Here is a 243,793-nt window from a genome sequence, read left to right on the forward strand (position 1 = left end):
TGTCCCCTGGAGGGGCACCTTTCATTTTCCTTCAAGAACTTTTCCTTTTTCCCGTCGCAGTCACAGCTTGGCTAACTGTTGGGCAAAGGAGGCTTAGCTCTCAGCCTATGTCGGCTTTGGACGCGCCTTCTTCGCTAAGCTTTTGATTTGAAGGGAAAGACACGGGACTCTTCCCTTCCCTTGAACACTCAGAGGCCACGGTAGGGTTATTCACTGGCCTGAAGTCAATATTGTGTCTCAGGGAACAGGGAGGCCCGAGGAGAGGGAGAAAGACGGATGGGGGGTGGGGGGAACCACTGGCCAAAGCAATGTTGCCGAAAACCTTCAATTTGTTAAAAAAAAAAAAAAGGGGCGCCTGGGTGGCGCAGTCGGTTAAGCGTCCGACTTCAGCCAGGTCACGATCTCGCGGTCTGTGAGTTCGAGCCCCGCGTCAGGCTCTGGGCTGATGGCTCAGAGCCTGGAGCCTGTTTCAGATTCTGTGTCTCCCTCTCTCTCTGCCCCTCCCCCGTTCATGCTCTGTCTCTCTCTGTCCCAAAAATAAATAAAAAACGTTGAAAAAAAAATTAAAAAAAAAAAAAAAAGGTAGTGTCTGCAAAGCGCCCTGAAGCGAAGCGTGAAAACAGGAGGTGTTGCCTGTCTGTACTTTCTTGGCTTCCTGGCAGTTCCTGGGGTTGGGTGATTAGCATTCTCCTCATCGCTGCCCTCCCCCCACATCCAGCTCCCAGAGCTTCAAGCTGAGACCCCCGTCCGCAGGGAAACTCAGCGTGTCGCCCGAAGCATTTAACAAGTCAAAAGGCCACACGTCGAGCTGAAGCTCGGAGAGAACTGAATAGCCCCTCAGGTGACTGGGCTGCACCCAACCATTGCTCCGGTGGGGCCCTCCCACCCTGTAAAAAAAAATATGTCAAATTTAATTCCCCCAAGATGCAGGTGTGGAAGCAAACCAGGGCGCCTCTCAGCACCTGTGCCATGGCCTGCGCGCACGGGGGACACCGATGCTGAAATGGCCCCGATGCTGCCCACTCCTGCCGAAGTGTGAACTCAGTGGACAGAGAAGGGTGAAAACAGAAGCACAGAAAAGCCTCCCACCTGTGTGCTCGCAACGTTAGGCAAACGGCAGGCTTGTCCTTTGGAAACGAGAATTAAAGGGTAGTTGGAAACTACCCATGACTTTGTATGTATTTAGTAACGAACGACATCATCCGGGGCACAGAGATGTTAGGTGGGGACTCCGGCTCTGGGACGCGCCTCTCCGGCCGCAGGGTCTGGGGCTCTGAGGAGCCACCAAATTACGGCTGGTGGGGTAGGGGGTTAATTGCAGTGTCATGGGGAGCCCGGAGGAGACTCCACCCCCAATTTGAGCCGCCTGGAATTTACGCTTCCCCGCAGGAGGTCGGGAGCCCCCAGGGACCCCTGGCGACCCTGAACTTCCCCTTTTGAGAGTTTCCCCGCGTTTCTCCTCCCGCTGGCGAAGACACGCCCAACCGGGCCGCCTAAGTACACCCAAGGCCAAGCACTGGGCTCAACACACCTTTTTTGGGGGAAAACAAAGATGAAAGCAAGTTTCAGGTAAAACCTAACAAATGTCAATCTCCTTGAGGGACCCATCCGAGGTGTTGAGGGTTTCCTGATTAAAGCAGTCCCTTTCCACCGCTCCTCCAATCTGGAATCACCAACTGGACAGAATCATTGATTTGTTTTTTGTTTTTTTTTTTAAGAGTAAATCTGTTGTTTTTAAATGGCAACTAATTATGGAGACCTAAGGGCTAGTTAACCAGCTTTATAAGACCCCACCTTTTCTCTCTTTGTCCCAGGGCTTCACTGCCCTACCTCAGCCCCTGGGAGGTTTCCATGGTAATGGGCTTGGGTCTCCGCCTCCGAACCCACCTGAGGGCCCTCCCTGGCGCCCTGCGTGGTCGTTGAGGAAGGAGAGCCCCCAGCAAGGCTGATCCCCGGCTTAGGTCAAAGCATTCCTCAGGACCGAGCTCGGCGATGAGCCCCCAGTCTCCCCGGACATCCTGGTTCCTGCTTCTCCTAAGAACTTCTGGGCAAAGTGTAATTCTCATCTGGGATACCCTTCTTTCTAGATTCCCATTTTTGCTTCAGGAAATCCATGTTTTCCTTTAGGTGTTCTAGCAACGGCTGTGAGTTAAAGCCATGCTGACATCGTCCCCCCTAGCGTGTTAGGAGCTATGGACCGCAGAAGCATGGAGCGCCTCTCTTGCAGGTATGAACCCATCTTGAATGTGAACTTTTGACCACTAGAGCTTACCAGCTTCAGAGATAATGGTCTGCGCCTCTCTGTCATTTGACTTCATCCTGCGCGAACCTTAAAAGGGCTGCCAGCGGTGATGCTGTTTTTCCCGAGAGACCTGGAACTTCACACTTAAGAGTTCCATCCAGCGTTGCCTGTTGGCTTTGAACTTTTTCAATGGGGGTAATGGCGCCATCTATGAAATGACTAGGGCTTTCCTCTCTTGTGTAAGAAAAGCTCGGTGTCACAACCAAATGAAAAATCTGCTTCTAAAAAGTTGAAAGGCACAGACAGATTCGATACTTGCAAAACCCTGAAGAACGATGGGGGTGGGGAAGGGATTGTCCGAACCTTAAAGTCTTCTAAGTGACTGGTTTAAATGAAATAGTTTGTGAGATGTGATTCATCAATTGCACAGAATGTTATGGCGTCATTTGTGAAATCGAAGCCAAGAGATTTTCGCCTACTTAAAATTATGTGTATATGAGGACAGAGCCTATGAAGTCATAATACATATTGGAAAGAACTGGCTTTTAGGCGGCTTTTATTCTCATTATTCTTTCTGCTGTTTGATGAATTAGCCATTTAAAAAGAAAGGAAAGAAAAACAAAGGTGGAGTTCTACATTTTCTCCCTAGTGGTCTGTGGTCTTGTCCTCGTGTTGAGAAAGCCCAGGTGTTAACTCGAAGAGCTTGATTTGCTTTGTTTTGCTAACGGATGTTTGATTTCCTCCTCCCAGTGTGATTTTGATCGTGGCCATTTCCAAAGCGTTTGAACCGGAATTCGCCGCCGCAGCCGGTGAGGGACTTTTATTTTGATCGGTAGCAATTCTCACGTGGCCTGAAATACTGACCCCACCAAGCTAATTTTGTCCTTCAGGGTTGGGCCACCCCCGTGAACTTGCACGTCCCCCTCAGGGAGACCCCGCCTGGAGAGATAACGGCCTTCGGTCCCTGGAGGAGACTGCAATTCGCCATCGATCTTTGCAGTTGGTGCCGTCCCTAGGAATCCAGGACAGTAAGACCTACCTGCCTTAGATCTGCAGCGCGCTCTCCCCGTCCTGGTCCCCCGGGCTTCCTGTCTTTCTGATGCTCTTTCTCCTGAGTGGCCACCTGATGCTGGAGCCAGGTGGATGGTTGGACTGAACTTGGCTCTGGAGGCCAGACCAACAGGGTGCATTTCACCTCCCTGGGACGCGGGTTCCCCCCCTGCTTCTCTGGGAACCACCCCTGGCCTGAGCATGAAAAAAAGCAGAGGCGCGATAGCAAAGCAACATCAAAAAAGCAGAGTCCTGGGGCGCCCGGGTGGCTTAGTCGGTTAAGCCTCTGACTTCAGCTCAGGTCATGATCTCGCGGTTTGTGGGTTCGAGCCCCGCGTCGGGCTCTGTGCTGACAGCTCAGCGCCTGGAGCCTGCTTCCGGCTCTGTGTCTCCCTCTCTCTCTGCCCCTCCCCCACTTGTGCTCTGTCTCTCTGAAAAATAAGTTTAAAAAAAAGAAAACAGCAGAGCCCTATTTTGTAAGCTTCACAATATTTAGACCTCTCCAAGCACTGGGAAGACCAAGCCTTCAGCACTGTATTAACCTTTGCTTTTCCAGGACCTCAGCTTTTCAGTTCCCCCACCCTCCCAGCTGCCTCTTCTTCCATTTCAGGTAAGGAGCTGAACAGAACCTGCTGTCTGAACGGGGGAACCTGCATGCTGGGGTCCTTCTGTGCCTGCCCCCCCTCCTTCTATGGCCGGAACTGTGAGCACGATTCACGCAAAGAGTAAGCAAGCCATTAAGGCAGGGGCTGGGGGTGGGGGCGTGGATGGAGGGGGAAAGAGGTGAGGGTGAAAACCCATAGGCGTCACCTTATCTGTTCCTTTTCAGGAACTGTGACTCTGTACCCCATGGCGCCTGGCTGCCCAGGCGATGTTCCATGTGTAAGTGCTGGCACGGCCGGCTTCACTGCTTTCCTCAGACATTTCTACCCGGGTGTGGTAAGCGGATAGCCCCCTCTTTCACGCTTTCAAGTTAGGTGCCTGTGGCCACTGGGTTAACGGGGTCTCTCCTCTTAGCTCATGGCTTGCCAGACCCAGGCAGCCAGATTGTGCTTGTGAAAGCACCAAGGACCCCAGGTGGGGTGGGCACGTGCGCGTCCTTTCTATTTATTTTATATTCACTGCCTCAGAAATGTCGCCTTCGAGGTGGAGACAGTTATTTCAAGCCTGTTTGACATTTTATCGTATGTGGACTTCTGCGAAAAGTAAACAAGCAAACGCTTGGCCTCTTAAACACCAAGAGATGCTCTCCATTTGGGCAGGGAGATCCAGGCAAGCCCCAAGCAGACAATTCAGTGCCCACCCAACTCCACCTCACGCCCTTGAATTCCACCAGATGCTTGACCTCCCTCTCGCTCCTTGAGAAGCTCATGGATCCTCCAAGGCCCCCGCGTGGATCCCCGGGTGAATGGTCTCAACCTTGTCACCTTGCTGATTTGTATTGATTTGAGGAAAACAATAACAAGAAGGGCAGGGACCCGGGGGAGAACAAGAGTCGAGAGGGTTCTCTCCTCACCCTGACCTGAGCCAGATTTCTAGGTGCACCCAAGTTCAGAGGCCTCCCGTATTCTGACCGTGTAGATGTTAGAAACTGCAAATGGTCAAGTCCAGAAATGAAATGAAGGCAAATGCTTCACTTGAGTACAAGATGGGACCCCTGACCCAGGCGGGGATTGTGGCTTTTCCATTTACATCCTGGCTGTCAGGCCCAGGATAGGTGTTTGGTAAGCATGGATAGGTGGAGACCATATTTTCTTCCTGGAACTCGGGACCCAAAACGTGCTGTCTCCTTAGCATCCGCGCCTAACCAAGTTCGGCTGCATCCCTGCCATTGTCACCGGCTGGGGTACTTTTCCAGGTGTGAGGGCATGTGTCCAGGGAAAACCAAGTTAACGGGAGACCCATGTCAACCTGTGTTGAAAGATGGTTTTTCAGGGGAGTCTGAATTCCACGTAATCGGTACTGTTTGGTCCCACGAGCACCCTGTACTCACCGAATGTGGGGTCCCAACTGATTTTTGGCGGGTGTAGATGTGCCATGTGCCATGTGGAGGGATTTCCTTTAATGACCAAGTGTCCTTACCTTTCAGATGGCCACGTGATGGATGAGCACTTCCTGGTTTCCAGGACTCCAGAATTAGCACCGTCTTCGGGCATCACTTTCTCTCTAGCTGGCATCTGCCTTGCTATACAAAGTTACCGTTAACAGACACCGGCATATGGGGTATTTCCATGCAAACCCCATAACCTGTAAAGGTCGTCACCCTAATGTCCTAACTGGAAGATGATCATTTGTTAGTTGCCTTGAAACAGCGGATGGATTTTCATCACGGTCCGTAACACTTTCTTAAAGTCCCAACTACTTTCCTCTGCCTTCTCCTCTCCAAAAAACTTTTGTAACAAAAAAAAAAAAAGAAAGAAAGAAAAGTCAGCCATATCTACACTCTGACCAAGTTCTGTTTCTTGATACATGTTTCTTTACCAAGGGCTTCCTGTTTCCTTTAAACAATTGAATTCTATCTTCAGATTACTAAAAGCTACTCCTAATGTGGAACTGGGGCTAAACTGAGGAGTAGAGTTGACCAAAATCAACCAAGATCTCACCTTTAGGGGCTCCTGGGTGGTTCAGTCAGTTAAGCGTCTGACTTTGGCTCAGGTCATGATCTCACAATTCATGGGCTCAAGCCCCGCATCGGGCTCTGTCCTGACATCTCAGAGCCTGGAGCCTGCTTCCGATTCTGTGTCTCCTTCTCTCTCTGCCCCTCCCCTGCTTGCGCTCTGTCTCTCTCTCTCTCAAAAGTAGATAAACATTAGAAGAAGAAGAAGAAGAAATTATGTTTTCTCCATACCTTGCAAGTATTTTAACTGTTGTAAAAAGAAAATGTCCACAATACATGTATTTCATTGTAAACCAGGTGGTAAAACTTTGTGTTGTAAAATCCATTTTAAAATAGATTGTGTGTGTGAGTATGCCCAGTAAAAATGGGAAATCTATGGACCAGAAGGTGACGTGTGCTTATTTCTAGGCAGTGCTGACAGGTTCTTTGTGGTGGTGGGTTTTTTCCCCTCTCACCTTTGTGTTTTCCACAGCAAGGGTGTGTGCCGTCTGTTTTCGTGGGGGGGGCCAAGACTAACTACATCACACTCAAGGGCTCAGACCCAGTGTTGTCTCTGGCTTTGGTGTGTGTGCTGTGCTGTGAAGGACAACATTTGCTTCCATTATTCAGGTACCACTTGGTCCCCAACTCCTTCTCCACCTTAGTGCCCTTGCAGATACAAAATCCCAAAGGGGTGGGATTTTTTTTTTTTTTTTGCAGTGTCCAATGGCTAGAAGATGATGTGGGGTCAGCAGGAAGCAGTGAGGGGCACCCCAGAGACCTCAGCATGGGGGTGGGCTGCCCGGTGTGGAAGGGTATTCTAGCCCCCCACTGGCTACGGGACCCAGTGTCCCAGTCTGTGCACCTGGGCTAGTCCCTACACCAGTGTTAGAATTAAGTAAGCTAAAACAGAGCACTAGTACAGAAATTCTCAACAAACGTCACAATTCTTCGCTTTGTGCCTGTTTGTTTACTAGAGCGTTTTTGCCCAGAAATGGAAATTAAAAAAAAAAAAGGCAACTTCAGAATATTGAAAAAGCCTTCCCATTTGCATGCAAATAACCTGTAACCACAGGCCTGGTGAGGCTGGGACAGTTTTTTCCAAACTTGGGTATCACATGCCACCTCGATTTGAGCCACATCATCTGTTTATAATTTTTTTATGATTTTTGATAATTTTTTTATACATATATTTTTTAAATATACATAATATAAAAGTTAGCACCTCAACCATTATTAACTACAAAGTTCAGTGGTACTTTTCAGTACTTTCACATTGCTAGGCAACCGTTCCCACTGATGGGGTTTGGGGTGATGGTGGGGTCTGGAGCCGATGGCCGAAAAGAATTTTTGAAGACGTCTTTGGTGCAAAAAGGTGGTTTTATTAAAGCACGGGGACAGGACCCGTGGGCAGGAAGAGCTGCATTGGGGTTGTGAGGGAGAAATGATCATATACCCAAAGTTGGGAGGGGGGTTAGGGGTAGAGTCAGTCTCTAAGGTATTTGGGAAGCAAGGTTTCCAGAACCTTGAGGCTAGGTGTTGTTAGGAATATGCCATTTATTACCATTTAGTAAAACCTCAGTCATGAGACCCTTCAGATGTATATCAGGAACCATATGTTTGGGGTATGATTGCCAGCATATGTCTTGGGGGAGTTGAGATAAAGGAAGTTTCCAAAGAAATTTTTATATGTTAAAGTAGACTTACAAGATCTTGGCGGCGGGGGGGGGGGGGGGGGGGGGGGCGGTCAGGATAACGTGAAGCCAAGATTCCCTTTTGCCCCTAGCAAAGTGTCACCATCGAGGCAGCTGAGCTCCTAGAGGGAGGTCACTTTCATTGGGAGGGAATTTCATTTTTCATTTGCCTTAGTTTCCCACATCACCATGGCAAGCCCTTAAACCCCTTTCCTTTGTTCTTGGGTAGCCAGGAGTGTCCGAGGAAAATCACACACATTCCCCCTGGAGGGAATTGTGAGGTCCTAAATGATTTACACAAGTCTTGAAATTCAAAAGCAGTAATAATGAATCATAACGTTCACCTGTACGCCATCTAAGATCATGAACCAGATGTACATTTTTGGGGAATGGTGCCCCAGGGAATACAAATGACTAGATTCTACCTTCAAAAAGCTTATAGGGTTTTCAAAGCAAAGTGCCCATGTGATGAGGGCAGTTCCAGACCAGGCGCCCAGACTCTGGGGGAATCAGTGTCATTCATGGTCCTGAGGAGGGAATCCAGGCTTTTGTGGCCATCAGCCCCTTGTGCTGTTGATTCCACTTCCTCCAGGATTCGGATTGGTCCTGGGAGAACTTTAAGAAAAGGATTAGTGGACCAGACTGCTATCTCCAAGCTCGGGTGCACAGCCGGCTAAGGCAGCCCTCTGCTTCCTCCTCCATGTGCTTGCCCTGGGCCAGCACAGCTGCTGCTTTATGTGGCTCACCTGGTGGAGGGGCTTGGCCCTCGTCCCTGAAGTCTGTGTCCCTGACCTTCATGCCCTTCTCACCTGTGGCTGCAGTATTTGCCCACTGACCATCTGGTTGGGCAAAGAAGACCAAGATATGCCCCCGTGAGTCACCTGGGCTTTGGATCCCCCACAGCAACCAATTGTTAGGTGTTCTGTCCTGGGGAGGAAGCATCTCCTTGTTCTAGGTGGTTCCCTTTGAAAACAATTCCCAACAAGACACAGCTATGAGCCGGCACTCCTTTCTCATTCATCCCCCAGGGAATCCTGCCTCCCCACTCCCCACCGCCTTCTCCAGAAGCACCCACTCAACACTGAGTGGGTCTAGCTGCTTCAGTAACTGTAAATAATTGACGCTTCCCTACTTAATTTTTAAAAGTATTTATTTATTTTTTGAGAGAGAGAGAGACAGACAGAGTGTGAGCAGAGGAAGAGCAGAGACAAAGACACAGAATCTGAAGCAGGCTCCAGCCTCTATGCTGTCAGCACGGAGCCGGACGCGGGGCTCGAACCCACGAACCATGAGATCATGACTTGAGCCGAAGTCGGACACTTAACTGACGGAGCCACCCAGGTACCCCAACTCTCCCCTATTTATAACTCCAGTGGTCCATAATTATTTATCTTTCTGACTCATTATTTTATGGAACCAGGTACATATCATTTCACCTCAGGACTTCGCTGGCGATGTTCAGCAAACAATCATTCAACAATAGATGGTTAATTTCCTTACCCCTTTTCACAGCTTAGACATTCATCGGGGAGCATGAGCTACTCCCAATTATTAGCCAGTATCCTCCTCTAGGGATCCCTCTCTCCCCGCAACAAAGTCCTAAAACAACCAAAAACAAAACAAGTAAAAAGGGGGATGGGAAATTCAGGGAGTCTGACCACTCCACACTTTTCCTGTAAGAAGAACCCCCCCATCCTGAATGCCCCCACGGCAAGGGTGCCTGTTCTCCTTCCTCTCCTCACTAGGCTATAAAAGGGACAGCACGGGGGCGCCTGGGTGGCGCAGTCGGTTAAACGTCCGACTTCAGCCAGGTCACGATCTCGCGGTCCGTGAGTTCGAGCCCCGCGTCAGGCTCTGGGCTGATGACTCGGAGCCTGGAGCCTGTTTCCGATTCTGTGTCTCCCTCTCTCTCTGCCCCTCCCCCGTTCATGCTCTGTCTCTCTCTGTCCCAAAAATAAATTAAAAACGTTGAAAAAAAAAAAAAAAAAAAAAGGGACAGCACGAACACAGCCTCTCGGGGCCAGAGGGGGGTGGGGGGGAGGGGGGGCCTCCGGCTGTCTTCAAACAATTAGAACACAAGTACATGAGACCTCACTGTGTGGGCTTGGAGGTGCTTTTTTGTTTGTTTGTTTGTTTATTTTGAGAGACAGAGAGTGTAAGTCGGGGAGGGGCAGAGACAGAATGGGACAGAGGATCCAAAGCAGGCTCTGGTCTCAAACTCAGAAACTGGGAGATCATGACCTGAGCCGGGGTCAGACGCTTAAAGGACTGAGCCACCCAGGTGTTGCTTTTTTTTTTTTTTTTTTTTTTTTTAAGGCTTCGCTTAAAAAAATTTCCAAAACTAACAGAATCCTTTGGCCCTACGTTGTTGTCTGCACCTGCACTGGAAGAGTATTCAGCTGTACCGATTTTGTAAACTGGACACATGATTCCTTTGATTTAAAAAAAAAAAAACAAAAAAAGCATGAAAGAACACTAACCCTGTTTATCAAAGAAGCCAACAGGAGAGAAAGGGAAGGCCCTGGGGAGGGCAATGCTAGAGCCAAGGACCCTGCAGAGCAGTTCAAGGACAAGGCTAGGCATGGCCACCAACTCTTTGCTAAGGAAAGGGCCACGGGCAAGGCCAAGGGCAGCCCTGATGAGCATCCAAGACCAGGTGGAGGAAGGAGAAACCCTGAGAAGACTGCAAGGTGGAGGAAGCTTCCAGAAGGGTGCCAGCCATACTAAGCGTGACAGAGAAGTCAGGAGGGAACGGATTTGAACCCCGATTTCATCAGGAGAGGCAGCCCATGGTGCACAATAGGAAAGGGTCCCGGACACCCCCCCCACCCCCGCCGCCCCCCGGCCATCCCAGGACTGACAGCCTCGTGGGCTGGCCAACGAGCCCAGCAAGAATAAATTCTACATTCTAAAAGCTGGCATGGATTTTGATAAGCCTTCAGAAGTGGTCATGAACTTTAAAAATGTAACGCCAACCCCCCCCCCTCCACCCCAGTCTCTCCCCTTCCCAGCAGAGGGGCTGGCCCTGTGTAATCCCAGCATCTTGCATCTGGGAGGTGAGACAGGATCTGGAGCTCCTCAACCCCCTCCCAATTTTCCTCTCTCTCCCACCCCCACCCCCACCCCCACCCCCACAGGACCGACCACATATGAGCTGAACCCCTGCCACCACAGGCCTCTCAGACATTCCAGAACACTCCATCACACTGATTTGTTTTCACATCTACTGCCCACCCCCCCACTGGTCCCTGAGCACCCTCAGCACCTGTGTGCCAACCGCTGGGGAACTAGAGCTGCTGCGGACCGAGTAAGGAAGGACAGAGAAGAAAAGGGAGGGACGGAGGGAGGAAAAGAAGAGGGAACGGGAGGCAGGCAGGGAGGCCTTCCTCATTCTCTTCTTTTTCATTAGCAGGTATTCTGTATAAGACCATTAGCACTTCCTGACACCACCTCCTCCATCCCGCCGTGGAGGGAAGATGATAAGAAGGCAAGAACAAGGCAGAGTGCCATTTGGCCAAGGGCGTCCTCAGCATGGCCCGGCACTTCTTCCAGTTCCGGTCGCCTCCCGGAGTCTCTGAGCTTCCTAGCAGACTTGGCCAGCTTCATCGACCAGGTCAACCCCCATCTGAAAAAAGAAAAAACTACATGGAGAAGTGGACGCAGAAGAGGGAGCTCACATTCTTCTCTTAAGTGATACAGCACCTCTAAGCGATGCGGTTTTTCTTCTGCTGAGTGCATGATGTAAATGAACTGTGCACGGATCGCCCTCTGCTCCTCACAGGAACCCTCTCCATAGTGGAGACCAACATTAGCAATTGAAAGTGAGAAATTACCTAATCCCAACATTCAGGTTTCTTGTTTAATTGGAGAGAAAGAAAGAAAGAAAGAAAGAAAGAAAGAAAGAAAGAAAAGAAAGAAGGAAAGAAAGAAAGAAGAGAAAGAAGGAAGAAAGAAAGAGAAAGAAAGAAAGAAAGAAAGAAAGAAAGAAAGAAAGAAAGAAAATAAAGAAGGAAGGAAAGAAAGAAACAAAGAAAAGAAAGAAAGAAAGAAAGAAAGAAAGAAAGAAAAGAAAGAAGGAAAGAAAGAAAGAAGAGAAAGAAAAAGAAAGAAGGAAAGAAAGAAAGAAAGAAAATAAAGAAGGAAGGAAAGAAAGAAACAAAGAAACAAAGAAAAAAGAAAGAAAGAAAGAAAGAAAGGAAAGAAAGAAAGAAGGAAAGAAAGAAAGAAAGGAAAGAAAGAAAGTAAAAAGAAAAGAAAGAAGGAAAGAAAAAGAAAGAAGGAAAGAAAGAAAAAAAGAAAATAAAGAAGGAAGGAAAGAAAGAAACAAAGAAACAAAGAAAAAAGAAAGAAAGAAAGAAAGGAAAGAAAGAAAAAAGAAAAGAAAGAAGGAAGGAAAGAAAAAGAAAGGAAAGAAAAGAAAGAAAAGAAGGAAGGAAGGAAAAGAAACAAAGAAGGAAAGAAAAAAAGGAGGGAGGAAGGAAGGAAGGGAGGGAGGAAAGGACTACAAACTAGATAAATCGGCATGTATTCAGTGTCAATCAGAAAATTTGACAATCATTAATACAGGATTTTTATCTTCAAAAAAGTCAAATTGACTTCTTGGATTTACCAGTCTAGCCCGTCAAAATAAAACTGGTGCCATGAAAAGAAAACCCAAATCTCATTTGGTTTCGTGAAATGCAAGACTGGCTTCTCCCTAGTACTTGGAGGTGTTTGGGTAAAAGGTATTTCCCTCTCCGAATAGGGCCCAGGGACCACAAGTTGTACAAAGACATCCACCCCACAGGACACAAGATGGCCTCAGTTAGGTCCCTTCCACGAGAACCTTCCCTTCTCTCCCCACTCAAAGTTGCTGACAGTGAACGCCACCTAGCCCATCTCAGTCTGCCCAGGTGCAATCTCCCCAAGGGCTTTGATCGCCCAAAGTCTAGGACATCTCTCTCTCTGGGCAGGGGAAGGAGGAGGGAGGTCCACAAAGCGGAATAATGACCAATAGATCTGCAACTCCGTGAGCTCCTAAAAGCCCCATCAGGAAGCATCCCACAGATGAGAAGAGCAGCTCTGCTGTGCCCTCCTTCCTGCCTGACCCCCGCCCTTCCCTCCAGCCCAGGAAATGTGGGGAAGCTCATCCTCTTCTGGGCCAAAGTCACCCTGAGCAGCTCTTGGGAGCTAGTTCTGAATCGAGCTGTGCGTTACATGGCTTCTTAGGAGGGAAACTACAGCTGCCTCGTGTGCCCTCTGCAGAGCCCAGAACCACACCTACTGGGCAGATTTGGACCTGATTTGACCCTCCTCCCACCGATGGCCTTGTTCCCGGTTGCCAGCCTCCTTCCTAGAAACTGCCTGGTGGGCGGAGTTGATTGATGTTCTTTGAAATGGATGTGGCTCTTCCCCTGGCTTCTGCCCCTCACTGGGGCGGGTACTCTCACCGGGAAGTGAGTTGTCCTAACCACCCACTTATAAATGGCCCAAAGTAGGGGGCGCCTGGGTGGCTCAGTCGGTTAAGCGTCCGACTTCGGCTCAGGTCATGATCTCACAGTTTGTGAGTTCGGGCCCCGCATCGGGGCTCCGTGCTGACGGCTCAGAGCCTGCAGCCTGCTTCAGATTCTGAGTCTCCCTCTCTCTCTTGTACTCCTCTGCTTGTATTCTCTCTCTCTGAAAAATAAATAAAACATTAAAAAAAGAAGAAGAAGAAATGGCCAAAAGAAGTCTCAGAACCATAAACAGGTCAATATATACACACATACATGCACTCATTCGTACGTGCCCCCGGAAGCCATGCACCAGCTCAGGCAATTTTTTACGGAAGGAGCGAGCCCTCTCCTGGCCCTCGGGGAGAGAACCCTCCTTCTTGGGTTGGGCCTCTGCTGGGAGAAGGAGTAGAAAGAAAGAAGGGTCTTTAAAGAGACAGAGGGGAGCAGAGAACCGCAGACACACCTCCAGCTGCCAAGAGCTGGCCCGCCCGACGTTGGTCCTTTGCCCAGCGCAGTGGGTTTGGACTCTGCCGGCCTAAAAACAATCTCAGCCCCACCAAGTTCTAGCAAGCCTCCGAATGGCCTGCGCTCCTGGCCCGAAGGTGGAATGAGGGCGTGAGCGAGCTGTTCAGCTCAGTCTCCCAGCCGTGCGGGTATAGAAGTGATGCCCAGTAACTGTTTTGAACGGGAGCCCAGGGAAGGTCCAAGCACCGCGTTTCCCAGTAATCCCAGCCTCTTCCCCATAAGCCTCTTCCAACCACTTTCCCACAGCCTTTCTCCTACGTCTGGGCTAAACGCCTCCCTCCCCACCCCAGGCAAATCACCAGGCGGCATTGAACCCGTGCCCTGGTTCCAAAGCAATGGCTTTAGAAAATAGGCAGATATGGAGAACCTGGGTGGCTCAGTCGGTTAAGCGTCCGACTGCAGCTCAGGTCATGATCTCAGGGTTCACGAGTTCGAGCCCCGCGTCGGGCTCCGGGCTGACAGCTCAGAGCCTGGCGCCCGCTTCGGATTCTGTGTCTCCCTCTCTCTGACGTTCCCCTACTCCTGCTCTGTCTCCCTCTCTCTCAAGAATAAACAAACATTAAAAAAATAATAATAATGAATTTTTTTTAATTATAAAAGCAGGCCCTCTTAGAAGTTTGTGGTGAGAACGTAAGATCCTGAGCCAGGACAAGCAGGCAGGACCTGCCCTTGTTGCCGTGCACCTGTTATGAGGAGAGCATCAATCTGTACGCACAGACGTGGAAAGAACTTGAAGCTGAAGCGTGCACGTGTCACATTTCATTCGTATCTAAAAAACCACGTGTCTTATGCCTACATTTATTCGTACGTATGCCTAGAATGGTGACAAGGATACACATCAGGGGTTTTGTCAGATCCCCTTGGGAAGGGTCATTCCTTACCCACATGCAGCATAAAGGTCAAGAGCTTGGCCTTTAGAGCCCCGATGCCCACCGTGTGGCCTAGGGCAAATCGCTTACCCTCTTTGTGTGCCTGAGAGCTGACGTGAGGCCTGATAGAGAGCAAGAACAGTACTTGGCCTAGAAAGCACGCTCTGCAGGTATCATTGTCACTGGGCCCTTTGCAGCTTTAAGGAAGCTATGGCCTCTATTCGGAAAGAAGTGAACGTAGGAATGTCCATACCAGGGCTTTCCAGACCCCATGAAGCCTGTTCTTAACCCAAGGTTAAGGACACTGAAACCACCGTGTATTCAAGCTGGAGATGACCTTGAAAGCCCCCCATTTTGCCAGAGAACGAAAGGAGTTTCCAAGGCAGTGAGACCAGCCAGACCTTAACTCTGGACTCTCCCACCTGCCCGGTCCCCACCCCCAGATGCCCCCAGCACAGACGTGGATCATCAGGAGAGGGTCAAGCCCCGGGGTGCACCGCCAGTAGGCTACTGGCCCGGGGAGGAGCTTCGAGAACACAGGGTCCTGTCCAAACAGCGGTGGCCCTTCAGTCCTACCGCTGGCATCCCCCGCTGCCCGTGTCACCCATAGAACAACAGCTGTCCTCCAGACACAGGGTGTCAGGGCCCCACGTCCTGCAGCCGTGTTCTCACTCGCTCACCTGTGTTCCCGGAGGAGGAGTGGGAAGGAGTCCCCTCACGCTGTCACTTCAGCCCAAACCCTCTTCCACAAGGCCAGCCTTGGGACTGGCCAGAGAGCCGTTCGCTCTGTGGCCCCCGCTGCCCTTCCCGGGCTGTATCCTTGAAACAGTGAGGACGTGCTTGGCCAGGCGTGACTGGGCTCAGCCGCCTCATTCTTAGCGTCTGTAAAGACCCCAGAAAGTCCTTGCTCAAAATAATCTTCCCCCTGGCGCTGCTGGAGAATCTTCTCTGTTCTCACTTGTCTTCAGAGAATGCCCGGGAAGGCTGGTGACAATGTGAGGGTAATCCAGGGAAGCTTGCTCTCTGGCACCGTCCCCGTCAAGCAGGAACAGCTTATCCGAAGGTAATGGGACACAGATCACATTCATAAGGAGTGGGAAAGGTCAGGCCAGAGAGTCACAAGCCCAGGCCCGGACAATTTCGCAACTCTTTATCTTTTGCAAAGCATGGTCTTATATCGTTTTAAGTTTATCTAAAAAGAGGGTGGGGGAGGGAGAGAGAGACTCCTAAGCAGACTCTGCACAGTGCAGAGCCCCATGCTGGGCTCGAACCCACGAACCGTGAGATCATGACCTGAGCTTAAATCGAGAGTCGGACGCTTAACTGACTGAGCCACCCAAACGTCCCAGCAAAGCACGATTTTAAATGAAGTCCTTGAAGATAAGCCCCTAGGGGGACAGACTTCAAATTCCCTACAGAGTAGTGCATCCCAAAGTGGTCCAGCACGCCTGGCCACATGAAGGCCCTCAGAGGGAGGCTTCTGTCAGTTTACAGAGGACATCCCTTAGAGAAGTCTCAATTCCTGGCTCCGGGTCGATGGCGTGTGCGGTGGGCAGGGGTCCTGGCAACCAGAGGCTGTGGGCCAACACCTCTGTCTGTCACGTGCTGTCCTGCCTCCGCCCAGGCTGTGCTGACCTCAGGGACCTGCCCATCCGCACACCTACCTCCTCCTTCACTCCTCAGGGACTTCCCATGCTTGCCTTATGTCTCTTATCATTTTTATTGTACTTCTTATCACCTTCCCTTGGTAACTCACTGAAGTACACAATGGAGTTGAAAGCGCTTTGTAAACTAAAAAGGGTCCCACAAAATCAGAAATAACTGTTTAGCTTTGTAAGGTCACAGTCAGGACTCAGACTCGTGACACCTCCATCAGCTCAAGAGGAGCCTGAAAGTAAGGGGTCAGGAGACAGAACTGTTGAGAGAAGATGGAGGAGACGAAGGGTACTCCACGGCTTCCCATGTCACCACCATGGGTCCCGGTGAGGGGCCAGAGAGAGCAGAGCAGGAGATGACACAACCCTGTGTATACTCTTCACACAGCTTCCAGACTTCCCTAGATTCAGCCAGGCCATGCAGAGACCTCTTTGCTTATGGTGACCATGTTTTGCAAATGGAAGGAAGGAAGGAAGAAGAGGGGGGGAGGGAGAGAAGGAAGGAAGGAGGAAGGAAGGGAGGAAAGAAGGAAGAAAGGAAGGAAGGAAGGAAGGAGGAAGGAAGGAGGAAGGAAGGAAGGAAGGAAGGAAGGAAGGAAGGAAGGAAGGAGGAAGGAGGAAGGAAGGAAGGAAGAAGGGAGGAAGGAAGGAAGGAGGAAGGAAGGAAGGTGGAAAGAAAGAAGGAGGAAAGAAGGAAGGAAGGGAGGAAGGAAAGTCTTTAAGTAGCAGCATCCTTTAGGGGTAACAGGTTGGAATATTTGCCATCAGGCCTGTCTTCAAACTATCACATGGGAAGGTCATCATACCTCTGTTGTGCACTTTTTAGCCATCTCTGCTTGGTGGTGTGGTCTTTGGGCTATACGCTCATGAGGGTTTCTTGGTTTCCTGTTCAGTCCTTGGCCACGTCACAACTGAGATAAAGCACTGTTCTGCGTTGCACAGCTAATGCAGTTGAGCTGTAGGAATCATATGGAATAAACTGGCCTCCAGAACCCACAGTCTTAGATGCCAAGCCCTCACTTTCTATTGATCAAGCCCCAAGAGCACCATGCTATTTGGTCATTTACTGGGTCATCTGTTTTTTGTTTTGTTTTGTTTTCCAACATTTATTTTTGAGAGACAGAGACAGAGCATGAACAAGGGAGGGACAGAGAGAGAGGGAGACACAGAATTCGAAGCAGGCCCCAGGCTCTAAGCTGTCAGCACAGAGCCCGTCGCGGGGCTCGAACCCACGAACCGTGAGATCATGACCTGAGCCAAAGTCGGACACCTAACCGACTGAGCCACCCAGGCGCCCTGGTCATCTGTTTTTTAACTGACCACATTGGCCGTATGTATTTTGTATTTAAGTATCAAAGGTTTACCTTTGAATCCCCTATCTCCTCCCTGTTAAAATGATAACCAGGCATGTTGACATGTCTTGGTCCCATGTGGCTCGAATTACACAATGTTAATCAAGTTTTATGTGGATATCTACAATTTATATCTTATGTGCCCATTATATGGGCCAATCTCGAGCAGATACAGACACACCAGCTTCAAGAGCGTTTGCCCTGCTCTGAGGTCAGAACCACCCAGGTTTGAGCGTCAGCGGTGGGACCGGGGCCTCACCACCCAGTCCCTTAGCCTTGCTTTTCATGTCCATAAAACAGGATGGCAGCCGAGTGTGAGGGTGTCAGTGGAAGACCAGAACCGAAGGTAAAATGCTCCACAGTGTAGCATGCAGAAGTGTCAGTTTCACGTTCCCCTTCCCCTCTAGCCGAAAATCAGGTTTCTCTGCCCACATTGAAGCCTTCTCTCTTTTTACCAATTTGACACGCCTTCTGGCCACGAAGTGTTATCACACTTCTCATAAGTAATGTGCTATGTATAAAGCACTGGGAGCGAGCTCGTGGAGGGAAGGGGGCTCACTCTAGAGAGCCATGAAACAAAACCAAATAGCAAGTGAGGCGTTGTACAAAAAAACCAGGCCTATCGTCAAAAAACGTCAGTGTTGCAAAAGACCAAAACCAGAACCAAACACACAAAAAAGTTGAGGAAATGTTCTAGATGAACCGAGATTCAAGAGACAAGACAAGTGAATGCAGCGTGCGCGATCGGAGACGAGATCCCGTGGGGAGGAAATTGTTATAAATCGCATGGAAAAAATTTGAAAAACATTTGTATCTTAGATAATAATTGTCAAATTTCCTAAATTTCGACCACTAGATGATGGTGACATAAGCATCCTTATTCTTAGGGAAGACTCACCGAAATACGAAGTGTTCAGAAATAGAAGGGCATTATGTTTGCAATGTCCTTTCTTTTTTTTTTTATTTGTTTTTCATGTGTATATATTTGTGTGTGTGAGAGAGAGATACAGAGCACGAGTGGGGGAGGGATAGAGAGAGAGGGAGACACAGAATCTGAAGCAGGTTCCAGGCTCTGAGCTGTCAGCACAGAGCCCGACGCGGGGCTCGAACCCGCAGACCACGAGATCATGACCTGAGCTGAAGTCAGATGCTTAACTGACTGAGCCATCCAGGTGCCCCTGTTTGCTGTGTACTTTCAAACAGTTCAGAAAGGAGATGATAATAAGTAGAGAGGTGATTATGGGGAATCCTCTGTGCTGTTCTTACAATGTTTCTATTAAGCATGAGATTATTTCAAAACAAAAAAAGTTTTAGAAAGAAAGTAAAACATAACAAGTGAAAAAGAAGATAGTGAGTAAAATACATGCCCGGGGTGGGGGGAATATAAAATGGCACAGCCACTCTGGAAAACCATTTGGCTGTTTCCTGCCAACTTAAACTTAATATGACCCAGCGATCAAACTCTTGGGTGTTTGGGTGTTTAGCCCAGAGAAATGAAAGCTTCTGTTTGCACAAAAAAGCCCGGACACAGGTGCTCAGCGAAGCTTTATTTGTAATAGCCAAAAACTGGAAACAACCAAACATCCTTCAGTAGGTAGCAGCAGTCCGCTACCCAGGAGGGAGCCCCCACCCAACCACGCGAGCGCCCTGATCTCGGACTTCAGCCCCCTGAACGGTGAGACTTAAATTTCTGTTGTGTATAAGCGCCAACCCCACCCCCCACCCCCGGCCCCCGTTCACGGTACTTTGTTTGAGCAGCCCCCAAGTGACTGGAGACAATTACCCACACAAAACCAAGGTTTGGCCACAAGGAAGAAGTGGACAGGGGCTCTCGGGTCAGTAATCAACAGCTGTGCCGTGATGGCAAGAAGGCCTCCTCTCACCATGCAAAGCACCTTCTCCTTCTCAACAGCCAAGCTAACAGTTTGAGGACTGAGGCACAGTGCAAACCGCACACGGGTTCGGCCAGGGCGGCCGGTCTTTGACAATCACACGGGACATCTGCACGTTTGGGTCAGGACAGGCCAGGCTGTGATGCCACAACGAGGCAGTACCAAAATCTCTGAAACAAACAAGAACAGCCGGTTAATCTCTTGTTCCAAAACCCCACCACAGGTACAGGCAACTTTGCAGGGCCACCCAAGGTCAAACACAACACCCCTGGCTTATGCAATCTTCTGGCATCTCCCTCTCAGCCTGAGGCTTCAGGCTTCGCAGCCTGGGAGGAGCAAGCTTGGAGAATCTCAGCCCAGCCCGCAAGTGCTCTGGCCTGGAAGCGGCCAAGTGAGACCTCCTTGTCCGAGCCTTTGGCTCGTGCTGGCTCCGTGGCTCTGCCCAGCTGCAGGCAAGTCCAGAAAAGGGAGGGGAGCCAGAAATACCAATTCGTTCTGGAAAAGTCAACCACGTGCCCTGCCTAGGAAGCCACAAGGGGGCTCCACTCCAGCTGAGTGCAGGCGGCAGAGGAGGAACGGGGAGCCAAGAGGCTGGCCCCTTCTTTCCTTGTAACCCTCACTTCCAGTAGGTTCCCTGTAAGTTAGTAGGAGCCCAAGGTGGGTGGGGGGCGGGGAGGGGACTAACTCTAATTAACCAGAAGAATTTGAAATTAAGCCTCAAAGAAACAAATGCAAAACTTTGCAAACACACACACACACACACACACACACACACACACACAGATAGATAGAAGCATGGTAAATTGGGAAAATAGTGGTGCCCTGTTGTCTCCAGGCTCCTTTTATGTTGTGAGCCTTGTTAAATACAACTTCAAATGTTTCTTAGCCTATAATATGAATAATACCGGTATTAGAGCAGAAAGGACCTGGCCGTAAGTATCTCTTTCTCCCACATGACCATAAACCCTAAAACATGAGAAAATACGTCAATGACAGGTCCAACTGAGTGACCTTGGCTCCAGACGAACACATGGCCAGAATCAGTGCCCCCCTCCCCGCCAAAGATAAGCTTCATCCTATCTCTGAAGTCTTCTTAAACTTCCCAGAGAAAGTCTGTATATGGCCTGGGTCCTGGGCACACCCTCATTCTAAATAAGATGCTGGGTTTCACTAGAATGAAGAATCTGATTGAATAGGAGGAGGTCTGTCCATTAAACAAATTACGAATGACAGAATGAAAATTTGGAAATTCAAAAAAAAAAAAAAATTTGGAAATTCAGAAGGCTGTCCATTCAAAATTCGGTTGGGTCGGGAAAATCACAAATGTCCGTCCTTCGACATAAACAAATTATGGATGCTTTGAAATTCCATGCTGGGGGAATGAATAGGTTTTCAGATTGTTGTGAGCCCGGGGAGGGGGCACAACACTCAGACGTTTAACTTAGTAAGTTTTTTCTTAAAGGACGTGTGAATGACTTCAATAAAGTTTGAGGAACCCCATGTAACCAGAAAGGCTTTGCCAGCACTCAGCAGTGGAAAAAAAAAAAATCCTTCAAGATAATCTTTCACCTATGAAATATTCAGTTCCTGGGAATGCAAGCTCGTGCAGCCACTCTGGAAAACAGTATGGAGGTTCCTCAAAAAACTAAAAATAGAACTACCCTATGACCCAGCAATGGCACGACTAGACATTTATCCACAGGATACAGGTGTGCTGTTTCGAAGGGACACATGCACCCCTATGTTTACAGCAGCACCATCGACAATAGCCAAAGTATGGAAAGAGCCCAAATGTCCATCGATGGATGAATGGATAAAGAAGATGTGGTATATATATACAATGGAGTATTACTCGGCAATCAAAAGGAATGAAATCTTGCCATTTGCAACTACGTGGATGGAACTGGAGGGTTTATGCTGAGTGAAATTAGTCAGAGAAAGACAAAAATCATATGACTTCACTCATAGGAGGACTTTAAGAGTCAAAACAGATGAACATAAGGGAAGGGAAACAAAAATAATATAAAAACACGGAGGGAGACGAAACAGACGAGACTCATAAATATGGAGAACAAACTGAGGGTTACAGGAGGGGTTGTGGGAGGGGGGATGGGCTAAATGGGTCAGGGGCACTAAGGAATCTACTCCTGAAATCATTGTTGTACTAGATGCTAACTAATTTGGATGTAAATTTAAAAAAATAAAAAACAACACAAGTTAAAAAATATTCAGTTCCACTGTGGATTTTTTTAAAGAGGAAAGGAGTATTTTTATTTTTATTATTATTTCTTAAATGTTTATTTTTGAGAGAGAGACAGACAGACAGAGCATGAGCTGGGGAAGGGAGACACAGAATCTGAAGCAGGCTCCACACTCTGAGCTGTCAGCACAGAGCCTGACATGGGGCTCGAACTCCCCAACCATGAGATTATGACCAGAGCCAAGTCGGATGATTAACCAACCAAGCCACCCAGCTGCCCAGGGGTACTTTTTATAAGTGCAGTAGAAATGATTTTTTCCCCTTCCCTTCCCCCACGGTCTTCTGTTAAGTTCCCCAATTTCCACATATGAGTGAAAACATATGATATCTGTCTTTCTCTGACTGGCTTATTTCACTCAGCATAATGCCATCCACAGAGAGGGAGGCAAACCATAAGAGACTCTTAAATACAGAGAACAAACCGAGGGGGTGCGGGAGGGCAGGGTAGAGGGGGAAATGGGTGATGGGCATCGAGGAGGGCGCTTGTTGAGATGAGCACTGGGTGTTGTATGGAAGCAATGAATCATGGGAATCTCCCCCCCAAAACCAAGAGCACATCATATACACTGCATGTTAGCCAACTTGACCATCAAGCATATATAAAAAATAGCATATCACACTTACCGGCAGGAACGCCGGTAAGAGAGAGAGAGAGAGAGAGTGAGTGGAGGAGGAACAGAGAGAGAGAGAGAGAGAAAGAGGGAGAGAGAGAATCCCAGGCAGGCTCTGTGCTGCCAGCGCAGAACCCAACGCGGGGCTCAAACTCACGAAACGGTGAGATCATGACCTGAGCGGAAACCAAGAGTCGGACACTTAACCAGTTGAGCAGGCGGCCTGGAAAATGGGTACTTTTATCTTGAAGTGTGCTTTGGGGATTTCAGTGTTCTCATTGTGAAGAAGGGGTGCTTTGAAGAGTGGCTTCCAGGCCTACCTCCCTCCCTCCCCAGGATAAGCCCCACCTGCTGCTCCATCGGGCATCCACGTGGGTACGGAGAGCCTTCCTGAAACAGCTCCATAGAGTCAACGTCGGTGACGCCACCCGGCTTCTCTTTCTTTCTTTCTTTTTCTTTCTTTCTTTCTTTCTTTCTTTCTTTCTTTCTTTCTTTCTTTCGTGGGGGGAGGAGCGGGGCTTCACTTTCTGAAGATTCACAGCAAAGGATTGACCTTTGACACTGTGACTCTGGTAAGTAAGTCACATGCACCTATGCATGCTTAATAGTGACCTAGTCGGGTTGAATGATGAGCTGACACTGTTCTCAGGTGGGGACGATTCCAGATGTTTCACCCAAGGACACAACTCAAAATGGCGTGAAGGTCCCTTTCAGCTGGGCAGCCCTTCCCGGTTTGGTGCTCTTTTCTGGAAGATACTCGCCGGTGGCCAGTTCCTGCTCTCCCAGGTTGTGGGGGGGGGGGGAGGGCGGCGGGAGTGGGGAACCAAGCAGACCTTAAAAGGCTGTCACCAAGTGCCACGTGTGGATTAGCAGCTCCAAAGGACAACACGCCTCTCTAAGTCGTCCTGTAAAGTGACCTCGAAGTGTGACTTGTCACGCCGTCCCGGGCTCTCTCACCCTCCGAGGGGTGGAGGGCGGTTTTGCCTGCTGATGCACAGCAGGTTTGAGCTCGTGGATAATCCAGAACATGTTCTGGACAATAACTCCGCTTCCAGCCAAGTCATGGTCCCTGCAGGGCCTGCCAGAACAGAAGCTTGCTCGCCCTGGGGTGGGTAGGGGGAGCAGGCGATCGGGGCTATTTTTCGCCAGGAAGGAGGCCACCGTGTCCCTGGAATGAGACCTCGGTGATTCTGCTACTGATTGGGTGCACATAACCTTGAAAGGTTGAGGCCTTGCTGTAACTCCTCCGCTCGGCTATAAAGGGTAGGGACCCTGAGGCTTCGGGACCGGGCTGTGACCTCTGTAACCCTCAGAGCTGCAATATTTGCGCTCCTTTCCACCGGATCAAGACAGGCGCAGATTCATCTCAAAGGTAAACGATGTTGAGCTTGATTGTGCCGGAGGCTGGATGTTCATCTTGCACCTCTCTGGGGCAAGCGAAACGGATATACCCCTTGTGAAAACCTCTTTTTCAGCCCCTGCGATGTATCTTTCCCTCCCATCCTCCTACCTTACCTCTGCTGGGGAATGACTTAGACATCCTAATGGGGCTTTTCCATATCTAAGATATAGATTTAAATGATGCATTCAAAATGAGCTCAACCCGGGGCTCCTGGGTGGCTCAGTCGGTTAAGCATCCGACTTTGGCTCAGGTCATGATCTCACACTCCGTGAGTTCGGGCCCCGCTTCGGGCTCTGTGCTGACAGCTCGGAGCCTGGAGCCTGCTCCGGATTCTGTGTCTCCCCCTCTCTCTGCCCCTCCCCTGCTCATGCTCTGTCTCTCTCTGTCTCAAAAATAAATAAAAACATTAAAAAAAAAATGAGCTAAACTCTATGAGAAAGCCAGAAATCAGTACCAGTGTTGTGTTCACTTAACATGGCTCTGACAAGATGCAATACTAGAAAGAAAACAGTGCCTGTTGAGGAAGAGATGTGGAAACCTCCAGAACCAATATCCTCGAGGAATATTTAAACAGAGATGCTCAGCCACAGTGGGATTCTCAGAAGGCTGATGCTTAAGAGCACGGACTAAATCTGGGGCTTTGTAATTCTGAGGCAGAGCTTCCGAAACTTGAACATGCACGTGAATCATCTGGGGATTAGGTTAAAATGCAGTTTTTGATTCAAACCTTGGCCTTGATGAATTCTGCATTTGCGGCAACTTCTAGGTGATGCCCGTGCTGCCGACTCATGGGACAATTGAGTTATCAGCGTTCGGTGGTGTTTCAGGGACAGTAATAATCTTAAACAATCAATGGCTGAATCTTACCAAATCAGCAAAAAGTCGGGATACGTTAAAAAAAATTTTTTTTACTGTTTATTTTTGAGAGAGAGAGAGAGAGAGAGAGAGAGAGAGCATGAGCAGGGGAGGGGCAGAGAGAGAGGGAGACCCAGAATCCGAAGCAGGCTCCAGGTTCCGAGCTGTCATCGCAGAGCCCGATGCGGGACTTGAACTCGTGGAACCGTGAGATCATGACCTGAGCCGATATGGAAGAGTCCGCCGACTGAGCCACCGGGTGGGGGGGGGGGGGGGGAGGGGGGCTGGATGTTTGCCAGTTTTTACCCGTTCGCTCACTGAAGGACTGTTAAGTTGTTTCCACTTTGTGGCAGTTATGAAGGGAACTGTCACAGGCGTATAGGCTGTTGCTAGAACATAAGCTTGCATTTCTCTAGGCTCAATACCCGGCAGTGGTGTTGCGGTCTTCGTTTCGCTTTGTAAGAAATAATTCTTGTAAGAATGATTCTTGTACCACGTGGCAGGCCCTCAGCAGCGGCGTCTGAGCCTTCCAATCGCTTCACACCCATCCTGTCTCGCACTCCATGTTGTCAATGAATCTTATTTGGGCCAGTTTTGGGGGGCGGGGGGCAGTGGTATCTCTGCCTGGTTTGAACTGGCCATTTCCCCAGTGGCTAATGATGTTCAACGTCTTCCACTGGACTTACTTGATATGTTTGCATCCTCTTTGATGAAGCGTCTGTTAAAGTGCACTGCCCATCTGTTAATGGGTCGTTTGCTTTCATCGTGTTGAATTTTGAGAGTTCTTTATATATTCTGGATACAAACCCTTTGTCGTCTCTGTGATTTGTGCATATATATATATATTTTTTTCAATTTGTACCTTGTGCTTCATTCCCTTAACTGTCTTTTGCTGGACAAAGTTTTTAAATTTTGATGAACCCCAGTGTGGCGATTTTTCCTTTCTGGATTAGGCTCCTTTTGGTGTCACACTTAAAAACTCTGCCTAACCCCCGGGGCTCCTGGGTGGCTCAGTCAGTTAAGCCTCTGACTTTGGCTCGGGTCATGATCTCTTGGTATACGGGTTCCAGCCCCGTATCGGGCTCTGTGCTGACATCTCAGAGCCTGGAGCCTGTTTAGGATTCTGTGTCTCCCTCTCTCTCTGCCCCTCCCCCTTCACGCTCTGTCTCTCTCTCCTTGAAAAATAAATAAACATCAAAAAAAATTTTTTTTAAACTCTGCCTAACCCCAAGCCCCAAAAGCTTCTCTTATGTTTTCTGCTAAGAGTTTTAGAGTTTTATATTTTATATCAGACCTATGATCCATTAAAAAAAATTTTTTTAATGTTTATTTATTTTTGAGACACACACACACACACACACACAGAATTCAAGCAGGGGAGAGGCGGGGGCAGGGGTGGGGGGGGACACAGAATCCAAAGAAGGCTCTGAGCCATCAACATTTCGTTCATCAGCACTTTGCAGTTGTTAGCAAACGTACTTTGTACGTGTTTTGTTAGATGTGCCCCTAAGTATTTCATTTTGGGCAGTTACTGTGAATGGTGTTGTGTTTTGAGTTCCCGTGTCCAGCTGTCGGTTGCTGACGTGTATTAATTTTTGTGCCGCCATCTCCTGTCTTGCACCCTTGCTAGGAATTAGTTCTAGGAATTTGTTTTTCCCATGGTTTGTTTCATGTGCACCAGAAAAGAATCTGTGTTCTGCCACCCTTGGGTGGAGAGATCTAGCTGGCTGGATCTAGCTGGCTGGACCACCAGACCTAGCTGGCTGGTGATGCTGTTCGATTTTTCCAGATCTGTGCATGAATTTCTCTCCGCTCGTTCCCTGTTTCGGTCAGATTCCTGCGCGGGCAGCCCAGAGGTCAGCTTAGGTGTCTGTAAGTAACTTTGAAGTAACTTGTGAGTCCACCGACTTCCATGGTATCCCCGGTAATTTCCAGTTCCCTGGACTCCCATTTTCAGTCCTTTGGCCCGAAACCTAGGCTTTAGCTACCTGGTCTGCTGAGTGCGTCTGGTGCTGCACTTCTATCTGGGGTCAAGTGCAGAGGGAGCCAAGAGAAGAGCTGCAGGGGTGCCTCCACCAAGAGGACCACAGCCCCTCCCGGCGGACCAAGTTGTGCTGCCCTCTGGGTTTTGTCTTGATATTGCCAGTGGTCCATTCCACCGCCACACCTCCCACGCCTCGGAACCTCCTGGAGACCAAGAGCCTAGAGAAGGGAAGAGCACGTAATTTCCCTCCTTCCCTGAGCATTACGAGTGTCCTTTCTCCCTAAAATCAGGGGATGGGGAGCTCTCTCTGGCTGTGTTCCTGCCTGGATCCCACAGGAAAAACTTGGTGCCATTCAACGGTAATAGGAATTCTGGTTTTCTCCGACCCACCTGCTACCGTTTCCTCTCCAGCGTCTTCCATCAGCTGCCCTGTGTTTTCGTCTACTGTCTCTGGAGCTGCATTCTCTGGATAGACGGGGGTAGAGCGCCTCCTCCATTTATCTGGGGCCGGAACCCTCCGTTCCACTTCAAGCCATGACCTCCACGAAGCTTGTTGAAACGTGGTGGAAAATTGTCACAAAATGGCCGCTCTTATCAGGCGTCGGCAGCGTAAGAAGTAGCTTGGTGGCACGTATGGTCCGCCATATGCAATGAGCTGCTCTCGCCAGGAGTCCTGAGAATGACCAGCATAAGCCAAAATTCTTAATAAAAAAAAAAAAAAAAGAAGACTCACATTCCTCAATTTAGGTTTAATCCTCCCAGGAACCTGAGGCCTGGGATAGTAAACGGTTTGCACGGTGTCAGGGCTCACAGGGGACAAGCGCGCCTTTGTTTTGGGTGACTCTCTAACACCAGCTGGCCTTCCGTGCAGCACAGAAGCCTCACCGACGTAGAAGTTCCGTACAATCCGTGGAACCGAGTTGCTGTGAAGGGGTTACGTGCCGTCATTCTCCTCGAGCACGAATTGATTTTGTGACGTAAAGTTTGCCATTGGCCCTGAAGTTACGGCTTTTCCGAGCTGGTGACGATCGGCTGGAAATAATGTGACCAATTCTCTCAGTGGGGGTGCACCGGTGATGGTATTCTTGGTGGAGGAGATGGAGAGAACAGAGCCATTTCTTTCTTTTTTTTTTTTTTAAGGTTATTCATGTCTGAGAGAGGGTAAGCGGGGGAGGGGCAGAGAGAGAGAGGGAGAGAGAGAATCCCAAGCAGGCTCCGTACTGTCAACGCCGAGCCCGACACGGGGCTCGATCCCACAAACCGAGAGATCATGACCTGAGCCGAAAGCAAGAGTCAGAGGCTTAACCCACTGAGCCCCTCGGGCATCCTGAGCCGTTTCTATATCAAGGACAATGCCCTCTGTTTCCAAAGGGTTTTCCAGCTACTCATAGTTTCCTTGCCTCATTTCCTCAAGGTACAGGAGCTGTCTCCATTTTGGAAGCCGGGAAACAAAAACACACACACGCTCACAGGAACACGTGTTTCCCATGGAGCAAGGGGCTAACCCCCCAACACTGACGTGCTGCCAGAGTCTCCCGAGAGGTTAGAACCAGGGAACTTGGATGCATCTCGAGTCCAAAGGCAGAAGACATTTCTTCTCGGCTTCTACCGAGGCATCACCTATGTGAATAAAATACACCCGGTTCAAGTGTACGATTTGATAAGTTTTGGCAAACCCTCTCTAGAAATAAGATACAGAACATTTCCAGAACCCTAGAAAGTCCCTCATGCCCCTTTGCAGTAATTCCCCTCCCCTGCCCCCCCAGGCCACGCCCCTCTGTCTCAGTCACTCTGCTTCAGGGGGCTCTCACCACCCGCCTCCGCAGGGCCTCCTCCCTGCACCCTGGTTGCTCCCACCCACTCATCCTGCAGGCCCCTGAACCCCTCAGACCGGGTCAGGTGACTCTTCCCGTGCCCCACCCCACCCCCATTTCAGCCCCTGTCACAGCTCACCCCCTGTTACACCTGAAGTCCCCTGAGGGGACCCTGAATCATCCTAGTATCACCAGTCCCTGGGGTTGGGGGGTTAGGAGTCCCAGATGTCTTTAACTCCCTCTCTCCTCTCGTACTTGTGTATTTTCCTAAAAGTTGTCATTAATTTTGCTTCCTTGATGTTACACAACTGGTTAACGGCAGCCGCCACCGTGCTGGTCATACCGGGGACGATGGCTGAAAGTTAGGAAGAGGGTGAGGTAGCTCGTCCAACAGCAAGATGCATTTTTTCTTAGAGAGCCTGCTCCTTTGCACCATAGTGGCATCGGCGTTTTCCAGCAAAACAGCTGGTTAGGTTGTAAAATAACACAGTGGAGACGAAAGTGGAGACAGACGCCAGCGTTCACCCCAGAAGGGACTCGGTTCTCCCTCGGGAACACACGATCAGATCTTCCATCTTACACACGTGGGCATCCCCCGATGAGTGGGCGTGGTGAGGCTCATCTCCGGTGTATCAGAGGTGAAAGGACATAAGAACGACACCAGTCACAAACTTTTACCAAATGCTCCTCTGAGCGTGACCCTAGATGGGACGTTGTCTAATCTAAAAACCTGAGAAGCTTCTGCCTTGTCATCTAAGTGTCCCTAAATAGGAGCCCAACAGACCAGGAACAAAGCCAAATGAATCCTAGCCACGTACGTAGTCCAGAGGCCAAACATTCGATATTATGTACATATAAGGAAAAGTGACACTTAACTTAGGGTTTTCGATTATGCTCTATTCGCCGTGGCTAATGACGTCCCTGTGCCCGGCAACAGCCTGAGAAAATCAGAGGGCCACCTAGAAGGATGCTGGACACACGTCTGTGTGCGGCATTTTCAGGAGCGTGATCTGATTGAACCTTCACAAAAATCCCATTTCACAGATGACAACACGGAGGTGCAGGACGCATAAAGGAAACCCCGAAGCTCTGAGGGGACCGCTGCAGGGTGCCCGTCCTCCTCTCTCTTACCCTCCCGCCTGCTGGGTTGGGAGTCCGTGCCCCGGGAGTGAGCAGGGAACACCGTGCGTTAAGCGGGCAGAGCAGGTACACCCGCACACCTGCTACAGGTGAGAGGAGATTTCACGAATATCCGACGCCGGGAGCTGCGGGGACAGGATGACAGAAGAGCAGCAGACCAAGACAGCCCTTTGCAGCCCAGGCACAGGGTGTGGCTCGGGGAAGGGAGAGGCCGGGGTGGGGGGCACCCTGAGTCCCTCTGTAACAAAAGAAGAGAGCTAGAGCGCGCAGGGCGCACTGAGGAGGGCTGGGGAGCAGAGGTGGGCGTTTGCAGACGGTTTGGGAGGCCAGCCCTGGAGCACAGCGCCGGAATACATCTGAAAGCGGGCTGTAGGGTATTACGTTTATGGCTGCAAACAGGCCCAGTGGGGCCCAGACCCTCTTTTTCCTGCGGCCAGCAGGGTCCAGGAAGAAGTGTTTTGATAAAAAATTCAAAAAAATTTTCAAAAGGGGGCGCCTGGGTGGCTCAGTGGGTTAAGCGTCCGACTCTGGGTTTCCGCCCAGGTCATGATCTCGTGGGTTGTGAGTTCGAGCCCTGCATCGGGCTCAGCGCTGACAGTGGGGAGCCTGGTGGGAATTCTCCCTCTCGCTCTCTTTCTGCCCCTCTTCCACTGGCTTTCTCTGTCTCTCTCAAAGTAGGTAAATAAACTTTTAAAAAACACGTTTTGAGGGGCGACTGGGTGGCTCAGTCGGTTAAGCGTCCGACTTTGGCTCGGGTCACGATCTCACAGTGCGTGGGTTTGAGTCCCGTGTCGGGCTCTGTGCTGACAGCTCAGAACCTGGAGCCTGTTTCAGATTCTGTGCCTCCCTCTCTCTCTCTCTCTGCCCCTCCCCTGCTCACGCTCCGTCTGTCTCTCTCAAAAAAAAATAAACACTGAAGAAAAAAAAAAAGAGAGAAAGAAATGGAAGCCTGAGGCTGGACGCAGACTGTTCACACAGTAGGGACACTTCATAACTGCTCGCCAGGCCGCACTCGCTGTGTTTGGGTCTGGAGGCTGCCCAAACGCAGAGAGGCAGAGAGAGAGGGAAACCCAGAATGGAAGCAGCCTCCAGGCTCTGAGCTGTCGGCACAGAGCCCGACGCGGGGCTCAAACTCATGAACCTTGAGATCAGGACCTGAGCGGAAGTCAGACACTTCACCGCTAATCGACTGAACCACCAGGCGCCCCAAGAGCCTTCCCATTTTCTTAAACATTAAAAAAAACAAAACAAAAAAACCTTCAGAGTAAAAATGAACCCTCTAAATTCTGTGGGAAAAAACTTTAATGAGCATTTACTCCCCCAAACTGACTCTCCCCTGCACGCCAGAAACTTCACATGAACTCACAATTCTCAGGATCAGCGGGTTCTTTCCTTTGCCCTCCCTGAGAAACATGTTCTGCAGCCACACTCGCTGGCCAGGTCCACCAGGGCCAGTGGGCAGGCAAGGTGACGTGACAGTGTCCCTCTTACTGTCCCTGCAGACTTCCCCTCGATGCCCAAAGCACTGCAGAGGAATCACTAAAGATAACTGGGTGGGGGGTGGGGGATTTGGTCAATTCAACAAGTATTTGTTGAGCACGGCTGTGCGCTCAAGACATTGAGATAAAACAGGAAAGAGCCGTTTCTGAAAAATTCTGCTCTGAGGCAGGGGGGCTCACTGCAGTCAGTGAGCCCTCTGCTATATTTCCAGGAAAGTACGAGATCACTGAGCACTTCCGGGGGTAAGAGAGTCACATTCCTCCTCCGTGGCCAACAGCTAGGGGCAGTGGATGGAGCCTGGGCCCTGAGTAGGACACCTGCCCCACTCACCACCTGAATGACTTTGATGAAGTCAGATGGCTACCTCTGAACCTCAGTTTTCTTACCTGCAAGATGGGAAAATAGTGCCTATTTTGCAAGATGGCTATGACTGTTACACTCCTTAGGCCTCTATGCCCAGCCCTCGTCACCGCGGCTTCCTTGGACCCAGCGCCGGACAGAGATGTGACCACGGCACGAGAGGACAGGATTCAAGATGGCAGTTCTCACCTTGGCTGCACCCTGGAATCACAGGGCGGGAGCTTGACAAATCCCTGATGCCCAGGCCACACCACGGGCCGCTGAAATCGGACGCCCTGGGGATAGAGCCCTGGCGTCAGGTCTTTGCAAAGCTCCCCAAGAGATTCCAACGGGCAGCCAAGGTCAATAGCCGCTGATCCAGAAGGAAAGAGAAGTGGAATTCTTTCTTTTCTATAGAGAGTTGGAGGAGTTATTATTGCTCTCTGTTAATTATAGTATCATGCCCTGTGCAATCTAAGGTTGACGAACTATAAACGTTGTCTTTATTCAGAAATTTATACAGTGCTAAATAGTTTCACATCCACGATTACATTGTGATCTTCAGAGAAATATTATTTTATTTTTCAATGTTTTTTAATGTTTATTTTTGAGAGAGAGAGAGAGAGCACGCGAGCGGGAGAGGGGGAGAGAGAGAGAGAGACAATGAATTAGAGGCAGGCTCCATCCTGTCAGCGCAAAGCCCGATGTGGGGCTCGAACCCACAAACTGCAAGATCACGACCTGAGCCGAAGTCGGATGCTCAACCGACTGAGCCGCTCAGGCGCCCACTGATCTTCAGAGAAATTTTAAAGGTGAAGAGACTGAGGCCCAGAGAAATTTATTGACAAGCAGAAGGTGTGAACACAGGTCCACGGTCGATGTCTGGGTTCAGACCCTCTCTCCTTCCACCCTGCCCCACCACCCCAGTCCATCTCTGCGAGAGAGCTGTGGTCCAGACCAGCAGGCTGAGCTCCGGACCCTAGGTCCAGATACCCGTCTCTCTCTTTCCCTGGGTGGTAGCACCCAGGCATCTCAGATTCTGCCCGGCATGGCTCAAGGCCCCTCCCCGTGAGCACCCCTCCTCTGCTGCTTCCCATCTTTGCACAGGCGTCAGAGTCTCCACCGACAGCCCCTCACCCGCATTTGGCAGGTGGAGTTGGCCACCCCCCCAAGATGCCTTGTGAACCCGTCCACTTTCCATTAACCTGGCCTCCACCGCACGGTCATTGCGTCTCTCCGGGCGTTTCCAGTAGCCCGCTGCTCCTCACCCTGCACCCCTCTCCCCTCCGGTCCCTGCTTCTGACCTGTCCCCCGGACCCAGTGAGGTCTGGGAGTGGGTCAGAGTTTCTTTGTGTAAAACAACGATCGTTCTTGAGTGTCTGACCTGGAGCGTTCCACACCCAAGTGCGTGCACACCCGCCCCCCCCCACACACACACCTCAAAGCTGCCGGCTCCACGTGTATCAGACGCTGGGACCGTCACGTGTGACAAAGCCCTTTAGTAAAGGGCTTGAAGACACGCAGAAGTATGCAGCCTGTTTCTGTTAGTTACAGCCATGGGGCCACAGGCAAGTTCTGTAACTGGTCACACGTCTCCCCCATAAAATGAGGAGGGTAACGCCCACTCACGGGGGTGCTGCGGGCATCGATAACGAACTAGACCGTGCATCCAAGCCTGGCACGCGTCACCTGCTGATGCAGAGTTGAGAAGGGCCCCTCTTCCGGAAGGAGGACGGAAGGGCAGAGGTCTCTGCCAGGCCTCGCTCCGCGGGGGGACTTCCGCATTCACACCACTGTATCCCAACGACAAGCCGTGTGGCCAACCCCACCCCCCACCCCCCACCCCCGTGAGGTTCTGCCACTGGCCAGGACCCCCTCAGATAAGTGGCAGGGGCCGGATTCAAATAGTCTGTACCCCCCAGAGTCTGAGGGAGCGTGTTCCACGGGGGTTCGACTGATACTTTCTTTTTCAAGGGGATGAACAATCAGTACGTCCGCCGGGAAGTCTTCTGCGGAAACACCTGCCACGAGCTCAAGCGTTTCTGGGAACAGGAGATCGGCAAACAGACCTACTACCGACAGTCGGAGGAATATCGCCTGGGAAAAAGCGCCCTGAGAAAGTACGTGGCTCGTTTCTCGTTTGTCTATTTTTTTTTTTTTTTTTTTTTACTGTTCATTCGATTTTAAGAATAGACATTTATTTATTTACTTTTGAGAGAGAAAAGAGCATGAGCACGGCAGGGGCAGAGAAAGGGGAAGACAGAGAAGGCTCTGAAGCGGGCTCTGCGCCATCAGCCCAGATCCCGACGTGGGGCTCGAACTCACGGACTGTGAGATCATGACCCGAGCCAAAGGCAGACTCTTAACCGTCTGAGCCACCCAGACGCCACTAAAAACAAAATAGACTTTATTCTTTAGGGCAGTTTTAGGTTCACAGCAAAACTGAGCGGAAGATAGAATTCCCATATCCCCGGCCTCCCAGGCACAACCTCCCCGCTGTCAGCATCCCCGCCATGAACACACATGGGCGAAGCATTACTGCCCTTGTTTGTCTATTTTTTTTAAAGCAAAATTTATTTCCCCAGAAGAATGCCAGATGGGCATCTTAGAGAACATCATTATTTTAATTTTCCCGGCATATGTTCCTGCCATCACCTATACTGACAGGCAGCAATTTTTTATGTTTGCTTTTCTTTTTTTTTTTTTTTAATATTTATTTATTTTTGAGAGAGAGAGAGAGAGAGAGCAAGAGTTGGGGAGGGGCAGAGAGAGGGAGACAGAGGATCCAAAGCAGGTTCTGCGCTGACAGCAGAGAGCCTGATGTGGGGCTCAAACCCACGAACCATGAGATCATGACCTGAGCCAAAGTCGGACGCCCAATCTACTGAGCCATCCAGGCGCCCTTGGGCAGTAATTTTTAAAATTCTTCTACATTAACAAATGTACCCTTTGATCCGTATCTTAGAAATGGAAAAATCTCCCCTCTGTCACCATTTCTAGTGCATGGGGGTCACCCTAAATTTGGGGAGCAGGTCAGCAGATGAGCCCGTAAAGAGCAATCAAGCAAAGGAGACCATGACCGATTCCCAGGGCTCGTCTGGGTGAAGACACGGGACACCCTGCGAGGTTCTCTGAGAGGGGCTGATGGGCGGTCACCCCTCTGCCGGGCATCCCTGCGGCAGCCAAACCAGTCCACCCAGGGCAGAGCGGCGACTCCCTTGAGCAGACCGGGGCCGCCATGGCTGTGGGGACCACGGCGGCTCACCACCCGCACACGCCATCTCCACTTCGGAGCCAGTGAGGGGACAGGCCCATGTGGGTCCTCCGTCCCCATGGAACAGCTCAGCCGCCGTCTGTTTGCAGAGGGCCCATGTGGGTCCTCCGTCCCCATGGAACAGCTCAGCCGCCGTCTGTTTGCAGAGGGCACAGCTTGTGTATGGCCGGGGGGATCGGCCCGACGGCGGGGCCGCTGACTCCACGCTGCCAGTGTGTGCTTGCTGGGCCAACGACACGCACCAGTCCGCGCGACTTAGACTCGCTGTTGCCTTCCAAGCGCCCTCCTGAGTCCCAAGGGGAACCCAGCCTCTTGCACGTATGGAGAGCTGCTGGGCCACATTCCTGGCCACGGGCAAGGGGAAGCAGGCTGTCCTCGCTGTTGGAGCACCGTGTTAGGGCGTCTCCTCCGGGGATTGTCTGAGAAGCCGAGGTGGGCGGTCAGTCATTTCTGTGGTCCCTGCCACCTTCCTTCCCCAGGCCAGGCCACTCAGCACGCCGTGCACGCGTGTGCCCCCTGCTCCCGCCCCAGGGAGTGTGCAGAAGGCGTCAGGTGCGATGGAACTGCCTAAGGAAGATGCAGAAAGTGAGGTGCACGCCGAGGGATGAGCAAACCGGCTCCAGTCTGTTAAAGCATGACAGGGGCGCCTGGGTGGCTCAGTCAGTTAAGCGGCCGACTTCGGCTCAGGTCATGATCTCGCGGTCCGTGGGTTCGAGCCCCGCGTAGGGCTCTGTGCTGACAGCTCGGCGCCTGGAGCCTGCTTCGGATTCTGTGTCTCCCCCTCTCTCGGCCCCTCTCCCTGCTCACACTATTTCTCAAAAGAGGAATAAATGTCAAAAAATTAAAACATGACAATGTATATGCACAGTGTCCGTCTATGCAACTTAACGGAAGACCGCAGGGGGACGCTTTCTGGCTGGTGGGACGGCGAGACTCGAATTTGTTCATCCTTCTCCTCCTCTTCCCATTTGAACCCGGTGGCCTCCTCCAGAGGGTCTCTGCTCTTACCCGCTAATCCGTCTTGTCCCGGCACAAAATGGAGGAGATGGCCCAGTTCATTAGGCTGTTCCGAGGCTGGAACAGGATAATGTCAGTTCCTTCTCCCCCGCCCAACCCCCAACCCACCCCCACCCCCGGCCCCCGCACGTGGCCACTTACTCCAGGATTAAATACAGCAGAGACCAGACGCCAGAGGAACGGCCCCAGCCCCTGTGGTCTCTGGGTGAGCCCGCAGATCTCCCCATGCCTTCATTTTCTCCTTATGACTTTTCCCACGGACACTAGGAGGAGAGGGCTGTTGGAGAGTCCCCGCCTTTCACCAGCGGGGAGCGGTCGGTTGGTAGTGTTGTTCAGAGTTCCACAGCCCTACTGATGTCTTGCCTCTGGTTCTGAAATGTGGGTATTGAAATCCAGCTGTCGTTGCAGATCTGTCTCTATCTCCTAACAGCTCTGTCGCATTTCGTCTCGTGTGTTTTGAAGCTCTGTTTTCATACAAATGTTTAAGATCGTTACGTCCCCTTGATAAATTGACCCCCTTGTTGCCAAACGACCCTCTTTCTCTTTGGTAATGTTCTTGGCTGTGAAATCTACCTCGTCTGATATTACACTCCAGCTTTCTTTGATTAGGGTTAAGATAGAATATTTTCCCATCCTTTTGATTTTAACCTATTGCCACCTTCATATTAAAGGTGACTTTCCTAAGCGCCTGGGTGGCTCAGTCAGTTCTTGATTTTGGCTCAGGTCATGAGCCCAGGGTTGTGGGATCGACCCCCAAGTAAGGCTCTGCACGGAACATGGAGCCTGCTTGGGATTCTCTCTCTCCCCCTCTCTCTGCCCCTCTCCCACTTGCTCTCACACACTCTCTCTCTCTCTCTCTCTCAAAATAAAATAAAATAATAAAATAAAACAAAAAGCGATTTTCCCGTAGGCGGCCTCTATTTCAATATCATTTTTTATTCAACTCAACATCTTTTCATTTTAATCAGCGGTTTACATCTTTAACGTTAATGCGCATGATTGGGTTTAAATCTGCCAGCTTGCGATTTGTCTCCTGTTCGCTCATCTGTGCTGTTTTTCCTTTATCTCTTTTCTGCCTTCTTTTGGGTTAACTAAATGGTATTTTATGATTTCATTTTATCTCCTCTGTCGGCTTTTTAACGCCATCTGTTTGTGTTCTTTTCAGGGTCGCTTTAGGGCCTCCATCACCGTGTGCCTTTGAGGGCCACCTGGTCTCCCGTAGGGAGGGTGTGGGAGCCTTACAGTGGCCCGGCCCCCCGCTCCCCCTCCAACGGTGCAAAGTAAAGTTTCTCTTCCACACACGTCATAAACCCCACGTGACGTCATTGACAGATTTGCTTTCAGACACTATCTTCTTTTTTTTTTTTCAATTTTTTTCTTTAAAGTTTATTTTTGAGAGAGAGACAGAGACAGAGCGCGAGCAGGGGAGGGCCAGAGAGAGAGCGAGACACAGAATCCGAAGCAGCTCTAGGCTCTGAGCTGTCAGCACAGAGCCCGATGTGGGGCTCGAACTCACGAACCGTGAGATCTTGACCTGAGCCAAAGTCGGACGCTCAACCGACTGAGCCACCCAGGCGCCCTAAGGAGATTTAAGTAGTGAGACAAAATTAGTAATATGCACCCACGCGATCGCCCTTCACTGAATTGCACAGATCCCGACTTCCGTTTCGGGCCATTCTCCCTCTGCTTGACGGGTTTCCTTTAACATGTCATGTGGGGACAGGCTGCTGGTGCGAGTTCCTCCCGCTCTTGCATGGCTGAAGACACCTTTACTTCACTTCTGTGTTTGAAAGACAGCTCTGCCGAGTGAACAATTCTAGACTGACAGGTTCCCCCCTCCACAACTCTAAAGACGTTGCAGCCCCAAAGGGAAAGTTTGAAGGGTTAAGATTAGAAGAGACTGAACAGAAGTGAGAGTTAGAGATATACCCACAAAATATAAAATATGCATATATTTAAATTTGCAAGTGCTCTGCATACCTTTTAAAACCTGAATGCACACACAGACACCTTCGGGGGGCAACACAAGGGGGGGAAGGAAGCATCCCTGAGCCAACAGCCGTGGAAATGGCTGCTCCGTTTGCGTGTTTGGTGTCTATTTTCAGGCTCAGAGAAGGATGGAGGCAGAGACTGGAAGCAAAGCTGAGACTTCAGAACAGCCCAGATGAGACCAAAAAGCGGGCAAACGTTGGCCGGGAGCATCTCGCTTCGCTGACCCAAGAGGATTCAAGGCACTGAGGTCACTGCGCCAGGAGAAGTCCATGCAAATGCCCGAGTCCCTGAGCTATGCCACACAGATGTCGCACTGCCCCCGACCCGTGACGGATCTACCCGCGCGTCCTCCCGGGTGCCAACTGGGAATTATCAGCCAAGTCGGTCCCCTCCACGGGGGGGCCGGCATATTATCCCAAGTGTCCCTAAAGATGAGGTTATTTAATACCAGAGTTCCATGCAGCATGCTTCATTTCCATATCGTTACCTTCCGATTTTGACGTCTACGTATTTTAAATTCTAAGCCCACGCGGGGTGCTGATCTTCCTGGTCACACTTTATAAACATCGCCCAGCAGTGCTGTTCCACGTCTCTCCCAGAAACAGTTTCATGTGATCCTTTCCCTTGTTTTCTTTTTATGAGACACGTACCCGTCTGCAAGAATAGCAATATTGTGAATAATCGTAAAGATAAGGTTTGCCCAGAGATTGATCTGAGGCTATTTCTCCTGCATGTGAATTTAATTGGCCTCCTGAACCGTTTGATCAGATCAGGATAACTGTAATAAAACTTGGTTGCCCGGCCACCACGGATGTGCACGCCCTGTGTTTCATTGCTTTATTTTATTTATTATCATCTTTTGATATTTCGTTGTTAAGTGATCTCTACACCCAACGTGGGCCACAAACTCACAACCCCAAGATCAAGAGTCACACACTCTTCTAACTGAGCCAGCCGGATGCCCCTCATGGCTTTGTTTTACGTCCCACACACTGGCACTGGTTACCTCTCTGGCTGAGGTATATCTGGCCACCCAACAAAGTGTTTACATTCTGGACTTTGAAATGGCACAGTCACTCCCCGGCAGAATCTCAGGTCCCCGGTATAGCGTTGCTGCTTCCAGAAGTGCAGACTGAAACTGGGCCTTGGCAACAGTTTCCAGCCAGCGCAAGGGCTCCGAGAGACCATGTTGTAAAGTATCTGAAAGCTGGAGGCACAGTGTTACCGTGCCACACCGAGGGCAAGGTAGGGACAATTCTGAACAGAGCAGATATGGTGTTTCTGTCCTCTAAGGGCCCTCATGTGCCAGAGAGTGCTTCCATCCACATCCCCAGGGAGCCCAGAAGGCTCATCCTGGCAATGGGAGCCACCTGAAGTTAAGAAGTGCTGGGAGAGGGGTGCCTCGGTTAAGCTTCCGACTTCAACTCAGGTCATGATCTCATGTTCCGTGAGCTCGAGCCCTGTGTCGGGCTCTGGGCTGACGGCTCGGAGCCTGGAGCCTGCTTCGGGTTCTGTGTCTCCCTCTCTCTCTGACCCTCCCCCGTTCATGCTCTGTCTCTCTCTGTCTCAAAAATAAATAAACTTTAAAAAAAAATTTTTTTTTTTTTAAAAAGAAGTGCTGGGGGAACATTTGCCCAGGTCCCTTACCCACATGATCCAGAAAACAGGGCTCAGAGCCCTTCCTCCCTCTACGGTGTCTCATTCAACATGGGATTCAATTCAACGAATAAACTACGAATTCCAGGTGGGTTCATGTGAGAACACGGTGATGAAAGAGGAATTTTCACTGGGTAGGAGGAAAACAGGAATTACACAGAGGGAAAAAGAGAAGTCAGGGCTCGCAGGCGAGAGGCTCTGGGAGCAAAGCCCTGTTTTCATGAACTGCGGTGGGGCTAAATGCAGGGGAGTGAGGCAGGAAATACAGGTGAAGGTTCTTTCCATGACTCCTCTCCCACGTGTCAGGCACTGTGCTGGACAACCAGAACACCGCAGAGAAACCCAGAAGCGCTGGCCCGGAGGCTACAGGCTGAGCAAGATGGCAGAAAAGTCAAGGCCATGGAGTGCAGGGGACTTTCGCACTGAGAGCCACAGCAGGCAAAGGTGCCCACTCTCTAGGCGACCCGTTCTTCTGGTGTAGGGAGGACCTCTTTTATTTCTTTTTTTTAAAGTTTATATATTTATTTTGAAAGAGAGAGAGAGCAAGCGGGGGAGAGGCAGAATCTCAAGCAGGCTCCACACTGTCAGTGCAGAGCCCGACGCGGGGCTTGAACTCACCAACTGCGAGATTGAGCCCTGAGCCAAAATCGAGAGTTGGCCACTTAACGGACTAAGCCACGCAGGTGCCCCAAGGGGAGGCTTCTTAAGAACAGGCTAGTTAAGGGGCGTCTGGGTGGCTCAGTCCGTTAAGCGTCCGACTTCGACTCAGGTCATGATCTCGCGGTTCGTGAGTTCGAGCCCCGCGTCAGGCTCTGGGCTGACAGCTCGGAGCCTGGAGCCCGTTTCGAATTCCGTGTCTCCCTCCGCCCCTCTCCTGCTCAAACTCTATGTCTCTCTCAAAAAAATAAACATTAAAAAAATGTAAAAAAAAAAAAAAACTAGTTAAGTAAACACGACCCGGGTGAAGGTGAGGTTCGGGCTGGTGGGTCCTGACAGCAGAGCTAGGCTAGGAGCGAGGAGAAAGGGTAGCGGGAGCTGAGTGTGCGGAAGTCAGCACCCGGCCTTGCTGGCTGGGAAACCTGGAGCTTTTCCCGAGGGTGTCGGCAGGCGAGTGCCACAACACCTCGGTTTTGGAGGGTGTCCCCGCACCGGAAGGTGGGGAGACAGGGAGGGGAAGCCACCAGGAACTTCTGCAGATACTTCTGCAGATACCTTCTGAGAAGCGAGAAGGTCTACACCAAGGCCTCCGTGCCCTGGCTGTGGGAGGCTGGGAAAGAAAGGGGGAGAGAAACAGGAATGCCATCTTGTCACGGTGCCGGAGGCGAGCCCATCATCTCAGGGCCAGCGTTGTTTCTTGCCTTGCAGACTGCCACCTTGTCACTGTGTCCTCACATGGGCAGGGGATGAAGGGGAACGTTCTCTGGGGCCTTTTTAATGAGGACAGCAATCCCATCACCGGGGCCTCACCCTCCTGACCTCACCCAAATCTCATCACCTCCCTAAGGCCCCATCTCCCAATACCAGCACATGAGGGGTTAGGGCTTCAACACATGAATTTGGGGGTGGGGGTGGGGAGAGGAGAGGCCGCAAATCCATGGCAGAACGGGATGCTTTAAATCAGAGCATCAAGTCCTGGACACATCCCATTTATAAAACTGACCGGGATCAACACAGCAAAAGCTTTGAGAGCTCAGCTTTGGTGTGGAATCCTGCCCGGGTTTCAGACCGGCCTGTGGGTAACACACAAGCAGCCGCCCACAAGAGCATAGCAAAGGCTTTGAAAAGTAATTGACATTTAAAACATAGCCCACAAAAGGGGGCCAGGGCATGCGTTCCTAATATAAACAGACGGACTGCCTGCTAAAATAGATACGTAAAAAGGAGGGAGACTCATAACCTTGTCCTCCAAATGCCCAGGATACCATCCAAAATCACTCATAACAAGAGCCAAGGAAATCTCATACTCAAATGAGAAAGGATAATCCGCAAATACCAGTACGGAGACAACACAGATGTTGGAATGATCTGACGAGGATTTTGAAGCAGTTATATAAATGCTCCAACAAGCAATTACAAGCTCTCTTTAAGCAAATGGGAAAAGTAAAAACATCTCAGCAAAGACATGAAAAAGACAAAGAAGAACCAACTGGAAATTTTAGAAGTCAAAGATACAATAACTAAAGTCAGCAAACGACAAAAATAACACTGGCTGAGCGTAAAAGCAGAGTGGAAAATACAGAGGAAAGGATCAGCGAGCGTGCAGATAGCTAATAAAGTTATCTAATTTGAACAAGAAGAAAATCATTTTCTTTTTTTTTTCTTTTTAAGTGATCTCTATGCCCAACATGGGGCTCGAACTCACCACTCTGACATCAAGAGTTGCATGCCCTACCAACTGACTGAGCCAGCGAGGTGCCCCAATAATTTTCATTCTTTTTTTAAATTTATTTAATGTTTATTTATTTTTGAGACAAGGAGAGAGAGTGAATGGGGGAGGGGCAGAGAGAGAGAGAGAGGGATAGAGGATCCAAAGCAGGCTCATGGTGACAGCAGAAAGCCCAATGCAGTGCTCGAACTCACGAACCGTGAGATCATGACCTGAGCCAAAGTCAGACACTAACCGACTGAGCCACTCAGGTGCCCCCCCTCCAATAATTGTCTTTTTAAAAAAAGGAACGTAGTCTTAGGACCTGTGGGACAATAACAAAAGATCTAAACTTTGTGTCACTGGAGTTCCAAAAGGAGAGGATGTCTGCCTTCACCACTTCTATTCAACATAGTGCCACATCTAGCCAGAGCAATTAGGCAAGAAAAAGAAATAAAAGACTTAATCTCTGTTCACAGATGACATGACCTCATATATAGATAACCTTAAAGATTCCACAAACACTTAAAGATTCCACAAACACACAAAAGAAACTGTTAGAACTACTAATAAAGGAAATCAGAAAAGTTGCAGGATACAAAATCAACATGCAGGGGCGCCTGGCTGGCTCAGTCAGTTAAGCATTCGACTCTTGATTTTGGCTCAGGTCATGATCTCACGGTTCTGCCAGCAGAGAGCCTGCTTGGGATTCTCTCTCTCTCTTTCTCTCTCTCTCTCTCTCAAAATAAATAAATAAACATTAACAAAATCAACAAGCAAAAATCAGTTACGTTTCTAGTACACCAACAATGAGCTGTCTGAAAAAGATTATGAAAACAATTCCATTTGCAATGGCATCAAAAAGAATAAAATAATTAAAAACTAGCTTAACCACAGAGGCAAAAGACTGAAAACTACAAAATACTGCTGGAAGAAAGTAAAGAAGACACAAATTAATGGAGAGACATTCTGTGTTCATGGGCTGGAAGACTTGGTATTGTTAAGATGTTAGTACCACCCAAACCAAACTACAGATTCCGTGCAATCCTATAAAAAATCCCAATGGTATTTTTTTATAGAAATAGAAAAATCCATCCTAAAATTCATATGGCATCTCAAAGAATTTCAAATAACCAAAACAATCTTGAAAAAGAAGAATAAAGTTGGAAGACGCCTACTTCCTGACTTCAAAACTTTTTACAAAGCAAAAATAATCAAAAAAGTGTGATGCTGGCATAAAGACAGACATATAGGCCAAAGGAATAGGATAGAGAGCCCAGAAATAAGCTCCCACAGATGTAGTCAAATGATTTTTGACAAGAGCGCCAAGACCATTCAATGGGGAAAAGGACAGTTTTTTCAACAAATGATGCCGGGAGACCTGGATCTCCTCGCACAAAAGAATGAAGTTGGACCCTTACCTCACACCACATACAAAAATTAACTTGAGGTGCCTGGGTGGCTCAGTTGGCTAAGCGTCCAACTCTTGGTTTCAGCTCAGGTCACGATCTCACGGTTTGAAAGTTTGCGCCCCACATCGGGCTCTGCACTGACAGTGCAGAGCCTGCTTGGGATTCTCTCTCCCCCCACCTCTGTCCTGTGCTCTCTCTCTCTCTCTCTCTCTCTCTCAAAATAAATAAACTTAAAAAAAATTAATTCAAAATGGATCAAAGACCTAAACGTAAGGGCTGAACCTATAAAACTCTTAGAGGAAACATAGCAGGGAAGCTTTATGACATTGGATTTGGCAATGATTTCTTAGATATTACTGTAAAAGCACAGACAACAGAACACAACAAATTTGCCCTACAACAAATTTTAAAACTTTTTTTACATCCAAGGACACAATTAACAGAGTGAAAGGCAACCCATGAAAATGGGAGAAAACATTTGCAAATCATACATGTGATAAAGGGTTAGTATCCAGAATATACAAACAACTCCTATAATTCAACAACAAAAAATAAACAACCCAGTTCAAAACTGGGCAATGGATGAGAATAGGCATATTCAAGTGGAAATTCAATAGCAGTCTCCAAAGAAGATACACAAATGGTCAATAAGTACATGTAAAAATGCTCAACGTCACTAATCATTAGGGAAGTGCAAAATAAAACCACAAATGAGATACCACTTCACACTCATAGGATGGCCACTATACCCCAAAAAGAAAAAAGAAAACAAAACAAAACAGGAAATAAAATGTGTCCGTGCCGATGTGGCAATTGAAACACTTGTGCACTGTCAGAGGGGATGTAAAAGGGGGTATGATGTTGCTATGGAAAACAGTATGGTGGTTCTTCAAAAGAATTAAATATAGAATTGTTATAGGATCCAGCAATCCCACCTCTGCCTATATGCCCAAAAGAATCGAAAACAGGATCTCGAAGAGATCTTTGTATACCCACATTCCTAGCAGCGTTATTCCCAAGAGCCGAAAGGTGGAGTCAACTCAAATGTCCATCAACGAATGAATGAATTAAGCAAAACGTGGAGCATCCATACAATGGAATATTGTCCAGCCTTAAAAAGGAAGGAGTATCAGACACCTGCTACAGCATGAATAAACCTATAGGACGTTATGCTGAGTAAAATAAGCGAATCACAAAGGGACAAGTACTGGATGATTTCTATCAGGCCTGCATGCAATGGAGAAGGAGCAGTTTCTGAAATAAAAAGTGGGAAGTGTACTGAGTATAAAATAATGACAATCCCCACAGATCCAAGGGGACTGCGACCAAATGGCAAGCACCCACAGGACCTCAACAGACCTCCCTACTGGGGCCCGGTCTCACTCCCACCCTCATTGTCCTGAGCAGACTCTGCCCAGGACTAAACTCATGGGCTGCGTGGCCCCCACAGCAGCCATGTTTGAACCACCCAGCTCGGACCTGACTTGGGTTCAGAACAGAGCATAGGACAGACTCAGCAGACATTTCCCCAGACGGTGGAATGCGACCAAGAAAGAATCTATTCTCTTCCGGGCACCTGACCCTGTTGGTTCATGGAAATCTAACAGCTCTAGGGACCACCGCTGTGAGTGGAAAAGTGGAAATCAGAGAAGTCTAATTGCTAGGAAACAGGAGGGAAGGAGATGCCTGGAGAAAAGGCACAGGGAGGGGAAACAGTACCTTCCAGGCTTCTGGGCAGCTTTCCCCTCCGGTGCTTTTCAGGAGTCCGGCTGCTTTCTGGCCTCGGGTTCCATGAGGTACTGCTGAGTTCATGGGATGAATTCCTTTCTTGTAAGCTACCTGAAGTTGATTTCTCTTACAAAATCACAAATAATATAGATTAATGGGGATTTCAGGGTGTTGATCAGGAAGGAAGGCTGTTCTTTGTTGTTGTTGTTTTTTAATGTTTATTTACTTTTGAGAGAGAGAGAGAGAGAGCAAGTGGGGAGGAATGGGGAGGCGGGGGACACAGAATCCAAAACAGGCTCCAGGCTTTGAGCTGTCAGAACAGAGCCTGACGACGCAGGGCTTGAACTCACAAGTGGTGAGATCATGACCTGAGCTGAAGTTGACACTCAACCAACTGAGCCACCCAGGCGCCCCTGCAATGGTCAAGGCTTTAAGTTCTTTAGAAGCAGGGCCTCCCACAACCCCTGTGACATCAGCCAGAACACGAGGCCCCAGGCTTGGGACAATGGTCTAGAACACCAAGTTACAGCTTAAGGGGAAAACATCGGTCTGAGACATCTGGTACGAGGGGATATTCCTGGGAGGAGACCACCCAGAGTCTGCTCTTCCTGAGGACTAAATTCTGTAGACATACTCCTCCTAGTTCCATCTCAAGGGAACCAAATAAGCTGGGCTCTCCAGAGCAATCCCAACTTCAAATGTGCTACCGATATCCGACCCTGTGTCAACATTTTTGGTGAAGAAATATGGTCACCATAAATCTATCCCAAGAGGCTTCCAAAGGTTTTTCAAAGACATCTCTCTCGGGGCGCCTGGGTGGCTCAGTCGGTTAAGCATCCAATTTCAGTTCAGGTCACAATCTCGAGGTTTGTGAGTTTGAGCCCTGTGTTGGGCTCTGGGCTGACAGCTCAGAGCCTGGAGCCTGTTTCAGATTCTGTGTCTCCCTCTCTCTGCCCCTCCCCCTCTCTCAAAAATAAATATTAAAAAAAATTTTTTTTAAAAAGACATCTCTCTCAAGTACATAGTACTGCTTACCCCCCAGAGAAAGGACCTGGTGATCAGGAGATTCTGGATGGCAGGTATTTCACAAGGACCAGGGAGCTAGTGCTGCTGTTAGTTTAGTTTTGAAGCCAGAAAGCACCTTCTGTATTGGGCTAACTTTTTATATAATATAAGTACACAGGAAAAGAATGTACCCTGCATATTGCTAGCTGGGTGACCTTAGTCATCTAAGGTCTGAGCGTCAGTTTCCTTATCTTCAGATACAGTTCCTCGTGAGTCAAGTACAGTACCTGACACATGCTACGTTAAGCTAGGCAATGACAGTGAGAGGGTAAACAACTGAACAGATCACGAAGCTTCCATGGATGATAATGTTCAGAGTTACCAAAGGCCTTCCAGTGAGCGCACTTGAAGGTTGCCCCTACATTAGGCTTTTAAAATCAAAGCATTTTTTTCTTCTAAGAAGGTTTTTCCAGAAAGCTTCTCCACCCCCCGCCCCCAACTTCCACCAACCCCCAATCTCGTTCTCTCTGTAACAGATGCCCCACCTGCCCAGATACTCACACCAAAACCCAATCACCCCCACTCCCTCCCTTCTCTTAGCCCTCCCCTCTCTCGACTACTCACAAATCCGCAGAAGTACCTTCCAAATGTCAATTCTCCCTCCTAAAGTTTACAAGGTTTAGAATCGAGCCACTACTCCCTTGAACAAGGGTGACAGTAATTTTAAAGCCGTTGAAATGTATCATTTTTATGCCGCTTAATTTATCGGAGAAGCTCAGAGTCCCCTGTCCTCACGTTCTCCGGGCAGTTGCCGCCTCATTTCCGTGAGCCCCTCAGGAGAGATGCAAAGGACTGGCCTGATGGGTCATAGACAGTCACTCAACAAACTTTGTGGAAATAGTGTTTTCAAAATGGAGTGTTTGCTGTTTGTGGGTTCGAGCCCCATGTCAGGCTCTGTGCTGACAGCTTGGAGCCTGGAGCCTGCTTCGGATTCTGTGTCTCCCTCTCTCTCTGCCCCTCTCCCACTCATGCTCTCTCTCTCTCTCTCAAAAATAAACATTACAAAAATGAAATGAAATGAAGTGAAATGAAATGAAATAAAATAAAATAAAATAAAATAAAATAAAATAAAATAAAATGGAGAGGAATATGGAGGAAGAATCCTATTCCCAAGTCACTGCTCAGTCTAGAACATTACCTCCTCAGGACACTGTTTAGAAACTATAAAAATGGATATCTCAGAGCCTGTCTGTTTGGATGTCTGTCTGGTCTTCTAAATGGGGGATGGAGACTTGGCACAAGTCTTGGCCGCTTCCATGCTGGTCTCCAGTGCAACGTGTGTGACCCATCAGAGAGAACGATGAACTCATGGCCAAGGGTATGATGAGTGTGGAAATAGGAGTTTTGGATTTGGAGACCCCATTCCCATGGGGAGGGTTTTATTTGAGGTGTGCTGACAAGTGAACCTGTTTGTAAAAGTCCTGTTTCTGAGTATCAAAAAGAGATGTCTAGAGGCGCCTGGGTGGCTCAGTCAGTTAAGCGTTCGACTTCGGCTCGGGTCATGATCTGACAGTTCATGAGTTCGAGCTCCGCGTCAGGCTCTGTGCTGACAGCTCAGAGCCTGGAGCCTGCTTCAGTTTCTGTGTCTTCCTCTCTCTCTGCCTCTTCCCTGCTCGTGTTCTGTCTGTCTGTCTCTCTCTCTCTCTCTCAAAAATAAATAAACATTAAAAAATATTTTAAAAAAAGGAGATATCTATCTTTTGAAATACCCAAGAATTGCTGACCTTGGGGGCTGTCTCCTCTTCTCAGGCTGAATCTGTACTGAAGAGATTTTTATTGATTGGTATGTTTTGCTTACAAACGTTTTAGATGCTTTTTTTGTAAGGCGCATAAATCCAAGCAGCATGAAATTGCTCTCATAGGACTGATACATAAAGTAAAATGTTCACGTCCACTTGCACGGATGTAACCTGTCATTTTTAAGGCTCTGCTGGAATTCTCTTCCAGAAAAAAAAAAACACATTTTTTTTTATGTTTATTTATTTACTTTAGAGAGAGAGAGAGCAACCATGAGCAAGGAAGGGGCAGAGAGAAAGAGAAAAAAGAATCCCAAGCAGGGCCCACACTGTGAATGCAGAGCCTAACTCGGGGCTTGAACCCATGAACTGTGAGGTCATGACCTGAGCTGAAATCAAGAGTCGGACGCTTAACTGACTGAGCCACCCAGGCGCCCCTAAAAAAACATGCTTCTTTGGAACCTGGTTTAGTTCCTGGAAAATAACTGATGTATAACACAGGATTCCTTTGTTCAAGGTCAAAAAAGAGCCTTAGAAGATGTCTCACCCCTTGAAGCCCATCGGCTTCGTTCTGTCCCATTGGCGTGGTGTCTTCTCCGAGGTCTGAACAGTCCTAATTGTCGCTCTTTGGGAAACTTGACTCCCTGGAGGTGAGCAGACACGGTCTCCTCTCTCTGATGTAGGAAAGGGCCACCAGGTTAAAGCACCTGCTGGGCTGGAGGCCAGCTCTGGGAGAACTTGAGAAATGCAGTGGGAGAAGACCTTGAAGGGAGGGTCCAGCTACATGGTCTGGCTATGGGGAAGGGCAGATAAAGTTAGCGTGGGGCCGGGAGGGGCCGGGACCCACCTCAGCGGGGCTCAGAGCCTGAAAAGGGAAGGCAGAAACTTGGGCTGCCTTGGCATCCGGTACAGCCCTAGGGTCTGGAACAACACTCACAATATGTTATGAGACACAAAACTTATCCGGTGGATGAATGAATGGAGCGTTTGCCTATAGCACAAGCACCCTGCTTTCGGAGAAACTCCTAAATATAATACCCCATTCAAAGCGGGGCTGATGTCACTCGAGGCTTACTTCCTCCTGCTCTGAGCAGACTGCTAGCTCAGTTTGTCTGAGGTAGTCAGCATCAAACGGGCTAACGTTGGTTGCTAAGCCTCAGAGGCTTCCCCCTTTTACAAGACCACTTCCTGACCAGGAAGCTTTCAGTGTTTCATAATTGTCCAAATGTTTCCACTTGGAAACGCCTCTAAAGTAAAGGGCGTTACAAGGGTGTGATGTTTCTGGAAACTTCCCACAACCTTCCCACCTCCAGGTGTTCAGCAGCTCCTCTGCCTGTAGTTAACAAATAAACGTGACGGGACATTTATACCTTGAGAGGCTTCAGTGATGGGTCGTCCGTGCCCCATCTTCATGACAGCGACCTCATTCAGATCCTACCATCCCCAGAGTCTGTACAGAACTCGAGACAAGAAGAAGGAAAGATAGTGAAGAAGGCAGAGGAGAGAACGAAACTGAGGAAGGTAAAACCCACAGAGGAGAAAGCTGGCTTCGTTTTCTGGAAAGACTCTCCCACAGGGGTTAGAAGAATCCATTCTTGACCCGATTCATCTGACTGACAGAGGCTAGCCAGATTCATTTAGTTTGATTAGTACAACATGCAACTCTGCCAGCTGTGAACAGGACTTCAAGCCTCAGGATGAAGCCATGTCGTCCAGGGTCCTGGACGCAACCAGCGGAACGAATCCCATCAACCGTCAGGGATTTCTACCTAAGAAAGCAGGCGGCTCTCTCCTGAAGTTTCTGTATTGACTGTTCTTGGCCCGAGGCTATTAATCCGGGCTTGGCAGAATCCCGTAGCAACTGCAGACGCCGTCTTAGCCTGCGAGGAAGAAGGCCAGGGAGATTCCACCATCCAGACCAACCCGGCCAGTGAGCTGAGGCTGCCCTGATCACTAGTTGATCAGCTTGTCCCTGATCAACTAAAATCAGGGACAAATGTCATATCGTCCCATCAGGACTCAAACCCAGATCAAGACCACCATCTCCCAAAGAAAGCGGCTTTCCTGGTTTATCAAGACCCCATGGGGACGGCTCTGGCCCCCACAGATCTATGCTTCTCTGTCCCCCTGGCTGCGGTCCTTGTGGTCTCTGTGAAGGACCAAGACTTTCCCTTGGTCAAGGCCAACGACCAACTCTCAGCTACATCCTGCTCACCTCCCTTTTCCTGTGTTTCCCCTGTTCCTTATTCTTCACTGCCCTCCCAACAAAAGCACCTGCACACTTCATCTGCCCTGGATGCAGTAAGGGCTCTGTCACTGTCTTCTACGGTGTCCAGGGATATCTAGGCTCTGTGGCCCCGGGGAGCACCGCTGGGGCTCTCCTGGCCAGGAGTCTGCCTGACCCCGTCAATGAAGCCAAGTTCAAGCATGCCGGTGCCCCGCAATGTCTGGGTCACCTCCCTCCTCGTCCATCACAGCACCAAGGGGAAGGTCAACGGGGCCATGGAGATCCTTTCTGTCTTGGCCTCCAGCGCAGAGCTACTAGGCTGCCTCTTTGCCCCCGAGGGCTTCCTTATTATTTTCTTCCCAGCTCTGGTAAGAACACCCTGCAAGAGGTCCCAGGGAGGATGATCACCTGTTACACGAACAGAGAATTTCGCATAGAAGTGGTAACCAGGGTGTGTGTTTTCTATTGCTGCTATAGCAAGTTTAGTGGCTAAAAACAACACACATTCATCATCTTTCAGTTCCGAAGGTTAGAAATCTGACACAGAGGTCATTGGGCTGTGCTCCTTTCTGGAAGCTCTATAGGGCTGAACCCATTTCTTTGCCTCTTGTAGCCTCTACAGGTTTTCGGTCCCGCCCCCTATCTCTCAGGCCACTCCCCCTCGTCACATCTCCCTCTAATTTTCTTCTGTTTCCCACTGCCGCTTTTAAGGACCCTTGTGATGAAGATGGGGCCCACCCAGATAACCCAGGATAGTCTTCCCATCGCAAGTCCTTAACGTAATCACGTCTACAGAGTCCCTTGTGCCATGTAAGGCGACTTATTCAAGGCCCTGGGGATTAGGTCATGGATATCTTTAGGGGACAATTATTCTGCCCACCACACCCAGCAACTGAAGCACTGAAAAGGCAAAACAAGAGTTCTCCAACAATTACAGAAAGCCGCCCCTCTCCCTAGGGCTGGAGGAGGAAAGGAAAGAGGCTAAAAATATTCAAACTTGGAAGCCTGGGAGAGGGGCAGGAACCCAGAACTCTGACAAAGGGGTGCATCTCAGCTGGTGGCGGAGTTCGTAAGGGGGCTCGGCAAACTGGTTCTGTAAGTGCTGGGAAACCCCCAGCTGCACACACCGCCCCCTCCCCGGGCAAAGGCAACGGTACCAACCTAGATGCTAAACACCCAGTTCTGCTTCCTGCGTTGCTCTATACAATTGCCTCCCTTTTATCCTCATTGATGATCGACTTCCATGTACGTAGGGATATGAAGCTTCCCTTCTTAATAAATTCCAGTGTTTAAAAAGAAGCATATAGGGAGGCTCCTGGGGGCTCCGTCGGTTGACCGTCCGACCCTTGATTTCGGCTCAGATCATGATCCCAGGGTGATAGGATCGAGCCCTGCATCAGGCTCCAAGCCCAGCTTGGAGCCTGCTTAAGATTCTCTCTCTCTCTCTCTCTCTCTCTCTCTCTCTCTCTTTCTCTCTGCTTCTGCCCCTCTCCCTTGCTCACATTCTCTAAAATAAAAAAATTTTTTTAAAAGTCAGATGCTACTCATGCAATGAGAAAAAACTTTTTTTTTAAATGAAGCATATAAAAGTGTTTTTAATTAAATGATGAATAGTGGATAATGGCGAAAGGACTGTTCCGTTCATCTGTTGTCACATTAAAAAGACACCCCCAAACCGTGGCTTGAAACACCAGCGCTGTTTGGTTCGCTCATGAATCTGGGGCCCACTGGCTAGGCCAGGCAGCTGTTGTTTGTAGGGGGGTCTCCTAAGGTTCCAGTCAGAGGGCGGCCAAGGCTGCAGTCACCCCAGAAGTGTTCTCATTCACGTGCTCAGGGTCTGGGCTGGGAGACCCAAACAACCAGATCCCCAATGAGCTGGCTCCACTGGGCGTCCACCTCTCTCTCTGTCTGCTGTCCCCACATGGTCTCCCCACATGGCGGCTCAGGGTGGCAGTCTTCTCTCTCTGTGGTGAAATGCTCCCAGCACGGATGTCCAGGGGAACCGGCAGAGGCCACGTGAGCTTCTGGATCCCAGCCTCACAAGGCTGGTGGCCTCTGTCCCACTGCATCGTCAAAGGCCAAGGTTTAAGGGCAGGGGTTTTTGCCTCCGCATCTCGATGGGAAGAGGGAGAAAGAATTGGTGGGTGTTTGACAACCATCATGGGGACAGAGGACAACATCGTAGGAGGGTGAAAATCGGGAAATGTGGGAAAAGGCCCCCACGGGTTTTGCAAGGCTTTCTCACCTTGGGTTTGCCTGACTTCTCGTTGATTCGGTTCCCAGTTCTCCACATTCTGGGAAAGCCGGGCCCTTCCCCACTTCCCGGCCTCTGTCCCTGCCTTTCCTTCTGCCAGGCGTGCCAACCCCCCGCCTGGCAAATTCATCCCTCGAGTTCCAGTTCCACGGTGCCATCTGCCAGGAGGCAGCCCTCCCTTCCTGCCCTGACCACGAAGACTGTGAGTGCCTCCTGGGCTCCTTCTCCTGCAGCGAGCAGGACCCCACGCAGGACGGGACACCAAGAGCCGCCCAATCACCGATGCCCCCCTTCCTCGGAGGCAACGGCAAGGTTCAGTGTGCAAGCACAGGGTTGGTCTCAGCTCAGAGGCTGGCACCCGCGTTTATCCCTGAGGATGCCTGGGGCCTGGGACTGACCCTTGGCCACACCCGAATGAAATGCATGAACTCGTGATTAAGAGGGTCTTACACTGGTGTCAGAGACAGACCAGAGGCTGCCGGAAAACAGCCTGTCTGCACCATTTACAGAGCGGGCACCAACTGATGGGATTTTTTGGGTTTTGAGAGAGAGAGCATGTGCGAGTGGGGGAGAGGGGCAGAGGGAGGGAGACAGAATCTTAAGCAGGCTCCACACCCAGTGCGGACCCGACGCAGGGCTCAGGTCCTATGACCCTGGGGTCACGACCCGAGCTCGTATCAAGAGTCAGATGCTCAAGCGACTGAGCCACCCAGGCGCCCCCACCAATTGACAGTTTGCACCCGGCTCCTCTTATGTTCTTTTGGTTCCTGAAACTGAGCCTGGTGCGGCCGTATGACCAGCAGGGTGTAGAAGGTCCCTTTGGATGAAGCAGTGGCCCCGAGAGCTGGGTCTCAGGGAGGTCCCACGTGCATTGCTGGTCCCCTGCTCTCTCTTCTCCCACCACTCGTCTCCCGAGGACTGCAGATGTGGGGGGTGGCAGGGGAGCGCTTGCCTCCGAAGGCAGGCCTGGAAGTGACAGTTGGAGGACTGGGTAAGACGAGCAGGACTGCTAGCCCTTCCCCACACACAGACCCAGGCCCCTCCCCGCCCTGGGCACAGCCGCCCCAGCTCGGGACACACAGAGGAAGAGCCTCGATGCTGCCCTGGGCAGACCAGCCTCTGCAGGTCCTTTCCAGCCAGCAGAGCAAGGGAAGGGGTCACTGTCCCCAGGGAAAATCCAGGGCAGGACTCATCTGTCCCCAGCCACCAGCAGCCTTCACCCAAGGGTGCTCCAAGCACTCTGGCTAACTCTGTGTCCCCCCCACCCCTGCACTGCCCAGCAAGCGTCACAGGACTGCTTGGCCCGGGGGTGAGGGGGGCAGCTGAATACTCCCTTAGACCCCCCTTCCCCTCCACAGCCTCTCCCTGTTCTCTGCCCCCGGGTTCTGATTTGCTGATGAGCCAGGGCTGAGAGATCTCCTGTTTGGCAAACCTCAGACGCGAATTTCGGATAGATACGAGGCTTCAAACCCTCCTTACCACCCCCTGCCCCTGGCGCCGGGGGAGAGAGCCCAGACACCGGCCGCTCCCCAACACAGGGGACCAGCGGGTCTTACTTACTTCCACCGGTTTGGAGTCCCGGCCACGCTCAGTGAATGTTTCTGTTTAAAACCGCAACAGGACGCTGCAGGGGCCGGGCCGTAGCCCCCAGCCTCGGGTGGGTCATGAATACTGTACTTAGTGACTCCAGCCCCATTCTGCAAACTGAGCCCTTCTCTCTAGCGGCACCAGCACCACATCTGGAAGGGGTCGCTGCCCGGGCACCTTCACGGCGCCAGACCCCCAGCCTCACCTCTTGCCCACTCTTCCCTTCCTTCCCCGGATGGCGGAACAGTGGTCTTGCACAGTGAGGGTTCTTAGAGACAGCAAACAAGACCCAGTTTGGGGAGGGACTGGGCCACAGTCACAGGGACACCAAGGCCTTGGCAGCTTGGCCCCCACCCCTGGTTCCGGCCACAGCAAGAGTCAAAGCCAGAGCTCACGTCCACACAACCCTGGGCGAGGCCAACCAGTAAAGTCCTGACCTGGACCAGGACCCTGGACTGACCTGAACCTGACATTTCCTCTCACTCTAACCTTAACTTGAACTCCAACCTTGACCCTTATTCTAATCTGACACTGACCTTGCTTCTGACCTTAATCCTAACCCCAACACTGACCTTGACTCTAACCCTGAACTTACCCCTTCCCCAGTGGCCACAGGAGGGCAGTCCCTGCCCCTCACTGGTCCCACGGTGGGCGGCCATCCCTCTGGGAGAGACGACAGCTGAGGCCACGAGGCTCACTTAGGTCCCCGCTCAGGGAAGGCTGGCCTCCCTTCAGCATTGCTAAGGCTTCTCCAGCAGCCCCGCGCCCCTCTGGCTGCCCCCCCACACTCTCCCTCCAGCCTTGTCCAAGGCTGCAGTGGGCAAGGGGTTTGTCTGGGCCGTGCCCTGGCTCCCAGCACCCTTGGGGGCGATCAGAATAGAGGCCTAGTCAGAACTGGCATCCCTCTAGATGCCTGGCAGCTCCCATTCTCAGTAGCTGTGGACTCGGCTTCTCCCGCTTCCTCTACTCCCTGCCATTGGTCCCTTTCTGGGAGGACAGCTGGCCCTTCTCACCTGGGGCCTTGTTGGCCACGTCCCAGATTGTAGCCTGTGCAGGGAACGGGGCTGGCATCCAAGAGGCCCCTGGTGAGGCTCGCTGACTGAGGGAGGGAGGTGGGGGGCTTCGTGGGGCCCCTCTGTGCCCTGACCGATCACCAGCCACAACTGGTCAACAGGTGTAACCTGGCCGCCTCGTGACATTTCCTGCTGTGGGAGCGCAACACCCGCGACAGATTAGCGCCCGGAGACAACCTGCTGGACTGGCCACATTGCTGCCCGGTGTGGTGCCCCGGGGACAGGAACCTGAGCTGGGACAGAGAGGGCGTTGTCTTTTCCCCCCTTTCTGAGGGTTTGGCAACAACTTCCCGGCTGCTCCTGGCCTGAGCGTGGCCAGCCCTCCGTTCCACGTGGGTCCCTGCCTGTGCTGGTCACACCCGAGGGGCTTCTGTTTTCACAGATGAATGCGGACCCGGCCCGGGGCTGGGGTCCTTCACAGTCCAACCTTTCCCAAGTCCACCTGTTTCCACCCTCACGCTCATCGCCATCGCCGCTGGCCCAGGGAGAGGCGGAGGGCGTTGCTGCGCCTGGAGATCGCGGGCAGAGGAGCAGGCACCCGCCGTCAGGCACCAGTAACACGACTGGGCCAGGGGGCGGGCCCTGGAGCGGGGCCGGGGGGCTCATTCCTTGGGACATGAGGGCCTCACGTGAGCTGGCCCTGTGAGGACGGAGCAGCCTGGGACCCAGGGGACCGGAGGAGGGCGCGTGTGGGGCACAGAACGACGAGGGGCGGGAGCTGGAGAGCAGGCGGGGTGGAAGGGAAATGCAGGTGCAGGAAGCAGGAGTTGAGGGGCTCCACGGGAGGCCGCATGTAGGCCCAGGGCTGCCGTGGAAGGGAGGGGGTGGTCAGGCTGTGACTCCGACACGTCTGCTCACTGAGAGGTCATTTAATCTCTCGGGTGTCTCTCAGCCCCAAACCCAGGCCCCCGGGGACAGGGCTGGTGCGGCCCCGTGCAGCCTGTCAGAAAGCCGCCTGCAGGTGTCAAGGAACGGGCCCCTTGGGCTCGCAGCTCTCCGGCGCAGGAGATCATGAGGTCCTGGTGGCCAACCTGACCTCCCGAGACGTAGGACCCTGCAGCCGAAGGGGCTCCCGCAGCAGCTGGGAGAAGTCCTCGCTGGGGTCCCCGCAGGTGACCCGTCTCCATCAGCCTCCCGAGGCGCCCATGGGGCAGGCGGGCTGCCCGGTTCCAAGCGTCTCTTCTGTGAATGCAGCACTGACCTCGGCTGGCAATGTCCTCACGGTCTCGGGTTTTGGCTGCCACAGCGCGGCCGCCCTCGGCCTCTCCCGTCCCTGTCCAGAGGCTCCAGCTCCGCTGGTACCGGGCAAGGCCCGGCCACAGGGCGGGTGGAGGGGTCCTGGTGAATCGGAGCTACAGTGAGAGTTCCCGGATCCTGACGGAGGCCGGGTGGTGTGGGGGGCTGGGGGGAGCTTGGGGGGGGCAGCCTCTGGGGTGAGGCTGCAGGCGTCCTGCCACTCAGGGCCGCCTTGAGGCAAGCGTGTTCTACTCGCCAAGGGACAAGAAGGAGCTGGGCACCGTTGAGAGAATTAAAGTAGCAACGGCCCCTTCCTGGGTAAGCTCGAAGGCCCAGGGCATCCGGATATCCTCACTCTTCCTGCCCTCCATCATCTCAGGGTCTGTGGGTGCCCCCAGCCACCACCAGCCCCCCACCCTGAGACTCCTGGGGGGGCTTCTGCCTGGGGCTCAGGAGCGGCTGGACTTTCCGAGAGCCTCCCTCACGGGCCTCGGGGTCAGTGCTCATTTACGGAGAGCACACCTGGAGCCAAGGACGGTGACCTGAGTTGCTCACGATCCAGGGCACGGTGGCAGGGCGGCTGTGGCGGCCGGGCCCAGCTCTCCCTCCAGGGCTGCATCCCTGCATAAATCCACCCTCTCCCCGTGCTTCGCCCCTGGACTTCTTCAGATCAGTCACCCCGCCTATTGTCACACGTCTCCTGTGACCGGGCAGGGGGAGCCCCCGCAGGTCACCAGGCGGAAGCCCCTCGATGTGGGGAGAAGAAACTGAGGCCAGGCAGGGGTGAGGCTGCCCCAAGACCGAGCTCCCGTGTCTCTCGGTCCCACACGGAAACTATTGTGGGAACAAAGTCCTCCCCTCCCCAAGGCCCCTGAGACCCCCTGGCCTCCCCCTGCCCCTGCAGGGTCTTGAGCCTGGACAGAACACAGATGGCCCCATGCCACTGCTGTCCCCCTGCACACGGGCCCGTGGGCTGCAGGCATGTGGCTCTTAGGACCTTGCCCGAGGCCACCCAGCAGGTCAGGGTGGACTGGGGTTTGTCCAGCCCCGCAGCCCAGAGAGACCAGCTCAGTCCCGGGGCAGAGTCGGGAATGAGGCAGGTCCCTAGGAGGCCACCCGTGGACAAAAGGCCTCGTGAAAAGCGGCCTCACTAGCAACGTGGAGCCTCTGACCAGGAAACAGGGAACACCACCGGCGATGATGTGAGAATCTCAGCCCGGCAGTCTAAAAAGTCAAACTTCCAGAAGGACTCCGGGATCCAGCAAGACGGGCGGAAGGTCCGTCACAGACCATCTAGTCTGCTGGTAAACAGACGGCGATGCCGAGGCCCCGCGAGGTCCGTGTGGGAGCCAGGCTCGGGCAGCAAAAAGGCCGGTGAGCCGCTGCAGGTCAGGGAGGTCATCCGACACCGACCTAGGGGCAGGGCGAGGGGGAGGGGGAGCCCCCGGCTCCGGGCCCACGCGTGTCACTCGCCCTCGGCCCACTGCAGGCAGCAGCAGCGTCTCCCTGGAAGAAACTAACTGCCCCTCGCCTCCAGGAACCACCTCCAGGGGCCCCTCCTGTCCTCCGCTCTGTGGGCGACGAGGGCCAGGCCGGACCATGGCGGCCCCTCTCAGCTCTGCGGTCGGCCCGGGAGCGGCCGGGCTACCAGGGCCGTCTGGAGTCCCCGCGGCCGGGAAAGCGGTGCAGCCTCATATCTTCCTTCTGGATGTGCTCGTAACAGGACTGGCGGGAAAGAGGCGAGGGTGAGTGGGGAGCTGGCCTGCGGGCCCCCAGCCCCACACAAACACGGCCCAACACCAGGGAGCACAGCCGCCTCCCGGGCCGGGAGCACCACGTCTCCAGCTCAGCCCCCAGCCACAGTCTGCAAGGAAGTGGGGCCTCCCTGTCCCGGTCCGCTCAGAGATGCAGCCTGGAACATGCCCAGGGTCCCGGGGCCCCAGGGCTGGGGTGAACTGCGGGGCCTCCCCCCCCCTCCCCAAACAAGGGCAGGCCCGGAGGCTCGGTGAGGCCCGCCCCGCAGAAGCACACACGAGCAGTGAATTTGGGTTCATCCCCACCATGCGCCCGGGTCTGTCCCACCGACCAGGGTATTTTGGCCCCAGTCCACCACCTCTGTCCCTCACCTCCAGGGCCGTGAGTAAGAAGTCATACAGGCCTCCCGTGTGGATGGGGTCCATCATGTCACGGATCAGGTGGATCTCGGCTCCCAGGTGCTGGATTCTGGAGGACATCCACCCCCGCAGTGAGAGGGAGAAGGGGCCCATCAGGGGCAGGCACCGTGCGGCTGGGGAAGGAGCCCCGGCCTGGGTGGCTGGACACCTGGGAGGTGGTCCCCGCTCTGCTCCCCACCCGGGACCCGAGGCGGGCCTCTCTGGGCCTCCGCCTCCCGCTTTGTACCAAGAAAAGCTGTGCTCAGAAACCTTGATGTTGAAGGCTTCAGCCTGTGTCCTGGCTGGGGGCCGGGCAGGGTGGGAAGGGATCATCCTGCAGCCCCCCCACCCCAGCTCCCAGCCTGGCCGGGCCTGGCCGGGCCTCACCGGGCACGTGACACCACGTAGATGAGCAGCGGCAGCAGGTCGTCCATGGGCAGCTTGTGCTCCTGGCCCAGCACCCGCGACACGGTGGCCTCAATTTCCCCGTATGTCCTCTCCAGCACCTCCAGCTTCTCGCGGGGGTCCACCGTGGTGCTGCGGCAGGGTAGCGGGCTCCAGATCGAGGCCCCCGGGTTCAGTCCCCACCAGGGGCCCCAACACTCCCGCCTCTGGTCCCCCACCCTCCCCAGGGCACAGACTCACATGATCTTCTGCAGACACTCAGTGGCTGACAGGAAGCACTTGTCCCTGACCAGGGAGAGTCTCTGCATGGTGAGGGGGGGGGGGGGGGCAGGGAGCGCAGGTTGGATGAGGCCACGGTCCGCCCCCCAGCTCCGTCCCTCTGGCCCTCCCGGGGCTGGAGCTCTTGCCGCCCACCTTTCCCCATCACTGGCTCCAGCACAGCCCCGCCCAGAAGCTCGAGTGACCCAGGGTAAGTCACAGCTCCACCATGAGCCTCAGTCTACTCAACTGTGAAGTGGGATAAATGGTCTCCAGGAGGTTGGGGGGACCAAAATGGATAGAGAAGATAATGATTCCAATAGCCGATAGTCACTGGGTCCCTATGGGTACCTATTTCGGTGGCCCCCGGACCCAAGGGCTTGTTGAAACACAAAGAGGCCTGAGCAAACCATGGGGGACCCAGCTCAGGGTTCAGGCCTCCCTCCTACCTGGGGCAGCTAATGGACCCACCTTCTCACCTGATTGGTTGTCAGCGTGAGGTCCTTGAGGGGCCACAGGTGCCTGAAATTAAACAAGTATGACACGGAGCCTCTGCCAGGAGGAGGGGGCAGGGTCTGAGGTCAGAGGGCAACCCCCCCATATACCATGTCCCGTAGCAGGACTGAGCGCAGGAAAGGGGTCCGCAATGGCACCCTGGAGCACCCGCATGGAGCCCAAGGCAAGGGAGGCTGGGACAGATCCCTGGAGAAGACGGCCCCCCCAAAACTTGGATAGGGGTGAGGGGCAGCGCTGTGGGCCAAGGGACCCTATGAGCGAAGTCCCAGGGGTTGGGCCAGACAGAGAATGACAGCAGAAGAGACTGTTCTGGAGGCTCGGTGAGCCAGTGCAGGCTGGTGAACAGGGAGGGATGTGGGTGCCATTCAGTGCAGCACCAGGCAAGGACTTGGGGAAACAATGGAGCAGGGAGGCCAGCAGGGAGGAAGCAGCACAGAGGCAGCAGCAAGAGTTGGGGAGGAAGGAAGCTTGGGAAGCAGTTGGCAACCAGGTGTCTGGGCTGGTGACCAGTCAGATGCAGGAGACATTCACGATGAAAGGGGAAACAGGGTTTTGGAGGGGGTGGGTGGGAAACACCATCGCGGTGTGACAAGGGAGACCAGGTGTGGAAGGAGAGGTCCCATGCCCCCCATTGGGCAGGCGGTCACTCATAGTATCGACGGATGAGAAGGGGCACTGAGGGTAGAAGGGACCTGCTCCCAGAACAGTCCTCAGTTTCCCCTTGAGGATCTCCCTTCCCCCCACTCTCAGTCCAACTGCTGGCAGCAGGACACCTGCCCCAGCCCCAGTGGCAGATATTGAGGCAGGCTGGCCACTGTGGGCCACAGCCAGCATTTAGGGGCAGGCTCCAGACGCCGGCCAAGCCAGTGAGGGACAGCTCCCGGCTGGAGCTGGGAAGGGGACACCAGCTCCCTGGGGCACAGTGCAGGGACTGAGCTGGTAGAGTATAAACCTTGAATGGCTGGTACCCTGTGTTTCACCATAAATGGGAGCCAGAGATACATCCAAAGAGACGGTGTTTCCCTTCACCATGAGGTTAAATAGCTAGATCCAGCCACACCTGAAACCCGCCACACCAGCATAATCCTAGAACTTCATGGGCACCCAAGCCAATTAGCACCACCCCCTTTTTTGCTAAAGACAATTTGAACTGCGTTTCGTATCCTGTGTACATGGGGGCCCTGGCAAACATGGCAAGGAGGGAAGGCTTACTTCTGCACGTCCAGGAACTCAAGCAGCTTGGTGTCGGGGAAGAGGCTCAGGTGGGCAATGCCCTGGCTGTAGAGACCGTCCTCCGTCTCATGGAGAAGCAGGTAGAGTGTGAAGAGCTCCGAGTAGAAGCTGGGCAGTATAAGGGGCAGCACCAATCCATGCACCTGCACGTCCCTGAGTGAAAGTGGCCAGGACAGGTTGGGGCCAGCAGGGTGGGAGCCTAGGGGGTAGGGACCACTACTTGGGCTGCCCCTCAAAAAGCCCACAGAGCCCCTTGTCCCCCAACAAAGTGTCCCCGCCCCCTCCATTCTCTAGAAAGCCCTTCCTAAGTCTGTTCTTGGTCATTCCCTCATTCGGTTGAAATCTGGGGCCTCCCGATTCTCTCATTTGACTCACAACCAAAATGGCAAGTGGGGTGGGATTTGATCCCCATTTGACTGAAAGCAAAACCCGGGCCCTGGACAGACAAGGGACTTGTGGCAAAGCACTCAGCCGTCATTCCAGGCTAGTCCAGTTCTGCCGCCTGGTTTTCTAGGCTTCCTAGGACTCCAGAGGGGAAGTTCTACCCAACGTCTAGCTCCGTTTCCCACGCATCCTGCAGTGGGATCTCTTGGCCTGAAACCTAAAGGCAGGAACAGCAAAGTGTGGTCTTGGGGGACTAGGGAGACAGGCTTAATGATGCAACTCCCGTTCTGCACGACCTCGGGCTCAGCCCCTGCTAGGCCTGTCTCCCCATCTGTGTGCAGGGAGGAGGGTGCCCGGGGCAGCTGCTCACCCCCTGCACACCCGAGAGATGAGCCTGGGATGGCACGTCCCGAACAAAGATGCATTTGATGCATTGTGGCGGGGCCTCCTCCCAGGTCGCTCAAGGAGCAGAGGTTGTGGGTCATTCTGATCTTCGTGGTCAATGAACAATGCGTGGTCGATAGCATGAGCCCCGAGATTTCCCCAGAAGTCCCCCCTCCCCCTATCCTCCGAAGGAGGCTCCAGAGGCTTCCCTGGACCTAGCCCCAAGGGAGCAATCACCTTGTCTCTGTATCTTCGTCTTCCTCTGGAGCCTGGCCCTTGCGCTGTAAGGCCACCTGCAGCAGACCCCTGCAAACCAACAAGAGGGAGAGCTGGGCTGCCACCTCCCACGGAACCCGAGTCCCCAAAGGACAGGGCAGCGGGCTCTGCATCCGCCCCCGCCGCCAGAGCCGTGGAGCGTGAGGCCCAGAGCCCCGGCTCCCAAGCCTCTGCGGTTAGGAAGCTGGGAGTACAGGGCGTCAGCCTGACAGCGCTGGAACCCCACAAGAGAAGGAACTACAGCATCTAGGGCCCCCATCTGTGACGTTAGATGGGGTCTGAGTCCAGAGTCAGGCTCAGCCTGCAGGGGGCTGGAGCTCCCCTGGGGTCAGGGGTCAGCTCAGGGCCCGTCGAGGCTCCGACTCTGGCTCCAGGAAGTCCGTGCTATAATCTCCCTGCCTTCTAACCCCTTCGCTCGGCCTCCGGTTCTTTCTCAATCCAGAGGCACCGTTCCTGCCCAGGGGGCTAGGCAGAGCACCTGACATCCGGGAAGAGCAGAGCTCTACCTCTACAAGGCTGTGGCTGTCCCCAACAGGCCACCGAGCTCACCTGTAGGCGGCCCAGAGCTCCCGGGCATGCTGCTTCACCTCCTCCTGGGCCAGCGCCTGCAGGTGCTTATTGGCCCCGATGCCGGCATACGTGGCCTGGAAGGTCAGCATCAGCCTCCGGAGCAGCTTTCCCAGGGGGTGCAGCGAGTTGCTCAGAGCCTGGCAGGTGCAAAGGCAACAAAGAGGTGACCGGGGCCGGGGGCTGGAGCCCCGACAAGACTCCCAAGACTGCTCCCGTTTCACAGATGAGAACACTGAGGCCCTCTGAGCAGAAAGGGTCCCCGGGCTGGCCCCTCAGGCCAGCACCAGGGGCAGTGAGGAGGCCCCCCTCCCCGCAGGCCCCCCTGCCCGAGGGCCCTCACCTTCCTGAGGCACTGCCGCAGGGCTCTGGGTTCCCGGTGCCGCAGCAGCTCATCCAGGACGTCTTCCATTCTGCCCGCGCGGTCCTCGGGCTGGGTCCTGGGGCACCGCGCACACACATCTCTCACCCACACCTGGGTCCTGGCCTGCCCCCTCCAGGAAGCCTTCCTCCCCAGCCCACACGGGAGTCCCACAGACCCCCAACCCAGGCCCTCCGGATGCCCCGCTGGGCGCACGCGTGCCTGCACTCACGCATACGCCCGCGCCTCACCTCTCGCAGCACAGGTACTCCTGGGACTTGCGAAGCTCCCTCGAGTTCTGCACGTGGAAGCCCAGCAGGGCCTCCTGCAAGTCCCCAGGGCAGCCGGCGCTAACGAAGTCCCGGAAGGGGCCGTAGACGCCCTGCCAGCGGCTCTCCGCGGGGAAGGCGCCCACACCTAGCTGCCTGTGATGGAGGTGGCGGAGGGTGGGAGGCAGGGATTGGAGCTGCGGTGGGCAGGACCCCGTCCGGGCCCTCGGAGAGAAGGGGATGTCCCACCTGGCCTAGAGTCGGAGCCCAGGAACAGGGGGGCGGACCGGGAGGGCTGACCTCCAAGGCTCCAGGAAAAGAAAGGAGAGGCAGAGAGAGGGACAGAAAGAATCTGCTCCCCGGTGGAGAAGAGAGAAAGGGACACACAGGGCCCTGGAAAGGAGACAGAAAGATCTGAAGAGCTGGAGGCCAAGTCCAGACAGCAAGGTCTGGCCCTAAGAGCTAACGGGCCCAGAGTCCAGGATCCCCCTGCCTTGAGACCCCGCTCTCCCTCCCACCCCACCTGCTTCCTTCCTGAGCTTGGTCTTATCTCGGCCAACGGGCCCGGGGGGTCTGGCTGCATGTGCCCAGCGGAGCTCTGCACTCCCACATCACGCTCACAGATTTTCCTACACCTGCACCCCACCCAGGCTTGGTCAGGCCTCTGGGGTTTGCTGTCTACTCCCAGGTCCTGCTGTCAGGGAGAAGAAGCAAGCAAAGAGGAAGGGTCTAGTAATCAACTCTTCTCCCCCTCCCTCCCCCCCCGCCCCCACATCTGAAATGCTGTCTGTGATCCGTACCTTGACAGACACAGCGAGAGTTGCCACTTGAATGAACTACAGTTCTCCGAGGAAGAACTCTGTCTCCATGGGAAGAAGTCTATCCTCTTCTCAAATACCCCATGAGAGTGACATGAAGTCCACTTAGCAAGTTTCCTTCTTCACCTTGGCCACCAGGGAACTCAGAGCCAGGTTCATGCTCAGCCATAACCACTGTGACGCCTATCTGTATGTTTCTTTCCTTGAAGTCCAACTCGCACTTTTATTTTCCATTTTATTCTTGTCTATGTGTGTTATGTTACAAACTGTCTCGTACCCTTCCCAGAAAAAAAGCAGGGCGGAAGCAAAGCCTGTGCCTAATACTTTTCTCCGGTTTTGTGGTGTACGAAGTTAGGCCATAGCCCTTGATTCCAAGGGTCTCTGACTTGAGAGGGCTGTGTGACCTGGGCCCTCAGAACTGAATAAAGAACGAAGAGAACGTACAGAAAAGGCCCTCTGACGAGACCTGAGCCCTTGGGGTGGAAACAGACACACACAGACACACCCCAGTCAGGCTCCAGAATGCACGGGCCGGGCGGCCAGCCTCTTACCTCTTCCGGGTGCCACTCGGTTCTGGCGGGAGGGCAGCCGTGTCCAGCACGCCCTGGGTATGCAGCCCTCCTCCTGGCCCGCTGCCAAAAGAGCCCTCCAGGGTGAAGCCATTGGGGAAGGTGACCTTGCCCTGCAACCAGGGAAGGAGACAAGGACGCCTGTCTGTCCGTCCAGCTGCCTTCCCATCCAATCATGACAGGCCTCCTGCTTGTCCATCCTGGGTCACAGAGGCTAGCACCTGGTGGGTGGCCTTCCCACCATCCGCTCACTCTGCCCCACCCTGAAGGGCTCCTAATCCCCTCACCTTAGAAGCCCCTGACCTAGAGCCGTGCCAACGGCCCAAAGGGTCACCTCAGGTGGGAGACTGGCAGGGAGAGAGAAAGGGACTCTCAGGTCACAGCAGGAGAGCCACTACTGTGGGACTTGGTGGCAGGGGATGGGGGGAGGAGGTAAGTCCAGAAGTAGGAAGAGGCCTAGGCAAGGCCTGAGGGCCTGCTGGCCTTGGGAGGGACAGTCCCTGCCTCATGAGTGTCCCATTCATAGCACTCGGGGCCCACCCATTAGATGCCTTAGTGCCCTCCAGTCACCAGGAGACTGAAACAGCCCCACATTCCCAAAGGCCCAAGCAGGGACCCAACTGCCTTCTGCTGGGTCAGCCCAGGCAGGAACATTCTGAAGGACACTAACTCCAAGGCACCAGTGCTGGTGGAGGGGGTGGATTCCCAACGAGGGGCCTGTAGGGAGACACGGCCAGGCCGCCAGCACCCTGTGCACCAAGGCAAACCCACCTGTCCCCTCTTGACTCTGACCAGGGTTCAAAGTCCACTTCCATGGCAGTGCCCACCTTCTGGACGCAGTGGACATGGGAGGGGCACCTCCCTACCTTCACCCACCGCCCACACCCTCAGCCCTGGGTCCAAGTGGGGAGATTACAGGCTCCAGCCAAGGCTTGGCCATGAGGGGATAGGTCTCAGTGGCCCTCACCTTCCCCACAAGGGTCAGGTCCCTGGTGAAGGTGCCCTCATACAAGGAGTCGTCTTCAGAGAGGAGGATCCCTGGGCCCTAGGGAAGGAAGCCGGAGAGAGTCAAAGCAGTCAGTTAGGAAGGACCAGGAGATGGGGCCTAGGGAGGGGCCAGCAGGAGGAGAGGAGGCAGGCATCAACCCGGGTCCTGAGCCCTGTCACACCTCCCAGGACCGTGCCTAGGTGGGATGCCAGCCCTTGGCCTGCTAAGCCCTGAGCAGCCGTTCCTTGGACCTCATCCCTGGGTTATCCTGAATGACTCCCTGGGACCTGGCTCCTCCTTTCCAGTGGCCTCTCTCAGGAGGCCTCCTGGGTGACCTCCCTTCCCCACCCACAGCTCAAGAAGTCCTGGGCTTCTCCTCACCCATCCCCACTTCCCTATCACTGACCCAGGGGGCACAGTGGAACCAACCAGGCTTCCTTGTGGCATTGGCCGCCAGGAAGCTCAGAGCCAAACAGGATCCAATTTGTGTCCTATCTGAATCTATTTTGTGTCCATTCTTATCTTATTGTCCCCCTTCGATCCTTCCCACATAAACAAAGGCACAAGCCATAATAACAGTAACAGTCACCAGGCCAGACATGGGGCAGAGCACCTGGCAGGGTGTGAGTGAGGCAGGAGGCGAGGGCTGGTGTTCCCCGGGCTCAGGAGACCTGGTGACACTAGGCAGGTTCTCTGACTTCTCTGAGCCTCACATCTGTCAGTCATACACTGGGGACGATGACATGATCCGCGGGACCACGGGGAGGATCCCACGAGATCGTGCTGGGAGGCTGAACCCAGAGCTGGGTGTCCAGTTAAGAGTCTATCAATGTCAGTTGCACTGACTGCTGGCATCATCCTCACCATGCACCTCATTCTTGCTGATTCCACTGTGCTTACAGTAAGTAGTTAACCTGAGGTGCTGACGGGGAAACCGAGACGGGAGGGGCAGGGACTCGGCCAAGGCCAGGGTAGGTGGCTGGTAGAACTGGAATCCTGCTAAGGTTCTGTCTCCCTCTAGCACCTAGGAACCCAGCTTCCGCCCCATCCAGCACCGCCCAGCCTCTGCTTAGCATCCGGACCCTCAGAGCCGGGGGTTCAGCCCCAGTGCAGGGAAAGGGTGGCTCAGGATACACGCGGGTCACCCCACTCACCACCATCTTGTCCGCCTGGAAGGTGCCCTGGTAGCAGACACCCGCCTGGGTGACCATGACCCCTGGGCCATGGCGCTGGTCAGCCTGCCACATGCCAATATAGCGCTCACCCCTGGGGGAGGAGCCAGAGTTGGATCAGAGTCGTTCCTGGGCACTTTTAAGCCGGCAGGGCTGGGGTCAGGGGGTGAGGGTGGTGAGCGGATAAGGAGCAGTGATATCACCTGAATCTACTCAACTCAGACATGGGGCAAGTGAGGTCAGGACCTCCAAGAGAAACAGAAAATGGGGGAGGGAGGGAGCCTGCCTGCGGGGCGGCGGGGGGCGGGGGCGGTATCCTGGCAGGCTTCCTGGGGCGAGGTGGCACGAAGGATGATGGAATGCAGAGCCATGGAGGTAGGAGCCTCCAACAGGTACGACAGGTACAAGGGGACATTCAGTGGTCTAGAAGGCTGGTCTAGGGGGGCATGCAGGCAGCACGGCAGGGGTGAGGTCAGAGAGACAGGCAAGCCTCAAATACAAGGCCAAGGACCCCGGACTTCCTCTCACAGCCCAGAGAGCCTGGACGGGCTGTGATCCCTACACGGGACTAGACTGGGGGGTCAGAAAGTCCTCCTGGACAGCACGAGGAGGGGCCAGTCTGGGAGCCTCCTTAATCAAAGAGATCAGGGCTCCCTCATCCTGAGCCTCAGCGACAACCAAGGCCACGGAAAGGAAGTGAGTGACTTCAGAGAGACTCTGAGGGGGCAAACGGACGGGACGCACTGACCACAGGACCCACGCCCTGCTCAGTCTGGTGTGTGGGGGTCTCCTGAGCCCCCTGACCCTGCGGGGGGCGGCCGTGGAACGCTCACCTGTCACCATCCTCCTCAATGCCGTAGCCGCTCTTCTGGCCCCTCTCCCAGTGGCCCGTGTACTTGCAGGGCTGCGGGGCCTGTGGGGGGCTCTCAAGGACCCCGAATCCGTGCCGCAGGCCCGCCTGGAAGTAGCCTTTGTACACCTCGTCAGTACTGTACCTGCAGAGGGTCACCAACAGCTGGCCTGCCTCCCGGAGCTCGGCCCAGGGGACGTGCCCGCCCCAAGAGCCCCCCTTGCCATGGCGCCGAGGGTCACTTACTCACAGATGCCGTAGCCACACATGCTGCCTTCCCACCAGTGGCACTTGTAACAGTCAAACTTGTCCTCGGAGGCCTGAGGCACCAGGCGGATGCCGAAGCTGTCAGTGTGGGTGCGTGGGGCGGGGGGGGGGAGGCGGTCAGCACCAGGCTACCACCTTGACCAGGACACCCCGTGACACCCCTCCCTGCCACCAGAAGCGTCCCCACCTCCAAGGGGCCTTCTCAGACAATGAGGAGAATCGCCCAGGTGTTCAGCCGTCTTTTCTTCCCAAGGGCCACTCTGAGGACACCTCCCCCTGTCCCGGCCCCCCGTGCATCCTGGGAGCACCTTCCAGTCCTGACCACTCCTTCCATGACCCACCCTTCCTCGGGGCTTTGGTTTCCCAAAGTGTAATAAGGGGAGCTGGACCAAATGGCCTTAAGTTCCTGCTTGAGGTTCGGGGATTTAGGATGGGGCCAGGCTGGTGACGGTGGCGGGGGTGAAAACCACTCCCCCGCCGGCCACATTCTCCCGCATCAGCCCCAGCCTTACCCGTGCTCCAGGCCCTGGCAAAAATTCCCCACGTGATTCCGGCCATCTGGCCACTTCAGGGTGCCCCTGGAAGACAGTGGAAGGGCACACACATCAGGCCCACCCGACCCGTCCTTCAACACGCACACAGCCCCCAGCTGACCTCCACCACAGACACTCTCAGAGCCCTAGCTCCCCCCAGACTGGATTCTCTGCCCCCACCCAGCCCTTCTCTCTGAGCTCCATGACCCGCAGGGGGCTCTCGGTCCTTCCCGACTCCTGGCACAACTAGCCCAGCAGCCTCAGGCACACTCACCACCCCCCACAGGGAAAGCTCTGGAAACATCCAGGTTCCCTTTTTCCCTTGACCAAAAGGAAGCTCAGAGCTAAACTTCAAGCTTAAGTCAAACGCTAGCCAGTGGCTTCTAGCATCCTCCTCCCCTCTTCTGACACGGCATTGTTTTTTCTGTTTTTTTTTTTTTGTTCATTTGCTTCCTCAAGTCCTTTCTGGAAGCAGGCAAGGTATCAGAAACTAACGTGCTTATGAGCATAACCTTGGCAAGTCCCTTCTGCTTTCGGGGCCCTGGCTTTTCCAGCCGGAGCATAGGGTGGGGCCACAGGGTCTTGAAAAGCCCACCTCCCTGTGACTGAAGCCAGACTCACCCTATAACCTGCCCTGAGGCCTTGGGCAGGTCACGCCAGCCTCTGGGCCTCCAGAACGGGTGATGACACTCGCCCAGGGGGGTCTTGTAAGGGCTGGGGGAGGCTGGGTATCCGCAAACCATTTCCCCCACCAGACGGTGCTACGTGAATATGAGCACTATTCTCCCCCCGCTTCCCGAGAACAGTCACTGCAGCCCTGCAGGCCAGCCGCCTGAAGACTGTCCCACGCCTTCTGGTGTCATCACCCTCACCAAGACTCTACATGGCACAGACCTACTATGGGCCAGGTCCTGTCCAATAGAGCTTAAGAGAGACCGGGGGACAAACAGGCTTGACCAACTAATTCGGAGTAACAGCCTTTGGTTCGTGCCCTCGGGTGATTAGGTCCATGTGGGTCCCATCTGTCCTCAGACTCCCACAACGACCCCTGCCTCGCTCGGCCCAGAGCTCCGGTCACTCACTTGCCATGGGGCCTGCCCCGGCACCACTCGCCCTCGTAGGTGGCCTGGCAGAGCCGACCCTCGGCGCGGAAGGTGTATGCCAGGCAGCGGCAGGTGGGGGGCTCGGGGGGCTCCAGGCCCGCCCCCAGTATGGGGAAGTCCTTCTTCCCACGCAGGGCCTGGCACACAGCCTGAGTCACCTTCCACTGCCAGACCATCTGGTGGGGACAGGGGAAACACAGGATAGGTCACTGCTGTGGAGGCAGCCCCTCTAGGAAGCTCCAGATAGTACCCCCACCACGCCCCTCCCCCTCTGTTCTGTCCTCTGGGGGAAAAGCCAACTAACGGCTCCATGCTGCTCCCTAGGCCCTGCATCAGACCTCGTGTGCAGTTTCGGTGCCTGCCAGGGGAGCCAGACAGAGCCACGGAGCAGGCACCCGCAAAGGCCCCAATCCTGGCTTCACGGGGCCAAGTACCCTGTTCTCCACGGCGCTCTGAGGCCCGACCCGGGCTGACCACCGACTCGCTGCGGCCATGGTCCCAGAGCCTCCGGGGGGTACACCTGTGCCCTCCCCCTGCCCTCCTGCTGCCTTCCCTCACTCCTCCGGCCCCACCCCGCCCCGATTCACAACTCACCCACACTCACCCGGCCCTGGGGGTCCTTGGAGCAAAAGGAGAGCTCTTCCTCAGGTGTGAGGAGATCAAACGTGCACCTAGACAGATGGAGGTGACGAGTAGGCCCCAGCTCCATTCGGAGGGTGTTCTGGGAGGCCCAAGCCCTGGGGTGCGGGCGGTGTCGGGTGGGTGGAGGGAGAGAAGGCCTGGGGTGTGATTGGAGGGGGCCGCTCACCCGTCCTGCCCAGGATCCACCCACACCAGCTTCAGATCAAAGGTGTGGACGCTGTGGCCCTGGAAGGAGATGGGGCACTGGTGTCACCCAGGGCCCAGACCAGACGCTCCCCTCCTGCTCTGGGCCAGTGGTGCTCCAGGCACCAACCTGCTGCCATGCGGCCGGGCGTGCCCAGGCTACTCAGTCCAGCTCTCCCAGCCTGCTCCCCATCTCCCTTCCCATCCAAGGGCCTGGCTGGGAACCCTGGAGCAGCCCCTCCCCCGCCTCCGGCTCCATCCGTGACCCTGTGCTGCTCCTTCTATCTGGAAGGCCATCCCTGCTCAGAGAGTTGACCAACGCCCCTTCCTCTGCAAGATTGCATGCAGCGACCTCCCGCCTGACCTAGGTCACTGCCTCACCGCCGCAGGGGGAGGAGGCACCAGGCCCAGGCCCGAAGGGCAGGAGGAGTGTGCCAGACACAGGCAGGGACAAGAGTGGGCCTGGTACAGGACATGCAAAGGTCCAGAGGTAGGAAAGGGCACAGAGCATTGAAGTATCTCATCGGTGTACCTGGGGCACGGAGTGGAGAGGAGCTCAAAGTGAACCAGATTTCAGGAGATACAGGTTTAGACAGGGCAAGTAGCAGCCCCCCCTCCCCCCAGGCCTCAGCGTCCCAGTCTGCAGGGGAGCCCCAGCCTGGCATTCTGAGGGGACAGAGAAGACAGCGTTATGGCTATCACAAGGGCTATATGACTTCAAGGGTGGGGGATACTACAGGCCAGGAAACAATCCCAAACCCCAGCCCTGGCTCCCCCCTGACTTCTGCAACGTCCAGAGCCCAGGCCCTGGTTCTACACAGTACTTTTTTCTAGAAGCCTCATGTGTGCCTGGATCCACCCAGCCCTCCTCAGTCACCAAGGGCCACCTCTGACCGCCCATCTGGGGCTCCCCTCCTAAGTAAGGAAGAGAAAGAACTAAGAGTTGTCTGGCACCTGCTGAAGACCAACTCGCTCACAAGTGTCCCGTTTTCCAGATGAGGAAACCGAGGTACAGATGGTTAGCAGTGATGGCAGCCGGGACTGGGACGCACTTCGCGCGGCCTTGCCCGATAGCTCACCCTGCTCCAGGGATGGCGGGGCCTGCCGCCCCCCACCCCCAGCAATGACTGCCTCTCGGCCCCCATCACCTCCCCAAGTTCTCGCTCCCCACTCCTTTCTCAGCCAGGCCCCCGACCCCCGCTGCGGCCCCAGGACCTCTGGTCAGCCCCACCCCAACCTGCAGCAAGACCAGGGCATCATCGAAGAGCAGCACGCGCTCCGCCCGTAGCGGGGTGACCGTCACCGGTATGTGCTGGCTGTCTTGCAGGAGTCTGCGAGCAGGGGTGCAGAGCACATCCTGGGGAGGAGGGCGGGGAGGCACAGGGCTCAGGCGCCCCTGTCTCCCACTCTAACCATCTCCCAGAGGCCCCCAGCTCTGTGACGACAGTGGGGCTCCAGGGTCTGGAGGGGGTGGGGGCAGCAAACTTGTCTCAGAGCTTCGCTTTGAGGCCCGTCCCACCTCGAGCCACTGCCCCCGCCGAGCCCCCCACAACACTCACCGGGGCTCTGCGGTCCCTGCCTCTCGCTGGCGATTCTTGTCCCCTTTCTCTGTTCCCCTAATTCTCTACACTGGGTCCCAGGCCTGCCACACCCTCTCAGGGCACAGGGGGCTCCCCCACCGACCCCGGTAGGGGCAGTGCGTACCACAGTGGGTGGTGACATGAGGACGTGATCGCCGGGTGGCGTCTCAGGACAGAGTCAGTTCTGACTGCTTTTCCCCAGAGCCGGCTCACGGCCTGGCCCAGGAGGCACTCAGCAAGTGCCTGAGGACGGCTAGACAGAGGGACCTCACAGCCACCTGGCCCCTGCCTGATAAGAGTCCCCTTTCTTGACCCGCCCTGAGGCCTCAAACTCACTCTCAGCCGGCTGCTCAGGGTGTGCCAGAGGGCCTGCGTGGCGGTGGCCTGGTCCAGCGCCTGCCTCATGAAGGACTCTAGGTTCCCAAAGAGGGTGGCCGCGTGCACCACCAGCTCCCGAGTGGGGTGACGCTGCAGGGACACAGAGCAGCTGGTGAGTGGGGGACGGGGGTGGGGGTGGGGGAGGCCTGTCAGAACCTTCCGCCACCCTGTGATGGTTGCCCCGGCCCTGGCCTGGCCCCAGCTGGTCAGAAGGTCTGGATCTAAGCCAAAGTTTGTCCTTTTCTCCCTGCCAGCCCTTCCTTGAGGGAGAGGCCAGCATGAAGGTGCTTCCAGAGGACCACTGGGTGACACCCCCCCCCCCCCAAAGCTGGACCTGGGCCAGGTGTCCTCACACCCAGTACATGATTCTCCATCTGCTTCCCGGGTCTCTGCTGGCTCCACTACAGCAGGGCCATGTACCTCAGACATGCCAGGGCAAGGCCATGTCCCTGCGAACCCCCCAGAACAGGGCCACGTCCCCAAAAGCATGGCTGTGTCTTTCTCAAGCCAGGGTTCCTGAGTCAGATGGGTCCCCTGAGCCAGGACCCTTCCTCTCCTCCCCCGGCGTCCCTACAAGTGACAGGCCTATCGAGCAGCACCTGGTCGCCCGACCTCCCTGCTACCTACCTCCCCAACGGTGTCCCCGAGGCTCAGCAGGAGGAGCACGTACTGCTGCACGTGATGGGCGAGCGGCTGGCGGAGCGCCTGGACCAGCGTTGTGCCCACGGAGGCCTCTGAGCTCACGCCCGACAGGAGCTGCCGCAGCGCCTTCCGCTGGCCCCGCCAGTACTCGCTGAGTGGAGGAAGGGCCACACCCCACCTTCATCCCCCTCCTACGTTCTGTCCCTGCCACCATCCCCCGCCCAAACCCAGCTAATGCCCCCAGATCTCAGGAGCAGTCCCTGACCCCAAACCGCTCTCATATCACAGGACCACGGTCGCCCGATTGGAGATTCAACGGCAATATCTGGGGGTGAAGGGATCATCGAGGACAACCACCCACCCTGAACAGGACGGCCCCTCCTTCCCCTTCCCAGGGTCGGCCTTGGCTGGTGGATATCTGGATTTGGCTCACAGCCTCCATAGACTCCCCCCCCCCCCACCTTCCGGTGTGGATCAGCGTGGAATTGTTAGAACCAGGAGTGTTCAGGATGAGTCATGGGCTGTGACACGGGCCGCTGTGGCCATGGGACTTCCCCAGCCTTCCCTCCCGGACACCCCCACCGACTCAGAGCCCCCACCCCCGCATCCCCGCAGCACCCTGTGCTCACCTCCTCTTCTTTGCTGCCTTCTGAAAGGCCTGCACCACCACGCAGCTAGTGTAGGCTTCGATGTACCTACAGACAGCACAGGAGACACCCTGCAGGCCCAGCCCACGACCTCAGATCCAAACCCCTGCCCTTCCGGGGTCCTCGGACCCCACTCACCGAGTGCGCGCAGCCCTGGCCCAACCAGATAATTCTAACTCAGTCTTTCCTCCCTGGGAGGCCCCAAGGCTCAGGTCTGGGGTGTCTGTGATTGTGCCAGGCTAAGGCCCCAGGCCCTGAGGCTGACCCACCCCAGACCGAACCCAAACCTAAACCTGACCCGGGGAGCCCTCGGCCCAGGACGATCCCCCGCCTTCCTCGCCGCCGTACTCTACGTGGACCCGTAGAACGCGGTCGGCGCCGCACAACAACAGCAGGGATTCCAGCCCGACGGAGTCCTGGTGGCACAGCCTCCTCCTCAGCGAGTGCAGGCTCTCCTCCGTCACCTCCCAGAGCTGCTGGGAGCTCTTGTGTAGCTGCTGCAAGAGCCGCAGGCACTCTCTGCCCTGGGGGTTCGAGGGCTCTGGAGGAGGGGGGGCGGGGCAACCACGCTGTGAGGGGGCGGGGCCTCTCCGCCTCGAGGGGAGGGGCCCCCACAGCCCAGGAGCCTCGGCCAGGGTTCTGCATCCTCCTAGGGGTCTTTGGCTCTGGATGCGAAGCTGACGTTTGCCCCCCACTAAGCAGGGACGGCACGTACACTAACTCCCCCGAGTCTCTGGACTTCCTGGGGTCCGGGATGCGGGGTCTGTAAGGTCCTATGGTCCCCTCCCTCTCACAGATGAGTGGACAGAGCCCCTCAGTGGAAGGCACCTGACCAAGGTCACTTCACAAGTGAGACCCAAACTGGAAGTAAAAACTCAGCATCCTGCTTTCCAGCCGTGCCCTGGGTGAGAGCAGGCTGAGAATCCAGGCAGAGCATCAGGTCTGTGCCCTGGAAGAGGTGGGACTTTGACTCTATGTACAGCTGAGTCTGGGCTAGGGATCCGTGGCCTGGCCCCTTGGGGTCCCTTTGAGAAGGGAGCAGCCGGCGACCAGAGGCAGAGCCCCAGTCCCGAGTGTCTCCACTCCCGTCTGAGGCTGAGCAGGCTGTGCGTGCCTCGGACAGTCTAACGAGCTAGGTCCCGGGGCCCCAGGATGGTTCCTGCGTCCCCCGCCCTCCCACTGCAGAGCTGAGACTCACCAGCCGTGAGCAGGGGCTGGAGGACGAGGCTGTTGATGCGGGCGAGGGTGGAGGAGAAGACCTCCTCCAGCCGCAGCAGGGCCTCCTCCTCAGGGCTGCACATGGCCAGAATGCTGGACTCGGGGCCTGCGAATGGGGCACAGACCAGAGAGAGGGCGCCAGCGAGAGCACAGTCAGTGCCACGCTCTCAGCCCACGTGCCCGGGACTGCCCACAACAGAACGGAGCGGTGAGCCCGGGGCCGCCTCAGAGGGGAATGCCTGGACCAGCCACTGACCCCTGCCCTGCTCTGCACCTGGGCCCAGCAGAGGGGACCTGATGGAGAGGCAGCCAGGGCTCAGAACTGCCTAGGGAAACACCTCTTTTTAGCCAAAAAGGCAGGTGCTCCTCAAGCCCAGTTCTGGCCTGCTCATTCCCCTGCTCAAACATCCACCATGGCTCCCGAGGTTCAGAGTAATATCTAGTGGTGCTCTGACCTAGCTCCCCCTCCACAGAGTCTCTGGAAACAAGGACACACTGTCAGAGGAGCCCAGATTTTTTCTCAAGGCCATGGCTCAGGCCAGGCAGATGGGCACAGTGAGAGCAAAGGATCACGGGCATGAGGGCCCAGGCTCCACGCGTGGCCCACCAAGAGTGGCCAACGTGGCCAGTGGAGGAGTTATGGAGGATCTCAGGGCAAGGGAGCGTGGTAGGACCCAACATCAGACTTGGGGAGATGGATGTGGTGACAGCTGGAGAGGAGACGGGGCCCAGCAGTGGGAGAGTGAGGTCAGCAGAGGTGAGAGCCAGACCCTCCGTGCCCCTCAACCTGGCTGACCCTGCTGTGCCCAGAGGAAAGAGGTAGGGGTTGTGGGGGCGGGCAGGTGGGCTTGAGTCTTTGGACTCCCCACCATGGAGTGACGGACCCACCAAGCAGGCAGGGATCCCCTGAGAATGTGGCTCTCTGACGAGAGGGAGGGTCAGCAAGGGGCCTGGGCTCCAACCCACCCCCACAGCCAGGCCGCAGCCTCCAAACAGACACAGCGCTCTTCCACCAGAGCCGGGTGCCCTCACCGAGCAAACTTCATCTGCCCGAAGGACCAGACCACACATCTCAGGGTCTCTTAGCCTGACACCCTCAGACTGCCTGTCCCTGGCTCTGACACTCAGAGGCTCTGCCATTAGCTGACCTAGGTGGGATGGGAGATATCATCGGGGTCGCCGGAATGGGCAGGTGACACAGGTGGAGCCCCAGCGCCCTTTCCAGGCCCCTGACAAAACCTACAACTCCCAGGGAACAGGCTCTGGGGCAGCAGGGCGGGTGCCTCAGAACTCTGGCCAAGGGCCCAGGCCCCGGCATTCCTGCCCCACCTTTCCTGCTGCTGCTGCTTCAGGAGGGCGAGGCCTTGGGAGGGACCGGCAGGAAGGGGAAGCGGCCAGCTGCCCAGCTGTGGCCTGCTCTGTGGGCCCCTGTGGCAGCCCCAGTACCTCCCCCCACCCCACCTGGGGCAGAGGGGCAGGTGGCTCCAGGTCAATTCAGGCAGACCCGCAGAGCTCAGCTGAGGGGCCAGGGGTACAGCAAGTGGGGCCCGGCACCCCCCCCCCGACCCTCCCCCATAGCTCCAGAAACTGACAGAAGGGAAAGGCCCTTTGGGGGGTGGGAGTGACCTTTCCATCCTCAGTTGGCAGCCAGTCAGTAGGGGGTGTGAACTGAGAGGTGAGGACACTGGCTAAATAAAGGTGGAGGAAGAAGGTGCAGCCAGGACAGGAGGTGTGGACTAGGAACCAGATCAGGGCGAGTGGAGACCTGCAGTCAGTAGCTCGAGGCCGAGAGGCCCTGAACACCAGGCATCCCCCACACTCACACTGACCTGGGGTCCACCCCAGCCACGTTGCACCCCAGATAGAGCTCTCTGCCCCTCTCCACCTCAGGCGTCCCCCACCCTTCGCTGGGGGGCTGGCAGCTACCCTTACCCTGGACCCATGGCCCTCACCTCAGCTGCTCCCACAGGACCCCCTGCCAACCCCCTACCCACTGCTCAGTCCTGGCCATGCTTGTCCAGAGCCCTGCTCCCCTCTGGGCTTCAGTCACCTCCTCTGTGAAATAGGGGTGCGTTTAGATCAGAGCTTTCAAACTATGTGAGTCCTCCTTAGAAATGATAAACTGGTGTGGGGAGTTGCTCTGGGTGCAGAGACCTGGTCCTCAGCCTCCTTCACCGCTCAAAGCAGCCTAGGGACCCTCCGGATGAGTCTTACAGACCCAGACTGGCATTTACTCCAGGACCCTTCCAGATCTGTGGCCCCAAAGGGACGTCTCCCTCTAAGGAACTGAGGTACACTGCTCAGAGAAAAGGCCAGAAGTTAAGCGTGGCTGGCGAGGCAGTGGTGGGGAAGGCTGCGGCTGAGGTTGGGGATCTGGTCTGGTGGTGCCCAGGGTCCCCACTCCCCAGCTAGAGAGCTTGGGCCTTCATCCTGGAGGCAACCAAGAGAGTGAGAGCAGGGAGCAGACCACGCAGGAGTGTGTGTGTTTGGGGGTAGGGGGAGGTGCTGAGCCATAACGTGAGAGGGACCCAGCAGGAGTAACCCCTGCTCAAACCCGTCACACCCCTAACCCACCGGGCTCTGGTCACGAGTATGGCCTCCATACCCTCTCCCTCCACCCAGTTCTAAGGTTCCTTGGTGTTAGGCTGCACATGAAGCACCTATGGAGAAACTGAGGCCGAGGAAGGCAAGAGAGGGCTGAGACACTATCTGTAGAGCATGTCTGTAGAGCATGTGCACGGCTCAGACCCAGGCCTCTGGCTGCCGGTCCTGCCAGGTCACCTGAGTGAGGTGGTTCAGAAAGGCTGGGCGACTTGCCTCAGGGCACACAGCAAGTTCCCAGCAGGACCCAGCCTCCTACCTCCTCAGGCAGCCTTGGTGCTCACTGTGGGGCAGGGTGAGCACAGAACTGGCTAGTCTTGGCGTGCCCAGGTGAGTCAGCTGCCCGTCCCGTGTCGATCTAACCAGCCACCAGACCTGCTGTCTCCCCTGCATTCCTGGCCTCTCTCCACGCCTGGTCGCTCTCAGGCAGGGTCACCGAGGCCTCCCTTGCCCTCTCCAAGACCTGGACCCCCGGGGCCCCTCAGGCCCCTGGGCCACACCCTGTCATGGCACCCACTCTGGTATTTCCTGGTGTGGACAAGCAAGGAAGTTTTGCTTGCTCTGGACGTTTTTTTCCTGGGCTGCCCCAGAGTCCCCTAAAACAGCCCAGTGGTAGACACAGGACAGAGGAACTGCCCCAGGGTGGGGGTGCTCAACTGTCACAGCTGACCCCTCAGTCTCCACTTTGGCTTCTCCCCCCAGCACTCCTTCTTGGGCTCTCCATGCCTCTAAGCTTCTTGTCCTATACGCCCCCACCCCCAACCCTTCTCAGTCTCTGACAGTTTCCCTGCCCCTCCCTGCCTGGCACACGCACAGTCACTGGAGTTTCCCAAACATGGGATCCTGTCCCAGCCACCAGGCATTGCCCATGCCGGTCTCACTGCAGGCGTCACCTCCTCCTGGCAGTCTCTCAGGCTGGATGGGGTCCGGGGGCGGCGGATGGGATCCCCTGCGCGGTGCACGAACCCCGGGCGCTATCCCTGCGCTGCCCCTAAATCCGAGCCGGGTAACCGCGGGGCTGGGAGAACGAGGCTGAAAGGCCGAAGGGCCCTGGCACGGGGCGGGGAATGGGGACGGTGCCTTGGGACAAACTCAGACGGCCCCCATGTGAGCGCCGCCTGGGACCGAGGAGCCGTGGAGGGACGGCGACGCGGCGGCCCGAGGGGGCGCTAGGCGAAAGTCCCACCTGGAGTGAGGGGCAAGCGGGAGCACAGGAGCCCGCCCACAGACGCGCGACCTCCGCCCCGCCCTTACCTGCGCGGTGCCGGTGCCCGGAGCGGGGAGCGTCGCCGCGGCCGCTGGCTCCCCGCCGCCCGCACGCCGCCCCCTCCCCGCTGCCCCGGAGCCCGCCACGCCCACTGCCCCGCCCCTCGCCACGCCCCCACCGCCGGCCCCGCCCACCCGGGTTGTTGCTCGAGGAAGCTGGGGCGTGAGCCGACCGACCCGCCTAGCGATCTACGCGACCCCCGCACCCCCGCCCGAGGTCTAGTCCTGAGGCCTTCCCTGGAGACCTCCGGGTCCGAAGGCTTCTGGGACCCAGTGGGAGAGGGAGGTAGGGGCCTGACCCCTCCGCCGCCTTAAACACACACACACTCACTCACTCAGGCCCAGGCTCGCCTAGCTTCCCAGGAAGGGCTCCCAGGACCGCCCGGCAGTGTCCGGGAAGCGGCCTCGCTTCTTCGTCCTGGCGGGGCCTTCCCGGGCATCCGCCCCTATTCTGACCGCTCTGGGCCTGGGTGCAACCCCATGACCTCCTCCACCCGCACCGAATCCCAGAGGCCAGCACAAGCGCAGCGCTGGGTGGGCTCGAGAAACGTACCGAAAGTGGGGTAAACCGAGGCTGCCCCGCACCCCCTTGGGCCAGATGTGTATGGCCAGCGACCATTTCTTTCTGTGTGACCTTGGGGAAGTCCCCCTGCCCCCACTCCTGGTTCTCATCATGGCCCAGTAGAGCATGCAGCCTGCGCTGGTCTGCTCCAGGGCCTGTGACCTTGGAAAGAGTGGCGGAAGCCTAGTCCCAGGAGGGGGGGGTGGGGGGCGGGGAGGACAATGGTTCAGCCTGTAACAAAGGATCCCGCTGTCTGCTGCCTGGTCCCCCTCCAGCCACCATGCCTATGCCCCCCCCCCCCCATCACTTCCCGCGGTACACGGGTTCCAGAGGATGACTGGAGTCATTTCCCCTTTCAGGGTTGACAACACTGAGGCCAACAGGCCCCATACGGACAGTGGAAGGGCAGAAAGGGTACCCCACCAACCCCATACTCAAATCTGAGGGGGTGGAAGTCATGCCCCACCCACCCTGCCAGGCTGAAGAAAGATCCCCAGTGGAGGGGGCACATGGCAGTTCAAGGGGATCCTTCTCAGATGAGCAGGGTCTTGGTGGGTCTGTGGGTCCTCTGGCACGTGGGTGTGGTCAAGCAAGGGGTTTCTGGGGCTTGGGGGGAAGGGCCAAGGGCTGGAGAGTAGATATGGCCACATAGAGAGAGTGAGGTTGTCCAGGAGGGTGTGGCAAGCAAGGCAGGCAGGACAGAGCCCTGAGCAGGAGGAAGCAGATTCAGTGAGTGGTGTCTCAGCAGCAGCCCGTCCCCTCTTCGGGCCTCAGTGTCCTCATCTGTACCTACAGCTGAGGGAGGGCAGCGCTGGCTGGGCTCAAGCAGGAAGGGAAGGGCCCCCTCAGCTTCCTCCCCACAGCCCAGCCTTCCTGTTCGGCCACATCTAGGGGAATCAGAAAGCTGGGGGACATCTTCCCTTACCCCCCCCCCCCACCGACCCCCAGAGTGGGTGACCTCACCAGCATTGCCAAGCCCGGTTTTACTATCTGCCAAGTGGGGCAAGACCCGCCAGGCCTCGCTCCCTCTCTCTCTCGGCCAGGGCCAAGTAATCCCTAAGCCCCTAGTAGTGCCCAAAGGACAGCCTCCACTGGGTCCACCCGCCCACACAGCCAAGGGCCCTTGCCCAATCCCACCGCAGATGTGCACACACACACCCACCCCACTCTCGCATGCCCCGCACACGTATGTGATTCCACGGTCACAGGAATGTGCGGCGTGTACATTTACTTGTGCCACACAGACCCATCTACTATGAACACACTGGCAGGACTTCCAAGTTGCACAGCCCAGGAGGCAGCCCTGTACGTGGGCACGGGCAGACGCCGTGCACATCCACGTGGACACGGACTTACATACTGCTCCATGGAACACACACTAAGACTCACAGACACACAGAGAGGCGAGTGCAGAGTGTGCATGCACTCCTGTGCACACGAGAGCCTGGGACACGAGCGCATGCTTCTGTACACACAGGTCTCACCAGGCCCGGCCCAGCCCCAGAGCTATTCTGGGCCAGGCCTGGGGCCAACAAGGTCAGAGATTGCCAGCTCCCAGCAGGCCCCAGCCACCGTGTCTCAGGCCTAGACAGCCCAGCCCCCACTCTCAGCCCAGGCCAAGTCCAAGATGTCCTGGATCCCGGCCTGGCTCCGTGGCTGGGAAGATACCTACTCCCGACCCTCTGCTTTCCCAGAGCTGAGCCTTGAGCCCTGGCATTTCTGGCTCCAGGAGAGAAGTGTCCACAGGTTCCCCTGGCCACTGTCGACTGCACTGCCCATGGCTTCCAACCCAGCGGTCCTAGAGACTGGACCGGGCCCCTACAGGAAACCCACAGGAGCTAAAAATAGCACCCGAGGGACAAACAGGGTTCCGCAAGCCAAGCATTCATGCCACCATGCATGGAGGGGACACTGTCTTCCAGGGGAACGAGGCTGGGGAATCTGGGCACCTAGAGCTCTGCCACCCCAGACCTGATGGGCCTTACTGGTAGTAGGGTGCAGGAGAAATCAGGGACCTCATAAGAAATAGAAAAAGCGGGGCACCTGGGTGGCTCCGTCTGTTGAGCATCCGACTTCCACTCAGGTCACGATCTCACAGTTGGTGAGTTCGAGCCCCGCATTGGGCTCTGTGCTGACAGCTCAGAGCCTGGAGCCTGCTTCGGATGCTGTGTCTCCCTCTCTCTCTGCCCTTCCCCTGCTCACGCTCTTCTCTCTTTCTCTCAAAAATAAATAAACATGAAAAAATTAAAAAAAAAAAAAAGAAATAGAGAAAGTACTGGACAGGGGACAGAGGCCTGGGTTAGGGGCCACAGACTGAGTTTGAGGCCCCAGTTCCTGTGTGACCTTATGCAGGGCACAACCCCTCTCTGGCCCTCAATTCCTCATAAGTCCACAGAGGAGAGGAAGAAAAGCCTTCGAAGATGGAAAAGGCTTTAGCTTCAAGGATGTTTCGCTCACCGTGGTATTTCACCTTTTGGAGAACTGGAAAAAACACCAATGTTTGACAACAGGGAATTGAGACAACACCCACAACAATCACAACGACTAGCATTTCCTGAAGGCTTGTGATGCGCAGGTGCTGTGATACCATAGTTATACCCATTTTACAGATGAGGGATTGAAGCTCAGAGAGGTTCAATCTGAGGTCTGAAAGCTGTCGATATGATCATGCCCCAGGAGTCTTAGTTTTAAGCTTCAGTACCTTTAGAAGTTATAAAGTTTAAAGCTACAAATCTATAGGAAACCTAATTTGAAAGTTTCATGTCTTAAAATTTCTTCGTGCTATTGGGGATAATAACTTCAGTTTTGTTCGGTCAACTTTCGCCGCCTTCAGAGAGCGAAAAAGGAAATTTAAATCATTTTTGCTAGCAGGGAAAGCTAGCAACTCAGCACTCCATAATCCTTAGTTCAATATAATCCTCCTAACAGCCCTTTGATGAAAGTCTTGCCCTCTCCATTCCGTAGACGAGAAGTTCAAAGCAGAGAGGGGTAACAGCTTGCCCACGGCCACTGTCAGGCCCACTAACCTCAGCCCAGTCCAGCCAAGGCCTCTCTGACTCTGTGTCCCAAGGGTGACCTCCCTGGCTGGTCAGTGCGGCTTTCCCTAGCCTGGCCCATGACAGAGGCATGAGGAAGTGGAAGCTTCAGCAAGTCATTTGGGCTTTAATAGAATCCCTGTTTGCCTGGCTGGGGCAAGCCTGGGGAGGATGGGGTGGCCCAGCCCACTGAGACCCCAGACTTTGCCACTTACTGTTGAGGATCCCTCAGGCCAGCTGTCCTTTGCCAGTGGCTCTCTTGTTTCCCTGCCCGCCTGTGATCTCCCACCCCTGTCACCTGTGGGTGTCCATGGCTGGCCCTCTGCTCTCTGCTGTAGCTCTCACCTTGGCCCTTGCCCATCTGCTGCACCTCCAGGCAGGAGCCCTATGAGGATCTGAATCTACAGGGTCCGGAAGGAAGGAAGGAAGGAAGGAAGGAAGGAAGGAAGGAAGGGTGGGAGGAAGGAAGGAAGGAAGGAAGGGAGGGAGGGAGGGAGGAAGGAAGGGAAGGAGGGAGGGAGAAAGGGAGGGAGGGAGGGTGGGAGGAAGGAAGGGAGGGAGGGAGGAAGGGAGGAAGGGAGGGAGGAAGGAGAGAGGGAGGAAGAGAGGGAAGAAGGAAGGGAGGGAGGGAGGGGTGGAAGGAGAAGTGAGAGAAAGGATGGACCAGAGGAGTCTCCCCACCCCAGACCTCCTCCTCCTCCTCCTCCTCCTCCTCCTCCTCCTCCTCCTCCTCCTTTTCATCCTCCTCCAAAGCCCTCTGGGTCTCCACAGCTTCTCAGACCCTCCATTGCTCCATCCCTGGGTTGTCAAGGCTCATCCTGGGGTCAGGACCAGAGTACATGTGGGCCAGGCTCAGTGCGAGGCCAGGATCATGGCTCAGACTGGAGTAAGAATTGGGGATCAGACTGGGGCAGAGGCTCAAGGTCGGCCACAGTCAGAAAATGGTCCTCCAGCCCTTCCAGGGGGAGTCGTCCCAGTCCCGTGGGGCAGCAGGTGCTGGCTTCTTCAGGAACCTTCCACAGCACCCGGAACTAGCAACTCTGACCATACCATCCCCTGGTCCCCATCCCCCACTCTAGCTCTGGTGTCCAGAGTGACCAGAGCCATTTCTGGGCAGGAAGCCAGCCCAGAAAGCCCAGGACATCCCTGAGCGCCTGTCACTATGGCAACCTGCCTGCCATACCGTCCCCCGCCCCCCCACCCCCATCCCCCCCACCAGCCTGGGTCCAGCAGGGTTTTTCAAATTCAGAACGTCAGACTGGGAAGGGCCTCCCAGATCAGCAGATTCTAACTCCTCCCCTTGCCCCAGATGGAGAAACTGAGGCCCAAGTCGGGCAGGGGAGCTGGGGCCTGTTGTTCAAGGACCTGACCCCAGCCTGTCACTCTCACTCCTCTCTGCCTGGCTGGATCGGGTTAGGGGAGGGAGACCCGGACTCGGATCCACCGGGAGGGGGGCGGGCCCTCCATCCGCGGTGATGTGGGGGCGGGCGGCAGGGAACCAGACACCGACGATGAATAAATGATGCCCACTCGCGGCCTGCGACCAGATCGTCACCGCCAGCGCCGGCTGCCTGGCGGGGCAGTCACCGGGCCAACCGCGCCCGGCCCCCCGCGTCGCTGGCTCCCCCCACCTGCGGCCTCGCCCGCCCGGAGCCGCGGGGCGCGAAGATGGCCGGGCAGCGGCGAGGCGCGGGGCCCCTGTGGGCTCTGGGCGGCGTTGCGCTGGGGCTCTGCCTCGCGGGGGTCGCCGGGCAGCTGGTGGAGGTGAGGCGGGCCGACGCGAGGGGCTCGGGGAGGTTGTGGCCGCGTGGCAGAGGGCTGGGGACGCCCTTCTGCCTTGGGAGCTGCCTTTTTCCCTTCCTCCTGCCCTAGGGGACCTGGATTAATGGGGTGACACAGCCCTGCCCCGAGGGCTTCCAGGCTCCGGGTGGAGACTCAGCCCCCAATCTTAGGGTCCCTGGTCTAATGGGAGGGCACAGCCCCTGACTTCAGGAACATTAGTCGGGTGGGGGAGACTCACCCTGATCATAAGGATTCCAGGTCTGACTGGGGATACAGCCTTGCTCAGTCGCTGGGGGACACAGCCCTTATCCTCTTGCCTTTGCCCTAATGAGGGCGGGGTGTGGGGGGGTGTAGGGAGAGGCATGATCTTTGGTTTCAGTGACCTCTATCTAGTCTGATAAGGGAGATCTAGTCCCTGATCCTAGGGTCTGCCAGAGGAAAGAGCTTCTGCCTCCAGAGATCCTTCAGGGTCCCCTGACTAATGGGGGAGACATAGCCTTAGGAAGCAGGCGAGGGCTTTCCAAGCTGGAGGGTAGAGGCAGGAAGAGGAGGAGACCCTTTACAGAGCAGCCGTGTGTTGAGTTCAACTCCATGTGGAGCACTTGGCCCTGGAGGGGAGAGGCAGGCAGGCCAGGACCCAGGGACTCACTCAGGGGTCTTACTTGGTCCTGGTGATAATGGAGAGTTGGCAAAGGTCTCTGAGCAGGGGAGAGTTGTGATGGGTCCTGGTGTGGAAGGAGGAGGGTAAGTTGGGAGAGGGCGCATGGCTGAGAGAACTGCGGGGAGCTGCCGTGCCGCCCAGCAAGAGGGAAGGAGGACAGCCGGGGGGGTTCGGGAGCTCAGCTGGGGCCAGGCAGGGCGGGGAAGGCAAGAGTCGGGGCCACCTGCAGCCTCCCTGGCCCCTCCGTACCCCATTCTTGCTGAGCTGAGAAGGGGAGCCAAAGAGGCAGACCAGACCCAGAATTCTGAAACACGAGGCCGGAGGGAGAAGGCCCAAGAGGCAGGGCCAGGGAGGAGTGGGGGTTAGAGCCTGTGCAGGCAGAAGCAGAGAGGAGAGGCCAGAGAGACAGAAAGGCAGGAGTCAGCAAGGTGCCCAGGAGAGCCCTCGGGGGCAGGTGCCAGGAGACAGGATGGAGAGGGAGGACAGAGCCTTATCCTGAGGGTCTAAGAAGACACAGCCCTGAACCTGAGGATCCGAGAGACATGAAAACAGAGCCCTATACCTCGATACTAGCCTGTCCCTGCTGCAGACCAGGGGGTGTGATCAAAATGCTGGGCTGGAGTCGGATGTCAGCTCCAGTGTCCCTGTAAGGGGAGCCAGGCTGGCTTGAGCCCCACAGAGTGTACCTGGGCCCCTTAGTGGCTGCCCTGAGGCTTCCAGTGCAGAGCTGAGCTGGCCTGGGTGTGGCAGAAGGCTGAGGGTGGGTGTTGCATCACTTCTGAGCCAAGGACTCTTCCCCTCAGCCCCCAGGAGCACATCTTCTCCCGGCTCATCAAGGAAAATTGCATTTGGAGTCCATCTGCCTGCCATCTGCCTACAGCCTGAGCCCAGGGGACCCAGGGAAGCACCAGAGAGATGGGCAGGGCTGAGTCCACGGTACCGCCCACCACGATCCCTGCAGCCATCATCCTCCATCTGATGGAGGCCGGAGCTCCCAAGCTTTAGAGTTCAGACCCCCCAGCAGTGCCCACCACGAGGAGGTGCCCCACTCTTATGTGTTACCCTCTACCTGAGATCCCTATCAGGGAGAGATTGTAAGCTCAATTCCACCCAGAACAAGGCTGGAACAAGGTGTCAGAAGTGGGCTCTCAGCTTCCCCGGGCTCAGAATCCAAGATCTCTTCTCTGGACCTCAGAGTCTTCCAGCCATATAGCCCAGCCAGGCCAGACACACTGAGCCTTAGGACCCCAGCCCTGACTCTACAGACATATGTCTGACCACACGCTCGTACTCCAACCACACGTGTGCCCTGTACCCACAACTATGTGCCCAAACCCTAAGCGCTCCAACCCACACACATGAGCCCTGAACCCCCAGATGTGCCTGACCCCACACACATGTGTCTGACCCTGCAAACGGATCCAGGCCCCTGGGGTGATGCTGAGGAGGGTTATCTTCTTGTCAATTTTCCCACTCTACTTGGGTAGAGAGAGCTTCCCAGAGAACCTTGGAACCACCCCACGTTTAACTTACAGATGGAGAAACTGAGGCCTAGAGGAAAGATGTCTCCCACCCCAGTTTACCCTGGTTAAGAGAAAAAAGCTGAGGAATCATGTATCAGTCCCAAGCACAGAGATGCCCTGCATTACCTGGGACAGGTTGCTGATCCTCTCTGAGTGTCCCCAAACATGCCAAAGGGTGGTGTTCATTAGATGAGGAATTTGTGGTAGGTGCCAATCCATGCTCATGTACCAGGGGAAAGACTGGACGGATGGTTGAGTTGTGAGTTGCCTTTCCTTCCCAGAGAGCCAGAAAGGACTCCTCAGGTCAGTCCATATTCAGTTAATCAGGAGACAATGAATTCCACAGATGCCCCAGGGTCCTCTCTCCCTCTAAGCACTAACCGCCTCCCCCTCCATCCCTCAGCCAAACTTGGTGACAGAGATAGGGTCATATCCCTCTCGGCCCCTTAGGTCAGGGAGAGGTCCTGCCTAGAACCACCAGGACAGGGCTATGTCCCCCAGGGCAGGGCCTTGTTCCCCTAGACCCCCAGGGCAGGGCTGTGTCCCCTTAGTACCCCAGGGCAGGGCCGTGTCCCCTAGACCCCCAGGGCAGGGCCGTGTCCCTAGACACCCAGGGCAGGGCTGTGTCCCACTGGGAAGGTGGGAGGTGGCCTGCTAAGCTCTGCACAGGCTTGTTTCAGTCATGCTTATAGCTTTCGGCCTCTAGGTGTCGCTGCCTCATTGCAGACAATTTATCTGGTCCTGTCCCAGGAGACTCTGGCCTATCCTTCTGGTCAGAAGAGGTGACTCTGGCAGGATAGGTGACTGTTGAGGTCACCTGGTGGGCGTCCTGGCCAGACAGCCGAGCCACGGGCCCTGAGTCCAGCTCCACAACCCACCCCACACCGAGGGTGCTTGAGAGCAAAGTCCCCCAGGGCAGCACAGGCCTTGCCTTGTCTCTGGCCTTGGTCCTGAGACCCCATCTGCCTGCGGGGGCCCAGGACTGGAGCAGGAGGAGACCAGCAGGCTGCCGAAGGGGCCTTGAACCTCACTGGGACAAGGCATCCACCTTTGCCCCTTCAGGCCTTGGTGTCCTCAAGCATCCCAAGTACCCTTGTACCCCAGGTCCCTGGCTCCATGGTTCTGGAGCTGCTTTCTTCCCTTGCTCTAAATCCGGAACTTCCCAAGGTCTAGGACGTTGACTGTGAATGTCTAAGACTCTAGATTCTAGGAGATTCCGAAACGCTTGGGCTGAGTCCTTGCTGAAACCTGGGCCTCTCTCAGCCCAGCCCCAGCCCCCGGCCTCTGCCTGGCTCATTCTTCTCTCTCCTGACCTGCAGCCCAGCACAGCCCCGCCCAAGCCCAAGCCGCCCCCATTGACCAAGGAGACCGTGGTGTTCTGGGACATGCGCCTCTGGCACGTAGTGGGCATCTTCTCGCTCTTCGTGTTGTCCATCAGTGAGTAGCTGCTCCCCGCCCTCTCCCACCCCACGCCACCCCCTGCACCCCGCCCCCGGCACCACCCCCAGGGGCTCAGAGCAGCAATTCCGGGCAGTACAAGCAGGCCAGTCGCCCGCAGGAGGCCCACTGTGGTTTCTGGCACCTCCTGATCTACACAAAGTCCCTGTGGAGGGCTGACAGGCTGGTGGTGACCTGAAGTATTCTGCCCAACTGGGACACAGCCACATGGCAATTACGGTAATTACAGGGGACTCCACTGAACCAGGATGAGGACGTGTCATTTTTCCCTATCGCTGGCCTCCTGATGCTTCTCCTGCAGTTTGGCCAGGCTTAAAGGGCCCACACCCAGAAGCCCCAGCAAGGCCATCCTTGGCCGCAGCCCAGCCTGGAGGCTCCCCAGACACCCGGCAGATGTGGCTCCCAGGCTGCAAACCCTGCCTTGTCAGATCCCGTCCCCCTGGAACGACTCGCACCCACCTCCATTAAGAGCAAAGGACCCCTTCCTCTCCTGGGACTGAGTTGCTTGACTCCAGCTCGCAACAGAGATGGGCTTGGCGTGCCCCCTTCGGCCCTTCCAGAGCAGGGGTCTGGAGTTGGAGAAAGAGGGCAGAGAAATGTCGGTGGATAGGGAGACCACCAGGGTGCAAAGCAGAGTCTGACGAAGGTTCCTACACGTCAGAGGTTTGGGGGAGATGCGGGCAACGAAGGGACAGAAAACCCCCTCGCCCTGCACAAGCTTCACGGAGGAGGGTCCTCTCCACTGCGGATGCGTGCGGGGACGCATGCGGTTTGGCTGGGTAGGCTGCCCCCCCAAGAATTCCAGGCAGAGGGCATGGTGCGGGCAGAGCAGAGACGGAATGGCCTCCACACAAGGTCTCAGGTGACCCCTAGAGGACTTTTACTGCGTGCCCCCCAGGTCAGATAAGTTCGAGCTGGAGCTGGCTCAGGATGAGGTCCCCTGGAGGGCAGCGCCACAGCAGAGGGCCCACCCAGATGTGAGGACTCCGAGGGAGACAGGGACATCTGATTTGCATCTGTTTCTCCTGGCACCAGAAAGGCCCTCCTTGTGGGAAAGTCTCCACGCACACCCCCACCACCATTTCTTCATGACTGGGGTGGGAGCAGGATCTGACCAAGGGGCTACATTTCATTCCTAGCCAAGGTGAGAATCAGTCAGGCATCTCTCTGGAGGCCCTACTGACACCGTTGTGGTTACAGCCCCAGCCCAGGTGCTCAGAGAGGAAACCGTGCCCCCCAACCCGCAGCACCAAGAGCATCTGCCCATAAGGAGCAGTGCAGGGTGCGTGTCCAGGGAGCAGCTCCGGGGCACTCCACGGAGCAGGGGTGAAGGCACTGAGGGGCCTCTAAACACAGAACGGCCTCTCCAGACTCTGCTGGGCCCCGGACAGTGGAGGTGCCCAGGGCCACACAAGAAAGTTGCAATGACAGACCCGAAGAGGGGCTTGGACATGAAGCACACACACCAGCCGCTACTCCTCACCCTGCTTCCTAGGAAAGAGGAAGGGAGAGGAAGGGAGAGTCCCAAAGTCTTCTGAGCAGCAGGGCACCACTTGTTACCTTCCATGCAGGGCTCCATGCAGGGCCCTGGGGAGTAGGGATGGCATCTCCTGGAGAGGAAACCTCTTTCCTGCTTTCCCGGCTGCTTGGACCCAGAACCTCGTGCAGAGGGGCTGGGGTTGGGTGGGGGTGCCTCTGGAGGTCCTTCCAGCCTGGGGACTCACATTCCAAGCCCCTGCCTGGGCCCTGGGACTCGATCCAAAACGCGTTGTTTTTTTCCCTTCGTTGAAGAGAAGTGACTGGGCCAGGCTGGGTGGGGCAGGCAAGGGGCGGTGTGTGGGCCCTGCTCCAGCTGCCAATGGCTGAGCTCCCTGCAAAGCTGAGGCCTCATAGAGCCTGGGACCAGCCTCTGTGGAGAACCTGAGTAAGCACAGTCAGAGGACGTGCCTGGTGGGGTGGCTGGAAGAGACCGCCCAAGCCGGTGGTAGGACTAGGGCCATAGGCCTACACACAAGGGTCTGGAGAAGACCAGAACCCAGCTCTCCGGATAAGAAAGGTTTGCCATTTACCCCTGGACAGCAAGGTACAGACCTACTGCTGGGGCCTCGTGCAGCCCCCCCAGAGTGCCCGGATGCTGTTAGCTCCCCCTACCCACCCATTCGGGAGTCCAGTTCTGTCCTGAGCAGCAAAGGCTTTGAGGCCATCTCATGCACGCATGCATTCCTTCCTTCCTTCCTTGTTTTTCATTCTGTGAACCTGGGGGAGACTTAGCGGGGCCACGATATTTGGCTGAAAGAGTCACACCAGTTGACTCCAAAGGGTGCTCCAGCCCCGGCTACACTGGTCTGATGCATCTTCCCTAAAATAGGCCTGGCTTGTCCCGCTTGGCCATCCTGCCCCCAGGAGTCTGCCAGGAAGTTATGTCTTGTCATCTGATTTATAATAGGAAGCAGCCCCGTCCCCTCCCCTGAGGCTGGGGCCAAGGTGGTCAGACTGTGGGGCCTTAGAAAAATAAACTCAGTCCAGCCGGGCCCTGGCAGCCCAGCACTGCCCTGCCCATCACTAGACAGTCCAGCTTCGTTCCCTGGCCCAGCTCGCGTGGGCACAGCTGCCCTGAGCCGGAAAACCGCTCCTGGAATAACTGTGGGAGGTGAACGCCCCAGGGCAGGGTCTGTGCCCTCTCGTGGGCTCTCGTGGGCTCTCACGGCCAGGAGGAGCTCAGGCTTGTCCTCAGGGGGGTTGAGGAGGACACAGCTACGTCCTCCAGTGTCTGAGGTCCTCTCAGGAGCCTGGGGAGGAAAACCTAGGAATTACTAGGAGCCGAGAGACCCGGGTGGGAACACAGGACAGCCTCCAGGTAGCTGTAGCGTGAGTCACCGTGCAGTCCTCTGCCCTGCCCTCCAGGGGCCTCAATCGAGTCAGAAACTGAGACCAATGACACGATTTAGGGTCCAGGGCAAAACGAAAGTATGAGACCCCTTGCTCACAAATTGCTAAGAACATTGACGGCAGAGCATTAAGCCAAGCGCGAGGCCCTTCCAAGAGCGGGCCCCCGTGTGAAGCCAGTCCTGCTCTGGAAATTGCTGAGCTGACCTCGGAAATCCCAGAGCCCACAGGGGTTCTGTCCAAACACAGAGCCTTCTGCCAGAGTCTCCTGGGTGAGACACATTTAGGTAGATGAAGGCAGGTCTGCAATGTGGGCACCATTCCTGGGGCGTCTGAGCTCCAGCCTCGGCCAGGCCTGCTCTGTCGTCCCTACAGTTATCACTCTGTGCTGTGTCTTCAACTGCCGCGTGCCACGGACCCGGAAGGAGATCGAAGCCCGGTACCTGCAGCGAAAGGCAGCCAAGATGTACACGGACAAACTGGAGACTGTGCCGCCCCTCAACGAGCTCACAGAAATCCCCGGAGGTGAGCAGACCAGGGAGGGGCCCCCAGCCGCACCACCGCCTGTCCCTGCCGAGCCAGCCAGACCCTCAGTCCTGCCACCAAGAGTGGCCCTGCTCCCCGCCTCTGCCCCAAACCTGTCCCTGGAGACCAGAGCACAGAAATGGGCCCGAGTGAGAGAGACCCAGAGGCAAGTTACACCCGGAGCTCTTCTGCAGGCAGGAGAAGTTCGGTAGGAAGGAAGAAGTGAAGGGCTGGATGTGGGAGGCTCTGGTGGGGGCCCTAGGACCCTGCCTCACTCCCGCTACCTGCCTTTCCTCTACCCCACAGAGGATAAGAAGAAGAAGAAGAAGGATAGCGTGGACACAGTGGCCATCAAGGTAGAGGAGGATGAAAAGAATAAGGCCAAGAAGAAGAAAGGAGAAAAATGAGAAGGGCTTCCTGGAGGTGGCAGCTGGGGCTGGATAGCCCTGGGGCTCAAGTCCAGGCCAGGCTCCAGGCATCTCGGACTCCAAGCTCACACATGGACCACAGAGGTTGCAGAACACCCTCTTCTCAGCTCCGACGGGGTGGCTGAGGCCCCATCGTTACGGCCTGTCAGGGGCAGAGACAGGACTGCCTCAGGTGTCCTGCCTCCCGCATGGACTCAGCTCCTGTCGCCTCACCCATGTGGCTGTTCAGCCAACGTGGTCTCCGGCCACTGTTGCCCTGCAGATCCAGATCACACCCACCCGGACGTGCCTCTGTCCCTTCCGTCACGAACAGCAGTGGCTCTACAGGGTTGACGGGAAGCAGTTTCCTCTCTCCGAAGGGGATGGCCAAACCGGATGGGCTGCAGTGTGAGGCCATGCCCAGAACAGCCACAAGGAGGCAGAGGGTGTCTGGGGGAAGCTTCAGCTCTCAGACCTGGCTAGACAGCAGCCCTGGTGGCCAGAAAACTGTTCTAGGCCCCGTGGGGGTGCTGGCCGGGATGGTGAACAGAGAGACCCAGAAACAGGGGCTCCAGCCCAGCAGACACCCTGTGCCAAGCAACTGCAATGGAGTGGAGGCTGCTGGGGGCCTGAGCGGAAGGCCTGGGGGCTCAGGGCTGGGAGCTGCAGGGCTGGGTCAGGGGTGCAGAAGGCTGAGCCCAGTAGGCCAAAGGGAGAGGGGAAGAAAGCTGGTACTTGGGCCCCATCTTGGGGATCCAGGGAGTCAAGATGTCAAGTCACCTAGAGACTGAATCTTTGGGGACAGGACACTCAGAGGGGTTTCCAGATGACAGCGAACCTCCGCTGAGGCGCTCAGGTCTGAGCCTGGAAACCAGAGGCTCCTGAGCTGGGGAAGCTGCTGGAAAATCTCTCGCTGCCTCGGCAGCCCGCAGACACTTGTAAATAAAGCTGAGTGCCTTCTCGTACCCGAGTGACCTGAGATGACCCCTCAGGACGCCCTATCCCTGAAGCATTTATGTGGAGGGTGACGTGGCAGTGACGGGTGGCACGGGCCAAGCTGAAGCTCCCTCCCCTGACTATTCTCCCAGCCTGAGTTAGGATGAGCTGGAGGGAGAGGTGGCGGCCGAGAGGCAGAGGGACAGCCGCAGCCTGCTGGGCATTAAAACGGGGGAGGAAGCCGCCCGTTCTCCGCTCCCCTCCCCTCCACTTTGTGGCTTTCAGTAGGCCTTCCGTGGCCTGAGCCTTGTGCTGGGGACACGGAGGAGTCAAATCTGGATTCTGACCTACAGCTGGATCACTGTTCTACAAGAAGACACGAGTCTACAGGCAGACACGAGTCACGGAGCAGCGAGGGGGCAGAGAAATTGCAGAGGACCTGCTGTGGGCACTGAGAGCTCAGTCCGCCAGGCAGGAACCCTGACTCTGCCCTCAGGGTCCAGCCTTACGGGCTTCTCATACAGCAGGTTCAGGTTGTGGCAAAGGTCATTAGACCCATACAGGCCAGGGCCCTCCTGTGTGGCCCAGGCAACAGAGGCCCAGAGGAGCAGGGGCCACTTGAAGTCAAACAGAGAACCAGCTGGTAAAGCCTCGGGGGTCCGGGCCTGAGCTCCATCTGCCCTGCCAGCTGCTCCCTGGCCTCTGCCCCGGGGCCTCCGCTGCTCTTTTATGGACAGGCATGGCTGCTGGCAGATAATGTCTGGTCCCAGTGGGCACCTGCTCCAGTCTCTAGGCAGGGGGCAGGGCTGGACAATCAGAGTTCACTACGGTGCTTCAGGGCAATGACAGGGTGTGTTCCAGCCACCAAAGTCAAGGAAAGTATCACAGAAAAGAACACACTCGCCTGCGGGGCCCAGACAGAGCTGCACCTTTACCCCAGCCTCACTCTGCGTCCTGGCAGCCCAGCTTGAGCCCGGACAGAACATTCTAGGCCATCCATCACCCCAGTATCGTCCCTATACACTCCCACCTTCTGCGAGAGCCACCCCAAACCTAGAGATGGAGGCAGACCCGGGGGGGGGGGGGCTCTGCGCTTTTCAATAGAGACGGTCTGGAGTCCCCCCATCAAACCCCCGTCTGGCTTGCTCACCTCCCACTCGAGCGCACCCAGGAAGGAGGAGGCTTGTGGAAGAAAAGTGTTTAATTGAGCACCTCATCTCTGCCCCACTTTGCGGGGCTGGGAGAGCTACACCTGCAGCATTCTGGGCTCAGAGGGGGAGGACGGCACCCCCCGGGGACGGCACGAGGGTGTCAGAGGGCAACAAGGAGGCTGAGGGGCAGCGCTAGCACCAGGAGCAGGGCCCTGGACGGGGCTGGCAGGGCCTGCCCATTGACGCGTTCCCAGATCCAGTGACGGTAGGAGGTGACCTGTAGGTAGATGGGCGGGGCCTTGCTCTTTTCGCAACCTGGGCCCCAGCTCACCAGTCCCACCAGGTACCACGTGGTGTCCACAGGACAGACCAGGGGCTCACCGCTTATCTCCTGTGGGGAGGGGTGGCGGAACGAAAAGGGTCAGGGGGGCCAGGTGTGGCTGGAGGGAGACCTGCCCCAGCTCAAGGACAAGCAGGGACCTCACAGCACATCTCTCCCACAGCCCCCCATCACCCTGCCCAGGGGGTGCCCTCGAGATCCAGACTCAGGAGACCCTCCCTCAGAGGGGTTCATCTCCCCTCTCTCATGCCAGGTCCCGACCCCCCGTCTTCCCACTGCCCCCCCTTCTCTCTCACCCCTCCCTCCGTGCTCCTGTCCCTTCCCCTTCCAGCCCCGCTGCCCTGCACCCCAGCACCCCTCCTGGCCGTGCACCCTTGGAGGTGAGGGAGCACGAAGAGGAGCACTCACATAGCAGAAGTGTTCCCTGTCGGAGTCCTCGGCACAAACCATCTGGGAGTCCACGATCTGGACCATAGAGGGGACTTTGGAAAACTTGTGGTAGAACTGGTTGCATTTTTTGTTGTTCAGGATGGTGACTTCCTTCTCCTGAATGGTCCGGAACTGGGGCCACATGCCTGTGGGGCAGGCCCCCCACAGCTCAGGCTTGGTGCTCTCACTGCTGCAAGCCTGGCGGCCCTCCTCCCTGCTCCTGGCCGCTCCTCCAACCTCTCAAACGGCCCCCCATGGACAGCTTGGAACAGGCTGCCCTCAGTCTGTCCTTGCTGGGTCTGCTCTCACCCCTACAGAGTCCAGTCCACGGGGTCCGTTCCTGCCTCAGCAGCTTGGCTTCTGACCCTTCTGCTCCCAAGGCCTGCCCGGCCCCACTCCGGTCCAACTCCCTGCTTTGCTCAAGCCCTCCCCAAAGGCCTCTTCTGCCCTCACTAGCCCAGACCCCCCTCTGTGGGCCCCAGGCACTGTGTGCTTCTCTCTCTCCTCCTCCTCCCCCTCCTCCCTCTCACCAGTGTGTCTTTGTCTCTAGCCAGGAGCCCCTGGGGGACAGACTTCCAACCATCCCCAGCCGTTCCCCAGACAGGCCACGGCAGGAAAGACAAACAGCCACAGCCACCCCCACCCCCAGGGTGGAGCTGCTCTTTTTAGGCAAGTTGGCTCGGTGAAGCCACAGGCAAGAGCACCTCTCTTGTGAAAAAGAGGAGCTCCCTAAATGGACTGGGCACTCGTCAGACTCCTAAAGAAATGCCCCCTGGGGGGGCCTGGGACAACAGCCTGCTCTTCGGGCCTTGCTCCATCCCTTGGGGTGACAAAGGGATTGAGGCCCACTGGGGGCAGGAGGCAGCCACACGTGGATTCTGAGTGACTCCCAGCCTTTGGGTGCGGACTGCCCTTAACCAACCATGTGAGGCGTCGGGGGATCTTTTTACAGAACCTCGTTCATGGCACTTCAAGACGTCCTGCTTCAAGTCCTGATGTCCTACGACTGCGTGCAGTCAGCAAGATATTACTCTCCACTCCCTCTGCCTTCAAGGAAGTCCTGTTTACATGCCCCGGCCTGGGGCGGGGGGTTCATGGGCACTCTGGGGCCTCTAAGGCCTGAACGGCTACAGCGCACTCACTGCCGAGACCCCCAAGGGGAAGGAGATGAGAGCCGGACAAGAAGATGTCTCAGACTCGGGCCTGCACCTGGGTCCTCTCCCACACGCTCCCCACCCAAGCAGTCTGGGGAGGCTCTGACTCACCATCAACCCTGGGGAGTCCCCAGCCTGTCACAGTGCAGACAGAGTGATCCTTCACCTGGAAGTCCAAGTTAGGCAGGCAGATGGGCCAGACGTACGTGTTGTACTTGAGTGCCCATGCAAGCTTGACAAGGGCAATGTTGTTGGCCTGGCCCACCCAGGACCAGTACCGATGAGACTGGTACCTCTCGTTCACGATGACCTGGAGTGCCGGCACGTCGGCGGTAGTCTGAGATATCTGGTCAATCCTTGGGCTCCCCGCCCGCACTGAATAGATAAAATCATTCCTGGGAGAACCACGATGGGGGTCTGTCATCAGCTCCAGGAACCCCACCCCCTCCCCCACCCCACTGTTGTACTCTGAGCAAACCCAGGCAGGCCACCCACCTGCTTCAAGCCCCCCAGGCCTTTCTCTCATGACAGATGTGGACAGGGCCCTGCGCACAGACCGTGTGGTCCAGCTTTCACAACCCTTGACTTTGTGGAGAGGAAAACCGAGGCTCAGAGGAGCCCAGCAAACAGCTCAAGGCTACACAGTTAGCAAGTGGCAGAGCTGGGATGTGGACCATTTTTCTCTGGTTCCAAACTCTGGACTCTCTGTCTGGCAGCCCGTGCTGGGCCCTGGAAGTGACAGGGGCCCAACACACTCATCAAGGCAAGCATCCGTGGCCTCGCCCTCCAGCCTCCTTTCCCGGCATGCCCCTGAAGTCTTCACCTCGGCCTTCAGGCGTGGAGCATGCTTTTCCGTGGTTAGCCCTCGAAGCCAGCATGGATGTTGCATCCGGGCTGCTGCCTTGGCCCCCTGGAACATGTGCAGCCCCCTCTCTTGTCCCCACACTGCCCAGACTCCCCTGTCTTCTCATCTGTGTTCCCTGGCACCCCAAGAGGAGTGTTGTGTCCCCTCCCTGCCCCCAGCACCCAGGCCGGGGCCTGGCTCCGGAGGAACGTCAAAGGCTTTGAGTCGAACAGAGGAAGGAATGAGTAAGTAAAGCAAAGGGTGTGAAACAAAAGAATTGGGAGCTCCTTTCTGTGGACAGGAGGAAGGAGGCCTGCCCTCCGGCTTCCAAGCCCCCCCGTCCTATCTGTGGCATGAAGGCTCAGGACTGGGGAGCCAGGTGAGGGGAGCAAGCACCCGGCTTGAACCCAGAAGGAATCTGCAGGACTCAGCCTCCACCTGCTAAGAGCTGAAGTGGGACTGAGGCTGGGCCCGTGGGGTTCTGCAGAGGCCACAGTTGCTGCCGAGGGACCAGCTGCCAGGAATGACTGGGCCCCAGTGGCTCCAGACGCTTTTCTACCCACCAACCTAGGTCCCGACTCACCGGATCAGGCAGTGGGCCACGGTCAGCACCCACTGGGAGGCAATGAGGGTGCCTGCACAGATATGTGTGCCATTGGCCCGCACACTGACCATCCACGGCCACCGTCGAGCCATGGCCTCTGGGTCCCTGAGGGTGGGGTCTTCCTCGAAGGAGGAGCCGCAGGCTGAGGAGGAAGGTGAGAGTTTGATGCAGGATGGGACCTTCCAGCCCCATCGCAAGTCGCCTTCCCACCCCTCCCCTCAGCCTGATTTCCCGCCTCTCGGGCTGCTGGCCCACGCTCATGCGGTGGTTCTCTTTCCCCACTGGTCACCCTGTTATGATGCTGTCCACGTGAGGACTGAGGTCTGCAGTCTCCAAAGGGCCTCAGTGCACCCCAAGCAATCCCTCTCTCTGGTCCCAGGCCCCAGGGCATTCCCAGCCACCAGCCTGGTGCAGCACTGGCCCCTTTGTCCTGGCCGAGAAGCCCCTGAGCTCTGGCCAGAATCCCCAGAAACTCATCCATGTTTCCATCTGGCGCCCCCTACTTTGGCCAAGGCAGACCCCTCTCCCTCCTCTGGGAACCCCTCCTGTGACTCAGTGAGGAAAACAAACCAGACGACCCAAGAGAAAAAGGAGCCACGTGCATGAACAGACACATCCCGAGGAGGGAACCCCAGCAGCCAGCCAACACAGAAGCTGTTCAGCCCTGTGAGTCCTCAGGGAAACGCCGACTTGCATCACAGTGAGGTTCCGCTCCACCCCACCTGCCAGGCCAACTCCAGGGTCCCTGACACCATGTATTGGTGAGGATTACCGCCCCGGACCGCCCACTCCCCGCTGGAGCGAGTGCCAGCGCGTGCAGCCACTTTGGAAAAAGTTTTCAAACTGAAGACGCACATCTCCGACCTCACAGCAGCCCCCCTCCAGGGTTTTTCCAGGGAGATTCGTGGATTGTGAGATGAGGGTGCATGGGCCAGGACCAGCGTTGGCCAAGGCTAACATAGGAGAGGGGAGGTCTGCACGCACTGGGTCCTGTGTGAGAGCCTTTCTGTGGCAGCTAAACTGTGCGCAGGGAGTTCCAGGATAAGGAGTGATTCCGCGGGTCTCTGTTCAACATGCTGGAGAGCCACTGCTGCAAGGCTCCCACCCCAAGGCTCCCTGAAACCTATCCTGGAGATCCCCTAAGTCCTTGGCTGGAAGCCTGGGTCAGTTCAGGGACGTAGGGACATGCAGCCCGCCGCAGGCTCCGCCAACTTTCCTGGCCTCCTACCTCACCAGGATGGGGGCCCGGCCCACGGTAGATGCTCAATGAACCCTTGGAAAAGGAACGTCTCTTCCCACTCCTCCCTGCCCCTTCCTCCTCCGCGCCCTCCGTCCCTAGGGGTCAGAGGTCCTCAAGACTGCCCCGCACCCTCCTCCCCCCCCCCCCCCCCCCGGGAGTCCATGGTACTCACTGGGAAATAAGCTGATGCCTTCTTTAGAAACAGGGCTGGTCTGGAGGGTCAAGGGCGGCGACAGGACGGTGGGGGCCTGGCGAGGAAGGCGAGGCCCGCCTGAGGGGCAGGTGGCAGTGGGTGCACAGGGGACGCCAGGGGCGGCCAGAGCAGGCTTGGAGGGTGTCCCGGGAGTCTGGTCCGCCAGGCGGCCTGCGGAAGGACGCAGAGGGGTCAGACGAGGCCCGGGGAGGGTCCGGGGGAGGGGGGCGGGGAGCGGGACGGGGCTCACCAGCGGGCCTCAGCAGCAGCAGCACCAGCAGCAGCAGCAGCACAACGGCAGAGGCCCTGCGGCCCTGGGGGCCCTGCCTGCGGGCCCGCGTCCTGCACTGAGGCTCCATGGGGAGTAGCCGCTTCTGCGCCGCGGTGCTCCTCTCGCGACGGCGCCCCCAGTCGGCATCCCGCGCAGGCGTCTGCTGCGTGGGGAATGAGGGCGCCCCCCAGTGGCCACCCGCGGTGGCGCTCCCCGTGTCCGCCCGGCCCGCGGGCGCCCCCTACTGATTGGCCTCCCTTCCACCCGCACTGTGTCAGGGCCCCAGGGCGCGGGCTGCCTCTGGCGCCCCGGGGCCACGCGCTTTCTGGACTCCCTCGGGCTACCCGCAGCCAGTTCCTGCACCTCCTCCCTCCTGCAGCCCACTTGCCCTGCTGGGGCCTGCTTCCACCCTTCCACTGGTGACATGAGACCCGGCCCCTGGGGCTGGCCTCCAGGGTCTTCAAGTGACCCGCCTGCCCCTTAGCCTGCTGACTACTGTAGGGCTTTGCCCCCGGGGCACTGCAATTGATCAGATGGAAAGGTTTTCAGGAATGATTTTTTGAAGATTAAAATTTTAAGCAGCGACCCCCCCCCCCCCCCCCGACCATTCAGCAAATGCTCTTCTCTTATAGATCCATCCACTTCGGAAAGACGGCACAGGAGGTAGGTGAGGTTTCTCCTCAGAGGAAGAGTGATGGTAACCAGCAGAGCCTCTGGGAGCAGAAGGCCCCTTGAAGGTGGGTTGGAATTTGGGGAACATTTTTTTTTTTAATTTTTTTTTAACGTTTATTTATTTTTGAGACAGAGAGAGACAGAGCATGAACAAGGGAGGGGCAGAGAGAGAGGGAGACACAGAATCTGAAACAGGCTCCAGGCTCAGAGCTGTCAGCACAGAGCCCGACGCGGGGCTCGAACTCACTGGACCGTGAGATCATGACCTGAGCCGAAGTCAGACGCCCAACCGACCAAGCCACCCAGGCGCCCCTGGGGAACATTTTGATGGCTCTGTGACACAGACAGATAACACAATTAAAAAGTGTCGTGATGAAATCCTATCGGGGGCTTAAAACTGTTGGGAAATTCTAGGTGACAGTGAAAGCAAGTCAGGACATTCTAACTTTTGCCAGGACCCGCTGTCTTGGGTGACACTCAGGCTGCCCGTTCAGTGCCCCAATCTCTGCGAAGACAGCAAATCACACCCGCTACGCTTTTGGAGCCCAAAGGGCAAGGGCTCTGAACCTGAGGCCCACCGGGTCTGAGCTGACCCCACGCCTACCTCCACACGGAGGCAGGGCTCTGGCTCCCTGGGGCGTTGATGGAGGTCACTGAGGTGGCTTGGGAGCTCAGGGCGCAGTCACCTCACACGATTCATCCCAGCAAGTACTCTGCCTTGCCCCCCACCCAACCCCCCTCCCCCCGTCACCATCCACCTCTGCCAGGGAGGGAGGAGGAACCTGTCAGCTTCTGTAGACCCTTAGGGGGATCTGAAGGGTTGGGAGAGGCTCACAGGTTCTGGAACAAAGTCCATAAATGCAGATCTGGTCATTGTGAGTTTCTTGGGAAGAGGCCAAATTCTCTTAGGAAGGCCCGAGGGAAACTCTCGTCAGAGGCCCCAGGGAGGGCCATGGGGACCCGGGGAGTTGCTGAGGTGGCGACAGGATTAAGCAGGGCTTGGGGTCACAGAGTCCCACCCCAAAGTTGGCAGAAGGGGAGAGCGCAGCCCCGAGGGGGGAAACATGGCCAGCACAAAGCACAAGTAAGCCCCTCAGGAAAGGCTCCCCTTGAGAGGACAGACAGGCCCCCCGGGGCTGCGGAGGCTCCGGAGGGTTCTGGCCACAGTCAAGAAGAAAGATGATGATTTCTGTGGCGCAAAACTCAAGAGCATCTTCATTGAACAACTCTGAACACAGCAGCTCTTGGACCCTCCCCCAAGGGTGCTCTGCCCTGATGTCACGTGTCCCCTGGGTCTCCACTTCTCCTGAGGGCAGACGGAGGGAGGAAGAAGTGGCCTCCGGGCGGGCCTGCCCTGGAAACACCGCTCACAGGAGCCACATGGAGCCCAAGGACACCAGCAGGATGTGGCCAGTGACCGGGCTCAGGAAGGCAGCGCTGGCCCTGCTGATGAACCTCATGTCACTGATCTGCTTCTGGATCCAGTAGGTGAAGTGGGGGGTGCTGGTATAGATGCTTGGGAAGCGTCGCCGGTTGCAGAGAAAGCTCCAGCTCACCACCCCCACCTGGATCCAGGAGTTGTTCACCTGACACACGAGGGGGCTGCCAGAGTTAGCCTGTGGAGGGGAGGGGGGAGACGTGAGGGAGGCGGCCCTGCCGAAATTCACACCTTCCTGGGCCACAGGCTTAGCATGAGCTGTGTTAGGCAAGTGCTGTCCCTGGTCACATGGCTATGAGCCTGCTCTGTGGCACAAAAGCTCGGCACCGGGGCCCCGGCTCAGGACCACACTGGCCTCTCCCTCCCTTCTCCTGCGACCTCTCTGACCAGAACCCCCGGGTCCTCTACCTCTGTCCTCCCTTAACTCATGGGAGGCCTCCAAGGTGTTGCCCTTGACCACCTTCTTTCCTATACTCCTGCTTGCAGAGTGAGCGGTTTGAAATGCAAACCAGCCCCCTCCTTGTTGTGCAAAGCATTCTAAAGTTGATATGGAAGGACACTGGGCCATGAATTCCATGACAGGTCTGAGAAAAAAGAGCAAATTGGAAAGTCCGGCTGGTGGTAGATTTGACCTAGCAGAGAGTTACATATATTTCAAAGCTGTGATTACAGAAACTGTGGCACTGGCATAAAAATAGGAAAATTGACCAATCATGCAATGGAGAGCCAGCCTGATGTCTGCATGTGAGGAGATGTGGCACATGTTCCAGAAAGTTCTGAGAAAAGTGGTCTCTTGTAATGGTGGGGAAACTGATGAAGAAAAATGAACTTGGGTCCTGCCTGCCATAACAAAACCTCAGAGGAATTAAAACCCTCAATGTGAAAAGTTAAAAAGGTAAAGCTCGTTAAAAACATGTAGGATCATGACTTTGACTTAAGATGAAGCATATGGGTTTTTTTAAATTTTTTTAACATTTATTCATTTTTGAGAGTGAAAGAGACAGAGCATGAGTGGGGGAGGGGCAGGGAGAGAGGGAGGCAAGGAATCCGAAGCAGGCTCCAGGCTCTGAGCTGTCGGCACAGAGCCCGACGTGGGGCTCGAACTCACGGACCGTGAGATCATGACCTGAGCCAAAGTCGGACGCTTAACCGACCGAGCCACCCGGCACCCCGAAGCATATGTTTTAAAACAAAACTCGGGGCGCCTGGGGGGCTCAGTCGGTTAAGCATCTGACTTCGGCTCAGGTCATGATCTCACGGTCCGTGAGTTCGAGCCCCACGTCGGGCTCTGTGCCGACAGCTCAGAGCCTGGAGCTGCTTCGGATTCCGTGTCTCCCTCTCTCTCTGCCCCTCCCCCACTCATTCTCTCCCTCTCTCTCTCTCTCTCAAAAATAAACATTTTTTAAAAATTACATAAGACTCAAAACCCACAAACTTGAAGAAGGGAGATGTGTTGGACTTAAGTACATCAAATTTATGACTGTTCAGTGAAGGACACCATATCTCATTGAAGATAGATGATGAATTAAGATAGGGCATTTATTCGGTCTAAAACCAACTAGAGGTCAATATTTAGTATATGTAAGGACACCCTGAACAGTAACAAGCAGAGAAAGAGACTTGGGAGATTTCTGGGGAAGGTGATGGGAGTAGGAGGATCCTGGGCTCACCTTGTCCCACGGATACACCTAGAGAACACCCACATCAGAGTAAATAAACCAGAAAATGACCCAAAGCCTGGCAGAACAGACTCACCACAGCTAAATGCAGAGAAAAGGTCACCTTGAAGAGGGTAGGAAGGGTGGACAGCCAATCAGGAGCCAAACTGACCTGCAATACTGTCTATGGGAGGAAGGGATGCCCCAGGTGCAGGGCAGGGAGAGGAGCAGACCCCACCCCAGGCACCCCAGGCACAGGGGATCCCCACCGGGAAAATGAATCATCCTCATACATTTGGCTTTGAAAACTAGAGGGGCCTAACTTTGTTGGTTCTTACAAGCAGTAGAGCTTAATAGAACTTTAAAAATCAGTGGCTCAGCTCTGGGAGAGCCAGAGGGTAATGGGAAACTGAGTCTTTGCTCTTAAAGAGATGGCATAACAAACAGCCAGGGAGACACAGCATAGAAGGAGCAGCTTAAAAAACACCTAGGGTATATGAAAAGGAGACGTACTTACTAATCTCAGAGTGTGTGCTGGAGGGGCAGGGATCTTTGGGAGACTTCTCCAGGAACAAAAGGGCTGGCAGGTGCCACCTGCCTCTCCTACCCCCCAGCCTAGATATATGGACACCTGCGGGAACCAGCTTATTGAGAACACTCTCCACCTAGTTTGCAAACAGCGCACCTCACCCCTGCATTCTCCTATGGACACGCCCCCTCTATCCCAGCTGGCCTCAGCAGTTTTCCCAGGCAGCCACAGCTCATCCTCCTGCAGTGATGAGCACAGGCCTTGCCGGCATTGGGCACCCCACACCACATTCTCCTATAGACACACTCCCTCCAACACGCCCTTGGCAGGAGACCATCCAAAGCAGTGCCACACCCTAGCAGGGTGCCAGTACCACTCCAAGGTGACTCCTGCCCCGGGGAGAGGGGAAGATAACCACACATACCAGTCCATCAGCGGCCCCAGCAGTGGACTGAGGGCAGACATCTGATCTGACTGCAGGCTCCACCCACTGATGAAAGTTTTCAGGGGATGACACAGGGAAAATACCCAGCGATTCAGTGCTACCACAGTTCTTGCAAACGCCTGGACTGACTCAACTCAAGCTGAAGGCAGCCCCAGACTGACCCACTAACAACACAGAGACCAAACCCTACCCACAACAGGCAAAGAGGGCCATTGCAGGTGACTGGACTGAAGGCAAACATGGCTCAGCCACAACAGTCGGGTGCACACAACACACATGGGGGACACCCCTGAAGTGCCAGGTTCTGGTGAACAGGGGATATTGCAGTGCAGGGCACAACAGGACCTCTTCTTCATAAGTTTGCTGCTTTCAAGAACAGGAGACACAGCTGACTTTCCTAACACAAAGAAACAGACAGAGAGTCAGACAAAATGAGGAAACAGAGGAATATGTCCCAAGTGAAAGAACAGGAGGACAAAATCACAGGAAGGGAGCTACACAAAATAGAGATAATATGTCTGATAGAGAATTCAAAGTAATGGTCATAAAGATACTCATTGGACTTGACAAAAGATTGGAGGACCCCAGTGACCCCTCAACAAAGAGACAGAAAACAAAAAAGAATCCATCAGAGATAAAAAACTCAAATAAATGAAATTAAAAATACATTAGAGGGAATTAATAGTAGACTAGAGGAAGCAGAAGAATGGATCAGTGACCTGGAGTACAGAATTATGGAAAGCAATCAAGCTGAACAGGAGAGAGAAAAATACAAGTGGCCAACAGACACATGAAAAGATGCTCAACATCACTCATCATCAGGGAAATACAAATCAAAACCACATTGAGATACCACCCCACACCAGTCAGAGTGGCTAAAGTTAACGACTCAGGAAACAACAGATGGTGATGAGGATGTGGAGAAAATGGAACCCTCTTGCATTGTTGGTGGGCATGCAAACTAGTGCAGTCACTCTGGAAAACAGTGTGGAGGTTCCTCAAAAAATTAAAAATAGAATTACCCTACAACCCAACGATAGCACCACTAGGAATCTATCCAAAGGATACAGGAATGCTGATTCATAGGGGAACATGCACCCCAATGTTTATAGCAGCGCTATCAACAATAGCCAAATTATGGAAAGAGCCCAAATGTCCATCAACTAATGAATGATGTGGTATAGGGGCCCCTGGGTGGCTCAGTCAGTTGAGCATCCAACTTCGTCTCAGGTCATGATCACGTGGATCATGAGTTCAAGCCCCATGTCAGGCTCTGTGCTGACAGCTCGAAGCCTGGAGCCTCCTCCGGATTCTGTGTCTCCCTCTCTCTCTGCCCGTTCCCTGCTCGTGCACTGTCTCTATACCTCTCAAAAATAAGTAAACATTAAAAAAAAAAAGGAGAAGATGTGGTATATACATACAATGGACTACCACTAAGCAATGAAAAAGAATTAAATCTTGCCATTTGCAACATCATGAATGGAACTGGAGGGTGTTATGCTAAGTGAAATAAGTCAGTCAGAGAAAGACAAATATCATATGATTTCACTCACATGTGGAAGTTGAGAAACTTAACAGAAGACCATGGGGGAAGGGAAAGAAAAAAACAGTTACCAACAGAGAGGGAGGCAAACCATCAGAGACTCTTAAATACAGAGAACAAACTGAAGGTTGATGGGGGTGGACCACCAAGCCAGCCCTATACAAAATGTTAAAGGGGATGCTTTAAGTGGAAAGGAAAGACCATAAGCGGGAGTAAGAAAAGTAGGAACCACAAAACCAGTAAAATCTATATCTATAAAAATCAGTCAAGGGACTCACAAAATAAAAGGATGTAAAGTATGACACCATCTACCTAAAATGTGGGGTGGTAGCGGGGAGAAGAAGAAAGAATGGGTTCAAACTTAGGTAACCATCAACTTCATATAGACTGCTATACGCAGAAGATGTTACATACAACTCTAATGGCAAACACACATCAAAAACTGGTCATAGATATGCAAAAAACAAAAAGAAAGGAAGCCAAGCATATCTAAAAGCCAGCAAACTGTGAGAGAAGAGAGTAAGAAAAAAATCAGAGAACTACAAAAACCATAAAACAAGTTAACGAAATGGCAACACATACATAGCTACCACTAATTACTTAGAATGTAAATGGACTAAATGCTCTGTCACATTCAGTGACGGAACAGACAAAAAAACAAGAGCCATCTGTATACTGCCTACAAGAGACTCATTTCAGATTGAAAGATGCATGCAGATTGAAAGTGAGGGGATGGGGAAGCAGTGATCATGCATATAGAATTGGGGGAAAATGGGGCACCTGGGTGGCTCAGTCAGTTGAGCGTCTGACTCTTGGTTTCGGCTCAGGTCATGATTTCATGGTTTGTGAGATTGAGCCCCACGTCAGGCTCCACGGCGCTGGTGTGGAGCCTGCTTGGGATTCTCTCACTCCCTTTCTCCTGCCCGGCTTGTGCACATGCCCTCTCATGCTCTCTCTCTCTCTCTCTCTCTCTCTCTCAAAATAAATAAACTTAAAAAAAAAGAGTTGAAAAAAAAAAAAAGCTGAGGTAGAAAAAGAGTTGAGGGAGACACAAGAGTGTCCACTCCAGTTGCCAGCTCCCTGACAGTTTGGCAAGGCAGGGAACCCCTCATCCCCCAGGAGCACTGGAGGAGGGAGATGTGGTCGAACTTGGCAAGGTTTAAATCAAATTGATTTTTAAATCGAGACTTGTAATCAGACAGGGTGTATAGTAACTAAAAGTGACTGAAAACTGTATACTCTGCCCCAAATGATGTTTGGGGGAGGGAAGAAGCTTTGACATAGGACATGTGGAGGGGAGTGACTTGAAAAAATAAAACCATTTCATGTGGATTCTCTAACAAATTGAGACTCCTCAGCAAACAAATGCAGGAGGGGGTATGTAGCACAATATCATTTATGCAAGTTAAAATACACATTCAGCAACACTATGCATTTTCCAGAGATACAGACATCTTTAAAGAGCTGTAAGAAAGAGATTTGAGTAGGTGCCTTTGCAGGGCAAGAATATGAAAGATGAAGGGGAAAATCAAGACACTGATAATCAAGCTAATGATAACGTGAGGGCCGTTCCCCAAGAGAGATTTACTGGACTCTGGGAGCTCAGAGAAAAAGAGAACTCAGAATAGTGGAGAGAGAGAGAATTCTCAAAAATGGACATTCTCTTACCACAATGAAATAAAACCAGAGCCCATAACAAAATGGGAACTACCCCATCAAAGGAAAAGTTAATTTTCAAAAACGTTCAAGTAAAAACAGAATTAAAACCCACGATTGTTGTGTAGGGCAAAAAGAATACCACATGTGGCAAAGTCCGGGGGATAGGGGCCTGAACTGCACACGGAAGAGTCCCAGTCTAAATATTTTTACTGAACAAGAAAGAAGGAAGCTAAGTTATTCATTATTATCATCAATTATGTATCCCTGCACATTCAGCTCAAGACACTTGAAAAGGAATTAATAAAGACAAAAAGGAGAACATCCATGCATTAGAAAGCAGAAAATCAGAGCCTTGAGAAGTTAAATCAAGAGGTCGTTCTTCAAAAACAACAAAATAGGGGGAGGGCGGGTGGCTCAGTCGGTTGAGCGTCTGACTTCGGCTCAGGTCATGATCTTGCGGTCTGTGCGTTCGAGCCCCGCGTCGGGCTCTGTGCTGACAGCTCAGAGTCTGGAGCCTGCTTCAGATTCCGTGTCTCCCTCTCTCTCTGCCCCTCCCTTGCCCACGCTCTGACTCTCTCTCAAAAAATAAACACTAAAAAAAATTTTTTTAAACAACAAAATTGATTAGCACCTTGTAAATCTTTCCAAGAAAAACAGAAAGAGAAGGAGATGCAAATGCTTTGTGGCATGAGTAGAAAAGAGGCTAGAACTGCATCCAGGGAAAATACACTCCCTCAGAATCTGAAGAATGTAACTTCCTCTTTACGTATTTAAATTCTGGATGAAATGAGTAATTTCTAAGAAAATGCAAATCATGTAAGTCCAATAACCATGGGCAAAACAACTTGAAATACTGTCCAGAAACTACCCCTCAAAGGAAAACAGGCCCACGTGGTTTCCTGGGTAACTTCTCCCCAGCATTCAAGGAGCAGGTAATTTATGTTGTTTCAAATGTTCCAGAACACGGACTAATATTTTTCAAGGGAAGCGTAGTCTTGATTCTATGCCTTGATACAGGGGGTGCCTTTCTCAACACGCCTTTAAAAGGAGCCCAGCCTCACTGGAGGAAGAAGACAAAACACAAAGGCCGTGTGGGTCGTGCTGTGTGGATGGTGCCCCACGGGACACTCCCTTCCCAGGTCAGTACCCTTCCTGGGCCCTGCACCCACACTGTCCTGTGCCTGGCCCGGGGCCCAGCACGGGGTGTCTGTTGGATGAAAGAACAAATGAAACACGTTCTAAAACAAGACATTATAAATCTGAATCCGACCTATGAAGGAAAAAAAAGTACACCATGAGCGGGGGAGGGCGATCCTGCACGCAGGGGACACAGACCTGAGGGAATCTGTTCATGGAGCTGACTCAGCACATCCCATCAGAGCATGGAGTCATCCTGACAGCTACAGAAAACACATTTTAGGAAGCAGGGCATTCATTCCTGAAGTAAAAATGCCATAGCGGAACAGAAAGGAGTGGCTCTCTCCCTGAAAGACGATATGCCAGATGAGCACCACGCTTCATGATCAAGTGTGAGAAGCGCATCCAAGAAGGTCGGCAACAAGAAAAAACACAGCTCCATTCCAGGTCGTTCAGAGGAGAAGTGCCCAAGGCAATGAAAAAAATAAATATCGTGGAAATAAAAGAGGCAAAATCATTGCTAATGGCAGCTCATAGGAGTGTAGGCCTGGAAAGCCCCAGAGAGTCAACTAAAAACTCTTAGGTAGAACAGAAGAGTTCAGCTCACCCTTTTCAACAAGAGGATGAGTCTGGGGATGGAAGTGAAGAAAGTGAAAATGAAAGGAAGGTCTCATCCTGCTGAGGAGGAAGCTGAAGATGCCAATGAACTCTGGGTGTTCATATATTAATATTAAATGTTAAACATGAGCATGGAAAATGCAAGGTGACCGGTAGCAGACTGAAATTGAGACATGACAAATTGCAAACCAACAGCAGAAAGGTGGAGTGGAAAACAAAATCAACCCAAAATGCAAGGTGGGGGAACAAAACGCAACATTCTTTTTGGTAAATGGATTAAAGGATATTCTCCCAGATGTACCAACAAAAACAGCATCCAGGTTTATGCTGTTGAACAAGAAACAAACTTAAAACAAAATGGCATACGGGATGCCTGGGTGGCTCAGTCGGTTGAGCATCCAACTCTATTTTATTTTTATTTTTTTAATGTTGATTTATTTTTGAAGAGAGAGAGAGAGATGGAGCATGAACGGGGGAGGGGCAGAGAGAGAGGGAGACACAGAATCTCTGTCAGCACAGAGCCCGAGCGCCTGATGCGGGGCTTGAACTCACAAACCGTGAGATCATGACCTGAGCCAAAGTCGGATGCTTAACTGACTGAGCCACCCAGGTGCCCCAAGAGTGTGCGACTCTTGATCTCAGGGTTGTGAGTCGGAGCCCCACAGTGACTATAGAGACCACTTAAAAAATAAAACCTTAGGGGCGCCTGGGTGGCTCAGTCGGTTGGGCGGCCGACTTCACCTCAGGTCATGATCTCGCACTCCGTGAGTTCAAGCCCCGCGTCAGGCTCTGTGCTGACAGCTCAGAGCCTGGTGCCTGTTTCAGATTCTGTGTCTCCCTCTCTCTGACCCTCCCCCGTTCATGCTCTGTCTCTCTCTGTCTCAAAAATAAATAAATGTTAAAAAAAATAATAATAAAAATTTTAAAAAATAAATAAATAAATAAAAGGGGCGCCTGGGTGGCGCAGTCGGTTGGGCGTCCGACTTCAGCCAGGTCACGATCTCGCGGTCTGTGAGTTCGAGCCCCGCGTCAGGCTCTGGGCTGATGGCTCTGAGCCTGGAGCCTGTTTCCGATTCTGTGTCTCCCTCTCTCTCTGCCCCTCCCCCGTTCATGCTCTGTCTTTCTCTGTCCCAAAAATAAATAAAAAACGTTGAAAAAAAAATTTAAAAAAAATAAAATAAAATAAATAAAAATATATATATAAAAAAATAATAATAAAAAAATAATAAAAAAAAAACCTTAAAAAAAAAAAGAGAGAGAGAAAAGAAATGCCCCCTTTATTATATCCTACATTCCCATCTTGTTTTGGTCTGTTTCTGCCTCTTGCAGTCTCATTCCTTTGCCAACACCACTCTTAAATTATTGTAGCTTTTGAATTCTTGTTTTTCTTTTGTATGTGGTAAGGCAAGTCCTCCTTCATTATCCTCCTTTCAAAGAATTTGCCTGGCTGTTCTCCCACGTTCATTCCAACTGAACAATTTTAGAATAATGTCAAAAAGAAAATCATGTGGCAATGTTGGTGGAAATTAATAGATTAACTTAGGGGGAATAGACTATTTTGTTCTATTTCTTTCTGTCTAGAGCGAGGGGTTTACAGCTTTCTGCATATAGTTACTGCCTGATGCTGCTTAAGTATATGCTTATGTGTTTTGTATCTCTGCTGTGAGCAATATGTTTTCTTTCATTATATTTTCTGCTTAAATATATATACATTTATATACACATATTTATATATATACATTATATTTCTATATATTTATGTATACACATACTATATATATATGTATATATGTACACAAGGTAAATATATTATAAGGTAATATATATATACACAATATATATGTATATGTATATACAAATACATGTATATATATACAAGGTAAATATATATATTTACAAATGTGTGTGTGTGTATATATATATATATATATATATATAGTGTGTGTGTGTGTGTGTGTGTGTATGTGTGTGTGTGTGTATTTACCTTGTAACAATCATCCTTTCTGGATCTAGTTGATTCTCTTTAATTTTGTAGGTCCAGAGACCATCATCTATAAACAGTAATCAATTTACCTCCTTCTTTTCAACATGTGTACTTCTTATTTTTCTTGTCTACTACATTGTAAGAACTATATTTCAGAACAATTAGTCTGTCTTCCAGGAGACACTGTGCTTTTTTTAAAAAAGGAACTTTGTTTTATATTCTAGAGAGAGAGAGCAAGGGTGAGCCAGGGAGAAGGGCAGAGGGAGAAAGAGAATTCCAGGCAGGCTCCACACCCAGGGCTCAGTGCAGGGCCAGATACAGGGCTCAATCCCACGACCCTGAGCTGAAATCAAGAGGTGGATGCTCGGGGCACCTGGGTGGCTCAGTCGGTTGAGCATCTGACTTCGGCTCAGGTCACGATCTCATGGTTTGTGAGTTCGAGACCCACATCGGGCTCTTAGGCTCTGTGCTGACACAGATTCTGTGTCTCCCTCTCTCTCTGCCCCTCCCTGCTCACGCTCTGTCCCCCGTTCACGCTCTGTCTCCCTTTCTCTCTCAAAAATAAATACGCATTAAAAATTAAAAAATAAAAAAAATAGTCACACACTCTTCTGAGCCTGCCGGCCTCCCCTAAAGGGGGCATTTCTATTCATTGCCCCAAAACACATTAAAAGCATTCAATAAAAGATAATTTACATAACTGGCTATGTTTAGAGAAAAATAAAATGGATGCCTTCTCTCGACCTTCCAGATGAAACAAAATTAAAATATTTAAAGAAAAGAATTGAGAACACGTATGAGTGAATAATTTATCTTAGGGTGGGAAAGGTACTTCTAGGCCTAGCACAAAAATCACTATCATCAAGGGAAATAATGATAAAATTTTAAATGACTCTATGGAAAAAAAAATCCACACTGAAAAAAGGCAAATGATGGACAAATAGGGCAAAATATTGTGAACCATGTTATAAATGGTTAAAATTTCCAGTTCCCAAAGTTTTTAATAACTTTTTTATTTTGAAATAATTTGAGACTCACAGAGAAGTTGCAAGTATAATATTTTTACCCAGATTTACTAATTGTTCATGTTGTACCATATTTGTTTTATAATCTTTCCCCATACGTGTATGTGTATATGTATGTATGTATGTGTGTGTGTGTGTGTGTGTGTATAGATACACACATATATATATACACCATTTTAAATTAAGTTGAAAAGACATGATGCTCCTTCCTGATAATTACTACAGCATATAATATCCAGAGTGTTTACAAATCAATAAAAACAAAAGTAGTTTAATAGAAAATCATGAGCCAATGGCAGGGAAAAGTGTAAATGGTACACTGAACACAGCAAGCATCTTTATCTAGACTCCCTTTGTCATTTTACAATTGATTTAGAAGGTGAGTTCTTTCTCTGACCCTGGGTAAACACTTGGGCAGAACCAGAAGGTTTTGCTCCCTGTGATTAATGTAATCATAGGCGCTATGAGGACACTGTCACATAAACATATCTCAGTTCAGAAATCAGAATATGCGTTCCCACACAATAATTACAACGCCAGACTTGATTTAAAGTAAGAACTTTTCCCCACTGCTGTCTAAGGCTTTTGGACGCCTGGGAAGGAGGAAGCCAGATCCGCTCCCCTCTCCCCCCCCCTCCCTTCCTGTTCCTTTCCTTCAGCAACGGCTCCAACCCCATCTTGCTAACCTGTTTCCTGAACCTGCCGAAGTTAAAGCTGGAGGGTGGGGAAGCAAGAAAACCAGCTTATCCCCCAGGTACTTCCTGCTCTCTGGGTCTTGAGCAGATTGACAGCTGACTCCGCCCCTGAGTGGGCACATATCACACTCCCTGAGTGATCTTGTTGAAACCCCTCCCAGGAGATCTGACACCCCACCCCCATCCCTTAAAGGGAGAAGGGTGAGCACACAGGAGCAGCTCTTTCCAGAGAAATCCTCCTCATAAAATCACCTCCCACTCTACTCTCTTGACCCTTTGGTATGTACACATAGTGGAATGTCACACAACTATCTTTGAACCCTGATACATACTGTATTTTGATGACTTCACTGAAACTTCCTATTTAATATCCTGTTGCACCGGCAATTTACAAAATTGCTCGATTTCATGGAAATTAAAGCAAAAGTAAAAGTTTTAGTCTCCCAGAGGAACAAAAGTTAAAATAAAAATAATGCCTAATGCTGATGATGACGTAGAGAAAAGGGCACTCATATACTGTTGGTATTAGTGTAAATGGGTCAAAATATTTGAGGAGGCTAATTTGTCTGTATCTCTTAAAATGTTAAATGTGCATACAACTGCTCTTGTAATTACACTTCTAAAAATTTATTTTAGAGAAATACTTGAACAAATGTGCAAAGATCTATGAACAAAGATTTTTACTCTAGCATGGCAGAAAAATATTGAAATGAGTTCAGATGTCTATCAGTAGAATGGTTAAATAGATCAAGACACAGCAATATGAAAGAATTACTATTCAGTATTCAGCGAGAATGGAAGGCATTTATATAGATAGTCCAAGACAGTCCAAGATCTATTTCAAGTGAAAGTAAAAAAGTTGAATAAAATTATAATACAATCTTTCATTAAAAATAAAAACTAGAGGGGCTCCTGGGTGGCTCAGTTGGCTAAGCGTCCAGCTTCATTCGGGTCATGATCTCACGGTTTGTGGGTTTGAGTCCAGTGTTGGCCTCTGTGCTTACAGCTCAGAGCCTGGAGCCTACTTCAGATTCTGTGCGTGCGTGTGTGTGTGTGTGTGTGTGTGTGTGTCTTTGCCCCTCCCCCGCTTGCTCTCTGTCTCTGTCTCTCTCAAAAATAAATATTAAAAAAGTTAGAAATAAATAAAAACTAGAAAACAACCCTAAAACTTATTTAGGGTTTCATATATGTATAGAAAAGAAATGTTAAGGATAGAAGCTAAATAACTTAGGGTGGAAATTTCTGGAGAGTTTGATTATAGGAGAGTCTCATTTTCTAAATTTTGCATTTATGTACTACTTTTTAAAGGCAATGCATCCATTTCCTTTCAAATCACACTATATGTATATATTCTTAAATAATATATACATATTATTTAAGATAATTGATAATTGAATCACAACAGTACAGAATTTAAGAGATGAAACCAACGTTTAATTAAAAGATAAGTTTTGGGCACCTGGGTGGCTCAGTTAAGCGTCCAACTCTCGATTTCGGCTCAGGTCATGATCATAAGATCAAGTCCCGTGCCAGGCTCTGCACAGGCAGTGTGGAGCCTACTTGGGATTCTCTCTCTCCCTCTCTGTCCCTTTCTCTCTCTCTCTCTCTCTCTCTCTCTCTCTCTCTCTCAAGTAAAATTTTTTTAAAAAGATGATTTTATGGTTTTAAATACTTCAAATGCAAAACTAGAAAGGGTAAATCCTTTTGTCCAAGAAGACAGAAAAAGAAAACCAAATCAAGCCCAAGGGAAGCAGAAGAAAAATTAATAGAAATAGATAATAATGAAATAAATGTTTAAAACTTAACTGCATACCAGGCTGCCAGGCAAGTTACAACATATTCCATATAACTGGTATCGCCATAAAGCCTATTTTATGACCACACAGAAATTGGGTTGGAAATCATTAACAAAACAAGTAAGTACACATGTATTTGAAAATCAAAAAAACACACTTCTAAATAAGTCGTGGGTCAAAATGAAATAAGAATGGGAATTATAGAAAATATGTAGAGCCGGATAACAGTAAAAATGCTACATATTAAAATATGTGGCATTAGGCTAAAGCATTTACTAAGAGGGGAATGTGTAGCCTTAAATGCTTTCATTAGAAAAGAAAAAAGTAAGGGGCGCCTGGGTGGCTCCGTCAGTTAAATGTGAGGCTCTGGATTTTGGCTCAGGTCATGGTCTCAAGGTCTGTGAGTTCGAGCCCGGCATAGGGCTCCATGCTGACAGTGCAGAGCCAGCTTGGGATTCTCTCTCTCCTTCTCTCTCTGCCCCTCCCCCACTCACACGTGCTGTCTTTCTCTCAAAATAAGCTTTAAAAGAAAATTAAAAAGTCCAAAACTACATTGGATGTCTTCTTTATCTATTCATCTATGGATGGACACTTGGGCTGTTTCCATATCTCGGCTATTGTAAATAATGCTGCAATAAACATAGGGAGGCATATGTCTTTTCAAATTAGTGTTTTCACTATCTTCAGATAAATGCCCAGCAGGAGAATTAATGAATCATAGAGCAGTTCTATTTTTAACTTCTTGAGGAAACTCCATACTTCTTTCCACAGTGGCTGCACCAGTTTGCATTCCCACCAATGGTGCAAGAGGGTTCCGCTTTCTCCACATCCTTGCCGACACCTGTTGTTTCTTATGTTGTTGATTTTAGCCATTCTGACACGTGTGAGGCGGTATCTCATCGTGGTTTTGACTTGTATTTCCCTGATGATGAGTGATGTTGAGCATCTTTTCATGTGTCTGTTAGCCATCTGTATGTCTTCTTTGGAAAAAAATGTCTATTCAGGTCTTCTGCTCATTTTTAAATCAGACTGAGTTTTTTGGAGGGTTTTTTTGGGTGGGTTTTTGGTTTTGGTTTTTGGTGTTGAGTTGTATGAGTTCTTTACATATTTTGGATACCAACCCTTTCTCAAAAATATCATTTGCAAATACCTTCTCACATTCAGTAGGTTGCCTTATCATTTTGTTGATGTTTTCCTTTGCTGTGAGAAGCTTTTTTAGTTTGATGTAGTCCCAATTGCCTTAATTTTGTTTTGCTTTTGTTGGCTTAGCCTGAGGGGGCAGATTCAACAACAAACTGCTAAGACTGATGTGCAAGAGTTTACTGCCTATGTTTTCTTTTAGGAGTTTTATGGCTTGGGGTCTTACCTTTAGATCTTTAATCCATTTGGGGCTCATTTTTGTGTATGTTGTAAGAAAGTTTCATTCTTTTGCATGTAGCTGTTTGGTTTTCCCAACATTATTTATTGAAGGGACAGTCTTCCCCATGGTATATTCTTGCCTCCTTTGATTAACTATTGATTTGTATCTATTTTTGTTTCAGTACCATATTCTTTTGATTAATCTAGCTTTGTAGTATAGCCTGAAATCTGGGATTGTGATACCTCCAGTTTTGTCTTCTTTCTCAAGACTGCTTTGTCCATTCTGGATCTTTCGTGGTTTTATACAAATTTTAGTATTTTTTATTCTAATTCTGCAAAAATTACTATTGGTATTTTGATAGGGATTGCATCAGATCTGTAGATTGCTTTGGATAGTATGGACATTTTAATGATTAATTCTCCCAGTCCATGAGCATGGTATATCTTTCCATTTATCTGTGTTATTTTCAGTTTCTTTCATCAGTGTCTTATAGTTTTCAGAGTACAAGTCTTTTACCTTTGGTTAAATCTATTCCTAGGTATTTTATTCTTTTTGATGCAATGATAAATGGAGCTGTTCTCTTAATTTCCTTCTGCTACTTCATTTTTAGTGTGTAGAAATGGAACATATTTCTTTATATTTTGTATCCTGTAACTTTACTGAATTTCTTTATTAGCTCTAACAGTTTTTTGATGGGAGTCGTTAGGAGTTTCTATATGTAGTATCATATCATCTGCATATAGTGACAGTTTTACTTTTTCCTTACTAATTTGGATGCCTTTTATTTCTTTTGTTTGTCTGATTGCTGTGGCTAATCTTCAGTACTCTGTTGCATAAAAGCAGCAAGATAAAGTAAAAACCAGGTGAAATTTTTAAAAATAAAAAATAAATAAATAAAATTGGCAAGTGAACATCCTTGTCATTCCTGACCTTAGAGGAAAAGCTTTCTGCTTCTCACCACTGAGTATGATGTGCTGTGGGTTTGTCATATATGGTCTCTATTATGTTAAGGTATCTTCCCTCTATACACACTTTGCTAAGAGTTTTTACCATGAATGGATGTTGAATTTTGTCAAATGCTTTTTCTACATCTGTTGAGATGATCATATGATTTTTATCCTTCATTCATTAATGTGGTATATCATGTTGATTGATTCGCAGATACTGAACATGTTTGCATCCCTGGAACAAATCCACTTGATCAGGTGAATGATCCTTTTCCTGTATTATTGAATTCAGTTTGCTAAGATTTTGTTGAGGATTTTTGCTTCTATTTTCATCAGGGCTATTGGTCTGTAATTTTCTTTTTTTTAGAGTGTCTTTGTCTGGTTTTAGTATCAGGGTAGTGCTGGCCTTGTAGAATAAATTTGGAACCGTTCTTTCCTCCTCAATTTTTGGAATACTTTAAGAAAGATAGGTATTAACTCTTCTTTAAATGTTTGATAGAATTCATCTGTGAAGCCATCTGGTTCTGGACTTTTGTTTGTTGGGAGTTTTTTGATTACTGATTCACTTTCACTACTAGTAATCAGCCTGTTCCAATTTTTTTTTTCTTCCTGACTCATTCTTGGAAGATTGTATGTTTCTAGGAATTTACCCATTTTCTTTGTATTTCTGTGGTGTTGGTTGAACTTCTCTTTCATTTCTGATTTTGAGTCTTCTCTCATTTCCTTGATAAGTCTAGCTAAAGTTTATCAATTTTACATTTTCAAAGAGCCAGCTCTTAGTTTCATTGATCTTTTCTATTGTTTCTTCAGTCTCTATTTTATTTATATCACTCCAATATTTATTATTTCCTTCTACTTTGTTCTTATTCCTTCCTTTGTTCTTATTCTCGTTCCTTCAGGTGTAAAGTTAGATCATCTCAGATTTTGTTTCTTGATGTAGGCCTGCATTACTATAAACTTGCCTCTTAGAACTGCTTTTTAAAGCATTGCCAATTTTGTTTATTTTTTTTTGGAAAAACTGCTCATTACTTTCAGTGTTATGTTATTGTTTATTCTGGTCTCTATTTATTTCTGATTTTTTTGGTATCTCCTTCCTCTACTAAATCTCAGCTGTTTCTTCTTTTTCTGGTTCCTTGTGGTGTAATGTTGTTTATTTGAACTTTTCCTCTTTATACGAGCATTTATAGCATAAATTTCACTCTAACATCTGCTTTTGCTGCATCCCATAGGTTTTGAAATATTGTATTTTCCTTTCTTTTGAGACATATTTTAATTTGCCATTTTATTTCTTATTTGGCCCATTGCTTGTGCAGTAGTGTGTTAATATTTACATATTAAATATTTAATATACACATTGTAGATTTTCCAGCTTCGTTTTACCGTTGTTGATCTTTAGTTTTATACCACTGTGGTTGGAAACTATCCTTGGTATGACTTCAGTCTTCTTAAATTTGTAATATTTATTATGTCTCTTTTTGTGGGATTTAACCAGAGGATTCTTCTATGTGTACTTGAGGAAAATGTGTATTCTATTTTTGTTGGGTGGAATGTTTTATATTTATCTTTTAGAACCATATATTCTGAAATATGCTTCAAGTAGAAAAAATGTTCTTGTTGGAAAAAAGTGGTAACTTTAACTGAGGGTATTCATTTAAAATAAAACATGTCAGAGGGGAGGTGGGTGGGGGGTGGGTGGAACAGATAAAGGGGATTAAGAGTACACTTATCATAATGAGCACTGAGTCATGATGTATGAAATGGTTGAATCACTATATTGTACACCTGAAACTAATATAACACTGTATGTTAACCATACTGGAATTAAAATTAAACACTTAATAAATTTTTAAAAAACTGCTTTGCTGCATCTCAAAGATTTTGAACCATTGTATTTCCATTTTCATTTGTCTCGAGGTATTTTTTAATTTCCTCTTTGATTTCTTCATTGACCTGTTATTTATTTGGCGGCGTGTTGTTTAGCCTCCGCGTTTCTGTTTTCTCCAGTTCTGGTTTTGTTTTGTTTCTTGTCACTGATCTCTAGTTTCATACTGTTGTGGTCAGAAAAGATGCTTGATAGGGTTTCAGTCTTCTTGAATTCACTGAAACTTGCTTTGTGGCCTAACATGTGATCAAGCTCTCCTGGAGAATGTTGTATGTGCACGTGAAAAGGAAGTGCATGCTGCCGTCTTTTGTTTTTTGATGGAATGTTCCATATATATATTTTTTTCTGTATATTAAGTCCATCTGGTCTTGACTTCAATAAAATCTAAACTGCTGCTCAGCAAAGGACAGTGTAAACATAATGAAAAGATAAATTTAAAAACCGGGACAAGATATCGGCCATATACACAAAGAACACAGAACCAAGATCCAAAATATAAAATATAATAAAAAGAAAAAGGCAAACAATAGAAAATGTGCAGAACAGCTGAGTAAGTGATTCATAGAAGAAGAATCACGAATGGAGAATGCACACAGGAAGCGACGCATAGCTGCACTGGTCACTGGGGACACACGCTGCAACCACAACGGGATACTATTGCTCTGTTTCTCATCTAACAGGATGGAAAACGTTTTATAGTCTGACAATACCAAAAATGTTGCCAACAATATGGAACAGAATTCTCAAACACTGATGTAAGAATATGGATTAACACGATCCCTTTGGAAAACAATTGGCAGTAACAATTTTAATTTTTTTAATGTTTGATTTATTTTTTTGAGAGAGACAGGGACAGAATGCAAGTAGGTTAGGGGCAGAGAGAGAGGGAGACACAGAATCCGAAGCAGGCTCCAGGCTCTGAGCTGTCAGCACAGAGCCCGACGCGGGGCTCGAACCCACAAGCCGCGAGATCATGACCTGAGCCGAAGTCAGACGCTCAGCCGACTGAGCCACTCAGGCGCCCCTTAATATTTTTTTTCTATTGAGAGAGAGACAGCAGGGAATGGGCACAGAGACAGAGAGAGAGAGAGAGAGAGAGAGAGAATCCCAAGCAGGCTCCATGCTGTCAGCGCAGAGCCTGATGTGGGGATCGAACTCATGAACCATGAGATCATGATCTGAGCTGAATCAAGAGTCAGATGCTCCACCAACTGAGCCCTCCAGTGCCCCAGCAAAAACTATTAAAGATGAAGGCATGCACAGCCTATGACCCCCCCCCCCCAGTTCCCTGCAGGACACATCCTGTCGAGAAATTCTGGAACACGTAAGTAGGGAGATGTGTGTAAGAATATTCAGAGCAGCGGTTTGTGATATGAAAAAATCCCTGAAAACCACCTCAATGCTATAAACAATAGAGTGTAGAAATTGTGCCATGGTCACAAGAGAATATCCTAGCTCGAGATGTCAATTAATGAATGAGAGCTGCACTTTTCAATAGGGATAAATCTCAAAAACAATGTTGAACCGGAGATGCGAGAGACAGACACACGCTTACGGAACGATGCCATTTATGAAAACCAGTTCTGCCAGCACCGGGCCCACATCTGGGCATGTGACTGATGTTCAGAAATGTCCAAGAGACCTGAAGAGCATTGCCATTATTACCATTATTGTGGACAGGCACAAGGAGTTTTTTCACCCTATTTTACAGACTTGGAAACTGAAGGCCAAGGAAAGGAGATCTTCCTCAGGTCACCCAGTGCCGTGTGAGAAGGCAGACGCGATCCCTGAAAGTCCCCTCCCTCCCGTGGGCCACACACCCCGCACCTGACAAGAGTCCATGCCCAATTCTGAGGAGGCACACAGCATGTCCTTCCCAATGAACTTCTTCTCTTTCTTCAAGAAGAGAAACTGGTACTGCTGACGGCAGATACCGTTGCTAATGATCCTGACAGCCACCTCCTGAAGACTGTAGGGGGTACTTGAGGTTTCTGAACAGACAGAGAGATCCTGCCTCATCATCCCTTCAACTATTTGACACATCTCCGTCTTGAAGTTGTCCACATTCACTAGGGTTGTGAGAGAGGGCTACTGTCCCGGGATGGTAATTTATAAAGGCCCCATCCCACAGCCTGACTTTTGAAACACTCAAACTCCTTAGAAAGACCAAGCAAAAGCCTCCCAGGGGGCTCAGAGCAGCATCTAAGCCCCGAATGAGGACCAGGAGAGACTACTGCAATAGTTCAGGTTTCAACAAGGGTGAAACCCTGCTCCACGGCTACCTGCCAAGGTGTCAAGACCCAGGAGCCCAAAATGTGCCATCCCCTGGAGGGCAGGATCCCACAAACACTCCTCGATTCTAGGACTCTAGGGTGGCACCAACCAGGAATTATTGGTGCCTTGAGGTAACAAGTATGTATGATGGCTGTCCAGTGCCTCAATACTTCCCGAGATCATGGCCCATGTGCCACTTGTAGACAGGGAATCCCATTAGTGGCCCAGGATTAATTTCCCTGCCATGCTGCAAGGTGAGGGGTTGGCACTGGATTTAACTCTGGGAACTGAGGCCCACGTAGCCCATGTGCGTCCTTTACACTAGAGCACTATGGATCTCTTCCTATCAGCAAAGGTCAGGATAGTGTGTAGCGTGCTTTAGTGCTCGGGAATGTTCGCTGAGGGACTGAACGAGTGAAGAAGGGAATGAACAAACGAGCCCACGTCAGAGCTGTGTTTCGAAGAGGCTGCAGTCTTGGGACCTCTGCCTGCCTTTACTCACCTTGTTCATTTTTATGTCCCCACCCGATCACCCAGCACATGGTCCCGAGCGAGAGCTTGAATTTGGTGTTGGGTAGGCAGACAGGCTGGATGAGGGGGGACCAGGAGATGGGGTCCCTCAGCTTCAGGAGGGCAATGTCCTGGGATAGGAGGTTGTGGAAATCCTCGTGGATCACGATGCGAGTGAGCAGGAGCCAAGTGCCGTTTCCTGAGACCTGCTGGACTCCCACCCTCACGGAGTACTTTTTGGGGTCCTTGGATCTACAGGGCCATAGGTAGGAGGCAGATTGCCAGCAGTGAGGCCATACGTGGTTGCAGACACACAGACTGAGCACAGGGTAACCCAGCCAGACCCCTACTCCCAGATCCCCAGATCTACTGGGCACCACCCCCCACGCCAGAAAGCAAAGCCCCCGGGAACGGCTGGCCACCCCGACTGACCTCTCTAGGCAGTGTGCGGCCGTGAGGACCCACTGATGGTGGATGAGGGAGCCGCTGCAGATGTACGCGCCCAGAAACAGGATGCTCACCTGCCATGGCCACTTGCCTACCTCTACCAGCTTCCCCTTCACCATCTTGCAGGCGATGTTGGTGTGACCACAGGCCTGGAACCAGGGCTCTAAGGAAAAAGTAGAAAGGGGGCCATGCCAGGCCTGTGCAGACTCTCAAGACCACTGCACACGGCAGCAGACTATCGAGGAAGAGAGAGCCACATTCTGGCCACCACACACGTGGGGAAGGGCTTCGCATACAGCCCTGCAAATGACAAAGGCCTAGAGGCAACAGATGCCCCACATGTTAAAGCAGTCCCCCACACAATGGGAACTGGACAGCCACCACCCCCAGGGTTTCTCTCTGCCCACTCGTTTACACAAGCAGATGGCTAGGGCAGTGAAGGAGGAGACTCATCCGAGGAGCGAGTTGCCAGTCAAAGGATAAGTGATGGGGCACAAGTGAGCAGGACGGCTTACGGCTGTGGTCAGAAAGCAATGGACAGTGATGTCGCCTGGTACAACTCCAGCGCCTGCCTTCGCAGGTCACCTCCCCGAGGTGTGCTCTCTGTGACCATATGAGAAAGTGAGTAGAGATGCTTGTCAACCCCCTCCTTGCCCCGCCCCACCCCCAACAGCAGGAGTGGGAGAAGAAGGAGCTGCACTGAACCGGTTTAAGACTGAGATCTTGAACTGGACCATCTCGGACTGGTATTTAATAACTGAACATCGAGGACAGGAGAGGGAGAGATTCTGCAGCAAAGGTTGGAGACCAAGATTAAAGACAAATAAAAAGGGTTTTTTGTATGTAGCCTGCTGTCAAGGTTGGACTGGCCAACAAGCTGCTAACATGCAGTCACAGATCCTCATGGAGGCAAAGCTAGACATGTGTTTACGACGTCAGAAGCTGGCATGATTCCAGAAAGTCTGTTTCCCTCAGCAGCTCAGTGTGCAATGCCAAGCAGGGCATCAGGGACTCAGCAGCAGTAACCAAGGCCTGTCCTTGCCTAGGGAGGGTCCACGACGGCGGTGGAGGGGTCCACTGATAAACAGACAAGGTTAATAGCCTATGATGACCCCGACACATTAGTGGAAACATCTGGTGTGCCCTGCCTCACAGAAACCCCTCCACACACACCATTGATGTTTTGGCTCATTCTGCTATGTCCCAGGGCTCCTGGTACCATCAGGTGTAGATGGTCAGCTCCCTTGCCACAGACTTCCACGGATAAATACCTTTACCCTCAGCCAGGGTCTTCCCCAAGGGCCCCCACATCTCCACTGAGTTTTGTCCTGCCTTGCTTTCTCAAGGCTCCATTCTTGCCCATGTCCCTATCCAATGGCTTGCTGTCCTATTTTCCATTTCCCCCCAAGGGGGAGCCGCATTTCCAGCTCTTCTCACATGCTGTGGTAGGTCCGTGGCTACCTTGTGATTCCGATTACAGCCTGCCCCGATGGGGGCTGTTCCACTTTGGGAGGGAAGAGGAGTTCCAGAGGCTTGCCCTCTCCTTTCTCACAAAGCTGAGGGCCCCATGGAGCCAAGGTCCTGCAGAATGAGCCTCACCACCTAAAAAGTGACAGTCCTAGGGGGCGGGGTTGGGCTTCGCCGCTACACTCCACACCCTCAGTGTGTTCCCCGGGCTCGGGGAACAACACTCCTCAGAGCTCACATCCAAAACACAGACTCCCACCTCCTTACAAAGGATTTGCAGGATTCAGCCTGGAGATGCCAGCATCAGGTGCCAGCACCAAGGACAGCGGTTCAGTCAGAGGGGAGCCATGATGGATTGTTTGGGGGTGTGAGGTGTCGGGGATCAACCTCACCATAGACACCATCACACACACAGGGAACACTCAGTGGCTAGAGTCTACTGAAAACCAGTATTGAACCCTGGCTCCACAAGCCACCTAAGTCCCCTGGGCCTTGGTTTCCCGTTGTGAAATGGAGACACTGGTAAAGGCCACCTCACAGGGTGTTGAGACCTTACAGAGGGTGAACAGTCACTCATACCTCACACATTGTCATCCTAAGTCCTGGTTCTCCTAGATTGCACCTCCCAAACAAGCTCATCTGATCCCCGTCTGTTAGCTTGCTCCCCGATTTCTAACAAGACTCTTCCCTCGTGTTCATGGTCACCCTTGCCAACTGGAAGTGCTTCGACACTATCTGGGCCCCTAAGTTGGTACACTGTGCAGTCTGGTGAGGATGTGCCCATCAGGATATGGGCCAATTCAGAAAGGAGGACAGAACCCAGGCAAAGACACCCCCTCCCCTGCCCCTCTCCCATGTCCCAAAAGCCCTACCTTCTGAAAAGAGGGAATTTCCAAGTTTGGCAGAAGAAAATGGAGATGTGAGGCTCTGAAGATCTCCTGGCCCACATGCCATGGCTAGCAGGTGCCTGACCTACACTGGCCCTCATAATAGGACGTGGGGGCAGGGTGGGGCAGAGCATCTCTACTGTGTGAGAATTCTAGAACTCACGGTTCGTTTATTCACGGTAGCAGGGACTGGGTCTCTGCCCCAGGGTTTGGGGCTCACCCAGCTAAGGCAGCGGCAGGATCCTGAGAAGGAGATAGTGCGGTCATGGCAAGGTCCCGCTGGGACCACAACGGAGGCTGCTGCTAGGCACCTCCCTGGAATGATGCTTCTGGTACCCTGAGCCCATGACAGCACCTGCCATCTGGCCCACAACAGTACCCCCCGGGCTCAGCCTTGGTCTTGATGCTGCCCCTCTATGCCCAATCCTGAGCCCATGACAGCACCTGTGGATCCCAGTGCCCAGTCCAATCTCCTTCATGAAACCTTCTTCAGGGCACCCAGGAGGTGTGGAAACTGAGGCACTGAGAAGGGGATGGCTAGTTCCTGCTGTGGGTGGCTAAATGGAACTGGAGTTTTCCTTTTTCCCCCAGGTTCTGCATTTTCAAGAAAATAGCTCCTGGGTAGAGGGAGGCCCAGTGTTTGAGGCCTTGGAAGGTGGCTTCTTAAGAGGAAGCAGCTTGTAGGCCTGGGTCTTCATGAGTCATCAGAATAAATGACTTGGGTCCCCTTCCCACCACCCCACTGAGGTCCCTCCCCAGTGTTCCCATGCTCTTCACACTGTCCTTTAGGACCACTCCCTTCTGCCGCACCCCATCACCACTGCTGCCGAGGACTCAGGGTAACGAAGCTGCTCCCAACACTGCTGGGGGAGGGGGATGGTCCAGGCCACTGGTGTCCCCACTCCGGGATCATATAGTAAAGCAAAGTATGTGCCCCACAACCTGCACGTCCCCTTCTGCTTGTGTGCCCTCCAAACAGGCATGCACAGATACAGCAGGAAAGATCCAAGAGATGGCTCACGGCAGTGCTGCTGAATAGAGCCCCAACCGGAAACTACCCAACAGCCACCAAAGGTGGGATGGAAGGGGCGCCTGGGTGGCTCAGTCGGTTAAGCACCTGACAGTTCGTGGGTTCGAGCCCCATGTCAGGTCCCATGTGCTGACAGCTCAGAGCCTGGAGCCTGCTTCCCATTCTGTGTCTCCCTCTCTCTCTGCCCCTCCCTCCTTGCTCATGCTCTCTCAAAAATAAATAAATGTCAAAAACAATTTTTTTAATTAAAAAAAAAAAAAAAGGCGGGATGGAGGCTCACAATTACTCACCCAAACGAAAGTGGACCACCACACGCAGCAACACGGCCAATCCCATCAACGTACTGCTGAGGGAAAGAAGTCGGACACAAAAAGGTACATACTGTATGAAACCAAAAACAGAGACACATGGCAGAAAATCAAGGAAATGATTATCCCTATAATCAGATTTACCCTAGGGGGAAACAGGGAGTAGGAGGGAGAGGGGGGGAAAAAAGAAGAAAGAAAGAAAAGAAAATCCGGAGAAGAAAAACCCTATCTACTCTTCTGCCTTTGTGGAAAATAATACTCTGGGGGGATCAATGAAACAAAATAAGACAGTTCAATGAAGACCATGATATCTATCATCATTACCAATGTGAATACAACCCTCTACTTTTAAAAGTAAAAGATTCTTACAATGGGTAGGAAAAAAGTCTACTCATGTGCTACTTATCAGGGACCCACCTAAAACATACTGACACGAAGCAGTTGAAAGCAAAAAGACAGGCAGAAATATAGTGAGTATATACAAGTGAAAATAGAAATGGCAACGTTTATCTCTAGAAATGTGATTCAGGGGGTGCCTGGGTGGCTCAGTCAGTTAAGCGTCTGACTCTCGATCTCAGCTCAGGTCTTGATCTCAAGGTTGTTCAAGCCCCACGTTGGGCTCCACACTGGGTGTGAAGCTAAAAAAGGAGGAAAGGCAGGAGGAAGGAAAGAAGGAAAGAAAGAAACAAACAAATGTGATTCAGGACAAAAGCTTCAAACAGAAAAAGAAAGTTACTTTGTGTTGGGAAAAGATGAAAATGCCAATGACTACGTAACACCGTAGAGTTCTGTCCACTGATCACATTGCATCAAACCTAGAAAGCAAAGTCAATCAGCGATATGTGACAAACTGAAAAACCTCACCTGTAGGGGACAGCCTTCTCCAATTCCGTCTTTGGGGGATGGAATTTCTATAAAAATCAACCGCACACTAGGCTACTAAGAACACCACAATAACTTCCCTAAAAGCTGAACACTCTGGGCCACACTTTTACACCATGATGCAATCAATGAAACAAAGATTTAGTAACAAGAGTGAGCAACTTATCTGAAGTTTTTAAAAATAAACTTCGTTAACTTATTTTGAAGAAATAACATTCTATAAACTCTTTAGAAAAATGTTAGTAATTAGAGCAATGCGTTAAAAACTTACTGGGTGTGTTCAAGGCAAATCCACAATCATAAAGGTATTTATTATTGAATAACAAAGAATGAAAGTGAATTAAATGCTCAAACCAAGAAACTACAAGAGGTCTAAAATAAATCCAAGGAAAACCTTTAGGAAACATACAAAACATAAAATTATATATCCCCTCATCAGTTAGAACAGCAGAGTTAGGAATGGATGCTGTGATCCAGATCTTTGAAAAAGCAAATACCATCAAAGGCACATTTTATATGGATAGGGTATAAGCCACCACAATGGTACAGTGAACATGTACTTTGCTCTCTTAGCAACATAGCTTTGAAAGAGAAAGCAAGAATTACTAGAACTGAAAAAGAAGTCTTTTTTTTTAATGTTTATTTATTTTTGACAGAGAGAGAGACAGAGCATGAGCGGGGGAGGGGCAGAGAGAGAGGGAGACACAGAATCGGAAGCAGGCTCCGGGCTCCGAGCTGTCAGCACAGAGCCCAACGCAGGGCTCGAGCTCACAGACCGCGAGATCATGACCTGAGCCGAAGTCGGAGGCTCAACCGACTGAGCCACCCAGGCGCCCCTAAAGAAATCTTAACTCTTGTGGTAAACCTCTCAGAAATCAACTGATTGTTGACATAAGATATCTGAAGTGTTGAAAAGATCTGAATAATACGATCAACAAACCTGATTCAGGCAGTTACGGCTAGAACATTGTTTCAAAAGACACAATGCTTTCATTTCAAACACACATGAAACACTCACCAAAAACTGACCAAATACTAGGCACAAATAAAACCCCAATAAGTTCCAAAACACAACAGTAATTAAATCCACATTGTGATATAAGTTTTAATAGCGGAGAAGAAAGGAAGTCCCCATCCTCCCCCAAACAATCCATCAGGAAATTAAAGAGCACCCTTCTATGTACACCTTGCATTAAATAAGAAGTATAGCATGAGGGTTAGCAACGATATTTACTGATAAGTTTTGCCTAATTGTTCCCTGTGTAATCCCCAATTATAACAAACCATCCCTTTTTCAGATTAATAGGATATGGTGGAAAGTCGGGGTTGCAAAATATTTTGAAATAAATTCTATACAAAAAATAATCATTCTTTTTAAAGTTTATCTATTTATTTTGAGCAGGGAGGTGCAGAGAGAGAGGGAGAGCGAGTTTCCCAAGCGGGTTCCACGCTCAGCACGGAGCCTGCCACAGAGCTCGATCTCACAAACTCTAAGACCATGACCTGAGCCAAAACCAAGAGTCGGATGCTCAACTGAATGAGCCACCCAGGTGCCCCAAGAATTACTTCCACATAAAAGAAGAAATATGTTACAACTGCATGAAACAAACATTACATAATAAAGTTTGGATAAAATCTTCCTTAAAAATGTATGTCGCGTGAAATTAGAAACAATATAGAAATGAATCAGTGAGGTCAGTACCTACCAAATCCTGTGAAATATGGTCAAAGTGAGAGTCAGAGGAGATTTCACACAGTTAAGTGAAAATATCAGAAATCAAAGAAGTCTGTAATAACTGACTAAGCACACCACTCAAGAGGTTAGAAAAAGGACAGTAAAAAAGTCCCCCAGGAGTAGACAGTTAGAATTACTAAAGCTAAAAGAGCTTTAATGAAATAAAAAGCGGCAGCAGATTTGAGCACTAAAACCCAAAGTTAGTGTGTACCATTCAGGAGTCCCCAACTAAGAGGCTTAAAATTTGTCTCCTCTCCTCATTGGAGGTGGCTTCATCCTGAGTTGGTTCTTTTGTTGAAAAACAGTTGGCCAGGTGATGTACAGAAGTGCTGAATCACTATATCGCACACCTACAACTAATATTACACTGTATGCTAACTCACTGCAATTTAAATTAAAACTTAAAAAAAAATGGTTGTCAACAGCCCACATCCTTCTGCTTCGTCATCCACATTCACAGAAAGAGTGTGCATGCCCCTCTTCTAACCATGCCTTACGCTGGCTGGGTGACCCAACTGGGGTCAGGTGGCGGGGGCACTGCACTATGCTAACTCGATCAGACCAATGAGCCACTCCTTCTGGGAGCTGGGAGTGTGATAGCTTTCCCCTAAAGAACATGAGCAGCACAGCAGAGGGGGTGGGCCGCTGACCAGGACGTGGGGTAATAGGAGGGACGGATGGATACCATGAAGCTAAGTAATAAGGTATGCCAGATGGATTTCTAAAAACACCTACGAAACACAATAAGCTGGCAATTGTAATCTTTAAGTATTAAGAAAAGGTCAAGAGTACATATATAAATGTTAGAAATGGGAAAGAAGCCATAGGTTCAAATTTTATACATCAGTTTGAAATGTAAGAATCTAAGTTTAAAAAAAAAAAGAATCTAAGCTAAAGTAAGTGATTATACTAAAATTTATGCAAAAGGAAATGAGAAACCCAACTCAGCCAATAACTATGCAAGATAGTTTTTAAAGAGTCAAAGATTCGTTTGTCCTTTAAAAAGCTATTAGGCCCAGTGAGTTTTATGTGCACAATTTATCAGACCTAAGGAATAGATAATGTTGCTGTTACAGACACTTCTCTGGGACATAGGAAAATACCAGAAAGCTTCTCAACATGTTTTAAGAGGCTAGCACAGGAATGACACCAAACTTGAAGAAACAGTACAACAGAAAGGAAAGGTGTAGACCAGTCCAACATTGGGGAAGAACTTCTAAACAAGATTCCAGCAAATTGAATTCACAATGTGTTATGGAATTTACCTAAGAAATCTACTAAGATCTGGTAATGAATTTCATTATGAGAACAAATTAAATAAGAGAAACCATATAATCATCTTAATAGTTCATTACTGCATCCGCAGGGCCCCAAACAGTGCCGGACACAGAGAAGTCTCTGTGAAACAGACTAGTAACTATCTGTGAAACAGACGAAGACTGAGATACACACATATCCCCCACCCCCCCACATAGTGGCTATTTCACACTGTGTTGAGGGTCACAGGCAGAGATGATGAAATAAATGGTACAATTTTCAAAAAGGACAAGACGTAGCTGTCACCATTTTAGGTAATTTGATTAGCCAAAAATAAGGCAAAAGAAATCAACAGAGAAAGTGTTGAATTAAGTAAGTCAGTTTGGCAAGATGACCAGGAATCAAGATCACTATTTTTTTTTTTTTTTAATCAACAGCTTTAGGGGCACCTGGGTGGTTCAGTCCATTAAGCGTCTGACTCGATTTCAGCTCAGGCCATGATTTTGCAGTTCACAAGTTTGAGCCCCACATGGGGCTCTGCGCTGACAGTGCAGAACCTGCTTGGAATTCTATCGGTGCAGAACCTGCTTGGGATTCTATCTCCCTCTCTCTCTGCCCCTCCCCCACTTTCTCTCTCTCTCTCTCTCTCAAAAAAAAACCAAAAAACTTTAAATAAGTAAATAAATAAATGGCTTTAAAATACCTAACATATAAAGTCAGAAAAAAATAAGGGCGCCCGGGTGGCTCAGTCAGTTAAGCCTCCAGCTCTTGATTTTGGCTCAGGTCACAATTTCACAGTCCATGAGTTCGAGCCTTGCATCAGTCTCTGCACTGACAGTGAGAAGCCTGCTTGGGAGTCTCTCTTCTTCTCTCTGTCCCTCCCCTGCTCATGCGCGTGCTCACTCTCTCTCTCAAATATTTTTTTAAAATATATAATGGGAAAAGATATCACCCACAATAAACATAACCAAAATTTGTAAAAACCAAACTCAGTATGTTTCCAGACATCCTGGAGTAGAAGAGCTGAATGAATGGAGACATATACCACATCCCTGGTTAGGAACTCAACATTGTGAAAATGATAGTTCTCCCAGTATTAGCCTGTGTGTTTAATTTCGATTCAAATACCAACAGCACCTCTAATGGAAATTGACAAACTGATCGTAAAGTTCACACGGAAGATAAACTGTAGATTAGGCAGTATTTTTTTTAAAAAAGGGGGAGCTTTTGCTACCATTTCACAAAACATAACATAAAGCTATTTGAAACAGTACAGCACTACCCTAGGGACAAACAGATCACTGGGAAAATAACAGAGGTTTCAAAAACATACCACGAAGAGATTAAGACTTCCTTATTGTGAATGCAGATTTTCAAATCAGCAGGGAAAAGACAGACTCTACAAGAAATAGTATCAATGGAACTGGCTCTCCAGTTGGAAACAGAGTCAGGTCCCCACCTCACACCACACATAAACAGAAATTTCAAGTGGATTACAGAGTTATACACACAAAAAAATAAATTTATCAAAATAATAGGAGAAATATGGGAAGATAGCTCTTACAATCTAGAGATGGAGAAGGCCACCTTCAGCTAGGTGCAAAATCCATAAAGAAGTAAAGACTGACAGATTTGACTCCATAATAATTTTAAAGGTCTTTATGGAAAAAGTCCATAATTCCATCTACTCCACATATTTCCAGAAGACAAGACAATATTTGTAAAATAACTGAGCAGGGCTCAGTATTCAGAAAAGACAAACCCTTTCATAAGAAAAAGAAAAGCAACCCAATCTTAAAAATAGGCCAAGTATATGAGTAGAGGATTTACTAGAGAAAAAGTATATCTTTTTATGAGCAAACACATGAAAAGATATTTTCCAATCAAGAAAATCCAAATTAAAACAGCAATGATACAGGCGCCTGGGTGACTCAGTTGGCTGAGCATCCGACTTCGGCTCATGATCTCACACCTCGTGAGTTCAAGCCCCACGTCGGGCTCCGTGCTGACAGCTCAGAGCCTGGAGCCTGCTTCGGATTCTGTGCCTCCCTCTCTCTCTCTCTACCCCTCCCCCACTCATGCCATGTCTCTCTCTGTCACTCAAAAGTAAATAAACTTTTTAAAAATTTTTTTAAATAAAAAAAGCAGCAATGATACAACTTTCTATCATTGGATGGGCACATTTTTAAAAGGTTAATAACATCCATTTTTGGCAAGAGGGGAAATATTCACCCTCCTGTACTGTAGGTATGAATGTAAACAGGCTCAGCTTTGGGGAGGAATACATCTGGTAGTACTCATCCAAAATTATTAAATTTGTGTTTCCTTTGATGACCATCCTCCCCTGAGCCCCTCGGGAAGACAGCTGCAGAAATGTTTCAGAGCATACCATCCCCCACCCCCACCACGCACACGCACACGCACACGCAGGAGGGTGTAAATGGCAGCACCACCATCATGCTGACAAGTCAGGACAGCCTAAAATTCGGTGCTGGTTAAATAACGTATGTCACACCCGCACAGAACCCAGGCAGGAACATAAAATTATGAATAGCCCTAGGTATTGACATAGAAAGTGTTTTAAGGTGTGTAATTTTTTAGTGTAGGCTATTAATAATACATATATAAGATCTCATTTATTTTTTAAAAATCATAAAGACATTTTATTGAAGGATGTCAGCAGAAATTACTCCTGGGAAAGACAGCGGCATGGGTGGCTGAGAGGAGGGATTCTTTATATGTATTTCTGAACACTTTCAGTAAATCACAATAAGAATGTATTCAGATATTACTTGTAAACAATCTTTAAAGAAATTTTTAAAAGCAAAAAAAACATGTAACCCTAACCCTAACCTTAATCCTAAATTTTTATAGTCAGTTTTTTGTGCCATTTTTAAAAAAAGAAAGCAAGCTATATTTGGAGCACTTTATGTGGGTCCTTCCTACTGTCAGCCTACAGGGCATGCTTCGGCTGCCCCCTTCCAGCCGGCCCACTTTACAGATGAGGAAACTGAGGCCTGAGGCCCAGGCCCTTTCCCTACAGCCCTGGACTAGTGATATAGCAAAAACCATCTGCCTCCACTATGGGGAGTCTGCTGGCAGAATGAATTCTCGGAGGCCCTGCCCTCCCACTCACCCTAACCTCCCAGGGTCGCCCAGAAAAAAAAGAACAGAGCCAGCTCACATTTGCACAAATTTAATCCCGGCTATCCTGGTCCCCAATTCCAGAGCTCTTCCAGGCCACACGTCCCTTTTCCTGGTCACCCAAGGCCTAGTCATCCACCGCATCCCTCCCCATGGGGAGGCCAAAGCAGGGCCCCATCCTCCCGGGGGCCACTCTCCCCACCTTGACTCTTGTTGAATACCGACACAGGAACTGGGTCTAACTTTGACCTGGACCCATAAAGCACAGGCAAAGCAGGGAGAAGAGAGAAGAGAGATCAGGGGCCCATCTGGGGCTGCAGCAGCCAGAACAGGAGTAGAAGGCAGGCAGAGGTTTGGGGGCCTGAGAGAGCCCCATTACTTATTTGCTGCTTGATCCATTTGCTGTATTTGGTGACACGGGTGTACACGCCAGGATTCTGCGCTTTGGCACAAGCCTTTTCCCAGGACAACACCCCAGCCAGAATCCATTTGCCCTCGACTTCGCAAGCCAACGGACCCCCAGAATCCCCCTAGGCAAAGAGAGAGGAACAATGGAAGCCCTGGGCCCCGTGGGGACCCAGGACCCCAGAGGACCCAGAATGCCCACCCTGAGTTCTGCCTGGAAGATTCTTTCGCTCCTTGAGGTCCTCACTACATGGGGCCCTCCTCCTTCAGCTCCTCAGTTGTGGACCCATCCCAGGGTTATCAGGCAAAGTCAAAGTCACAGGGGATGGGAGCAGAGCATTGCCTGGTGATGCTGACAGAGAGGGAAAAGCCCAGCAAACCCCTCCCCGGGAACTTCCCCTGCCCCCACCCTGGGAGTCACTGCCAAGAGAAGAGCTGCCAGAACCGCCCGAAACTCACAGAGCACAAGTTTTCTCCATAATTGGTGGCACAGATCATGTTCCCCAGGACGAGGGGGACAAGGTGGGGGATGAGGGACTTCTTGCGGTAAATCCGGCTGCACCTCTTGGTGTCCATGATAAACACCTCGGCTTCCTGCAGCTCTGGGGTCAGCGTGGAGTTGGCTGTGGAGGAGCCCAGTGGGGTGAGAAAGAACTTCTGACTCCACTCAGCCCTGGCCTCTCCCCAGTGTCCTCTCACCTCCATTTCTGACACTCGGCCGAGCCACATCCCTTCACACCCCCGTGCCCGCCTTCACCTGTCTGTCTCCCTGCAGCACCGACCATGTCTGGCAAGCCCCTCACCCTCGGAGGCTTTCAGGATCCCTCTCTCTGGGCAGCAGCTGCTTCTGAACCGAGCAGGCCACAACCCAAGTTTCAATGCAACCACTTACAGCTGGAGACCCCAACCCCACACTGCTTCTCTCCAGCCTCTGAGCTTGGCACCGGTTGTGCCCTCTGTCACCTGATTAATAGTCGCTCCTCCTTCAGGCTTCTCAGATGCTCCTCCCAGATCCCTCCCGGCTGGATCTCGAGATCACCTGACCAAGTCTTGGCCTCCTTCCTTGCCAGCCTGCGCCCCCACCCCCACACTCAGTTACGACGCCCCGCAGGTAGGGCTCGTGTTCCCAACGCAAGGGGGCTGGGGTGCGCCAGACGCTCGAGGCTCGTCAGGTGAATGAATGAGTGAGTGAGTACATTTATGATTCCCTGACTCCGAGCTTCTGTAAGACACAAAAGATCGTGCCCAGCGCAGGCGTCGCTAGACCTGCCTTAGTGCCCACAGCAGGCCCAGCGGTGTAAACCGTGAGGACCGTCCTAACACATCCAACAACTGCCCAGAGGTGGCAGCCACAAGCTTCCTGAGAGGCACCGTGAAAGGGTCTAGCAGCCAAGGCCCCAGAAGGAAGGCAGCACGCCCTCTGTGGTTCCACACCCCACCCTCAACCCATCGTGCTCACCTGAGAAGCGCTGCTTCACCTGGCCCCAGCCAGTCACCCAGCACTGCGTCCCAACCTTCAGGTTGTAGCTGGCCTCTGGCAGGCAGATGGGCTGCACGTACTTGCCGAAGATGGCGGGAGTCTGAAGCTGGAGAAGGGCAAGATCACCCATGATGAAGGTCCGGCCCCAGTACTTGGGGTGCATGATGATGTCCTTCACGGGGATCGAGACGCCCTTCGGGAAGTCCACGGGCTTCAGCTTGGGGGTGCCGAGAATCACGGAGTACTCTTTGGTGCTACGGGAGACACACGGCCTCAGCCAGTCGACGTCAGGTTTCCAAACAACGCAGTGCTCCTACCTCCGCCGAAGACCCTCTCCCTCAGCAGAAGCCCTGCCCGATGTGCTCTGCTCTTTCCATCTTGCTAATCCAGCCTGGAGGCCATCAGGGCCAGGGATGCTGCTGCCTCCTCATTCCCTGTTCAAGTTGATTCAAGCCGGCCTCATCTATGTATGGTGTATGCAAGTGTGCAAGTGTTGCTATACGTGTATGTTCTTGTGTGCATGGGGGGGGGGGAGGTGTCTGAGGACTGGGGGGGGGGCAGGGGAGTGTATGCTGGGTTTTCCTGTCACCTTGCTCAGGATGCAGTCATGGCTGCTTTGCGATCCTGCCTCAACTCAGCCCCTGGCGCCCTGTGAGACCTTGAACAGGACTCTTCCCCATTCCGGATATCCCTTCCTACTCCCCCTTCACCTCCCAACTCCCACATTGTTTCACAGAGGAAATGAGGAGGATGGGCTGGGCCCATGGCAGCCCTGGGTCTCCAGGCTGTGGACACAGGGGCCACACTCACCCTTGGATGCAGTGGGCAGCAGTCACCACCCAGCTGAGATCAATGAGGGCCCCTCCACATATGTGTTCATTTTCCAGCCGGAGGCTCACCTCCCAGGGCCAATGTCGGGTCATGTCCAAATCTTCCGACCACCAGGGTCTGCCACAAACTTCAGGAACAAGTGTGCCGGGGAGACACGGTGACCACATATTGGAGAATGAGGATACCCGAGACCGAGATGCCCACCCCCCAACCCCGGGACAATTTGCACAAAGCTGTAAATTCAGGGTCTTGTTCTCATTTCAAAGATGGGGAGACAGGGTGAGAGAAAGGCACTGCGCTAGACAAAAAAATGACAATGATAGAGATAAAAGGCTTCAAGCCAGAGACATAAAGACATCACAGGAGAGAGAGAGATACTGAGACAACAGGGAGAGATTAGCTGGGAACCTCAAAACAAGGGAGAAGCATAGAAAATGCCCCAGGACAAGAAATACATTCTCTTGGATCTGGAAGAAGTCCCGAGGCCATGTTTCCAAAAGGCCATAAGCTTGCTGTATCTCTCAGATGCAAAAGGCCTCTGCCCCCACACTACTCAGAGCTAAGAAAAGCTCCTGACTTCTGTGTCAGAAATCTGTACACAGGCCATTCAAGAAAGAGCCTCCACATGGAGCCCACGGAGCCCCCACTCACAGCTTACACGGCCTCAGTTTACACGTCCTTCCAACAATCAAGTTGTACGACCGTATGAGTGAACACAGACGCAAAAATTATAAATAAAATATTACTCAACGCTGTATTTTGAAAAAACGCATCACAATCATGTAGTGATTGTCTCAGGAGTGCAAGGGTGGTCCCACAATGGAAGAGCCCTTAGAGCGTTCTCCACATAAACAGTTCTTTTTCTCTCAAGAGAAAGATCCCATGCTTTTCTCAGTAGACGCAGAAAAAGACATTTGAAAAACTCAACACATACTAATGACTAAAAAAAAAAAAAAAAAAACCCAAACACCACCTGTTACTTAGCAAAGTAGGAACGGAAAGAAAATCCTTAACAAAAGTTAGATGCCACAAACCTACAGCAAACACCATATAACATTAAGGAACACATACAAAATGACACTATACTGTCAGAAGCCAGGAAGGGAGCCAGACCTTGCTTTTACATAAACAACTAGACATTTCAGATGTCATTCTTCCCAATGTTAATCTATAAAGTCATTTTCCAAGTTAGGATTTTAGGAAACTTTACACTCTACAACTGACATAGAAAAACAAAGGTCCATGAATAGCTCAGTCTCTGAGAGAGTAGAACATAAAGGGACACTTGTCCGAGCAGATATCTAGACACACACCAAAACCATAATAACAAAAATAGTGTGGTATTGACAAGGACTGACAGATGGAAGCAATGGAAAAGAACAGAGAGCATGAGGTTGTTCTGGGAACATAGGAATTTAATGGAAATAAAGGAGCCACCACCATCGGTGGGTGGAAGATGCATGTTGAGTAGACGGTGCTGGGAAAACTGACTCATTATAAAGAAACTAAGAAAAACAAAACTGGATTCTTTCCTACCAGCTTCGAAGACCTAAAAAGTGAAAATGTAAAGTTAATGATGAACTGTGTGACATGGGGCGGGAAAGGGCTCCTTAAACAAAACTTCATAACACAGTCCACAGGGGCGCCTGGGTGGCTCAGTCGGTTAAGCATCCGACTTTGGCTCAGGTCATGATCTCATGGTTCGTAGGTTTGAGCCCCACGTCGGGCTCTCTGCTGTCAGTGCAGAGCCCGCTTCAGATTCTCTGTCTCCTTTCTCTCTCTGCCTCTCCCTGGCTCGCACTCTCTCTCTCTCAAACATAAATCAACATTTTTTAAAAATCCATAAAGCATCAAACTGATTACTTTGATTAATCAAGTTAATGACAGACTGGGAGGCAATGTTTGCAATTACCTAAAATCAGCACAAGACTTTCATTAGGAACATACATGGAACTCTAGGAAATCAACAAGAAAAAAAGAACAACAGGCAATATGCCAAGGGTAAGGGCGATTTATTAGAAGAAGAAACTCGAGAGGCCAAAAGCACATTGAGGCATGCTGAAACTCCTTACTAATGAGAAAAATGTCAATTAAATCAAGAAGCCATTTTTCATCTGTTAGAGATGGGCAAAAGCAGACAAAAGCTGCATCTAGTAGGTCTGTTCACAAATGGCTGATAGGAATGCAGAGGGCTGACCAAATGAGATTACGGACAATAGATAAAAGTATGGTATCCATGTAAATGTGTGAAGTTGATAAGTGGTTGATAAGTAATAAGTTGATAAGTTGATACTATAGCTACGTAAAGGAATATTCTTAGAAAATACACACCTACGTATTTAGAGACAAGGAGTCACGGTGTATGTTACCCTCAACTGATTCTGAAAAAATGATGCGTGTGTTCCTTGACCTATTTGTATTCGCACGGTGTTCCATAAGTTGGAGGAAACAGAAAGGGAGCTAGAGAAACACCATTTAACGTAAGTTAAAAATACATGCGCACAAAACCACAATGTGTATTTTGACGAGGATACGCACAAGCAGAGATACGTGCTGGACATGCAGGAAAGGCTGGAAGGACGGGGAAGGGGAGGATGGCAGCGGGGCATGGACAGAAGCAGGAAGAGGTAACTTCAGCAACTGAACAATTCGTAACAAATCAGGGAGGACCCGTGACAACGGAAGGCCTTGAACAGCAGGAGCAACCCAGCCCGCCATCCCTGCCGTCTAAGGAAAAAGGCCCTTCGGAAAGCACACAGGTCAGACTAAATTCCTGCTTCCCACACACCCAGAAACACTATCTGTGTGACCCTCTTCAGAACACACCCTCCCAGGAGCTGAGGTTTTCCTGGCGCAGGGGCTCACCCTCCCCACCTGGTATGGAATTGTTTTCTTTATAACCTGGAGGAGAAAAGGGGGAACAGAAACGAAGCAAGAGGTCATGAATCGGTTAATTTGTTCATTCGCCAAATATTCTCTCCCCCCTCATTCCATTCCCAGCCTGGAGCCCGAGGCCAGGGAGGGGACAGAGCGTCGCCAACAGATAACGGCTGTATTTGCCCTCTAGGAACACCCTGTCCAGCAGGGGAGACAGGAGTAAACACACACAGTCGCCTGTGTGCGATCAATGCAGGGACCAGGTCACAGGTGTCAGGGGAGCCCAGAAGAAGTGGTGGACGAGGACGCTTCTGAGAAGAAGGGTGATTGTGCCAGGTCTTAAAGATGAAAAGGTAAAACGGAAAAGTGACAATGACATTCCGTGCGAAAGAAACACCACGGTGTGTGCCAGAGCCTCCAGAGGATAAAGGACAAGGCTCTATGATGACAAGAAATGATGCCATGCAGGAAAGTCGGGGTCAGTCACGGAGGGGGGGGGAGGCTCAGAAGCCAGGCGGAGAAGCAAAGAGACCCTGTGGGAGGAGGGAGGCCAGAGGAAGGGTGACATGGTCAGGCTTCTATTGTGAAGAGTAAAGTAGGAAGATGACCGACCAGGCAGTGAGATCCCACCAGAGGCTCCGCAGGACACAGGCAAGAAAAGAGGCGGTCTAAATGAGGAAGTGGCAGTGAGAACACGCATGGTGAGCTGGATGTGGGGTGCGGGCAGATGGCTAGGTCTTGGGTAACCCCCACTTTCGGATTTTAGGGAACAATGCCTCCTATCCACCGAGTTGAGGAGAAGAGAATAAGAGAACCCAGTTTGTAGTCAGATGAGAGCCTCAGCTTTGGACCCCAAGGAGTTGAGAGCAAGGGAGTTACCCTGAGGCAGAGAAGAATCAGGAGTTATGGCTGGAGAAACCAAGGGACTGGAAAAAGTGAGAACGGAGGAAGTGGTAGAAAAGTCAGGGACAAGGACAGAGGCATGGCCGGAACGGCTACGGATTACGGGAGAAGCGAGGAAGCAGTGAAGGCAGCACCAAGTGGAAACTGTTACTTGGAGAAACCTGGCAGTGAGGGGAAGGCGCGGGGAGAGGCAGCTCGGCAGACAGGGAGGGAGAGGTTGGAGACCTCCAAGAAAATGACCGAGCAGCGCAGCGCGGAGAGGGCCTGCGGTCCAGAGCAGGGTCAGCATCCTGACCTTGAACAGGAGGTGTATCTCTGATTGATAAAGAAAGGGGGGGGTGCTGAATAGTGGGGTTCGGAGGGGCCCCTGGGGGCTAGAGGCACTCAAGGAGGACAGCACCTGGGGGCCTGCGTCTTCGGAGGACAAGAGGGGCGCCAACGGGAGGAGTGGGCCGGGGGCAGAAGAGGGGGCGTGGCATCCCGGTTTCAGCGCGCGGAGACCACGCGCCTCTGGCCTGCAGCGCCTGCGCAGCGGCCTGGGGTCGGGGAGGCCCGACCACGCCCGGGAGGGCGGCTGGGTCTCGGCCACCAGGCCCGCGTGGGCTGGGGAGGAAGTGGCTGCGCATGGGGAGAGAGGAAATGCAGGGGGTCCTCCGCCCTGCAGGTCCCCAGGAGGCGGCAGGGCGGGTGGCCCCTGAGGGAGGCCAGGGCGGCAGGAGGCTGGCGCCATCCTGAGGGGTGGCGGTGGAGGGCGGGTGACCGTGGGGAGGCGGGGTCCACAGAGTCCCAGGTAGCCAAAGAGCGGGCCACGCCGAGGGGCCACCCTCAAGGGCGGGGGGGGGGGGGGGGGTGCTGGGAGGGGCAGAGCAGGGACTGGGGAGGGGGAGGTGGCAGAAGACACACGGAACGCACGGCCGCGGAGGAGGCGCTGCCTCACCCGAGTTCAGCAGCGGCAGCAGCAGCAGCAGGAGGAGGCGGCGGCTCAGGCCCCAGGGCCCCGAGGCTCCAGCGCAGCTGGGTGGCGGCGAGGCGTCCATGAGGCCCGGGAGGTGCCACCTGCAGGCCCAGGCACGCGGCGCCGCGAGTCCGACACGTGAGGGCGCCCCTGACGCACGAGGGCGCCCCCAGCACGTGACGGGGGTCCGGTCACGTGATGGGGCCCCCAGCACGTGACAACGCGCCAAGCCTTCCCCGACGCCCACGGGCGCGTTTCCGGCATCTGCGCTGGCACACTTCGTGCCTCTTCCTCGAAAATGACCTCGGAGCCCCTGATCTGTGATTGCCTCCCGGGTGGCCAAGCCCATGAAAACACTCCCAATTGCTTTAAGCTGGTGACAGCGTCCCCCCCAGTCTGGGTAGTGAAGGCCCGCCCGAATTCCCAGGACCTGTGAGGCCACCTGGTCGCCCAGCCTCTGACCGCACCCTTGGTCCCCTCCCTGGGCTCGGTGCGTTCGAAAGGCTGACAATTTATATTGATTTGAGAGTCTGAAAAGATACAGAAAGCACAAGAAAGGAACATTAAGGCTAGGCAACCCGGGAAGGCGTCTTTAGGAAAGTGGTGTTTGAGCTGGACCTATTACTGGAACAAGGACTCTTGGGGAAGTCGTGAGAAGGAAATACATGCCTCCTCTTCCACAGACCACCAAGGGGATGGTCTTGAAAGAGATGATGGCGTATACCGGGCCTTGGGCCTTCACAGAGCATTTTTCCAGAAGGATATGGTCTCTGCATCCGCTGGGTGTGACAGAGATTGGGACCTGACCACCAAGATTCCACCTTCTCTTGTCTAGTTGGGGGATGGGGGGAGGGGTCCAGCTCCGGGGACCACATTCCCCTGCCTGGTATCTAAGGGGGTCCACATAATGAGTTCCCATGACTAGCAGGTGAGTAGAAGTGATGTGTGTCACTTACATGTCAAGGCAGTCAAGAGGAGGCTGCCTTCTCTCCTCCTGTTAATGACAGCAGTGTTCTCCAGAGCAGCAGAGGCAGTGCTTGGAACTTGTTAGAGATGTCGTTCTCAGGCCCCACCCCACACCTACAGGACTACAAACTCTAGGAGTGGAACCAGCGATCTGCATTTGAACAAGCTCTCCGGGGAAATCTGATGCAGTTAAAGCATGAACCACAGGGCTGAGTGGAGCCTTAAGATGGGGGAAAAGATACCTGCCGACCAAGAACACTTGATTAGGATGTTTTAGGAAGAAGTTAAATTTATTGGGCTAACCCACTTATATTCAGTGGCTTCTTAAAGCCGATGGTTCAATACTTATTAATAAGCTCGGTCCCAACCCCAGCCTTCCTCCCACAACATATAGGATTGACACGGACTGCCCTCTGAGCCCACGGATATATGGGATCTAAAACATTGACCCCTGGAAGGACAGGGGACAGGAGACTGGGAGGAGTTGATCAGAAGCCAGACACAGAGAGATGCTGGGACACCGGACCAGAGAATAAGGGTAATGAACCAGTGCCTCCCACACGGAATCTCCCTTGCCTTCCTCCCTCTGAGAGTACAAATGCTTGTTAATAAAATGGGCAGCGATAGCAGCAAGTGGAAGAAGCAGAAGAGAAGGAATATTTCTCATGCTCTAACTTCATTCTTGCTTCCAGTTTTGGTCTCTTGTGATCCTCTCTTCTGAGCTCCAGGGGCTGTTAAATTAAGCTACAAAGCTCCGGGCAAACATACTGAGTTCGGGGAGCGGGACCCAGCAAGCTAAAACCATGCAGAGGACTCCCACCCGAGCAGGTGGGGACTTACGGCTCCCTCAAGGGCTCCATGAAAACCACGAATAGTTTCTTTGCCACATGGGAAACTAGTTTCTCTACAGAGTATGTCATAGGCAACCCCACAACATTCAGGAGACCGGAACTTCAGAACAAATAAGAATGCACTGCAAATGTTTATTCATTGGCATCTAAGATCTCCACACTCCTTAATGTCTCCGCACGACTTGGGGTGAGCCTGGATGTGGCCACTGGGTACTCAAGAAAGGGGGCCCCATCGCGGGGCTGCCCCAGCAGGATCCAGGTGGATCCGCACTGGGTAGGGGGGAACTTCGCCCAGTCCCAGACACCTGGGTCGGATGTGGAACCCCCAGGCCTCAGACCTCAGCGGGGCCATGGTGACACCGCCTGGCTCTCTCTGCACAATCACCAAGCTCACTCTCAGGTGAAAGCCTGAGACCACAGCCAGGTCGAATGCTGTCTCACTGCTCACGAGGTCTCTTCTTTGGTAGAGGCTCTCCAAGGCGTCAGGGAAGCACCGGGCTCCACGTGGCAGGTCGGCTGCCTCCTTCCCGGCAGGCAGAGCACAGCCAAGGTGTGGGTGTGGTCGAGGCAGGTGTCTGGGGCTTCAGGCTGGGACACTTTCAGGGCTCCGGGCTTACTGCCACTTTCTACTGGGTAGCTCTCTACGGGGTCAGTGGATCGCAACCAGCATTGGAGGAAAGGGCAATGAGGAAGAGGGGGAGGTTAGAGGACAGGCCCAGTGTTAAGAGTCAGAAACAGGAGGGGAGTGGGCAGGGGTGATCATGGGGCCACCAGGATGCCCAGGGGCAGCACCAGGCACAGAAGTATGAAAAAGCCTGCTGAGTCCCAAGAGCAAGCCTGACTCAAGTGATCAGTGACCCAGTCCCTATAGAAACTAACTTCTGTATAAACTGCAGGAAAATTTCTGCGACCACAGCCAATGCCCCAGCTCACAATCCCCACCTGGACCCATGTTTCATTAAATTCACAGACCAGGGGGCCTCCAGAATCTCCCTGGAGAAAGAGAAAAAAACAAAACAAAACAAAACACAGGGATGGAAGAGAATCAACATCAGAACTGGCTTAAGATTACACTGCAGGGCCCGGGGAGATGGGCACGCATGGGGCTTCCCCACGACCTCCCCTGAGCCTGCACCAGCCCTTGGCTTCTGGGAACATTTGAGAGTCGAAAGCTAAGTGAAACGTTTAACATCCTCTGAGAAATCCTCCTCCTTCCCAGGTGCTCAGGGATGTACAGCCAGTAGGCCCCAGTACAGCAACAGTGCTGGTAATATATTGAATTCTCTTTGAATACCCCTATTCCTCAACTGACCCTGAGCACCCCCATGATCCTCTCCAAGCCTCCCATGACCCAGCCACCAAAGGGGCATCTCCTGGCACAGCCTCCAGAGTCCTCCTCCAGCTCTAAGGTTGGTGTCTACTCTGATTGCTCGGTCCTGGGCCTCAAAGGATGTGAAATATTTTGCATATCGACCCTGCGTGGGGGGGATCCCATAATCCTCACCTGTAACCTGAAATTCCCCGACCTTAAACCCACATATCCAACACCATGCATGCATCACTTCCCCGTGTCCAGACAGTCTCAGACATCCCGTATACCCCCCCACCTCACCCAGAGCACCGCACGTCCTTCCCAGATCTGCTGTGGTGGCCCCGCACCAACCAGCTCAGACAGAAACAGACAGCCCTCCTAACCTCTCCCGAGCCCCCTCCCTCAACGGCACTCGGTCACCCAGAGCTCATGATTCAATGTCAGACACACCTCCTTCACCCCCTCACCCTCCCACATCCCGCTCGGGACTCAGCACCATCGCCTAGATGATGGAAACAGACGTCTAGCCCACAGTCCTGCCCAGACGGTGTCTAGAAACTTGGACCAGCACCCCAGGCCTCTGACTCCAACCCTCTTCTCTGGCCACATTTGCCACCTCATTTGGTCCAGACCTGGAAAACGTTCCCTTAAATGTGACACGTTCCCTGGGACCTCTGAGCTGCTCCACATGCTGATCCCTCTCCCTACAATGCTGTTCTCTTTCCAAGAAACCCAAACACTCATCCTCTAGGAGTCCTGCAAGCACCCACGGGGGAACCTGGAGCTGACATCTTTGGACCTCACCTCATCTGTATAATCGCTACGATGTCTATGCCGTGGGGTTATGATGTGGCTTCACAGAGCTATTGGGGGTCAATACCCACACTGGCTCACACCGTAAGTGCCACAGAGGAGGAACTCAATTAAAGGGACTTCTGGTATTAGCGTTACCTGCCCCAGCTTCCCCACACCGTGGCGGTGCCCCCAGGCCAGCAGGGACTGCTCCCCTCTGATGGAACAGGCCAGGCCAGCTCAGGGGAGCCACGAGGGAGGAGGAGGCCGTGCCGCTTGCAAACGAGGAAACTGGGAGGGGACGTGCTCACTGCAGGGGCCACAGTGGAGCCAAGAACTGACCTTACAGATACCTTTCTTCTCTGCTCGATAGGCACAGATCATCCCTTTTCTCACCATGCTGCGAAACATTCCTAACTGTGTCTGCAATATCCAGTTGCATTTCTTGTGGTGAAGAATGTGTTGCTCCGTCTCCTGCAGAAGAACTGGCATCGGTGCTAAAACTACGAGGAGACAAGTCAGGGTCTGCAGGAGCGGAGAGAGCCCCCCAAACCCGCTCTGGCTCTGGCTCGGGGCGCTCACACTCAGTGCCTCCTCAGAGGACGTTGGGGCAGTAGGTACTGTCCCATGGCCACAGCAGGTACTTTCCCGGAGGGACAGCTCGTCCCCCTAGAGTTGAAATCCGTGCTGGAGAGAACACACCATCTCTGGTACCCGGGCCCCGGAGCCTCTGGGTGCTAACATTCCAACCCATTCTTTTTTTTTTTTTTTTTAATTTTTTTTTAACGCTTATTTATTTTTGAGACAGAGAGAGACAGAGCATGAACGGGGGAGGGGCAGAGAGAGAGGGAGACACAGAATCTGAAACAGGCTCCAGGCTCCGAGCTGTCAGCACAGAGCCCGACGCGGGGCTCGAACTCACGGACCGCGAGATCATGACCTGAGCCGAAGTCGGCCGCCCAACCGACTGAGCCACCCAGGTGCCCCTCCAACCCATTCTTAACGCAGTTCGGATGCTACCCCCGGCAGTATGTCCTCCTGGGAAAGAACCAGCCTCCCTGTCCCTCCCTCTGGCTTGTGGGCCACCCCCAGGGCACCAGGGTGCCCCCTCAGCTGCCCCCCCCACCCCATCAGTCTCACCTTCTTCCGGTCGGCCCCAGCCAGTCACCCAGCACTCCGTCCCAGTTTCTGCTTGGAAAGACTTCTCAGGGAGGCACACAGGCTGGATGTAGGAGGAGTAATTCACAGCAAAGGCCAGCAGAGCGAGGGCAATGTCGTGCCTCAAAGTTGTATCGTCAAAAAAGCGGTGGCAAACGATGTCTTCAACTGGAACCACCAGTGTCGTTTTGGAATTAGGATATAACGATTTGTCTCCCAGCCGTACTGTATAGTCCTCATGGCTGTGGGAAGATGCCCTTCGCGTCGATCCCCTCCCACGCCTTCCAGGTTCTTCCCAGCCTGGCCCTTGTCTCCTAAGCCAGCCGTCAGGCACCGGCCTGCCTGCAAACCACACCCCGGCCCCAGACCCTAACCGCTGTCTCCAGTGGTTCTCCAAAGGAGGTCCCAGCACTACCAGAGCAGCGTGTGGGAACTTGGTGGAAAGGCTAATTCCCAGGGCCTCATTCCAGGCTGAATAAAAAGTAGGGGGCTGGGACTTCCTTTCCAGACGAGGAAGAGGAAGAAGCTCAGGGAGGGGGACAAGACTGGCTCCAGGTCACAGAGCCTGACCAGGGGCCCCAAGCGCGGGGCCCGGACACTCACCCAGTGACGCAGTGGGCAGCGGTCAGCACCCACCGGCTGGCAATGAGGGAGCCTCCGCATATGTGTTTGTTATTGATCTGCAGGCTCACGTGCCAGGGCCACTTCCTCCTGGGGGCCGCCACTCCCCCAACTATCCTCATAGACCTGTGGCCGCATCCTGGTTGGCTCACTAAAGAGAAGGGACTGGATGGGGCACCCGGGTGGCTCAGTTGGTTAAGGTGTCCAACTTCGGCTCAGGTCATGATCTCACAGTTTGTGGGTTCGAGCTCCACATCGGGCTCTGTGCTGACAGCTCAGAGCCTGGAGCCTGCTTGGGATTCTGTGTCTCCTCCTCTCTCTGCCCCTCCCCCGCTCATGCTCTGTCTCTCTCTCTCTCTCTCTCTCTCTCTCTCTCCCAAAAATAAATAAACATTAAAGAGAGAGAGAGAGAGAGAGAAAGTACTGGAAGTGCAGCCGTTGTCCCCTACCACCCCCTCCGGATGCCTCCGGGGGCAGAGCCAGGTTTCCTCGCAAACCCTCCAAGATAGACTGTGACCCCGCGGTCTACCCAGCCAAGCAGCATTCCCTTCTGGCCTCCCAGGCAGGCCTGTGCCAACCTGTACAGAAGCAGTACCTTGAGGAGAGAACGTTTGGGATCCAGTAGTCTGGGTGGACTCTGCAGCCTCTCCCACTGTGAGTGTTGGAGGCCCAGGGGTTCCAGTGGATACTGGCATCGAGGATTCCAGGAGCCCTGGAGGCGACGGCGTCTCTGGGCTTCCTGAGGTCAACGCAGGACCGTGGCTGGGGCGATAATCCTTACCTGGGGAAGACCAGTGACACAGGAGCTGGCCTGAGCGCACCCCTAGCCTACCCTTCCCCCTTCGTCTACGCTTCCCCACCCCCGCACCCTCACCACGACCCCTCCCCGCCAGCAGCCCAGCCCCCCTCTCCGCCTGCTAGCTGCCTGCCGCCCATCGGCCCCACCGAGCAGAGGCTGGAGGAGCAGGAGGCAGAGCTGGAGGCCCAGAAAGCCCCCGCGGGACGCCATGGGATCCCTGGTGCCCGCAGCCTGTCGCGCGCCCCCTCGCGGCGGCCCGCGGCCCTGCCCTCGCGTTGGCCGGACCCGGGTCCCCCCTCTACCCCCCCTCCCCCTCCACCGGGGCACAACTCCCAGCCAGCTAGACCTCCAAGATTCCCACCTCCCGGTTATTCACCGAAAACCAATCTAGATGTCACCGCTTTTATCGACCTTAAAATAGAGATCTGCTGGCTTACGCATCATAAATAGAAAATACAACACCAAAGAGCAGTATTGAGTCCTAATTCGATAGCATTTGCAATTCAGTGCGAACCGGTTCAACAAACCGGACAAGGAAGAACTTTCACATTGCTCAAAAAATGATGAGCTCCAGAAATGTACTATCTGAAGACATAACTTTAAAACAAAGAAATACAGATCCGTTGAAAATAAAGGGATAGAAAACGAAATACCAGACAAATCTGATGCAAACGAAAGGTGGGATAGCAATTTTTTCAGGTCCTGACATCTAAGGCAAAGATTACATACGGGACAGAGAAATAACCAAGAATATGCAGTAAGCCCTTACTAGGTAAAATAACAGCTGACCGACTTCCTGGGAAACCAGTTTTCGAAACATTCCTCTTAAGCTGATAGCGGGGCGCCTGGGTGGCTCGGTGGGTTAAGTGTCTGACTTCGGCTCAGGTCACGATCTCACGGTCCGTGAGTTCCAGCCCCGCGTGGGGCTCTGTGCTTACAGCTCAGAGCCTGGAGCCTGTTTCAGATTCGGTCTCCCTCTCTCTCTGCCCCTCCCTTGCTCACGCTCTGTCTCAAAAATAAATAAACGTTTAAAAAAAAAAAAAAAAAAGCTGATAGCTTATAGAGGCAAAGTTAAGCAAAAATATAGGATATTTAGCTGTGACACCGGATAACATTGACCTGATAGTGGTATGATGATTTTTTTTTACAACTACCAATGAAGAACATTCACTCTTTTTCTTTTAAATGTTTATTTTATTTTATTTTATTTTATTTTTTAATTTTTTTTCAACGTTTTTTATTTATTTTTGGGACAGAGAGAGACAGAGCATGAACGGGGAGGGGCAGAGAGAGAGGGAGACACAGAATTGGAAACAGGCTCCAGGCTCCGAGCCATCAGCCCAGAGCCCGACGCGGGGCTCGAACTCACGGACCGCGAGATCGTGACCTGGCTGAAGTCGGACGCTTAACCGACTGCGCCACCCAGGCGCCCCTGTTTATTTTATTTTTGACAGAGAGAGACAGAGCATGAGCAGGGGAGGGGCAGAGAGAGAGGGAGACACAGAATCCGAAGCAGGCTTCAGGCTCTGAGCTGTCAGCACAGAGCCCAACGCGGGGCTCAAACTCACGGACCGCGAGATCGTGACCTAAACTGAGGTCTGACGTTCAACTGACTGAGCCACCCAGGCGCCCAGGCGCCCCGAACATTCATTCTTACTGAGCACACAGAAAATGTTCAGAAAGGTCACAAAAGAAGACTGATAAATTCAAGGAATCAATGTCATAGCTTCTGTTCTTGAGCCAGACGTCGATAATACTAAAATCGACTTTTACAAACAAGTCCATAGTTCTGAAACAAAAACAAAACCCTAGAAAATGATCCTCTTATTTAAAAGGAAATCATGATGGTGGTGATGATGTGGTGAAAAGGGAAACCTCTTGCACTGTTGGTGGGAATGCAAACTGGTGCAGCCCCTCTGAAAACAGTATGGAGGTTCCTCAAAAAGTTAAAAACAGAATTAGCCTACGACCCAGCAATTGCACTATTAGGTATTCACTCAAAGGATACAAAAATGCTGATTTGAAGGGGTATATGCACCCAATGTTTATGGCAGCATTACCAACAATAGCCAAACTATGGAAAGAGCCCAAATGTCCATCAACTGGTGAATGGATAAAGAAAATATGGTGTGTGGTGTGTATATATATATATAATATAATGTATATTATATGTATATAATATACATATATATGTATATATACACACACACAATGGAGTATGACTCAGTGATTAAAAAGAAAGAAATCTTGCCATTTGCAACGACGTAGATGGAGCTAGAGTGTATTATGCTAAGCAAAATAAGTCAGTCAGAGAAAGACAGATACCATATGATTTCACTCATATATGGAATTTAAGAAACAAAGCAGATGAACATAGGGGAAGGGGAAAAAAGAGAGAGAGAGAAGCAAACCATAAGAGACTCTTAACTATAGAGAACAAACTGAGGGTTGATGGAGGGGGATGGGCGGGGGATGGGCTAGATGGGTGACGGGCATTAAGGGGGGCACTTGTAATGAGCACTAGGTGTTATGCGTAAGTGATGAATCACTAAATTCTACTCCTGAAACCAATTTTACCATATATGTTAACTAACTAAAATTTAAATAAAAACTTGAAACTTAAAAAAAAGGAAATCATGACAGAAGTAATGACAATTTAAAGATCACTACCGATGAAAGCGCTACATACGAAATCACATGTGATCCAGCTATGGTTCTAGAAAGTAATTTATAGCTTTGACCATATTATAAAATAAAGAGGACTGATAACAAAGGAGCTAAATATGCAACTCAGAAAGTGAAAATGATCAATGGAGTAAAAATCAAAGACAGGATTTGGGAGAAAGAAAGGAAAAACGGGAAATAACAGCAGAAGTCAATAGAGACAAAATTATGAAGATGAACACAATCAGAATTTTGTTCTCTGAAAGGCTTAAGAAGAGACATTCTAGTAAGACTGAATAAGATAAAAGAAGGAAAAATACAGAATAAAGGAAAGTAACTTAAAGATATGACAGGGGCACCTGGGTGGCTCAGCCGGTTAAGCATCTGACTCTTGGTTTTGGCTCAGGTCATGATCTCGTGGTTCATGAGTTCGAGCCCTGCATCGGGCTGTGCACTGCCCCTCCCCTGCCCGCTCTGTCTCTCTCTCTCAAAATAAATAAACTTTAAAAAAGATATGACAGATATTTATTTTAATTATAGAAGAATATTATTAAACACATGTGCTCACTTGTCCTTCTGGCCGAGACAGACTAATAGGGATTGCCCTTCCCATGTAAACAACCAAAGATGGGCAAAAAGTATGGAACAGCAGTTTTCAAGACACGGGACAGCAGGCCACAAAGGGTAGGACTGATAGATGGAAACTAAATGGGGTGAGTCCTATGATGACCAATGCTTGAAGCCTTGAGAGAGTTTCCAGGCTGTAGCTCAGAAAAGGGGAACCTAGGCAGAGCTCTACAGACCCCCTCAGGGGAGCAAGTGAAGCTGGGGGCCAGGGGACCCCCAGGCAGCTACGCACTGAGGCAGGGGAGGGGAGAGAACTCTGGAGATCTGCAGAGTTCCTCGCTTGAGTATTCCCTGGTGTACTGAGCAGGGCATGTGGGCGGGGGGGGGGGGGGGGGGGGGGGGGCTACCTGTGGCCAGAGAAATAACCACTTGAAAGGATCAGAAGTAACAATGGCTGGTGTTCACATGGGGACAGAAATAGTGCCTGTTTCCATCAGCCAGACGGGAAAAACCCAGGACTCACAGACCACTGGATAGCATATTCAGGAAGGTCTTGCCTCAACAACAGGAAATACTAGTTCCTAGACTGATGTTACAGTCCTGTCTAACAAAAAAAATTTTTTTTGAGAGAGAGAGAAGGCACAAGTGAGCAAGGGGCAGAGACAGAAGGAAAGAATCCCATAAGGGGCAGAGAGAGAGAGAGAGAGAGAGAGAGAGAGAGAGATGCAGGGCTCAAGCTCACCCGAAGTGGGACTCGAACTCACGAACTATGAGATCATGACCTGAACTTAAGTCAGATGCTTAACCAACTGAGCCACCCAGGCACTGTCTGTCTAACAAATCTTTAAAGCAAGCCCCGAAAATATCAATTTCCAAGTAATTTTACTGCATCCCAAATAAAGCTCAAGAATATTTCTAGGAGGGACGCCTGGGTGGCTCAGTCAATTGGACATCTGACTCTTGCTTTCGGCTCAGGTCATGATCTCATGGTTCATAGGATCGAGCTCCTCGTCTGGCTCCTCTGTGCTGACAGAGTGGAGCCTGCTTGAGAGTCTTGCTCTCGCTCTGCCCCTCCCCTGCTCACTCACTCTCTCTCTCTCTCTCTCTCTCAAAAATTAAAAAATTTTTTAAAATTTTTAAAAATAAAAATAAACAGAACAATGTGGGCTGTGCCGTAATACATGTGTCATTGCACTCCCAAAAGGAAGGTGCTGGACAGCAGAGACAAAATATTTAAAGAAACACTGGCCAAACATTTTCCACATTTAATAGAAACTATTACCCTAGAGATCCAAGAAGCTCAATGAACACCAAAGTAACAAGAATGAAACTGGACAGGGGCGCCTGTGTGGCTCAGTCAGTTAAGCGTCTGACTCTTGATTTCGGCTCAGGTCATGATCTCACGGTGCATGAGATCAAGCCCCGAGTCAGGCTCTGCACTGACAGCACAGAGCCTGCTTTGGGGATTCACTCTTCCTCTCTCTCTGCCTCTCCCCCCGCTCATTCTTTCTCTCAAAATGAACTAAATTTAAAAAAAAAAATTTTTTTTTAAACCCAGAACAAAACTAGACAGAAGTACGACTTAATCAGGGGCGCCTGGGTGGCTCAGTCGGTTGAGCGTCCGACTTCAGCTCAGGTCACGATCTCGCGGTCCGCGAGTTCGAGCCCCGCGTAGGGCTCTGGGCTGATGGCTCGGAGCCTGGAGCCTGCTTCTGATTCTGTGTCTCCCTCTCTCTCTGCCCCTCCCCCGTTCGTGCTCTGTCTCTCTCTGTCTCAAAAATAAATAAAAAAAAAAAAAAAAAAAGGGGGCGCCTGGGTGGCGCAGTCGGTTAAGCGTCCGACTTCAGCCAGGTCACGATCTCGCGGCCCGTGAGTTCGAGCCCCGCGTCAGGCTCTGGGCTGATGGCTCGGAGCCTGGGGCCTGTTTCCGATTCTGTGTCCCCCTCTCTCTCTGCCCCTCCCCCGTTCATGCTCTGTCTCTCTCTGTCCCAAAAATAAATAAAAAACGTTGAAAAAAAAAAAATTTTAAATTTAAAAAAAAAAAAAAAAAAAAGAAGTACGACTTAATCAAAGGGCTCAAAACCAGTGATAATATTAAGTAAAAGGAACAAAGGGAGGGGTGACACATCTCATCAGAAATAACGCAAGGATGAGGTCAATGAGACGGCTCTATGCCTTCTAGTTTCAGCTCCTAGTGTACATACCTGTCCTGTTCCCAATCTGTCAAGCGCCACATTTTTTCATGCAATTTTGTGTTATTTCGCTGATGATTTTGCTGTTTAAAATGACATATCACTTAGGGCTGCCGAGGGTTGCTAAGGACTCCACGCTGTGAGGCGCACGGCAGAGAAAACAGATGTTAGGTAAGCTTCTTGGAGGCATGATTTACACTTCTGTTGGCCATGGGTTCGATGATAACAAATCAATGGAGTATATTAAATAAGATGCCTTCAACCAGAAACAATCAGAAAATAAAGTTATATATTGACCACCTGATGAAAATGTTGTGAAACGAGGTTCCCAGGAATCTGCTCCTGTATGTCTCTGAGAAGTTGTTCGGTATTTGCTAATTCATGGCTGCTTCCCAGAACGTAAAAACCGCACACACACACACACACACACACAAAACAAAAACACAAAAGCAAAACGGTTATTTTTAGCAACTGGGTTTGGGGGTGGTTGGTCACACAGCGACAGAGGACCGAAACACTTATTGCAACTCAGACTGTCCCGTCTCAGCCAGGCCACGTGTGTCAGATGGGGCTTCCCCGAGACAGAAGTGAAAGCGAGGGTCTGTTGAGGGGCACTCTCAGGAGATAAAGCTCTAAGGGAGCAAAGGAGGCAGAACTGGGCAAGGGGAGGAGCTGAGCTATGATACCCAGCTGAGGTTTCAGCTGATCCTACAAGAAGCCCTTCTAAGTTGTCCCCAAGTGAGGCAAAAAGTCTGGGCCTTTCCAGGGGCACCTGGGTGGCTCAGTCGGTTAAGCATCTGACTTCAGCTCAGGTCATGATCTCGTGATCCGGGAGTTTGAGCGCCACATCAGGCTCTGTGCTGACAGTTCAGAGCCCGGAGCCTGCATCGGATTCTGTGTCTCTCTCTCTCTCTGCCCCTCCCCTGCTCATGCTCTCTCTCTCAAAAATAAACTTGCTTCTTATGACTGGAAACCCCAGCGTTTTTTGCTTTGTTTCTTTTCCCTTTAAAGTTTAATATTTTGGGGAGAACTTGCCTGCACGCCAACCTCCTCCTTCGCCTGTGTCATGGGTCTCTTTCAAAGGGTGGTTCGGTCCGGCCACCACGCCCCTGACCTAAGGGTCTTCCTACCGTCCAGCTCTTCCCTCCTACCCGCGGTCCCCATCTTATCTGCGGCCGCAGCCCCGTGCCTGCCCCACAAAACGTATTCTGCAAATACTGGTTGGAAAGAATGGCTATCACTTGGAGTTGATGTCCTGCTGCCTGGGAGCCTCTGCCTGGCTTTTCTGGCAGCCAGAGTTTCATCCTCAGGAAACCAGGCCGCTTGACTGAATTCCTGTCTCCGTCCCTGCCCCCAGTAGGAAACACATTCTAATGTCACATGCTACAGGACACCCCATCTGGACCACAAACTTCCCAGAGCTTGGGGACTTTTCCTACAGCCAGGGCTGTGACTCCTGCCTGTCACTCATTTACCAAGTATTTCCTGAAGTCTTGCTCTGTTCCAGGCCTAGAACTGGAGGGTGGAAGGTAGAGAATGAGTGGGCAGAGTCCCCTGACCTTGGGGACCTAAATGTCCCCCAGTGGAAGCAAGAGTAAGGAACGGACACGAGACCGCCAGGAGCCTAGAAGAAAGCACATTTCACAACCCAGGGGGAGTGCACAGGGGAGGTTCTGGGGAGGACTGAATGCCTGTGCTGGGTCTTAACCACAGAGGAGGAAGAGAGAAGGAAACGAAGCCCGAGCGATGTGCCCTGCAGGGAACATCACAGGAAAGGACAAGTTGGCTTGAAGGAAAGCTGTAAGTCAGAGTGGGATGTAGCAGGACTCGGACCCCCAGGTCTGCCCGCGTGTGCATGTCCGTGAAAGGACAGTAGTAGCATTAACGGAGTTTAGCTGGAACCAGCTGGGGTTTGCAAAGCAGTGTCCCACCCTGGCCTCCCTCCGGCAGCAGGGGGGACTATCACAGACTGCCCGCTGAGGTCCATGGTAACTGGGAGCTCTAGCCCTGGCCGCGGAAGGAACGGTGGGCAAGAGACAGAGGCTGGGGGGTGATCAGCAGCCAGTCCAGAGGACTATGGGACACCTGGTCTGGTGACTGGGTAAAGAAGCTGTACACACACACACACACACACACACACACACACATACACACACAGCCAGGACCTCCCACCCACCCTCCCCTTGTAGGAACTCAGCTCTTTGGGCTCAAAGTGTCTTGACACCCAGCCCCTGGTGTCTCCTCAAGGCACGCTTGGTATGGGGCAGCACGGAGAGGTACGAGGGTGTGTGAGTGTGTCCAGCTCCAATCTCCGTTCTCTTGCTCCCCCTGCTTCTGACCCAGAGGCCGCTGAACTCAACGACAACGACAACGACACTTCCGGCCACAGAGATGTTGATGGCTCTAATAGGAGGGCATTGATGAGACTTAGATCAAGGTAGGCAAATTCCTCACCTCTGGATCTTCTAGACCCCATGAAGTGCTTTCCAAGCTACACTGGAAACTAGTTCTCTACAGAGCATGTCCTAGGCAACCCCACAACGTTCAGGAGACCGGAACTTCAGAACAAATAAGAATGCACTGCAAATGTTTATTCATTGGCATCTAAGATCTCCACACTCCTTAATGTCTCCGCACGACTTGGGGTGAGCCTGGATGTGGCCACTGGGTACTCAAGAAAGGGGACCCCATCGCGGGGCTGCCCCAGCAGGATCCAGGTGGATCCGCACTGGGTAGGGGGGAACTTCGCCCAGTCCCAGACACCTGGGTCGGATGTGGAACCCCCAGGCCTCAGACCTCAGCGGGGCCATGGTGACACCGCCTGGCTCTCTCTGCACAATCACCAAGCTCACTCTCAGGTGAAAGCCTGAGACCACAGCCAGGTTGAATGCTGTCTCACTGTTCACGAGGTCTCTTCTTTGGTAGAGGCTCTCCAAGGCATCAGGGAAGCACCGGGCTCTACCTGGCAGGTCGGCTGCCTCCTTCCCAGCAGGCAGAGCACAGCCAAGGTGTGGGTGTGGCCGAGGCAGGTGACTGGGGCATCAGGCTGGGACACTTTCAGGGCTCCGGGCTTACTGCCACTCTCTACTGGGTAGCTCTCTACAGGGTCAGTGGATCCCAACCAGCATTGGAGGAAAGGGCAATGAGGAGGAGGGGCCTCGGGTGAGAGTCAGAAACAGGAGGGGAGTGGGCAGGGGTGATCACGGGGCCACCAGGATGCCCAGGGGCAGCACCACGCACAGAAGTATGAAGAAGTCAGCTGAGTCCCAACAGCAAGCCTGACTCAAGTGATCAATGACCCAGTCCTTGTAGAAACTAACTTCTGTATAAACTCCGGGAAAATTTCTGCGACCACAGCCAAAGCCCCAGCTCACAATCCCCACCTGGACCCATGTTTCATTAAATTCACAGGCCATGGGGCCCCCAGAATCTCCCTGGAGAAAGAGGAGGAAAAAAAAAAGAACACAGGGATGAAACAAATCAGTATCAGAACTGGCTGATTACACCGCAGGGCCTGGGGAGATGGGCACGCATGGGGTTTCCCTGGGCTTCCACCAGCCCTAGGTTTCTGGGGATATCCGATCGGAGAGCCGAAAACGTGAGCAAACAAAATGCGTATACACACTCAAAAAATCGTGTACAAAGAACGGAATATAAGCCAAGGAAATGGACACACTGTGAGGTAATCATAACGAGTGAAGTCTTCACCCAAGTATTGCCTGTCACATTAGAAGGGGTTCAAAACACGTGACTGGCATTACTGGTATTTTCTGCCTGAATCGCCCGTCCTCTCCCAGCTCCCTGCAGGCAGCGCAGGTCCTACTGAAGGATCCAGTCGGGCCAGCCTGGCCTTGGCAGTGTGTCCCCTGGGACCCCCTTGACTTGAATGAAGGGTGACCGGAGGGGCTGGTGGATAACACGGGCCCCACTGCCCGTGAAAGAGGAAACTGTGGAGGAACAAGATGCTAAGATAGCGAGGGCCCGTGAACTGACCTGGCAGGTGTCCTTTCCTCGGGAACTGTAAGCACAGACAGCCCCTTTTTTCACTAGGTCACTACCACTTTCCATCTGTTCCTTGAGTGCCCTATTGCACTCCTCGTAACGCACAATGTTTAGCTTGGCCTCCTGAAGTTGTTCCGGAGCATCTTCGGGTTTATCTATAGAGAAGATTTAGGAGTTGGTGGATCTGCCTAGCAGACCAAAACCGGAGCCCCGGGTGTCCGTTCTTGGTCTCCATACGGTGTGTTCACATACAGACACCCCCCGCGGCAGTGAATACTGTCCCCATTTGACACTGGAGGAAAGGAGGCCCAAAGTGGACATGGGGAGGGGAGGAGGTGAGAATCAAAACGAAGACAGGAGAGGCGCCTGGGTGGCTCAGTCGGTTGAGCGGCCGACTTCGGCTCAGGTCACGATCTCGAGGTTTGTGAGTTTGAGCCCCTCGTCGGGCCCTGTGCTGACAGCTCAGAGCCTGGAGCCTGCTTCAGAGTCTGTTGTCTCCCTCTCTCTCTGCCTCTCCCCTGCTCACACTCTGTCTCTCTCTCAAAAACAAACAAACGTTAAAAACGATTTTTTTTTTTTAATGGAGATAGGAGGAGGAAGAACAGATCAGGAGAGAAAGAGGCCTTACCAGCCATGAGAAATCAAAACCAAATGTCTGTCACTCAGGATGCTTAGTAAGAGTGGCAGTTGTCCCGTGCATCAGGGAAGTGACTTTCCTTTGGACCAGGACCATAAACTCTTGGACAGGGAGTGCCCCAAAGGTACTGAATCCAAACTCTCCCCAGGGACAGGAGGCCCTACCAGCCTCACCAGGAATTAGTTCTCGCGTCTCTTTTCACTCACAGGAAGCCCCCCATCCACCATCACCCAAGCTGGCTTGGGGACAGCTCCCATTAGCAGACAGATCAACACCCCCTGGGCTACAGTCCACCCCAGAGAGAATCCGCCTTGCTTGTCACCCAAGACCCCAGGTCCTGAGATCCTAATCGAAGTCTGTAACGCCATCAATCGCTCCCTACCGGCATTCTGCGGCCTCCTCCCTTACCCTCTTGCTACAAGATGGCCTCCCCGCCTCCCCCTTTAGCTCGTAGGCCAACCGCGGGGCACCCGGCAGCCTCTTGCCTGTGGCCTGAGCTTACAGTCTTGCTCCAGCCTCACCTGTTTCTTTTCTTTTTCCCCATCCGGTCACCCAGCACTCCATACCAGCTTCCACCATGAACATCTTTTCAGGGAGGCACACGGGCCGGATGTGCGAGGAAAAATTCACAGGGAACTCCAGCAGGATGAGGGCAATGTCATTCTCAATGCTTCCAACAGGATTGTAATATTTGTGGACAACGATGTCCCGGACCGGCACCTGGATGGCCATCCTGGAGGTATGGTTCACGTGGATGTCTCCCATCTTCACGGTGTACTCCACGTGGCTGCAGAGAGATCCCGGAGGGTCGACGCCCCCCCCCTTCCGCATCTTCTGGGCCTTCCCAGCCTGGCCCTATCTCCATCAAACCACTTCCCTCCCTCCAAACCGGGTCCCATCCCCGGACCCGTGGCCAACCCATCCAGTGGTGCTCCAAGGCGGGTTCGCTGGTGATGCGTCAGCATCACCTGGGAACTTGTTAGAGATGCGGATTCTCAGATCGCATTTCTGATCTACTGCATCAGAGACACTGGGGGCGGGGGGGGGGGGGGGGGGAGGGGGGGGGGAGGGAGTGGGGACAGGCAATCTGTGTTTTAACAAGCTCTGCAGGTGTTTCCATGCTCATTAAAGCGTGAGACCACTAATCTGGCCAAATTGGTTTCCCACACTCCACTCTTCTTAAGTATTCCCCCTTGCCGGTCTTTGCCCAGACACTGCCTCTCAGCTGGCATCATGCCCCCTTTCTTGCCACTTGGCTTGAAGGCTAATCGGCACAAGCTTTGAACCTGATTTGGGGTCTTACCTTTTCAGGCTACCGAGGGCCCTGCCATCACTTACCTCTGCCTGCAGTCTGAAGAGCAGGGACTATGACCCCCTTCTTCAGATGAGGAAGAGGAAGCTCAGGGAGGGGGACAAGACGGGCTACAGGTCACAGAGCCTGCTGAACAGGAGCCTAAGCCCAGAACCCCAGACACTCACCCAAATATGCAGTGGGCAGCGGTCAGCACCCACCGGCTGGCAATGAGGGAGCCTCCGCACGTGTGTTTATCCTTGATCTGCAGGCTCACCTGCCAGGGCCACTTCCTCTCTGGGGCGGGTATTCCGCCAACTATCCTCATAGACCTGTGGCCGCATCCTGGAGCAGGTCAAGGAAAGGAGGGGACTGAAAGTAAAGCCATGACAGCCCCACCAGCAGAGCTGGATAATCCTCAGAAGTCTCAGAACCCTCAAAGCAAGGTCATGTCCCCTCAGAACCCCCCATCCCCCCGAGCAGCTCTGTATCCCCCCAAGACAATGGCCATGTCCCCTCCGAGCTCAAGGGCAGGGTTGGGACCACTCAGAGCCTCTCCTCCCCTGGGAAAAACCATCTTTGCGTGAGACCCTCCCCTAGAGCAGAGTCCCAACCCCCTGGGCCCAGGCCAGTTCTCCGCAGCAGGGCCTGGCCCGAAACATCACCTGCAGGAAACAGCGACCTTGCTGCTGGCTGAGGAATGGCCGCAGCCCTGTAGGAACCAGGGTCAACGGGGGTGACCGCTGCCACCTGTGGGGAAGCGGCAGCCTCTTGGGGCACGGGGGTCGCAGAAGATCCCCCAACCCTCGACACGCTCTCGCGGCGGTCCTCGCGGCCGCCCCCCGAGGGGGACGGGGAGGGTGGGGACGGCGCCGACTCGCCCTGCGCCCCACCAAGCCGTGGCTGGAAGAGCAGGAGCCAGAGCAAGAGGCCAAGGGAGCCACCACCCGGGGACGCCATGGGCCCGCCGGCGCCGCGCCTCTCGCAGCGCCCCCTCGCGGCGGCTGGCGGCCCTGCCCTCGCGTTGGCGGGAAACTGCGTTCCGCGGAGATCAGGGTCCCGCCGCGTCCGCTGGGTGGCCTGACGGGTGGCGCAGGCCGCGGAGTCGTGACTCGGGGAGGCTTTTCGTCCCGACTTTGAGAGCCTCCCGGGCACTTGGTGCCCGGGCCTTGGGCCCGGCACAGGGTGCCACCGCTGACCCCGCAGCCACGCACCTGCAGCCCCGCGCCCGGCGTGCAGCGCGCCTCGCCGCTCCTCCTCCCCCGCCGGTTCACGGTCAAGATCAGGACTGCTCAGCGGACACGGACACGCTGCCCTCAACGGCACCCACCACCGCCTTAGAGATGGCAGTGCCACCTTTTAAAAATCAACCTCCACCTAGGGGCGCCTGGGTGGCTCAGTCGGCTGGGCGTCCGACTCCGGCTCAGGTCATGATCTCACAGTTGGTGGGTTCGAGCCCCCGCCCGTCGGGCTCTGTGCTGACAGCTCAGAGCCTGGAGCCTGCTTCAAATTCTGTGTCTCCTCCTCTCTCTGCCCCTCCCATGCTCATGCTCTGTCTCGCTCTGTCTCTCAATAATAAATAAACGTTAAAACAAAAATTTAAAAATCAACCTCCACCTGAACGGAGCCGTTAGCGCAGGGCAAATGCAAACCACGATGAGATATCACAACACACCAGCAGACTGGCTAAAATAACAGATCTTGACAACCCGGATTTGTCAACAAATCTTGACACGGGTGCAGAGGTACACTCAGACTTTGTGGTAAGAATGTAAAAATATTACAGCCACTCTGGAAAACAGACACTGGCAGTTTCTTATAAAACAAAATGTGCAATTACCATACGACCCAGTAATTGCATTCCTGGGCACTTACCCCAGAGAAATGAAGCTGTATTACACACACACACACACACACACACACACACACACACACACCTATAGGAATGTTTTTAGTAGCTTTATTTTTAATAGCCAACATCTGGAAACAACCCTGTAATAGACAGAATACGGGCAACCCAAAGATGTCGGTGTTCTAATCCCCTGAACCTGTGAATACGTTACCTTACGTGGCAAAAGGACAGTGATTAAATGAAAACTCTTGAGCGGGGAGATTATCCCAGAGCGCACACATAAGAGCGGCCGCAATGCTCTGTAGTTCCTCCTATGAAGAAACGAAGTCAGGCTGTAGTAGCCTATCACTTGGGCTGTGTGACCCAACAAACCCCATCGAGCTAGTTTGCTGGTAAGATTAAAATGCGGTAAGGAGGTAAGGAGTCTCTGTTCTGTCCTAATTACAGAGTGACAGTATAGACTCCCACAGTACTGGAACAAGACCATACTGTCTGCAGCAAAGAAATCGTGAAATTGTACATTCTTTGAAAAGCAACTCCCGGCACGCCACCGCACCCTAGGAAGAAACTAACGGCCAGACCATGGGACATGAAGTGACTGAGAGTCCCATGCCTCCTCCCATAATGTAGATATTTAGCCAGACTCACCAAGTCATAAACTCAGCCAGACAAAGCAATTCATCATTCAATGGACATGATATATGTGGAGTTGGGTCATGATAGGTCTTGAAGACAACAAGTAAATTGCACAAAAGCAATGGCCTGGACCTTCGTATCACCTACTTGTATTGAATTAAAGCTTCTCTCTCAGTTCATACCCATAGCTTTATAAGGGGTGTCCTATCACCAGCTGATGAAAGAGTAAAAACCTGGGCCTCGTTCACAGATGGGCTCAAAATCTTGGTGCCAGCTGAAAACAGACCGCGGTTGCACTAGAACCTCATTCAGGAGTGGCCCTGAATGGCAGTGATGAGGAGAAATCCTGTGCCTAGGGCTTCAAATAGTGCACTTGGTCATCAGCTTGCTGCAAAAGGAGAAGCGGCCCGAATAAGAATATAAACGGGCCCCTGAACAACGATGAATGGCTTGTCTGGTTGGTCAGGGACTTAGAAAGGCCAAAACTCCACAATTTGGGAAAGACGTACCTGGATGCACCTGTGGCAGTGGAAACCACTGAGCCCACCAGTGAGTATCCACTGCCAAGGAGCCACTCAACGGCCAAGTGGCTAAGATGACGCCTCGGCTGGAGATCGGCTAACACTTGCCCTTGTCAACCTCCACGCTTGCACTGTGTCCAATAACAGAGTATTTGTGTTGGCAAGATTGGAGGATATTCGTCCACCCAATAAAACAACACGGGGTTCCTCTTACCAAAGCCGAGGTAGCTACTACTGCTGCTGGATGTCCAACCTGTCAGCATCAAAGGTCAATGCCAACCCTTGAAATTCAATTTCAGCCTTGAAATTTGCTACATCCCTAAAGGAGACCAAGCAGCTATTTGGTAGCACGATTATTATATCCATGTATTTGCACCCTGGGGGGCTAGCGGTTCGCCCTTTCAAGACTCTGTGGGGCAGTGCGTGAGGGGGGATCCCACGATGATAACTCAGACGCCCCATGAGTCACTGGCAGTGTGCTGAACAGGCATTCTAGGCAGACAACGCATTTCTTTGTACAGACCAGTTTCCATCTGATATCATTTTCCTTCAGCCTGAAGAACTTAGAATTTCTTGAAGTCCAGGAAGGAATTCTCTCAGCTTTGGTTTTGAGAAGTCTTTACTTCAATTTTATTTTTGAAAGGTACCTTCATTTGATGTAGAATTCTGCACTGACTTTCAACATTTGAAGATGATCCTCTCCCCACTATCTTCTCTCATTGTTTCTGAAGTGTGGTCTGCAATCATTCTTATCATTTTATTTTTAAGTAATCTCTACGCCCAGTGTGGGGCTCAAACCCACAACCCTGAGATCAAGAGGCACATGCTCCACGGACTCGGCCAGCCACGTGCCCCAATCATTCTTATCTCTGTTCCTCTGTAAGTAATATGTCTTTTCCCCCCTGCTTTTAAACTCTATCCCTAGGTTTTGAATAGCAATTCAATTATTATGCTTGGCAGTGTGGTTTTCTTTGCGTTGGCTTGGGGTCCACTGTGCTTCCTGAATCTGTGACTTCTAGTTTTTAATCAATTTGGAAAATTTTTCGGCAACTATTTTTTCAAATTTTCTTGAAGAATAGCATTTCTTCAGGTATTTCTGCTCCCAGTTTTCCTCCACCTTCTGTACTCCAATTTCCTCACATAAGACCATTTGATATCCCAAAGGTCAACTCATCATGGTCTGATAACTTGTTTCAATCTTTTTTTATCTGTGCTTCAGTATGAATAGTTTATACTGTTGTGCCTTCGATTTCACTAATATTTCCTTCTGCCTCCCAGGCATGGGTCTAGTAATTTTTAATGAACACTGAAGGCTATTAATGTTATGTTGCTGACTATTTGAATTGTATTTTCCTTCTTTAAGGAATGTTGAAATTTGGCAGGCAGCTAAATTACTTTCAGCCCACCTTGGTCCGTTTGAAGCTGGTTTTTCAACTTTGTAGGATGAGTCTAGAGTAGTCTTTATCCTAGGATTACCTTAGCCTTAATACTAAGGTGTGAGCCTTGTGGGGTACCTCCTGATTGCCTGAGTATTCAGCGAGGTCCTTTCTCCGGGTGGATGAAGCTTGACCCTCCCAGCACTGTGTGAACTCTGTGAGTTGGTCCTCTTCTAGCTCCCTGGCAGTTGTTCTTTGCCCAGCCTCCTGAAAATTTAACCTGTGTATGTGTAGATTAGTATTCAGCCAAAGACTGAAAGGGGTTGTTCTGCAGATTTCTGGAAGTTGTTTCTTGGCATATCTCCATCCTATACGGCAGGGATCAGCAACCTTTCTCTGTAAAAGACAGTAAATATTTGAGGCCTTGCAGGCCACATGTGGACTCTGCCACATATTGTTTTTTTTTCCCCTTGAGAGAGGGGGGGGGAGGGGCAGAGGGAGAAAGAGAATCCCAAGCAGGCTCCACCCCCAGGGCAGAGCCCAACGCAGGGCTTGATCTCACAATCGTGAGATCATGACCTGAGCCGAAGTCAAGAGTCAAACGCTTAACCGACAGAGCGGTTCTCTTTTTGAAAAGCAACTCTTTAAAAATGTGTACATCATTCTTAGCCCTGTACAAAAACCGGCTATTGTGGAATTGGCCCACGAAGCGTAGTATGATAACATTGTGACCTGCAAACTCCAGATGCCTCGCCTTCCTGAGTTCCAATCTGTCCTCTTAACTTAGTGGTGCCGTCGTGTTCTGTTTGGGTTCCCTTCCCCGTGCCTTCTGAAAACTGCCTGTGCTTAGGAAGCCAGGACCCTTGTTCCCCTTCTCTCTGGGGTCGTAGTCCTGCGCTGTCCTACAATGCTAACTCTTAACAACTCTCCTTTTCCAAAAAAGCGGAACAACCGGTTTTCCATGCCTAGGATTGGCATATTTTCACTTTTGATGACGAGTAACTCTGCTTCATTGTGTGTCTTTTGAATGAGCTGTGTCACCAGAATGAGCAATGACCTTGGATGTCAATGATTCGTGTGGAAGTGTATTCATGTTTATTTCTTGGTTCATAATGCGAGTTCTCAAACTCATTTCACCAAACGACACTCCTACCATCAGTTTATGGCTCTTCCTGTTACTCTACACGACACCTACTGCCACAGTTCTGTCTTTTCCCACATGGCGGGCATAAAATTATACCTTGTTATGGTTTGCATTTGCATTTCCCTGGAGTATATTCTCATATCTTTTCTGGCCATTTGTGCTTTCTTTCTATAAAATGTTTGTAACGTCTACCCAATTTTATATTTGGGTTGCTTTTGAAGTATTTCTCATTTAGCTTTTTTTTTTTTTTAAGGTGTTCTCCTTTGTGGGTAACGTGTGTTCCAAATATCATCTATCATGATTTGTCTTTTCACTTTATTACATCTTTTTTTATTACATCTTTTGAAGAGCAAAACTTCTTAATTTTAACGTAGTCAGAAATAGCAATCTTTTCCTTTATCATGTATGTTTTTTGTGTCTGGTTTTAAAAAGTCTTCCCGGGGGGCGCCTGGGTGGCTCGGTCGGTTAAGCATCCGACTTCGGCTCAGGTCATGATCTCACGGTCCATGAGTTCGAGCCCCGCGTCAGGCTCTGTGCTGACAGCTCAGAGCCTGGAGCCTGTTTCAGATTCTGTGTCTCCCTCTCTCTCTGCCCCTCTCCTGTTCATGCTCTGTCTCTCTCTGTCTCAAAAATAATTAAAAAAAAAAAAAAAAAGCCTTCCCAGGGCACCTGGGTGGCTCAGTCGGTTGGGCGACCGACTTCGGCTCAGGTCACGATCTCGCGGTCCGTGAGTTCGAGCCCCGCGTTGGGCTCTGTGCTGACAGCTCAGAGCCTGGAGCCTGTTTCAGATTCTATGTCTCCCTCTTCCTATGACCCTCCCCTGTTCATGCTCTCTCTCTCTCTGTCTCAAAAATAAATAAATGTTAAAAAAAATTTTTTTTAAAGCCTTCCCTATCCTGAGGTCTTAAAGGCATCATCCTTTATTTTCCCCTAAGATTTTAAAGTTTTGTTTTTCATGTTTCATCTTGTATCCACATTTTTTTAAATCTGTAGTGTGAGGTAGGAATTCAATTTCATTTATTTTCCATTTAAATTTTTTTTAACATTATTCATTTTTGAGAGACAGAGAGAGACAGAGTATGAGTGTAGGAGGGGCAGAGAGAGAGGGAGACACAGAATCCGAAGCAGGCTCCAGGCTCTGAGCTGTCAGCACAGAACCCGATGCGGGGCCTGAACTCATGGACTGAGAGATGATGACCTGAGCGGAAGTCGGACGCTTAACGACTGAGCCACCCACGTGCCCCACATTATACTTTTATTCAACAATCTTACCAAATTATATTTTCAATTTTAATAATTTGTAGATTCTTTTGGGGTTTCCTATATTGACAACCAGGTCGTGTACAAATAATTGTATTTTTTGTGCAGTGGATATGTCCTCATTGTTCTTCTTGATACATTCTCTCATTTTGTTGGGGTTAGTCCTGTCTTGATTTAAAAAAGAAAAAAGAAAAAAAAAAGCCCACAAATTAGAAATTATTATTGTTTTACACAGTCATGATTTTAGGTATTTGTTATTACTTGTTTCTTTTTTTTTATTTTTTTTAACGTTTATTTATTATTGAGAGACAGAGAGACAGAGCATGAGCAGGGGTGGGGCAGAGAGAGAGGGAGACACAGAATCTGAAGCAGGCTCCAGGCTCTGAGCTGTCAGCACAGAGCCCGACGTGGGGCTCAAACTCACAAACCGCGAGATCATGACCTGAGCTGAAGTCGGACGCTCAACCGACTGAGCCACGCAGGCGCCCCAATTACTTATTTCTTTACTCACTGTATTTGTTTGGGTACGGGCTAAAGTGTGTTAACAGAGCTATCTCAAAATATAGCAGTTTAAAAAAAAAAGTTTATTTCTTACTTAATAGTCCAAATCGAGCCCTGATCGAGGTCTGCCACCCTTAAGATGGGCTCATATCTCTGAGTCCAAGATGGCACCTCCACCTTTCTATCTTCCCTTGAGAAAGGGACAGGGCCAAAATGCATACCCGTGTCCCTTTGAAGGGCATCCCCAACAGCACACTACTTCTTACATCTAATGGAACATAACTTAAATACATGGGCACCCTAAGCTTCAAGGGAAGCCGAGAAAGGCACTTTTTAAGTGGGTATCAACCCAGATTGCCTGGGATCCATTTTACCTGTTTGGTGTACCTATCTCCCAACTACTCTGGGCACTGCTGCTAGAAATTCATAGGAGCTTCTTAGGAGGCTTGCCCTTGAGCACATGGAGCCACATTACAAAAGGTGACGAGGAGTTGCATTCTTACCTCCCTACCTCCCTACCTCCCATCCCTCCGGTCAGCCTGTGGCCAATGACATGGTGTTGCAGGGCACAAAAGCCCAGTCTCCCTTGCCTTAGGTCTGGATGGATTCTCTAATGTACGCAGACTCCAGGATCATGCTGAGCCTAGACTTCACCTCTAATCACATTCTTATTAAACTCCTTTGCCTTTCCTATCTGGCTTCCCTCACGTCCATACAGGTTCTTCCTGAAAATAACTCTCTTAATAGGTTACTTGAACATGGATCCCTGTCCCGGAATCTGCTCGTGGAGAAACGACCCAGCGAATCCTGGAGCTGGCTCACGAAAGCCGATTGCAAATTGTCGGGACTTTTATGAGCTGGCTGTCAAACACGGTCATTATTAAAATTTTAATTATAAAAGCTGTCGGGGCGCCTGGGTGGCTCAGTCGGTTAAGCGTCCGACTTCGGCTCAGGTCATGATCTCACGGTTCATGGGTTCGAGCCCCGCGTCGGGCTCTGTGCTGACAGCTCAGAGCCTGGAGCCTGTTTCAGATTCTGTGTTTCCTTCTCTCTGTGACCCTCCCCCGTTCATGCTCTGTCTCTCTCTGTCTCAAAAATAAATAAACATTAAAAAAAAATTTTTTTTTAATTATAAAAGCTGTCATTAAAGAAATCACACTCAAAACAGAGGTAGTAAATACTCAAAATTCATTACTTCCTAGTTATTTTCCTGTGTTTTATTATTACCTGTGCTCTTGAGATTAGGTCTACTGTAGCTGTATGGTAGAACTCCTATATAACGGTGTACATCTCTTCCCAACTCCAGATTCAATAATGTCATGTTGGTGTCTCGAAATCAGCCATGGTGGAAGTATTTACACCGTGGATATCTGTAAATGTTATACATCAGGGTTTTCCCCCCTACAGAGCTGCCTGTTAAATATTTGCAGGCACAACACCAGAATGACCTAAGACATCAGGCCATTGCATAAGACATGTATTATGGAAGAGGAAGAGAATGGACATCGGAGCCAAACTAGAATGTGTCACATTAACCTATTTTTTAACTGAGGAAAAATTTGCATATGGTGAAATACGTAGACCTTAAGTGCACAATCTAATGTTTTAATAAATATACAGATCCATATAACTACCACCTCAATCAAGCTATATACGATTTCAAAACCCCGGAAGGTGCATTTGGGCCCTCTTCAAATCCATCATAAGCAACCACCGATCACCTGTTGTGCCTGTTTGGTCTTCATATAAATGGAATCAAAACTCTGTATTCGTTGGGTCTGGCTTCTTTCACTCAACATAATGTTTTTGAATTTCCATCCATGTTCTTGGATGGAAGTTCTATCAGCAGTTTATTCTTTTTGATTGCCAAGCAGTATTTCATTGATTAGCATTTATCTGTTGATAGACACTTGAATTGTTTCCAGATTCTGGCTATTATCAATAAAAGATGCTATGAACATTCATATGTAAGTCTTTGAGTGGACTTTCTGCTATTTTCCTCCTATTTTCTATTTTCTTCCTATTTTCTTTCTGTGGCTTCTATTTTCACTTTCTTAATGGTGTCTTTCAGTGTCTTTCAAAGAGCAGAATATAATCATTTTGATGAAATCCAATCATTGATTTTCTTGTATAGTGCATGCTTTTTGTGTCCTATATAAAGAATCTTTGCCAACTCAAAGGTCACAAAGACTTTTCTTCTAAGTTTTCTCTAGAAGTTTCTCTAGATGTAGGTTTTACATTTAGTTCTCTAATCCATTTTCAGTTAATTTTTACATATAATGCAAAGTTAGGATTGAGGCTTTTTTTTTTCCTTGAATAGGAATGTCCTATTTTTCCCGTATCATTTATTAAAAAGACTATCTTTCCTACAGTGAATTGCCTTGGCAGTTTTGTTGAAATCAATTGGCCATATATGCAGAGATCTATTTCTAGACTCTATCCTGTTCCACTGATTTATATGTCTGCCCCCTCATGCCAATGCCACACTGTCTTGATTATTACACTTTTATAGTAAGTCTTAAAGTACAGTAGCTCTTTGTTTTGGTTATTCTACATCCTTTACTTTTCCATACACAGATTAGAACCAGCTTGTCAATTTCTACACAAATCTCCACCTTGAAAAACGTGAACAAATTAGGAGGTGTAATGCTACCAAATTTCATGACTACCTATAAAAGCTACAGTAATTAGAACACTGAAAAGTTGGGGTGAGAATATACAAATCACAAAAAGGGGGTACCTGGATGGCTCAGTTGGTTAAGCATCCGACTCTTGATTTCAGCTCAGGTCATGCTCACAAGGAGATCAGCCCTGAGTAGGGCTCCATGCTGACAGTGCAGAGGCTGACTGGGACTCTCTCTCTCTCCCTTCTTCTCTGCCCCTCCCCTGCACACGCACACACACACACACACACACACACACACACACACACTCTCTCTCTCTCTCTCTCTCTCTCTCTCGAAATAAAAATTTTTTTTATAAATTTAAAAAAGAATAAACAGATAGGGAACTGAATAGAGAATCCATAAATAGATGCATATATACACTGTCAATTAATTTTTGGTGAAGTACCAATGCAAATCAATGTGAAAATAAATGTATTTTCAACAAATGGTACTGGAAGTGGATAAACATTAAAGATATGGAAAAATATACTTGGATCCTTATCCCATACCATGCCCCCAAATGAATTTGTAGAGCACAAACATAAATGTAAAAGCTAAAAGTATAAAGCTTAGGGAAGAAAAATATAGAAGAAAAATCTTCACAGCCCCCAGCTAAAAAGTGAAAAAAGCAAGTGACAGACTTAGGATTCTATTCAGAACATAAGAAGACTACTTATAAATGAGCAATAAAAAAAAATAATAATAAGCATCCTAATTAAAAATGGGCAAAAGAATTGAAAACATACTTCACAAAAGAAGATACGCAGATAACCAATAGCACATGAAAAGGTGCTGAGTATCATTAGTTACAGGGAAACACAAATTAAAACCCCAATGAGATACCACCTCATACCCATTAGAATTGGGCAAAATAGAAACACCGAGGATGGATGAAGATGTGGACCAACCTGAACTCTCCTTTGTTGCTGGGACTAGCGTAAAACGGTACAACCAATTTGGAAAAGTCTTTGCAATTTCCAATAACGTTAACCATACATTGATTTTATGAGCCAGCAGTTCCGCTCCTACGTTTATTCCCAAATGAAGTGAAAGTGTATAGATACAAAAAAGTCATATTAGAATGTTTACTAGCAGCTTCATTCATAGTAGTCCCAGACTGGCAACAACCCAAATGTCCACCAACAGGAGAATAAACCAACTGTGGAATATTCATGCAAGAATATTACTATTCACCAATAAAAAGGAATGAACTAACGGTACATGTAGCAACATGAATGAATCTCAAAAACAACACGTGGAAGGTAAGAAACCAGACACAAAAGAGCATTGACTATATTATTCCATCAATATGAGGTCTAATGACATGCAAATAATCTGATGATAATCAGAATGGTGGTTATGTCTGGGAGGGGCTGATTAGAAAGGGACACATGAGAGAGCATTCTGGATTAATACAAACGTTCTCAATCATGATTTGGAGACATTGGCATGGGGTATACCTCTCTTAAAACTCATAGAATTGGGGCGCCTGGATGGCTCAGTCGGTTGAGCGTCCGACTTCAGCTCAGGTCACCATCTCACGGTTCGTGGGTTCCAGCCCCGCGTCGGGCTCTGTGCTGACAGCTCCGAGCCTGGAACCTGCTTCAGATTCTGTCTCCGGCTCTCTCTGCCCCTCCCCCACTCACGCTCTGCCTCCCCCACCCCCCCGCCTCTCTCTCTCTCAAATATAAAAAATAAACATTAAAAAAACTCATAGAATTTTATACTGCATTGTGTACATTTTACTATAAATTATACCTCAATAAATAACAATACGGAAGCACATTAAGAGATAACAGTCATTCATCAACATAAGCTTTTAACCTTATCAATTTTAAAAACTGAATAGAGAAGGAAGCAATGGTGTATATAGTCAAGTAGGAATTAGAAAGAATTCCTTCTAAATAAATGACTTCGGGGCGCCTGGGTGGCTCAGTGGGTTGGGCGTCCGACTTCAGCTCAGGTCACGATCTCGCGGTCCGTGAGTTCGAGCCCCGCGTTGGGCTCTGGGCTGATGGCTCGGAGCCTGGAGCCTGCTTCCGATTCTGTGTCCCCCTCTCTCTCTGCCCCTCCCCCGTTCATGCTCTGTCTCTCCCTGTCTCAAAAATAAATAAATGTTAAAATAAATAAATAAATAAATAAATGACTTCAAAAGTTTATATTCATAAAAATCCAGAAATAAAAGTCCAGATGACACCAACTGAATTAGTTAGAATGAGGTTTTGATACGAGTAACTGAGACTGAAGATAATAATGGCTTAATTTAAAAAAAAAAAAGTGTATTTCTCTGTTGCACAAAGAGCTGTGAGGGCAGAGCTACAAACTCCAAGGAGCCAAGTTCCTTCTAAATTCCTGTTCTGTGCCCTTAGCATTGTCCCTTGTGTCCCATATCACCCGCACAAGCTCCCGTCACCGTGCACACACTCCAGCCAGGAGAGAGCAAAGAGACCTGAAGAAGGGGCTTGTCCTCCGTTTAAGGACATTTCCCACAAATCACACCCAAGACTTCTGTTTATATTTTATGGGCCAGGACTTAGTGCCACACGAGCTTAGGCACACAGAACTTAGTGTCTCCCTTAGTGGAAGGCTTGGAAACACAGGCTTTATTAAGGGATGAGAGGTGTCAGAGGAGAGTTATCAGTCTTTACCCCAGTCCCCTTCTTTATCCACCTAAATAGTCACCTGGCACTTTCTTCTCACATGCAAAATGCTCTAATCTCCTCCTAAAAGAAAGGAACCTCAAAGTTTCAAGAACAGGGAAGGAAATCTGGAGCAGGGAAGTGCTCTGCATCTCTGCATCAGAACAAAGAGCCACTCTTGGGACCACAGATGATGCGGGACGTGAGCCAGCAGAGACCCAGGAAGCACTCAACCTGTCCTCTCGCTGAGTCTCAGCCCGGCACTCTTCGCAGGCCAAGGGAACCTGGTGCTCAAGGCTCTACATAACTCCAGGGGAAGCAGCACAAACAGGCAGAAAATAAGGGTTGCAGACTGGGTGCAGTGCCCTGACCTTTCTCTCGCTTCCACTCTCTCTCACTTCCTCCTCCCTAGAAGCAACGGCCAGCAAATTCAACTACAAAGGTCCCTGCAGAGCTGCTGGTGGCCATGAGGGGCACAGCAGCAGGACCCAAGAGCTAGAACCATCTGTGAAACTCGAGTCGAGGGCCCCCCCCTCCCTCTAGGGTTTAAAAAGCATCATGTGGGCGCCTGGGTGGCTCAGTTGGCTGAGCATCCGACTTCAGCGCAGGTATTGATTTTGCAGTCCATGAGTTCGAACCCCACGTCGGGCTCTGTGCTGACAGCTCATAGCCTGGGGCCCGCTTCGCATTCTGTGTCCCCCTCTCTCTCTGCCTCTCCTGTTTTAAATTTTTTTTTAATGTTTATTTATTTTTGAGAGAGAGACATAGAATGCAAGCAGGGGAGGAGCAGAAAGGGAAACACAGAACCTGAAACAGGCTTCAGGCTCTGAGCTGTCAGCACAGAGCCCAATGTGGGGCTTGAACTCAAAAACTGCAAGATCATGACCTGAGCCGAAGTCGGACATTCAACCGACTGAGCCATCCAGGCACCCCTAAAGAAATGTTTTAAAGCAACATCAACACACTCCTAAGTTAAATGTGAGATAACTTCTCAGTGTCCCCCACAGCCCAGACCAGGAGACGTACACAACACAAAAGCAACTCTTCAAACATTTATTCAGTTGACATCTAAGATTTCCACACTCAGTGCCTCCACACGACTTGGGGTGAGCCTGGATGTGGCCACTGGGTACTCAAGAAAGGGGGCCCCATCGCGGGGCTGCCCCAGCAGGATCCAGGTGGATCCACACTGGGTAGGGGGGAACTTCGCCCAGTCCCAGACACCTGGGTCAGATGTGGAACCCCCAGGCCTCGGACCTCAGCAGGGCCGTGGTGACACCGCCTGGCTCTGTCTGCACAATCACCAAGCTCACTCTCAGGTGAAAGCCTGAGGCCACAGCCAGGTCGAATGCTGTCTCACTGCTCACGAGGTCTCTTCTTTGGTAGAGGCTCTCCAAGGCATCAGGGAAGCACCGGGCTCCAGCTGGCAGGTCGGCTGGCTCTCAGGCTGGGATGCCTGTACTCCCTCCTTCCCGGCAGGCAGAGCGCAGCCAAGGTGTGGGTGTGGCCGAGGCAGGTGACTGGGGCATCAGGCTGGGACACTTTCAGGGCTCCGGGCTTACTGCCACTCTCTACTGGGTAGCTCTCTACGGGGTCAGTGGATCCCAAACAGCATTGGAGGAAAGGGCAATGAGGAGGAGGGGGAGGTTGGAGGACAGGCCTCGGGTGAGAGTCAAAAACAGGAGGGGAGTGGGCGGGGGTGATCACGGGGCCACGAGGATGCCCAGGGGCAGCACCAGGCACAGAAGTGGAATGAGGAACACCACTGGATACAAAGAGGCAGCCCGGTTTATCACTTCAACTATCCACTTAGAGTAGGCAGCAATGTCTGTATAAACTCCAGGCACATTTCCACGACCACAGCCTAAACCCCAGCTCACGAGTCCCACCTGGACCCATGTGTCCTTAAATTTACAGACCAAAGGGCCCCCAGAGTCTCCCTGTAGAAAGAGAAAGAAACAAACAGGCATGGAAGGCCATCCACGTCAGAGCAGGCTCACTGCCCTGCAAGGCACCAGGGGCTCAGGCACATGGGGACCTTCCCCCAGGCACCTATCAGGCCCAGCTTTCTGCAAATATGAGAACTAAGAACTGAAAAGTTAATGGGCAGGGGCACCTGGATGGCTCCATCGGTGGAGCATACAACTCTTGATCTTGGAGTTGTAAGTTCAAGCACCATGCTAGGTGTAGAGATTACTTAAAAATAAAAACCTTTTTGAAAAAAATAGAAAAGTTAATGGGAAAACTTTAATATCCTCAGGAGGATATTTTAACTGGTCACTGCCCAAACCACGGTGGCTGTGAAAACATTTGGAATATCACCTCTTCTTGGCAGCCCCCTCAATCCATCTATCTAGCTAACAGTTTCTCTAGGACTCCTAACCCATATAGCCAGCTGCCTCCATATTTGAAGATCCCCTCCCAGACATCCCGTATACCCCCACCTCACCCAGAGCACCGCACTGGGTGGGTCCTTCCCAGACCCACTCTGGTGGCCCCGCACCAACCAGCTCAGACAGAAACAGACAGCCCTCCTAACCTCTCCCAAGCCCCCTCCCTCAACAGCACTCAGTCACCCAGAGCTCATGATTCAATGTCGGACACACCTCCTTCACCCCCTCGTCCCCCCACATCCCGCTCGGGACTCAGCACCATCGCCTAGATGATGGAAACAAACGTCTAGCCCACAGTCCTGCCCAGACGGCGTCTAGAAACTTGGACCAGCACCCCAGGCCACGCGTACTCTGACTCCAACCCTCTTCTCTGGCCACATTTGCCACCTCACTTGGTCCAGACCTGGAAAACGTTCCCTAAACGTGACACGTTCCCTGGGACCTCTGAGCTGCTCCACATGCTGATCCCTCTCCCTACAATGCCGTTCTCTTTCCAAGAAACCCAAACACTCATCCTCTAGGAGTCCTGCAAGCACCCACGGGGGAACCTGGAGCTGACATCTTTGGACCTCACCTCATCTGTATAATCGCTACGATGTCTATGCCGCGGGGTTATGATGTGGCTTCACAGAGCTATTGGGGGTCAATACCCACACTGGCTCACACCGTAAGTGCCACAGAGGAGGAACTCAATTAAAGGGACTTCTGGTATTAGCGTTACCTGCCCCAGCTTCCCCACACCGTGGCGGTGCCCCCAGGCCAGCAAGGGCTGCTCCCCTCTGAAGAAACAGGCCAGGCCAGCTCAGGGGAGTCACAAGGGAGGAGGAGGCCGTGCCACTTGCGAATGAGGAAACTGGGAGGGAACAACCTCGATACAGAGGTAGGAAAGGGTCCATGAACTTACCTGACACAAATCCTTTCCTGCACCTTTATAGCCACAGAGCATTCCTTCCAATACGACATCCCTAGTTGTTTTCATGGCTTTCTGAATCATCTCATTACATTTTTCATGGTGGATGATGTCTTGGTCGACCTCATGGAGAACAGAGGTAATAAGGTCGCCACCTACAAGTAAAGAAACTCAGCAGTGGGTGGTTGTGCGCAGGTGGACAGTAAGCCCCTAAGCACCTAGAATCCCCTTTGAGAAAGGCAGGGCGGTGGGTATCGTCCCCATTAGACTCTGGAGGAAACTGAGGCCCCAAGTTGACACGGGGATTAAAAGGAGGTAAGAACTAAAACCAAGACAGGATAAAGAAGAACCGATCTGGACAGGAAGAGGCAAGGCCTTACCAGCCTGAGAAATGATCATCAGGCATCTGTTACCCTGAGTATCAGTGGTAATCGTGACAGGTATTCCGTGCAGCAGTAACGTATCCTTACTTTTGAGCAGGATCACAGACTCTTGAATGTGCCCCAGGGTTACCAGCCCAGACTCTTCCCAGAGGTGGGGGCCCTATAGCCTCAGCAACAGCGACCTTCTGGCTCTGCCTGTACTCAAAAGGACGGGAAGCTCCCTAACCACCAAGATACTTTCAGAGAGGGACAGCTCTGGCTGGCAAACCACTCCTCACCTGCTGAGCAGAAAGCCACCCTGAATAGAATTCCATAGCATCTGGCTCGGTCCCCAGGGAACCTAAAAAAAAAAAAAAAAACCCAAGCCAGCCAGGCATGGTCCCTCACGAATCTCCATAAAGAGATTTCACCCCTGTATTTCTTCTCCTGAGAGTAGCTCCAGTTCCCGGGACCGGTGCCTTTCCTAAATGGCTACCATGAAATATTTGTGTTGTAACAAAAGTCCTCAATCAGTGTCCCCAAGCCAATCAGGAACCATCACCCTGGCTGCTGCTAAACCGCTGTCCCCTCACCCCTCTGCCAGGCCGTCTGCTTCCCTGTCCCCCTCTTTAGCCTGTTTGCCTAATGCAGGGCTAAAGCTGTCTCCCTCTTCCTGAGTCGGCTTCCCGCCTCACAGTCTCACCATATTCTTCTTTTCTGCCCCAACCGGTCACCCAGCACGTGGTCCCAGCTTCCACCCGGAAAGTCTTCTGAGGGATGCATATAGGCTGGATGGTCATGGTGAAGTTTACAGGGTAGAGGAGCTGGAGAAGGGCAAGGTCCTTTTGAATGGTTCCAACTACTGAGAGCTGAGGGTGGACAATGATGTCTCGGACGGGGACCAACACACTTGTGATTTCTTTATAGACACTCCGATCTCCCATTTTGACATCGTAGTGGAAACGGCTGTGGGAGAGAAGAAGATGTGCCCCCTCACAGAGACCCCAGGAAGCATCCCGTGTGCCTTTTCCACACATGGCAGATGTCTCCCAGTATGGTCCCAACCTCCCTCGCCACTCTCTCCACTGGCCCAACACCAGGAATCCCTCCTTACCGACTCTCAAAACTGGTCTGCTCATCCAAACGATTGGTTTTGTTCTCGGAATTAGTATTCCTGGTAACCACACTCCCGGCGCAGACCCCGCCCATTTTTAGTGGGTATGCTTTGGCTGGGTTGGGTTGGGCTTGGGTTCTGCCAACTCGCCAGGGCAACAGAACCTACTAGGTATTTGAGGAGAGCAGGACTGGCTTCAAAACTCTCAAGTCTCAGGGTGCCTGGGTGGGTCGGTCTGTTGAGCATCCGATTCTTGATTTCGTCTCAGGTCTTGATCCTAAGGGGGGGTGGGATTGTCCCCCTCCCCCTTCCCCCCCCCACACACTGCCCAGGGTTCTGCGCTGAGCGTTGAGTCTGCTTGGGATTCTCTCCCCACCCCCCAACTGCCCCTCTGCCCCCTAGTGCACTCTCTTTCTAAAATAAAATTAAAAAAAAACCCAAAACCTCCACGCAAGTGACAAGTCTCCACTTGTCACTCCTCACCTTAAAATACAGTGGCCTGCAGTCAGTACCCACTGCTGTGTGATGAGGGAACCTCCGCACACGTGCTTGCCTCTGATCCTCACGCTCACCTGCCAGGGCCACTTCCCGTCTTCAGCCTCCTGTCCTCCCAAGATTTTCGCATTTACCTGGCCACACCCTGGGGTGAGAACAGCGCAGGAGGAAGAACCTCAGAGAAACAGGCCCTGCTCCCCAGGCTTCCCAGGAAAGGCCCAGGTGCCCCTTGGACACGTGAGAAGGCCACGGCCTCCTTGACTCCAGGACGGTGTTATGACGTCCCCAGGCCACGTACCCGCGAGGCCGAGTGGCATCCCGCTCAGACTCCACAAGCGGTGCTGCATTCCTCAGACCACACCCCGGGGGGGGGGGGGGGGGGGGGAGGGGGAGGGACCCTGGCTCCCCCCACACTCCCCAAGAGCGCTGGTTCCCACTCTGGTGCCTCAGCCACCTGCCCAGGGCCCCCAACGCCAAGTGTCACCTGGGATCAATCCCACCAACTGGGAGACTGGGACAGATTCTTGGGGCTCGGGGGGCGTAGACGGTCCCGCAACCCTCCACACGGTGGCATCGGGGTCCTCGTGGCCGCCTCCCAAGGGCGAAGGGGAGAGTGGGGATGGCGCCAACCTGCCCCGCGCCCCACTGAGCTGCGGCTGGAGGAGCAGGAGCCAGAGTAGGAGGCCCGGGGAGCCGCCAGTGGGGGACGCCATGAGCCGGCTGGTACGGCGCCCCCTCGCGGCTCCCCTCGCGGAGGCAGGTGGACGAGTCTGCGCATGCGCGCGAGCGACGGAACAAGAAGCTCCCGGATTGGGGGCCCCACTGGCGTGCCAAACGTCGCGCACTGGGTTCCACCGGGGCCCTCTCTCCACTCCGTGACCTGCCTTTCAGAGCGCAAGTTAAAGCCTACTGTAGCTAGAGGAAGAGAACATAAAACAACTTCTACCCCTAAGGAAGGAGCCAGATCAGACTCTCTCACCTATGCCGGGAGAGAGTCAAGATCACTGAGAAGGCCTCATCTCTGAGAGCCAAGAATATAGCACCTGCCAGACAGTGAGGCGCTGAGCCAGAAAAACAAAGAATGTCCCACCTCCTCCCTCCCCTACTAGACTAGCAAGTGTCCAGGAACAAGTAACCGCAGTTTACTGCTAAAGGAGGGATAAAAGCGTGGAAAGACGCCCTCTTTGACACATGAGCACAGAGAAGACTGTCCCGAGTGTGGAACAGACACCGAGAAACAATCCAACGAATCAACCACCACTCTAAGCAAAAAATAACAGAAGAATTTCAAGCCTGGTACACATGGAGGGTAACCATACAACAAAACTGGGCATGACTGTCTCGATACTCTCTACTAAAGAAAAGACGTGACCATTTCTTTTTTTGCTTTTTAATATTTTTATTTATCTTTGAAGGAGAGAGACAGACAGAGCATGAGCGGGGGGAGGAGCAAAGAGAGAAGGAGACACAGAATCTGAAGCAGGCTGCAGGGTCTGAGCTGTCAGCACAGAGCCCGATGCGGGTCTCGAACTCATGAACCCTGAGATCATGACCTGAGCTGAAGTTGGTCACTTAACCAACCGAGCCACCAAGGTGCCCCAAGACATGACCATTTCTGAGCACAGTGTTTACTTAAGTCTCTGTTTGCCTACACAGAATGACTAGTTTTAACAAAAAATGATGAGACACTCAATGAAAAGAAAATTAACAACATGGTGTCAAGAGACAAAGCAACCAACAGAACTAGATGCAGATATGACATGAGGTTTGGAACTATCACACAGGGAATCTTAAATACTCTGGTGAACATATTTGAAGACTCTAATTCAGAAGTCAATAAATGTTTTCTATAAAGAGCCAGAGAGCAAATATTTTAGGATTTTGAGATACAACTGAGGATATTATGTAGGCTTTTATATAAAAAGAAGAAAATTTTTCCATAAAAATATAGTAATAATCGGGGCACCTGGGTGGCTCTCAGTCGGTTGAGGGTCCGACTTCGGCTCAGGTCATGATCTCACAGTTCATGGGCTCAGGTCATGATCTCACAGTTCATGAGTTTGAGCCCCATGTCAGGCTCTGTGCCGACAGCTCAGGGCCTGGAGCCTGCTTCGGATTCTGTGTCTCCCTCTCTCTCTGCTCCTCCCCTGCTCACACTCTGTCTCTCTCTCAAAAATAAATAAAGATTAAAAAAAATTTTTTTAATTAAAAAAATATGTAGTAATAATAGTAATTGGGTATAATATTTTATCATACAAATCTACCAGTGAGAAGAATGGGATTATCTGGGGGGAGAATAACAATTTACCTAACTGGGTTTAAAATTAGTGTTCTCCAAAAATAAACTCAAAATGGATTAAAGACCTAAATGTGAGACAGGAAACCATCAAAACCCTAGAGGAGAAAGAAGGCAACAACCTCTTTGAGCTCAGCCACAGCAATTTCTTATTTGACACATCTCCAAAGGCAACAGAATTAAAAGCAAAAATGAACTATTGGGACCTCATTAAGATAAAAAGCTTCTGCACTGCAAAGGAAATAATCAACAAAACTAAAAGGCAACCAATGGAATGGGAAAAGATATTTGCAAATGACATATCAGATAAAGGGCTAGTATCCAAAATCCACAAAGAACTTAGCAAACTCAACACCCAAGAAACAAATAATCCAGTGAAGAAATGGGCAGAAGACATGAATAGACACTTTTCCAAAGAAGACATCCAGATGGCCAATAGACCCATGAAAAGATGTTCAACATCACTCTTCATCAGGGGAATACAAATCAAAGCCACATTGAGATACCACCTCACATGGATCAAAGTGGCTAAAATGAACAAATTAGGAAACTACAGAGCCTGGCAAGGATGTAGAGAAACGGGAACCCTTTTGCACCATTGGTGGGAATGCAAACTGGTGCAGCCACTCTGGAAAACAGTGTGGAGGTTCCCCGAAAAATTAAAAATAGAACTATCCTATGACCCAGCAACAGCACTACTAGGAATTTCCCCAAGGGATACAGGAGTGGTGATACATAGGGGCATGTGTACCCCAATGTTTATAGCAGTGCTTTCAACAATAGCCAAATTATGGAAACAGCCTAAATGCCCATTAACTGATGAATGGATAAAGAAGATGTGGTTTATATCTACAATGGGATACTACTTGGCAATGAGAAAGAATGAAATCATGCTGTTTGCAGGATCATGGATGGAGCTGGAAGGTATTATGCTGAGTGAACTAAGTCGGTCAGAGAAGGACAGATATCATATGTTTTCACTCATATGTGGATCTTGAGGAACTTACCAGAAGACCATGGGGGAAGGGAAGGGGAAAAAATAGTTATAAACAGAGAGGGAAGGAGGCAAGCCACAAGAAACTCTTAAATACAGAGAACAAACTGAGGGTGGATGGCGGGGGGGGGGCAGGGATGGGAGATGGGCATTGAGGAGGGCACTTGTTGGGATGAGCACTGGTTATTGTATGCAAGCCAATTTAACAATATACTCATAAAATAACAAAATAAAAAAAACTAGTGTTCTCTATCATCAAAATCAATTGCATATTTCTGTTAATGGTGATCTATAATATTTTATGCATTTAATTTTTAAAATGGCTTTTCATGCAGCGTTGCCAAATGCTGATATTAATCCATGGACCTATAGCTTCAAGCATATTCTTCCCTTGGAAGGCTTTAATGAGCTATTTTAAGTTTTTCTCTTGATACTTGCCTTTCATCATGTCATTACATTGCAAATTAATCACTTCACTGGAGTTGAGGTGCAAGCCCCTCGACTTTACAGTTAAATGGGTTTGAAATATGTAAATTTCCTTTGCGGCACTTACGCAGAGGTCCAGAAACTGCTTCTGGAATGATAGCAGAGAGCTCAGAAAATATATTCACTGCAAATTTGTGTGGGCATGCATATCTTGCTTAGTTTAACTTTGAACAGCACAAGAACTGTATAAAGCAGCTTGACATAACTTCTGATGCAAAAAACATTAGCTATCGTCCAAATGATTTGACTATAGCATAGACAGCAATAGAAAACTAATACAGGAATGAGAAAGAATAGAGAGGATACTGTTATAAGGTCCTTGCACTTCCTGAAAAGCAAATAGTATTATTTGAAAGAAAAGGGCAATTAATGAAAGATATATACTGTAAACTCTAGGGAAATCAGGAAAAACAGTTACATAACTATCAATAAGACCAGAGCAAAGACAAAATAGAATCATAAAAAATACTCCATTAATTTAAAAGAAAGCAGGAACAGAGAAAAAGAGAAACGAGATGGTACAAATAGAAAGCAATTGGCATGATAGATTTTAATCCAACAATATCAACACTTACACTAAAGGCGAATGTTCTATTAAATGAATTAATGCTTCTTTTTTTTTTTTTTTTAACGTTTATTTATTTTTGAGACAGAGAGAGACAGAGCATGAACGGGGCAGGGGCAGAGAGAGAGGGAGACACAGAATCTGAAACAGGCTCCAGGCTCTGAGCTGTCAGCCCAGAGCCCGACGCGGGGCTCGAACTCACGGACCGCGAGATCGTGACCTGAGCCGAAGTCGGCCGCTTAACCGACTGAGCCACCCAGGCGCCCCAATGCTTCTTTTTTTTTTTAAGTAGGTTCCACACCCAGCGTGGAGCCCAACATGGCACTTGAACTCACAACCCTGAGATCAAGACCTGAGCTGAGATCGAGAGTTGGACATTCAACCATCTGAGCCACCCAGGTGCCTCGAATGAAAGCTTCTATTATGTGAATTAAGACACTCAAACTGGTTTTTTTTTTTAAAAAACACAGCTCAAATATATAAAAACACAGCTTGGGGCGCCTGGGTGGCTCAGTCGGTTAAGCGTCCGACTTCGGCTCAGGTCATGATCTCACCGTCCGTGAGTTCGAGCCCCGCGTCGGGCTCTGGGCTGACAGCTCGGAGCCTGGAGCCTGCTTCAGATTCTGTGTCTCCCTCTCTCTCTGTCCCTCCCCCGTTCATGCTCTGTCTCTCTCTGTCTCAAAAATAAATAAACATTAAAAAGAAATGTTTTTTAAATAAAAACACAGCTTAAATATAAAAACAGGGAGGTTATAGGGAAAAGGATGGACTATGATATATGGTGCAAACACTGGCTAAACAAAGGAGTGGCTCTATTACCAACAGCCAAAGCCAACCTCAGAGCAAAGGATATTATCAGGGATAAGCAGAGACATTAATTACAGATGATAAACAAAATTCTAAATGCGTATGTACCTAAATACACCTAAACAACAGAGCTCAGAATTTACAGAGCAAGGAGAAAAAGACAACCTAACCAAAATTAGAATCTGGAACTTCAACATGTCTTTCTAAAAAACTGATAGAACGAGTACACAGAGAACTAGTAAGCATACATAAGATCTGCAAAATACTATCAATGAGTTAGACCTAATGGACATTTATAGATATTCTATCCTAGCAACAGCAGGATACACTTTTTTGCCCAGTATTTGTGAAACATAAACCAAGACAGACTGCATTATGGGCCATTAAAGAAGTGGTCATAAATTTAAAGAACTGAGACTATACAAATTACATCATGCAGATACAGATCATAACAGAAATTAGAATAACAGAAAAATGTCTTGAAAGTTGGCAAATGTTTCGAGTTTTTTAAAACTTGGAGTTTGGACTTCCAGAATGGCTTCGTGAAGAATCTGGTTGATTCTCCCTCTAGAGAAAAAGCTACTTAACTGGTGAAAGTTATTTTTTAAAAACCATGATGTCAGGTGTCTGGAAAAATCCTATGGGCATACAAAACACCGAGAAATATTTATACGAGAAAATCCACAAAACTTGGTAAGAACAGCAGGAGCCTATGGCATTTGAGCCCTAACCAGCTCTCATCCCCCCTCCTTAGCTCCATTTTATGGAACTCTGCTATGAATAAGCGGCCAAGACAACGGGATCTCCTTCTCCCCCAGCTAAGATTTCACCTCAGAAGAAGGAGGTAGCTCGTGTCTCTCCTTCCCCAAAGTCCATTTGCAGAAGCCCTGTTCCAACAGGCATGCCCAGGAGGACTGGAGCTCCCTTTCCACACTTTGCTCCTACTCACAGGGCAGAAGGTCAACCCCAGGCACAGAAGGCTGAGAGCACTGGGGCTTCGGGTGCCCCATCCCAGCTCACTCACAGGACACAGGTTCCGCCTGGGGAAGGGCCAGTGAGAAGCCCCATGGATTCCATCTGTTTCCCAGCGCCCACTCACGGATCAGGAGTTTCACTCGAGGAGAAGCAGGCTGCCCCCCCCCATCCTCGGCTCTGGTGCAGCAGCAGCACAAACATTCTGCCCAGGGGGACAGGCAGGCTGCAAGGGGGGCACTGCAGCTCTGTCTGAAATAACTGAATTTATTTGGAACAGACGTAGAGAAATTCGTGCCTCAGGGAGTTGTTTAAAACAGAGAGATCTTCCTGATTAGCAAGTAAGAGAGGGTTGATAGCTCCATAACACTGGCAGCGACAAGTGAAATGGTAGACCGGCTGGAAGTTTAACAGAGAAAACTAGTTCAGAAAACTAGAAAGAAAACTAGAGAGAGCCAGAAAGACCATGCACACACCACTGTGCACAAACTATGTCTTCTAGGGAGTGAATGGACAAGGAACTCCCAAGCTACTAGTCCCTGGCTGAACATGTAGGGGAAAAGTAAATTCCCTAAGCTGTGAAAGCAGTCTCCAAGATAAACACACATATTCAACAGTCAATAGCGAAAATAAAACTGACTAAAGGGGTTTACACATGACCATTGACCAATGAGTGGCTTATGCTGATTCAGGAATCAACCCTAAAATAAGGCGGGGGGGGGGGGTGCAGGAATCTGAGCGAGGATATCTCAGAGACTGCAAAATGGAAGGGAAATAGACTTCACAGAATTATCTTACCCAAGTCACTAAACAAATAAACAAATGACCAAACAAACGACATGACCATAAGTCCGGGGTGGGGCCGGGGGGCACAGAACCAGTGTCCAGATTCGCTACAATATATTACCTGCTGTCTGCCTTTCAGTGAAAAAATTGCAAGACCTGCAAAGAAACAAGAAATGCACAGGGAAAAAGGCAGATAACAAAAATTGTCCTTAAGGGGACATCTCAATTGAGATGCAAGAAAGCATTCCACAAAATGTAACACCTTTTCGTGATAAAAACATTCAGTAAACTAGGAATAGAGAGAAATGTCCTAAATATGATAAAGGCCATATATGGAAAACCTACAGTGAACATCACACTCAGTGGTGGAAGATTAAAAGCTTTCGCCGAAGATCAAGAACAAAACAAGGATGCCAACTTTCACCACTTCTATTCAACGTAGTACTGAAAGGTCTAGCCTCAGCAATTAGGCAAGAAAAAGAAATAAAGGCACCCAAATTGGCAAGAAGTAAAATTATCTCTGTTCATAGATGGCATGATCTTACCATAAAGGTTTCACAAAAAAGAAGAACCTGTTAGCAATAATAAACAAATTCAGAAAAGTTGTAGGATACAAAATCAACCACAAATATCTATTCTCTAATGCATACACGAACAGTGAACAATCAAAAAGGAAAGTAAGAGGGGCGCCTGGGTGGCTCGGTTGGTTAAGCATCTGACTCTTGGTTTCTGCTCAGGTCATGATCTGATGGCTTTGTGGGTTGGAGCAACATGGAGCCTGCTTGGGATTCTCTCTCTCTCTCTCTCTCTCTCTCTCTCTCTCCTCTCTCTCTGACACTCCCCCACTCACACTCTGTCTCTCTCGAAATAAATAAACTTTTTTAAAAAATGAAATTAAGAAAACAATCCCATTTACAACAGCATCAAAAAGAATACAAATACTTAGGAATAAATAAATTTAAGCAAGGAGGTGAAACAACTGTACAATGATAACTATAAAACACTGCTTAAGGAAATTAGAGACTTTAAGTAAACAGAATGACATCCTCTATTCATGGACTGGAAGACTTAATGCAGTCTTGTTAAAATGATAATATTATCCAACGCAATCTGAAGATTCAATGGAATCCTTACCAAAATCTCAGTGACTTTTTTTTGCAGAAATAGGAAAGCCTATTCTAAAATTCATATGGAAACTTAAGAACCCCAAATAGCCAAAACAATCTTGAAAAAGAAATCCAGGTTGGAAGACACATTTTCTGACCCTGAGGATGGCAGAGCACAGAGGAGTGAAATATAGGTCCTGGCTGTACCCACCGAAGCCATCTGACATCTGGACTCCTGAGGAACAGCCATCTACTAGTCTCCTTTATACTCAGAGCCACATGACATCAGTGTTCTGTTCCCTATCACAAAGCCTCTTCTGATTGTCACAGACATTCTTTTGACTTCCCCTTCTGGAGTCTGTGTATGACCCTCCCGGTCCCCACATCCACATCCAGGTTCCATCTGGGGACAAAGCCTTCTGCCCCTACCCCGGGGCGGGGGGGGGGGCATCAAAGGTACATGATGGAGATACCTCTCATCAAGTCTCTTTTGAAAATTTAAATTCTCATTTTTATGAGGGGAAAGTAGGAAAGTGGGGAGAAGAAGAAAAAGCAGGGGAAGGAGGGAATTAAATGTGAAGAGTGGGGAAGGGAGGGGAGAGGAGGGAAGGTAAAAGGGGAAAGGAAGGAGGTGAGGAGAGCATAGGGAGGCAAGGAGAAGAGAAGTGGAAGGAGGGAAAGAAAGGAAGAAACTGAGTCATATGCAGGTAGGAAGATACAGAAGGCACTTGCCTTCCAAAACAAATCCAAATGAACCAACTGAAAAATTAATAAAACTATAAGAAAATAGACTAAGAGGGCTGGGAGAAAAGATCAATATACAAAGTCAATAACTTCTATCCTGCAGCAATCACAAATTAGAAAATATAATAGAAAACAAGCGATTCCACTAATGATAGCCACGCACATTTTTAAAAATACCTACGAAATGGGGTATCTGAGTGGCTCAGTTGTTAAGCAACTGACTTCAGCTCAGGTCATGATCTCATGGTTCATGAGTTCAAGCCCTGCATCGGGTGTTCACAAGAATTCTCTCCCTTTCCTCCCTCTCTCTCTCTCTCTCTCTCTCTCTCTCTCTCTCTCTCTCTCCCCCTCACTCACTTGTATCCTCTCTAAAAAAATAATAATAAACAAACAAACCTAGGAACTGACATTACACCATTAGCCCAGGACCCTCTGACCCTTTCCAATCCCTCCCCTCCTCACTAAAGGGGCTCCAGCCTCACTGGCCTCCTTGATGGGCCTCATGACCTCCTGCCTCCTGGCCTTTGTACTGGCTGCTCCCTCTGTCCCCAGATATCCAGAGAGTTCATTTCCTCACCTCCTAGGTCTATACAAGGGTTGGCAAACTTTTTCTGTAAAGGGCCAGATACTAAATATCTTAGGCCCTGTGGGTCAAGAGACAAAATCAAGATTATACACATACTTAAATAGAACAGAGAAAACAAACTTCCACAAAATATTTATTGATGAAATTCAAAATATAATCACAACTGGGGTGCCTGGGTGGCTCAGTCGGTTAAGTGTCCAACTTCGGCTCAGGTCATGACCTCACAGTTCGTGGGTTCAAGCCCCATGTCAGGCTCTGTGCTGACAGCTCAGAGCCTGGAACCTGCTTCGGATTCTGTGTCTCCCTCTCTGTCCTTCCCCCACTCATGCTCTGTCTCTCTCTCTCTCTCTCAAAAATAAATAAGCATTAAAAAAAATATGTATATATATATATAAAATAAATAAAATTTAAAAAATAAAAAATTTTTAAAAATTAAAAAAATATATATACACATATATATATAATCACCACTGAGTACTATTTTTTTGTCTTTATTTTTTGGTAATACAGGTTTACAAAGGAGAAAGAATGGAGTTCTTTTAAGGGGATACCATCAGTGTTAAGTGTTCCGGATCGTGGAATTGACTGCAAATGCTCTTCTGTAAGAACCACTCTCAGCTCAGAGGTGGCAGGCCAGATTTGGTCTGTACTCAAATGTCACCTCCCCGATGAGGCTCTCCCAGGATACCCTCTCAAAAGCTGTGCCCTCCACCCAGTCTTCCCCCCTTATCCTTTGATGATCTATGCTGCACTATGTATTTTACTCACGTATACATCAACCGCCCTCCCCTTTCACGTCTAAACGTTCCGCCTGCAGGTTCGTCTTGCCACTGCTATAGTCCCAGCCCCTGGGACACGTCTGGCACCTGGTAGGCACTTGATACACCTCTGAATGAAAACACAGAATCCTAGCGCAAGAACGTAGATAACTCTCAAGTGCTTAGAGAAGTGCCTGGCTTGTGCTGTGCTCAAGAAGTATTAGTCACCGTTATTGTCACTTGCAGGAGGGGCCCAAGCATCTGGATGGTGCAGGCCCCAGAGCCGACAAACCAAATTTCTAGCCACCAGCCACCGCCATGTCCTGCCTACCTGCCTGCGGCATCTCCTCTCTCTGTCTCCCTGCTCCCTCTGCGGCCCCTAGTCCCTGTCCCTCCACTGGATCCTGCGTCCCCCTCTGGCTCTCTCGGTCTTTGTCCCTCGTTTACGGAGGGGACTTCAGGACCAGCTCCCAGGGCTCCTCGCCCCTCAGGCAGAGGCCCCACTCACTACGCAGATGCCTTAGCTCCACTCTCCTCCATTCTGTCCCCCACCCCACCCCCTCAGTGCCTAAAGATTCTGGCCCCCATGTCTCCACGTGACTCGGTGCACCTCTCTGCTGACCCTTCACTGAGCACTGTGACTCTGCCAGGACACCTGACTTGTCCCTATCTACCCCAGGCCGCCAATTCCCCAGGCCCTACCCCTGCCTCGGCCACCCTGCTCCAAGAAGCTCAGGCCTGATCCCTGCCCCCCAGCTTCTGAGAGCCCCTCCCCCTGCCCTCGGGAAATTTCTCGTTGCTGGGGTACATCCGCTCTCCCTCGCCGGTCCCCTCTCTAATCCCACAACAGCCCCGTCCTACAAGAGAGGAAATGCCAGGTGAGGGGTCGAGCACTTTGCCACACAAGGAGGCAGGGGTGAAGCAGGACCCTGGGCAGGGCTGGAAAGGGCTTCTGGCAGTACAGCAGACAGAAAGCGACGGCAGACAGAAAGATGGACAGATTTTTGGGTGAGCGGCAGCAGAGCTGGGACTAGAAGCCGGAGCCCCTCCTCCCCGCCCGACTTCTCCGCAAGACCAGGCGTCAGGGGCTCACCCGGGAGCCGGCTCCCGCCCCCTGGCCCAGCGCCAGCCGTCATCCCCGTGAGGTCAGCCACCGGCCCGCGATTTCGGGGAAATACCAGCTCCTTATTAAAACCAGGCGGTGGTCAGGCCCCTGCTGCTTTCCCAGTAGAAACTAGGGTGTTTGTTCCGAGAGCGACGAGAGTGGGCAGGGCCTGGCCAGCGCCGCGGGCGGGAGGCGGGAGCCGCAGCACCTACCTGGCCGGGGGTCCGGGCGTCCCGGGGAGCCGGGCAGGGGGAGGGGGCGCACCCCGAGGTGTGGGCCGGGGCCGCGGTGGGGGGCGGGGGAAGCACACAGCACAGGAAAGCGGAGCCGACCGGGGAGGAGGGGCGTGGGCTGGTGACCGGGAAAGCACGCGGGAGCCGGCGGGACAGCCCCCCCCCCCCCCACCCGCGGCGGCTCCGACCGCGGGCGGGGGGCCTGAGGCCCTCCCCTTCCGGGCGGGCGGTGCGCCCCGAGCCGCCCGCCGCTCCCTGCAGGGGGCGCCCGAGGGCCGCGCTCCCGGCCGGGCCGCCGGCATCTGGAGCGAGTTAGGCCGGGGAGGCCGGCGGGCGGCGGCGTGAGCTCATCCCGGCCCGCCCGCTGCGGTCCCGGCGCTGGAAGCGAACGGAACAGAAGCGCCGCGCCGCGGGCCGATCGGGGCAGCGCGGCGGGAGCGCGACTCCGCCCGGAATGTGGGTGCGAGTGGAGAGGCGGTGTTGTGTGTGTCGCTGGCGCGCCGCCGAGGCAGGGCTGAGTCCCGGGAGCCGGCCGCCAGCGTGTGTCGCTGTATGTCACCGCGTGTCGTGGCTTGTGAGGGTGTGTGTGTGTTCCCGTGGGGCAAACACCGCGTGTGACAAGTTACGCGCATCCCAGCACACAGTCTTCATTCTACCAAGTGCAGAGAGGGGAGAGGGCCGGCTGGACCGCACAAAGCTGGGTCTCCTGGCTCCCTGCCACTGATCCCCTTCTCCGTGTGTGTGTGTGTGTGTGTGTGTGTGTGTGTGTGTGTGTGTGTGCGCGCGCGCGCGCACGCAGAACAACGAGCCCGCCCACCGTGCCCCACAGTGCCGGCGTCCACCTCCCCTCTGCCCACACACAAACTTACCCTTCCCGGTCACTGCCCCAGGCCCCCACCCCTGCATCCTCAGGCCCTCTCCTCCTTCAGGAGAGGAGAGACCACTTCACACCCACTTCACACCGGGGTCACGGTCACAGCTAACAGTGACACACAGAGACCACACGAGGAGACCTTCGTATAAGAAACTCCTTCTTGTTAGCAGGGCTCCCAAGTGGGAGAACCCACAGGCAGGTTGCAAGGTAGTTAGCAGCCTAGAGAGGTCCCTTGGGGAAATGCACTCATCCCTGCCAGCCCGGGGAGGGGGGAGCAGGAGAGGCTGGAGGTCACTGAACCCTGCAATGGGCCCTGGGGTTACTGCACAGGGTCTGAAGGGCCTCCAAGGCCCCAGCACCCGCAGGGCCAGGAGCCAGGGTGGGGAACATGGCATTGTGGCCATCCCCAGACACAGAGTGGGGAGCTGGAGCTAGAGGAGATGTCTCTGAGCATCCAGGGCTCCCCTGACCCATCAGGCTGGTCCCGGCCTTTGACCCTCACCTAAAGGATCAGCTGTGCCAGCTTTGGGTATCTGTAGCCCCAGCTGTGCTAGAGACCTTAGGGGGGTAGCCCTGGCCACCCAGCACCTACCAGCCTTCCTCGCGGGGCTTGCAGCATTGTTATGCTCCCATCCTCCTCCCTTCACCCCACAGCTGGGCAGTGGCTCTGAGACAAGGACCCTGCCTGCAAGATGGGGCACAGGAGTCTGTCCCCCTTCCTCACCAGCTGTTGCTCCTGGGGCCCAAAGTACACGTTTGCAAAGGGTTGGCCAAGAGCTCCAGGCCTCTGAGTCACCTCCGGGCCTCCACCTGTGAGACGAAAGGATGCCCTGACCTGGCTACGCCTCCACACAGAGTGTAAACTCTAAAAGGACAGGCATCTACTGTAGCCAAAGGGGTCCTCAGCTCCCAGGACACAGGCTCAGCTCTCAAGACACTGGGGCAAGCTGGGTGAGGGTGTTTTTTTTTTGTTGTTGGTGTTGTTGTTTTTAACTGGAATGACTCTGGTTTGTATAACCAGAGCTTCCAAATTACTTAGCAAAACATGTTTGCTTTTTAATTAACATGTGCTTGCAAACAATGGTTTTAATTAAAGTGGGTGGGGGGAGGGAAGGGACGTGGGGGAGAATATTTCAAGGAGCTCCAAGTCCTGGGCCAGACTTCTTAAAAATAAAGTGGCAGCTTTGCCCCAAGCCAGCAGAAGCTGGGAGGCCAGGCTCTTTGGGAAGCTCCAAGAACACCCCTACCTGCCTCCACCCCTCTCCAGCTCCTTTGTTGAGAATTCACCGTATTGCTGATGGTTAAGTTGCTCACGTACCTACTGTTCCCTGGGCCCCCTGGGAAGGGGTGGTCTTTTAGAAGGCCATTTTGCAGATAGATGGAGCGGGGTCCACCAGATAAGAAAGAGGGGACAGCATGAGTGGAGACGTGAGAGTGTGGGCTTTGTTGGGGGAATATTAAGTTCACCGGGGAGGGAGAGAGCAGAGGTGGGGGAAGGTGACCTGTGAAAAAGCCAGATTCCCCAGACTGGTGGACTGAAAGGGTAGTGCTGGACTGGGAGGCACTGATGTCCAAGTCCCAAGGAGAGGTGAGCTGGGGCCAGGGTGGAAGGCTGCTTGGGCAGAGGGATTGGTGGAGGAAGGGGAGGGACTGTGGAGACTAGAAGTCAGGAGGTGGCCTGGAATCAGGGGCCTGGGGCTTGCTGGTCAGAGGCGGCTGCTGCAGGTTTGGTGGGATCCAGCAGGGGGCAGCGTGGGCCCCCTCATCCTGGATGCACCCAATCAGTGCTCTGTTCAGGAAGAGTGAGAATGAAGAAAGAGATGGTCCCTCCAAGTCAGCTACACTTTCTCCCTTTTCTGACTTTTAGAGCCAATACTGGAGTGCAGCCCAGGGTCAGAGGTCAGCACCGGGATGGGACAGTGCCCCCACCCCCTCTCACATGCAGACAAAGGGAGATTGAGAGGAAGGTTTTGGGGAATAAGGGCACCCACCGCCAAGGCTCGGGTCAGGTGGCCCCTGGCTCCAGATCCCGGGGGCCCCACCAGGACCCTGTTTCTCATTAGGGGCCCTCTAGCCTCCCCCAGCCTGCGCCCCCACATGAAACGTGCCTCCCTGTACTTAATTCATTACGCCAGGCAGGGTGGGAGGCCCAGCGGGTGGGGGTTATTTTTTTCCCCTGAGCTCAGACATTCCTCGCTTTATTATTCTCCACATTTCAAAGCAGCTGTCGCCTCCCGCCGCCCCCCACCGCCCCCAGCCCGAAGCTCAGAGTCCAGAAGGGGCCTCTCCAGGGTTCAGAACGGCAGAGGCTTCCACACCTCCAGCCCAGCACAGGAGAGAGACTGAGGCTCGGAGCTAGAGCTCCAGGACAACCTGCAGGGACCTCCCCCCACAGTCTGCACCTGAACTTACCTCCCCCCAAGCTTGGATCCCCGCTGCCCTGTCACCCTCTTGTAACACTGTCTTCCCTGTCTCTATTCACCCTCTCTGGGCTACCTTCCACACTGGTGACCTCAGAGGCCCCCTCTACAATGCAGAGCCGGCCCTGGCGTCTCCTGCCTGGAGCAGGTGCTAGAACAGCCCTCAGGGGCCCCGCCCTGCTCAGGGCATTAACAAACCGAGCTCTGGCTGGGTCAGCAACCTTACAGAGGGCAAGGCCCATCCTGGATCAAGGGATCAGCCCAGAGGATGGCAGGGCTGGGGTCAGCCTAGAGAGTCACCTAGAGGCCAGGCCGGGGAGCAACAGTTCTAAGGACGCAGTTTTGGAGAACTAGGGAGGCCATGGACAAACTGTTGTCCCACATCAGGAAGCTGCCCACTCAGCAGAGACGCCTCAACAGGGGGTGAGTTTCCTGTTGCTGGGGGTGTTCAAGCACACAGCAGCTCATCAGACTCGCCCTGGAAGAAAAGAGGTTGGCCCAGGTGTCTGAGGCCCCTTCCTGCCCAACTTTGAGGTCGGAACCCAAGGCCGGCAGGGAAGGCATCCATTCCAGATGAATGGAATTAGAGGTCCCTCCTCACTCGCTCCGGGATGGCAAGACGGGTCTGGAAGCATAGGCCGAGCTATAAGGACAGGACACTTGGGAGCGGGGCCAAGACCAGAGCAGGACCTGGCAAAGGCATTTTCCTTGTCACCTCACCACAGTGTCCTGGCGCCTGGGGGAGAGCTGGGAGCACAAGCAGGTGATGGTTGTGTCCCGATGAGTTAAATTGGGTCTGACCCAGGCCCTGGTCCCCGAGCTTGCAGGCTTCAGGGCCTCCACCTAAAAGAGGGACTGTGACCTCAGGGGAAACTGAGGCAGGAGCCTAGGCGGGGCAGGCAACCCTGGGGGTGCTGAGGACTGAGTGTGGAAGCCACTCTTTTTTCTGTTTTAATGTTTATTTATTTTTGAGAGAGAGAGAGAGCACGGAGAGAAGGGGACAGGGGATCTGAAGCAGGCTCCTCAATGATGACAGAGAGCCCGATGCGGGGCTCAAACCCACAAACCGCGGGATCATGACCTGAGCCGAAGTCGGACGCTCAACCGACTGAGCCCCCCAGGCGCCCCTGGCGGCCACCCCTGATACTGTCTCGCCGCTGCTGACCCGAGAGCCAGGCATGTCCACCCTACGTGTGGGGCTTGATGACCGGATCCTCAGATTCTTCAGAGGGTCAGAGTCACTCTGTGGTGTGGCCCTGGAGGGTTCGCGCCTTCCACCCAAGCCTAGGGGCCCAGGGCCTGCCCACACCCCCAGCTCTACTCTTCAGACCTACCCCAGGGACCCCCTTACTACAAGGAAGGCACCCTCTGGGGCATGGACTGCACAGAGCCTGAGCTCCTGAGAGACGGAGAAGCTACTAGTTAGTCCGGAGCTGGCTTAACCTGGAGCTGTGGATCTGGGTGTGTGTCCCTCCTGGGGGCTCCCAGCCCTGGGCCCCTTTACTCAGATCAGGCCGTGCAGAGGGAACCCCTGAAGCTCCTGGGATGTGCTCAGCCTCCCCCCTCATCTGTCCCTCAGCCCTGAGCACTGTTTCTCTTCCCCGAGTTAGAAACCATTGAACATGTGCCGTCCTGTCTCTGCAGCCACCATCCCACCCCTGTGCTGCAGCTAGAGACAAGGGGCTGTGGCCACTGGCTTCCCACTCCCAGCTGCAGGTGGGAACAGGTATAGGCATCCAAAGGTTTGGGGACACTCCGAATCACAGGGTCCCAGAGTCTGCAATGAAGGGAATGGAAGCGTCTTCCCCCTGCCAACCCTGTGTGCCCCCTCCCCCAGCCCCAGCCCCGTCAGTGCCCTTTTGTCTTAAGGGCTCAGCTGCATTGCCCCTGCCAAGTCTCCACTCCCTGCTCCGTTCCAACTGGCAGGGCCAGGCCTCTGTTAGCCATCACAGAGGGAGCATAGGCATCTGATGATGACAGGACAGGTGGATGAATGAATGAGTGAATGAATGGATGGATGGATGGATAGATGGATGGATGGATGGATTACAATGAGCCTTAGACCTAGAAAGGCTAGGCCTCATTCAAGGGTTTCTTTCCAGGGGTTGGGGGAGATGTTGATTGCAGATTTTCTCTGTGAGATTTTCTCAAAACCTAAAAATTGACTTGTAAGGTCTTATTTTGCCAACTAAAGACATGAAAACAACAGCCACCAGCTACCATCAGCATTGTTTTGTAAACAAAAGGATATTCTCAAGACAAAAAAAAAAAAAAAAAAAAAGGAGGCCACATGAGATCTTGGAAGCAAGACAAGCAGGCCTTAAAGATGGATAAATTGAGCTTCATGGAAAGGCCATGGGCCACCAACGTGGGCCTTACTTTTTTCTCATGAAAACGTTCTTGGATATTGTCACAAGCTGGGCCCTGGGGCTTGGGGACACCCCAATGCTTCCAAACTCTACCAGCACAAGAACCCCTTTGGCAGCCTTCCTGACTAGAATGGGTTTCCCTGTGCTTGCACACCCCTGGGGGCAAGGTGCTCACTACCTCTCCCAGTTAGCTCCAGAGCTGGGGCTGTCATTCTGGAGCACCTTTAAGTGGCTTCTAGGCTCACCATGGAAGGAAGGGAGGGGAAAAGACCAGAAGACGAATGAGGTGAGGTAGAAGAGATGCTGAGGGGAGGGAAGATCGAGGCCTCCAGACCCAGGGTATGGGACTGGTGGGGGAAAAGGGGAGCTCATCATATTCAGCTGGACCAAAGTATAAAAATCAGAAAGTTGGCCAAGACCTAAGACTTCCCAAGGGCCACTGTCTTCCCTTCTCTGGAGTTCCAGAGTCTTCCGACATTCCACCCCCAATCCTCTAGAAAGGCTCTGGCATGCTCATTCCCACCAAGACCTCCCCGGATAGGTGGGTGAGGTACCCAGACCTATAGGCCAGAGAAGGGAACACAGATTGGAAGAAAACTGTGGAGTCCCAGGCGTCCTCTGCTAGGCAGGGGAAGAGGGGGCTGGCAGGGGCCCCCTCCCAGCCCTGACCTTCTAGGCCCTCCCCTGTCCGAGGGGCCCTGGGCCCTGGCTGCTGAGACCGGAGGGGGCATGTTGGGCGGTCGGCCCCAGGGAGCCTCATGTACACACACTCACACACTCCCCACATTCCAGCTGTGCTCTGTCAGTGTTTGGGCAAACCAGGATTGTGCGGCTTTGGGAAAGCGGGAACAAATAGCCCCCAAACTTGGGTGAGGGCGGGCCTGGGGCTGGGTGGAAGGGACCTGGGAGAACCCCAGGGAGCCACTTCTGTGCGGGGGTCACCGGGTTCAAGGTCTGGGGTTTTCCTGCTGTTCTCTGAGGCGACCAGGCCGGCAGTCCTGGGGTGTGGCTAGGCCGGCACCCACAGGCTCCTCTGCGCCCCCTCCCCTCAGCACTCCCCACCACCCACAGCTTCGGGACGGACAGCAGAGCCTCCAGCCTGGTGTCCCCCAGCACATACTTTCACAGCAATGAGGGCTGCCTGTCACACCCGCCACCGCCTGATTTCTTTGGCCTCTCCTCCTATCTCCCCCGCATCCCCCCCCACCCTGCCTCTGATTTCATACACTCTGTGGCTTGGACCCTTTTACTCCGCCTCTGATTTCTCTTAACGTCTTCATCAGCTTTCTGTCGGCCCCTCTGCCGCTGAGTGCTTTGAGCCCTAGCGTCCCCTTTCTCATACCTGCAGCCTGATTTCTTTCCTTCTCGTGAGATTTTCCTTCTCGTAATATTTGATGTCTTCAAGACCCTGCCCGACTTCATTCTACCTCGGCCTGAGATTCTGGCCTTCTCAGCCCCTCACTTAGTGCTATCTGACCCATGCCCCGTGGTGACCTCACGATCGCTGAGGATGGTGTTTGGAGAGAGGACGCAGGGCGTAGCAGGCTACCAAGAGCCGGAAGCAGCCATGCAGGGACGTCAGAGCAGAGGAGGGACAGTTGGTTCTAGGGTCCCGAGGCTGAACTCTGCCCCTGGCCCCCGGTTTTCCCTGGCTGCCCCACTGACTCTCTGGATCAGCCTGGACCAGGACCGAAACCAGAGGGGAATATTCCTGCCACCTTAGAAAGACCTCAGAGGGGGCACCTGGGTGACTCAGTTAAGCATCCGACTTCAGCTCAGGTCATGATCTCACTGTCTGTGGGTTCAAGCCCTGCATTGGGCTCTGTGCTGACAGCTCAGAGTTCCTTCGGATTCTGTGTCTCCCCCTCTCTCTGCTCCTCCCCTGCTCACACGCTGTCTCTTTCTCTCTTTCAAAATAATAAATAAACATTAAAAAAAATTTTTTTAAAGAACAACCTCAGAGATCAGGCCTCAGACCAGATGGGGTAAGTGAGCCATAGAGAGACCCCAGATCAGACCCCACCTTAAAGGGCACGGGACCAGGCACTTGAGACATGGAGGGGACCAGGCCAATAAGGAGGCAAACACTTTGTCCCCTCCCATCCCTTGCCACCGGCCACAGGGCCACAGGCTAGACCACCCTGCTTGAGGGGACAGCTGGGACAGTGTTTATGCAACGGTGGGAAGGCCACAACCCGGCTGGCAGTGCTGTCCCCCCGGCCCAGCACTGACTCAGCAGAGCCCCCTAGCACATACGCACTTTAACATGCATGCAAACACACGTGCCCATATGCACAGACAAGCAGCACACACATATATAGGTATGCACACGGGCAACTCATGCACTCACAGACACACTCAGACACAAACACACAGGCCCGCTTGTGGGCACACGCATGCACAAACACACGGGGACACACAGAGATACACATTCCACCCAGCCGAGGCGGGGGGGAGAGGGGATGCTGAGTGAGGAAAACTCTCACCCCTGCAGCTGAGTGGCTCCCCTGGAACCCTCCACCCACCCACTGCGACGCTTGTACCTACAGCTGGTGGCCGGAGCCCACACGTGGTCAGCACAGCCATATACAAGAGGCAAAAAAGGCCCAGAGGGGCAACACGACCATGACTGGGATAGAGACATATTCCGAGGGGAGTCCCAACGAGTGGGACCAAACCTCCCCAGCCAGAGCTTATCAGACACAACAGCCCCTGCTGTACCCCACCAGCCACCTCCAGCCTGCCCCCTCATCCACACAGGAAGACCGGTGGGTTCGGGCTGCAGAGTGTCTTAGGGGAACGCGTGGGACGCTCCCTTCCACTGCCAGACCAAGCCGAGTGGGGTGGTAGCTCCCAGGAACTAAGGAAGGCTGGGAGCCCCACAGGACCATTCTGGAAGGGGCAGGCATTCTTGAGAGAGCAACGTATCCCCTGGGATCCAGGAGAGACGTGAACTTGGAGGCAGGGTCGCTTCTTGCCTGGAGATGACAGGTGTGATCCCTGCCTGCAGGACTCCGGCCCAGGGTGAGCATCCCCAGAAAGAAAAAGCTGGGATGTCCCAGTCCCATGCGGCCCCTGGAGACTTCTGAAAGAGAGCTCAGCAGTTCCCCGGCTTGGCGTCCGGGAATGAGGTGGCTGGGGCAGGCAGGAAGTGGGGGCTGCCCAGAAGGGTATCGGTCAGTCACGTGGCTCCCTGCCCTGATTGTAACCAGCGGGAGGCCCTGCTTTTCTGTGAGGGTCCTCAGCCACCATTTGTCCTGGGAGGCTAGCCAGAGTCCAGCAAGGTCACACGTACTCGGGAGACACCCCCACTAACAGAGGCCACCGCACGCCTCCCCACCAGCCAGCCAGACTCCCCGCCATAAAAGAGCAGGCCCCAGTCCCTCTCCTGCCGCCCCAGACAGGATCTGGGGCTGGGGTGGACTGCGTTGAGACAAGGAAAGGAACCGGAAAGCCTCGAAATCTGCCCAAGATGTTGTTGAGACTGGTTTCGAAGTGACCTGCAGTCTGACTGCCTCTCATCTCCACCGGGCCAAGCTGCTGCCTCTCATCTGTTTTCCTCTCCTGGACCCTCCTCCCTTATCACTCTGTTTCTGCTAGTGTCCCCCAGGCTATTCTCCACGCGCGGCAGCCAAAGTGATGCTGATAAAAATCTCCCCGGAGCACCCACCAAAGCCCATCCCGTGGCCACAGGCCCTCTGTCACCTCTCTGACTCGGGTCCCACCACCTCCCCCATGGCACCGCCTGCTCCCGCTCAGAGTCCTTGTGCCCTCTGCGGGAATGTCTTCCCTCGATGCTGCCCGGAGCAAATGCCGACGTGCCCCACGCGAATGTTCCAGCCTGCCTAGGAGGCCCTGCCTCAACCAGCGAGGACAGGAGTAGCTGGATAGCCTGATTCCCTTATCCCCTCAGTAGGACAGCCAGCCATCTTCTGGAGGCCCCCAGTGGGGCTGAGCCCCCACTGTCCGCAGCGCTCTCTGCTCCCATGCGCCCCACAGGGACTTCCTTTCCTTCCAGCTGCTCTCCCATGCTCCCTGGGGTCACCTCCCAGGGAGACCACTTGCATTCAGGCCCCTGTCTCAGCTGAGACATTCCATCTCTCCTTTCTTCCCATTCTCCTCTCCCCCTGCAACCGCATTCTACTTTCTGTCTCTATGAATTTGAGGACTCAAGGTACCTCATTCAAGTGGCATCACACAGCATTTGTCCATACCTGGCCTATTTCACTCAGCAGAACATCCTCAAATTTCATCCATGTTGTAACGCGTGCCAGAATGTCCTTCCTTTTTCGGGGCCGAATAACAGTCCATTGTGTGTATACACCATTCATCTGTCCGTGGGCGCTTGGCTGTTTCCACCTTGGGGCTATGGTGAATAATGGCTCTATGAACGTTGATGTGCGAGTATCTCTCTGTCCCTGCTTTCAATCCTTTCGGGCATGTACTTAGAAATGGAATTGCAGGAATCATATGGCAACGTGTGTTTAATTTTGCGATGACCCTCCGTGGCGTTTTCCACAGCCGCTGCACCATTTTACATTCCCACCGACAGCACCCACGGGTCCCAGTCTCTCCACATTCTCGCCAACGCTTGTTGTTTCGTGGGTAATCGTCATCCTAATGGGCGTGAAGTGGTATCCCATAGTGGTCTGGATTTGCATTTCCCTAATTAGGGATGTTGAACATCCGTTCACATGCTAATTGGACATTTGTAGACCTTCTTTGGAGGAATGTCTGTTCAAGTCTTGCCCTGTTTTGTTTTGTTTTTTAATTTTAGAGAGAAAGAGTGCCTGTGCGGGAAAGAAAGGCAGAGGGAGAGAGAGAACCTTTGGGGCCCCATCCCAAGACCCTGGGATCACGACCTGAGCCGAAATCAAGAGTCAGACGCTCAACCGACTGAGCCACCCAGGCGCCCCAAGTCTTGCCCATCGTTGAGGCAGGTTATTAATTATTTTGCTCTTGAGTTGTAGAGATCCTTTATATATTCTGGGTATTATCTCCTCTTTTTTTTAAGTCGTTGTCCAACTATTACCTTCTCCGATCATCACCGGCCTCATTATTTAACATGTCAACTCCCTCCTAGCTCTTACACATGGGCACGCACGTGCACGCACACACACACACACACGCACCGTAAAGCCTCTTCCCCACTTTGGGTCCCTCCTCAGCCTTTATCACGTGTTGACACACTTTATGGTTGGTGACTTTGTGAGCTCCACGGGGCAGAGGTTTTGACACTTTGTCCACAACGGTGTTCCCGGGGCCTAGGCGAGAGCCTGGCAAACAGTCGGTGCTCAATAAACTCTGAGAAAATGAAAGGAAGATGAGTGGGGCTCCCGCACACTCACCCCCTCATACATACTGTCTCACACGCGCTGCGGGCACACTCCCCACACGCGCTTACACTGACAACCCGAGCGCACTTGCAGACAGGACCCCCACCCACCACACCACACCCTCACACAGCGACTCACACAGCCACAGGCTCACCTCACATGCTGACGCACTCACATGCACAGGAGGCCATGCAAATGCACCCTGATGGAGCTGCCCTGACCTCCTGGGTCCTCCTGGCCTGCGGGCTGTTTCCTACCCTGTGTGGCCCACTCCTCACTCTGAGCCCCTGATCTCCCCCACACCCCCGGTCTCTAGGGCCCCCAGCCTCTCTGCAGGGCATTGCTTTTCCTCCCGATCAAAACCATGTGGATCACCTCCTCCAGGAAGTCTCCCCTCACACTCCCCACTGAACTCCAAGGGGAGGGGAGGAGCCCTGGCCCCAAGCAAGGTGTGGGCAACGGGACGGGGTTTGCAGGTCGTGTATGTACCTCCCCCTGTCATTTCAGAGACTGTACACTTATCTGCTGCTGAGAAGCCCAGGGCTGGGGAACCCACCAGGGACCCCGGATACTGCCCCAGTAAGGCCTCTTCCTCTGGCCTACAGCCACAACACAGGCAGAGTGCCTCAGTTTCCCCATCTGAGTCAGGCAGGGGTCTAAGGCCCCTTCCATTCTGATAGCCTGGAAACAAAGTTAGCTCCTGCCCTGCCATTCATTCCCAATGTGACTCAGTGTGACTGCTCTGGGCCTCGGTTTCCCCACCTGCGACACGGGCGGCCCTGGGCCCATGCCCCGTGAGTCCCCGATTACTGGTGGTGGGAGGAGACAGTTCAGACACCCTAGTGGCATCCCTGTGTTGGGGGCTACAGCACAGCTCCCACCTCCAGAGGGGAGAGGGGGAGGAGGAGAGGACAAGAGCAAGGGGGGGGGGGCACCCGGGCCTCTTCCAGCTCAGCCCTACTCCTACCTGTGCCCCTGGACGCAGGCGCAGGGGATTTGGGCACACCGGACAGGATAGTTTGAAGGGGAGAAAGGAGGCAGGATCTCAGCATGACTCCCCTCATTTTGTCCAGGGCTAACCATGCGGGGCTCATACATATTACAGAAGTCAACCAAAGGGCCACAGAGGGGAAAGAAGGAAGGAGGGAGAGAGGGAAGGAAGAAAGGAATAAATGAGGAAGAAAGGAAGGACAGAAGCCGTTTATTCATGAGGCCCCTGGGGTGAAGACAGGGAGGCACAGCTCATAGAGGGAGATGACAGGCACACGGAGATCTGCAGGGCGGTGCGGAGGGAGCTGGTGTAGGAGCCTCGATGCCCTCCCTTGCTCCCCACAACTCCAGGCCACTGGTGTCAGCGCTGAGAGTGGGGGATGAGCGGTCCCCAGCATGGCCTCCCTGGGCTCCCTGAGAGCAAAAGTGGTCACTGGTTACAGAGGACAGGGCGGAGCGAGGCAGCAGGATGCCAACTGAGAACTGGAGTTGGTGGGGATGGGGAGGTGGCAATAAGGGATCCGGATGACAGCGCGTGAGGCCATCTCTGCTCTCAGCAGAGGCCCCAGCTGGTTTGGAAAGAAGTGGGGGGTCTCACCTGCGATGGGAGGCTCAGCTGGCCATGATGTGCTTCACGAATGCTGGAAGGAAGGGGAGAGTGAGTGGCAGGGCTCAAGCACTGGGTAGCCAAGGGGGGGAGCCTAGGGTCCCAGTCCCCACCCCCGACCCCCCACCGGCTCCTGGCCTGCTGAGCAGCACCTTCGTAGTTGATGCAGCCATTGGAGTCTTCCTGCCCCGCCATCAATTTCTCCACCTCATCTTCCGTCAGCCTCTCACCTGGCGGGGCGGGAGGCTGAGTCAGCACCCCCGGAAGGTGCGAAGGGTGCGGGGACCCCCTGAGCCCCTCTGGGTGATGGGTCTGCCTCCCTAGTGCTCCCACACCTCACTTTGGCACGGCCATCCCGGCTCACAAGGCCTCGGCCATCACCCCATTTCTGAGTCCAGGGGAATCAGTGACAAGTCAAAAACGGTGGAACCTGGGGTGCAGGTCTGGTACCCCCTCCAAGCCTGGGCTCTGTCTTTAAAAAGCCAGCTTGGCGTTCAAGTCACCAGCACGCACTGTCCTCTTTTTTCGACGGGCTGCTGGGGGCCCTCCCATCATGAGGAGGCCAGCCCCACCATGTCCCCAGAAGCAGTTCCCCAGGGCGGCCTTTTGAGGCTCGAGGAAGGACCCGTGGGGTGAAGCTGAGGGTCTTGAGGGGTGATGGTGGAGGAGACCAAGAGACAACATCTCTGTTCTCCAGACAAGTCTGCCACGCTCCTGCCTCTGGGTTTTGTGTGCTGTGTGGGTTCCCTCACTGCGGTGGGGGGCGACCTCCTACCCCCAGCCACACACACAACCCAGAGACCAGCACAGGGCTAAGCACGCAGTAGGAGTTCAGTCAACGTTTGGTACGGGGAAAAGCTGCTTTGAGCAGACATAGTAGGTGCTCAATAAACATTTGCTGTACAAAAAAGCTTCTTTGAGAAGGGGGTGCCCCTGCCAGCCAGATGATGGGGGTCTGGATGTCCAAGAGGCAGGCGCCTAACCTACTGGGCCACTTACTTGCCGTGTCCCTGGGATGTGACCTCAAGACAACGAACACCGGGACTGAGTTGATCCTGCTGGATACGCCACACTGCCCTACCCTGTCCCCAGAGCTGTCCTCAGCCCCCTGGGGTTCTGTGAGCTGCACCAACACCTTCTCTTCCTCCCTACCTAAGTCTCTAAATTCCCCACATTGCTGTCGCCTGCCATAGAGGCTTCTTGACTGTCACTCTCTCCATTTCAGACATGAGACACAGGCTCGCCTGGTGATGAGTGGTTTCTCCCAGGATGCCCCGCGAGGGAGGAGTGGGGGTGAGGAGGACGCGGCCCTCACCTAGAGTGGCCAGCACGTGGCGGAGCTCGGCACCCATGACAGTGCCATTGCCCTCTTTGTCGAAGACCCCGCAGCCCCTCCACAAAGTCCTCATAGGTGCCTGTGTCCTTGTTCTTGGAAATGTGCTGGAGCATGGGCAGGAAGGTGTCAAAGTCCATCATCTTGGTGTTAAGCTCTGTGGAGAGATGGTCCTTGGTCCCACGCTCTGAGGGGCGGGATGGGCACACCCTTCCACTGTGCCTTATGGTGAAGGGCTGTGGCCCTCACACGGTCCCAAAGCACTCTCTACACCCGTTAGCCATTTACAAAGCACTTCACCATCACGAGGCACTTCACAGTCAACGGAGAAATGCATTGTTTACATAATCCTTTGCTGTCCACAAGGACGGTTGGCTGCAGTGCTCTGTCTAGAGCCTCTGCTCTCCTTTGGGGAAACCCTCCTAGATAGTGTCATTTTCTAATAGACCCCACCCTCCCCACAACCTGTGATTGGCCAGGAGCAGTGGGGCCAATCAGAGACCGTCCCTGGGACTTTTGAACCTGGGGAGAGGGCTTAAGTCTCACTCTTCCTCGGGGCAAAGTAGGCAAACCTCTCTGGCAAAAACGGTGAGGGAATCTGGGGCCTGGAGCCCCAGAGAGATGTGGAGGAGACAAGGAAGGGCCACGGAGCAGAGGGTGGCCAAGGCTGGGTGCCCCCCCCGCCGCCCGCCCTCACACCAGCCACGGCAGCTCATTTGCACTGTCAGTTTCCTATCTGGCGAATAAGCGTGGGGCCAGATGGCCCAGCAAACTCACTGCTTGTTGCCCCGTCGGCATCGCCTGAGACCAGCTCAGTGTCCTCATCCAAACAATGGGAAGATGTCAGGAGAACCCAGAGCAGGGAGGGTCCCACGTTGTCCCACCACAGACGGCGCCCCCCCCAGCGGCCTCCCCGGGGCCTGGCACTCACGCATACCAACCTTCTTGCTTTGGTCTCCCCAGGACGCGGAGCACCTCGGCCTGCGTAGGGTTCTGGCCCAGCGCCCGCAGGACATCCCCGCACTGCCCGTATGTGATCTTCATCTCACACTTGGGTGTGCGGTCGAACAGCATGAAGGCTTCCTTGAATTCTGCCAGGAGAGGGCGTGAACCGGGGACACGCCCAGAGTCAGCCCACCCCACTCACGCTGCGCTGGCAGGACTCTCAGGCTGGGGACCCTGGGCCCCACCCTGCCGCCCTCGGGCTCAAGACCCTCACTCACCTTCAATCTGCTCTGGTGTAAACTCGATCTGAAAGGAGACCCCAAAGATTCTGAGTGCCTGGCTCAGAGGGTGGGACCAGGCCTCCTCCCAGGCACTTCCAGGGGCACAACCCAGGCCTCAGCCTCTTGGCCACCCGACTTGTCCCTGTTCCAGCACCCACAACCTCCTGCCATCGACCCTGGCACCTTCCTGCCTTCTTCCCCCTCCTGACCTGTTAGAACGAGGGCCTTCAGTCTGCATGTGCTCAGACCCTGATGGCGGTGGGGGGAGGGGGCGGGGGACCGCATCTGGGGAAGAGGTGAGAAGGCTGGCCCGGTGCCCTGAGTCCCCAGCTCAGCCTAGGCCTTACCTGTCACCCCTGGTCCTGGACAGAGGTGTCTGAAGCCACAAGATTTGATCAGACTGGCTTTGCCCCCACCCCCAGCAGGCCTGGGGGCCCAACGGGCAGGACCATCCACAGGAGAGAGACAGGAGGCCTCAACTCCTTGTGGAGGGTGACAGGAGGGGGAAGGGGGAAGGTACAGGCCAGATCGTTTCTGTCAGCATGAGAGCATATCCACAGGAATGCACGCGTGTGTGTGAGAGAGAGGCACGTGTGTATATTCACACACATGTGTGCATCTGCAAGTGTTTACACGCGCCTGTCCCGCACAGGGCCCTCAAGGCTAGGCACTGTCACTCACATGGCCCCGCTCTACAATGGGGTCTTACACACCCCTTCCATAAGCCCGAGGCCACCCCCACCGAAGCAGAGCATGGGGCCAGGGGGGTGTGGGTGAGTGTTTGCTGAGGCCACATCAGAGCCACCTGAGGTCAGGAGGCCTCCTGGGACCTGGTTTCCCCCCTCCTCACCCGATACCAGGTCTATTTTTATCACGGCAGTCACTCGCCCCAAGGTCAAGGTCGCAGGAGGGAAAGGAGCTTGGGGGAGGGGGCGTGACTGGCACCTCTTCCACTGCTGCTCCCTGGGAGCCCCACCGACCTCCACCTCCACGGCACACATCAGCGCAGAGGAACCCTGCCACCTTGTCGTGCTTGTCCCCACCCAGTGCTGGGAAGAACAAGTTGCTGCTCCCGGCCCCCTGCGAGCTCTCTCGGCACCAGGAAGCCTGCTGACATTAGGCTGCCTGGCCTCCTGGCAAAGCCTCCTGCCCTTCACTGGCCGGCCCCAGGGGCTCCCTACACCCTCCTCTCGGAGGGGAGTCTGTGCCTGCCGCAGATCCGGGGAGACTGGACAACGCCACCTTGGGCCTGGAGTGGTCGGACCTCAGCAGGAGGCCTGTGGGACACGAGTTTGGACACAGGGGGTGGCTGGGGCTCAGGGAGCCAACTCCAAAGAGCACTTTCTGTGAATAGTTCCTGGTAGCCTGCAAGGAAGGTTTATTACCCCATTTCACATCTGGGGAAACCGAGCCCCAGAGCAGTGAACAGGAGGGAACAATGTTGGGATTTGAACCCGGGTCTTGAGGGACAAGGTAGGCGCCCCGGGAAGGGCTCACGAACGGGAGACGGTTCTGTGCAGTTGGGCCACAGGTCTGGCTGGACAGGCAGGAGCTGTGTAGGGCTGGGGGAGCTCCACAGGGCAGGGTGGCAGTGACCGGTGGCCAGCCACGAACAGGGGACAGGCAGGACACGGGGGATGTGCCACTATGCAAATACCACAGGTGGGAGTCATGGCTCTCCCTCCAAGTTTAGACTCTGAGAAAGAATCTCTGGTTCCACTGGTCACGGCTCCAAGACCAATTTCCTACATGATCTACTCAGCCTGTGCCTCAACTTCCCTACCTAAAAGCTGAGGCTTGACTAAGTCTGGGGCTCGGCCACTCTGGTAGGGGTGAGTGTGACCCAGCCTGGGCAGGGGCCTCACTTCCTCATCCTCTCCCCCCAGGCCACCCTGGGGGACTTGGCGTGGACGTGAGACCCCGCTGCTAGACAAGGAAGATCTCCACTTGGCCACAGGGGTTGGGTCCAGGCAGCTCCGGGATTCCCCAAGGATGTGAGGTCCAGAGAGAAGGGCAAGAGACAGTTTCCAGAGCCAGCAAAAGACTTGCCCTTCGGCGGCACTGGGGGAGTCCTGCCTGATGTCTGACAACCATCCCTCCTGCTGCAGCCCTCCGGATGCCTGAAAGCCCCCAGGGCCTGTCTGACCTCTGCGTGGAGGCTTCCAGGGTCAGCTCAGTGCTCACTTTCTAGAGTCTGGCCTGCCACTGAGTAGGTCCACTCTGGGATCCACTGACTTGCCCCGTCCTTCCTGCTGAAACCCAGCTCCCACACCCACCTTGATTTTGGAGGCATCAAACTCCACTTCCTTGGGGCGCTCGGGCTCGGGTGCAGGTGCGGGCGGTGGCGCGGGAGCCGCCTTGGCTGCTTTGGCATCGTCCTTCTTGGGGTCTGGCTTTTTGGGGGCCATGGGAGCTGTAAGCACAGAGAGGGATGTGGAGAGATGGAAAGCAGAGAGCAGGGTAGGTGAGGCTCCCAGGCCTGGCCTTTATCCTGTCCGGACACCTCCTGACCCCAGTCCCCCCCACCCCCACAGTGCACAATAGGGACAGGGCCATAAAAGGACATTGGCTAAGCTCAGGGGCTATTTCGGGGCCTGGGGAGGGCATTGTTCGGGCTCGGGAATGGGTGGGGAAGAGGGAGGGCCCTCCCTTCCTCCCAATCACCTGTTGGGGAGAGGGAGGGGGAGGAGAGGACCGAAGCCACTGCTCAACACACACCACTCACCCTCAAATGCACACGCACCCATAGGCACAGCAGCCCTGATGCCCCTCGGCAAGTCAATACACTGAACAGGACCCGAAGGCTGGACCGGAGCGTGTTGTGTCAGGAGCAGAAGGGCTGTGATCACCTAAGGGCACCTCTTGAGTTAAATTTCCCATCTGTGCACCGAATTCCCGTGTGTGTGTATGTGTGTGTGTGTGTGTGTGTGTGTGTGTGTGTGTGCGCGCGCGCGCGCGCATGTGGCTGTTTGTGTATGTCTGTCTGTCTATGGTGGGAGGCGTGTATCTGTGTGTGTTGTCCAGGTGTCTTCATGCTTGGTGGGGGAGGTCCTCGTGTGCGCCTCTGTGTCTCGTGGGGAACGGCCCGTGCCCATCTCCGTGTTGGCTCTGCGGGTCTGTCGGGGTGTTTATACGTACGCACATGTCTGTGTGTATCTCTGTGAGCGTGTCTGTGAGTGTCGCTTCCGTGTGTTTGTGTCTGGGTGTTTATAAGTATCTGTGTGTGTCTGCTCAAGGCTCGCAGGCAGCTGTGGCCCCGGGCGGGGCGGGGGGGGGGGGTGGCGCTCCGGGAAGGCCCCAAGTGGCAACGGAATGTGCTGCTCCCTCGAGCACAGTTCAGCAGCCCAGCGGCCCCCACTGCCTCCTTCCTCGGCACGCGGCTGGCCCCTCGCCGGCTCCTGTTTCACCTCATTTCCCATCTCCTCTCCCCCCACTGCCCTCTGCCTGTGGACCACTTTATTTATGCCTCTGAGGGACCTCAGGGAGCCAAGCGAGATTTGCAACCCCCACCCCCGCCCCGGCACCCACCCCGTGCCCAGGTCTCACCAGAGGGCAGTGACAGAGGGCAGCCTGGCCAGGCCACCACTTGGGAAAGCGGGGGAGGTGGGAAGGCTGAGCTGGCATGAGGCCCCTCCGGGCCCAGAACTGTGAGAGTGGGGACATCTTGTGAGCACATTGGGCTCCCTCCCTCTGTGCCGGGGGTGGGAAGGAGGTGCTCCTTGTTATTTTTAAGTGCCCGGAGCCTTTGATAGAAACTTCAGAGGCAATGCCTCACCCATCCAGACCCCAGGGGGGATTCCTGGGTGTGGAGAGGGGCTGGGGCTGGAGCCTGGGGTGGGGGGGAGGATTCACAGGGGCCTCCCCCTCCTGGGGTCCCCCCACCATCTACCTGCTGAGCCCAGGTCGCTCTGATCCTGTCACTCGTCCTCACCAAGAGGGGGAGAGCAGTGGAACAGACGGGGCCGGGCCCCCCCCCCCCAGCTAGAACACAGGAAATGCCTCCCCTCATCTGGAGGACAGAACACCCCACATCTGGAAATCTGACAACATCCGGTGCTGGGGGGGGGGGGCAAGTTTTTCACTTTCCTTCCAGATGTTTGGCAAAAGTATTGAGAAAAAAAGGGGTGGGGGGAGGGTCCACAGAGACAAGCCAGAAATACCACAAGAGAAGACAGCCAGAGGAGGACACACAGAGAGAGAGGCTCTTGGGCGGCCCCACTGCCCAGGCCCGATGGCCCTCAAGACAACTGACTCTGGATGTCCCACAGGGACTCCAGCCACCCACAGGCACAACCAGTGAGACACTACCCAGTCCCCTTTCACTCATGATGGGTGAAACCAAGACCCAGGGCAGAGGACACACTCAGGGTCACCCAGACTTCTGATCTCGTTCCTTTCGTCCACACATGACTGCCATATCTCAGAAACCACTCGACACCAGCTTGAACAGGGGTAGGTGAGTGACATAGGGCTCCTGACCGGCAGCTGCCAGGTCCGTGCTACGGGGTGGGACAGGCTGATGCAGCCAGCCGGAGCCACACTGCACCACGTCCTCTGCTTGGGAGAACGTTGGGGGGGAGGGGGGCCTCTGTCCCCCTCCCTCATGCACAGGGCAGGTGCGGTCCTGCAGTGGGGACATTGTGCACAGAACCACCTTCCACTGCCTCCTGAGGGCTTAGACGGAGGCAGGGGCCAGGTCTTTGACTGCTGAGCTCTGGTTCCTGGGAGCCACAGCATCCCCAGGGCTCACCCTGCGGGACCTCTCTCAACCTCAAGCTAATGCCCAGCCCCCCAGCAGGGGCTCTGCAGGGATCAGCCTCCTCCATTGCCAGCAGGACAGGCTGTTGAGGCCAGAAGCAAGGCAGGGGGTGGGCTGGTGGGCAGGCAGGTGAGCAGTAAGGAGGGCCACTCTAAGGTGTGGCTCTCCTCTCTCTCTCCCAGGTCCCAGCCTGAGCTCTGTGTCCCTTAGGAAGGACAGCCTGCAGGCAAGATCCTGGCAGGGCCTGTGGGGTCTGGAGAGCCTGACTCTTATCCCTCCGGTGCCGCCAGCCCCGGTGTCTGAGTGGTGACCGGTCTGATGCAGACTCACAGGTACTACAGTCCAGAGCCTTCTGGGGGGCAACTACCTTGCCCCCCTCTCTCTCCAGCCAAGGGGAATGCTGGGGAAGATATGGGCCCTAACTTCTGAGGGGCCCATGGATAGAGGCAGAAGACCTCAGGCCACACTGGCCTCCTTCTAGGTTATTTCCAGCCCGCATACCTTTTGCATAGGCTGTTTCCTCCCCTCGTCTGGGACCCTGGCCATGGCTTGCTCCTTGTCATCCCCTGATCTCAGTGATATGTCACCTCCTCTGCGAAGCCTTCTCAGACTACCCTGGACCTGCTCCTTCTGCCTTGTCTCTCACTCAGACTCCCCATCGCGGTGCACCCTAAAACGAGCCTGTTTCTTTGTTGTTTTGTTTCTTATGTGGATTCCCACCCTCCCCCCCATCCCATGAGGGTCAGCTGGCACAGAGGAAATTTTGTTCTTTCACATCTGTATATTCCCAGAGTCTACGACAGAGCCTGGTACACAGTAGGCACTCAATAAATGTCGGATGAGCAGATGTCCCAAAACATCTCAGTTTTACCCATTCCTCACACGGGGACTGGGACCTATTGCTAAACTCCACCCATGGGGTGGTGTCAGGGGAGATTGAGGAGGGGGGATTGGCCAGAAGACTGGTAGGAGCCTGGGTCGCTGCAAGGGGCACCCCAGGACAGGAGTACAGTCAGCAGCTGCGGCCACCTCAGCCCAGGCCTGCGCCGTCTGCCACTCCCACCCGCTGGCTGGGACTCCTGTCACTAGCCTGAAGAAACACTGTGACCCCGTGCTATAGGCAGTGACTTGACCATGAAGACCAGCCAGCAGGGGGCGTAAAAGGGATAGAAACCAGCCAACCCCCAGGACCCAGGATCCCGAACCAGAACCCAGAATCCAGAACTGGAACCTGGAACCCCAAGCCCCGACTCCGGTTTCAAATCTCAGGATCTGAACCTCAAAACTAGAACCTGGAACCCAGAGCCCAGGACCTGACCCCACTCCGGAGACCCAGACTTTAAAACCCGGGATGCCAAACCCAGACCCTCAATCCAGACTCCAGACCCAAGACCCCAGGCCGAGGAGCAGGACTGTCAACCCAGAGTCCAGACCCAGGACTCAAGACCCAGGACCCAGGACTGTCAACCCAGACCCCGGACCCAGGACCCGGGACCCAGGACCCAGGACAGGGGCTTGCTGGCTCCCCAGAGTGGCACTGCTGACATCTCTGTGTAGACAAGGGCGGGGAAGGGGGGAGGGTAAACGCTTGGCAAACAGCAGGGGTGAGTGCTTGGCAGACCTTCCTGTAATGTTCAGAGGGGCATGAGGAATGTCCCTCATCCTGTCAGAGCCAATTCGGGGAGCTCAGAATATGGTGGCCACGTGGAGAGGGTGGTGGAGGGTGACGGGAGGGAGGGATGGACAAGGCCTGGCTGTCCTTTAGGCTCAGGAGCCAGAGGCAGGGAAGGAGGGTCGGGCTCTTGTCCCCCTGGCCGCAGGCTCCACAGGCCGTCCTGGCCCGCCCCAGCCCGCCCCTCCTGGCCTGAGGCCTCTGGGCTGGGACGCAGGCCCACACTTCCCGGAGGAGTCGAGAACGCGGCCTGGGCCAGACCCAGAGCCTTAGAAGTAGGTCAAATGTTGCTGTGCAGCAGGTCCTGGGGACCCCGTCCAGGCGTGGGCAAGCCCACGGGCAGCAGCTCACCCACCAGGGCACCCGTGTGTATCCACATAGACGTGAACCCACCACCACGTGTTGGGTGCCCATAAGCACAGACCCCACGCAGGGCCCCCGGTCCCTGCCCAGCTGCACAGATGGGGGCACTGAGGCACCCCCCCCCCCCCAGAGAGGCAGCAGCTGCCCAGCAACTCTGGCCAGAGGTGGCACGAGGCAGACACGAGGAGCAGGAGGACAGGAATTTCTGCACCATTCCATGGCCCTGGGGCCTTGGGTGAAAGTCTGACTCCAAAGAGGACTTCCCAGCAGGGCTGCTATGCCACCAACAGGATGTGGCCTGCTTCCCGGAGCATAGCCCCAGGCCTTGAAAGACGGGAAGGAGTGGCCAAGGGGGAAGCAGGAGACTCTGTACGCTCTTGTGACCCAGGCTGGTCCTGGCTTCTCTGGGCCTCAGTTTCCCCATCTGTACAATGGCCATGGTGGGGCGAGGTGACAGTCACTGCCCCAGAGTCCCAGTCCATCCTCACCACCCCCACACCACACACAGACAACTCTGTCCTCGGCAGGCCAAACACAACCCTCAGGCCCCTCCCTCTGCCCACTGTGCTGACGGGGACCAGATGCTCCAACCTTGTGGTTCTGGGGTGGGGGTGGCAGGACCCAGCGGGCTGGCAGGCAAGCCCTGGGTTTGGCCCAGGGACCTATAATCAGCTCCTGCCCCTCTGATCCCTGCCCAGGACTGACGCTTGGGGCTGTGGTGTCCTGGCCGGCTGTGGCCACGGCCGCTATATTTGGGAGCCCAATTGAGCATGAGGGAGGGGTGGGCAGGCAGGAGCCTCCAGGGACCAGCGCCTCGTGGGAGGACAGACTGGGGGACTGTTGGCCAGGCTTGGTCCGTTACAGAAGGAGGGCAGAGCCCTGACTTTAGGGGCCCAGTGTGAGGGGCGTGCTCTGCTCTCAGAGGCCTGGCCTGGGGGGCATCGGTCTTGCCCTCCGCAGCTGGTCCGAGGAGGTAGATTGGAAACGGGTCCGAGAATACCGAACCCCTTATTTAGTCCAAAGAGTCAGACTGCAAGTTGGGGCCGGGCATCCTGAGTGTGTGGGAAAGGGGTAGGGGCTGACAAGGGTGAATGGGAGTGGGAAGGCTCTCCGGGGGTGAGTTTGGGGCTAGAGGGGTCTCAGACGGAAGGGACGGGAGGAGGGGTACCCATGAGCCGAGCCAAGGAATGGAGAAAGCAAGGCCCGAGGCAGGGGTCCGAAGGAACGGGGCCAGGTGCCGCCCAGTCCCTCGCCGGCATGGCCTGCGGCCTCCCTGAACTGCCCTGGACATTCCCGCCGCTGGGCCAAACCCTGTACCCTCCCACCAGCAGTTTCCCAAAGAGCAAATATTTATTGTCCTTGGAAGAAAAAAAAAGAGTCCCCTTTTAGGATCGGGGTCTGGGAACTGGTACTGAGGCTTGCAGGGGCTCGGCGGCGGCCCCAGATGACCAGAGGCCCCACCTAGACAGGCTGAGGGTGGAAGGAGCCCGGCACGGAGGCTGGCCTCGGAGGACAGGGGTCGTGGCTGCCCCGGGCTGCGGGGTGGGGGCTTTGCCCAGGCCCATTTCCCCAAGGCTTCCCCAGAACAGGTCGGAGGGTGGACAGACACTGTCACCGTGGCAGGAGGTGTGAACGCGTGTGTGCAGATGTGTGCCATCTCGTGTGCTCACGCGTGTCGCGAGAGGCCATGACCACACGCGTGTATGAGTGTGTCTGGGGGCGTCCCTCTGTGAGCCTGTTCATCTGCTGGCACGGGGCAGGGTGGGGGCATGTGGACACAACCTCTGTTGAATGGCCAATTCAGTCAAAAATGAGAGTAAATTTAGCAGGGGAAAAAAAAAAAAAACCCGTCAGTCAGACGAGGAGTCTGAATTGGGCGGTTGTTTGACTGGATGGACCGACTGTCTCAGGCAAACAGTCCCTGCTGGCTGGGAGGGGGAACGGGCCCCCCCTACTCCGTGCCCATGCAGGCATGGGGGGAAACTGGAGGCGGGGACCCCCACCGACCGCAGCAGAGACGTGACACGGGGACTGAGACAGAGATGGGGACGGATTCAGAGACAGGGCAGGGAGGGTTGTGAGGCAAGCCAGAGACAAAGAGAGAACCCAGGGTGGGAGCAGCTTCCCAGGGCCACCAGACGAGGTGCGCGCGCACCGGGCCCTCAGCTGGGAGCCGGGATACGGCAGGTTCGGCCTCACCCGCGAGCAGCCCAGAGTGGACAGGAAAGGGGCCCCAGACCAGGGTGCGGGAAGAGAGCGAGGCCACGGGCGGCCGTGACAGCGGGGGTGGTGGCGGGAACGTAAGCAGCGCAGGGTTCAGTGATGGCAGTGGCGGAGGTGACGGCAGGAGGGTGACTAGGAGGTGATGGTGGTGATGGCAGAAGAGGCGATGATGACCGGGAGGGCCTCCCTCCCCGTCCCCTTGCACACGCCACCTAGTCGTGGTGGCCCCACCAGACCCACACACTCCACCCAGCACCAGCTGTGTCCTTGTGCCTCCAGTGGCCACACAAACACCCTCTGTGGCCCAGGGTGTGGAACTGCATAAAAATGGCCCAAGCCCCCCGCCAGGAATAGTTAGGATCAATTCCGGTACCTGCCTCTGCAGATATTTATATATCCGCCCCACCTACCCTGTCTAAAACACAACACACTCATACACACACACACACACACACACACACACACACACACACACACTCAGAAATACCATAGTCAGGCTAACCTGCTCTTGCTGTGAGTCCCTGTCTGTCTGGAAATACTCACTGGGCCCTAGACACTCCCCACACCACCTGGTCCCTTTCCACCAACGCCAGGGCCAACAGGAATCACACGGAGGCGTGTATGTGCACACACGCACACACGCCCCGTCCACGGGGGCTTGCACCAAGAGCAACCACGCTCCCACGCGCACACCTTTAAACATAAATCTTCACACCATATAGATGCGTTTGCACAAATGTTTATACACATGTGTACCTGCCTGTGCGCACACATACACCCACACATATGCCTGTCGCACGCATATGCACACACACTCGTGTGCCTCCGCATACACGCACACCTAGCACATCACACCTCTGAGCTCACTGGGACAGAAAGAGTTCTGGGTGGGAATTAGGAGGAGCGAGAAGGAGGAGAGATCAGGGAGATCGGGGAACCACAGCAGGCCTGCCTGATGAGGTCTGGGAGATCATGTGAGCACACATGAGTGTGAGTGAGTGTGTGTGTGTGTGTGTGTGTGTGTGTGTACATCCAGGTGTTTGGGACCTTTTCACTGCCTCCTCCCTGGCCCCCACCCCCACTCCTGTTCACAGAGGGAAAATAGAGGCCAGAGCACAGCAGCTGGGCCTGGGGAGGTCAGCGTCCCCAGGTTTGGGGCTCTCAGGCCTTAGCATCTGTGTTATTCTTGGCAAACCCAGGCCAGATAAGCACGGGGGTCAGAGCTCGGCTCTCGTGGGAAAGGACTCTCTGGAAGTCTCCCGACCCATTCCTTTCCCAGAACCTGGACCCCAGAGCAGGCAGGGGTGAGGGCAAAGGGAAAGAGCAATGGCCGAGGGACAGGCAAGTCCTCATCAGGCTGGCCTTGAGGGCCAGGGTGGGAGAACACAGCAGGTTCAGACACTCACAGATGCCCAGGAACGTGGAGTGACCCCTCAAACCAGCCCAGGGATGCCCAAGTGCACAGCCGGAGCACAAGGAGAGGGGCCATGACAGGCACCCAGCTCTCTGTAGCGGCGGGACTTGAGCCCCTCTGCTCCAGGGGGGCTTCATGAGGTTTGGAGCCAGGGCTAATGGAAAAGCTATTTTGGGGAGATGGTTGGGATGTTAGGGGACACGAAAGCATCATGCCCCATCCAAAGCAGACGATGAGGTGCTGGTCCTGGGATTAGTTACCTGCTCCTGGTGTCATCACTGACTCCTGGAGCCTCTTCCCTCCAGAGACCTCTGGGTACACACTGGCAGGATGGGGTGGGGTCTTGGGTCAGCTCAAAAGGCAAGCAGTGTCCCCAGCATAGTCAGATCGGGGCATGCTCGGCCCAAGTCTCCTCCGTTCCCCACTTGCACCAACTTCTGCCCACCCCCCCCCACCCCCCCACCCCACCCCCACCCCGCACAGGTCTCAGTCCCTAGCAGAAGGTTGAGGCTTCTCTGCTGGAGCTTAGAGCTCAGAGCCGAGTCATCAAGGGAACAATCAGCTGGAATTCTGCACAACTATAGGGCTAGTCCGAGGCTGCAGATAAGCGAGAGGCACTGGGGGCTTCCTGCGCCCCCTGCCCTCAGAGAGCCTTGCCTGCTGGCAAACCCCGCCCCTCTGAAGAGGGGTTCTGCCTTCAGGAGTTCTGGTCAGAGGGGATAAGCAGGCCACTCCCACAGCCCACCCCCATCAGCACGCTCTCTCCCCGGCCTGGCCTCTACTGGCTGCGGCAGTCTGGGGTCAACAACCACGAAGAGACTCATTGATTGCGGCTGCCAAGAGCACTCGCCACCTCCGGCCCCCGCTTGCCTGACCTTGGGGTCCAGAGAGAGGGCATGCCAGTCTCCCCACCCCCATCACCCCACTGAGGACAGCAGCCACAGGGACAGCCGGGTTGGCCTGCACTGGAGGACTGGGGTGGCCCCTCCCTGCAGTCCCCCAGCCTCCCAGGTTTCAGTCTCCCCTTTGGGTTTTGGGCTCCAGTCACCTCCAGCTTGATGCTTGGGCTACTCCCTGATTTGCTAAGAACTCTCCATTGGACGGGTTCAGTTTCATAAGGCTCCCTGGAGGAGAACTTTCTAACACTGCATGACAGGGACTTGTCCACAGGCCAGAGGAGGACCCCTCTGAGATCCTGGGATTCCCTTCCTCCCCGTGGGGAAACTGAGAATCAGGAAGGGAAGGCCTTCCCCATAGCAGATGAGAGATGAGAGGGGACAAGAAGGAGCACAGTGTTCAAAGTCTAAAGCTCCAGCCACTAAACCCCTTCCTGCAGAGATACAGGACAAGATGAGGATTTTTTCTACCACGGAGGATGCAGCAGGACAGAGATGACCCAGTCCCTGCCCTCATGGGCTCACTGTCTCTTAGGATATGGCAAGAATCAGGAGAGTGAGGTCCCATTCTGCTGGGGAGTGGGGGGGGGGGGGGGCGGGGACAGATCCAGGAAGACCTCGGAGAAGAAGGGACATTAGAAGAGCATAGGAGAGCCTCCCAGCCGAGAAGGGAGGGCAAGTCAGACTGGAAGAAGCAGGGGCCAAGGTGAGAGCTCACTGAGGGTTCAGGCAACGGGAACCCCAGTCCAGGGGGGCTAACAGGGAAGTAGCTCCTGGAAGCAAAGCAAAGCCTCCACATCTGGGGGCCCAGCCGAACACACAGTAAGCTCTCAAGTGTTGGGGACTGAGTGATCTGATCCAGGAGGCCACAGGAAGGCATTTGAGCAGAGGAGTGGCCCCATCAGGGCTGAGCTTACAGAACAATTCTTTTCTCTCTCCTCCAACTTCTTTCTTTGCTAGGTCATCACTCCCTTATCCCCCTGGGCCCCTCAATAGCCCCGTGTGGTTATGCTTGAATCAGAACAGTGGTGTGGAGCACTGAGTGGGAGAGGCAGGGCTTCCCTCCACGTGGGGCCCAGCTCAGCTCACTAGGCCAGGAATGGCTCCTGGGGTTTCGAGCGGGGACAGGACATGCTGGATGGCCCAGGGGTCAGCATGCCTGCTCCCTGCCTCTGCATCCCCGATATGGCTCAGGAAGGCGGGAAGGAAAGGGGTGCAGTGGGGGTCCAGGACCTCTGCTTTCCACCTGGGAAGTGAGGCTTGAGCTTTTCGTTCACTCCAGAAGAGGCAGAGGTGCCCCAGAGATAGAGCAGTGGGCCGGAGCAGGCAGGGGCTCCGTATGTGACTTTGAGCAGCCCTCCCTGGGTCCAAGCAGCTGCTGGAGCCCTTCCAGCTCTGGGGAAGTTTCTGATGTGTGCACAGTCACTCTCCTGTTATCTCTGGAATCTCCTCCGAGGTGGGGACCCACTGGTCCCCAGTCAGGACGCTTCAGCCTCTCCCACAGCCAGCGGGGTTCTGGGTGTTGGGGAGACCTGGGTACTTGGTCTGAATGAGCTTGATGACCTCTGGCACGCCATTGCCCCTCTCTGGACATCGTTCTCCCACACACGGTTTTATAAACTTCCCCAAGTGCTTCCTCTTTCTGGCCAGTTCAGCCAACGTCCACGGCGCCTCTGGGCCAGGCTCTGTGCCGGGTGCTGGATGGCCGGACAGACACAGTCTGGTCCCAGCCCAAGATGTTCCCAGTGTCATTGCCAGCTCATTGCTTCACCCGGCTAGTGTTCTCCGAGGCAGGAGAGGAAACTGAGGCCCAGAGAGATGGCCCCGCCGTCCTCAAATGGCCCAGCCTGACCAAGGACCACCCACAGAGAGCACCCCTCCAGTCCAAGCAGGGCCCAGTACCAAGACCTAGGGGTCCCCGACCCTAGATCTCCCCACCATAACCCCCAGCCAGGACCCCGTGTCTGAGCTAACCCCCTTCTTTCTGTGTCTTCCTTCCTGGCCCCCTGTCCCTTCAAACCGCAGGGCCCAGCCGGCCTCTGGAACGCGTGCCCAGGACCTCGGTGATATTTTGAGTTTAAGAAAACTTTGCAGTCGGCAGGAGCTCTTAAAAGTTATAAATAGCAGCAGCGGGAGCCCATGCTGGGAGAGGCGGAAACACGTGTCAAACACGCCTGGGAGGGGGGTATTCCGAGGCACAGACACCCCCCCCTCTCCAGGGACCCACCAAGCTTCAGGGGATTTTACAACCACTGGAGTGGGAAGTCACACCCCACCCGGAAGGCGTCTGGGAAAGGAGACTCCATTCTAGTCCCGCCTCCCCCACCAGGGTCCCAGAAGTTTGGCCAGGTTGCCCAGGCATGTGAGGACGCTGTTGAAAGGCATCTGGGGTGGGAGGGCTTGCTCCTACCCTGCCCTTTCCATCACCAGGTCCCCACCCAGATGCCCGGCATGGGAACCCTAAGGGCTTAACCCCAGCCAATGATGGCAGGGGTGCGGAGGGGGTGGGAGCTGGTAAGCCTGGAGGGAGGAAGGGACTATTCCAAGGTCACACGGCAGCTGGGTGGAATTTAGACCCCCAAGCCACAGTTCTTCCCACCTAACAAATACTGCTGCTGCCTCCCTTCCATTTCAAGGGACCAGGGGACAATATTTGACCCCATCCGACTAAAGCAGAGTTGGAAGCCTGAAGACAGTGTGAGGCATGAGCTATCCCCGTCCTCACCTGGGGGTGGACGGACCCTGGAGCCTCATTCCTTAACGCCCCAAGCAATCCTCACGCTTCCACTTCTGATGGAGACCCTCTGTTGAACAGATGAGGACCTGTGTGCTGGAGAGAACAAGGGTCCCCTCCACCGCTGTAGGATGTGCACCCACGCCCACCCCAAGGCCAGGTGTGGGGTCTCAGGTTTGCCTTGAAGGCCATGGGCTTTGAGGACATGCTCTCAGAAGCCTGGCGTGATGGGACACAGCCACCAAAGCCCCCTCGATTTTCTCAACTGCTCTGCAACACTCATGGGCAGGAACCATTACTCCAACGTACAGGTCAGGAAACTGAGGCTTGTCCGAGGCCACCCCCAGGCCTGCCTTGCTCACGCCCCACCTGCTGCCCATGGCCCCCAGCAGGTCCGGGGGCGGTAGCCAGTCCTGGCGTCCAGGCGCTCTGAACCTCAGGGAGCCCCAAAGGGTTTATGGGGCTCCCGATGAATGGGCCTGTTGAGCTCAGAGGGGGCCGGGCCCGAGTAAACATGACTGGGTCTGAGCTGCCATTCTCCCTTGCCTCCTTCCCGAGGACCCAGGACCAAAATACAACTTCCTGTCCCCGGAGCTGAGGGCCAGACTCGCCCCTCAGAGCCCTGGACTGGGGCTCACTGGAGGAGCACAGCCACAGCCAGGCGGCCCCCAAGGGGAGAGAGGTCTTCAGGTTTTCAGATTCATAGATTCCAAGCCCTGAGCGCCTGCACACTTTGTGGAGCCCCTTCAAGCCTTGAACTGGCCTGTGAATGACAGATCAGGAAACCAAGGCAGGAAGGGGACCCACAGGTCAGGGCAGAACAGGCCCCAGCCTCCCACTCCCCTGGCCAGAGAGAGTGGGAACAGCAGGAAGAGCAGAGGGGTGTGTGGGGCTCAGAGGAGGGAGAGGCTCCGTGAGTGGAGAGTCAGGAAGCAGCAAGCTTGACAGAGGGCAGAGGAAAACTGACCTGCAAAGCTGAAATCTGGTCCCCATTGTGCACCCAGGGATCCCTCTTGGTGCTGCGCTCCTAGGAGCAGCCCAGCACCGGGGGGCAGGAGCCCCATAAACACTAATTTGTCATCGTCTCACTCCAGGCCCCTGGCCATCCTGGTCTACCCCCTCAGCCTCATTTCCCCCACCCGGAGGCCAGGTATGGACAAGCTCTCTACCTCCCTCTCCAGCCTGCGAACTAGAAAGTGCTCGGAAACTGTAAATTGTGGTGTCCTCCCCAGGAGCCTGGAAGACCTGGGGAAGGGTCTCCCCTGAGGATGGGGGCCCCAGGAACGTGCCCCAGCTGCTGGGGTTGGTCTGGGGCCAGCCACCTCACATGCCAGGCGCTGGGGGCTACTGCTGGAATGTGCTGAGAGGCAGCAGCCACGTGAATCATTACACCTCGTCAGGCTCGGCCTGGGACTTCCAGACACAAACCAGCTCAGGCTGGGCTCAGGCAGAAGGGCAGCCTCCAGCCAGGGTCTCCAGGTGCAGGAGCGAGGCTCCAGGGTCTTGCATGGCCTCTTCCACCCCATCTGTCCACGTCCTCGCTCTCGGTGTCGGGACCCAGCCCTGGTTCCGTCACAGCTCACTCCACAGAACCACAGAGGAAGGTCATCCTGTCCACAACCCTGCCTCCGTAACAGCATAAGCAGACCCTGAGCCTGAGTGGCACTGGCTGGTTTCATGCCAAGAACCCACATTCCAGTGGGCAAGGAGTCAGATACGGAGCGGCTATGGGGCTGCAGGATTAGGACAAGGGCTGGGTGGAATGAGTGTCCCCACGTGTCACCTGCCTGAAGAACACTGAGCACCCAGTGCTGAGAGGTGAGGCCTTCTCAGGTCTGTTTTTCTGCCTGTGAGCTAGGTATAAACTACCTGTAGCCTCCATCTGATTCCTTCAGGTGCCAAAGACTTTAACGAAGTCACTCAGAGGGGCTCTGCTCATACCTCACGGTGGCCTGAAATTTCTGAGACATGGAAAAGGCCAGGAGAGGCAGACAGGGACACCAGAACAGACGGAAGAAGAGTTAGCCAGAGAGAGGCTTGGAAGGGCAAGGAGAGGACCACCGTGTCACATCCACACCTGAAGGGCTGGGCTGGCCTGTGTCACACCCATGGAGGTGGGGGAGGGCCCAGTTCAGGGCACGGAACACAGGTACACTTGGACCTCCCTCTGCTCCCCCACCAGGCGTCTGGGACAAAGTCCTGGGCTGGTGCAGGGCTTGGTAAAAAATAATTAATTTTTCTTTTCAAGCGAAAGCTCTCACTTAAGCCTTTTCCTGTCCCCAGCAGCAACATCCTTGCTTAGGTCTGAAGCAGAGGCAGCTCAGACCTATCCATGGCCTCTCCATGGCCGACCTGAGTCTGCTCTGTGTTTCCAGGCCCTACCCGGAAGACCCTGTGGGCTCCAGGTGAGTGGGGTCCAAGGCAACCCTGGGACCCGAGCACAGCTGGGAGCGGCAAGGCTGTTGTGCCCCATTGCGTTAGCGCATGTGTTTGTGTGCGTGTGCACATGTGTGTGCCTGTGTCATGCTGTGGGGCAGACAAGGCGTGCCTGCGTGGAGATGTCTGTGGATCTGGCGTTACTGCAGGAGGGGGTCTCTGACAGGAGGCCCCCCCCTCCTCCAGGCGCCCCAGGAGTGCTCCCTGCCTGGGGCAGAGCCTCCCAGCCCCTCTGCCCCCAGCTTCCCTCCCTTCGCCTTCCTGAGAGGTGAGAAAACCAGGCTTCCTGCTGCAAGGGGAGGGGGCTGCCCGAGCAGCTGCCGTGGGAGCCTCCAGTGACTCATCCGGGTGGGGGGTGTTTATGAGCAGGCGAAATGGCTGTAAAAGTGGCACCTCGGTTCACTTATGGCCTGGCCATCCCCACCCCCACCAGCCCCTTGCCTTGAAAAACTTCCAGAGGGGCCTGGAACCAGGGAGAGGTCTGAGGCTTGGTGGAGGCTCAGCCTGGGGTCAGGGTTCAGCTAGGGGTCAGAGGTCAGACTGGGATAAAGACTCCGTGTGGGGGATAAAGCTCAGTCTGGGATCAGGGTTGAGATTGGGATTCAAGCTGACTTTGGAGCTAGGATTGGGGGATGAAGTGTTGAGGGTCTGCAGGCCAGTTTTCCCACAGAGCTCCCAGAATGGGACAAGGGGTTTTCTGAGGGAGTGAGGCCAGGCTGAAGAGCTAAGAGCTGAGCCTCTGTCTTTCCTTCCTGAGTCTGGTGCCCACCGTGGCCCTAGGGTCTGTGTAGCTTGGCCAGAGCCCTACTCACAGCAGCAATGGCAGCAGCAGAATCCAGTTTAGGGTCACTGGGCCGGAGTCCAGTCTCTGCTCCAGTTCTGAGCTCCAGTAACCATCTTGGCTCTTCCCCATCAGAGGCAGGAATCCCTAAAGGCAGCTCCCTACCCCCCCCCAACCAGACCTTTTCAAACCACTGAAACTGACCAGAAACTGACCCTGGGGCCCTGGGGCTTGCCTATCAAAAAGGGCAGGCTGGCTCTGTCAGGCAGGCGGGTGCTACCAGTTAATGTGTGACACCCAATCCCCATGGTGGTACTTTAACCAGAGGCCTAAAGGTGACTTAGGGGATCAGCCTCACCCACAGTGGTGGAATATCCAGCAAGGGCTTCTGGGGTGAGGCACAGGAGTTATGGCTAGAGGAACGCCCTTAAGGGGCCCACCGCCCGTCAGACCCCTCTCTGCAGCCCTACCCACAGCCCACCCCGGTCCTCCCGAGTACAAATATTGTTTGTTTCCCAGTCTCAAGCTTTCTGGTGTCAGATCTAAGGCCTCCCTACATCAGCCCCTAGTTCCTGCAATCCCTCCATGAATGTTCTTTTCCTATCACAGGGCAGGGGTGGTCAGCCATAGAACCATAAAACATAATAGAATGGTTTAGGAACAGAGACATAAAAGTGAGACTATCAAAATATCACCCTGAAGAAGCACAAAGGTTCCTTAGGTACCCACTCTGGGCACCTGGGCCTCTCTGTCCCTGTTCCTAAGTAACCCACACACCATAGGGGGCAGCTCCCAAATCACAGCCCCTCCCCCCACCGGCCCCCCAGTAATGGAGAAGATGGTGTCACAAGGAGGGAGGGATGTTCTCTACACCAGGCATAGCATGATCCTAGCACAGTAAACTATAAAGGCCGAGGGCTGGGGAGTGAGCATGAGAAGGCCAGGAGTCTAGGGGACAGTACTTGTTGGGGAAAGTCACCTCTGGAGGAAACTGCCTCAAACAGCATAGTCCTTAATCACCAGGACAAGAAATTTGAGGGTAGTGGGATACAGAGGAGGATGTGGCCACAGACCCATAGGAAGACAGCTGTGCATACAGTACGGAAGATGGGTGGGTTTGGGTCTGAAGAAGGGTGGGCTGACAGAAAGGCTGGTTGCAGCTGGATTCCAGTAGTCTGAGGGTTTAGACTGGCAGATCCATTCACATGGGGGGAGGGGCCATCCCTGAAATGTTGTGGGTGGGGGGGCCAGGGCTGGTTTGGGGGCTCTGAGGAGCTCCATTTCCACAGGCTGAGTCTGGGAAGCTTACAGACCCCATGGGTCTGGCCACCCACCCTCTGCAGCACGAAAACAGTAAAGTTAAAAGTGCCCTTTGAATCAGCTGGTCAAATCCTCGGTTTACAGATGAGGCAACTGAGGCCCAGACAGCAGGAAGTCGTCCTGCGCAGGATATACAACAGGTGAGTGGGTAAGCAGGGACTGCCACTCCACTCAGGTATTTCCCAGGGCAGCTTCCCCCAAGCCATCCCTAAAGCCATTCGCTCCAGGCGTCCCAGGCCCTCCCCAGCACCTCGGCTTCCCTGCCAGATACTGAAAGGTGGCAGGCTTGGGGTCCGAGATGCCTTCCTCTCGGCGCTACAGCGTCCCCTCCCGGGCATGAGCTCGTAACCCCGCCCCCACAGACTCATCCCGCTCTTCCCCCAAGTTGGGGGTTCCCAGTGGACCAGAGCCCGCCTGGAGTGTTTGGAGATGTGAAGGGGTGGAGAGGGACGCGGGGCTCCGGAGTGGGGGTCCCGGCCGAGCCCCGGGTCTCGCGGCCTGGAGCCTCCCGGGGTGGAGTCAGGGGCGGAGCTGGAGGGGTGGAGGCCGGGCCGGCGTCTGGAAGGGTCGAGACTCTTGAGAGACCCGGACCCGGGGAGAGACCGGGGAGGGTGGGAGAGGGACGTGAGCCCCGAGACGCGGGCAGGGGCGGGGGCGGGTCTAGAGCACAGCGGACCTACCCACTAGGGAGTTCCCGAGGCCGGGGGTCCAGGCGAGGGCGGGGCGGGAGGGCCGTGGCGGCCGAGCCAGGCTCGGGGCTGGCGGCCCGGCAGCCTCCCCAGGGACCCCGGTGCAGCCCGAGCGGGAGTCCCGCGGGCGAACAGACAGCGCCGCGGCCGGGGGCGCGCGGGGTACCTCCCGTGAAGAGGTCCTGCTTCGCGGCTGAGGGTCCCTGTTCACGGGCCCGGGCAGGCCGATCAGAAAAAATAACCTCTGTGCCTCCCGGAGAAGAGAATGAAGCGGCGGCAGCGTCGCGGGCTACGTTCCCGGGCCCCGATGTCAGGGCTCCCTTGGCCCCGTCCCCTCCACACTCACATCCCGCCGCTGGCGACCCGGGGCGCGGCCTCTAGAGAGACGTCCCGGGGCAGGGGCAGCGGGCTCGGCTCGGCAGCTCCGCACACCCGTGGCGGAGGCGGCGCGGGGGGGCGGGGGGGCGGGGGCGGGAGAGGCCCAGGGAGGGCGCGGGGGAGGGAAGAGGCGCCCGGCCGCGGGGGGGAGGGGGAGCGGCAGACGCCGAGGCGAGGGACGCGCGCGGCGGGCGGCGGCTCCGAGCGGCGGCCGGGCGGGGGGCGCTGGAGGCTAGGCCGGCCAGAGGGGATCCCGAGAGCCCCATGAAGTGCCCCCGGGGCCGCGGACGGGGCGCTGTCCTGGGGAGGCTGTCGGGGGGTCCCCGACATCCATGGCTAGGCGCGGGCCGCGGCGGCGCGCTCGGAGTAAGTCGGGGTCGGGGGCCGGCGCCTCGGGGAGGGGGGCCGGCGTTGGGTAGGGGTGACGCCGGGCCTGGCCGGGGCGGGCGGGCTGGGCCGTCTCGGTGTCAGTCGGCGGCGCCTCCTCGGAGCCCGGTGGAGCCGGCGGCCCCGCGCCGCTCGGCTCGGTGGCTTTTTTGGAAACTTGCAAATGTTTTCGTAGAGAGAGGGAAGGGGGAGGGGAGGGAGGGAGCGAGGGAGTGACCGAAACGGAGCTCGGGGCTGCTGGAAGAACGGAGGCCAAGGCTGGGGGAGCTAGAGACGGACTGACAGACAGGCCGACAGGCAGAGCGTCCCGGCCGCAGGCGTGCTTCAGCCGCGCGGGCGCAGGCGGGGCTCTGGCCCAGGATGGGGAGAGGGTACGGGAGGCGGCGGCGGACAGGATGGGGATCCGAGGGGGCTGAGGGGCAGGGAGCCGGCGGCCCGATCGCCGAAGGGCTCAATGTGGTTGCAAAGTTGGGATCGCGTCCCTAAGCTGCACGCCCCGAGCGGCTCGAAACGCGCCCCCCGCCCCGCCCCACCTCCCCTCCTTGCGCTGCCCGCGGAGCTAAAAATAACAGCCCGGTTCGCCCCCCGCAGACCGCGACCCCAACCCCTCCCCCGACCCCTCCCCCACTGGGCGTGGGGCGAAGCCACAGCTCCTAGTTCCCCAAAAGAAAAAAAAAAAAAAAAGAAAGAAAGAAAAGGCGGCGCGGGGTGGGGTGGGGGGGACGGGGGGCGGGCCGGGGGCGGGGGGCCCGGCCATATGGATGTGATTTCTCCGCTCCGAGGCAGACGGGCAGCTCCGCAGCGCTCGGCGCCCGCCCGCCGCCCGCCCGGCCCCCGGCTGCCTCCCTTCCTCCCTCCCTCTCTTTCTCCTTTGCGCTCGCTTGCTAGCCCTCGGCGCATGGGCCCCGCGCCGGGCCCCGGGGCCTCGGGCCGCCGGGCCTCCGGGGTCCCCTAGGCCCGGGCGTGGGCGGGGCAGCCCGGCCTGACGCAGCTCTGTACCCCACCACCACCACCACCAGGGCCGGCGGCGGCGGCTGCCCCGAGGGACGGGGCCCTAGGCGGTGGCGATGGGGGCCGCCCGGATCGCGCCCGGCCTGGCGCTCCTGCTCTGCTGCCCGGTGCTCAGCTCCGCATACGCACTGGTAAGTCCCTCACCCGCACTCCAGGACAGGCTGCGGGCTTGCTCTGCGGTCCCTGGGGTGGGTCCGACCGGGGCGCAGAGTCTTAGGTTCCCTGAGTAATCTGAACTCTGGGTGAGCGTCCTCTCTGACCCGAGATCCTGGGTGCCTGCTGTCTCTGGGGTGTCTGGACCTGGTGTCAGATGCCTAAGGTCTCCTAATTTCTGAAGGCTGGGTTTGGGGTCCCAAGTCTGGAAATCTATGGTTGGGGTTCCCCTATCTTCTGCTTCTGCGAGCACCACTCCCGTGGCTGTGTCTCCCTCAGAGATGACAATGTGATCTAGCTGTAGCCCGGGCTTTGGCCCTAAGGTAGGGTCCCACAGACTTTGTTCCAGGGCCTCTGTTTTCTGCAAATGTTGTTTGCAGTCCAGCACACGGGGCTGTGAGTCTGAGGTCAGAACCAACCAGGCAGGGGGTAGGATTTAGGGGTCCCCTCCAGCTCTCACAATCACATGCGTGCACACACCGCGTACGCTCTTGCCCAGGGAGGCGGTGTGTGTGGCATGGAGGAAGGATGGAGGTCCCCTGAAGGAGACCGACCTCACAGAACACTTCTCCAGGAGAATCGTGCTGGAGGGGGACTCTGGTGAGTGAGGGACAGAGCAGAGGCCAAGAGGGGACCGGAGGGAGAAGAAGAAACAGGCTGGGAGATGGGCAAGAGAGACAGATGGGGTGGGGATGAGGGCTCCCCAGAGCAGAAGCAGCAGACAGACCAACAATAGCACAGAAAAGCAGGCACTGGCGGAGGCCAAGAGCCGGAGACAAGGAGGGAAGCATCATCGTCCGGGGCCAGAGTCTGGGTGCTAGGTCCCGGGGAGTCGGTCAGATGCCTCAGCAGCCCTGTCCCGGGAGACTAGCTCATTGCTGAGGAGACTGTCCGCCTGTGTGTCCCACTTCAAGGCCCCTGCTGCCTCCCTGGTACCTCCCCGGTGGGGGCATCTGCCTTCTAGAGAGACAAGCAGGCAGGCAGGCAGCTGCCTCCCCCCTGACCAGCTCCCTACCCAGGCAGAACCTTCATCGGGAAAGCAAGAGCTCTGAGATTCCTCCAGCTGCCTAATGCCCATGTGACCTTGGCCATCCTCCACATCTCAGTTTCCCCATCTGTAAAAAAACAGCAAGAACTGTTTAGCTAAGAATCCCCTGATCTGAGGCTCTCTTCTCCTCTGGGAGCCTCAGCACGTTCCATTCCCTGGTGCCCGCGCCCTCTTAACTCTGGCTCCTCAAAGCCAGACACCTCACCCCATAGGAGGACTTGCAGATGGGGGAAATCGAGGCTCAGACTCGTGCGGAGACAAATGCAAGGGCCCAGAGCTGTTTCCCCACACCCCCTTGGGCCAGGCTCACGGTCCCCAGGGCCCCTTCCAGGCTGTGTGCAGAGCCAGCCCGCGGTCTGTGTGCACATATATGGGGTAGACAGGAGGGTGGGTGTAAGTGTCCTGAGAGCATGTCTGTGTGTCAGAGCAGGGCTGACCCAGACTCGGGGCATGCTGTTCTCCAGGTCCCCGTGAGTGTGTGTCTGAAACGCGTGTGAACTCACATGTGTCTGAAGCTGGGTCTGCACATCACTTGCAGGGACGTGGTTGTGCATATGTGTGCATGTGCTTTTGTGAGCACATGTGCACCCAGGTCTATTGTTTCTTATTTTTATTTAATAGATGCTTTTGTAGCACTCTCTTCTTGCCAGACACTGTTCTAAGCACTTTACAATATTAACTACTTTAATCTTTCCAACAACCCTCTAAAAAAGGTTCTGTTATTGTTCCCATTTTTAAAGTAATCTGAATCACGCAATCAATATGACCATTTTTTATTGCATGCCAACCTGGTGCCAAGCCCTGTGTCTCTGTGGGGAGGGGGTAATGGGTCCCCAGGGCCCCTCACTGCTTTCTGGGGAAGTGGAGGCACATGCAGAGAATCGGCCTGGCTTAGCCCCGATGCAGTTCTGAGGGTAGGGCAGGAGGAGGGATGCCCTGGCTGGGTCTGCCCTGAGACCTTGTCGGGACAGCAGTGGTGGGATACTAGGACTGTGTATACACTGGACCTTCCCAAAGACCTTCTAGGTTTTAGGTCTAGAGGATGTGGCCCAAGCGTCACCCAATACCCTGTAGGCCCCCTGGGCTCAGCTGGAGCCAGCGAGAGACTGACAGCCTGCCAGTTTCTTCTTCTGAACCCCGGGGTGACCGTTCCCACCCAGATCCGTGCTGTGGCCCACTAAGCCCGCCAAACTCAGCGAATAGTTCCCGTCACCAAACCTGCATGCTGCCTGCCTAGCCAGTCCCAGAAGTGGGCTCCCAGGGACCTCAGGTTTGGGGGGCCAGAAAGCGCCCCACTGTGAGGACATCGGCTATGGCCAGACTCAGCTGGTCCATCTTGTGCCTTACGGGGAATAGTAGCCGCGAGCTGGGGGTCAGGTGGAGTGGATTTTGGAGGAAGGGACGGACCCATGGATTGTGAGTAGGGGGCAAAGGCATCCTTGGGGATGCCTCATCCTAAGGACATGTGAAAGAGAAACTGCAGGTCAGCATGGGGGGCAGGCCTTGAGTGCAGAGATGTGATGCGACCTCAGGGTCAGACCCAGGAGGGGCTGTGGTGGGTGGGAGTACAGGTGAGCCCTCCTAGCCTGCTCCAGAGCCAGTGTGGCCATGGACCCTCTTTTAAAGACAGGAAGGAACCACCACGTGTTGAACAATGGCTGTCCTCAGATTCAGAGCTAGAAACTGTCACAAATGTTTTCTCATTCCATCCTTTCACCAGCCCATTTTATGGGAAAGGGCCCTGAGGTTCAGGCAGTGAATCTGTGGCAGAGGTGGGTCTTGAACCCACATCTTCAGACTCTTGCACCAAGTTTCTTCCTCCAAAGCAAGATCCCCATGTCCCACTGTGGGTTATTTAATTTTCCTTCCTTCCTTCCTTCCTTCCTTCCTTCCTTCCTTCCTTCCTTCCTTCCTTCTTTTCCTTCTTTTTTCCCTCTTTCCCTTTTCTTTCTTCCTCCCTTTCTTTCTTTTTCTTTTCTTTCTTTCTTTCTTTCTTTCTTTCTTTCTTTCTTTTTTTCTCCCTTCCTCCCTTCCTTCCTTCCTTCTCTCTCTTTCCTTTCTTCCTTCCTTCCTTCCATAAAATCCTTGTTATTTTACTTTTTTAAAATTTTTTTATTGAACAACTGATTCTTGAATATGTTCTTTCTTATAAAAGAGTCACATAGTACAGAGTAAACAGAATTCACCCTTGATGGCTCCCAAGCCCCAGGGCCCCCTCTAGAGAAGATCATTTTTAACAGTCTGGGTCTGTGGGTGTCCTCCCAGACCTTTTCCTGTATATTTCCAAAAGGTACTTTTTTGTGTACATATAAAGCAGACAGTTTTGTTCTGTCGTTTTCTGCTTGTTGTCAAATGAATGGTGTCTGTTTGTAGGTAAAGCTCTGCCATGTGCATTTTTTTGCATAAAGGTATGTCTTAGAGATCTTCTTGCCAGGAAACATAAATCTATTTTTTAATGGTGCATAGTATTCCAAAATCTGGGATGCATTAAGCAGTCCCCAGAAATGTATATTTAGATCTTTTCTGCATAGGGGTGTGTGTGTGTGTGTGTGTGTGTGTGTGTGTGTGTGTGTGTGAGATTCCAGATGGGGGGGCAGAGGAGCTCCTTGAAACGCCCTCCCGTGGCCCCGTGTGACCATTTCTCCACAGGGTATTTCTAGATTCTGTCATTGCTGGGTCTGAGAACATTCACGTTTTTTTATCTTAATAGACATGGCCAAACTGGCTTCTAGAAAGCTTGTGCAAGTTTATACTCACAATACCAGGAGGGACCAGGAGGGTCTCTCCCCAACACCCTCTGTCTCACGGGGGAGGCATGAGGATTTTCACCTTTGCCATTCTGATAGGTGAAAAATGGTGCGTCTTGTCATTTTAATTTGCCAATTACCCATAAGCTTTAGGACTTTACGTTGGTCTATTGTCCCTCTTCTAAGAGCTTGCACAGAGCCATTACTCACTCCTCTTTCCATAGCTCATTTGTCTTTTTTGTATTGATTTGTTCAAGCTTTTTATATCACCTGCCCTTAAACACCTCCCCCCCCCCCCCAACACACACACCCCAGCTCTGGGAACGGCCTGTGGACAGAGCAGGAGGAGGGGAGCCGAGCCCTCCCGGGAACTTGGGTTTTCTTCGGAATGTTTTAATGAGGCGTCAAGTGGCCTCCCCCAGATTCCTGTTGTGGGCCTTCTGGGGACACTCCCTGGTCCAGCCACCGCATCAGGAAAGCAGCTCTTTCAGAGAGAGAGTCCCTAGGAAAAAGAAAGGGTGGGGTGGGGTTTTTGCAGACCCCTGAAATTGTCTGCAAAATACCATGTGACTGAGAGAGGGTGCAAAGCCCCCCTCAGACTCGCAAAGACACCAGAAACCTCCAAACCCTAAAGACCCCCAACTCTGGGACCGGCCTGAGCGGAGGTGAGTGCTGGTGGATCCTATTCTGCTGACCAGGCGTACGCTTAAGTTAGGCTGTACTATCCTTCTGGGCCTTGGTCCTCCGGGCCGGGTAGAGGCCGCCTGTGAAGATCCACCGGGTCCAGCAGCCAACTCCGCCATCCCAGGTTCCATCCCACCTCCTGCCCTGAAGGCGTCCACGCTGGCCAGGATGAGAGGCGTCACAGTGCCTCCCCCCCCCCCAGCCCCTCCCAGCCCTGAACACAGGCAGCCTGTTCAGGAAGGCCTGGAGAGGGGGAGGAAAAGTCAGCACTTGTCAGCGGTGGCGGGGCAGGAGTGTCCCCGGCAGGGAGCCCGTCCCAGCCTGCTCGGGCCAGCCGGACAGACAGAGGGCAGCAAGGGGCGGGGAGCAGTCCCTAGCCAGCTGGCACGGGAGATATCGAGGGGTGCCAGCACAGGTCCCAGTAGTGGAACCTGGAGAAGAGGTGCAGGAAGGCCAGGAGGTCACGAGGGGGTCTCCTGTGAGCCAAGGTTTTCCCCTCCTGGCTTTTGTGGAGGTACAGCTCTCCTCGCTCCAAACACCAGGGCACAACTGTCCTCTGTCCCATTAAAGCCGAGCACAAGATGCCATCACCAACACCATCGCCGTGTGGTCGCCTCTGTCTGCCCCCACCCCTGAATTACCTTTCTGCCTCGGAGCCTCTGCTGGGAGGCTCTTGCCTGGTGCAGCAAGAGGTAGAATCCAGAAGGACTCTGGAAAGCCGGAATTGAGGCTTGCGCTAGAGGATCCATGGGGCCTGGTGCTTCCTCAAGCAGACTGGCCCTCTTCTTTTTAACTGTGACTCTCGGCCTCAGTGTCCCCATTTGTCAGATGGGGATGTGGTGGAAGATAAAGGAGATGTAGATAAAGCTCCACGGGCAACGGGGTGGGTGCCAATAGGCAGAGGGGCTAGACGGATGTCAGGCAGGTCTGCTTTCTCTAGAGGTGATGAGGAAGCCGACAGCCGCCTTCCCCCACGGGACCAGGGCGAACCCTGGCAGAGGGATGGGTGAGATGACCCAAGAGGACATCTCGAGTCTGACACCACTCAGTGGAAGAAGCCCCTTTCCCAAAGGCAGGGGTGTCGGCAGCTGAAGAAGTAGCCCTTGTATTTCCTTCTTAGTTTTGCCTGGAGGAGAATGTAGGCATGTCTGGGATCACAGACAGCAAATGTGTGGAATTTGGCAGTTAGGAGAGGAGCTGAGAGGAGTGGCCCTCATTTGGTCAGTGGCATGGAACTGGCTCTCTCCACCACAGCTGTCACCGTCACACCTCCATCACCACCCCTGGCCTCCCCGTCCTCACCTCCACCCCCACTGCCACCACACGAGGACGCTCATCCCCAACTGGGAGACTGTCCTCAGTGGGACTTCTCTGGGAGCTCAGGTAGAAGGAACTGCTCCCCCCCACCCCGTCCCCACCCCAGGGGAGGGGTAATGAGCAGATGGCCTTTTCTCTTCGTCTGGGCTTCTGAACTCAGGAAATGAGAAACACATCCGGGCCTCTTGACCACACACTAGTCTCTCCCTGGGACAGCAGCTTCTATGTTTGTAAATAACATACTGGCTTCCAGCCTCCACCTGCACCCTGCCTGGAGCCCCACAGACACCAGCTCATTGCTCCCAGGCTGCCCTCTCCCTATTCCTCCAGCTCAGGGCTGAAGTCAGGGCATCACCCCACCCCTTGCGTGTTCACAAACTGCACATCGTGCACACATGTGCACAGAGGAAGGCTCTGTGTCGGGGGGTCCACCATGGGGAGTGTGCTACAGCAAGGGGCACTGAAGCCGAGCCGTATATCGGTTAGGTCAGGAGAAGTCAGCCCTGACTCCAGACCATAAGAGGGATGTGGGAGGGGGGATTTGGGGCACCTGGTGCTGGGGCTGGGTGGCCCCCTCATTGGTGGGTGACCCCTGGCTATGATCCATCCCTGGGTCCCTCAGTCCTCACCCCTGACACCCAAGATCTGCCAGTACTCTAGATCTAAACTGAGTCCCCACTCAGTTTATTTAAACTGAGCCAGCGTGAGTCCCCCGTACCAGGAGCTGGGCCAGAAAGACCTGAACTCTGCTGGGAAAGGGGAAGAAGGGCTGGTTAGGTCCGGGGAGGGAGGAGCAGACAGAGTCGACAGGCCAGGAGGGGAAATCGATCTGCCTTCGCTTTCCCCTTCACACTCGGGAGGTAAGGCCTCCTCAGTCAGGGCAGAGGCAGATGAAGGACCCTGTTACCCACCAAGCCCAAGCCTGGGGGGCCTTGCAGTGACTTGCAATCTTACTGGGAATCCAGCTTGGATCGCCCCAAAAACTCACCAGGCACACTTCACCCAGCAGGCCCTCCTGTACTTCCTCCTCCCCCGCCTTCTGGAGTCCCGCCTCCCATCCACCCCTCACTGTGGGTCCCTGGACTTAGTCATCTACTCGGTCTCCCTCTGCCATTCTAGGTCCCCAGCCTGGAGCCACCTGCAGTGCCCAGCAGCAGAGGAGCCCATAGCAAGTGGGAGAGCCACGACTTGGCGGTGGTGGCGCTGCTAACGGGAGCAGTTATAGCGACCAGCTCGGCCCCGACCCAACCCCTGTCCAGGCTGTCCATGCAGTACCTCACTGAATGCTCACGACAGCCCTATCATCCCCCTGTTCGCACAGGTGGAAAACTGAGGCACAAGGGTTAAGCAACTTCCCTAGACACAGAGCCCATCAGTGGTGGAGGTGGGATTCAAGGTCCAGTGGTGGCCAGCAGAATGTCCCTGGATGAGGAGAGGGCACAGCTGGAGGGAGGGACGAATGGGGGCACTGCGGGCAGGGGAGTGTACTCAAGGGCAGTGGGAATGAACTTGGCATGGAACTGTCCTCCTTTCCTTGGGAAAGTGCTTCCTTGATTCTGGCTTGGGTTCTTGCTGCAGTGGCAGTCCTGAGTGACAATGGGTCCTACAACTTCAGGGAGGTCAGAGGTGGGGCCACCATCCCTGTGGATAAATGGAGAAGTTTGGGGGCCATGAGGTGCCTCCCTTCTCCTGAGTGTCCCCAGCCCCACCGTGGAAGCCAGACTCCAGAAAAGAGCGGTACCTCCCCTTGGCCATAGAGAGGATAAAGCAGCAGCAGTTAAGTGGAGGCTGAGCGGACGCCTTGGGCCTGTGAGGGAGCGTGTGGTTAGTTCCTGGTCATCACCCAGCCAGCACGCTTTGCCAAATGGGCAGTTTTCAACCCATGACTGCTCACATCAGTGGGCTAGTCTATTAGGAGGGCTGGTGTGCCAGCCTTTGGGGACTGGTAGGAGCTTCAGTCACTCAGGAGCTTTCCATCAGCTGGCAAAAAGATGGGGCATTATCTGTTTGTCTTGAGAGAGATGGAGATGGGCAGAAGAAGGGGTGGGGAGGGGGCTGCGGTGAGGGAGTAAGGATAAGGCAATGGTAGAGGTGGTACCGACAGTGGTTATGGGGCTGGTGGCAATAATGGTGATGGCAGTGGTGGTGCTAATGTTGCCTTTGGTGGGGATTGCGACAGCGGTGATGGTAATGATGCTCTACTGGTCCGGATGGTGCTCATGGTGGTCATGGCGGTCACACTGCTGGTAATAATTAGTGCTCATGGTGGCAATGATGCTGGTGCAGGTGGCGGTGGTGATGGGGGTGGTGATGGTTTGTGTTGGCGTTGTCGGTCAAGGTGATGATGGTTGTTGGTGGTGATGGTGGTGGCGTTTATTGATGGAGGTGCCAGTTGTAATGATGGAAATGGTAGTGAAGGGGTGCTATCATGGGTTGGGGTGAGCAGCTCAGCTATGCAGGGAGGGATCAGACCCCTCAGGAGCCTGGACCCCCAATGCCAGAGGCACAAAGAGAACTTCTGGTTAACCTTGGAGCCCCGTGAACTAGGGCAGGCCCAGTTGTCCTCCCTCAAGCCCCATCCTGCTCCGCTGCAGCTCAGGGAGGAGCGTGTAGAGCCGGGAAGAAACAGGAGGTGTGGGGGCCACTAGAGAGCACATGACAATCTGCCCCAGCCCTTCCCGGGGTGCCCTGGGCACTGGATCCAGCGGAGATCTCAGGGTCCAACTCAGACTGCAGAGACGGAGCACGGACATCTGATAGTCGCCCCCGTCCCGCCCCCCGCCCCCCCCGTAAGGAACCGCCGCATGACACACTTGCAGGGGCGCACACGCGGACCTTTGCCCGGGAACACATGTACACATGCATGTTCCCAGACACCCGAGGCTCACGTCCCAGATGCATGCGGGACAGTCCCCACGTGAGAACGCAAAGAGACAAGGGCGCACACGAGGGCGCGAGCCGGCCCGCAGTGGGTGCGCGGCCGCTGGACGCCGCGCCGCCCCTCACGCGCACGCGCACAGACGCGCACGCGCTCCGCTAAGTAAAACCAGCGGAACCCAAGTCCGGCCGAGCCAATTGGAGACTCCTTGGCCCTGGAAGCCGTTGCTGCTGCCACCGAGAGACGCGGTCAATTAACTTCTCCCAGCAGCCGGGCTCCCTGACCCGCCCCGCCCGGCCAGCCCGCCCCTTCCCCAGCCCGCCTCCTTCCTCCCCTGCCTCCCTCTGGCTCTCCGCCCTGCAAAGCTCCCCTCTGACAAGGGACCGGCCCTGCCTTGCGTTGGCTGAGGGGCGGCAGCTCTGCCTGTTGAGAGTCTAAGGGAGCCAGGCTCTGCCCTGTGGAGTGTGAGGGGACACAGCCCTGCTCTTGGGGCTGAGGGGTCTAAGGGGACAGACATGTCCCTGTCCTGGTGTCTGAGGGGATCCGGCTCCAACTTGGGGGGGGGGGAGGGGGATGCGCGGGGAATGTATTAACCTCTGTGAGTCCCACTCGTGGAAGTGGCTAGACTTGGTCACACTAAGCCGTCCCCAGGGCAGCATGCTGCCTTTACTCTGACCCGCTTCCAACCCTGTCGGGGGGACACAGCTTCAGGGTACGACCACACCCCGATGCCCGTGATGATCTTGTTCTCCTCCTCAAAATGATTCCAGGGAACCCCAGTGGGTGGCAGCGAGTGCCCAGGGTGCCCAGGTTGGAAGGAAAAGAAGGAAGTATATTCCAGAGGAAACAGTGGGAACTGATACTCTCTTGTTGGCACCGTCAAAATACAGGGTCAGTCGGGCACCTGGGTGGCTCAGTCGGTTTAGCATCTGACTCTTGAGATTTCAGCTCAGATCATGCTCTCACGGTGCGTGAGTTCAAGCCCCGTGTCGGGCTCTGCGCTGATAGAGCAGAGGTGCTTGGGATTCGCTCTTTGTCTCCCGCTCTCTCTCCCAAAATAAGTACACTTAAAAAAAGAAAAAAACACAGGGTCGGCTTGGGTGGAAGGAGCCTCCAGATAAGCAGTGGGATGTGGGTGACTCCCACCCACAGCCCGCAGGGGAGCGTCCGCCCAACCAGACCACTGGCCAGCAATTCCTCAGTCCTCTAGCTTCTGGGACCACAAGGGTGGGAGCGGCTGAGGCACTCACCATTCACTGCAGAGAGCAGTGACTGGGGAGAGGGCCAGGATGGAAATTGGTGACTCCGGAGGTCCCCCAGGGCACTAGGGCTTGAAAGAATCCAGGGCTGGTTTATTTCCCCAGAGTTCACCACTCCTTATCCACCCCCTCTCCCTACCAGGTCCCCAACAGACAGGATCCTGTGAGGATCCATCCTGGGACATTCCATCCCTTTCCCATGTACCCTTAGGGAACAGACTGCACAGAGAGTATCAGTGGCTGCAGCCTACAGGGTCACTAGCGGACAGGCAGGGGACATTCCCCTCCCTCTTTTATCCTGCTGGTGGGACAGGCCCTACCCTTTGGAGCTGCAGATTCCCATCTGTAAAATGGGAGCTTTGTAAGGCAGAGTTCCCAAATTCTAGACTCAAGGCCTTTGGAAAGGGTTGGGGGGGGGGGGTGTGGGAATCCCTCAGGGAGGTTGGGATGGTTGTAGGACCTGCCTCTGAGCTGGTAAGTCGTGCCTGCAGTCTGACGTTCAACTTGGTAGGTGGATGCAGATGACGTCATGACCAAAGAGGAGCAGATCTTCCTGCTGCACCGTGCCCAGGCCCAATGCCAGAAGCGGCTCAAAGAAGTCCTGCAGAGGCCAGGTGGGGGCGGAGCCGGAGGGAGGTGGGGCCAAAGAAGGAGGGTCTGGAAGCGAGGTCCGAGGGAGGGAGGGTCCAAATGAAGATGAGGGCCTAGGATGCGGAACCAAGTGGCACCAGGGAAGGGGGGGGGGGGTGCTGGAAGGGGAGGTCAGGCCAAAGTGGGGTGGGTCAGGTGTCATCAAAGTCAGCAGACTGAAATGCACTGAGCCTTCCCTCCAGTGGCAGGGTTAGGGCGGTATGAAGGCAGCCACAGTCCGAATCATCCCCACAGGCTTAGATCTGGCAAAGCACACCAGGATCAGGGGCACTGACTAGGGTGCCAAATCCCACTGGGGTGCGCTGGGACAGCTTCCTGGAGGAGGAGGTATCCAAGGAAGGTCCAGAAAGATAAGTAGATCTTTGAAGAGGGCCACCTGGTCAGAAGACGAGGCTGAGGTGTCCAGGGTCAGGAGAATTGGGGTGCATGGGGCTGGACGGGGAGGATGGGTACCTGGGACTCTGAGTCATAGTTACTGTCCGGGAGAAGGTGTTTGGTCTGAGGTAGGGAGGGCTGCTGCCCACCAGTGCGGCCTCTCCAGGGACCTGTGCTAAGGTGAAGAGGGGGCACTCACCTTCCTTCCTGCCTCCTGCCCTATCTTGCCCTGAGTCCATTTCCTGGAAGAGAAGATGGGAGCTCATTAGCACCCATCTGGGCCTCTGCCGCCTGTCTGATCAGTCTCATGGACCTGGAAGAAGCCCAGACCCACCCTCACCCCCGCCCCCCCGACTGGCTGTCAAGAACAGTTTCCTGTCTGGAGCTGGCTCTCAGACTGCCGGGGACCCAAGCACACAGTGACACACTTTGTAGCACGTGGACTTTGCTCACAGTCACAGGGATTCACCTGGTCTCTTTGGTCACAGCCCTATCCACACTGGCCCCACTGGTGACTCCTTGGTTCCCTGCCCTGGTGACTTCAGGGCTTGGGGGTCAGGTGGGCCCCCTCTCTTTGGGTCCCAGCACTCTTCCTAGTTGTGGAAGCCTGGAGGCACCTTGCCCCGCCCCAGCCCGCCCCCTCCCGATGGAGCCCCTCTCTTCCTGCTCTACCCCATCTTGCTACCCCCTCCCTGCTGATGCCCCAAGGATCAGGCACAGCCATTCCATCCCAGTTGGGGCGTCTGCCCTCAGCTTCCCATTGCTGCCACAGACCCTGACATGGGAGGGCCAGGGGCCCTGCTCAGGCTGTCACTGAAGGGACACAAGTCAGAGAATGAGGGAGACTTCTCAGTGAGGGAGAGAGATCTTGAACATCTCTCTACTGGAGAGAAAGGCCAGCCCAGCTCAGTCTCTGGAGTCCCTCTGTGGACCCTGTGGACCCTTAACTCAAGTATCTCAGGGCAGGGGATGGACGGGTAGGTAGACTTGCCTGAACACTCTTGACAGCTGCACACTCTTGCTGTTGTCCACACCGCCAGCTTCCTGAGCTGCACAATGCTCTGGCCAGGCTGCGTTTTCACAGTTTAACCTCTCCGTGGACATCACCCCTACCGTCCGCTTCTGTCCTGCGCCCCCTGGTGGGGCCTCGTCCTCCTGCACAGGCTCTGGCTCCGACTCCTGGGTCGGAGGACACCGCCTCTGCCAGTGGGTTGCCCACGTTTACTGCTCTGCCGGCTAGTTGATCCCACGCCCGCGTGGTGTTCGTTCCCATTTGAACCTCCTGTTGACAGTCTCCATACCCTCTGCTTACTTTGCACCTGGCAAGTACTTTACAGTTTGTAAAGCGCTTCCTCACCTGTTACCTCAGCTCTTTCAATGGCCTGGGCTGTCAGCAGGACAGGGATGAACCCACACTGCACAAAGGGGGAGTCTGAGGCAGGAGTGTGCCCTGGGTCTCCTGCCGTAGGACAATCGATAGCCATGACTGCCCTGATTTCTCCAGCTGACATAATGGAATCAGACAAAGGATGGGCATCTGCATCCACATCAGGGAAGCCTAAGAAAGACAAGGCATCTGGGAAGCTCTACCCCGAGTCCGAGGAGGACAAGGAGGCGCCCACTGGCAGCAGGCGCCGAGGTATGTCTGTGCTTCCATGCATCCATGGGATACCACCTAGGACCCACCCACCCCGCCGCTCGATCCCCGGCAAGTGAGCTCATGCTCTTCAGCTCTGTGGAAAAGAAGAGGCTGTGGCCCCCTCCCTTAGGAAAGCAGGGGAGGGGCTGGGAGGAGACAGAGCCCAGGAGGTATGGTGTGGAGGGGGCCGGCAGCTGGATGGGCCCAGACACCCAGGAGATTTGGGCAGAGAACTTGTCCCACATTACCCCAGCGGTGGCCCCAGGGCTGTGGCCCCTCCCATGGAGAGAGATGACAGAGAACCTGGGAGACAGAGGGGCAGGGCCAGATACAAAGACAGGGAGAGACAGACAGGGGACCGGGAGGCACAAACTGGGACTGGCACTCTGTCAGAGGAGGGTCCATCAAAAATAGTATCCTGGGCCATAGACACAGAGCAGGAGAGGATGGTAGCCACGGAGGAGCGGGGCCAGAGAGAGTGAGAAAAGGAGGGGAGAAGAAAAGAGAGGGAGGAAGATGCAGGGCAGTGTTGTCCCTCAGGAAGGTAAGGAGAGACAAACGCAGAGCCCAGGCTGCAGCCACAGGGCCGGTTTGAACCGGCTGGGTGGGCAGCAGATTCCAGATGGGCCACATCTGGGAGGCTGTGGTCACCCTGTGGCTCCCCAGGGACCAGAGGGAATTGTGGGCCTAGCCAGGCGGGGCTGGGAATATGGTGCCCAGGACAGAGAGCCTTTCACCAGGCTGGGGTGGGTCCAGCCATCAAGGCAGCCTTCCAGGATGGCTGGAGAGTCCTGTGGCTGGAGCCCTGCAGAGGGAAAGAAGGGAGCTGGGGGGTGGAAAGTAGAAGATTCAGAGGCCGGGGACCCTCCAAGGTCACTTAGTAGCTCTGCTGTGAGGCTGGAGCCCTAAAGTAGGGTAGAATCCCACAGATAGCACTTAGATTTGGGGGGATGATACCTTCCCTACGAATGATCATTGGAGTCTTGTAGCAGGTGCTCAGGGTGGGTCTGGGAGGGGGGTGGAAGCACAGGCTGATATGGTCAGTCCCAGCTACCCGGTGAAGAAGCTGGAATACAAAGAGGGTGGACATCTGCATGAGGTCAGCTGGCACCGGAAGCTAGTCCTCCTGCCTCCTGTCCATGGTCCCTGGGCAACGATCACACGGAAAGCATTCTCAGCTGAGGGAATTAGTCTGGGAACTTCCCCTTCTCCAGGGACACCTGGCGGTGGGACCAAGAGTAGAGGAAAAAGAGAAAGGCCCGGCCAGGGGCTGAGTCCCTGAGGAGGGCAGGGCCCTAGGCTGTATGACTTCAGCAGATCACTTGTCTCTCTTGGCCTCCACCAGTCAATCTAGAAAATAGGGCCATGCCAGTACCTGCATACAGGGGCTGTGGGTGAATTCTATGAGGCCAGGTGGGTGCAGGGCACAGTAGGTAGTAAGGCTCAATACATTCTCTCCAGAATGCTCCAGGCCTGAGTTCTCCAGTCCTGGGGCACACCTGTCCCTGAGGGAGCCAGCGACCACAGGTGTGTTCATTCTTCTGGGTCACTAACCATGGACTTGACTGGTGTCCCCCACCTTGTCTGTCTGTCTCTGTGGGCACAGGGCGCCCCTGCCTGCCCGAGTGGGACCACATCCTTTGCTGGCCGCTGGGGGCACCAGGTGAGGTGGTGGCCGTGCCCTGTCCCGACTACATTTATGACTTCAATCACAAAGGTAAGGCAGGCTGGAGTAGGGTGGGGACCACAGGGGTGCCAGGACTTGGAGCTCAGGGCTCCAGACCTCTCTGCCTGCCCTGACCCTCCCCATGGACCCGCAGGCCATGCCTACCGTCGCTGTGACCGCAATGGCAGCTGGGAACTGGTGCCTGGGCACAACCGGACATGGGCCAACTACAGCGAGTGTGTCAAGTTCCTGACCAATGAGACTCGTGAACGGGTGCGAGCTTTCCCCCTCCCCAACCTGACCTGGATAAGGTCACCCTACCCCATTGGTGACCCCTGAGCTAGGCCTGACTCCTCCGGCAACCTTCACTGGCCTCTTACCCTCCACCTGAGTCCCAGGGCTCTGACGGTGTGTCCCCACCGGCACAGGAGGTGTTTGACCGCCTGGGCATGATCTACACCGTGGGCTACTCTGTCTCCCTGGCCTCCCTCACCGTGGCTGTGCTCATCTTGGCGTACTTCAGGTGGGCGGGGCGATGGGCGGGGCCGCGCTCGGTGGGCGTGGGCGTGGGTGGGGCCGAGGTCCGGTGCCTCCCTTCCCCTTACCCGGGCGGGGCGTCCCTGCCAGCCGCGCACAGCCTGGCTTCCCGGCCACACCCCCCCCCCCCCCCCGCGCGTCCCCGTGCCCTCACCCACGGTGTTGTCACGCGCCCCGCAGGAGGCTGCACTGCACGCGCAACTACATCCACATGCACCTATTCCTGTCCTTCATGCTTCGCGCCGTGAGCATCTTCGTCAAGGACGCGGTGCTCTACTCGGGGGCCACGCTCGATGAGGCCGAGCGCCTCACCGAGGAAGAGCTGCGCGCCATCGCCCAGGCGCCCCCGCCGCCCGCCGCCGCCGCCGCTGGCTACGTGAGTGCCCCTCCCTCTCACCGGCGGCCCGCGCCCCCCTCCCCCCCTCCCCACCTCTGGCTTCGCGCGAGACCCACCCTGCCGTCCCTCGCCCGGCACCTCCACTTGCCGCTAGGCCCTCCCCTCTGCCGTCTCCTCCTGCCATGCCACTGGAGTGAGCCACGCACAGCCACCCGGCACCCTCGACCCCCGCTTCCAGCCCCTGCTGCCGTGGGCTTTGTGACTGTCTTCACCCGGCACTTTCCTCAACACTCCTGCCTCAGCCCAGCACGCCCACCTACCCCACCTCTTCACATTGCCCCCTGCCACTGTCCTGAGTGCCCTCCTGCCCCTGGCGACGGCTTTCCCCCTCTCCCTGCACCCCCAGCTCTGCCCTTGACCAGAGTCTGGCCCTTCCTGCCCTCGTGACCAGCACCACTTGTCCTATGTTATGAGCAGCCCTCAGCCCATCTCCAACTTCTGCACATGCAGGCCTGCCTTCTGGCTAACACCACTGCTCTCCTAGGCGGGCTGCAGGGTAGCTGTGACCTTCTTCCTTTACTTCCTGGCCACCAACTACTACTGGATTCTGGTGGAGGGGCTGTACCTGCATAGCCTCATCTTCATGGCCTTCTTCTCAGAGAAGAAGTATCTGTGGGGCTTCACGGTCTTCGGCTGGGGTAGGCAGGCGTGGGGGACAGCGGGGGCTGGGGCAAGGGTGGGGCCATGGGCAGCAGGGTCAAAGGGTCAGGTGCCCACACAGCATATGCCATCCCATCCACCCTTCTGTGAGTCTGACCCCATCCCAGATTCAGGCAACAGGCCTTGGCCAGGGGTCAGGGTTCACCTGGGATTGGCTCAGCCCGGGGTTGGGGTTCACTTGGCCTTGAGGCTCAGCCCAAGAGAAGGAGGGGGTCCTCTCAAGTTAAGATTCAGGTCAGGATCAGAGTGGGATCTCGGGTCAGAGATCACCCTAGGGCCAAGGTTGGGATCTGGGATGCCCCCTCCACCCTGAGCCCTGTTTCCCTACCGATCCCCCTCACTGCCTGCAGGATCCATGACCCAGAACCCCAGGGCGGGCTCTCGGCATCATCTGAGCTTCAGCAGCCCCTCTGAAGAGTGGGCTGCTGGGGCTCTGCACGGCTCCCCCACGGGCTCTGGGATTGAGTTACCGATAATTGTCCATTATTGTTGGCAGCTCCCGAGCTTGGCTGGGCTCCGGGGCAACTGGCCAGACTGGGGCGACTGGCCAGACTGCAAAGGGGTAGGCCCGGTGGCTGAAGCCCTCCTCCCTGCACTCAGCACCCAGAAGCTCTCAGGTCAACAGCCACAGCCCCTTGCCACACCCTGACCTTGTCCTCACCCACAGCAAGCCCCAGAGCTGGGGGAGATCTGGGCCTGGTTCCAGGAACTGACATGGGCTCTGGGGCTAGAAGGTGTCAGGGTGGGCAGGAAACACACAGATTGGGAGCACACAGAGCTTCATGACACAAGAATGTCACAGCTCTTTTTCCCACCATAAACCCAGGTCGCACCCTGCCCCTCCCAAGAGTTCACCTGGCCTAGAATGAAGTGTGAGGGGCTGGAGGGTGGGAACCTGGGCTCCCTTCTAGAGGCAGAGCTCACTGAGAGGTACCATGTGCATTCTGAGCTGACTCGGGCCTGGGAACACCAAGGTTCCCCTGTGGACTTTACTCAGCCTGGAACGACGGTTGTCACTCCATCCAGTCTCATCCGTGGGGGCTAGGGCCTTTCACGCTGGGTGTTGGGGAGGGGGGCGTGCTGGGACAGAAGAATGCTGGCACTGGGCCCCCTCCCCACAAGAGCGCACCGTGCGGATCACTGCCCTTGAGAGGAGAGCAGGGGGGAATGGGCTGGGCACAGGGAAGTCAGCGATGCCTTATTTTACCCTGTGCCCGGCAGGTCTGCATGTGTGGGTAGGAGACGCAGAGCCAAGATGAGGGCAGAGGGCTGAACTGGGCGCTGGGCACTAGAGCCTTCAGAGGAGGCTGTTGGGGAAGCGGAGTGGCACATGCCAGCCTGTGGCTCTGTCGCCAAGCAGCCCGTGGCTCCAGGGTGAGGGGGGTCAGGGACGGTGACTGGGTAAGCTAGGGGTCCTCAAGGATGAGAGGGGTCTGGCGAGGAGGGCTGAGGGGGGAGACATCGTGGGCAGCACCTACGGTTCCTCACACGCTGCCCCCTCTGCACCCACAGGTCTGCCCGCCATCTTCGTGGCCGTGTGGGTCAGTGTGAGAGCCAGCCTGGCCAACACCGGGTAGGTCCAGGTGGAGAAGGGGGCCAGCGGGGGCGGGGGGGTTCTGACACAGGCCAGAAATACCCCTGGAGCCCTCTTCCTCTGTGCGGTATGTGAGGGGGCTTCCTGTACCCTGGCCCTGAGTGGGCCCCGCTTCAGTTTTGTATCCAGCGTTGAGTCAGGTGCCCCCTCAGGGTCACAAGAGGCTGCTGCAAAAGAAGCGTGTGAGGGTGGCCTTAGGCCTGGCCACACCCAACACTCGGCTGTCCTCTGTCAGAGCAGACCAGCTCTGGGGCCACTCTGTGGGCAGGCTCAGGGTGGGAACAGGGGGGTGGGAGCTGATGCCTCGGCCTCCCCCAGGTGCTGGGACTTGAGCTCCGGGAACAAGAAGTGGATCATCCAGGTGCCCATCCTGGCCTCCATCGTGGTGAGCAGGGGTGGCAACAGGGCCGGGTGGGGGTATGTGCCACAGGCCCCAGTGCCCAGCCCCTGACGGGGACTGGAGGCTTCCCCGGACCCCAGGACTGGAGCCACAGGCCTGAGAAGCAGCTGCCCCCAACCCCAGTCCGCTGGGGAAACCAAGGGCCCACCTGGGGACGCAGTGGCAGAGCAGAGTCCGGGCAGGGCCGCGTGCCCCGGGGCCCTTGCCCCCACCCCCGGCTGGGGTGCAGCTCGAGATGCAGCCCTCCCTCCCTCCCACAGCTCAACTTCATCCTCTTTATCAACATCGTCCGGGTGCTGGCCACCAAGCTGCGGGAGACCAATGCCGGCCGGTGCGACACGCGGCAGCAGTACCGGTGAGCTGTGCCCGGCAGACCCCGGCTCCTCAGAGCTCAGGGGTCATCAGACCCCGGCACCATGTGAAAAAGCAAAGACAGAGGCTCCAGGAGTGAGCCTGTGTCAGGGGGAGAACCCAGCTCCTGACTCCCTGGCTGGCCCCAGGGATCTCACCCCAGAGCCAACCTGGGCCATTCGGTGCTAGGCCCTGCCCTAGAGCTGGGGTCTGCAAGGGTGAGACAAACCCAGACCTCTCCTTAAAGAGCTGATCGTTCAAGTCTGAGGGACCTGAGGGCCGTGGGTGGCTTCGAGAGGGCGGTGGTTCAGCTAAGACCTGAGGAATGGGCCGTGGGATGAAGAAGGAAGGCAGGGGTGGCGGGGGGGGGGGGGGGGGGCGGAGATGAGTGTGTGCCAGTAGGGGGACCGGCAGGTGCAAGCACCAAAGGGCCCTATTAACACTCTGCCAAGACAGCGAAGGGTGGTTGTCCCAGGTTAACTGGATTGTGCTCCACCCTGGCCCGAGCCTCAGGTCCCGTAGTGGCTCCCGAAGCCTGGAGCCTAGGGCTGGCGGGTGGGGACGGCACCGTGCCTACTGAGGGGAAGGGGCTTGTTCCTGACCCGCGTGCCCTGCTGGCCCAGGAAGCTGCTCAAATCCACGCTGGTGCTCATGCCGCTCTTTGGCGTCCACTACATCGTCTTCATGGCCACGCCGTACACCGAGGTCTCAGGGACGCTCTGGCAAGTCCAGATGCACTACGAGATGCTCTTCAACTCCTTCCAGGTGCGCAGGCCCTGCCCAAGGCCCGGCCGAAGGTGGGGAGGGCAGCGGAGGAGGGTCCACTCCCACCCTCCCTGGATGCGGCCTCCGGGCCCTGACCCCACGTGCCTCTCTCCACAGGGATTTTTTGTCGCCATCATATACTGTTTCTGCAACGGCGAGGTAAGCGGTGGGCGACGTTGGTACGAGGCAGGGAGAACGGGAAAGCGCCAGGGGCCCCCCAAGTCCTGTCCTTCCATTCTTCTGTTCGGCTCCTCCTATGTTCCTCCAAGAACATCCCCGAGAACATTTGTGAAAGCAGAGTCTTTCCAGATGATTCAGGCTTGGGACGTCCTAGGATTTGTGGGCTCTTCGATCTCTGGCATAGCCAGTGTCTTCCCAAGCCCACAGTTGAATCTCCGTAATCCAGACTGAACAACTCAGCCACCCTTGGGGCCATTTGAGCCTTGTAGACTCTGGGCGTGTCAGCTGCCTGAAGCCAGGCACCATGTTCTGAGGATGACGGGATTTTACTTGGCCTTGGAATTTTCCAGTGATATCCCGTGCCTTCGGTTCTATTCAGTGCTGAGTGTTGTAGGGGCAGGGAGGAGGGCACGGCTGGGCCTGGCCGGGGGGCACATGCGGCAGAGGGGTTACCTGACGTCCTGCCCTCCTCCCACCACCCCAGGTACAGGCTGAGATCAAGAAATCCTGGAGCCGCTGGACACTGGCACTGGACTTCAAGCGGAAGGCACGCAGCGGAAGCAGCAGCTACAGCTACGGCCCGATGGTGTCTCACACGAGTGTGACCAACGTAGGCCCCCGCACGGGACTCGGCCTGCCCCTCAGCCCCCGCCTGCTGCCCGCCGCCACCACCAACGGCCACCCCCCGCTCCCCGGCCACACCAAACCGGGAGCCCCGGCCCTCCAGACCACACCACCTGCCGTGGCTGCTCCCAAGGACGATGGGTTCCTCAATGGCTCCTGTTCGGGGCTGGACGAGGAGGCCTCTGCGCCGGAGCGGCCACCTGCCCTGCTGCAGGAGGAGTGGGAGACAGTCATGTGACGGGGGACCTGAGGGTGGGACCCATGGACATGAGGAGCGACAGACGGACCAAGAGACGGGTGGTTGGACGGTTGCCCACTCAGGGCTGGGGCTGGGAAGACAAAACAGGAAAAAAAAAAAAAAAAGGGAAAAGGAAGCAGCGTGTAGCTTCCTGTGGTCTGAACTGGGGACTTGGGAGGGGAGGGGCAGGAGCATCGGAGAAGTTCATGGGTGTCACCTCAGGAGGGACTCTGGGGGCCACAGGCACAGTGGAGCAGGAAAGACCTGGGAGAGGCCTACAGTGGCTGGAGTTTGCTGGGGTCACACAGGGACCCGGCGGAGCCATGCAGGGGCGGGGCCCCAACCTTTCCCTGCCACCCTTGGATGCTTCTGGTTGGACCGAGGCCCCCGGGGGGACCCAGGCTCCTCCGGGCCAGCTCTCCACCTGCTGCCCCAGTCACTGTCCACCAAGGGCCAACCGCATATCCCTAGGTCCCTGGCCCTGCTCCGGACCCCTTCCTGCCCCTCTGGTGGCCATACTGGGCCCCTTGGAGGCTGGGGTACGCAGGGAGCCCTCCATACGTGGTCCCAGCCCCCACCCCAGATGTGACACACCCCTGGCAATCAGACTGAGGGTGAGGGTGCGGGGAACATGCCGAGGCCATCAACTGAAGTGTGAGCTGCGGCCTCTGCTCTGGCCTGGGAGCTGTGGGGGAGCCTGGGGACAGCCCACAGGTCTGGCTGGGCTGAGGACCTGCAGGACCCGGCATGTCCACTCCCTGTGCATCCGAGGCCGTCGCTGAGCATCCCCCTCCGTCACCCATCCACTACATTCCTTGCCCCCTTGGCCCCTGCACTGCCCAGTCCTGGGCCCCAGAATGACCTCCTTGAGAACTGACCCAGCTGAGTGTCCATCCCGTGCTCTGACCAGCACAAGCTTCTTTCTCCATTCCGAAGGCAGCCCTGCCCGACTCTGGGCTTACACAGGCCAGCACCCCTGCCTGGCCCTTCCTTCAGCCCAGCGCCACCCGTTTGTTCTGCTCCATGGACTCAGCGTCTGGAAGGCGCTCCCAACTCTAACGGCACCGCCACCACGGGGGGCTGGGTGAGGGGTCACGGGGGAGGGACCGCAAACTCACTGGGGCAGCGGGTGGCACAGGTGTGCTCTGGGCAGCCTCAAGCCCGGCCCTGCCTGTCCTTCTAGATGGTGGGCAGGGCAAACAACTGCCCAAGGCCTGGCACACGCCTGGAGCACCATGTGGTGTCATGTGCTTGGAATGGCGGGAGACGCACGGGCCAGGACCTGAGCCAGTTTAAGCATCGAGGACTCCCGTGAACACCGGGCGCCACTGGA

At 53.6% G+C, this 243,793-nt stretch overlaps 11 protein-coding genes and 1 long non-coding RNA gene across 27 annotated transcripts; 4 read left to right on the top strand and 8 right to left on the bottom strand.

Annotated features, from left to right (window-relative positions):
• The first annotated feature begins 1,889 nt into the window (after positions 1-1,889).
• TDGF1 (teratocarcinoma-derived growth factor 1) lies at positions 1,890-5,705 on the top strand. The gene is made up of 6 exons (XM_019417263.2): positions 1,890-2,227; positions 2,993-3,051; positions 3,133-3,270; positions 3,903-4,017; positions 4,122-4,231; positions 5,382-5,705. Exons 1-6 carry the CDS (start codon positions 2,193-2,195, stop codon positions 5,495-5,497), a joined length of 573 nt encoding a protein of 190 aa, XP_019272808.1. The 5' UTR covers positions 1,890-2,192; the 3' UTR covers positions 5,498-5,705.
• Positions 5,706-33,231: 27,526 nt separating this feature from the next.
• FAM240A (family with sequence similarity 240 member A) lies at positions 33,232-37,783 on the top strand. Its single transcript, XM_019416578.2, has 2 exons — positions 33,232-33,374; positions 37,651-37,783. The coding sequence occupies exons 1-2, from the start codon at positions 33,232-33,234 to the stop codon at positions 37,781-37,783; spliced, it is 276 nt and encodes a 91-aa protein (XP_019272123.1).
• A 9,943-nt stretch (positions 37,784-47,726) lies between these two features.
• On the bottom strand, positions 47,727-49,443 carry LOC128775494 (uncharacterized). Its single transcript, XR_008420184.1, has 2 exons — positions 49,269-49,443; positions 47,727-48,959 (listed from the first exon to the last, which is right to left on the bottom strand). It is a non-coding gene; the product is annotated as an uncharacterized LOC128775494 (long non-coding RNA).
• Positions 49,444-51,273: 1,830 nt separating this feature from the next.
• ALS2CL (ALS2 C-terminal like) lies at positions 51,274-78,232 on the bottom strand. 2 transcript variants are annotated; one of them, XR_008420183.1, is made up of 26 exons: positions 78,128-78,232; positions 74,253-74,378; positions 73,403-73,595; positions 73,037-73,102; positions 72,393-72,558; positions 71,724-71,855; positions 71,045-71,164; positions 69,791-69,849; positions 69,587-69,653; positions 68,962-69,158; positions 67,859-67,924; positions 67,326-67,424; positions 67,063-67,224; positions 66,212-66,323; positions 65,037-65,114; positions 64,052-64,182; positions 62,665-62,838; positions 62,396-62,492; positions 62,035-62,192; positions 61,447-61,515; positions 60,421-60,594; positions 59,164-59,214; positions 58,675-58,736; positions 58,417-58,566; positions 58,003-58,099; positions 51,274-57,601 (listed from the first exon to the last, which is right to left on the bottom strand). XR_008420183.1 is itself a non-coding variant. In XM_053896921.1 (26 exons), exons 2-26 carry the CDS (start codon positions 74,353-74,355, stop codon positions 57,521-57,523), a joined length of 2,856 nt encoding a protein of 951 aa, XP_053752896.1. In that variant the 5' UTR covers positions 74,356-74,378; positions 78,128-78,232; the 3' UTR covers positions 51,274-57,520. The 2 variants fall into 2 exon arrangements, 1 of the variants encoding a protein (XP_053752896.1); XM_053896921.1 differs by having other exon boundaries at positions 59,172-59,214.
• Positions 78,233-83,015: 4,783 nt separating this feature from the next.
• Positions 83,016-91,748, top strand: TMIE (transmembrane inner ear). Its single transcript, XM_019416582.2, has 4 exons — positions 83,016-83,500; positions 87,022-87,139; positions 90,422-90,571; positions 90,878-91,748. Exons 1-4 carry the CDS (start codon positions 83,405-83,407, stop codon positions 90,976-90,978), a joined length of 465 nt encoding a protein of 154 aa, XP_019272127.2. The 5' UTR covers positions 83,016-83,404; the 3' UTR covers positions 90,979-91,748.
• Positions 91,749-93,103: 1,355 nt separating this feature from the next.
• PRSS50 (serine protease 50) lies at positions 93,104-98,566 on the bottom strand. Its single transcript, XM_019417237.2, has 7 exons — positions 98,411-98,566; positions 98,120-98,303; positions 97,849-98,040; positions 96,416-96,578; positions 95,100-95,383; positions 93,814-93,980; positions 93,104-93,456 (listed from the first exon to the last, which is right to left on the bottom strand). Exons 1-7 carry the CDS (start codon positions 98,564-98,566, stop codon positions 93,226-93,228), a joined length of 1,377 nt encoding a protein of 458 aa, XP_019272782.2. The 3' UTR covers positions 93,104-93,225.
• Positions 98,567-100,008: 1,442 nt separating this feature from the next.
• Positions 100,009-124,251, bottom strand: PRSS46P (Putative serine protease 46). Its single transcript, XM_019416583.2, has 5 exons — positions 123,099-124,251; positions 120,745-120,922; positions 120,305-120,564; positions 119,356-119,519; positions 100,009-100,428 (listed from the first exon to the last, which is right to left on the bottom strand). The coding sequence occupies exons 1-5, from the start codon at positions 123,178-123,180 to the stop codon at positions 100,180-100,182; spliced, it is 933 nt and encodes a 310-aa protein (XP_019272128.1). The 5' UTR covers positions 123,181-124,251; the 3' UTR covers positions 100,009-100,179.
• A 7,254-nt stretch (positions 124,252-131,505) lies between these two features.
• Positions 131,506-140,736, bottom strand: PRSS45P (Putative serine protease 45). Of its 2 annotated transcripts, XM_053897075.1 has the most exons (7): positions 139,877-140,736; positions 138,903-139,450; positions 137,012-137,086; positions 134,165-134,312; positions 133,334-133,608; positions 132,334-132,497; positions 131,506-131,999 (listed from the first exon to the last, which is right to left on the bottom strand). In XM_053897075.1, exons 2-7 carry the CDS (start codon positions 139,267-139,269, stop codon positions 131,766-131,768), a joined length of 1,263 nt encoding a protein of 420 aa, XP_053753050.1. In that variant the 5' UTR covers positions 139,270-139,450; positions 139,877-140,736; the 3' UTR covers positions 131,506-131,765. The 2 variants fall into 2 exon arrangements, with proteins under 2 accessions (XP_053753050.1, XP_053753051.1); XM_053897076.1 differs by having other exon boundaries at positions 137,060-137,086; positions 138,903-140,736.
• A 113-nt stretch (positions 140,737-140,849) lies between these two features.
• Positions 140,850-150,939, bottom strand: LOC109247723 (serine protease 44-like). Its single transcript, XM_053898299.1, has 6 exons — positions 150,855-150,939; positions 145,216-145,401; positions 144,603-144,771; positions 143,968-144,241; positions 143,184-143,510; positions 140,850-141,730 (listed from the first exon to the last, which is right to left on the bottom strand). Exons 2-6 carry the CDS (start codon positions 145,313-145,315, stop codon positions 141,497-141,499), a joined length of 1,104 nt encoding a protein of 367 aa, XP_053754274.1. The 5' UTR covers positions 145,316-145,401; positions 150,855-150,939; the 3' UTR covers positions 140,850-141,496.
• PRSS43P (serine protease 44) lies at positions 150,868-185,963 on the bottom strand. Of its 9 annotated transcripts, none has more exons than XM_053897079.1 (9): positions 173,332-173,689; positions 173,084-173,248; positions 172,665-172,825; positions 158,836-158,935; positions 157,438-157,522; positions 156,961-157,117; positions 156,003-156,268; positions 154,836-154,999; positions 153,419-154,276 (listed from the first exon to the last, which is right to left on the bottom strand). In XM_053897079.1, exons 3-9 carry the CDS (start codon positions 172,721-172,723, stop codon positions 154,043-154,045), a joined length of 1,065 nt encoding a protein of 354 aa, XP_053753054.1. In that variant the 5' UTR covers positions 172,724-172,825; positions 173,084-173,248; positions 173,332-173,689; the 3' UTR covers positions 153,419-154,042. The 9 variants fall into 9 exon arrangements, with proteins under 9 accessions (XP_019272137.2, XP_053753054.1, XP_053753053.1 ...); XM_053897078.1 differs by having other exon boundaries at positions 173,051-173,248; XM_053897080.1 differs by lacking the exon at positions 173,084-173,248.
• A 12,300-nt stretch (positions 185,964-198,263) lies between these two features.
• MYL3 (myosin light chain 3) lies at positions 198,264-203,722 on the bottom strand. The gene is given in 8 exon segments (XM_019416597.2): positions 198,264-198,482; positions 198,667-198,709; positions 198,828-198,905; positions 199,991-200,057; positions 200,059-200,165; positions 200,950-201,099; positions 201,232-201,259; positions 203,511-203,722. Coding segments are annotated over 7 exon segments (591 nt in total). The 5' UTR covers positions 203,643-203,722; the 3' UTR covers positions 198,264-198,482; positions 198,667-198,680.
• Positions 203,723-217,559: 13,837 nt separating this feature from the next.
• On the top strand, positions 217,560-242,565 carry PTH1R (parathyroid hormone 1 receptor). Of its 6 annotated transcripts, XM_053898134.1 has the most exons (16): positions 217,560-217,700; positions 219,917-219,972; positions 222,306-222,428; positions 232,895-232,997; positions 234,914-235,048; positions 236,655-236,765; positions 236,869-236,987; positions 237,143-237,237; positions 237,432-237,627; positions 238,133-238,286; positions 239,821-239,881; positions 240,221-240,287; positions 240,563-240,657; positions 241,277-241,418; positions 241,536-241,577; positions 242,083-242,565. In XM_053898134.1, the coding sequence occupies exons 3-16, from the start codon at positions 222,354-222,356 to the stop codon at positions 242,458-242,460; spliced, it is 1,773 nt and encodes a 590-aa protein (XP_053754109.1). In that variant the 5' UTR covers positions 217,560-217,700; positions 219,917-219,972; positions 222,306-222,353; the 3' UTR covers positions 242,461-242,565. The 6 variants fall into 6 exon arrangements, with proteins under 6 accessions (XP_053754109.1, XP_053754110.1, XP_053754112.1 ...); XM_053898135.1 differs by lacking the exons at positions 217,560-217,700; positions 219,917-219,972 and adding an exon at positions 221,048-221,265; XM_053898136.1 differs by lacking the exons at positions 217,560-217,700; positions 219,917-219,972; positions 222,306-222,428 and adding exons at positions 231,252-231,372; positions 231,895-232,015.
• Positions 242,566-243,793: the final 1,228 nt, after the last annotated feature.

Source organism: Panthera pardus, unplaced genomic scaffold, assembly GCF_024362965.1.
Source record: "Panthera pardus isolate Hobbes unplaced genomic scaffold, ASM2436296v1 HiC_scaffold_8, whole genome shotgun sequence".
NCBI lineage: Eukaryota > Metazoa > Chordata > Mammalia > Carnivora > Felidae > Panthera > Panthera pardus.

Coding starts and splice junctions, on each gene's coding strand:
- TDGF1 (XM_019417263.2), top strand. CDS start 2,193: ATGGACCGCAGAAGCATGGAGCGCCTCTCTTGCAG. Junction 3,052..3,132: donor GGAATTCGCCGCCGCAGCCG/GTGAGGGACTTT, acceptor TTTGTCCTTCAG/GGTTGGGCCACCCCCGTGAA. Junction 4,018..4,121: donor GAGCACGATTCACGCAAAGA/GTAAGCAAGCCA, acceptor GTTCCTTTTCAG/GAACTGTGACTCTGTACCCC.
- FAM240A (XM_019416578.2), top strand. CDS start 33,232: ATGAACAATCAGTACGTCCGCCGGGAAGTCTTCTGCGGAAACACCTGC. Junction 33,375..37,650: donor GGAAAAAGCGCCCTGAGAAA/GTACGTGGCTCG, acceptor GTCTATTTTCAG/GCTCAGAGAAGGATGGAGGC.
- ALS2CL (XM_053896921.1), bottom strand. CDS start 74,355: ATGTGCAGCCCTGAGGAGGAGGCCCTGCTGCGGCTGGAGGAGGTCTTC. Junction 67,925..68,961: donor CGGGGCAGGCCCCATGGCAA/GTGAGTGACCGG, acceptor ACTGTCTTCCAG/GGGCACCCTGAAGTGGCCAG. Junction 60,595..61,446: donor GACGAAGATACAGAGACAAG/GTGATTGCTCCC, acceptor ACTTTCACTCAG/GGACGTGCAGGTGCATGGAT.
- TMIE (XM_019416582.2), top strand. CDS start 83,405: ATGGCCGGGCAGCGGCGAGGCGCGGGGCCCCTGTGGGCTCTGGGCGGC. Junction 83,501..87,021: donor TCGCCGGGCAGCTGGTGGAG/GTGAGGCGGGCC, acceptor CCTGACCTGCAG/CCCAGCACAGCCCCGCCCAA. Junction 90,572..90,877: donor GCTCACAGAAATCCCCGGAG/GTGAGCAGACCA, acceptor TCTACCCCACAG/AGGATAAGAAGAAGAAGAAG.
- PRSS50 (XM_019417237.2), bottom strand. CDS start 98,566: ATGTCACCAGTGGAAGGGTGGAAGCAGGCCCCAGCAGGGCAAGTGGGC. Junction 96,579..97,848: donor AGGCATCAGCTTATTTCCCA/GTGAGTACCATG, acceptor CTTCCTCCTCAG/CCTGCGGCTCCTCCTTCGAG. Junction 95,384..96,415: donor GTGGCCCACTGCCTGATCCG/GTGAGTCGGGAC, acceptor TGGTTCTCCCAG/GAATGATTTTATCTATTCAG.
- PRSS46P (XM_019416583.2), bottom strand. CDS start 123,180: ATGGCATGTGGGCCAGGAGATCTTCAGAGCCTCACATCTCCATTTTCT. Junction 120,923..123,098: donor AAATTCCCTCTTTTCAGAAG/GTAGGGCTTTTG, acceptor CTTTTTCCTTAG/AGCCCTGGTTCCAGGCCTGT. Junction 100,429..119,355: donor TGGGCATGGACTCTTGTCAG/GTGCGGGGTGTG, acceptor TCCCCTCCACAG/GCTAACTCTGGCAGCCCCCT.
- PRSS45P (XM_053897075.1), bottom strand. CDS start 139,269: ATGGGCTTGGCCACCCGGGAGGCAATCACAGATCAGGGGCTCCGAGGT. Junction 132,498..133,333: donor GGTGAAGCAGCGCTTCTCAG/GTGAGCACGATG, acceptor GCTCCTCCACAG/CCAACTCCACGCTGACCCCA. Junction 132,000..132,333: donor ATGGAGAAAACTTGTGCTCT/GTGAGTTTCGGG, acceptor CTCTTTGCCTAG/GGGGATTCTGGGGGTCCGTT.
- LOC109247723 (XM_053898299.1), bottom strand. CDS start 145,315: ATGCCAGTATCCACTGGAACCCCTGGGCCTCCAACACTCACAGTGGGA. Junction 144,242..144,602: donor GCTGCCCACTGCGTCACTGG/GTGAGTGTCCGG, acceptor ATCTTCCCACAG/CCATGAGGACTATACAGTAC. Junction 141,731..143,183: donor AGAAGAAAGGTATCTGTAAG/GTCAGTTCTTGG, acceptor CTCTTTCTCCAG/GGAGATTCTGGAGGCCCCCT.
- PRSS43P (XM_019416590.2), bottom strand. CDS start 157,732: ATGGCGTCCCCGGGTGGTGGCTCCCTTGGCCTCTTGCTCTGGCTCCTG. Junction 157,118..157,437: donor AAGGTCGCTGTTTCCTGCAG/GTGATGTTTCGG, acceptor GACCTGCTCCAG/GATGCGGCCACAGGTCTATG. Junction 154,277..154,835: donor GAGGAAAGGACACCTGCCAG/GTCAGTTCACGG, acceptor CTCTTTCTCCAG/GGAGATTCTGGGGGCCCCAT.
- PTH1R (XM_053898133.1), top strand. Junction 237,628..238,132: donor CCGCCGCCGCCGCTGGCTAC/GTGAGTGCCCCT, acceptor CTGCTCTCCTAG/GCGGGCTGCAGGGTAGCTGT. Junction 238,287..239,820: donor CTTCACGGTCTTCGGCTGGG/GTAGGCAGGCGT, acceptor CTGCACCCACAG/GTCTGCCCGCCATCTTCGTG.